Source organism: Carcharodon carcharias, chromosome 14 (genome assembly GCF_017639515.1).
Source record: "Carcharodon carcharias isolate sCarCar2 chromosome 14, sCarCar2.pri, whole genome shotgun sequence".
NCBI classification, from domain to species: Eukaryota; Metazoa; Chordata; class Chondrichthyes; order Lamniformes; family Lamnidae; genus Carcharodon; species Carcharodon carcharias.
In genome coordinates, this window is record NC_054480.1 from 8628842 (window position 1) to 8917199 (window position 288358).

At 47.6% G+C, this 288358-nt stretch overlaps 1 protein-coding gene and 1 long non-coding RNA gene across 2 annotated transcripts; one reads left to right on the top strand and one right to left on the bottom strand.

The window, feature by feature from the left end:
• Nucleotides 1-39043: 39043 nt before the first annotated feature.
• LOC121286812 lies at nt 39044-47470 on the bottom strand. Its single transcript, XR_005945070.1, has 2 exons — nt 47268-47470; nt 39044-39211 (listed from the first exon to the last, which is right to left on the bottom strand). It is a non-coding gene; the product is annotated as an uncharacterized LOC121286812 (long non-coding RNA).
• A 294-nt stretch (nt 47471-47764) lies between these two features.
• psmf1 (proteasome inhibitor subunit 1) lies at nt 47765-234778 on the top strand. Its single transcript, XM_041203798.1, has 7 exons — nt 47765-47915; nt 50965-51117; nt 52789-52871; nt 64736-64933; nt 100058-100111; nt 112364-112522; nt 234300-234778. Exons 1-7 carry the CDS (start codon nt 47787-47789, stop codon nt 234349-234351), a joined length of 828 nt encoding a protein of 275 aa, XP_041059732.1. The 5' UTR covers nt 47765-47786; the 3' UTR covers nt 234352-234778.
• The last annotated feature ends 53580 nt before the right edge of the window (nt 234779-288358 follow it).

Consider the following 288358-nt stretch of genomic DNA (forward strand, 5'->3'; position numbering starts at 1 on the left):
TCTTACCTGTTAACACTTATTGCACCTTTAATATAATATTACATTCTGCGGGTCACAGAGTTACTGCGTAAAGGTCAGTGAGGTTCAGGTTGGCTCACGTTAGGTTTTGGGATGTATGGATACATGACCTGTACGCTTCAATACAAAATCAATTACAGAATATGAGGCGACACTTAGTGAAATAGAAACAATACACCATTCAGCTCCTCAAGTGTGGTCCTCCATTCATTTTGAGCCTTGGCTAATTTGTATCTTAATTCCATTCACCTGCCCTTGCTCCATACCTTTTTATACCCTTACCCAGCAAAGATCTACCGATCTCAGTCTTGCCTACTCGAGACTGGTACTTGGTCCTGTATTCCAATCTATATTTTAGCCATACATTAGTTACCTTCCCAAGATTTGACAGCTCTAAATGGTTTAGGTCACTTCTCTGGGGTTCCCGCATACCTTCTGCCATGTGATAATGACCCAGGTAACCTGCTTTAGTCAGTGTTGAGGGGTAGATATTGGCCCAGATGAAGGGGATAACTCTCCTACTCTTCTTTGAAATGGTGTCATGGAATCTCTTCCACTCACCTGAGACAGGACCTCAGTCTAAAGTCTCATTAGAAAGATGACACCTTCAACAATATAGCACACTCCCAGTACTGCGCTGAAGTGTTAGCCTATGTTATGTACTGAAGTCCCTGAAGTTAGGCTTGAACTATAACCTTCTGACTCAAAGGTGCAATGCATTTCCATTTTTCTCATTTCCCATAACTTTTGCGTTAGAGCATTTTCACCACTTCATTCACCTCACAGATCAATCATTCCTTGTCTACTGCATGCATTGCAACTGGCTCTTCTCTGACCCGCCTTAGGAGTCACTCAGGTCCCTGTGGTCATCTTCTATTCCATCGTTGCTTCTCAGTAAATAGTCCAGGTTTCCATCCTCAGAAATTTTAGTATTTTCTCCTCTGAAGTCCGGAACTTGTTAAACACAATTCTCTTTTGTCCTTTCAAGGCCCAAGTGCCAGGAAGAATGAGCCACAAGCATTGGATTTGCACTGTAATTATCAGAGACATGTGCTGCAGATGCCAAAGTATCTACTTACTTCCCATCTGTTAGTACAGGGTAGCTTACCACATCCAACCAGCTGAGGTTCATGGTGAAGGCTGGGTTCCATTTAGCAGCACACAACACCACCGACTTACGTTTGTGTATTGTCTTTAACATAGTAAAACCTCCTGAGGTGCTTCATCAGACAATATCTTAAATTGAGCCTCATAAGATAGTGGGCCATAACTTCCAACTGGCTTTGGAAGGAGATCGGCCAACAGGATTAAAAGAAGTAAACACGCTCTTACCTTCCCTCGAGACTTGCGCTGACCCTTCTGATCTCGGGAGGTACCTGTGGCCAGTATCAAAGGAGTCCTTACAGGCCCCAGAAAGCCCATTGCAGCCATCACCCATCCCCCCCTCCAATGACACCAATGGACCTGTGAATACCCCTTGAGGTCAGCCCCATACAGTCTGGTTTTTAAAGAGCAAGGTGAAGTCCTGAGGCTTTTGCCACTATTTTAAAGGCATTTCACAGCTCTTTAAATGTTTTTTTGCTATTTCTTTTAAACATTTAATGCTGTTGTTATTGACTAATTCCAAGTGTCATTTTTTGTATGTCTTTTAATGGTTGAATATAATTGTTAGTCAATATTTATAAGCGAACTTAGCTTCTCTTATTTATTTTAAATCTGCAGGGTTATTAAATGACTTTATTTTCACATCTAGAAGATGTCAGCACTGGAGAATGTGGTGAGGAAGAGAAGTCAAAACTTTTCTCGTGAGGAGTTAATATTGTGTTAAACAAGGTAGAGGAAAGGTGCGTCTATATCCTAGGGGGGAGGAAAGTCAAAAACACCAAGGAGGCTTGGAAACAGGTTGCAGCAGTTCTAATGCAAACAGCACTGTGTCTAGGAGAGTGGATCAGTGCCATAAGAAACCGTGTGATTTAATGCGTTCTGCCAGGGTACATATGTGTCTGAATACAAAAAGTAATTTCTGGAACTTAAAATCCTAGTTTTGCGAGTTTAAAACTTTGGAAAGGTCACCAATGTTGTTTTGTGCTCTAAGTTTCTGTGTCAAAAAATGCAGTTGGCTTGGAGATGGTCCTGTATTAGTTTCAGCCAGACAATACAGGAAGGTTTAGTACCACGTTCCTGAGGTGTCATAAAATGCAGTTGCCTTGGACATGGTTCTGACTTTGTCATGAGTGTTATCATGGAACAAAAAGTGCCCCAAGATTACAACCTTTCAGCTGTCTCCAGAAATCAAAAAATGTATCACAGGACAGTACAGCCAGGCTTTTCAAAACACTTCCACTTCTTTCCTTAGAGAAAACTGGCCCACAATACCCAGGAGTGCTCATTGACTGGGACGGGGGTGGGGGGGGGGGGGGGGGGGGGGGGGGGGGGGGAGGTGGTGAGGTGGGGGTGTTGGGGGGTGGGGGGTGGTGCTGCTGTATGTTAAGGACCTAACAGAACAGGAGGAGCAGGTATGAAGGCTGATGGGCAGAATTTTGCCCTCGGTTGGCTGGCGGGCAGCCCAACTCTGCCGCCAAAGCGGGCCCTGGTGCCATTTTAAGTGGGCGGGCGAAAGAGCGCACTGCTTCCCGAGGCTAAGTGCAGTCTCAGGGAGATCGGTGAAAGTGTTACAACGTTAAAAAATAAAAAAATTTAAAAATTATTAACATGCCCCCCCCCCCCCTCATGTGAGGTTTCATGTATTATCAGAAGCCCGCTGGAGCTCCTGGCCTTAAGCTTGGACAGACGGGTCTTTAATTATCTTAGTGAGCCTGTCAATGGCCTCAATTGGCCCTTGACAGGTTGGCGGGTGCACAGCTGATTTCGCTGTCCACCCGCCTTCCTGAAAATTTAAAGGGACTAGGATGACATTGGGGGTTCCTCCCGACATCATCCTGCGTCATTTTCCCCTCAGCGGTGACAGTTAATTTGTAACAAAACAATAATAGTGCTTTTTTACTCTCACAGATGCCATGGATGCACCAGATGCCAACGTAGGTGAGTTTGCTGCAGCAGCAGAGATATCTGAAAGTGGTCAGGATGTAATGGAGGTGAGTACATCACAGCAATGCAGCATTATATAGCTGCAGTGGAGGAGGAAGAGGCCTGTCAGGAGGGTGGGACTTCTGACTTTGAAGGTGGTGCTGATGAAGATCCTGTGGTAACGCTAACTTTAATGGTGCTGGTGGAGGGCGTGGCATGGGATGATATGGGTGCTGTGTCGGAGGGAGGGTACTCAGAGCCTTCAGGAGGCGAGGAGACTGCGGCATTGGCAGCAGAAGCTCCACCACCTCCACAAGCACACAGGAAACTTGTGGTCCATGCAGGTGGTGATGAAGATGCTGAGTTGATCCTTGACCCGCCTGTATCAGGATCGGTCACAGAGGGAGGAAAGTTATGTGAACAATGCACAGCTGCAATGCCATGCGTTAATTGATATGAAGATAGATGTTAGCCGGCGTCTGCAAAGATTAACTGAGGTTCATACTCAACAGGTACAGAGTTTTCAGGGGCACAATGAGCTTATGAGACAGCATAATGAGTTTCTTCGTGAGATTCTTGCTAAAATTGTAGCACCTTAAGCTGCAGCTTCTGGTCAGCAGCTGCCCAGTGTAGAGGTGTTTGCTGTTGGGTGGGTTTCAGTGTCTGCAGCTTCTGGTCAGCAGCTGCCCAGTGGAGAGGTGTTTGCTGTTGGGTGGGTTACAGTGTCTGCAGCTTCTGGTCAGCAGCTGCCCAGTGTAGAGGTGTTTGCTGTTGGGTGGGTTACAGTGTCTGCAGCTTCTGGTCAGCAGCTGCCCAGTGTAGAGGCGTTTGCTGCTGGGTGGGTTACAGTGTCTGCAGCTTCTGGTCAGCAGCTGCCCAGTGTAGAGGTGTTTACTGTTGGGTGGGTTTCAGTGTCTGCAGCTTCTAGTCAGCAGCTGCCCAGAGTAGAGGTGTTTGCTGTTGGGTGGGTTACAGTGTCTGCAGCTTCTGGTCAGCAGCTGCCCAGTGTAGAGGTGTTTGCTGTTGGGTGGGTTACAGTGTCTGCAGCTTCTGGTCAGTAGCTGCCCAGTGTAGAGGTGTTTGCTGTTGGGTGGGTTACAGTGTCTGCAGCTTCTGGTCAGTAGCTGCCCAGTGTAGAGGTGTTTGCTGTTGGGTGGGTTTCAGTGTCTGCAGCTTCTGGTCAGTAGCTGCCCAGTGTAGAGGTGTTTGCTGTTGGGTGGGTTACAGTGTCTGCAGCTTCTGGTCAGCAGCTGCCCAGTGTAGAGGTGTTTGCTGTTGGGTGGGTTACAGTGTCTGCAGCTTCTGGTCAGCAGCTGCCCAGTGTAGAGGTGTTTACTGTTGAGTGGGTTTCAGTGTCTGCAGCTTCTGGTCAGCAGCTGCCCAGTGTAGAGGTGTTTGCTGTTGGGTGGGTTACAGTGTCTGCAGCTTCTGGTCAGCAGCTGCCCAGTGTAGAGGTGTTTGTTGCTGGGTGGGTTACAGTGTCTGCAGCTTCTGGTCAGCAGCTGCCCAGTGTAGAGGTGTTTGTTGCTGGGTGGGTTACAGTGTCTGCAGCTTCTGGTCAGCAGCTGCCCAGTGTAGAGGTGTTTGCTGTTGGGTGGGTTTCAGTGTCTGAAGCTTCTAGTCAGCAGCTGCCCAGTGTAGAGGTGTTTGCTGCTGGGTGGGTTACAGTGTCTGCAGCTTCTGGTCAGCAGCTGCCCAGTGTAGAGGTGTTTGCTGTTGGGTGGGTTTCAGTGTCTGCAGCTTCTGGTCAGCAGCTGCCTAGTGTAGAGGTGTTTGCTGTTGGGTGGGTTACAGTGTCTGCAGCTTCTGGTCAGCAGCTGCCCAGTTCAGAGAAACCTGCTGCTGGGCATGTATCTGGGACACAGTAGGTCACATCATGGGGCTGGGGATGGGGGCGATGCAGAAAGCATTAGGATCCCTTCCCTCTCCCTCCAACGCTGCCTCATTCACCCCCATGTTTTCATGAGGGGTATTTTGTCTGTATTTTCATTGCTTTGTGTTCCTTATTTGCTGCTCTTCGACCACTGAGGACTGCACACTGTGCTGTGTTACATTTAATTTATTTTTGCTTTGTGTTTTTTATTAGTATATTTATGCCCTTATTTGAAAATATACTGTTCTACTTCAGATTTGTTGCATATTTGAGTTATGTTATTCGGTTATAGTTATCTTATATTTAATTATTCAGTGTTTTTGATGCTGTGGTAACACATTTGCATTAGTCTGTAAAGTTTTATGAAAAACATTTATTGACAAGAAGAGATAAAAATAGATACAAAATCTTAAATATTTGACAACACAGTAACCTTTAACTTAAGCAGCTGCACTGTGAAATATTGAATAATAACTATCTCAAGTATTTCACATTTTTTGAACTAAAATATAGCAATTTCTTAAACTTTAGCACAACATTGTCTTGTATTATTTTGGGGGAAGGAAGGGAGGGATGAACAGGATGGACGGGAATTCTCAGAACTCAGTGTCCAAAAGCAGTAGCGGCCAGGTGATCTCCAGCTGTCCTGGCAGCAGCTGGAGTATGGACCTCCTCACGTGCTCCAGAAAGCATGTCTGCATCTGGCTCCACATCGCCCTCCTCCAGCTCCTCCATTTCTGGCGCTAACTCATCTTCAGGATGAAGGGTCAGTCCTTGTTGGAAGCCAAGTTGTGCAATGCACAATATACTACTACAATCCTCAAGACTATCACGGGTGAGTGCTGTAAAGAGCCCCTTGACCTGTCCATGCAGCGGAAATGTGACTAAAAGTCCATTTGTCCTCTGCACCACCTGACACGTTGCTACCTGCACACGGTTGTTTCGTTCCTATGCTTCATTGCTGGTCCTCCGAAATAGTGTCATAGGCCATGTTCTTAATGAGTATTCCTTTACACCCAGTAGCCTCCTCCTGGTGATGTTGTCATGGTCCGGTGCAGCCTCGAGTTCGCCAGGACAAATGGGTCATGTGCACTCACCCAGTTGTTTGCATTCACATTGAGGATCTTCATTTTGGGCATCACAAAATCATCATATTCAATGAATGGAACCCCTTCCTGCTGATGAAGGAAACAGCCTCATCTATTGGCGCCTTCAATGGAATATGCATTCCATCCACAATTCCAATCACCTTTGGGAAACTAGTAATCATGTAGAAAGCAAGGGACCTCTCCTTCATCCTCAGAGCGGATATGTCAAAACCAATAAATTCTGAAGCCCTCTGACAAATTGCCTGTTACCAGATGAATGCAGGACCATGCAGCATTCTGCAAAATGTTACACATGTCACCAATGCCTTGTTGAAAGGACACTACACAAAGAAATTCAGTGCTGTTGTAATCTTCATCTCCATTGTTAAGGCAGTGCGGCATTTTGAGTTTGGCTTCAGGTCTACCTTCGACATTTCACAGAGGGGTCCATTGCTTCTTTGCTGAAGCATTGTCTCCTGACACGCTGCTCCTCCGATATAATTTCATATGACATCCTTTGCCTGTACACTCTCTGGGGTGGGTAATTAATCTTCTTGCTCAGCAAGCGGACATGTTGCCTGACTCTCCTCTGGTGGTCCTTGCCCCTACATTGAGACCTCAGTATAAATAGCACGGTTCCAAAAAGCAAAGCAGAAATTGTTATGTGCCAGGAGACGAACATTACTTCAGATCAAGGTTGGAATTCGCACTGCATTCCAGAACACTTTTTAGAGAGATAGTCCACATCAGCTTATAGGTGGCTTGTATATGTCATTTTAAACATTACACTTTTATAAAGCATTTGAAATAGCCAAATTACATTAATAGACTTGTAACAGTAAATGCAGAACTTCATTTCACATGTATCAAACTTACAATTTAAGAGGTTTCTAAAGATCAACATTGCATTGAAGAGGCTCTTAAGACTGGAATACACCATCCTGCATTAAATACATCGTAAACACATATTTCACAAAATAACTTTAGCTGAAGCTTATGACACTTTTAAAGTTACCCACCTTGCTACATATGAAAGCTTTTTTAAAGGAAAAAACAGCAGAATTGCATGAAGAAGTTGTGAAAAGGTTAACATTTCCATCTTTCTTACACTTTCTGCACATTACATATACTTTGAACATCTATTAAACATAAAAAATATAACTTTCACCCACCTAAAGAATCTCTCCGAAATGTCTGCTGCCTCTCTTCATTGCTGTTAGACCAAGAATGAAAGGGTGTAAAGAAAACCATATAAATACTTGCGCACCCTTGGGGCATCCAGCCGCAGTTAGCACAGTCCCATCAATTTAAATTGAAGGCTATTAAAGTATCGTGATGAGCTGGGCAGTGTAAAATCCTGGTTAGGAAATTTGAATGTAGCACGAATTGACCACGCGCATGTGTGCTTCATGATTTCCACAGGGTCCCGACGCACAACTTCCAGGGTACACTACTGGATCGATGGTAAGTAAATTGGAAGTTAAAGGCCAATTAAGGCAGTTGACCAAAAGCGTGGTCAAAGAGATAGGTTTTAAGGAATGTCCTAATGAAGAAAGGAGAGGGGTAGAGAAGCGGAGAGTTTTAAGGAGGGAATTCTTAGAATTCAGGCAACTGAAGGCATGGCCACCAGTGGAGGGGCAAAGAAATTCTGGGTAGGAGCAGGAGATCGGAAATGTAGAGGCAGACATTTCAGAAGGTTGTAGGACTGGAGGAGCTTACAGAGGTAGCAAAGGATGAGGGCGTGGAGCAGTTTGAACACATGGATGAGAATTTTAAAGTGGAAGTATTGCCGGACTGGGAGCCAGCAAAGGTCAACGAGCACAGAGTATGTCAACCTGTGTTAGAATTGTGCAATCTCTTTGCTGTGGCACGAGGTCGGTAACTAGAGGACACAGATTTAGGGTGAATGGCAAAAGAACAGGAGGGAAAATAGATCTTCTTTACATAGCGAGTTGCTATGAGCTGGAAAGGGCAGTGGCAGCTGTTTCAACAGTAACTTTCAAAAGGGAATTGGATAAATATTTGAAAAGGAGAAATTTGCAGGGCTATAGGGAAAGAGCAGTGGGTGAGGAGTGAGACTAAGTGGACAGTTCTTTCAAAGATCTAGCACAGGCACAATGTGCTGAATGTCCTCCTGTGTTATGAAATTCTATGATAACTATTGATGTTGGTTAGACATAGGAAGCTCAACGATTGGTCAACCCTTTAACCTGAATCTTTAACCAGATACCTTGACCATTGCACCTTAACTTTCACTTCAAATTGGAGTTCAAAATCTAGGCACTTTTAGGACTGAATAGAACAAGAAGTACAGATAATATAGACACATAGGGTTGGTCACTGATCACCTGGGAGGAGTGAGAGAATTCTGGCCCTGAATGGAATAGGGGGAAGAGGGGAACCTTGAGCTGTGATTGGGGGAGGAGAGGGGAACAGCTGTGATTGGGGGAGGAGAGGGGAATGGCTGTGATTGGGGGATGAGAGGGGAATGGCTGTGATTGGGGGAGGAGAGGGGAAGAGCTGTGATTGGGGGATGAGAGGGGAATGGCTGTGATTGGGGGAGGAGAGGGGAAGAGCTGTGATTGGGGGAGGAGAAAGGAATGGCTGTGATTGGGGGATGAGAGGGGAATGGCTGTGATTGGGGGATGAGAGGGGAATGGCTGTGATTGGGGGAGGAGAGGGGAAGAGCTGTGATTGGGGGAGGAGAGGGGAATGGCTGTGATTGGGGGAGGAGAGGGGAATGGCTGTAATTGGGGGAGGAGAGGGGAATGGCTGTGATTGGGGGATGAGAGGGGAATGGCTGTGATTGGGAGAGGAGAGGGGAAGAGCTGTGATTGGGGGAGGAGAAAGGAATGGCTGTGATTGGGGGAGGAGAAAGGAATGGCTGTGATTGGGGGATGAGAGGGGAATGGCTGTGATTGGGGGAGGAGAGGGGAATGGCTGTGATTGGGGGAGGAGAGGGGAAGAGCTGTGATTGGGGGAGGAGAGGGGAATGGCTGTGATTGGGGGAGGAGAGGGGAATGGCTGTGATTGGGGGAGGAGAGGGGAAGAGCTGTGATTGGGGGAGGAGAGGGGAATGGCTGTGATTGGGGGAGGAGAGGGGAATGGCTGTGATTGGGGGATGAGAGGGGAAGAGCTGTGATTGGGGGAGGAGAGGGGAATGGCTGTGATTGGGGGATGAGAGGGGAATGGCTGTGATTGGGGGAGGAGAGGGGAATGGCTGTGATTGGGGGGAGGAGAGGAGAATCTCTGACTGTTACTGGTGGGATAACAGTGGGGGGGGGGGGAATAGTTGTGATTGGGGGTGGTGGGGGGGTGTGCTATATGGCTGTGAATGGGGAGGAATAATTAGGTCCCAAATCTTCCTTGTGAGATCTGAAGGACGCTGCAATTAATTTTTTTCCCCACCTTCCTGCCTGAATCGCATCCACATTTGGGCAGCTCAGGCTATACGCAATAGCAGTGCCAGCACCTCCTCCCCCTCAGGATGTCACTGAGGCAATGATGTGCTCACTTAGAGGGGGACCCTCTGCCTTCTCATAGGGTCTTCATTCAACAGCTCATCAGGACACGGTGGGAAAGCAGTAGCAGGGAACAGAGGAGGCTAAGGGACATCCCTCAGTCATTGCTTGCACTCAAAGCAATGCAGACTTGTGTTTGGCTGAGATTTTTTTGAGGTGGGTGGATAGAGGGAGAGGCAGCAAAAATAAAAAGTCGGGAAAGCCACCACCCATCGTTGGCTCATGGTAACAAATGAGAAAAATAGCTCAAATGATTGTCATTTTTTTTATGAATTTCCGTCCCCTTTGAATTTCATTCTGCTTAAAATGTAATTGAATTCTTCTGTTGAACCCAATGTTCACAAATACAATGTTATGGAGTTGATGAAAATGTTTTCTAAAGATATAATCCCTTACACAATAACTGAAAGATGGATGGTGCATGCAAGGAAACTGTTTTGGCTGTAACCAGTGTTAAGCTTTGTTAAGCCCATGTGAACCAGTTGGAGGATGTGTAATTGCTGAATTTCATAAAGTATTTGGAGAGATTTTGGTGTAGTTTTGTTTTCAGACATTTAAGAAACAAGAACTACTGTGACTAGACCATCAAAAACAAACGTGGGCTAAAAAAAACTTCACTTTCGCATCAAACCAACAGTTTAGGAGTGGCAGGGGTGGGGAACTGTTATATTTAAGAGCACTGACTTCCACCATGATATTGCCTTTCTCCAGCCCAGCCTCTCCATCTGCTGCTGATATACTGACCAATGCCTTTGTTATCCCTGGACTCATCTATTTCATTGCTCTCCTGGCCAGCCTTACCCTTGCATTCTCTGTAAACTTGTGCATGTCCAAAACTATGCTGCCTGTGTCCTAATTTGCACCAAGTCACATTCATCCATCACCCCTGTGCTCACTGACCTACATTGGCCCCCACACCAGCAATGTCACAATTTTAAAATTCTCCTCCATGTTTTCAAATCTCTCCAGGGCCTTGCTACTCCTTGTTTCTATAATCTCCTCCAACCCCACAACCCTCTGAGATATCTGTGCTCCTCCACATTTTTTTAATTTATTTATGGATGTGTGGGCTTTGCTGGCTGGGCCAGCATTTATTGCCCATCCCTAATTGCTCTTGAGAAGGTGGTGCTGAGCTGCCTTCTTGAAGTCTACATGGTGTAGGTACACCCACAGTGCTGTTAGGGAGGGAGTTCTGGGATTTTCAGCCAGTGACAGTGAAGGAACGGCGATATATTTCCAAGTCAGGATGGTGTGTGGCTTGGAGGGGAACTTCCAGGTGGTGTTCCAATCTTTCTATTGCCCTTATCCTTCTACATGGCTGCAGTTGTGGGTTTGGAAGGTGCTGCCTAAGGATCCTTGTAGATGCAGTGCATCTTGTAGCTGGTACACACTGCTGCTACTGTGTGTCGGTGGTAGAAGGGGTGTCAATCAAAGGGTCTGCTTTATCCTGGGTGGTGTCAAACTTCTTGAGCGTTGTTGGTATTCCCGGCTTCAATCTCTCCACCATTCATGGTGTCCCTTGTGCCGCTGGGGACTTAAGTTCCAGAAATCCCTCCCTAACCTCTCTCTCTTTCTTTAAGATGTTCCTTAAGTCTGTCCTTTTGATCAAGATTTTGGTCATCCTCCTATATCATGTGGTTTGGGCTCAAACTTTGTTTGATAATTGTGCCTGTGAAGCACCTTAACCACATTAAAGGCACCATATAAAGTTGTTGCTGTTGATGTGAGCAAGTGGGACAGGGTACAATTACTCGACACAAACAAACACACACACACATTCTCATACTCACACACAGAGAAATCTTCAATAGCTGCACAACCAGCTGTACTTTCGCCCACACTCAGGATAACAAATGTGTTGTTTGTTTAAAAACAGCACATTAGACTGAGGCACAAGCCAAACCCACACAGGAAGAGCCTTTCCCAGTCACCAGCGGAGCAGTAAAGGCCACAGTTAGGAGCAGTGAATCAGCACTGGGACACCTCATGTGAAATGAGACAATTTCAACTGAGCGGGAAAGAGTAGATGGGGTGGGGGGTGAAATAGAAATCCTGCACAGCCAGGAATCACGGAGAAGGCATTGTGGACATTATGAGCAGAAAAGCCTTTGGTTCAAAATTTCTACTAAACTCATCAGTCATAGGGCAGAATCATCTCAGATTTGGATTGAGTGCGTTAGGTAAAGAGCAGCAAAGAGAGCCTTTTACCTGCCGGCCACAATGGGGCTTTTCACGCCATGTCACCCCAATCCCGCCTCATTGATCATCATCCCCAGGAAACACGTCATTTTATTGGCAGGTGGGTTCTCATTTGTCTGCTGCCCCATCTCTTCACCGCTTCCTCATGCCTGGTGCCATATTTAAAGTCCAGCTGCGTGCACACCTTTCAGTGCCTCCAGTCCAGGATCACTGCACAGAAGACATGGTCCTGAAAGACTGCAGCTCCTCCAAATCAGTGACCCATCCCTGGGACAACTTCTGGACATCGGTGGAGTCCGCCACGATGCCCTCCACCTTGCTCTGGCCGCAGGAGGCCCATCAGTGTCACCACTCGGCTTGGGAGGAGGTGGCAGAGGTGGTAAGTGCCAACGCTGCACAGGAGAGGTTCGCCACCCAGTGCAGAAAGTGGATAAATGATCTTATCCACGCTGCTAGGGTAAGGCAAGCTTTTCATCACTCTAACCTCACACAATCACAAGGCCATCACATATTCATCTCACTCACTACCAGCTCAAGGGACATCACCACTCACTCTCTCACACACACACCCTCACATCTCCATCTGGCCTCATCTCCTCTGGAGACTGCCTCCTTAGCCCTCACTCTCCTGAGGCCACTTGCACAGATTAACTTGTGCCCCCACACACACCCTGGGATACCACCCCATCCCCAGTACAGCCCTCACCCTGCAGCCTCTTCCCTTGCCTGAGGCCACTTCTCCCCCTTCCCCAAGCAAGCCCCAGCCCTGCAGCCATTGAAAAGCCACCCCCGCCTCGTAAGTAGAGACCTGCCCGTGAGCCTGCTTAAAGGAGATGTGGTGCTGCCTGTGGAGCCTGGCACTGCTGAGTGCTAATGCTGCCTGAAGCAAGGTCGGCAAACAAGCCTCAAAGTCCCGAGTGATGTGCAGCTCGCCAGGTGCACGTCTCTTATGTTCAGTTGTGAAACACATCAGCGTGCAGTCACACCGACATGTTCAGATGATCCAGTGTGGGGATGATGATTCCAGCGAGCTGGGCTGATAATGATATGCAGACGTATTGCAAGGACGTCCCCGATGTTTGACAGTGGAAACGTGACCCGCCATTGACGGGTAAAGCGGACAATTGCAAACTGGTTTCATGACGTTGTGAAATTGATTTTTGGCCTTCCCACCATATTGTCCGCTCAAGCCCACCATTATGCCCAGGAAAGTTCTGCCCATATGTTCTAACGCAACTGTCCCCTGAGTGTGGTTCCTGGTGACTATCCTTTGTTACAGTATTGCATGTGCTCAGCATTATTTGAAGAATTGATTGTGGAAGTGAAGGACCAGGTGATTTGTGCACTATTGTTTGGCAGATTTCATCCACACACTGTGTGGAACTTCTGCTTGAACATATCCAGGTTGACACTCCCAGGCAGTACAGAGGAAGATGCTGCATTGTTGAAGGTGCTATCTTTCAGTTGAGATATTATGAGGCCCCATCTACCCTCTCAGGTAGGCATAAACAAATCCATGAGGTTATTTTTAAGAACAGCAGGAGAATTATCCCTCATGTCCAGACTAACATTCATTACTGAACTAACACCGCTTTCTGAACATCATCTGGTTAATGTTTGTGGGAACTTGCTGTGCATAAATTGACAGACCCACTTCCTAAATTACAAGTGAGTGCATTTCAAATATACTTAATTGGTTGTAAAGCACTTTGAAAGATGACATCAATGTATGACATAGGCTGTATCAGATTGATGTCTGTTATACACCACAGGTTTCTTTCTGTTGTAGTCAACAGTCAATTCTAGATCACCTGATTTATTCTCTTTCCCTTATTCTTTCATGGGATGTGGGCATCAATGGCAAGGCCAGCATTTGTTGCCCAACCCTAATTGTCCCTGAACTTCATGGTTAACTAGGCCTTTTCAAAGTCAACCACATTGCTGTGGGTCTGAAGTCCCATCTAGGCCAGAGCAGGTAAGGTTGGCAGATTTCTTTCCCTAAAGGGCATTAGTGAACCAGATGGGTTTTTATGAGAATCTACATGCTAACCATCACTGAAATTAGCTTTATATTCCAGGTTTATTTATTAATTGAATTTAAATTCCACCAGCTGCTGTGATGGGATTTGAACATCTGTCCCCAGAGTGTCTGGATTACTAACCCAGTGACATTCCCACCGCGCCACCATCACACGCCAAGTTAAAAGTAATGGCAGATGTTAGCTAGAGATGTCTATGTTTTCAATGTGTGTCAGCGCCTGGCTGTGTCTGTATGTGGGTGGAGATGTTGCATGTGTATTAAGAATGTATTACAGAAGCCAGACTTGCCTCATTGGAGTGTGGGGGTCGGGAACTCCAAATCCCGTCAGTCCTCAGGGGTTTCCATGTTTGCGCAGACTGGGGGCGGGCTACACATGTGCAATTCAGCATTTTAAGTTCCTTGGGCCGAGGATGGCCAAAAACAGTATGAGAGACGGGGTCATGTGACCCAGAAGTGGGGCACCATATCAGAGAAGAATCCCAGTTAGGGGACAGGGAGGGGGGATAGCGAGAGGTCCCAGTTAAGAGGACGAAGAGCAGAGAAAGTGGTTCCAAGCAGAAACAAAGCTACAGTTGGCAGGAGGCAATGGTGTAGTGGTATTGTCACTGGCCTAGTAATCCAGAGACCCAGGGTAATGCTTTAGGGACCTGGGTTTGAATCCCACCATGGCAAATGGTAGAATTTGAGTTCAATAAAAATCTGGAATTAAAAGTCTAATGGTGACCATGAAACCATTGTCAACTGTTGTAAAAGCCCATCTGGTTCACTAACATCCTTTAGGGCAGGAAATCTGCCGTCCTTACCTGGTCTGGCTTACATGTGACTCCAGAGTCCACAGCAATGTGGTTGACTCTTAAATACCCTCTGAATAAGGGCATGGGATGGGCCATAAATGCTTGCCTAGCCAGTGATGGCCACATCTCATGAATGAATTTTAAAAAGAGCTTAAGTGGTGAGGGTTCAGGAGAATCCCTGACAATTGAGGAGGGCTCAAAAAGGCAGCAGAAGGCTGGTGACTCCATGTGTGGTCCGTGGGGTAAAGATGCCCCTTTGGACTGGTGGGATTCTGCTCAGGGAGGTCAAACAGCTGAAGTTGTGCTTGGGAGTTGGTGCTTGAATGCATACTCAGGAACCCAGGGAACAGAATCTAGGAGACGAGATTGAAACCCGGTGAATTGGCCTGTCGTTGGCGTTGTCCAAGTTGGAGCAACCTTCAGAGAGAATCCCAAGGTTAGATCCATGGTGAGACAGACAGAGTTTCAGCAAGATTGGTTGATGCACAATGTTTATTGATGTCTGTGTGGGTTGTTGAGAAATCCATGGGATTTGTCTTGATCTCATCTGCCATTTATTGTGCAGTGTGATGTGTTTGATCACAGTTTGTCTGTTAATTCGCATGTACATCATATTTACCCTGAATGTTAGAGTATAAGTTATTGCAAATTGTTTTATCTTTCTGAACTTGTATAGTAAAGTTTATTTTTGTTTCTTCAAAGCCTGTGAAATCTGGTTGCTTTTAGGTCACACCTGGAAGACCATAACGTGCTTAAGGTACATGAAAGAACAGGTCTGGCAGATGGGTATGATATATCACATAGGCAGCTATGGGGAAGTGGATCTCCATTTGTAGGCCCACAGGGAAATTGGAAGTATAGAAGAGTCTAGCTTTAGTGAGAAGGGCGAGGCTGTTCCAGTCACTAAAAGTGATAGTGTGGAGGATAGAAGTGATGGAAAGAAGCCAGTATGCCTTTTATTGCCATAGGGCAGGATATCTCAAGCCAATTGTTGGAAGCTGAATGGTAAACTCGTGGCAGTAACAGGAATGCTTAAAGAGTCTTCAGAAAAGGCTGCATCAGGAAAGGAAATGGATGTTAAAACAGTGGCAATGGTACAAGTGAGACATGTTCCCTCAGAAGCTACTGGACCGGAGAAGGCAGCTCAGGATAGTCAAGGGGATTCTTCCTTGAATGCTCCTAAAATGGGTCAGATTGCTGGAGATTATAGAGACTTTGTCTCAAAGGGAGAACTGTCCCCTTTCTCTTCCAACAAAAGAAGTAAACAAATTAATATGTTGAGAGGCACTGGGACAGATCAGTCATTGATGGTGGCTGATGATACAATTTGTGTTCCAGATGGTTTGATGAAGGAAACAATATTAATGGGGTTGTCCATGGGATTTATGAACCTGTTCTCATGTGTAGAGTCAATTTATGAACTGACTTAGTAAACTGAATTGTTACTGTGGCAATTATTCCTAGTTTAACTATTGAATGGGTAGCTTTTATATTGGGTAATGATTTGGTCACTGTAGATGGTACCATGGTGACGACTGTGTTACAGAAGGCTCCTGATCATGCTGATCTTGTCAAACTCCTCAAAATTCCTGTGGCCAAACACGAGAAGCTTATTGTCGATAATGACCAATTGAAGGAAAACCTGATCTTCAGCACAGGGGACCAGCTTTCACATGTGAAAGATGAGTTTGCTAATGAAAACTGAGAACTAGTGAGAACACTTGAGTGTCAGTCACACTTGAATGAGGACTTGAAACGTCTAGATGGTAAATCAGTAGAAGCAGTTCAACAAGGATAGATCTTCAAATAAAACGTGATTGAATGCAGAATAAAAAACCAAGACTGATGAACTGTTGCAACTTTGTCATGGATAAAGCAATGAAATTCTTGAACTCTGGTGCAATCTGGAGGATAAAAATCATCAAATATGTGGTATGGAAGAGCAGATCCAGACTTTAAAAGCAGATAAGGAAAATTTTAAGGAACAGACTGAGGATTTAACAAGTGAATTGGAAAAGTCTAAGGAGCAATCAGCAACCAGGAAAAAAAGATTCCAAAATGAACTGAATGCTCATATGAAGTTGTTAAACTTGTATAAAGGTCCTGCACATGACTCTGAAACAAAGACTACTGATCTCTCCAGAAGCAGTTGCTGAGTTGAAGAAAAAGATTAATAGGCTTGATAAAGAATTGGAAAATAAGAGAGTTGACAAGTATTTGGATAAAATTGTGAAAGAAATGGAGATGAAAGTTCAATTTTTCAAGCATTAGCAAGAAGGAAATGAATGTTTGCAGAAGGCTGTGACACATCTCTTGGATGAACTACAAAATGAGTTGAATATAAAGAGGAAAACCCCCTCGGTGCGGGCTTGTTCATTTGGTATGAATCAAAATAATGAAACGACAAAATCTATTATGAAGGAAGTGGGTGAAAAAGATTATTTTTGTAGTTGGTTGTCAATCAGACATACACAGTTTCCGTAGCAAACTTAAAGGATGTATCGAAGACATGTTTCTTTCAATAGAGGAGAAGGGTAAGAAAAACCTCACAATCTCCTGTATTCAATTTGAGAAACCTATGTAAAGGTCAGTTGTGTCATATAGTGTGACTAATAGCATCAATATGTGAACTGGGAAAGATCTCCAGGGTATTGAATGGCAGTTACACCAGAAAGGTTGAAAACCCATGGCACCAAATACTGGTCAAGATATTTCTAAAGAAAACTCTAATGTATCTTCACTATCTTTGGTTGACCATGAAAAGATTATGGGAAAAAACATGTACTTGTGAATATTCTGTTCGGAGTTAAAGAAAGGTTTTAGGAGAAAAGGCAGGTTCTGAGTTATGATAACTCTATGATGTTTAAATCATGTAAATCCTACTTGTTACATGTACTGGCTTTTGTTCGATTAAGCCTTTATAACTGAATAATTGTGGAACAAAATGAAAAGTTTATCTGTACCGTATGTGATAAGATGTTTAACAGAGGTTTATGATGTTAAGCACTACTTTTAAAGAAATTGTAAATCCTCTGTAATGGAACCTATGGCAAACCTTTCTTTCTCCCAAGGGATTGAGTGTTACGAAAACCAAACTCACCTTGTCAGAGAGCGAGGTGCCAGGAACTCCAATGCCGACAGTCCTTGGGAGATTCCATGCGTGTGTGTATCAGGAGCAGGCCACACATGTGCATTTCAGCATTTTAAGTTCGTCGAGCTGAGGGCTGCCAAGCACGTCTGAATGCAAAAAAAATTGTGAAAAACAGGGTTATGTGATCCAGAAGCGGGTCACCATGTTGGAGAAGAGTCCCAGGTAGGGGACAGGGAAAGGGAACAGGGAGAGTTCCCAGCTAAGAAGAGGGAAGAGCAGAGATGTGGGCCCCAGGATAAACAGGGCTACAGTTAGCAAACTTTAAGTGGTGAGGGCTCAGGAGAAGCTCAGAAGATCTAAGAAGACAGCAGAAGGTTGGTGACTCCATGCTGCGGGTCATTGTGGTGAAGGTACCTCTTTGGAGCAGGAGTATTCTGCTTGAGGCAGCCGAAGAGCTGAAGTTGTGCTTATGAGTTGGTGCTTGAGAGCACCAGGGAATCAGGAATCCAGGGGAACGAAATCTTGAGAGACAAGATCATAACCCTGCGAGATGGGCTGCGACACCACATGAGTTGGAGCAACTTTTGGAGAGAATTCCAAGGTTACATCTTCGAAGATGAAGACTGGACTCCCCTGTGAGGGATTCAACGAGATTGGTTGGCTCAATGTTTACTGATGTCTGGGTGGGTTGTTGAGAAATCTGTGGAATCTGTCATTGGTCACCTCTGCCCTTTATTGTGCAGTGTGGTGTGTTCAATCACAGTTTGCCTGTTAATTCACAAGTACTTCATTTTAACCCTGAATGTTAGAGTACAAGATAGATATTGTATCATCTTCCTGACCTTGTATAGTAAAGTTTATTTTTGCTGGTTCAAAATCTGTGGAATATGGTGGCTTTATTCTCTTAGCAATTGTTCTGAATCTCAAACTTTGTCCACTTTAAACAAAACGTTATTGATCCCTAACCAGATCTTACCAAAACCTTAGCAGTCTGGTCCAGGATCAAAATAGTGTGTATGTGTCTGTGAGCGAAAGAGTACCTCCGATAAGGTATGACGTTTATGTTACTAGACTGGTACTCTAATACTCTGGACTATTAATTTAGTGACATGGGTTCAAATCCTAATATGGCACTTCGGGAATTTAACTCAACAAATTTTTAAAAATGGGAATACAAGGTTAGTGATGGTGACTGTGAAACTGCTAGATTGTTATTATACCCATCTTGGTTCATTAATATCCTTTAGGAAATCTGTTTTGCCTATACCAAGCTCATATCAATGTGGTTGACTTTTAACAGGCATCTGAGATGGCAATGCAAGCCATTCATAGAATCATAGCAGTTGTCTGCAAGAAGGAGGCTCACCACCACCTTCTCAAGGGCAATTATGGATGAGTAATATATGCTGGCCTTACCAGAGACTCCCATATCCTATAAATGAATAAAAAATCTGTGTGTGTGTGTTGGTCTGTACTTAAGTATATGTGTGAGTCTCTAAATGGGTGTTTGTTGCTTAATTGTGTCTGTGTGTTTGAGAAACAGAAATTTGAAAGCTCATCATTACCCTCCAGTGGAGAATGTACTGTACAGCTTTCACTGGCATCACGAATATCACTGAAAACACATATATTTGGACTGGATACAGAAAGCATAGCAAATTTAACCAGGTCTATTCAATAAGCAAATATTCAGTCCAACATTTCTGCATAGATCCCAGAGGGCCAAGTTGCTTCTGTATGTGTGTGTGTGTGCGTGTGTAAGTGCGTATGTGTGTGCACGCATGTGCTTGTGTATTCAATTGCTGATATTTAGAGATTAGATTTAATCTACATCATTACAGAACCAATGATAACATCCTCATTACCAAATTACAAAGGTTGAGGGAGAAATGTGACATTGCTGTAAAACTGGATGTATTCTCCCAATACGAGATGCTTAAAGGAATGAAATCTAACTTAGAAACAGAGACAGAGGGGTAGATTGTTACCACCTGTGGTAGTATGAAAGTGGTGATAGCAAATCAGCAGACAGTTTGACATAATATCGTAGAGTGGTACAATACAGAAGGAAGCCATTTGGCCCAACAAGCCCATTACTGCTTTTTGGAAGATTATCCAATTAGTCTCACTCCTTCTTGCTTTTCTATAGTCCTGTAAATTATTTTTCTTTTCAATTATTTATCTAATTCCCTTTTGTAATTTACTATTGCATATACAGCACCTCATGCAACTCCAATTCTTCAATAGAAATAAAATGTGGAGGTATGTGGAATAAGTTATCAATTCACCATCACCTCCTTAGTAACATCTGGGGATGTGTCAAAATTGGGAGAGATGTCCCATAGACAGAGGTGGAGGCAGAAAAAATCAATGATTTTAAAAGGAAATTGGATGGGCACTTTAAGTAAATAAACTTGCAGGACCATGAAGATAGAGTGGGGAATGGAGCTGATTGTATTGGTCTACAGGGAGCCAGTATAGATTTGATGGACTGAATGGCCTCCTTCTATGCCATTAATGACTATATGGACTGGATTTTATGGGAAAGAAAGCGATAACAAACTGGGATAAAAGCAAAAAAACTGTGGATGCTGGAAATCCAAAACAAAAACAAAAATACCTGGAAAAACTCAGCAGGTCTGACAGCATCTGCGGAGTGAAACACAGTTTACGTTTCGAGTCCGTATGACTTTGTATAACAAACCGGGGATGGGTTAAACAAGCTCAGGGTCGGATTTCCATCCCCTCAATGAGCAGGAAGTTCCACCCTTGAGAGCTGCTGGCCCTTCTGATTGGCTGGTAGCTCGAGCAGTCCCAGCAGTGCCAGAACTCAGTAGTGGGTGTCCCTGGGACTGAAAGGAGGGACAGGAAGAAGAGCAACGGCCACTGGAGTGAGCTAAGTCCAGGAATTTAGGGCAGGGAGGGATCACCTAGGGAGGGGGGAGAGGGGGAGTGGAAGGCTGGATTTTGTAGGGCAGGCCGGGATGAACAAAGTGGGGAATGGCATCTTTGCCCCGATGCATTCAGGGCATCCCCGATTGATGTGCCCCTCCTTCCTTCCCACCTTTTTGAAGGAGGCCTTTCAAAAGCAGCCTTTGTACTCTGGCTCTCCTGCCACTGTGAAGCGCTTTGTGGCAGTGGAGATGGATTGAGGCCCTTAATTGGCACTTAAATGAACAGTTAAGGACCTCAATAGGCCTAAGGCAGGCAGCCGAGTAGGTAACTTACCCACCCCACTCCCGTGTTAAGGGGAAGAAGTTAGGGTGGGTGGAAATGACATTAGCTGGGCATCCAACATATTTTATGTGCCCCCAGCCCCTCCCTCTTCCACCTCTCACCAAAAACACGCCCAGGGTAGGGCTATAAAATTAAGCCCTTTGACTCTGGGCGATATTTATCCCTTAACTAACATCATTAAAATGGATGATCTGGGCATGATCACATTGCCATCTGTAAACTTGCTCATGGCCTACTTTGCAACAAATCCTCTCCCCCTATCACCCCTGTGCTCGCTGACCTACATTGGCTGCCAGTCAAGCAACAGCTTGATTTTAAAATTTTTATCCTAGTTTTCAAGTCCCTCCATGCCCTCGCCCTTCTCTATACCTGCATTCTCCTCCAGCCCCCAACACTTCGAGATCTGCATTCCTCTAATTCTCTTGTGCATTCCCAATCATAATTGCTCCATCATTGGTGGCCGTGCCTTCAGTTGCCTGGGTCCCAAGCTCCAGAATTCCCTCCCTGGACCTCACTTTCCTCCTTTAAGATACTCCTTAAAACTGTCTCTTTGACCAAGCTTTTGTTCACGTGACCTCATGTGTCTTGGTATGAACTTTTGTTTTATAATGCTCCTGGGAAGCACTTTGGGATGTTTCATTACGTTAAATGCGCTATATAAATATAGGTTGTTGTTACAGATTGTGGGAGCATGCTTTGTGCAAATTGGATGTCATGTTTCCTCCATTACAACGATGACCAGAAATTGGATGTAGACATTTTGTGATGTCTGGAGGTCCTGAAAGTTGCTACATGAATGCAAATCTTTCTTTTATTTTTATTGAATTTTAACTTCAGTGTATAAAACTAACAGCTACTGCATTTGGAGGAGCATTTTCCTCTCTCTCTCTTTTCTTTTATATCTCCTCTGCACCCTCCTCAGAGCCTTGACACGCTTCTTAAAGTGTGGAGTCCTGAACTGGACTTAATGTTCCCACTGAGGCTTCTTCTCTCATCTGTCCTTGTTCCGAGGGTTGGCCACACAATGAACAATCTTCCTCCAATGATTTCTATTCTCCGCTGCCCTCAATGCCTGATCCTTAGAGACGCCAGTCCACGTTCTGACATTATCCATTCACGTCATCCTGAATCTTCTTTGTGCATGTTTTCCAGGTGTTTAGCCTTGCATCTTTTTCCAAATTGCCTCAAACAAGTTCCTCTTACCAGCAGCTTTCTCGAACACCCACTCGTTTGTCGGGTTGGCATCCATGACCCATGTAATATTCATCTGAGTCCTTTCATTTCAAATGCTCTGATTGGAGTCTCGTCACTCTTCTTCTTGATGGTCCAAGTTTCCCAGCCCTACATTATCACCAGACACACAAGGGCTTTCAGAAGACAGATTTTCATTGTAACCGAGATGCTGTGGCTACTCAATACTCTTTTAAGTGAGCTCACAATGCCATGGCCTTTGTTAAGTGAATTTCTTAGGTAGACTCTGCATCCTCTGTGATGAGTGACCCAAGGTAGCAGAAGGTACCAACCCGTTCAAGTTGAACTCCACCTGAGGCATTGCCATCACTAAAACTACAAAGGTTTAGGGCAACAAAAGGTTGCAGAGTCTAGAGGGAGAAAGAACAAAGAAAAAATATCAGTGGTGCTGTTATCTGACATTAACCAGAAAGAGGGCTGAACCCTTTGGAGCATATTGCTGAATAAATCCCACTCGGACAGTTAGGTTGACACAGGCTAGTAAAAGTGCAGTAGCAATACCTGAGCAATGGGAAGGTACAGCCTAGAACCCAACCATAAACCCAAGTCCAAACTGTTTTGAAACCCTTATAGTAGAGGGATTGAAGCACTGACCTTCATTCCAGCTGTTTTTTATTTGTTTATAGCATGCCACTGCTTGTCCATCCCTATAGCCTATCAGAAGGTAGTGAGCTTGAAACACTACTGTCCATGTGATGCAGGTACATGCACAGTGCTGCTAGTGAGGGAGTTTGGCAATTTTGATTCAAAGACAATGATGGAACGGCAGTATAGTTTCAAGTCAGAAGGAGAGCCTGCAGTGGTGTTCCCTGTGCCTGTTGCCCTTCTCCTTCTAGATGGTCGAGGCCACAGGTTTGGAAGGTGCTGTCGAATGAGGCTTCACAGTTGCTGCAGTGCATTTTGTAGATTGTACACACTGTGCACATGGTTGAAGGGAGGGAACATTAATGTTTTGGATGGGTTACCGATCAAGTTGACTGCTTTGTACTGGATGGTGTCAAGCTTCTTTAGTGTTGTTTGAGCGTGAGTGACTTGCCGCAGAAATCCAAGAATCTGCAATATTCTCGTAGGCACTGTATTTCTATGGCTGGTCCAGTTAAATTTCTGATCAATGCTAACTCTTGGGATGTTAATGGCAGGAGAGTCAATGATTGTAATGCTGTTGAACGTCAAGGGCAGATGGTTAGATTCTCTCTTGTTGGAGAGGGTCATTGCCTGGCACTTGTCTGGCATGAATGTTACCTGCCACTTATCAGCCCAAGCTTGAATGTTGTCCAGGTCTTACTGCCTGCTCTCCTTTTCACTGGTCTTTTTAGTGCAAAGAACTGTCCACAATCAAGTGCTGCAGCCCAGCACACTTAAAGGTCCAGGACTCTGTGCTGAGGGACGATCTGAAGTTTAGGGAGTTGTTGCAAAGGTTCATTGGGGGAAAGGCCATAGTTTAGGACCATAGTGGACTGAAGGGCTGGAACTGAAGTAAAAACCCACAGGGTGTTTGTTTAAACATAGGTGCAATCTGCATTGTGAGTGGGGTGAGGCACCCTGGATCAACCCAAGCTGATCTATAATTCATTATGTGAACCAGCACAGTTGAATTATATTGTAATGTACCTTTACACAATTTATGAAAAAATTGGAAAGAATATGTAGAGACCCCGTTCATGGTCTGTGTGTTTGGCGGTGGTGGAATATGCCAATTGTTTTTGAAAATCGGTATAGATGAGCAATTTGAACAGCAGCAGAACAAGTTGAATTAGGTGGTTGGTCCAGTGCCATTGGGACAAACACTCAGTGATGTCCATGCGGATGTCCAAGATGTAATCCACACACACAGGAAAGTCTCAATTTATCCCTGTGTGAACGCCAAGGATCAAACTCGCATAACCTTCTGTCTCTTATCCTCTACCTTGCAATAAAGCCTATGAGTCAGTACCATTTTAAGATTTAATTTGTTTTGCTCTGAAACAACATCCAATATACTCCCTCGGTTTTCAAAATAAATGTTTACTATCAATGGAATTACCATGCAGCCCAGAGGGAGCCTGTGCTAATGACAGAGTCTTTCCCACCACAAGTTTAATACTTTAATTATAAGTCTCACATAGCTTCATTTTCTCAAAATGGTCAAAATGCTATTCAGATTAATTGTGAACAGGAGCCTGTTCAGTTTCCTCAGCACACTTTCTATTCAACCTCCTACATTGACTGAGGGACACTCTTCAAAACACAGCGAATCACATCAGAAACCCCACAGATGAAGCACCCCTTATGGGCAAAAAGACATTCTGAGCCATGTTCCAATAAAGCACAACATAAAGGGATGGCTGCATAATTAGCAAGTCCTGTAACTGGAACCTCTTTGCAGTCAGACCATTAACCACAGCGTCTCATTAATACTTTCTCTCTTTGGTGGTTTATTTTAGATCATTCAGCAATGGGCAACTTGATGATCTGCTTCCTGACCACTCTCTCTCCACCCCCGACCAGATGTGGCACATGGGCCTCTATGCATATTAGAATGTGTCCTTGTTTCATCCATCTCCAGACATTGGATTTTCTTCTATTCCGCATCTTCCCTTTAACCGCTGGTGCAGACTGCTTACCAACTGATCCCAGGTCCAAAGAATTATCCAATCCACAGAAGATTTGATGGTCCTAATTAATTAATCTACCCATCAGCCGCTGTAGTGTCAGACCAGATGCTTACGCTACCTCAGCTGCTAAAGATCAGTGGTGGGCAAAATACCTGCGGGGGTCATATCCAGCCTGCCGCTCTGTCTGGCACAGAGGTTCTCAAACTGGGATTCATGCACCCCTAGGTGCCCAAAGAGCCCTTCCTGGGGTCTGCGAAATATTCTGAAGAGTAAGATCCAGAACCTTGTTTTTAGGAGGAAAGGACTTTTCAAAGGAACTTGGGAGGGTCAGGGGGCATGGTGTATCAAGGAAATCAGCTTCCCAGGTTTAGAACTTTAATGAATGGAAACAGATTGGGAGAAACTATTTCTGCTTGTTTGGGAACCTAGAGCTGGGGGTATAGCCTAAAAATTAGATCAGGCCTTTCAACACTGAAATTACGAAACACTTCGTGGTAGAAGTTTGCAACTCTCTTTCGCAAACAGCAATTGCTAGATCAACTGCTAATTTTAAAACTGAAATTGATTGATTATTGATAACAAAAATTAATATGTGGCATTAGGTTGCAGGTCAGCCACAATCTCATGAATGGCAGACAGGCTTGAGAAGTTAAATGGTCTCCTCTTGTTCTTATGATCAAAGGAAGAGCAAGTTAGTGAGCAATGATTGGAGGCAGGTTTGGTGTAAGGCAGGAACAGAGTGCAGCCACCATGTAAGGAGGAGACTGTGCACGAGAGAGTGCTGGAAGAAGCTTGAAGATTGTAATGAAGGTGAACATCTGGTTGTCCCCTAACTTCTGCTGACTTTGTGTTGAACACTGGAACAGAATTCACTGAAATACTTTAAAGTACCAGTGACCATACTGGCAACATATCACAGATCACTCAGATAGTCCAAGTTGTAGCGATAACATGCACTTTTACATAACTGGCACTTATGGATGGTGATGGTAGAGGCTCCAACTTCCTTTCCATCACCTGGTTGACCAGGAATCTCTTCCATTCTTACCACCTGCCATTAGTATGTGTTAGAAGGATTTGCCACATAATGAACACATCTTCCTTGGCCACCAAGTCCTGGGGTGGGACTCGAACCCAAAACTTCTGGCTCAGAGGCAGAGATTCTACTCACTGTCCCATAAGATCACCTGTGAGCATTGTATAACTCACTTATTAAATTTACCAGTTGCTGTGCCAATCAAATATTTTTATTGATCTGACAACAAACATTTATGTTGTTGTTTATTCCATGAACATTTCATATGGTAAGTGGCGTTGATGTATTACTTTTTGAACAGAATATTCATTACACAGAAATTACAATATAAAACAGGTGATTTGGCCAATCCTGTTCATTGTGGTGTTTATTCTCTTCTTTAGCAATGTTGCCAACACTTTTGATTTCAAATATTTATTAAACAATAATTATTTAATTCCAATCAATTACACAAAAGTAACATTGGGGAAAATCTGCATATCTGATATATATGAGCAAATATCTGTTTTCTTAAAAGCATTATTCAGATAAACTGCAAATGCAGCCCTTTAAAATTATGATCACCTTATATTGTTATAACTGAGATGAGGGCAGCTGCGATAACTAATCCATTTGAAAAGAGGTCCTTCAACTTTCAAAAGTTGAGAACCACTCATCTAGGCAACACACACACACATCACCATTGCACATGTGAATAAAAAAGCCTCTCTTTGGGTACTTGTTCCCAGTTTGGGCCTCACTGGATTTTGCTGGTGTGTCCGGACCCACCAGAAAAATCTGCTTGCACCCGAACCAAAATTTTGGAATGAACTAAACAACAAAGAGAAAGATATATGCTGAATGCCAAATATTTCACAAAGAATGGACTTATAATTTTTTATCAATACAGATGGAGAAGTTGTATGGTTAATTTGCAAAGGAAGCATGGTCATGTTCAAAGTACAATTTGAATCGGCGTATTGAGAGTAAACATGCATCCAAATATTAAAAACTGTTTGCCGGAGAGAAAGCAAATAAAGTTGATAATGTGGTTGCTAGTGTGCAAAAAGCAATGTTTTTTATCAGTGGCACAGGAAGGAATTACAAGAAAAAGCTGTGTGATGACACACACAATCGTCAAGAACAGCAAACTGTTGTCTGAAGGAGAGTTTAGGAAGGAGTGGATGGTTGAATGTGCAGTGACTTTGTGCCCAGACTAGAAGAGGTAGTTTGTGATCATTTGCTTGTCGAGGTGAGCTATTGTGGGGTGAGTTGAGGATTTATCTGAGAACCCGAATCTGCAGTTGAAAAGGTGAACGACTTCTCCTATTTTGCTTTGGCACTCAATGAGAGTTGTGATGTCAAAGGCACAGTCCATTTATTGGCTGTTATTCAAAAATCACCAAAAATCTCACAGAAAAATTGGTATCAATGCATCACATCTTTCACAGAACAACAGGAAAAAAAATCACTGGAGGCTGTAAATCAGCGCACATCAAAATTAGGAATGGAGTGGCCAACACTGGTGAGTCTGGCCACCAACAGAAGTTCCAATCAGACAGGCAAACATGAGACATGAGTGAAAAGAACTCAAGGCCAAGTTGGAGACACAAGCCCAGAACAGAAAAATTACTTTTCTGCATTGTGTAGTTCAAGAGGTCCTCTGTAAAAGTGTTCTAAAACTAAGCAATGCCTTGAACAAAGTTACGAAAGTGATCAACTGCATTTGAGCAATTTGTAACTCTATTTGAGGAATCTGAAAGGTGGATTATAGATGTTCTGTATCACACCAATTCAAGTTGGCTTAGTTTGGATAAAGCTTTGAAAAGAGTGTGGGAATTGAGAGTGGAGATTTATTTTAATTTTCAAAAACAAGCCAAAGATTTGGATTTTCCACAATTGAACAAAATGGATTAGCTTGCCAATCTTAAATTCGCTATTGATATCACAGGCAGGTGAACCAACAGTTGTGTTTGCCTGTCTGATTGGAACTTCTGTTGGTGGCCAGACTCACCAGTGTTGGCCACTCCATTCCTAATTTTGATGTGCGCTGATTTACAGCCTCCAGTGATTTTTCCTGTTGTTCAGTGAAAGATGTGATGCATTAATACCAATTTTACTGTGAGCTTCTTGGTGATTTTTGAATAAAAGCCAATAAATGTCATTTATCACAAACTTAATCTTTTCATCAAATAGAATACAACAAGTTCATTTGTTTCCCTATTTTGTGATAGGTTACCATTTACATTCATAAACTGAAAAGGTACATGTTATCACTACATGATCTGCACACTGAATTTTCTCACTGATATGAAGATTTTAGAATGATAGAAAATGACCTGCCTCTGGTATCCTCACCGTTCATATTTGATGTTGGCAACGCTCCAGGTAACCTCAAACTCAAAGATAAAAGCAAAAAACTGTGGATACTGGAAATCCAAAACAAAAAACAAAAATACCTGGAAAAACTCAGCAGGTCTGGCAGCATCTGTGGAGAAGAGCACAGTTAACGTTTCGAGTCCGCATGTCTCTTCAACAGAGCTAAAGAAAAATAGAAAAGGGGTGAAATATTAGCTGGTTTAAGGCTTCCAATTTTGCACGGCTTTCAGTGCTGCTTCCTGGGTTCTCTCATGGAACACAGCTCTCCAAAAATCAAGGCTCATCCTGGATGATGCTTGTACTGTTTGGATCAACGTACATATGCGAGCTGACATTTTCTGTGCTGAAATTCAATACATCAGAACATAGATCTTCAAAAAGCACTGATCACCCTGCAGCAATGGTTTGCAGTTCAGCAGCAGAGATGATGCCTGACTTCAATTCTCTGAGTGAAGCACATCAGAGACTTCATTGGTCTCATTGAGTCAGTTGCTTTGTTTCTCTTTACCCAATTTTCAATCTACAAGAGTAAGCCTATATGTTGTGATTGTGCAACCGCTTTTATACACACAACTCAAAAAAAATCAGGGCAAAAATTATTTTTTTTTAAATAAAATTAAAATAGGTGTTTGATCATTTGCATATGATATCGCCTGGAAGTTTATAGCTGCTTGAAGTTTATGCCTTTTAAGAAAATTTAACAGCAGTTGTCTACCAACCAGTTTTAATTGTGTACAATAATAGCAATGGTTCAGGTAAGTTTTTGGAAAACCTTGATCATGTTTGTTAACATGTTAATAAATGTTGTTCTTTCTAGTAAGTGTGGAAATGACATGAAGGGTTCTTTATGACTTAAATGCCAAACGCAAATTTTAAAGATAGATTAATTGTTAACATAATTCATTTTGTGTGTGGCTCTGAATAGCTTGTTAAAACCAAAAACTTGTTAAATGGCATCTCCAGCCTGAATGAATGTCCACCCCTACTTTAGGTGCTATCAGCCTGGTAACTCAAAAAGGCTTGTTTTCCTGTACTTCATACCCCTGCTTCTCAGCTCCCCTTTCAAGACCCCTTTTGTCGTCACTTTCTTCTTCTCCTCCATGCCAGCTCTGGTTCAATGGGGCAGCACTTGTGCATCTGACTCAGAGGTTCATGAGTTCAAGGCCCCTCGAGATTGGAGCATTTAATCTAAGCTGACGCTCCCGGCAGAGTGCTGCACTGTCAGAGATGTTAGCCTGTTAACCTAGCCTATCTGGCCCAGTACAAAAGATCGACTTAGAAAATATGCAAAACCAGAAACTGCCTTTTCAGATATGACCCATGGTTTACCTCTGAAGAAGCTCCAGCTTCAAACAGTTTATGCTGCTTGGTCAGTTTATCCATAGCTTAATGGTAGAATGAAACAAGTAGTGTTTGAGCAAAGCAAGGGAGACTTAGTTATAAATAAATGCAGAAAATGCTGGAAACATTCAGCAAGATCAAAGGAAAGAGAAACAGAACTAACAGGCTGAATTTTGCCATGAGCGTCGGGAACGCAACTTTGGGGTCATACTCAGGTCATGAAGCTGCCCAGGTCAGCAACACGCCTTCCAGCTTAATTTTATTAGCACAGTGGACGGCTCAGAGACATCGGAGGGCCCGAAGTGGAGGGTGGCTGACAGCCTCACTGTGACGTTCAGCTGCACGAAGCAGGAGAGGTCGGCACAAGATAAAGCTGCAATGCTGATGATGACAGTGGCAGCCAATCCCTCATGCCCAGCGCTATGCATTGGATTATTCTGCAAGTGAAATGCTTGGATTCACAAGCCTTTGCAGGCCAGATAACCAGGCAGCTGTGCTCTCACCTCCTCCAAGTAGGTGAGCTGCAGACAAAGGGGTCCCATGCGTCCCAAAAAAATTCAAATCCCTTCTAAAAATGGCCACTAATTAGTTCAATTATTACTTAAAAGATAAAAGCAAAATACTGCGGATGCTGGAAATCTGAAACAAAAACAAAAATTGCTGGAAAAGCTCAGCAGGTCTGACAACATCTGTGGAGAGGAAGAGAGAGTTAACGTTTTGAGTCCGTATGGCTGAAGAAGAGTTATACGGACTGGAAACGTTAACTCTCTCTTCCTCTCCACAGATGTTGTCAGACCTGCTGAGCTTTTCCAGCAATTTTTGTTTTTGTTTCAATTATGACCCACATTGGCCTTCCACCAACGTGGCGTGGATAGATATTATCTCCAGAAGAATTGTGAGGAGGCGGGAACATGTCAGGGAGTCATCCCGACATTTTACCTCCAATTTTCCTGTCCTCCACTTTCAAAGCCATTTCCATAAAGCTGGGAAAATTCTGTCCAACATTACAGATCATTGACCTTTCGTCAGAACTTCCGACTCGAAGCCATTGACCTGCAATGTTGACTGAGACTGAACAATAGGGTTGGAACTGGAATTAGGAAAGATTCAATGATGAAAAAGTGGTGATTGTAGATTGCATCAAGGCTTCTCAAATCAACAGTGCCAACATTAACAAAAAGGGCTTCCATTCAATTAACATTTAGGCGATGTCGTGTCACAGAAATGTAACAATGCAAGTCAATGCATATTATTCTGCAAGGTCCTATAATGCCTTCCTTAAATGTACACCTCTGGTGCCCACATTATTTGAAGGCACCGATAGCCTGAAGTTGTTGGAAATTGTCTGTAACTTCTCGCTCTGGTCTTTGCGCAGTTTTTCCTCCAACTGATTGTCTTTGATGTTTCCTATTGCAGATATTCAAGATTCTTTCCAGCTGTTGACTGATAAACTCACCCAGATACAGACAACATGCAGCAGTGACAATGCTCCCCCATTCCAAGAGGCAGGTGCCTAGGAGCAGGCTTGGCTTGCGTGTGCAGTGCTACAGGGTTACCTTGCAGTAAATAGGTCACACTGTCCAGGATTTTACAGCCACAGTTTGTGTCTCCCCCAGCGGATAAATGTCCTTTGAGTTTGGTGGGACTATAATATCCTGCTGGGCAGGAGTGGCTGTAAAATCCTGCCCATTGTCTGTTCCAGTTTTGACATTTCTTGGATACCATAAGCCATGAATTCCTTTTTTTTCTCAATTACAGGCTTCGCTAGCAATGCTAGCCTGCCCCAAATTGCCCTTGAGAAGGTGGCGATGAGCTGGCTTCTTCAATATAACTGAAGTCCCCTCGGACAAGTGGACTGAGAGGCTTGCTAGGTCATTTAAGAATCAACTACGTTGGAGTCACATGTAGATCAAGCCAGGTAAAGATGGCAGATTTCCTTCCCAAAAGGGCATTACTGAAGCAGATGGGTTTTTACAACAAACCAGGACTTTCTTGGTCATCTTTACTGACATTTGCTTTCTATTCCAGATTTATTTAATTAACCAAATTTAAATTTTCCAGCTGCTGTAATGGGATTTAAACTCATGTCTCTGGATCAGTTGTCCAGGACTCTGGATCACTAGTCCAGTGACATAACCACCATACTACCATACCAATCGGCAGGTAAAACAAAGGCAACAGACCTGATGGGGCTGCAATCTGATGACATTGCTCCAAGAAAGAGCCTCAAGGATTAACCAGCCAGTGTCTCCCCGTAATGGATCCTCACCTCGATATGTTGGTTATGTTCTTCCAATCTGCAATTTGCTAGAAGCTGAAAGCCATAACATGGGGAATATAAGGGAAACAGACTAAGTCTGGCTTGAACACACAACTGCTAGTGCAAAGCCAGTACAATGTGCAGTGAGCTTGCTTCTTGTATTTACACAGTGTTGGCAGAGGCTGACATCGTTCTCACCTGTGACCTACGGCTGGTCTAATGGGCAGAGCTGGCCAGGTGGCACCCCAACAGCTGTCCCTCAGCTCGAAGATGGTGCCATGGGTCCTCAGGCAACTGAACAGGCTAATTCTCAACCCGAAGATCTTTGGGCACATGGGGTGGGACATCCCACAATGTAGTGGAATCCAGAGGGCAGGATTTGCTTCCCTTTCTTTCCTTCTCTGCTGCCACTCTGCCTCATCATTAAGACATTTGGACTCAAAGTGTGGTGCAGCTTGATGGACAAGTTGTCGCCATTTTGAACAATTGGTAGCAAGTTCCTTCCAATCATTAACGGTCAATGCTGCTGCACTTCAGGAAGAGCTTCAGGGTGTCTTTAAAGCATTTTATTTGTCCTCACCTGGAATTCTGGCCACTTGAGAGTTGAGAAGAGGACCTAGTAAGGGAGGTGCTTTTCTACCATCTGGACACAGTATCCAGTCTATTGTAGTTGATTTTGCAGGAGGTTTGCCTGAATCCTTGTCGTCCTGGCTTCAAGAAGGGCACTGGAATTTATTTAACAGTCCTCATATTGAATCCGGAGTTTGCAGCAGAGGCATTGCTGATGGAATTTGTCTAGCACTCTTGTGTGTCACTGATACACAGTCCAGGTATCAGCGACAACATCTGTATAACAAAAACAATCTGCAAGAAAAGTATTACAAAAGCAAAACACTACAAGTGCTGGAAATCTGAAATAAGTCAGAAAATGCTGGAAATACTCAGCAGGTCCGGCAGTGTCTGTGGAGACGGAGACAAACTTTACGTTTCAGGCCGATGACCTTTCATCAGAAATCAGTTCCATTCATCAGTTCTGATTAAAGGTTTGACCTGAAACATTAAAAGACCTGCTGTGTATTTCCAACATTTTCTGTTTAATGCAAGAAATATGTGCTGTTTGACCCTACCATAGTGAAGGCTCTGCTGTTTAACTGAAGGGAAATAGTCATCTGGTGTCACACAGAGTACAGGAGTCTTTTCCACCCTGTTGTGAGATGTTAGAAAATTGGCTGTTAATGAGGTCGAGGTAGGGGTTGCGAGGCAATCCCAATGGGGTCTTGAATGAGCTGGCAGCAGGTTAGCAAGCTTTTGGGAAGGCTCAGGACACTGTTTACACCTCTTAAAGCCTGGTATAAATGGGTGGAACACGCATGATGCACCCCCTACCATTTTCACCACCTCTTAGTTAGCCAGTGAAACAGGCAGCGGCCAAATGAAACTCACTCCACCAAAAATAATATTCAGCTTTAAAAAATCATTTCTAGCTGTTTCATGGGCACTCGATGCAAAGGTTTCACCCATGCATCACTTGAAATTGCAACTGCTTCCAACCATATCGGTCGGACCCTGTTACAGACGAGTGAAGGGGCCAACCACTGGTGACCGGCCATATAGGCTACAGTCAAAGTCACAGGGGGACAATCTTTGAGGGTTAACGAAGCAGTAAGGCTATTTTTAGGTACTTACCCCTGCCCCCACCATTAACCTCAATTTTCCCCAAGTGAAAATTGGCCCCTGTGTTCGTATGAACTCCTAATTCATAGCATTATTCAAAAGAACATAGGAATAGGGAGAAGCCAATTAGCCCTATCAGCCTGTTCTGCCACTCAATGCGATCATGGCTGAGTTGTGACATAACCCCACTTACCCACCTTTGCCCCATATCTCTTAGTGCCTTTAGTTAGCAAAGATCTGTCAATCTCAGGTTTAAAATTAACAATTGATCTTGCATCAATTGACATTTGAGCTTCTATCACATTTTATATACAGATGTCTTGTTTCCTTGCTTCTTTTCTGAAAGGTCTGGCTCCAATTTTTAAGCTACGTCTCCAGTCCTAGATTCCGCTAACAGCAGATTGAGCTTCGTTCCTCAGATTCAGGATAATATTGCAGGCCAGTCAAGATGGAGCAAGCCGTTAAACAGAATCCTTGGTGTCACATTCTGTAATTGGTAGCACTCTGTGAATAAGGGGAGAGGAGAGGGACAAAGCCATTGTGTGTCCGGGTTGCCTGACACAGATAGGGGGTCACAATGGTAAAGTGAACTCACTACTTTATTGTGAATCCTCATATTTTATTACAAAGTCTACAAGAACAAAAACACATGGAAGTTTACTTGCCAGCGCTGTTAAACCTCACCCCTGTGATCCTTTCCTCAACACAAAGGAGCATATTTATTCTCCAGATGTTGTCTAATTTCAGCCAGCTGTGCTCCAGGGCCATCCCCCGTCCCCCTCTCAACAGCATCAACTGTGTTTACTGGAGGAAAAAAGCAAGTTTTCTTTCTGAGCTTTTCCGTCCTCTCCTCTCGGAATTTCCCAAGTGGATCCTCGAGTGTTCAAGTGTCCAACTAGCAATGGTTGGCATCTCATGGGCTTCTGCCACCTGTCAGATTCAAGGGGGGCATTGTTTTCCCTTCTTGTGGAACCTTACAGCACAGCAGACGGCTGGCTGTTCAGTCCATTGTGCCTGCGCTGACTCTTTGAAAGAGGTTTACAATTAGTTCAACTCATAGGGCAGAATTTTAAGGCCCTGTTTCAGCGGGAACAGGGCCATAAAATGTGGCGAAACATTCTAAACTTCACTGGCTTTGGCGGGAACGTAAAATCCCGCTGCCATAAAATTTCGCCCGTAGGAACAGGTGGAAGTCATTCAGTCTGTTCTGCTTTTATTCAACCAGATTAAAGCTGAAGTGAATCTTAACTCTATCAACACCTTGATTCCGCAACTCTTAATACCCTCACCTAATTCTCAGCTCTTAGCCCATAATCTGTTTTGTTTTAAGTACTAATCAAATTCTTTTTTGAAAGATACAATTGAATGTGCTTCCACCACACTCTCAGCAGCGCATTCCAGATCATAACTACTCTCAAATAATTTCTCTCTTGTCTCTTCCCATTTGACATTTGGAAGAATTCTTTGTGAACTGATTTTGATGACGTTTTAACTTGGATTGAATTGGGCCAACAATCCAAAATCAACCAGCATTATCAGATTGTGGATAGCATTGGGAAACAAGGAGGGAAATCAGACTGGTGCATACTCTCCTGATATCAGCATCCAAACACAACGGCTGAAGCACAGCAGGAGCTTCAGTCTCTATCTAATCTACGCTGTGCCTGCCTGGCATTTTTTCATTGGGACAGTGTAGAGGGAGCTTTACTCTGCATCTAACCCTGTCGATTGCCTGCCTACATGTGTGATCATTGATCATGTGAGAGAGAGAGAGGGAGGGAGAGAAACGAAACTATCTGAAACTGGCTCATGCTTTGAAATCAGTCTGTTGCATTGTGGAGAATGAGCAATTGACCTGGTCAATGACCTTACCAAATGCTTTCTGAACATCCAGGGAATACCTATTGAGCTGTCCCACATTAACTAACCTTGTGATTTCTTTAAAAAAAAGTCAACTTAATAAGGCATGACCATTTCCCAGAAACCATGTTGGGTGTTGCTGAATAACCCTTCTCTCTCTAGACGACATGTAGAACATCTTCCATGATCACCTTGAGCGTCTTCTCTATTACTGAGGTCAAACCAATAGTCTTATAGAGAGTTTCTAGTTCTGCATCAACCCCAACAACAAAAAAAAAATAATTTTACTAATTTTTCTGGCTCTTATTCTGTTTGGTGATATGTGTCACCAGCAATTCTGGCCCTCAGATTAACTTGCGTGATCCTGAATGAAAACAATGTTGGGTTCCTATCTGCAATGAGACTTTTGTATGTTTAGTAGGCCTTCATCTGCCTGCCCCAAGCACCTCTGAAATCTGGAAGTTACAGAGGCAGCAGGTGGGACCATGGCACAAATGGAGATGAAAGGACACTGCCCAGATTTTAACCTCCATCCACAACACTCTCGTTTGGAGAAGTGGTTAAAATTGAGGTATTAGGATTCTCTTTCATAAAGAAAATGTTGGACACTCCCAGAGTAATTTAGAGCATCTAGTACTCTGTTGGGATAATTCCAAATTCAGTGGTGTTTTATGAATGAAAATCTACAATTGTGTGCAGCACGAAGATGAAGTCTAAGGATGCTACTGGTGTGTGAGATGCTGAGTGCCACATTGTATTGGATCATGGACTTGAATGAAAAGAAAGCTCTATGCTGAGTAATCACTTAATCTCTGCTAAATTAACTTTGGATGTGCTAGGCAACAGTTAGAGGTTTACAATTAATCTCTTTAGGCTAAAGAGGAAGAAATCATTCAGGGATTTTTCCTCTTGATTGCTATCCAATGAAGCCTTTTGAAAATAGGTGTGGAAACTTAAAAAAAAGACAATTGTTAAAAACAATAATATGCTATTCAGTCTAGGCAAGCCCTTCCTCTGAAAAATCCACCTTAAAACATTCTTGAACCAGCTCTCTCTCCAGAAATGTCTCCTATTTGTTCCTTGAACCTATTTCCAGTGTTAGCTTCAATGTCCCTCTTTCCCATTGCAATGGGAAGGGAATTCTCATTCACAATCCCACCCTATTCAGGTTCAGGTTCAGGATCCTATCTCCCACCTCCATAAACTTGAACTCTCCATAAAATTCTGCTCTCCCATACAACCATCATCCCTGTGTTCACTCGCCTACATTGGTGTCTGTCTGGCTACCCCTCAACTTTAAAATTCTCATTCTTCTTTTCAAATCACTCCATAGCTTCACCTTTCCCTATCTCTGTAACCTCCTCCAGCCCTACAATACACCAAGATATCTGCACTCCTCTAATGCATGAGTCTCAGCTATGGCTGTGCGGGTGGCACTCTCACCTCTGAGTCACAAGGTTCTGGGTTTAAACCTTACTCCAAGACTTGGGCACAAAAAAAAAATCAAAACGGACACTCTAATTCTGGCACTCACTCCAGTACCGAGGGAGTGCTGCCATTCACAGGTGCTGTCTTTTGGATGAGAAGTTAAGCCAAAGGCTGACCTCCTTCTCAGGTGGATGTAAAAAGACCTCTTGGCACTATTTGAAGAAGTGGTCAATATTTATCCCTCAATCGACAACACAAAAAACAGATTAAAAGCAAAATATTGCAGATGCTGGAAATCTGAAACAAAAACAGAAAATGCTGGAAAAACTCAGCAGGTCCAACAGGATCTGAGGAGAGCAAAGAACAAAGTTAACGTTTCGAGTCCGTATGACCCTTCTTCAGAGCTGAAGGGAAGTGGAAATGTGATTAAATTTATGCTGTTTAAGGGGGATGAGGCAGGTGGAGCTGGATAGAAGGCCACTGATAGGTGGGGAAAAAGGAGAGATTGACAAAGATGTCATGAACTAAAGGAGATATTAGGACAGGGTCAGGAGCTTGGTCTACGCGGTAGGTTTTAAAGAGTGTCTTAGGCCAACATTGTCCCCCCGGGTCAGAGGGGAGGAGCGAGAGCAGGCCCCGATCGGGGGCGCGCAGCCGTTTTTTGGCCAGTCCAGTGTGACGTGCGACAGGAAGCGCTATGCGCTCCCTGTCTGGGTGGGGGGGAGGATTCCCTCAGCCTGGGGTGCACTCTTTCGAGAATGCGTGCGAAAGAGCGCACAGATATCCCTGAGGCTAAGTGCTGCCTCAGGGAGATTGTCTCCAATGTAAAACTTGAAATAAAGAGGTTTGAAAAATTTCCCTGCCCCGTCTCCTCATGTATCACATGGGTTGAGACATGTCCATAACTTCTATTGAAACCTTTCCTGAAAATTTAAAGACCCTCATGAAACCTCATCCCGCCCGTGGATGAGGTTTCATGCTTTTTCCGAGGCCCGCCTAGGCCTTGGGCCTGCCTACTACCCTTAAGATTGGACGGGCAGCTCCATCAATCACGTTAATTGGTTTTTTTAATGGCCTTAATAGGCCGTGGACAGTTTGGCAGGCGTGCAGCCGAACTGACAATCTAAATGACGTGGGACACACGCCCGATGTATCCCCACATCATCTTATGCATCGGCGAGCGGGGGTGGACCGGAAAAACCTGCCCTTAAAGGAGGAGAGATATCCTTGAGTTCATGACATCTTTGTCAATCCCTCCTTTGCCCCCACCTATCGCTGGCTATCTATCCAGCTTCACCTGCCCCACCCCCCCTTAAACAGCATAAATATCATCACTTTTCCACAAAAAACAGATTATTTTGTCATTCTCCCATTCCTGTTTGTGGGAGCTTGCTTCTGGGCAAATTGGCTGCTGCATTTCCTACATTACAACACAAACTACACTACAAAAGTAATCCATTGGGTGTAAAGTGCTTTGAGACATGCATTGGTTGTGAAAAACACTATAAATGCGGCCTAAAAGCATTGTCCACTCCCAAGCTATGTTGCATTGAGGTGCTAATCACTCAAAAGCAGCTCCGCTGGCTGGGTTATGTTGTTCACAAGCTTGCCAACAGACTCCCAAAGCAATTGCTCTATTCTGAACTTGGTCGTGGCAAGACACTCTCAGGAGGATAGCGGAAAAGCTTTAGGGATGTCCTCAAAGCATCCTTGAAGAGGCCAAACATACCTGTCAACTCATGGGAGATGTGACTGACCAGAAGTGGTTTATTCAGGAAGGCACTTCGTCGGGAACATGCAGAGGTGAAGTCCAGGTGTTGGAGGGAGCACACAAACCTCCAAACAACTCATCTACCCAACCCTGCAAGCACCACCTACCCCATACGTGGAAGAGTCTGCAGATTGCTCACTGAATTTAGCAGACTTCTTAGAACCCACGGAACCAGAAGCAAGTCATTCTCCATCCGAAGAGGACTGCCTAAGGTATAAATGCAAGGTTTTTTTCTGAGCTTTTGAGAATTCCTGATTTTAATCCTTTCACCATTCCCAGCCTTGTCTTCAGCTATCTGGGCACTAAACACTGGAATTCTCTCCCTAAATCTCTGCCTCTCTCTCCTCCTTTAAGACACTCTTTAAAACCTACCTCATTAACCAAGCTTCTGAACCTGTCCTAATATCTCCTTTCGAGGCTTGGTGTCAAATTTTACCTGTTAATGCTCCTAGAAGTGCATTTGGACATTTTACTGTATCAAAGATGGTATATAAATGTGAGTTATAGTTGTTGGTTCTGTTCATTGACATGCAATCATCCTTAAGGAAGCTGGAGAAATGATGAAACTCTTGAAGAATCTGTAGCGTTTTAGCCTATTGTTTCTTTAATTTTCCATACTACCCAGTAAATGTTTAGTACAGGCTTCTGTGGGTAGTTTGTATTGGCAGCGTGATGATTTATTTCATCTCTAAGATTCTTGGATGCTCTTTTCTTTACCCCTAAAAGTACAGGTGTTCTTCATTTGGAACCTAGATGAGCCAACAATTATTTGTATTAATCCAGTGAAAAGCCAAAGGCAGCTATACACATTTACTCACTTACACACACAAACATTTCCCAGCAGGGGTCATTGGTAAGCCAGCTGATACCTGCTTTAACCCTTTTCAATATCGCCTTTTGTTTAATATTTCAGGAATGAACAAACATGCACTTCTCAACATCTTGGGACATTCCAAAGTGCACAGCCAGCTCCCAAATACAGCAATATGATGATGGGCAGCTAAGCTTTTTTTAAGTGATGCTTGTTGAGAGATATATATTGGCCAGGACTCCCTTGCTCTTCTTCAAAATACAAGATGTACTATTCCTGTAAAGTAATTCTTGGAGATTCTGTTACATATTATCTGAAGTATATAATTGTCAAGCTTTGTTGATTGCATAATAGAGGAAACTGCAAGTTACCCAGCATTGTAATATTTGCCCCTTCTGTAGTGAGACTGCTGACATATTGCAAAATTATGGGTTGCTTTGTGTTAAGGACTCAATCGTGTAGAGCAGCATAGTGGTTATGTTCCTGGACATTTAAATGAGATGTTAAACCAAGATCCCAATTTCTCTCTCAGAGGGACATAAAAGAGCTGGGAGTTATTTCTGGGATTCTGGCCGACAGTTATCCCTCAACCAGAAATACTGAAGAAAAGCTAATTATCTGGTCATCTTCACTTTGCTGTATGTGGGATCTCGCTGTGTGCAAATTGGTTGCCGCATTTCCTACATTAGAACAGTGACTATACTTCAAAAGTACTTTATTGGTTGTAAAGCGTTTGGAATGTCCTGAGGTTGTGAAAGGTGCTATACAAATGTGAGTCTTTCTCATAATCTAGCAGCCTGGGATAACAATCCAGGCCATGTGAGTTATTGAAAACAGGTGAAACTTAATACCCAGGATGTAAAGATGAAAACCTAACCCCAGATTGTAGGAACAGGATGTCAGTCATAACCTTGAGCCTGTTAGTAAGTAAAGGCAAACTATTGCAGGTGTTGGAAATCAGACAGGCATCAGAAAATGCTGGAAATACTCAGCATATCTGGCAGCATCTGTGAAGAGACAACAGTTAATGGGTTGAATTTTGCGAAATTAACATAAGTCCCACTGCTGGCGCCAAAAGTGGGGTTGGGGGCACCCCTGCTTCAGTGGATAGCAGGACAGGGCTTGCAGTTCAGCAGCACCACCGCTATCTGTGTCCATTGCTGAGGCTGCAGCTGCAGCATGACAATTCATCGATGGCCTGTGTCCTCAAAGAGTAGTCGTGGGTAGGCGAACCTGGAAGGCAGGCCCTGGCATTTGGGGCATGGTGGAGCAGAGGGCTGTTGGGAGGTCTCAGTGGACAATCAGCACCATTGCTATAGGAGCAGCCACTGCCACCAGGGGCCCCTCCATCGGCCATGGACTGGCCAAAATATACGCCCCCCTCACCACCCAGAGCCCTCTGGGAGGTTGCTAGGTTTCATCTGAGGATCCCCATGTGTTGGCAGGTAGATTTCCAGCATCTGCGATATTTTGTCTTTACTTTACTAATTAACTGGAGGAACAGGCTCAAGGGGCTGAATGACAACCTGTTCCTACAATCTGGGGTTAGATTTTCATCTTTACATCCTGGGTATTAAGTTTCACCTATTTTGAATAACTCACATGGCCTGGATTATTATCCCAGGCTGCTAGATTGCGAGAAAGACTTGCATTTATATAGAACCTTTCACAATCCCAGGAGGTTCCAAACGCTTCACAGCCAATAAAGTATCTTTGAAGTATAGTCACTGCTCTAATGTAGGAAACGCGACAACCAATTTGCGCACAGCAAGCTCCCCCGGACAGCAAAGCGATGATGCCCAGCTAATTCGTTTTTCTTCAGTATTTCTGGTTGAGGGATAACTGTCAGCCAGAATCCCAGAGATAACTCCCCTGCTCTTCATTGAAACCGTGCCGCATGATCTTTTACATCCACCTGACAGAGAAATTGGGATCTTGGTTTAACATCTGCTGCTGACAAAGTCCTGCAGAGGTGGGAACCCACATGTGGCTTAATTGGGCTCTGGGCCAGCTGTCTGCCATCTTTTCTGCCACTGGTAAATGGCATAAAGATGTCAGGCATGCCACCTAAAGCTTCCTCCTGCCATTTTGCCAGTCTTCCCGCCTCCTATCTCGTCTCCAACTGCTGAAATTCAGTGCAAAATTTCAGGTTTGTGAGCTATTGTCAGAACTGGCAAACATTATTATTCTTTTTCTTCTCATTTCTATATGTCTTAGTTCTGATGAAGGGTCATACGGACTCGAAACGTCAACTGTATCCCTCTCCGCAGAGGCTGTCAGACCTGCTGAGTTTTTCCAGGTATTTTTGTTTTTGTTTTAGATTTCCAGCATCCGCAGTATTTTGCTTTTATTACAGATAACCAGTTTGAATTCAGTCTTGAAAGTTACAAGCGACCACAGCATCCACAGCCTTTTGAGGAAGAGAATTCCAGATTTCTGCTATCCTTTGTGCAAAAAAAGTGCTTCCTGGTTTCACTCCTAAGTGGCCTAGTTCTAATTCTGAGACTGTGCCTCTTCTTCTGGATTTCTCCCCCAGAGGAGACAGTTTCCCTATCTCCAAAGGCACCTCCAAATTGTCTTTACTCTCTACAGCCTGCTCAATGCCTGATACCTTTTAAAAGTTTTGGTGCAGCCGCGCACGGTATCTTAAGGATGATGGCTTGTGAGCAGATTGCATGATAACTTCACAATTGCTGCGCAATCGAGCAGTTTGAAGGAAACATTGCCTGCCCCTACCCTATCAGATCCCTTATTCATTTTAAATACCTCTATTGGATCAGGAAGACTTTAACTTGAGTGTGCAGTTAACAATTAAACCTGCACAAAGTCTTCAAACTGCTTCTTTTTATGTATGAACTTGACAGAGTTAGTCACCTCCAGGCTCCAGTCACTGGGGCTAATAGGAACAGTGGTTTAATTTCATGCACAAAGACTGCCCCCTGTTGTTGGATTGTGTTTCATTCCATGGTGACGGACATTACGCCCACTCAATTTATTCCAGTTGTTTTCAAATTTGTGTAAAGTGGCACCGCTCAAAAATAAACACAAAGTCACACGCAAAACAAATCATAAATGGTGATAGAAATGAACACTTTTTTCTCTTTGATATATCATGATTTTGCTGCCTTTCTTTCTAACACAGGGTTTAGAACTCAGTAAGGGGCTTTTTTTAAAAATTCATTCATGGGATGTGGGTGTCACTGACTAGGCCAACACTTATTGCCCATCCCTAATTGCCAATGTTCAGAAGGCATTTTAAGAGTTAACCACATTGCTGTGGATTGGGAGTCACATGTTGGCCAGGTAAGGACAGCAGATTTGTTTCTCTAAAGGACATTAGTGAACCAGATGGGTTTTTACAACAATAATTTTATGATCATCATTAGACTTTTAATTCCAGATTTTTATTGGATTCAAATTTCATCAGCTGCTGTGGTGGGATTTGAACCCAGGTCACCAGAGCATTACCCTGGGTCTCTGGAATACTAGTCCTGTGACAATACCATTTTGCCACCACCTCTCCTTATGTGTCATATTTTTTACTGTGAGATGTGGTAATAGTTATGTTACTGGACTAATAATGAGAGTTCAAGTTTCTTATCAGGATAATGCAATTGATGTGGTTCACATGGACTTTAGCAAGGCTTTTGATAAAGTCCCTCATGGCAGACTGGTCAAGAAAGTAAGAGCTCATTGGATCCAAGGAAAAGTGGCACGTGGAATCCAAAGTTGGCTGAGAGGCAGGAAGCAGAGGGTGATGGTGGAGGGATGTTTCTGTGACTGAAAGTCTGTTTCCAGTGGGGTTCTGCAGGGCTCGGTGCTGGGTCCCTTGCTGCTTGTGGTGTACATAAATGATTTGGACTTAAATGTAGGGAGTAGGATCAAGAAGTTTGTGGATGACATTAAAATTGGTAGGGTGGTAAATAGTGAGGAGGATAAATGTAAATTGCAGGAGGATAACCGTAAATTGCAGGTGGTGGTGTCTATGCTGTTTTTTCACAAGAGCTATTTATTAGTCCCACTGGCCAGGTTTATCTCCACAACCCTGCAAATTAGTCATCTTCAAGTGCATATCCAATTGCCCTTTGAAAATTGCTACAGAATCATATTTAGTTGTATGCTTATTTACTTATTGCTGATTTCTTGCTCATCTCTTTATAATAAATCTCCATTCATTTTAAACTAAACAGGAAGGAAACACTGTTACGTGCTCCCCGTCTAATTTACCTTCCACTTCTGGTCTGGCAAAATACTTTTGTGGAACATTTTCTTTTTACAACCCAGAAGAATTCGGTTAAAGCTTTTTTTATTCTGTTATTCCTGGTTGTAGTCACATGGTAGACAGAAACTCAGAACAGAAATCAGCTGAATTTTCATATATGAGCATATGAATCCAGTTGGTCACCTGATTAGCTGCAGAAAAATAATTTGCTGAGAAAAGTTCATATTAAAAGATTGATCATAAAACTGTTCATCATAATTTTACAAGAAGAAATTAAAAAAGTTACCAATTTGCATTTATATAGCAACTTTAACATAGTTAAAAAATAAGTCCCAAGGCCCTTCACAGGAGCATAAATCAGACAAAACTTGATACTGACTATCATAAGGACATATTAGGAAAGATGACCAAAAGCTTGGTCAAAGAGGTAAGTTTTAAGAAGTGCCTTGAAGTGAAGAGAGAAGTGGAGAAGCAAAGGGACTGAAGGAGGGAATTGCAGAGCTTAGTGTCCAAGCAGCTGAAGCATGGCCACTGACCATGGCGTTGTGAAAATTGAGGATGCATAAAAGGCCAGAATCGGAGGAGCAGAGAGATCTCAGCAGATTGCAGGGCTGAAGGGGCTTCTTGTTCATTCTTCAAGGTGAAGGTGACCACGTTCATTATCAAGGGTGGTTTGGTAGGGTTCTATTGGGTATGTAGGTGACTGCTAAAGCCTATCTGCTGTAAGTAGAACAGGGCACCGCAGACGATTGAGTTTTGGATGAGCTGCTGCCTTGGGATTTCCTGACTTTGCGTTTTCTCTCTGCCTCTGATACGCGCTTTCGAAGGAGGCTGCACCGTTTTTTATTTGATTGCGCCAGGAGCAGCGATGTGGGCGAGTTTCTCCTGGGACTCAAAATTGATATCAAAACTCCTAAGTGAAGCCTTCAGAGTATCCTTATAGCACTTCCTTTGACCACCATGAGCATGCACCCAGACTCAATCTCTCGAAAGAAGATTTGCTTTGGTAAGTGAGTGTCAGGTATTCTGGCTACATAACCAGCCCAACTCAGTTGTGACAGTCTCAATATGGTATGGATGCTTGCCATGCCAGCTTGGGTGAACACCTCAGTGTCGGGTGTTTTGTCCTGCTATCTGATCTGCAGAAGCTTCCAAAGGCAGCTCAAGTGAAAGCAGTTGAGCTTCTTGGCATAATGCTGGTACAAGTCCAAGTTTCGCATGTGTGGAGCAAAGCAGGCGGGAGTAGGCAGACTTATTCCTCTCTGTTCCCAGGCTGATGTTTGAAATCTACCGAAGGTTACACACGATTTGGCAATTCTTGAATGTGTCTCATCATCAATGTAGACAGCTCGAGAGAGTGTGCTGCTGAGATAAGTGAACTTATCCACCAATGACAGGTTCTAGTTATGGACTGAAACCTTGAGTTTGAGATAGGGCTTTCCGGGAGTAGGCTAGTACATTCCTTCAGTTTTCTTTGTGCTGATCACAAGGCCGAAGTGGAACTCGGCAGCCCCCCCCCCGAGCGAATGAATAGTCCTTTTGTGGCAAAGCCTACATCAGCTTTGCACCATTCTTCTTTTCCATACGCATTCCAAAAGAATGTGCAACCTGCACTGATTTCCTTCTGCTGACCCTCCTCAGGTAGACAAGTCTCGCTGAGGGCAGCGATTGATTATTGTACCTAGCCAGCTGTCTACCGACATGAGTAGTTCTTCTTTCAGGTCTGTCATCTGTGGCATTGTCTTTGAGGGGTGCACACATTCCATGCACCAGTGGTGACTGGTGTCACCTTTACTTCCTTTTAAGAAATTGACTTAAAATTGTGTTGACGGGTTCCCTGCCAGCTGCAGCCTCGTGGCTAGGGAGGTAAAGCAGACAATGCTTAGGGCACCTTTTCTGGTCCCTTCCTCATACTGGAGAGGTGAGCTGCTCAGTCACTCAGGGGGCTGCCGAGTTCCACTTCTGCTTCCTTTCAGTGAAAAACGACCCTATGGCCTGAGCAGCATCTGTGCAAGTTCATGGCTACAACTCCCAGTGAATCTCTATCTCCTGCTACGTTGCTCGCCCATTGCCGCAGGGCTTGACCAGGATGTCTTCTTTGTCTTGTGGAGTTCGATGCATTCCACGACATGGTACTGACCTGCTTTCTAGACTATTGCACCTTAGACTGGTTTCATTTTCCCAGTCTGCCAGAATCAGTCTTTGCGTACCAGGGCGGACAAATAACTAAGTCAAAACAGAATTACCCTGGAAAAACTCAGCAGGTCTGGCAGCATCGGCGGAGAAGAAAAGTGTTGACGTTTCGAGTCCTCATGACCCTTCGACCGAACTGAGTGAATCCAAGAAAGGGGTGAAATATAAGCTGGTTTAAGGTGTGTGTGTGTGTGTGTGTGTGTGTGGGGGGGGGGGGGGGGGGGGCGGGGGAGGTGGTTGGGTGGGGGTAGAGAAGTGGAGGGGGTTGGTGTGGTTGTAAGGACAAACAAGCAGTGATAGAAGCAGATCATCAAAAAATGTCACAGACAACAGAACAAAAGAACACATAGGTGTTGAAGTTGGTGATATTATCTAAATGAAAGTGCTAATTAAGAATGGATGGTAGGGCACTCAAGGTATAGCTCTAGTGGGGGTGGGGGGAGCATAAAAGATTTAAAAATAATGGAAATAGGTGGGAAAAGAAAAATCTATATAATTTATTGGAAAAAAGAAAAGGAAGGGGGAAGAAACAGAAAGGGGGTGGGGATGGAGGAAGGAGTTCAAGACCTAAAGTTGTTGAATCAATATTCAGTCCAGAAGGCTGTAAAGAGCCTAATCGGAAGATGAGGTGCTGTTCCTCCAGTTTGCGTTGGGCTTCACTGGAACAATGCAGCAAGCCAAGGACAGACATGTGGGCAAGAGAGCAGGATGGAGTGTTAAAATGGCAAGCGACAGGAGGTTTGGGTCATTCTTGCGGACAGACCGCAGGTGTTCTGCAAAGCGGTCGCCCAGTTTACGTTTGGTCTCTCCAATGTAGAGGAGACCACATTGGGAGCCACGAATGCAGTAGACTAAGTTGGGGGAAATCCAAGTGAAATGTTGCTTCACTTGAAAGGAGCGTTTGGGCCCTTGGACGGTGAGGAGAGAGGAAGTGAAGGGGCAGGTGTTACAATAACTAAGTCACCGAGGGCAGAAGAGCCGGCGGCTATCCCCATCTGGTTCGGCCCGTCCTTGGGACGGTTGACTAGCTGTTGCATGTTAACAACGTGGAGCCACAGGGGAGACCTGGGTGAAAGTGTGGACCAATAATAGGATGAGCCACGTGTGAGAGGTGCTACCCCTCCTTTTACACCCTTGTACCTTGCCTAAATTCCTTTGGAAGAAAGAGATCGGCTCCCTTTGCCTCAGACACTCGCTGCGGTGGTGAGCTCCACATTCTCACCGCCCCGAGTAAAGAGGCATCTCCTCGTTCCCCGGTTGGACTGAACTGCGACCACCCTGGACCCGGGGACCTGCCTCAAGTGGGAGCAGCCTGCCCACATCCAACCTGTCCCCCCCCCCCAACCTCAATCCCTGCACCTCCCTGAGGGAAGTAAAACACCCCAAGAGCCTCAGCCTTTGGTGACATAACCCTGAGCTCTGGGTCCTGGTAAAGTTTGTTCTGCTCCTTCCCCAGAGCAGCTGCTGTAGTTTTGGGTAAATGACCAACTGGAGCCTCTTCACCCTCCAGACAAGGGGCGCGAGCAGCTGATAGTAACCCGGATGTGAGGAGTTAATTAACGTGCAGTTGAATTATTACCATTATCTGGAGGTTCGTTTTGTTCTGACCGTTGTTCTCACTCGGTCTGATCCGGGGTTTATTTTCCACGCGGTTATTTTCGGTCATTTTTCTATTTCTGGACCTGAATTTTTCACCTGCCAACCCTGAGGCCACCGGTTGCTGGGGTGACCGGGCCCTGGCCCGAGGCGCGCGCGCGCGCGCGCTCCCGGCTTCTCCCTGCGCGTTCCTGCCCGGCCCCGCCCCCTCCCCTGCCCCGCCGCACAGTCCCGCCCCTTCCCCCTCCCCTGCCCCGCCGCACAGCCCCGCCCCCTGCCCCGCCCCTCCGCCTGCCCCGCCGCACAGTCCCGCCCCCTCCCCTGCCCCGCCGCCGCCCCACAGCCCCGCCCCCTGCCCCGCCCCACCGCACAGCCCAGCCCCCGCGCCGCCACGCCCCCTACACAGCCCCGCCCCCTGCCCCGCCACAGCCGCACAGCCCCGCCCCCCCGTACACAGCCCCGCCCCCCCCCCCCCCCCCCCCTCCTCCTCCAGCCGGTAACCATGGCGGGCCTGGAGCTTCTCTATCACTCGGTGGCCCGGGATGTGGTCTCTCCCCAGGACGCCTTGATCTGCTTTATCCACTGGGAGCTGGTCAGGGCCGGATTCAAGTGCCTGGGGACCGGGGACCAGGTGAGCGCAAGGCCCGAGGCCCGGAGGAGGGGGACTGGGCCTCGGTCTGGGCCTCCGGGAGCTGAGAGGCGGAGGGAGCAGAAAGCGAAAGTGCATCAGCCGGAGTGAAGGATCAGCCCGGCCTTGTCCCCGACCCGGACCCCCCCCCACCCCACCCCCCTACCCTACCCTACTCTACCCTAACCTCCCCTACTAACCCCCCCTCCCCTACCTCTCTCCCTCCCCTTGCCCGCCCCCTCTCTCCATCCCCCCCACCCCCTCCCCATGACCTTTGACCCCCCTACAGGTGTGTAGGTCTCACCTGAGCCAGGCAGGTGGAGCAGCCCCAGTTCCACAATAATAAACACAGTTGGTTGGGAAGGACGTGAGATTCTCCCCACACTTCACTACAATCGCCCCTAAACACCCCTCCCCGGAGACAAATCTGATGACCTGCTTCACCCCATACCCCCCTCCCCTACCCCCCCACCCCCCACCCCATCCCCCCACCCATTACACCCCTTCCTCCCACCCACCCCACTTTTCCCCCTCCCCTACACCACTTTTCCCTAATCCCCTCCCCCCCTCCTCCTCCCCCTCTCCCCCTCCTCCTCCTCCTCCCCCTCCTCCCCCCTCTCCCCCTCCTCCTCCCCCTCCCCCTCCTCCTCCCCCTCCTCCACCCCCTCCCCCTCCTCCACTCCCCTATACCCGTAACCCCCACTCCCCTACACCCGTGACCCCTACACCCGTGACCCCCACTCCCCTACACCCGTGACCCCCACTCCCCTACACCCGTGACTCCCACTCCCCTACACCCGTGACCCCCACTCCCCTACACCCGTGACCCCCAGTCCCCTCCTCCCCTACCCCCGCAACCCCTCCTCCCCTAGCCCCTCCTCCCCTAGCCCCTCCTCCCCGACCCCCGCAACCCCTCCTCCCTGTAACCCCTCCTCCCCTACCCCCTCCTCCCCACTTCCCCTACCCCACCCCCCCCGGCCCCATAACACCACCCCCCCGGCCCCGTAACAACACCCCCCTCCCCTATCCCCGTAACACCCCCCCCCCTCCCCTACCCCCATAACACCCCCCATCCCCTACCCCCGTAACACCCCCCCCCCTCCCCTACCCCCGTAACACCCCCCCTCTCCCCTACCCCTGTAACACCCCCCTCTCCCCTACCCCTGTAACACCACCCCTCTCCCCTACCCCTGTAACACCCACCCTCCCCTACCCCCCGTAACCCCCCCACCCTCCCCTACCCCCCGTAACCCCCCCCACCCTCCCCTACCCCCCGTAACCCCCCCCACCCTCCCCTACCCCCCGTAACCCCCCCCACCCTCCCCTACCCCCCCGTAACCCCCCCCCCCCACCCCTGTAACCCCCTTCCCCGCCTCCCATGACCTTTGACCCCCCCCTACAGGTGTGTAGGTCTCACCTGAGCCAGGCAGGTGGAGCAGCCCCAGTTCCACAATAATAAACGCAGTTGGTTGGGAAGGCCGTGAGATTCTCCCCACACTTCACTACAATCGTCCCTAAACACCCCCCGGAGACAAATGTGATGACCTGCTTCGGCCGGTAACCTGGCCACTGTCCCCCTCCTCACTTAAATCATCTTCAAGCCAAGCTATCCAGTTTCTGTTTATAGAACACCTTTAATATGATGGGGGGTGGAATCCCCAGCCATGATAAAATACCACCTTGCTGTTTGTGGGAGATTTCTGTGTGCAGATTGGCAGCTGTATTTCTTACATCATAAAAGTACTCTATTGGCTAAAGTGCTTTGGGTTGTTGTGTAAGGTGCTATATAAATGCAAGTCTTTCAAATGAATTGTCCTGGAGTCTCTAGGAATTAAAGATGAATCTCCAGGACAGCTGCTGCCAGTGATACTTGAAATCATAGGGAGCACTTAAAAACAAATTGTTCAATTGCAAAAGTTAATAGTCATAAAAATATTCTAAAGCACAGCCAATGATGTACTTTTAAAATGTAGTTGTAATGAAGGTAGCAGGGTAGCAAATTTGCGCACAGCTAGATCCCACAAACAGTAATAAGTGGCCAAAAATCTGTTTTAATGACAATTGAGGGATAAGTACTGGTCAGGACATCAGGAAGAATGATCCTGTTCTTTGAATTAATACGATGGAATCTTTTATGCCTACCTGAGAGGGTAGACAGAACCTTGGTTTAATGCCTCACCCAGAAGGTGGCACCTCTGATCATGCAGGACTTCCTCATTGGGAAGTGGTTGGATTATGTGCTCAATTCTCAGGATTAGAGCTTGTACTCTCAACCTGTTGACTCAGATGAGAATGCTACCAACTGAGTTGCAGCTGGCAAATAGGTAGATCCTGCTTACCTCAGTTCAGAAAGTTTAGCAACGCCAAAGCTTGGACTACTGAAATGTGTGCAGAGAATTTAATTGGCTACGACCATACAGCCGAGAGGCACATAGCACTGGTAATCAATTTCTCCACAAGAGATCTTAAATATAAGGTGGTCACTAACAGATTAAGTAAATAATTTAGGAGGAATTTCTCTACACAGACCGGTTAGGATGCGGAACTCTCCCAAGTGGAATGGTTGGAGCAGAGAACGTTGATGTATTTAAGGGAAGTTTAACACATCCATGGGGGCAAAGGGATCAGAGGGATATCAGGGCTGGGTGGGAAGAGCTACTTCGAGTGGGAGGAGGCGCATGGAGGATCAACATCGGCGTGGATCTGGTTCTGTGCTGTTGAGTTTTTGTAATTTTCTAAGAAACTGCTTCACACCAACTCCAAACTCAGAATGTTACAGCACTGAAATAGGCCCAACCGCTGTATGCTGGTGTTTATGCTCCACACAACCCTCCTTCCACCCTACTTCATTCTGCCCTAACAACATTACCTTCTATTCCTATCTCCCTTATGGTACTCATCCAGCTTAATTCCCTTTTCAATGCACCAGTGTAAATGTAGCATTAAAGGCAATATTTAAAATAATTCAGAAGTTAAATTTTTATCCTTAATGGATATTTTATATTGAGATTTTGTTGGTCTAACAGATTTTGTGTATGCGTCTGCTTTGCAGGCCTCGACTGATGAGAAGAAGAAAGAGCTATTACCCACGGGCTGGAATGTCAATCAGGAGCTGTACACTTTGCGTTATAGCTCGGCTAATAATCAGAAAGTACTTCTGTTAAAGGCAATCACTGTTGATTCCAGCCTGATCGTTAACGTTATGGTAAGTGTATAATTAATCTGGTATTTGAATGAAATTTTATTGTATTCCACAACGTGTAGAGGCAGATTTGAAACCCATTAGACTCCACTGGCATGGAGCTTATTGCGAGCCCTGTTTTGATGGCCCAGTGGAACGCTCTTTGGGCGCTCCATTGGTAACAGTACAGTGACAGGAAGAGAAGCCATTGCAGGCTGGCTTATCTTGTGGGATCAAATGAGTGCAGTCCTACTGGGCTGAACCGATAGCTATGAGGATTTTGTGGAGGAGGCTGCTGTGGCTTGCTATGTCAAAGACTGCAGAGAAGCCAAGGCATTCAAGGAGGGATAGTGCACCACAGTCATGGAGAGGCAGTGCTTTTCTTCATTAGTGGTGCTTTAAAAATGCAAATTATTTTTGGTGCTGGGACCGCTAATGTGCCTAGTATACATTACCAACTTGGGTTGAGAATCACACTGCGAACTATTCAGATCCATAGACGATAACAAATTAATGGTAGGGGTGAATAGGCAAAGCAGCTGGGCTAACCAGTGGTCATTAAAATTGGCCTAAAAAAGTGCCTTATATACATATTCTGTGAGTGATGTTGAAATAGACAACAATGAATTGAAAGTGATTCAGGACTATTAATTAAAAAAAAGCAACTTGCATTAATATGCCATCTTTTCTGTCCTAACGCACTTTCCAGTCAGTGAAGTATTTTTGGAAAGTACTCTCTTGTATTGTAGAAAATATAATTGTAAACTTGCGATGGTTCAGTCATCCCAGGGCAGCAATCAACAAATTAAATGGAATTTTGTGGTACACAGGCAAAGCGACAGAACGCAAGTTGGGGGAAGTCATACCAGAACTGTATAATTAGGCCATACCTTGTGTACTGAGTGCGGTTCAGTCTTGGAGACATTTAAGTCCTGTAAATTGTGCATAGAATAGCATGAGCCTAAAAGCTAAATGTTAAAAATATCACTCTTGTTTTCAATTCCCTCCATTAGCCTCCTCCCCTCCCTCCCTATCTCTGAAATCCCACCCAGTCGTAAAGCCCTTTGAGATCTCTGTGCTCTTCCAATTCTGGCCCCCTTGCACATTCCTGATTTTAATCACACCACCATCGGCAACCAAACCTTCAGCTGCTAAGCTCTGAAATTCCCTTCCTAAGCTTCTTCACTTCTCTCTATCTCCTCCTTTAAGAAGCTCCTTAAAACCCACCTCCTTAAGCAAGTTTTTGGTCACTTGCCCTGATATTTCCTTTTGTGGTTTGATGTCATTAATAACGCTCCAAGGATTTACAATGATAAAGGTGCTATATAAATGCAAGTTTTGGTGGTGTAGTCTCAAAGGACAAGAGTTGTGAGGAAAGACTAAATCGACTTGAGTTTTTGATCCATGAGTGAAGGAGACAAGGTGGGACCAAGTAGAGGCAATTAAGACTGTACAGGTAAAGAAGGGAGAAACCCAAACACTCCTGAAATAGGACAATAGCTCAGGAGATCTCAGCAAAGGGAAAATTTGGGGCTGGTGCCCTGAATACTTGATAGAAAGATCAGCTAGGGGAAGAAAAGCAGTTTGATTGGGAGGCTGAATGAATGAAATGAGATTGACTGAATAGCCTTTCTCAACCCTGTCTATCTTTTTTATCTTGTATCTAATCATTCTGTTGCTTTTGTTTCTTTTCAGAATTGCCAGTCTGAACAGGTTGTAGATTTGACAGTGAATTTAGATGACTATATCAGCTCAGATCACCTACAGCAATATGACAGGTAAATACGCAAGAAGGGTTGGTTTCTGACAGAAATGCACAGTGCATCCAGTTTGACAATTAGGATAATGGCGGGATGCAATTGTGACGAGTATTGGGGTCTTTATTTATACAATGGTGGTCAGTTTTCCTTTTAACATTCCACTATTCCCCTAAATGCCAAATACCACCCTTGACTTCCTGCTCAAAGCACTGTTCTGATTCCCACATTTTTATAGTGTTGAAATTAAGACTCATTGCTTTGTTTCTACTTCATTCTTTTGTAGGACCTCAAATGAGCTCCTTCAGTATTCCCCTCCTCTTCCAGTTTATAGGCTTTTAAAATCTAAACTGGTCCATCAAGCCTGCTCCATCCATCCTTTATTTATTCACAGGATTTGGGGCATATTTATAGTCCATTACTAGTACCTGTGGAGATGGCGGTGATGAGCCGCCTTCTGGAATACAATTGAGTGGCTTGTTAGGGCTTTTTAGAGGGCAGGCTGTGGGTCTGGATTTACATGTGTGCCATACGGGGTAAGGATGTAGGGGGTAAGGATGGCAGATTTTCCTCCTGAAAGAACATTAGTGAACCTGATGGGTTTTTACAACAATCATATAGATTCATGGTCGTTATCACAAAGTCAATTTTTTTATTCCAGATTTATTTAACAAATTGAATTTAAATTCCCCAGCTGCTATGGTGGGATCACACCAACATATAAATTAGGAGCAGGAATAAGCCGGTCAGTCCTTCGAGCCTGCTCTGCCATTCAGTAAGATCATGGCTGATCTGATTGTAACCTCAATTCCACATTCGCACCTACCCTGATAACCTTTCACCCCCTTGCATATCAAGAATCTATCTCCCTCTGCCTTAAAAATATTCAAAGACTCTGCTTTCACTGTCTTTTGAGGAAGTGAGTTCCAAAGACTCACAACCCTCTGAGAGTAAGAAATTCTCCTCATGTCTGTCCTAAATGGGCGGCCTCTTATTTTTAAACAGTGGTCCCTAGTACCAGGTTCTCCCACAAGAGGAAGCATCCACTCCACATTGACCCTGTCAAGACCCCTCAGGATATTATCTCTTTCAATCAAGTCGCCTCTTACTTTTCTAAACTCCAGTGGATACAAGCCTAACCTGTCCAACCTCTCCTCATAAGACCACCCGCCCAATCCAGGTATTATCCTGATAAACCTTCTCTGACCTGCTTCTAACACATTCACATCCTTCCTTAAATAAGAAGACCAATACTTTTTTTCTTTTTCATTTGTGGGATGTGGGCATCACTAGTTAGGTCAGCATTTATTGTTCATCCCTAATTGCCCTTCAGAAGGTGGCGGTGAGCCGTCTTCCTTAACAGCTGCAGCCCATGTGGTGTGGGTACACCCACTGTGCTGTTACAAAGGGAGTTTCAGAATTTTGATCCAGCGACAGTGAAGGAACGGCAGGATGGTTAAGGATGGTGAGTGTTTTCACAGAATGACAGAGTCACAGTACAGAAGAGGCCCTTCGGCCTATCTAGTCTGCACCGACACATGAGAAACACCTGACCTACCTACCTAATCCCATTTACCAGCACTTGGTCCATAGCCTTGAATGTTATGACGTGCCAAGTGCTCATCCAGATACTTTTTAAAGGATGTGAGGCAACCCGCCTTCACCCTCCCAGGCAGTGCATTCCAGACCGTCACCACCCTCTGGGTAAAAAAGTTTTTCCTCACATCCCCCCTAAACCTCCTGCCCCTCACCTTGAACTTATGCCCCCTTGTGACTGACCCTTCAACTAAGGGGAACAGCTGCTCCCTATCCACCCTGTCTATGTCCCTCATAATCTTGTACACCTTGATCAGGTCGCTCCTCAGTCTTCTCTGCTTCAATGAAAACAACCCAAGTCTATCCAACCTCTCTTCATAACTTAAATGTTTTATCCCAGGCAACATCCTGGTGAATCTCCTGTGCACCCCCTCCAGTGCAAGCACATCCTTCCGATAATGTGGCAACCAGAACTGCCCACAGTACTCCAGCTGTGGCCTCACCAAGGTTCTATACAACTCCAACATGACATCCTTACTTTTGTAATCTATGCCTCGATTGATAAAGGCAAGTGTCCCATATGCCTTTTTCACTACCCCACTAACATGCCCCTCCGCCTTCAGAGATCTATGGACACACACGCCAAGGTCCCTTTGTTCCTCAGAACTTCCTAGTGTCATGCCGTTCATTGAATACTTCCTTGTCAAATTACTCCTTCCAAAGTGTATCACCTCACACTTTACAGGGTTAAATTCCTTCTGCCCATTTGATCATCCTATCTATATTTTTGTGTAACCCAAGACACTCAACCTCACTGTTAACCACCCAGCCAATCTTTATGTCGTCTACAAACTTACTAATCCTACCCCCCACATAGTCATCGATGTCATTTATATAAATGGCAAATAATAGGGGACCGAGCACAGATCCCTGTGGTACGCCACTGGACACTGGCTTCCAGTCACTAAAGCATCCTCCTGTCATCACCCTCCGTCTCCTACAACTAAGCCAATTTTAAATCCACCTTATCAAATTACCCTGTATCCCATGTGCCTTTGCCTTCTTTATAAGTCTCCCACGTGGGACCTTGTCAAAGGCTTTGCTGAAATACTCTCCTTCAGAAATTTCTCCAATAGTTTCCCTACCACTGACGTGAGACTCACTGGCCTATAGTTCCCTGACTTATCTCTACAACCCTTCTTAAATAGCGGAACCACATTAGCTGTTCTCCAGTCCTCTGGCACCTTCCCCGAGGCCAGAGAGGAATTAAAAATAGCTTTGGAGGAGAACCTCCAGGTAGTGGTGTTTGCATGTGTCTGCTGCCCTTGTCCTACTAGATGGTAGCAGTGGTGGATTTAGAAGGTGCTGTCTAAGGAGTCTTGGTGAATTCCTGCAGTGCACACTGCTGCTACTGTGCGTTGGTGGTGGAGGGAGTGGATGTGGTGTCAATCAAGTGGGCTGCTTTGTCCTGAATGGTGTCGAGCTTCTTGAGCATTGTTGGAGCAACACTCATTCAGGCAAGTGGGGAGTATTCCATCACACTCCTGACTTGTGCCTTGAAGATGATGGACAGGCTTTGGGGAGCCAAAAGGCGAGTTACTCGCCAGAGATTCCTAGCCTCTGACCTGCTCTTGTAGCCACAGTATTTATATGGCTAGTTCAGTTCAGTTTCTGGTCAATGGTAACCCCAGGAAGTTGATAGTTGGGGATTCAGTGATGGTAATACCATTGAATGTCAAGGGGCGATGGTTAGATTCTCTCTTGTTGGAGATGGTCATTGCCTGGTACTTGTGTGGTGTGAATGTTACTTGCCACTTGTCAGCCCAAGCTTGGATATTATCCAGGTCTTGCTGCATTTGGACATGGACTGCTTCAATATCTCAGGAGTCGCGAATAATTCTGAACATTGTGCAAACATTAACGAACATCTCAATTTTGACCTTATGATGGAAGGAAGGTCATTGATGAAGCAGCTGAAGATGGTTGAGCTGAGGACACTACCCTGAGGAACTCCTGCAGTGATGTCCTGGAGCTGAGATGATTGACCCCCAACAACCACAACCATCTTCCTTTGTGCTAGGAATGATTCTAACCAGTGGAGATTTTCCCCCGATTCCCATTGACTCCAGTTTTGCTAGGGCTCCTTGATGCCACACTCGGTCAAATGCTCTATGTTGTCAAGGGCAGTCACTCTCACCTCACCTCGGGAGCTCAGCTCTTTTGTCCATGTTTCAACCAAGGCTATAATAAGGTCAGGAGCTGAGTGGCCCTGGCAGAACCCAAACTGAGCATCAGTGAGCAGGACATTGCTCAGCAAGTGCTGCTTGATAGCACTGTTGATGACCCCTTCTGTCGCTTTACTGGTGATCAAGAGTAGACTGATGGGGCAGTAATTGGCTGGGTTGGATTTGTCCTGCTTTTTGTGTATAGGACATACCTGGGCAATTTTCCACATAGCTGGGTAGATGCCAGTGTCGTAGCTGTACTGGAACAACTTTGCTAGGGGCATGGCAAGTTCTGAAGCACAAGTCTTCACTGCTCTTGCCGAATCATTGTCAGGGCCCATAGCCTTTGCAGTATCCAGTGCCTTCAGCTGTTTCTTGATATCACCTGGAATGAATCGAATTGGCTGAAGACTGGCATCTGCTGGGGACCTCCGGAGGAGGCCGAGATGGATCATCTACTCAGCACTTTTGGCTGAAGCTTGTTGTAAATGCTTCAGCCTTGTCTTTTGCACTGAAGTACTGGGCTCCCCCATCAATGAGGATGGGGCTATTTGTGGAGCCTCCTCCTCCAGCGAGTTGTTTATTTGTCCGCCATCATTCACGACTGGATGTGGCAGGATTGTCAAGCTTAGATCTGATCTGTTGGTTGTGGAATCACTTAGCTCTGTCTGTCATTTGATGCTTATGCTGTTTGCAGGCAAATAGTCCTGTGTTGTAGCATCACCAAATTGACATCTCATTGTTAAGTATGCCTGGTGCTGCTTCTGGCATGCCCTCCTGCACTCTTCATTGAAACAACCTGGCTTGGTGGTAATGGTAGAGTAGGGGGATATGCCGGGCCATGAAGTTACAGATTGTGATTGAGTACAATTCTACTGCTGCTGATAACCCACAGCGCCTCATGGTTGCCCAGTCTTGAGTTCCTCGATCTGTTCGAAATCTATCCCATTTAGCACAGTGGTAGTGCCACACAACACAATGGAGGGCATCCTCAGTATGAAGATGGGATATTGTGCAGTGGTGACTCTTACCGGTACTGTCATGGACAGATACATCTGCGGCAGGCAGGTTACTGGGGGTGAGGTCAAGTCTGTTTTTCCATCTTGTTGGTTCCCTCACCACCTGCCGTAGATCCAGCCTAACAGCTATGTCCTTTATGACTTGGCCAGCTCGGTCTGTCGTGGTCCTACCGAGCCACTATTGATGATGGACATTGAAGTCTCCCATCCAGAGTACATTCCGTGACCTTGCCACCCTCAGTGCTTCCTCCACATGGTGTTCACCGTGGAGTAGAGTTGATTCATCAGCTGAAGGGGGTGACAGTACATGGTAATCACCAGGAGGTTTCCTTGCTCATGTTTGACCCTATGCTATGAGACTTCATGGGGTCCAGAGCATATGTTGAGGACTCGCAAGGCAACTCCCTCCCACTGTATACCACTGTGCCACCACATACCTAGGGATGGTGATGGTAGTGTCTGGGACATTATCTGTAAGGTATGATTCTGTGAGTATGACTAGTCCGTGTGACAGCTCTCCCAATTTTGGCACAAGGAGAACTTTGCAGGGTCAACAGGGCTGAGTTTGCCGTTGTCATTTCCGGTGCCTAGGTTGATGCCGAGTAGTCCGTCCTGTTTCATTCCTTATTGTCTTTCTAATGGTTTGATGCAACTGGGTGACTTGCTAGGCCACTTCAGAGGGCGTTTAAGAGTCAACCACATTGTGTGAATCTGGAGTCACATGTAGGCCATTTGACGGAAATCTGATGGCAGATTTCCTTCCCTAAAGGACATTAGTGATTGGTTTTTATGACAATTGACAATGGTTTCATGGTCATCATTAGACTTTTAATTCCAGATTTTTATTGATTGAGTTCAGATTCCACCATCTGCCACGGTGGGATTTGAACCTGGTCCCCACCATTACCCTGGTTCTCTGGATTGCAAGTCCAGAGACAATGCCACTACATCACTGTGTCCCCCTGTGTACTGTACACAATACTCCAGATGTGGTCTCACCAATATAACTGAAGCATAACCTACCTACTCTTGTATTCCGTTCCCCTCGCAATAAATAATAACATTCTATTAGCTTTCCTAATTACCTGCTGTACCTGCATCCTAGCCTTTTGTGATTCATGCACTAGGACACCTAGATCCCTCTGCATCTCAGAGCCCTGCAATCTCTGGGATGTGAGCTCATGTCTCTAGACCACTGGTCCAGTAACATAATCACTATGCATGACATAGTCATGCAATCTCTTCAGTGATACCAGATATTTCTTTTACTTACATTCCCTGAGGAGAAGCCTTTTCAATTTTAACTTGGATCAAAAATATATCCAGACTAATTACACTCCAGAGGCCAAGTGGGTCAAAGCACTGCCCTGTGTGGTACTGATTCATACATAACAGGTGGTTTGATTCCTATTGTGTGCTGAGTTTGCTGGTCTGAGGTTGGGTGGTAGACTAGATAGGGATCCGAACTCCACCAAGGTTCCTGTCCCCCAGGAAGCTCGTTCCATTTGGATGTTCTTTAGGATTAGGCTAATATAAAATATAAACAGAAAATGCTGGAAATACTCAGCAAGTCTGGCAGCATCTGTGGAGAGAGAAACAGAGTCAACATTTCGAGTCAGTATGACTCTTCTTCGCTTCTTGTATCTTAAATGAGTGTTTGGAGCCTTGAATGATGAGGAGAGGAGGTAAAAGGGTCAATGTTGCATCTCCTGAATTTGCATAGAAAGGCATTATGAGAAGGGGACAGGGTGGTGGTGAGAGGTTGCAGTGTCAACAGTTCCCTTTGGAATACTGAAAGGAGAGGGGAAGATGTGTTTAGTGGTGGCATCACACTGGAATTGGCAGAAATGGCAGAGGCTGATCCATTAAATATGGAAGGTGAGACCAAGAGAAACCCATCACTACCCCCTTTGCTTCTGTCCTGCCAACTGTTTTGTCATTTAATGTCTCCTGTCTTCCACCCTATCTCAGACCTTCCATTTTGTTCTTTTTCCACCCTCTCCATTTGACCTAATTAAAACCTATTATATTTCTAACTTTTCCCAATTTTGAAGAAAGGTCATCGACCTGAAACATTATCTCATTTTCCCTCTGCACAGACACTGCCAGACCTGTGGAGTATTTCCAACATTTTCTGGTTTTATTTCAGATTTCCAGCATCTGCACTTTTTTGCTTTTGCTTCAGGATTAGACTAAACTGTAACATCTCCTCCTTGCTGTTGAAGAACCTACTGACGTAGCCTCTGCTCACACGAGGTATTACAGAAAGAATTCAACACCGTTTAGAGGGTGGGAATAACGTGGGGAAAGGGATGCACCCAACAAATATTAGCCTTGCTGGTAACAGCGTTGTCATTGTTGCATGTCCCTCAATTCGAGGATGCCGTCTGCTCAGCGCTCTATGTTTCTGCCATGGGTCTTCATGTCACTGAGCAGGCTGATTGTTGACCCGCAGAACTTTGGGCACATGGGGCAGATGTCCCTTGAGGCAGTGGGACCTGGTGTTCAGGATTTGCATCCTTTTCTTTCCTTCTCTGCTGTCATTTGCCCTCATCATTAAATCCTTGTGACTCAAAGCATGGTGCAGCTTGATGGACAAGTTGTCACCACTTTGAACGGTTGGTAGCAAGCTCCTCCCAGTCATTGACATCGATGCTGTTGTGTTTCAAGGAGAGCTTCAGAGTGTCTTTGAAGCGTTTTCTTTGCCCTCCCTTGAAACACTGATCTTTTGAGAGTTGAGAAACAGGAGCCTGTTTCTTATGGATGGGATGGGAAGATGCTTTTTGGCCATATGGACACAGTGCCCAGTCCACTGAAGTTGATTTTGCAGGAATTTTGCCTGAATGCTTGTGGAGTTGGCTTCAAGAGCACAGACACTAGCATTTATTCGACAGTCCTCCCATTGAATCCAGAGGATACAGCGTAGGTATTTCTGATGGAATTTCTCGAGTGCTCATATGCGCTGCTGATACACAGTCCAGGTCTCGCTGCAGTACACTCAGCCCATTGAGCCAGTTCTGCATTTTCTTTGATCGTACCAGCTCTGCCCCTCAATTCCATTTTCTCGGTATCCCTTGATATCTGGCCATAACAAAGAGAGAAGACTGAGGTGTGACTTTGTAGAGGTCTTTAAAAAATAATGAAGGATTTCAATAGAGTAGAGATGTTTTCAATTTTGGCCAATTCCAAAATTAAATGTAAAATACTTAGAAATATAAGATAGTCACTAATAAATGCAATAAGAAATTCAGAAGAAACTTCTTTACTCAGAGATTGGTGAGAATGTGGAACTTGCTACCATGTGGAGTGGTTAAGGTGAATAGTATAGATGTACTTAAGTGGAAGCTAGAGACGTACACAATGGAGAAAGGAATGGAAGGGTATGCTGGGATGGTGAGAGAGTAAGGTTGGAGATGGCCTGTGTGGAGTATAAATTCCTGTATAAAGCAGTTGGGCTGAATGCCCTGTTTCTGTACTGTAGAATTCTGTGTAAAAAAGCTATTGATTTCAGTCTTGAAAGTTTAACTTTCCACCCACACCTACACCTGTACCACTGCCCCCACCCCCCAACCTCTTTAGTGTGGCAAAAGTGCTTCCTGATTTCCCTCCAACTGGCCTGGCTCTAATTTTAACATAATTTTACTCTGGACACAGGAGTAGCTGTAAACCAGTTACCAGACTCTCTCCAAATGCCCAGCTCCTATTTTTCAGGAGTTTCAACATGTTCTCAGGCTGCCTGGGCTAAGTGGGCAGCCCTTTTGACCTTTGCTGCATTTTAACTGAAGTCCAAAGGAAATAAAGCTTTTAATGTGCTCCCTCTGGGTCATGAGGAATATAAGTAAAACCCAGGAGGAAGGAAGTGTTTTATTGCCTGAGCTGGCAGGTTGGGCCTGAAAGGATCTCATCACTTGAGAAAGACAGATTGGAAGCAAAATCGGTGCTCACAGTAGCACTGCAGCACCTATGTATGTAACGGTAATTTGCTTGCTTGTCAGTCAGGAATGGTACTGCTGCATGTCAGAATCATTCCACTCCCAGCGCAGCCTGCTGATTTCTCTGCAGCAGCTCTGGCTTTAACATTTTGGTGGACCCAGAATGCTGCATTCTGCAGGAGTGTTCGATATTAGAGGCTGGCTATGGCAGCAGTCCAGCAATCAGACAGCATAGTTTGGCTTTCACTGGATCAAGAATGAGAGCACATACGTCATAAACGGCACTAGACAGTTGTAAATAGGTTAAAGAAAGTGTTAACAATTTCTACAGCACCTCTCATGACCTAAAGATGTCCCAAATCATTTTCTAACTGATGGAATACGTTTGAAGCGGAGTCACTACTATAATATAGGGAAAGTCAGCAGCCCATCTTGGGCACAGCAAGATTCCAGCAACGAGATTAGCAACCAGATCGGCTGCTTCAGCGATGTTGGGCGAGGGACAATTATCGTAAATATTGGTCTGGCCGAGAGGAGCACATCCCTATTTCAGGATATCTTACATCCACCTGAGAGGACAGATGGTGTCTTGAGTTAACATCTCATTTGAAAGATGGCATCTCTGACAGTGCAGCATGCCCTCAGTACCGCACTGGGAGTGGCAGCCAAGCGTTTGTGCTCAAGTCTGTGGAGTTGGGCTTGGACTGACAGCCTCCTGGCACAGAGCTGGAAGGGCTACGCACCGGGGCATGACTGGCAAAAATGGAATTGTTATCAAACTGCAGGCTTCTTCTTTGAAAGGAGTCGAAGCGCTGATTCCTCAAAGGCACTGAGTCTCACTGAGGGGTGCTTCCGTGAGCCCAAACACCCCTGGTACCTTGTTGAATAGCCACTCTTGGGCTGCAAGCTAGCTTTGCAAACTCCACAGGCATCACATTGATGCTGTGCTCACTTGGTGGTGTGCTGGACTGCACTTTCTGGCATGGTGACAGGGATCTCAAGCTGATTTTCCCAGCTCCACCTCCGTCCCAGAGCCAGAGCCAGTTGTGAAACAAGTACTGTCCACAAACAGTCCAAGAATGGGAAGTGAGATCATCTTGGTCTAAACCAAGGTGTATCTGTAACCACTCTGTTCTGGAACTATCCATTTCACACCTTACTGCATTGTTTTCCAATAACCTTGGATGTGTACACACATGAAGGAAACATTTTTTTTATCCATTCGCGGGATGTGGGCATCACTAGCAAGACCAACTTTGTTGCCCATCCCTAATTGCCCTTGACAAGATGGTGGTGAGCTTCTTTCTTGAACTGGTGCAGTATGTGTGGCAAAGGTGCTCCTACAATGCTGATAAGTAGAGAATTGTCAACCCATAGTGTGATAAAGGATATAGTTCCCCAAATAAATGGGAAGGTCTAGTTATGTTAGAATGAATCCCATCTTTCATTTGGTACGCCCAACTCTGGCCTGTTCTGTATCTCATACCTCCTTCCCTTTGGTGGTCATACCTTCAGGCATCTAGGCCCTAAGCCTCTAGGATTCCCTCCCTAAACCTATCTCTGTATTACTCTCCCTGCCCCTCCTCCCTCCCCCTCCCCCTCCCGCCTTTCTCTCTCTGTCCTCCACCACCGCCCCCCCATCCTTCACTCTCTATGTTCCCCTCCCTTTCTCCTTTAAGGCAATCCTTTAAGTCTACATCTCTGATCAAGCTCTTGGTCACCTGTCCTAATGCCTCGTCCTTTGGCTTGGTGTCAATGTTTTTTGTCTGGCAATGCTGCAGCGAAATGTCTTTGTATTCTTTGTTAGATTAAAGACGCTATATAAATGCAATTTGTCATTGTTGTCTCGTCTTGCATCCGTAGTAGCAAGAAAAAATAACCAAAGAAACTCAATAAATGACATGGGGAATAAACAGCTGAGGGGAAAAAGGAAAGCACAAACATTAAAAGAAAGGAGCTTTTTTTTTCATTACAAGACAAAATATCGATTCTATCTCAAGGAGCTCAGAAAGAGCTCTCCAGTCTGAGTAAATAAGTAACTTGAGTATTCCCCGGAGCTCTTCAAATGTATCAGAGACCTTGAGCTCAGTGGATAGTTTTGCACCTTTTGCTTTTTCCCTGTCAGTTTTAGAGAACTCAAGTATCATCTTCCAGGATAATGGGCCTGTGGCCTTGGAGAATGTAGGCTCAAGTTGGAAGCAAAGGGCAATGGTTGATGGGTGTTTTTGTGACTGAGGTTCTGCAGGGCCCAGTATTAGTTCCTCTGCTATTCGTGGCGTATCTCATTGATTTAGACTTAAATGTAGGAAACATGATTAAGATGCTTGTAGATGATACAAAAATTGATCCCATGGCTGGAAGATATGAGACTTTTCTAATTGTAGCAAGGATTACAAAAACTCAGCAATTTTACTTTTTTTTTGAAGATGGCAGAACAAGTTGAGAAGCCTGTTTAATAAGACAAATAGGATCCTTGGCTTTATTAATGGAGTAATAGAGTTCAAAAGCAAGGAAGTCATGCCAAACCTTTTAAAAAACGCTGGGTAGACCTCAGTTAGACTATTATGTTCAATTCTGGGAACCACACTTTAGGAAGCTTTGGAGAGGGTGCAGAGGCGATTTATTAGAATGGTATCGGGGATAAGGCACTTCAGCTATGTGGAGAGACCAGAGAAACTGTTGTTATTCTCCTTAGAGCAGTGAAGGGGAATTTGATAGAGGTGTCTAAAATCCTGAACAGTTCCGATAGAATAAATAAGGCTAAACTGTTTTCAGTGGCAGGAGGGCTGGTAATCTGGGGAACAGATTAGTTGGAACAAAAACCAAAGAGGAGATGAGAAACAAAGTTTTTTTTTACAGCAAGTTGGCATAATCTGGATGCACTGCCTGAAAGAATGGTGAAAGCGGATTCATCAATAGCATTCGAAAAGGAATTTGCAGGGCTATGGGGAAAGAACAGGGAGAGTGGGACTAATTGGAACGTACATGCTAGGAGCCTGCATAGGCACGATGGGCCAAATGGCCTCCTTATGTGCCATATAATCCTAAGGAAATATTCAAGTCCGTCTCCCCTGTGTCACAAATACTCCCCACAGTTGTCAGGTTCCTCATTTATCAAGAACTATTTTTTGCTGCTCTAATGGAAATGTTTTTCTACTGCTTCTCCCAAACAGAGTCTTCAAGAAGGAAGAGGAGTTGCGGAGTCATATTGAATCAACAATAGTTTCTCCTTTAGTTGGCACGAAACAGAGGGCTGGAGGGGGACCACAGAAAGGAAAGAAACCAGTTCATTCTGTTCCAGGTGCTCAGCCACACACAGACACCAACCCACTCTTCATTCCACCCAATACACCGCAGAGGCAGCCCCCCTGGTGAGTAGGGATTCTCATTACTATTCAGAAAGATGGAGCAGTGAGTGCACTGGGAGCAACTTTTAGTTTAACATTTGATCACAAATTAAGGTTGGTCAGGAGACGGGGATTCTATCAATTGCAAAGTTTTATAGAAAGATTGCATTTACACAGCATCTATCATGACATCAGGATCCCAAAGCATCTTATAGCCAATGAAGTACTTTTGAGGTGTAGTCACTGTCACACTAAAGGAAAACATGGCCATTAGTTTGTGCACAGCAAGTTCCCACAACAGGAGACCCTGCTCTGCTCTTTGAGAAGTAGTATGAGAACTTTTAAGTCCAGTTGAGAATGCAAATTGGACCTCAGTTTCACATCTCTGAAAGGCAACACCTTCAACAGTGCAGCACTCCCCCAGTATAACGCTAGAGTGTCAGTCTGGATTACATGCTCATGTTTTTAAAGTGTGTCTCAAACCCACAACCTTCTGACTCAGATAAAAGTTCTAGCACGGCAAACAGGATTAGATAAGGAAGAAATGTCCATTCAGTTAGCACCTTCCACATCCTTGGGAAGTCTCTTTAAACTTTTATGAAGGAGGTGCTCCTCTCTCTGGGACCCCTACCCCATAGGATGTCTAATGAAAATAAGACACAGTTGTAAACAGGATGTTAGTTTGCAACCTTGTTTCTCCAAATCTGTGGCACTTGCTATAGCAATGTCTTAACAGAGAGAGGGGGAAAAAACTCACAATTTAAATAATAGAATTTAACAGCACAGAAGGAGACCATTCAGTCTATTGTGCCTATGCTAGTTATTTTGAAAGAGATAAATCATTCTTGTTTTTTATGCGAGGACAGAATGTGCTCTTGATTTGAGCTCCGCAGGGTTGCTGTTTATTTCCATGCTGCACACATACACGCCTGCCAGCAAGAATTTCATTATATCTTGTCGGGTTCATCACCAGTCAACAGAAGTGGGAATTTTGGTCAATATTTTGTGTGTATGACACTAATGAGACAATCCTGTGACAGAGGAACCTTAGTGGGCACCTCAGTGGGGGTAGAATGTTTTAACTGCAGGAAATGGAAAGACTGGCAGGAGATGTGATACTGTTTCTCTGAACAATGAAAGGTAAAGATAAGCAGGTTAGTTAGCATAAAAACCAAGCACGTAAATGACAAAACTGGCAAAGCCTCGAGCACAATTCTAAATGAGAAGTGACCAGATAAGAAGATATAACAAATAGAGTGCTGGAACTTCTTGCTTCCTATTCTGGGTGAGTTGATGCCTTTAGAAATGTACTGAATCAATACCAGTTGAGGACATGAGCTGAGATGTTACCATGTCTGTTTGGTTCACACGGGAGTTAAGGAAATGAGTGTGTTAGGTGTGGGGGTATCTGTGTTTGACATCGTTATAGGTACTGTGGAAGGAGTGTTTTGATTGGCAAGTGGCCTTTTCTGTTATCATACACACTGGAATGTTAACAGGGTACACTAAGCATAAGCAACTCCCTTGGCATAGCTCCTGAATATATTATACCGCAGTTATGATGATTTAATAAATTATTGTTATAGAAAGAAAGAATGGCATTTATATAGCATTTTTATAGTCTCATGATATCTTGAAGCATATTCCAGCCCATAAAATACTTGTGAAGTATAGTCAATGATGTAATGCAGAAAACCCAGCTGCTAATTTGTGCACAGCAAGCTTCCACAAACAGCAACGTTATAATAATCAGCTAATCTGTTTTAGTGATGCTAGTTGAGGGATTATATATTGGGCAGGAAACCAGGAGAAATCCTTGATTCTTCTTCAGAATTGTGCCATGGGATCTTTTATATCAACTTGAGAGGGCAAGTGGGCCTCAGTTTAGTGTCAACTCTGATAGTGCAACATTCCCTTGACTGCACTGGGATCTTCAGCCTAGATTTTGTGCTCAAGTCTTTGGAGTAAGCTTTGAATCCACAGGCTTCTGACTCATGAGCCATGGTTTTACACCTTAATGTAAATGGAATGGCACATAACTTCAAAGCATCTATGACCGTAGAGTTATAAGGAGTCATAGGTTGAAATTCGTAAAAGGTAAATTTGTGACATATTATCAGGAAAGACTTATCACTTCAGATGAAGAGTGAGGAGCACAGGCAATGGGACACAAGGAATGGAAGTGAAGATAAACAGCCTGAACTCAGGTATCAAGAATTGATATCAAAGTTTGCTGATAATACTAATTGGGGAGGAATTATCAGACTGTCAGACAGATTGCAGGAGGATGTAATCAGGATAGGGAAACAGGCAGATAAGTGGCAGACGCAGGTTCATACAAACTCTAGACTGAGATTCCAGTGTAATATTGAATGAGTGCAGCACAGTTGGAGGCGTCATCTTTTGGATGAGGTGTAAACCAAGGTCTCAGGTAGCCATCAGGATCTCATGGCACGATTCCAAGAAGAACAGGAGTTCTCCCCAATGTCCTGACCAACCTTTAGTAAAACATATTTTCTGGGACATTATTCCTATTTCTGTTTGTGGGAGCTTGCTGTATACAAATTAGCAGCTTTGATTTTACATATAACAGTGAATAAACTTTCTAAAGTGTTTTTTTTTTATTCATTCACGGGATGTGGGCTTCGCTGGCTGGGCCAGCATTTATTGCCCATCCCTAGTTGCCCTTGAGAAGGTGGTGGTGAGCTGCCTTCTTGAACCGCTGCAGTCCATGTGATGTAGCTACACCCACAGTGCTTTGAGGAAGGGAGTTCCAGGATTTTGACCCAGTGACATGATATATTTCCATGTCATGATAGTGAGTGACATGGAGGGGAAGTTCCAGGTGGTGGTGTTCCCATCTATCTGCTGCCCTTGTCCTTCTAGATGGTAGTGGTTGTGGGTTTGGAAGGTGCTGTCGAAGGAACCTTGGTGAATTCCTGCAGTGCATTGACTGCAAAGCACTTTGGGACACCCTGAGGCCATGAAAGGTGCTAAACAGATGTAAATCTTTATTTTCTTGGTATAGAAGATGATGTATTTTGAATAAAAGATCAAAATAAATGAAAATTTGCCTCGCATGACAATTTCTTTCTTTAGTCCTTCATGGGGCGTCTCTGACTAGGCCAGCATTTGTTGCCCATCCCTAACTGCCCTTGATCTGAGCAGCTTATTAGGCCATTTCAGAGGGCAATTAAGAGTCAACCACATTGCTGTGGGTCCGGAGTCACATGTAAGCCAGAATGGGTAAGGATGACAGATTCCTATTCCTATCCCTAAAGAACATTAGTCAACCAGATGGGTTTTTACGACAATCAATGTTAGTTGCATGGTCATCATTACTGAGACTAGCTTTCAATTCCAGATTCATTATTTCAAATTAAACTCACCAGTTGCTATGGTGCGAGTTGAACCCATGTCCCCACTGCATTAGCCTGGGCCCCTGGATTACTAGTCCTGGCACATTATCACTAAGCCACCATCTCCCCTAAAGGAGTATTTCACTGCCTGGAAGAGAAAAGAGAAATTGGTGTGCAGATAATTTTGTCTATAAAAGCCGTGATTATTCTGTTTGAAACAATGGTTAGTCGAGATCCGGAACAGCACGATTTTGCACACCTTACTATATGACAGTTGTGGGAAATAGGCAGGATATGATACTCGTGCTGAGGCTTCTTGAGTTACAAGGAAAGGCTGTCGCAACTAGGGCTCCGATTTCTCAAACGGAGAAGATTGAGGGGGGGAGAGTTGAAGATAAAGAGAGATTAGCTCCACCGATGGGCAAATGGTCATAATCTCAGCAAAGGCAACTGAATGAATGAAAGAAACTTTTTCATGCAATTGTGAGAATGTGGAATGTTCTGTCACAATTTCTAATTGACGATCAATTGTTTACAGTATTCCAAACAAGTTATTGAATAATTACTTTAAAAGAAGAATGTGGAGGAGCAGCCCTGTGCTCATTGACCTACATGGGCTCCCAGTCCAGCAGTGTCTCCGCTTCCTTGTGTTCAAATCCCTTCTAAGTTCAACTTTCCCAACTCTCTTAAACCTCCTCCAACCTACAATACTCTGCGATCTCTGTACTCCTCCAATTCTGGCCCCTTTGCATCCCCAATTTCCTGTGCTCTACATTTGACCATTGTGCCTTCAGTTGCCCAGGCCTTCAGTTCAGGAATTCCCTCTCTAAACCTTTCCACTTCTTTCTCTTGCTTTTAAAATGCTCTTTTAAATCTAACTGTTTGACCAAGCTTTAGATCACCTGTCCTAATATTTCCTTCAGTGTCAAATTTTTGTTGTTGCATTACTGTGAATCACCTTGGAACATGATGTTACATTAAAAATGCTAGTTAAATGGAAGTTGTGTTATATGGAAGATAGCAGAAAATGTGGCAGTCCTTGGAGGGACATTAATTCAACACAGGCAGGAAAGACCTCCCTTTGTGCTAAAGTTTCTATTATTGAAGTTATATATCTTATTTTTTTAAAGGGATTAACTGGCCTTTAGGTGGAAGGTATCCTGAATAGAACTTTTAGACTCCTGACCAGGTGTGAGTTGTATCAGTGCGGTAAATCACAGGCTTTTCCTGAGCTCTCTCAATCTTATGCGAGCTGCACTTACTATGTTTTTGAGGCTGTCAACTGCTATGGTTATATAATAATTCATTTCTTCATCTCTTCCTGCATTCTGCCTCTTCCCCCCTTCTCTGGAGACAGACCCAGTGTCATCTCCAGGCTAGTTCAATTTGTTATGGTCTGCTGGTTGTAGCGCTGTCAGTAGAGTCTTGTGTTGTTTCTACCATAAGGTGAGGCTTCTCATGGTAGTTCTTGAAGCTATTGGCTGGCATTCAGGACTGTTTGAATTTAAACCTCTTGTAAAGAGAATGAATTGTTAAGAATTCCTAACAAAAAACATAGGCCGAAACTAAGCAGCTCCATATTTGCAAATTGCACAGGAAAGAAAGACTTATATTTATGTTTTGTAATGTAGGAAACAGAGCACCCAATTTGTGCACAGCAAGATGCCACATGCAGTAATCAAATAATTGACTAGATTATCTGTTTTAGTGAACTGAAGAGAAATAGTGCAGTGGGACCTCTTATGTCCACATGAAGCGGCAGACAAGGCCTCCACTTTAATTCTAGCCAGCAAGCCAGCACCTCCCACGGTATAGCACTCTCTGCAATGGAGCGTCAGTCTAGATTTTGTGCCCTTGAATCCACAACCTTCTGGCCCATGGTCAAGAATGCTACCCACTGAGCCAGGGCTGCCACCTAAATACAAGAGACCTCTCGCTGCTTATTATTATGCTATTAATTGACAGTTCTTGTAGGTAACTCTGTGAACATTTGAATGCTGCATTACTTCTGTTCCCTTTGTATGTGTTTCATTCACCAAGGAAATCCTGTGTGATGAACATTATGGAATACTACATGTGATTGGAAGTGACCTTAACAGGCAGCATGAGAGAGAGACTCACTACTGTGCACACACTTTTTGAGAACAAGCTCTTTTTTGATTTAAAACAAAAATAAAAATACCTGAAAAAAGTCAGCAGGTCTGGCAGCATCTGCGGAGAGGAGCACAATTAACGTTTCGAGTCCGTATGACCCTTCAACTGTTGAAGAGTCATACGGACTCGAAACATTAACTGTGTTCCTCTCCATAGATGCTGCCAGACCTGCTGAGTTTTTCCAGGTATTTTTATTTTTGTTTTGGATTTCCAGCATCACCAGTCTTTTGCTTTTATCTCTTTGATTTAAGGTTGTTTCCCCCAAAAGTCAAACATTTTTGTAATTTGTTCACAAAATTGTTTGAACCAGAGAGGAGCTGAGGAGAATCATTTTTATGCTGAGTTATTGTGGTCTGAGATGCATTGCTTCAGAGGGCGGTGGAAACAGATTCAGAAGTAAATTTTAAAAGAGAAATCAGCTAAAGAAAGAGCTGAGGGGAGCAGACTTTAAGCTAAGAGGGTTGTTGGGGCAAAGCTACCCCTTTGGAGCAGTGGTATTCTGCTTGGCACGACCACAGATCTGAAAGTGTGCTTGTAAGCTAGTATTGAGTGTACTCGGGAATCCAGGGAGAAGGTGAGATTGAAACTCTGTGAGATGGACCATTGTTAAAGCTGTCCAAGTGGGAGTGACTTTTGGAGAGAATTCCAAGGAGAGATCTTTGAAGGTGAATCTGGGAATCCTTCGTGAGACAGAGTTTCAACAAAATTGTTTGACTTGGTGTTTACTGACGTCTGGGTGGGTTCTTGAGAAATCGATGGATTCTTTCTTGCCATTTACGCTGTGGTGTGGTGTGTCTGACCACAGTTCGTCTGTTAATTCACATGTACCTCACACTTAACCTGAATGTTAGAACATGAGATGCATGTTATAATTTATTTTATCTTTCTTAGTTTGTATAGTAAAGTTTGCTTTTATTTGTTCAAAACCCATGGAACCTTGTGGCTTTATTCCAAACCTTGAATCTCAGCCTTCATCTACTTTAAACAAAATGTTATTGATCCCTAATCGGATCTGGCCCCACGTCCTGGGATCTGGCCAAGGATCATAACACTGCGAATTAGATGATTAAGGGGTGATTTGATCAAAGTTTTCATACGTTGGGAGATATGATAGGGAAAATGGAGAGAAATTATTTCCATTGGCTGGGGAGTTTAGGATTAAGGTACAAAATTTCAGGAGTAATGTTAGAAACCACTTCTACACACAAAGGATGGTCAAAGTTTGGAACACTCATTCATAAATGACAATTGCTGTTAGATCATTGTTAATTTTAAATCTGAGATTGATAGATTTTTGGAGGGTATTAATGGATATGGGGCAAAGGCGGGTATATGGAGTTAGATCACAGATCAGCCATGGCCTCATTCATTGATGGAACAGACCCAGGACTAAATGGCTTCCTCCTGTTCCTAGGCAACATTGGCCTGCCAATGTTGCACTGGCACTTATTGTGGAAGATCCATGTACCAGCTTCTCCTCACCAGGAGCCCCCAGAAGGGCATGTCTTTCACTGTCCTTGAAATGCAGCTCACACATTTGTTGTTTAATCCTAAACAAAGGGTTGGATTTTCTTCGTAGTGTCTTCTGGGACCCAGTGGGTGGCACTCTTGCCTCTCGGTGAGAAGGCCACAGATTCAAGTCCTGCTCCAGAGATGTGTGCACAGAATCTAGGCTGACCCTTCAATGCAGCATTGTTGGAGATGTGGCCTTTCAGATGAGACATTAAAACGAGGCACAGACTGCCCTCACATCCAGATGTAGAAAATTAAATGGTATTATTCAAAGATTAGTAGGGGAGCTCTGGCCATTATTCACCACTTAACTAGCAAAGGCAGATTAGGTGGCCATCATCTCTTCACTGTCTATGGAATCTTGCTGTATACAAATGAACAGAAAGGAAGCACTGCTAACCCTGCTTTTTACTAATGAGGTGGACCAAGTGGATCAAGTGTCTGGCGGAGAACATTTAGGGAATAACAGTCATTGCATCAGGCTGGCTATGGAAAAGAACAATGAGCAATCCAGGGTAAAAATAATTAACCGGGGTTGGGGGGGGGAAAGCCAACTTCAGTGGGGTAAGAATGGATCTGGGCCGAATAAACTGAAGTCAAAGGCTGACAGGCAAAATGGTAGCTGAACAGTGAGCTAGCTACAAAGAAGGGAGAGCTCAGGCACAGTCAAGGTATATTCCCTCAAAAGGGAAAGGTAGGGTAAACAAATCGAGAGCTCCCTGAATGTCAGAAAAGATAGAAATTAAGATAAGGAAGAAAATGTGTGCTTATGGCAGGTGTTAAGTAGAAAGTAAAACTGAGAACCAGGCTAAATATAGAAGCTTCAGAGGGGTGGTGAAACAGCAAAGAGGGAGTATGAAAAGAAACTGGCATCTAACATAAAAGGGAATCCCAAAGTCTTCTCTAGGCATACAAATAGTGAAATGGTGGAAAAAGGAGTGTGGTCGATTAGGGACCAAAAAGGGGATTTATACATGGAGGCAGAGGAAGTAGCTGAGGTATTAAACGATTACTTTGCATCTGTCTTTACAAAGGAAGAAGATGCTACCCAGACCATAGTGAAAGAGGAGGTCATTCAGACACTAAAAGCTTTTAAAATTCATAAGGAGGAGATATTGGATAAGCTATCTGTACTTAAAGTTGATAAGGCACCAGGACTGAATGAGATGCACCCAAGACTGCTGAGGAAAGTGAGTGTGGAAATTATGGATGCATTGGCTATAATTTTCCAGTCTCCAATAGACTCGGGTGGTACCAGAGGACTGGAGAATTGCAAACATTACACTGTTCAAAAAAGGGTGTAAAGATAAGTCCAACTACAGGCCAGTCCGTTTAACTTCAGTGGTGAGGAAACTCCTAGGAGCAATAATTTGGAACAAAGTTAATAGTCGCACAGACAAATGTGGTTAATTAAGGAAAGCCGGTATAGATTTTTAAGGGAAAATCGTGTTTAACTAACTTGCTGAAGTTTTTTGAAGAGGTGGCATCGAGAGTTGATGATGATGGTGGTGCTGTTGATGTGGTATACATGGACTACCAAAAGGCATTTGATAAAGTGCCACACAACAGACTTGAGTTATAGTTCATGGAATAAAGGGGAAAGTGGCAACATGGATCCAAAATTGGCTAAGTGATAAGAAACAGAGAGTAGTGGTTAATGGATGTTTTTTGGGCTGGAAGAACGTCTAAGTGAAGTTCCCAGGGGTCAGTGTTGGGAATCTTGCATTTCCTGCTTTATATTAATGACTTAGACCTCGGAATACAGGGCACAATTTCAAAACTTACGTACAATACGACACTTGGAAGCATTTTGAACTGTGAGGAAGATAGTGTAGAATTTCAAAACGAAATAGACAAGTTGATGAAAAGGGCAGACAGGTGGCAGATGAAGTTCGATGCAGAGAAATGCGAAGTGATTAGTTTTGGTAGGAAGAACGTGGAGATACAGTATAAAATAGGGGGTACAACTCTAAAGGGGGTGCAGGAGCTGAGGGACCTGGATGTAAATGTTCATAACTCATTGAAGGTGGCAGAACAAGCTGAGAGAGTGTTTTAAAGAAAAGCATACGGTAACCTAGGCTTTAGGGGAAGCGATGGCATAGTGGTATTGTCACTGAACGTGCAATCCAGAGACCCAGGATAATGCTTTGGGATCCGGGTTCGAATCCCGCCATGGCAAATGGTGGAATTTGAATTTAATAAAAATCTGGAATTAAAAGTCTAACGATGACTGTGGAACCTTTGTCGATTGTTGTAAAAACCGACCTGACTTCAGACCCACAGCAATGTGGTTTATATGGCCTAGCAAGTCACTCAGTTGTAACAAACCGCTGTAAAGTCACAAAAAAGGAATGAAACCGGACGGACCACCCGGCATCAACCTGGGCACTGGAAACAACAACGGCAATCTCAGCCCTGTCGGCCCTACAAAGTACAGCACCTTCCAAACCCACGACCACTACCATCTAGAAGGACAAGGGCAGCAGATAGATAGGAGCACCACCACCTGGAAGTTCCCCTCCAAGTCACTCACCATCCTGACTTGGAAATATATCACCGTTCCTTCACTGTCACTGGGTCAAAATCCTGGAACTCCCTCCCTAACAGCACTGTGGGTGTACCTACACCACATGGACTGCAGCGGTTCAAGAAAGCAGCTCACCACACCTTCTCAAGGGCAACTTGGGATGGGCAATAAATACTGGCCCAGCCAGCGAAGTCCATATCCCATGAATGAATTTAAAAAAAAAAAAATAGGGGAATAGAGTACCGGAGCAACAAAAACAGAAAATGCTGGAAAAATTCAGCAGGTCTAATCTGTGGAGAGAAAGACAGAGCTAACGTTTCAAGTCGGTGTAACTCTTCTTCAGAGCTAGCTTTGTGGACTCAAGACATTAACCCTGTCTTTCTCTCCACAGATGCTGTTAGACCTGCTGAGTTTTTCCAGCATTTTCTGTTTTTGTTTCAGGTTTCCAGAATCTGCAGTATTTTGCTTTTATCTTAGAGTATAAGAGCAAGGAGGTTATGTTGAAATTGGGTAAGTCACTAGTTCAGTCTCAGCTGCAGTGCTGCATCCTGTTCTGGGTACCGCACTTTCAGAAGGATGTGGAGGCATTGGAGAGAGTGCAGAAAAGACCTACGAGACTGTTTCCAGGGAAGAACAACTTCGGTTGTGAAAATAGATTGGAGAAGTTGGGACTATTTTCCTTGGAGAAAAGGCAGCTGAGAGATTTGATAGAGGTATACTAAATCATGAGGGGTCTGGGGAGAAACTGTTCCCAATCATGAAAGGATCTGTGTGGGAGCACAGATTTAAGGTAATTTAAAAAAGAAGCAATAGCAATATGGAAAAAAACACTTCTTCACACAGCGAGTAGTTATGGTCTGGAATGCTGTGCCTGAGAGTGTGGTGGAGGCAAGGTCAATTGCGGCATTCAAAAGGGAATTAGACTGTTATTTGAAAAGGAAGAACGTGCAGGGTTACGGGGAGAAGGCGAGAGAATAGCACTCAGTAAATTGCTCATTCAGAGAGCCAGTGCAGACAAGATGGGCTGAATGGCCTCCTTCTGCACTGTAACAATTCTGTGATTCTGTGACTGCCATGTTTCCCAACTTACAACAGTGAGTGCACTTCAGAAATAACCCTTTGTTTTCAAATAACATATAATTCATATCAATCTTCCCTCTGCCAAATGTCATAACAGTACATTTCCCTATATTAAAATGCCTCTGCAATTTCTCCACTCAATTTCTGTCGACATTTACAGAAGATACAAAACTGGGAACATTCACAAGTGATGAATATCAGTGGGCTCAAATTCTAAATGATCTTGATAAAGCTCAGTCCAGGGCAGACAAATGGCAGGTGCAGTTTAACACTGTGAAATGCACAGTTATGAGATTTGATAGATATAAGATTGATGTGTATTATGTGCTAAATGACAGTGTACTTGATGTTTTGGAGCAGGTTTCGGTTCTTGGGGTGCTACTGAACGTGTCACTAAAACCATCAGGACAAAGTTCCAAGACTGTTTTACAAAACATTAAAACGGGATTTTCAAGGTACATAGCAAGAGGAATGACATTTACATTTGGAAAGGCCAATTTAAAACTATATTTGGTCCTGGTCAGATCACACCTGGTGCAGTTTTAGACTATTTTGAAAGGATACTCAGTTGTTGGAGCTGATCCTGGAACTTGAGAAAAGATTGACTGCCTATCGAGGGAATACAATAGGAGTAAAATGATGATAAATTGGATCCATCTACGTACAGAATTTAAGCATAAGGGATTATACTTGCAAATTAAAGACAACAAAAGAAAATGCCGGAGGAGCTTTTTTAACTGCAGAGTTTGGAAAGCTTGAGGAACAGCTCATCGGCACAGGCGATGGAACAAGATGCCTTAATAAATTTCAAGAGTGAACTAGACCAGTTCTAGTCGACAAATGAAATACAAGGTTATTAGAAATGTATCAGGAGAACACTGTGGATAGGTGGGCTCGATGAACTGAAATTCTTCTGCTCGAACTTGTTGCTATATAGTCATTTGTTACATACACAAACACAGCTGACAATTATGCACAGCAAGCTCCCACAAAACTCCAACATGATAAATAACCATAGATAAAAACAAAAATAAAAACAAAAAAACTGCGGATGCTGGAAATCCAAAACAAAAACAGAATTACCTGGAAAAACTCAGCAGGTCTGGCAGCATCGGCGGAGAAGAAAAGAGTTGACGTTTCGAGTCCTCATGACCCTTCGACAGAACTTGAGTTCGAGTCCAAGAAAGAGTTGAAATATAAGCTGGTTTAAGGTGTGTGTGTGGGGGGCGGAGAGATAGAGAGAGAGAGAGGTGGGGGGGGTGTGTGGTTGTAGGGACAAACAAGCAGTGATAGAAGCAGATCATCAAAAGATGTCAACGACAATAGTACAATAGAACACATAGGTGTTAAAGTTAAAGTTGGTGATGTTATCTAAACGAATGTGCTAATTAAGAATGGATGGTAGGGCACTCAAGGTATAGCTCTAGTGGGGGTTTTTTTTATATATAATGGAAATAGGTGGGAAAAGGAAAATCTTTATAATTTATTGGAAAAAAAAGGAAGGGGGAAACAGAAAGGGGGTGGGGATGGGGGAGGGAGCTCACGACCTAAAGTTGTTGAATTCAATATTCAGCCCGGAAGGCTGTAAAGTCCCTAGTCGGAAGATGAGGTGTTGGGAACAACACTTTTAACTTTAACACCTATGTGTTCTATTGTACTATTGTCGTTGACATCTTTTGATGATCTGCGTCTATCACTGCTTGTTTGTCCCTACAACCACAACCACCCCCCAACCTCTCTCTCTCTCTATCTCTCCGCCCCCCCACACACACACCTTAAACCAGCTTATATTTCAACTCTTTCTTGGACTCGAACTCAAGTTCTGTCGAAGGGTCATGCGGACTCGAAACGTCAATTCTTTTCTTCTCCGCCGATGCTGCCAGACCTGCTGAGTTTTTCCAGGTAATTCTGTTTTTATGATAAATAACCAGTTCATCAGTTTTCGATGTTATTGGGCTGAAGGACAGACATTGTCCAGGACGCCGGTAGCTCTCCTCATCCTCTTTGAATAGTGCTGTGGTCTGTATTGTGGCCACCTGTAGGCCTTGGTTTAGTGTCTCATCTGAAAGACAACACCTCCAAAAGCGCAGTACTCCTTCAGTTTCTACACTGGAGTGTAACCCTGAAGTACTCAAATCCAGCAGCGGGGCTTGAAGGCACCGACCTTCTAACTCCGAGGTGCGATATGCTACCCACTGAACCAAGGCTGGTATTCAAGTAGGATGGATACTCGGGTTATGTGCCAGAGAGCTGCTCGACAAAATGGACCCAGTAAGGGTCAACAACTTTATGAGGAAAAGGTGTGATGGACACTCCAGCTGTATGACTGGCAGCCCCCAACATCTGCCCTCACTCAACCTCATGACTGTTTAGCAGCACCTTAATGTCTGACCTTTAGTTTTGGGGTTGAGTTAACTGGCTGTTTCTAGTTTAGTGGCAGTGTATAACTCTTGTGTTTACGCAGTATTGTGTTGCAGTTTGCTAACTGCTTAAATCAGTTCTATAGAGATTAAATAAACCAATTTTCAGTTTTATCGGGATTGATGTGATTTAAATTCCACAGACAGTGCTTCAGTGAATTGATTTCTTTTTCATGAGCTTCTATAACATTACTGTGGCAATGTAGCCCCTGCTGTTGAACAAAGGTAAGTTTATGCACTGCTCTAATTAATTAGATTCATTGAGCAAGCCCAGATGTGTTTAGTGTATGGCCTTTGCTTGATAGATTGTACGCACCACTGCCCTTGGGCTGTGACTTGAAAGTTATCAGCATCCTTATTTAAATCTGTTTTTCTGTCCGGCATTTAAGAAGCATACTTTTGAAACGTTTCCATGCTGCATTTGTAGTTCAATACTATGAGCTATACACAGAAGACCTTTCTACGCAAGCTCCAAATACCCTCTGCAAGCGGAAACTGACAGGCAAATGACTGATGAGGTGTCAGATGGTTAGCACATTGAGATCAGAAGTTAATATCCCTCTCCAGAGACTTGGGCACAGAATCCAGGCTGATACTTTCAATGCAGCCCTGAGGAAGGGCTGCACTGTCAGAGGATCTGACTTTTGGACGCAATGTTAAACTGAGGCCCCTTCTGCACTCTTGCATGGACATAATACATCCCATGCCACTAGCCAATATTCATCCCTTGACCAACATCAGCAAAAAGGGTGACCTGGTCATTAACTCATGGCTGTTGGTTGGAGCTTGTGTGCAAATTGACTGCCAGAATTCCTATATTACAACATTAAATGTGTTTCAAAACTATTTCTTTGGCTATAAAGTATTTTGCGACCTAGTGAGGTCATGAAAGAACTGTAGAAATATATGCTTATTATTTCTTTCTTACACTAACTCATGAAAGGACCCTAATACTTGTCTGATAAGTCACCAGGACCAGATGAGATACATTCAAGGATACTGAAGGAAGCAAGGGTGGAAATTGTGGAGGTGCTGGGTCATAATCTTCCAATCCTCTTTAGATACAGGGCTGGTGCCAGAGGACTGGGGAATTGCAAATATTACACCCTTGTTCATAAAGTGTGTAAGGATAAGTCCAGCAGTTATAGGCCAGTCAGTTTAACCTCGGTGGTGGAAAAGCTTTTAGAAACAATAATCTGGGACGAAATTAACAAGTGACTTGAATAAGTGTGGATTAATTAAAGAAAGCCAACGTGGATTTGTTAAGAGCATATTGTGTTTAATTAACTTGATTAAGTTTTTGATGAGCTCACAGAGGGTTGATGGGCTTAATGCTGTTGATGTGGTGCACATGAACTTTCAAAAGCATTTGGTGAAATTCCATGTAACAAGCTTTTCAGTGAAGTTAAAGCCCATGGAATAAAAGGTACAGTGGCAGCATGGACGCAAAGTTGGCTTAGTGACAGGAAACAGAGAGCACTTGTGAACTGTTGTTCATCAGACTGGATGAATGTACAGTGGGGTTTCCCAAGGATTGTTATTAGGACCATTGCTTTTCTTGATCTGCATTAATAACCTGAACTTGGGTGTCCAAGGCACAATTTCAAAATTTGTCGATGGCACAAATTTGGAAATATTGTGAACTGTGAGGAGGAAAGCAATAGACTTAGGAGACATAGACAGGCTAGTGGAATGAGCGAGCAAGTGGCAGGTGAAACTTAATGCAGAGAAGTGTGAAGTGATATGGTTTGATGGGAAGAAGGAGGAGAGACAATGTAAAATAAAGGATACAATTTAAAGAGGGTGCTGAAGCAGTGAGATCAGGGGTATATGTGCACAGATTGTTGAAGATGGCAGGACACGTTGAGAAAACAGTTAATAAGACACGTGGGGATCCTGGCCTTTATAAATAGAGACAAAGGCCAGGATTTTGCCATCGGGGGGGTGGGGGGGGTTGTGGGGGCTCGTTCGCCAATGTGTAAAATGACGCCACCCGATATCACCACACTCCATTTAAATTTTCAGGTAGGCAAGGGCTCAGCAAAATCAGCTGTGCGCCTGCTGACCTGTCAATGGCCAATTGAGGCCATTGGCAGAGTAATTTAAACAATTAATGGACCTGTCCGTCCAATCTTAAGGTTGGCGGGCAGGCCAGGAGCCCTGGCAGGCTTTGGAAAAAGCATCAAACCTCATCCACGGGCGGGATGAGGTTTCATGTAGGTTTTAAAAAATTTAAGTTTTTTAAAAAGTTATGGACATGTCCCAACTCATGTGAGTGTCACATGAGGGGACGTCAGGGAATTTTTTTCTCTATTTCTAATATTTTTTACAGTAGAGACGATCTCCCTGAGGCAGCACTTAGCCTCAGGGAGATGAGTGCGCTTTTTCATGTGCATGCGCGAAACAGCGCACTCTCGGGTTTAGGGATTACCCCCCCCCCCCCCCCCCCCCGCCTGCACAGGGACGCACAGTGTATCCATGTGGACGTCACGCTGTTAAAATGGCGGCGCTGCCCCTGATTGGGGGCACCGATCGGATGCGTGCCTGTGCGCGCCCGCTCTTCAACTCTCCCCCAAGGAATTTATGAAAGACCTTTATAAAACGTTGGTTGGACTTCAACATGGCCAATTCTGGCATCACACTTCAGGAAGGTTGTGATGACATTGGAGAGGCTGAGGAAGAGATTCAGGAGAATGATTCCAGGGATGAGGGACTTCAGTTATGTAGATACATTAGCAAACATGAAACTGTTTTCCTCGAAGAAAAGATTGAGAGGAGATTTGATAGAGACGCTCAAAATCATGAAGGTTATGGGCAAAGTAGGTAGGTAGAAACAGTTTCCATTGGTGGAAGGGTCGAGAACCAGAGGACATCAATTTAAAGTGAATGGCAAAAGAACCAAAGGCATCACAAGGAAAAACCTTTTAACGTAGCAAGTGGTGAGGATCTGGAATGCACTGCGTGAAAGTATGCTGGAGGCCGATTCAATCGTGCCTTTCAAACAGGTATTAGGTAATTATCTGAAGAAAAAAATTACAAGGCCAGCCACAGGGAAAATGCAAGGCTGTGGGACTAGCTGAGTTGCTCTTGCAGACAGCTGACAAGGACACAATGGGCTGATGACCTCTTTCTGTGCTCTAACCATTCCATGATATCCTAGATGCCATTTTGAAACAAGTCTTTGAACCCTATGAATTAAGTCATTCAGACTGCAGGTATGGGCACTTCAGTTCCTGCTCTCTGGAGCCGTGTTTTTCCGCTTGGAAGCAGACAAGTTAAGTTGCTTCTATCGCCTTTTTTATCACTAATTTATCACTTTTGAAGACCGCTCAGTGATAGCATCCATTTTGTACACATTAAGGCCCCATGAACAAAGATGAGATAAATAACCAAACAATTTGTTTTGGTTTGAGCACGAGCACTGGCCAGGAGGCTGGGGATGGCTGAGAAACGACCAGCTCTTTGAGTAATGGCATGAAATCTTTTATATTCTCATGAGCATTAATTTAATGACAGTACCTCTGACAGTGTGTCACTTCTTCAAAGTTGTGTTCTCCCTAACAAGTTCTCAGTGCTGACTCATCATCAAATGCAGAAGTAGTAATTGGGTGTGTTATATTATTTTTGTTGCAGGAATGTTGCTTTGCTGTGTCCCCTGCCCCCAGCATTATGTCTGAGGGTTTGTTTTGCCAAGAATCATTTATTTCCTTGTATGAATTCATGTTCTGTGGAAGCTGGATTCAATAACTTGTATAATTGGTTTGAGGTGTCACAGATAACAGTTAGACTCTTTATCATTTTAATGGTTTGTGTTCTGGAGGTTGCAGCTGTTTTATTTAATGGCTAATGGTGTTAGGTCACTCCCATAAATGGTCGAATACCTGAGTGTATATGTGTGAACACTGAGTTCAGTCCAGTGCTGAGGGAATGCTCTGTTCTATTGGAGTTGTCACCTTTTGAATGTGACATGAAGGAGACCTCCTCAGGTAGATGTAAAAGATAACATGGCACTATTTCAAAAAACAGAGCAGTTACGTTCCTTCCAGTGTCCTGGACAGTGTTTATTCTTCAACTCAGTTATATGAGCTTGGTCATATTGCTGTTTGTGAATCCTTGTGCACACAAATTGGTTGTTCTGTTTCCTAAATTGCAACAGTAACTATAATTCAAAACTATTTAATTGACATTAAAGTGCTTTGGGATGTGCTGGGCTAATGAAAAGCAGACTATATTAATACAAGTTATTTTGCTTTTATTTTTAAATGAGACATTTCTTCAAAAAGAGTCCAATAAAGTTTCAGAACAGCATGTGCCAGGCCCTGAGCTCCAGCTGTGAGCATCCTGCCTGGTGTCTTCAAAATGAAAATAATGACGAGCAGGAACAAATGCAATAGCTTAAAGTTAGCATAATTACCAAAATACTTTGCATACCTTGCACTTTTTTTTCTTGGTGAGTGAGAATAGGGATTTCCACAGACTGGGCAGCTGCAAGTTTGTTAAAGTGAGGCAATGGTGGGTGAGTGGTAAGGCATCTGAAATTATTGCAGCCCGATTTTACTGCCGCATTCTAGAATAATTCCCTGAGAAAACATTTGAACGACTGTGAAGAGCAATGGGAAGGGACCTAATTGGATCGCACTTTCAAATAGTTGCCACAGGCACAATGGGCTGAGTGACCTCTCAGTGCTGTATTATTCTTTGAGTTTGTGACCCTTCGGTAGTCACGGGGATTTTCCCCACTGCCAGGAAGATATAATAATTCTCATAATGTTATTGGAATTTATTGTTGAGTAAAAATGGGGGTGTGTGTGTGTGTGTCTTAATTGAATGAAAGGTAACTGGTCTGAAGGCTTTGATGAAGGCCAGGAGATAAGCTAGGTTTGAAATGTTAAATAAGTAGCCATAGATGTAAAGGGAACGTTTGTATTTTTAAATAAACCCGACTAGATTTATTTCAAAGGAGGGGTGAAATGTGTCCTAGCCAGGTGAAGTTCAGAAACAGCGGCCAGAACTTTCCCATCGGCGATTTGGGGGCAGGGAACCCCCAGTGTCATCCCGGTCCATTTAAATCTTTAGGAAGGCGGGAGAACAGTGAAATCAGCTGTTCGCCCGCCGACCTATCAATGGCCAATTGAGGCCATTGACAGGATCATTAAGCTCATTGAAAGACCTGCCTTAAGGCTGGCGGGCAGGCCAGGAGCCCCAGGGGGCTTCTGATAAAAGATAAAACCTCATCCACTGACAGGATGAGGTTTCATCTCAGTTTTAAAAAGTTTATTAAAGTTTCACTCACATTTATTAACATGTCCCATCTCGTGTGATAGTGTCACATGAGGGGGACATGTTAATAATGTTTTTCTTTCTCTATTTTTAAAGTTTTTAAAACATTCAGTGCTCTCCCTGAGACAGTACTTAGTCTCAGGGAGCAGTGCGCTCTTTCGTGTGCATGTTTGAAAGAGCGCACTTTGACAGATGGGGAATCCCCCCACCCCCAGCACAGGAAGCTCATAGCGCTCCCTGTCAGGCAGGTTGCTGGGCGGGCCTTAATTGGCCTGTCCACGTAAAATGGTGGCCGACCCCGTTTTGACAGCGGAGTTCGGTTGTCCGGCTGTCTGCCCGCCGCCGAGCTGGTGGGACCCGCCTGCCCATCAAGGTTAAAATTCTGGCCAGTGTGTTTATTTTTCCCAAAGGTTACTGGTAAAATTGGTACTAAGAGATTTGTATTATCAGAGAGGTAAAGTCCAAAGACATAGTGAAACAATGGGAATTTGCATTCAAAGGGGAAAATATGTATAAAAGAGCGAAGGTTGTATGTAAAAGCAGGAATTCTAAGATCTAACAAAGTGTGAAATGCCTTCAACATCTAAGCCTCAAGCTGCTGTCTAAAAAGAGCTGAAGTTAAGGAAACTCACTTTGAATTGGATTGTTCAGAGTAACATATTTCTTTGGCTGGTCTTTGTCTTACCGTTGCCTTAATGAAAGTGTAACTAGAAGTTAGATTAGTAAGGGGATTTAGAAGTTATCATAGTAGTAAGTTGTAGATCTCTATGTATTTAAAATCATTCATTCTATTAATAAAGGTTTAATTTAGTTTTGTAAGAAACCTGTAAGACTTGGTGGAATTATTACTGCTGAATTCAAGGCACACATCTCAAAATTTATACAAATTGCAAAACAAGTTGCAGCAGTTGTTTCAAGCTTCCCTCTTGGATTTGAGCAGCTCAGCATTTACCATTGGCTGTGCCGTAACAACATTGGGGGCACTTTGCGAGATTATATTTGAGATTCCTTGATTGGTTTGGAGTTGGTGAATCTTAAGGTTACGAGTACGTGAAGCACTTTGCATTCAGGAGTTGGTGTGAGGTTTTATTTGAAGTGGTGCGATTGCAATACAGCTTTGGCAGTTGCTAAGACTTGTTAAGGAGTTAAAGTTATAACTTTGGCTGGTTAATAAAAGGTAACTAAAGTTAAGTTAATGGAACTGGTGGATAAGTTACAACTGGGATTACCTGCAAGGGCTAAGAAAGCAACATAATTGAAGGTATAGCACAGCAGTTAAAGTTGGAAGTGATACCTGACACTAGTGAATCATTACCGGAGGTAATGAGACTTCAGTTAGAAATGAAGAAGCTTGAAGCTGAACAAGCAAATGAAATGAAAAATTTGAGCCAGAGGCAGAAGATAAAGGGAAAGGAAGAGCAGTTCGAAGGGAACAGGTAGAAAGGCAGGAGAGAGAAAGAAAACTAAAAAGGGAATTAGAAATGGCGAGGTTAGAAAAGGAGGAAAGCGAAAGAGAGAGAGAATTCCAGCTTAAAATGCAGGCAGTTAAAGAAGAGATGCCAGTAGGTGAGGAAGGACTTATTTCCAGACCAGAACCCAGTGGGGAGATGTTTAAGTTTCTAGAAGCTCTTCCAAAGTTTAGGGAAAGAGATGTGGAAGCATTCTTTATTTCATTTGAGAAGGTAGCTAAACAGATGAAATGGCCAGAGGAAAATTGGACATTGTTGTTACAATCCAGGTTGGTGGGTAGAGAACATGAGGTTTATGCTTCACTGTCAGAAGAAATGTCAGTGAACTATGATGGGTAAAAAAGGCTATTTTGAGTGCATATGAGTTGGTTCTTGAGGCGTTTAGCAAAACATTTAGGAATATGAGAAAACAGCCTGGGAAAACTTATACTGAGTTTGAAAGAGTAAAACAAAGTGATTTTGACCAGTGGACACGAGCATTAAAGATAGAAATAGTTTATGCAGCTCTTAGAGAGGTACTTCTTTCGGTAGTGAGAACTCATGTGGAGGATCAGAGGGTTGGTTCTGTAAGACAAGCAACAGAGATAGCTGATGATTATGAGTTAGTTCATAGAGCTAAACCTTTTTTTGTCACTCTTTTAAATCAGATAAGGATAGAAAGTGGGAAGGTGAAAGGAAGGTGGGTAATCAGGGAAGAGAAGGAATAGGTGGAAAGTTGCAGGAAGTTTTTTCTCAAGAGAAAAAGGTGCTGGGGTAAAAGTGGCCTTCGAAAATAGAGGTGTTTTCTTTGTAATAAAGTTGGATATATGAAATCTGTGTGTTGGAAATTACATGGAAAATCTGTTGGAATTGTAGGGGTACAGAAAAGTTCTGGAAGTAAAAGTACTGTGGATTTTGAGGTTCAGGCACAATAAAAACCACTGGTTTGTGTACAGGTTAAACAGGGAGAATAAGTGATAGGTAAAGAAGTGGGAATTTGTTCACAATTTACCCAAGAGAATTCTGAGGAGCAGGTTGCAGAAATGTTTAAAGACTTTGTGTGTGAAGGGAAAGTCTTTCCATGTGTACAGGGTGGAGTAGATAAATATGTTAACATTTTAAGAGACACAGGAGCTAGTCAATCCTTAATGTTGTGGGATGGTGACATTTGTTGATCAGAGGGAGTATTGCAGGAACAGGTGATAATAAGTGGGGTTCATGGAAATGCTAACCCTATTCCATTCTGGATGGTATATTTAAAGAGAAAATGGAATACAGGTGAAGTGATTGTTGGAATAGTGAAAAAATTGCCCATTGCAGGGGTTCAATTTATTTTGGGTAATGATATAGCCGGATCACAGATGTGGTTGATGTCTATGGTAGTTGAGCAGCTGTAGAAGTGTTTTCAACAGATGTGTTGCAGACAGAGCATCTTGGATTGTTTCCAGATTGTGTGGTAATGAGATCACAGGCTCATAGGTCGAAACAAGAAGGACAAGAAGTTCAAAGGCCAGGAGAAGATATGGAAGTCCAACTAACTGACGCTGCATTTCATAACATTGTTCAGGAGGAAAGAACAGAGGGCAATTCAGCTGAAGTGTTTAACTCAAGGTGGTTAGTGGAGTTACAGAAAAAAGTTTTGCAAATAAAACATTTATAGCAGATAGCTTACTCAGAAACAGAAGCAAAATGTTTTCCAGAATGTTATTGCCTTAAGGGTAACATTTTAATGAGGAAATGGAGGCCGTATCATGTTTCAGCAAATGAAAGCTGGATGGAGGTGCATCAGATTGTAATACCATTTGGATATAGAAATGAGATTCTGAGGATAGCTCATGAAATTCCAATGGGGGACATTTAGGAACTAGAAAGACATAGACGAGGATACAAAAACATTTTTATTGGCCTGGATTGCATAGGGATGTTGTCAAATTCTGTAGAACATGTCACGCATGTCAGGTGATAGGGAAGCCACAAGCAGTGATTAAGCTGGTGCCTTTAATTCCAATTCCAGCATTTGAAGAACCTTGTACTAGGGTCATGATTGATTGTGTAGGGCCCCTCCCTAAGAATAAAAGTGGAAATCAGTACTTATTGACAATAATGGATGTGTCTACCAGCCTTTCTGAAGCAATACCTTTGAGAAATATTACAACAATTAAAATTGTGGAAGAGCTAACTACATTTTTTTACAAGATATGGTCTACTAAAATAAATACAATTAGATCAGGGTTCAAATTTCATGTCACAGCTGTTTAAGGAAGTAATGAACAGTTTGGGAATAAAAAAGTAGAAGTCAACACCTTACCATCCTGAGTCACAAGGGGTTTTGGAATTTTGGCATCAAATGCTTAAAAACTACAATGAAGGCGTATAGTCAGGATTATCCACAGGATTGGGATAAGGGAATTCCATTCCTGTTATTTGCTATTAGGGACGCTCCTAATGCTACAACTGGTTTCAGTCCTTTTAAACTAACTTATGGTCATGAGATAAGGGGACCACTGAAATTGATTCATGAGAAATTGACATTCAGAAACTACTCTCTTGGATTATGTATCAAATTTCAGGGAGAGATTGGACAGAGCATGTGAGTTGGCTCAGGAACATTTAAAGATATCACAGCAAGTGATGAAAATGAAAGCAGACAGGAAAGCTACAGCTTGCAGTTTTGTTGCTGGGGAGAAAGTGCTAATTCTGTTACCAGTACTGGGTGACTCATTAAAGGCAAGATTTAGTGGGCCTTACAGGATTGAAAAGAAACTGAGTGAAGTAAATTATTTAATAAATACTCCAGATAGAAGAAAGAAGAAGAGAGTGTGTTATGTAAATACGCTTAAAAAGCACTTTGACAGGGAAGAGGACCAAAAGGGGGTATTAGTGGTGTAGATAATAAGAAAGAAGTAGAAATGCAAGATTCTGAAATTGATTTTCCTCTAATCAAACTGGATCATGAGGGATTACTTGAAAATTTAACTGTAATATTGATTTACCTTCCAGACAAGAGTCAAAGTGACTTGGAAAAGTTATTGTGGATACACAGAGATATTTGTGGAAATAATTTGGGAAGGCCAAAATTAGCTCTTCATGATGTGTCTGTAGAAATTCAACTTTGCTAAGGCAATACCTTTATAGATTAAATTTGGCAAAGTTAACACAAGTATAGAAAGAAATGGAATTCATGCTTCAAAATGATATCATTGAGTCTAGTTGCAATAACTGGAGTTCACCTATTGTGCTGGTACTGAAATCAGATGGAACACAAAGACTGTGTGTGGACTATCGATAGGTGAATGCAAAGACAAAAGCGGGTTCATGTTGGACAATTGTATTGAGAAAGGAGGACAATCAAAATTTATCACAAAGATTGACCGTTGTCAGAGAGAGCAAAGGAGATATCGGCTTTTGTGATACCAGATGGACTATATCAGTTTGGTACGAGAAATGACCTGCAACATTTCAAAGACTGACAAACAGTGATTGCAAGTCTGAACAATTGTGCTGTTTATATTGACGACTTGATAGTTTTCAGTCAGACGTGGGAGGAGCACTTACAACATCTGAAAGAATTATTTATTTGATTACAAGAAGCTAATTTGGTGGTGAACTTGGCTAAAAGTGAATTTGCAAAAGTACAAGTTATGTGTCTAGGCCATACCATTGAACATGGTAAGGTGGCTCTGAGAGATGTGAAAGTCAAGGCTATCACGGGTTTCCCAGTGCTTACAACAAGACAAGAAGTTCTGAGATTTCTGGGCATGAATGGGTTTTATCAGAAATTTGTACCAAATTTTAGCGATGTGGTTGCTCCACTGACTGAGCTATTAAAAAGGAACAGGAAGTTTCAATGGTCACAGGAGTGTCAGAGGGCATTTGACAGTTTGAAAACTATATTAATTACAACACCAGTTTTGGCAATACCCAGTTACGCCAAGCAATTTAAGTTGGCCATTGACGCAAAGTGATATAGGTATTGGGGCCATACCATTACAAGAAGATGACACTCCGTGTGATCTTATCTTGTGTATTAATCTTTTGTGCAGCATCTTATCAAAGGCCTTCTGGAAATCCAGATATACTACATCTACAGGATCCCCATTCATCACTTTGCTTGTCACATCTTCAAAGAACTCTAGCAAATTAGTCAAACACGATTTACTCTTCATAAAGTTGACTCTGATGGATTACATTTTGACTTTCCATATGCCCAATTACTACTTCCTTAATAATGGATTCCAACAATTTTCCAAATACAGACGTTAAACTAACTGGTCAATAGTTTCCTACTTTCTGCCTCCCCTCCCTTTTTGAATAAGGGCGTTATATTAGCATTTTTCCAATCCACTGGAACCTTTCCAGAATCCAGGGAATTTTGGAATGTTATAGCCAATGCATCCACTATCTCCACTGCCACTTCCTTTAAGACCCTGGGATGTAGGCCATCAGGTCCTGGGGACTTGTTACCCTTTAATCCCAATAGTTTGCTCAGTACTTTTTCTCTAGTGATGGTTCGAAGTTCCTCCTTCTCTATACCCTCTGCATTACCTATTACAGTTGGGGTGGCACTAGTGTCCTCCACTGTGAAAACTGAAGCAAGATATTGATTAAGTGTCTCTGCCATTTCTGCGTTCCCCACTATTAACTCCCCAGTCTCGTCCTCCAAGGGACCAACATTTACTTTAGCTACTCTCTTTCCTTTTATATACTTGTAGAAGCTTTTTCTATCAGTTTTTACATTTTGCGCTAGTTTTCTTTCATAATTTACCTTTGCTCTTTTTATTATTTTTTCTTTTAGTAACCCTTTTTTGTCTTTAAAAGTTTCCCAATCTTCTAGCCTGCCACTTATCTTTGCAATTTGGTATGCCTTAGTTTTTGTCTTTATGTTATCTTTAACTTCCTTACTTAGCCGTGGATGCTTTTTCCCCCTCTTCCCATCTTTCATTCTCTTTGGGATATATTTTACTTGGGAGGAATTGAATATCTTCTTAAATATCTGCCACTGTTCATCAACTGTCCAACCTTGTAGTCTTCCTGCCCAGTCCACAAGGGCCAAATCTGCCCTCATACCTATGAAGTTACCTTTGTTTAACTCTAGAACACTAGTGTGGGACTCAAGTTTCTCGCTTTCAAACTGAACTTAAAATTCTGGCATGTTATGATCACTCTTCCCTAGAGGATCCTTTACAATGAGATCATTAATTAATCCCATCTCATTACACAAAACCAAATCCAGAGTAGCCTGCTCCCTGGTTGGTTCCACAACATATTGCTCCAAGAAACATCCTATGAACTCTCCCTCGAGACTACCCTTGCCAATTTGATTAGTCCAGTCTATATGCATATTAAAATCATCCTTTCTTACACGCTCCCAGTATTTCCTGGTTGATACTGTGCCCTACTGCTGAACTACTGTTTGGGGACCTATAGATTACTCCCACCTGGGATTTCTTTCCCTTGCTATTTCTTATTTCTACGCAGACTGACTACCTCTTGCTCTCCAGTGCCCATATCATTCCTCACTATAGCACTGATCTCTTCCTTTATTAACAAAGCTACACCACCTCCTTTTCCTTCTTGCCTATCCTTCTGAAACACTGAGTACCCTTGGATATTCAACTACCAAACCCGTTCTCCCTGTAACCATGTCTCAGTAATCGCCACCAAATCATACCTATTTATCTCTATTTGTGCTGTTAACTCATTAGTTTTATTCCGAATGCTCCGCGGATTCAGATACAAAGCCTTTAAGTTTGCCCTATTGTCAATTTTCCCTACTCTTATATGATTCTTTGGTGCAATATGGCGTTCACACACTCTTTCCCTTCCTTTCACTTTTTGGTAACAATCAGCCTTGTCACTAACCTGCACTTTTACCCTCTCCTTAAACTTTGATTTTTTTATATTTCCATGAACCCTCTGAAACAATGAGAATTTACATTCAAAGGGGAAAATATGTATAAAGGAGCGAAAATTGTATGTAAGGGCAGGAATTCTAAGATCTAACAAGTGTGAAACTTCTTCAGCATCTAAGCCTCAAGCTGCTGTCTGCAAAGAACTGAATTTAAGGAAACTCACTTTGAATTGGATTGTTCAGGGTATCATGTTTCTTTGGCTGTGTCTTTTAAAATCTACGTGTCGCACTGTTGCCTTAACAAAAGTGTAACTGGGAGTTTGATTAAGAAGAGGATTTAGAAGTTATCATAGTAGTAATTTGTAGATCTATGTGTGTATTTAAAATAATTTCTTCTATTAATAAAGGTTTAATTTAGTTTGGTAAGAAACCTAGAAGACTTGGTAGTCTTATTACTACTGAATTCAAGGCACACATCTCGAAATTTAAACAAATCGCAAAACAAGCTGTGGCAGTTGTTTCAAGTTTCCATCTGGGATTTGAGCAGCTCAGCGTTTACCATCGGCTGTGCCATAACACCCACAGTGACCAAGAATTGAAAAAAAGGAAAAAGAACCCATTAAACAAAACAAATTTGCTTTTAAAGAGCACCTTCCCTAACCTCAGGGTGTCCCAAAGCACTTTACAGGCAACAAAGTACTTCTGAAGCTGTTGTATTATATTATTGTATTATATTATTATTATTATATTATTATATATTATTGTATTATATTGTATTACAGGAAACAAGGCATCCAATTTGCACACAGTAGAATCCCACTAACTAATATGTTTTCAGGATAAATATTGTCCAGACGATCAGGAAGAACTCCCTTGGTCTTCTTCGGAGTAGTGCCATGGAATTGTTTACATCCACCCAAGAGGATAGGCGGAGCCTTGCAACAATATCTCAGTGGGAAGCTACCTCTGATGGTGCAGCACTCCCTCAGTGATGCCTTAGAGTGTCATCCTAGATTAGCTGCAGAGGACAGTCCTCCAGCCCTTGTTCAGCAACTGCTTCTTCTCTGAGGATGATGTCTGCTTAGAGGCGCAGGGCAAGGCTAGAATACTTAATGAGTTCTTTCAATCGATGTTGAGTAAGGAAGCGGAATGTGACAAAATATCGGTAGAAGCAGAGCTAGTGTGAAAATTGAAAGGGAGAAGGTATCGGAAAGGCTGACTATGCTTAGGCAAGAAAAATCACCTGGTTCAGGTGGTTTGCATCCTCGGTTGTTAAAGAAAGTGGGGTGGAGATAGTAGAATGGCTTGCCTTAACCTTTTAATCTTCCCTGGATATGGGTAGGTCCTGGGGATTGGAGAGCAGCAAATGTGGCACCCTTTTTTCAAAGAATAGTCATAAACTAACTTGCCTATAGTTACTATCATCAGTGGTGGATAGGAGTTTGGAATCCATATCAGGGAAAAAAAATCAGTAGGTACTTGGACAGGTTTGAGTTAATTAAAGAGAGCCAGCAAGGATTTGTCAAAGGCAGATAGTTGACTAATCTAATTGATTTCTTTGGTGAAGTAACAGAGAAGCTTGATGAAGGGAATGTGGTGGATATTGCCTATATGAATCTTAAGGAAGTGTTGACTAGGTACCACATAAAAGTCTAGTTAACAAAATTGAGGTTTATGCATTAGAAGGTTCATTCTCCAGTTGGATAAAAGATTGGCTTAAGGACAGAAAGCAGCAAGTTGTGGTAAATGGTTGTTTTTCAGACTGGAGGGTGGTAGACGACAGTGTAGTCCATGGGTCATTGCTCAGACTGCTGGTTTTTTTGATATATATAAAATAATTAGACCTTGGAATATGGAGCAAAACTTTTAAAAAATTGCCAGTGAAACCAAACTTAGAGGAGTGGCAAACTGTCAGGATGGTGCAAATTGACTGCAGCAGGACATAGATAGGCTAACCAGAACTTGCTGAGCCCTTAGCCAAGCTGTTCCAGTACAGCTACAACGCTGGCATCTACCTGGTAATATGGAAGATTGCCCAGGTATGCCATGTACACAGAAAGCAGGACAAATCCAACCTGGCCAGTTACTGCCCCATCAGTCTATGCTCGATTATCAGTGAAGTTATGGAAGGGGACATCAACATTGTTATCAAGCGGCACTTCCTTAGCAATAACGTGCTCACTGACGCTCAGATTGGGTTCCATTGGGGCCACTGAACTCATGGCCTCATTGCAGCCTTGGTTCAAACGTGGACAAAAGAGCTGAACTCCAGAGGTGAGGTGAGGTGTTGGTGACTGCCCTTGACACCAAAGCAGCATTTGACCGAGTATGGCATTGAGGAGCCCTAGAAAAACTGGAGTCAAGGGAATCAAGGGAAAACTCTGCTGGTTAGAGTCATATCTAGCAAAAAGGAAGAGCGTTGTGGTCATCGGAGGTCAGTCATCTCAGATCCAGGGTATCGCTGCAGGAGTTCCTCAGGGTAGTGTCCTAGGCCCAAATATCTTCAGCTGCTTCATCAATGACCTTCCACCATAAGGTCAGATGTGGAGATGTTCACTGATAATTGCACAATATTCACCATTTGCGACTCCTCAGATACTGAAGCAGTCCATGTCCAAATGCAACAAGACCTGGATAATATCTAAGCTTGGTCTGTCAAGTGGCAAGTAACATTCACGCCATTCAAGTACCAGGCAATGACCATCTCCAACAAGAATCTGACCATTGCCCTTTGACATTCAAAGGCATTACCATCACTGAATTCCCCCACTATCAACATCCTGCGGGTTACCATTGACCAGAAACCGAACTGGATTAGCCAAATAAATACTGTGCCTTCAACAGCAAGTCTGAGGTTTATAATCCTGCAGCAAGTAACTCACCTTCTGACTCCCCAAAACCTGTCCTTCATCTACAAGCCACAAGTCAGGACTGTGATGGAATACTCTCCATTTGCTTGGGTGAGTGCAGCTCCCACAACACTCAAAAGCTTGACACCATCCAGAACAAAGCAGCCCACTTGATTGGCACCCAATCCACAAACATTCACTCCCCCCATTACTGATGCACAGTAGCAGCAGTGTGTACCATCTACAAGATGCACTGCAAGAATTCACCAAGCCTCCTTTAACAGCACCTTCCAAACTCATGACCACTACCATCTAGAAGGACAAGGGCAGCAGATAGATGGGAACACCACCACCTGGAAGTTCCCCTCCAAATCACTCACCATCCTGACTTGGAAATGTATCGCCGTTCCTTCACTGTCACTGGGTCAAAATCCTGGAACTCCCTCCCTAACAGTACAGTGGGTGTACCTACACCATATGAACTGCAGCGGTTCAAGAAGGCAGCTCACCACCACCTTCTCAAGGGCAATTAGGGATGGGAAATAAATGCTGGCCCAGCCAGTGACGCACATTTCCCACGAATGAATAAGGAATATGGGCAGACAAGTGGCAGATGGAATTTAACACAGAAGTGTGAGGTGATGTATTTTGGCAGAAGGGAGAGGGAGAGGCAATATAGACATAATGGCACAACTCTGAAAAGCCTGCTGGAACAGAAAGACCTGGGGATGCATGTGCATCGATGTTTGTAGGTGGCAGCACACATTGAGAGAGCGGTTGGTAAAGTATATGGGATCTTGGGCCAGAATTTTGGCAACAGCATGCGGGTGTGGGCCCGACACACTGACGCATAAAATGATGCGCGATGATGTCAGGCGTGCATCCCGATGTCAGCTCCCGTCACTTAGATATTATGGTCGGTGGGCGCACGTCTGCCAAACTATCAACGACCTATTAAGGACATTAAAAAACCAATTAAAGCACTCATCAATGCCGCCCATCCAACCTTAAGGGCCCAAGCGGCCTTTGCGTTTTTCAGGATGAGGTTTCCTGAAGGTTTTATTAAATAAATTAATTAATTCTGATGAATTGACAAACATGTCCCAGGTCATGTGACACTGTCCCGGAGGGGACATGGGTAAATAATTTTTATTCTATATTCTTTAAAAAATTTCTCCGTGCCTCAGGGAGATTTCTGCGCTCTTTCACGTGCATGTGCCAAAGAGCGCAGGCCCCGATTTTCCCTCCTCCCACCGCCCACTTAGGTAGCGGAGCGCTACCAGGCATGTGTCACGCAGGGTGGGCCTTAACTGGCCCGCCCACGTAAAATGGCATGCAGCCAATCACGGGCGGCGATCAGACCCGCTCCCGACCGGCCCGACCGGCCCACCCGACAGGCAGAAAGTTCTTCCCTTGGACTTTATAAATAGAGTCATTGAGTACAAAAGCAAGGAACTTATGCTTAACCTTTATAAAAGCCTAAAATATAGGCCCCAACTGGAATATTGCGTCTATTATTGGTAATTACACTTTAGGAAAGTTGTAAATGTCCTTGAGTGGATGCAGAAGGATTTACGTGAATTGTTCCACAATTATGACAGGTTTAGATAAGGTAGACAAGGAAAAACTGTTCCCATTAGCTGATGGTACAAGGTTAGGGGACACAGATTTAAAATTTTGGGCAAGATATGCAGGGGGAATGAGAGGAAGAACTTTTTTACGCAGCAAGTGGGAATGACCTGGAACTCGCTGCCCATGAGGGTGGTAGAAGCAGAACTCATTAAACATTTCAAAAGGAAATTGGATAGGTGCTTGAAGGAAATGAACCTGCAGGGCAATGGTGCTCGAGCAGGGAAGTAGGACCGAGTCAATTACTCTGTGGGGAGTCGGTATGGATTCGGTCAGCTGAATGACCTCCTCCTGTGCTGTAAATGACTCTCTATGGTTAGTCCTTGCCCAGATTGTGGGCCTTGAAGTTGATGATGTTGGTGATCAGTCACGTCTGTCTAGCTATGAAAAGTTGAAATTCTGTAGAGATCATTTGCGTTGTGTATTGCACTGAGTAAGATTAACACATACTCAACTGCAGGCAGCCATTATTGAACTAACCTTATTTACACCTCCTCAACAATTGGGGCCAGTTTAACAAAATGCTCGGCTAGGCTTTATAATTTGCTAAGAGGAATTTTAGTTGAAACAATTTCTTTTGGTGAAATCTCAATGACTTGGATACATATGTGATCTGAAATTATTTAAAAATTTTAATTATATGTCAGTGTCAGAGAAGGAAACCATTCAGCCCATCATGCTTGCACTACCTCTTTGAAAGAGCTATTCTTTTCATCCTGCTACCCCTGCGAAAATGTATCTCCTCCACGTATTTTTCCATTTTTTTAAGTAATAAAAATAGAAAATGCTGGAAATACTCAGTAGGTTTGGCAGCATCTGTGTAGAGAGGAAGACTGTTAGCCTTTCAGGGTTCTGATGGAAGATCCTTGTTCTAGAATGTTAACCCAGTTTCTCTGTCCACAGGCGCTGCCAGACCTGCTGAGTATTTCTAGCATTTTCTGCCTTTACCTCAGATTTCCAACATCTTCAGTATTTTGATTTTGTCCTCTTTTGGTTCAACAGCAAAGTTGCTGTTTAATCTAGCTCCTCCCTCCTTTCAAACAGTGCATTCCAGATCACAACAACTCATAAAATCCCTCCTTGTCCTCCTCTTATTCTTTAACCAATTATCTTAAATTGTGTGACTTTGGTACTACCCAGCTTGCCAGTGGAAACAGATTCTCCTTATTTATTCCATCAAAATCCTTCATAATATTTCAGATTCATAGAACATTTTTACTGAAGCTTTCTTAAAAATCTTGATATGTTAATTAGAGGTTTTGGAGAGATTATAACACTTTGGCATATATTGAGATTGTCAGTTTTGAAGATAGTGATTCATGACTGAATCAGCCAATCTCATTAGTTGAGCTTCTATGTGATGTTTTAATTAGGTTTTTAAAATTATTTTGCTTTGAAGCTGCAAGATGTTATTTGCCTTTGAGACTGCAGAAATGTCAGATGTATTTCTGATGAATAACATCTCGCTGTAGATTCCCATCATGCTGCCATCAAAAATGAAAAAGGCATTTATTATCCTGTAGTGCTTGGGCCATGGTTGAGTGCAGTAGAGGATAGCCTTGAAACCTGCATTGTATGCTGGTCAATCTGGTTATTCTATCCAGCTGTCTTCATCTTGAGTGCTACCTCTAGAAATGCTATTGGAATCTCAGTATCTGATTTTATCAAAAAAAATGTCATTGAAATTGTTTCTTCGTCATCTTAGACTGCCTGAGCTAAAGAAAAATCTTGTACGGATGTTATCATAGATTGATACAGCATTGAAGGAGGGAGGCCATTTGGCCCATTGTGGTTATGCCAGCTCTCTGACAGAAACATCCAATTAGTCCCACTCGCCCTGTTCTTTCCCACAGTCCTAAAAATGTTTCCCCTTCAAGTATTTATCCAATCCCCTTTTTTTGAAAATCCCAATTGAATCTGCTTTCACCGCCGTTTTGGGCAGTGCATTCCGGATCATAACAATTTGCTATGTTTAAAAAAAATTGTTCTATCTGTTTGTTTTTTGCCAGAAACCTTAAATCTGTGTCTTCTGATTAATGAGCCTCCTGCCTTTGGAAGCAGTTTCTCCTTACCTGCACCATTCAAAACCCTTTATGATTAGGAACACCTCTGTTTAATCTCTCTGTAACCATCTCTGCTCTGAAGAGAACAGTCCCAACTTGTTTAGTAATGGAACATTTGCTTCTTCTCCCCCTCTCTCTGGTCCCCAAATTGCTATTCAATCCACTTGTAGCTCTGTTAGTTCCCTTCACTAAGCATCAGTTTTCATAGAGGTGGCTGTAATATTTTGAGTATGTGACAGGGCAAAGGGGCCACTAAATCTGATGTCAATTTGAGACACTTTTGAGAGCTCTGATATACTTGTTATGATGTGTGCCAGGCAGCCCAAATCCACAAGGGAAACTTGGTCGCGCTGTCACAACGGTTTGGCAATTTGTATTTATTACGAGAAGATGTGAGCACTGAATTCAGAAGTAATGAGTCCACCAATACCTTTAGAGATTTTAAAAATTAAATTAAAATATCTATGAACAAAATAAAGGATTTCAAGCACATATATAAGACTATGATTACTTACTACTATAACAAATCCAGGACAAAGCAGCCGCTTGATTAGCACCACATCCACAAACATTCACTCCCTCCACCACCAACGCACAGTAGCAGCAGTGTGTACCATCTACAAGATGTAGGAATTCACCAAGGCTCCTTCGACGCCACCTTCCAAACCCACGACCACTACCATCTAGAAAGACAAGGGCAGCAGACACATGGGAACACCACTACCTGGAAGTTCCCCTCCAAGTCACTCGCCATCCTGACTTGGAAATATATCACTGTTCCTTCACTGTTGCTGGGTCAAAATCTTGGAACTCTCTCCCTAACAGCATTGTGGGTGTACCTACACCACATGGACTACAGCGGTTCAAGAAGGCAATTAACTCATCACCACCATCTCAAGGGCAATTAGGGATGGGCAATAAATGCTGGCCCAGCCAGCGAAGCCCACGTCCTGTGAATAAATTTTAAAATCCTAAAATTCCTAATTGACCTGTTTCCCAGTTACACACCCCCTTTAAGGCAACAATCCAAAATAGATTTTAGATTTAAAACAAAACCAACAAGTTAACACAATGCCCACTTGACAGTAGAATTCCAAATGGCTTCCCCAACTTCAGTCACTTTACGCAGCAAACTTATGCATAAATGCCTGGAGGCTTCTTGAAGGCTATTTCACACACTCCTGTTAGATGTTACATGGCCGTCTCCTCACATAGCCTTTCATTCTGCTTTCTATATGTTTCTCTCTTTTTAATGTGTACATTATATTGTTCACGTCTTTGAAACTGTATCTCATAATATAAAAACTCTCATGTTGCTACTATTGTCAGTAACCTTTGTGAAAAATAAACATACTCCTTAGCCTTGCTTATCTGGCTAGTTATAAGCAGATTAACACTCCTTTGAAATCTAACAATCCCTTCCCTTATCAAAAAAAATGCAAATTCCCTTCACACCTTACATGCTAGGCCAGATCAATGTTTACTCATTAGCATCTCAAGCACATTTCTACACCTAGCTTCTTTTGATGATTTCCAATGTAATTAAATTGCACAGACAGAACCATCCAAACCCATAAACCTACAGTACAATAACCAGAAAATATGAAAATTATTATACTTTGTTACATATTCAAGTTCAAGTATTGTAATGTTAGTGGGTCAGTGCCAACAAGAATGCTCATGAACTAATAATCAAACAATATTAGACGCACATAAGGAAATATATAAGGACAGGTAACCAAAAGTTTGGTCAAAGAGGGGAATTAAGGGGCACCTTAAAGGAAGAGAGAGGTAGAGAGATTTTGGGATGGACCATGGGTGAAGTCCAGCGCTTGGGACCCTGGCAGTCGAAGGCACAGTCACCACTGCAGCAAAAAAAAACATTGGAGATACTCAAGAGGCCAGAATTGGAGGAGTGCAGAGTTCTCATAGGCTGGACAGAACACCAGAGTAGTGCTGGCAGGTTACAAGTCTGTCTGTGTATCATCGTGGTACTAACCCTGAGGCCGAGCTTCCATTAATGACTCTTGGCTGGTGATTGTAGACTCTGCACAGTGTGACGAGGGCAAGACCATTTGAGCAATTACCTTCAACTTTTGATCAGATGCATTTTTCGGGATGCTGGAGGAAGCCTGTACGTGTTTAATTTCTACATAATTCTTTTTATTCGTTCATGGGATGTGAGCAAGTTTGGCACAGGGAGCATCTATTGCCCTTGAGAAGGTGGTGGTGAGCCGCTGCAGTCAGTGTGGTGAAGGTGCTTCCACAGTGCCATTAGGCAGGGAGTTCCAGGATTTTGATCCAGCGGTGGTGAAGAAATGGCGATATATTTCCAAGCCAGGGTGGTGTGTGACTTGGAGGAAACTTGCAGATGGAAGTAATTTTCATGCATCTGCTGCCCTTGTCCATCAAGATGGTAGAGATCAGGGTTTGGAAGGTGATGTCGATGGAACCTTGGTGAGTTGCTGCAACGCATCTTGTAGATGGTACACACTGCTGCCACTGTGCATCGGTGGTGGAGGGAGTGAATGTTTAAGGTGGTGGATGGGGTGCCAATTGAGTGGTTTGTTTTGTCCTGGATGATGTCAAGTTTCCCATAGAGTCATATGTATGAGCCATGTTCATCCAGCCAAGCCTTCTATCACTTGTAGGTGAAGGACAGGCTTTGTGGAGTCAGGAGGTCCGTGACTCTCTGCAGAATTCCCAGCCTCTAATTTGCTGTTGTAGCCACAGTATTTATGTGGCTGGTCCAGTTAAGTTTCTGATCATTTGTGACCCCTAGAATGTTGATATTGGAATTTCGATGATGGTAGTGATGTTGAATATCATAGGTGATTGTATAGCAGCTCAATTATTTTAAGAATCCCACAACTAGCAAGACATTTCTTGGGATGTTTGAAGTCTTTTAATGTATTAATCATTTGCATTCTGCTCAGCTAACAAATTCACTTTCTTCCCCCATGCCTCCCACTCCAGGTCTGACCCTATGGCACCGTTTGTATCAGGAGGAGATGATCTCGACCCATTTAGGTATGAAAACATTTATTTAATAAATACCTTTATGAGTGCTGTCTTTCTCAAACATAATGGCCTGAATTTTCCTGTCGGCGATTTGGGGGCGGGGCCCGCTCGCCGAGGGGAAAATGATACGGGATGACATCGGGAAGAACCCCCGATGTCATCCCGGTCCCTTTAAATGTTTAGGAAGGAGGGCAGACAGCGAAATCAGCTGTCCACCCGCCGACCTGTTAATGGCCAATTAAGGCCATTGACAGGGTCATTAAGACAACTAAAGACCTGCCCATTCAACCTTAAGGCCAGGAACCCCAGCGGGCTTCTGATAAAGCATGAAGCCTCATCCACCGGCGGCATGAGGTTTCGTGTCCGTTTTTAAAAAGTGTAGTAAAGTCGATGTCCTTTTTATTAACCTGTCCCATCTCTGACATTGTCACATGAGGGGGACATGTTAATAATTTCTTAATTTTTCTATTTTTTTACTTTTCTTACCTGTCACGAATCTCCCTGAGACAGGACTTGGCCTCAGGGAGCAGTGCGCGTTTTGACAGATGGGGAATCCCTCCCCCCCCGCACAGGAAGCGGATAGCGTTTCCAGTCGGGAAGGCCGCTGGGTGGGCCCCGGCTCGGTGGCAGAGTTCGGCTGCCTGCCCACTGCCGAGCTGGTGGGGCCCGTCCACCCTCTGAGGGCAAAATTCTGCCCCATGATTGTAATTTCAGGCATCTGAAGACTTTGTGTGGTGCAGACAGCATGCACATATTCTGGTGTCAGGGTCGCTTAACACACTAACGCAAGATGAAAACTTAAGTCAATCTTTGTTGAATCAAGAACACAGACTTCAGTTTTGGACTTGTGGTTGTGTCCATTTCAGTTTGATCAGTCTGTAACACTGAGCTGTATTGAGAACTGTGGGGTGTTTGCTGCAACAGATGGTTATGCAGAGATGTTAAATTTTCAAATCCATCCACACCTCACCCCACCTCCATTAGCCATACAGCCCTCCAAGAATTAAGAACTCCACCAAATCTGGCTTCTTGCACATGCACCATTTTAATCATTACAACATTGACACTCCTGCCTTCAGCTGCCAAAGTTCTAAGCTCTGGAATTGCTTCCCGAAACCTCTCTGCCTTTCTTTTTCTTCCTTTAAGACTTTCCTGGAACAAGCTTTCAGCCGCCTTCCCTCATGATCTCCTTATGTGATTCGGTGTCAGTTTATGTCTCGAAACACCCTTTTGAAGTGCCTTGGAACATTTTACTACATTAAAGGTGCTATAGAAACGCAAGTTGTTGTTCTTGAAGGGCACTCACTATAAGACTGTGGGCTGTACGGAGGTCCTACAATACCCATAAGAATCACATCTGTTTAATATTGCACTGCTTACTTGTTCCATTGCCTTTTTGTGCGAGGTAGTTGTCCTTGCACAAATCCCACATGCACTGCCCTGTGCTCTACCATCCTAATGTGGTTTAGGGCAGCGTTTGTTGAAGTTGAATTGCTAAGTTGAACAATCCCTGTTTTTGGAGATGAATTGATGAAAGCCATGAAAGGATGTGTAATTTGTTCCTCTCCGATCCTGGATTCAAGTATAGTCTGTTTTAATTCCCAAGTACAATTGTGCTTAACCAGCCTAAAGTCCTGATATTAAAGTAAATGTCTTCTCTTGTTCCTCTGCATTAACTTCACATATTGATTATTCCACATCAACCACAACAAAAGAAACTTTGCATACAGTACTTCTCAAATAAAGTATTTCAAAGTTTATGTATGTAAATCTAAAACTTCATAGCCTTATAGAAATTGTTATTATCTGCGTAGGGGTTTGAGTTGGTAAGGTCTTGTTTTGATCGTTGCAATGCTTTTATGTCCTATTTAGTTTAAATATATTCAGAGTTCCATGGAGGTTAGTCTCTGGAGCATTACCCTCCCCCACCACCCCCACCTTTTCGATCTCCATTTGGAAATGAAAGAGCAAAGACAAGGGCAATAATTAACAACACAAACCATTTATTCTGGCATCAATTTGTGCTGTGAATCCTGCCTGGTTGAATGAATGGAATTATACAGAATTATTTTCTTCTTTCATATTCAAAGAAAACTACCATGTCCACAACATTTCCACTGACTATCCCTTCATTCTGTTTTAATTGCTTCTTATAATGAACATTTATTTCAACCATTCAAAATAAGGTGATTTTTTAACATTCTTTTACAGTGTGTGGGCATCATTAGGAAGGCCAGTATTTGTTGCCCATCCTAAATTGCCCTTGAACTGAGTGGCTGGCTAGGCCATTTCAGAGGGCAGTTAAGACTTTAGATCTGGAGTCATATGTAGGCCAGACCAGGTAAAGATGGCAGATTTCCTTCCCTAAAGCAGATGGGTTTTTATGACACTCGATGATGGTTTCGTCTCTGAAGAAGAGCCGAACAGATTCGAAACGTTAACTCAGTTTCTCTCTCCACAGAAGCTGCCAGACCTGCTGAACTTTTCCAGCATTTTTTGTTTTTATTTCAGATTTCCAGCATCCACAGTATTTTGCTTTTATTATGATGATGGTTTCATGGTCACCCTTACTGAGACTAGTTTTCAGATTTTATTAATTGAATTTAAATTCCTCCAGCTGCCGTGGTGGGATTTGAACCCATGTCTCCCAGAGCATTAGCCTGGGCCTCTGGATTACAAGTCTAATGACATTACCCCTATGCCATTGTCTCCCCCTAAAAGAGGCAATTGCTGGACAGTTTTTTCTTTAAAGCCTCCAGCTTGTAAAACCTGTAACTGCTTTAGATTGAGTATTAGAAATTTACATGTCAGTTGGTTCACAGGCTTATTTAGTAAAGGTAAACAGTAAAGATCATAGAACAACTTGTTGAAGTGACCAGCATTACCAGTATTGATAAAAATGCAACAGGATCTTCCCTTCCAACTGAGTCTCATTAATTTAACAAAATTTAAAATCACTGCTCCCAGCCCTGTCCTCTGTTCTTGGCATTTCTCCATATCGTATCAGATATTAAACACCTTCTCCCATGTTTTACAATGTTCATTTCTGGATGCAAATGTTCCCTGATTAAACTGCAATTAAATCTCAGTGTCCGGCTTGTGCTTGAACAGCAGCTTCTAATTGAGTAAGAGCTGCATGATGGAAGATCTGGATTTGATTGCCCTTTATCAGTCACTTTGCATTGTATTACAGTACATCCACGTGTAGACCCGAGTCCCCATTATTATTCTGCAATTTATGAAGGTCAAGGGCATTAAATCACCTCCCTTTTTAATCAAGCCAACAGCGACTACGTTCTTCAAGTGTGATCTGCAGAGCATTTTTTTTCAATTTGGTTAAGTGGGTGATTCTGTTTCAGTAGACGTGGTAGTGTGTTTGTAGTCCTTTATTAACTGTATGCAATTTTTTGTAAGATTATATTACAGTTTGACCTGCCCTTGCTGTTTGAAGTTTCAATTCATGAATTTTATTACAATTCAATGCAGTTACTTACTTCTGCTTCCTGCAGTCACCGATTCTTTTTCTCAAGGTTATACCATGTGAAGCATTTGTTCATGAGAGGAATACTTGCATTTATATAGTGCCTTTCGCACCCAATCATTTCAAAGCACTTTACATGCATGGATTGCTGAGCTGAAGCACAGTGAAGCTATATGATTCATCACGAACTAGACCATAAGACAGAGGAGCAGAAATTAGGCCATTCGGCCCATCGAGTCTGCTCCGCCATTCAGTCATGGCTGATAAGTTTCTCAACCCCATTTTCCTGCCTTCTCCCCGTAACCTTTGATCCCCTTACCAATCAAGAACCAAACTATCTCTGTCTTAAATACACTCAATGACCTGGCCTCCACAGCCTTCTGTGGCAATGAATTCCATAGATTCACCACTCTCTGGCTAAAGAAGTTTCTCCTCATCTCTGTTCTAAAAGGTCTTCCCTTTACTCTGAGGCTGTGCCCTCGGGTCCTAGTCTCTCCTACTAATGGAAACATCTTCCCCACGTCCACTCTATCCAGGCCTTTCAGTATTCTATAAGTTTCAATCAGATCTCCCCTCATCCTTCTAAACTCCATCGAGTATAGACCCAGAGTCCTCAAATGTTCCTCATATGTTAATCCTTTCATTCCTGGGATCGTTCTCGTGAACCTCCTCTGGACCTTCTCCAGGGCCAGCACATCCTTCCTGAGGTACGGGGCCCAAAATTGCTCACAATATTCTAAATGTGGTCTGACCAGAGCCTTATAAAGCTTCAGCAGCACATCCCTGCTTTTATATTCTAGTCCTTTCGAAATAAATGCCAACATTGCATTTGCCTTCCTAACTACCGACTCAACTTGCAAGTTAACCTTAAGAGAATCCTGGACTAGGACTCCCAAGTCCCTTTGCCCTCCAGATTTCTGAATTCTCTCCCCATTTAGAAAATAGTCTATGCCTCTATTCTTCCTACCAAAGTGCATGACCTTACACTTGCCCACGTTGTAATCCATCTGCCACTTCTTTGCCCATTCTCCTAACCTGTCTAAATCCTTCTGCAGCCTCCCTGCCTCCTCAATACTACCTGTCCCTCCACCTATCTTTGTATCATCTGCAAACTTAGTCAGGATGCCCTCAGTTCCTTCATCTAGATCATTAATGTATAAAGTGAAAAGTTGTGGTCCCAACACTGACCCCTGTGGAACTCCACTAGTCACCGGCCGCCATCTTTCTCCTTGGTAATGGCCACCGTACTCACCTCTGCCCCCCGACTCTCTTGAATTCTGGGGATGTCACTCATGTCTTCCACTGTGAAGACTGACACAAAGTACCTATTCAGTTCCTCCGCCATTTCTTTATTCCCCACTACTACTTCTCCAGCGTCATTTTCCAGTGGCACAATATCCACTTTGGCCTCTCTCTTACCCTTTATATATCTAAAAAAAAACTCTTGCAATCTTCTTTTATATTACTGGCTAGTTTACCCTCATATTTAATCTTCTCTCTCCTTATTGCTTTTTTAGTTGTCCTCTGTTGGTCTTTGTAGGCTTCCCAATCCCCTGGTCTCCCACTGCTCTTCACCGCATTGTATGCTTTCTCTTTAGCTTTTATGCTGTCCCTGGCTTCCCTTGTCAGCCATGGTTGCCTCGTCCTCCCTTTAGTATGCTTCTTCTTCCTAGGGATGAATTTTTGCTGTGTCTCCCAAATTACTCCCAGAAACTCCTGCCATTGCTGTTCTACTGTCTTTCCTGCTAGGCTCATCTCCCAGTCAATTCTGGCCAGCTCCTCCCTCATGCCTCTGTAGTTGCCTTTATTCAACTGTTATACCGTTACATCTGATTCCAGCTTTTTCCTCTCAAATTGCAGGGTAAATTCTATCATATTATGGTCACTTCCTCCTAAGGGTTCCTTCACCTTAAGCTCCCTTATCAAATTTGCCTCATTACACATCACTAAATCTAGAATTGCCTGTTCCCTAGTGGGCTCCACTACAAGCTGCTCCAAAAAGCCATCTCGTAGACATTCCACAAATTCCTTTTCTTGGGATCCACTCCCAACCTGATTTTCCCAGGCTACCTGCATATTGAAATCCCCCATGATCACTGTAACCTTGCCTTTCTTACACACCTTTTCTATCTCCTGGTGTATCTTGTGCCCCACATCCTGACTACTGTTTGGAGGCCTGTACTTAACTCCCATTATGGTTTTTTTACCTTTGCGATTCCTCAACTCTACCCACACAGATTCTACATCATCTGACCCTACGTCATTTCTTGCTATCAATTTAATTTCATTTCTTACTAACAAAGCAACGCCACCCCCTCTGCCAACCTGCCTATCTTTTCGATAGGATGTATATCCTTGGATATTTAGCTACCAGTCCTGATCCCCTTGCAGCCATGTCTCTGTGATGCCCACCACATCATACCTGCCAATTTCAATCTGCGCCACAAGCTCATTTACCTTATTTCATATGCTGCGTGCATTCAGATACAACACCTTCAGTCCTGTATTTCCTGTCTTCTTTCTCATTGTCGTCCCTTTATCTGATGCGCTTGAAGTTAGATTCCTAGCCCTTTCCAAACACTCTGTCCTATTTTGTGTTCTGGAGACTTTAATAGCCTCTCCTGGGCTCTCCTTTCTTTTCAGTTTTTTCATAATTTTCCATGAAGTTGAATCCACCCCCCCCCCACATGCTAACATGCTGCTTTGTTTCCCATTAGTCATACTTCTTGGAGTTTTACCCTTCCCTTCCTCCCCACTTTCTAGTTTAAAGTCCTGCTGACCACCCTATTTACCCTTTTTGCTAGAACATTGGTCCCAGATCGGTTCAGGTGGAGGCCGTCCCAACGGTACAGATCCCTCCTGTTCCAATACTGATACCAGTGCCCCACGAAATGGAACCCCTCTTTCCTGCACCACTCCTTTAGCCACGTGTTTACTTCCCTTATTCTTGCGTCCCTTTGCCAATTTGCACGTGGCTCGGGTAGTAATCCGGAGATTATAACCCTTGAGACCTGTTCTTTCATTTAGTTCCTAGTTCCTGATAATCCCCAAACAGGTCCTCTTTCCTGGTCTTACCTACGTTATTTGTCCCGACTTGCACCACAACAACTGGATCCTTCCCCTCCCTCTCCAATATCCTTTCAAGCCGTTCAGAGATGTCCCTCACCCTGGCACTGGGCAGGCAACATACCATGCGGGACTCTCGATCCTGCTTACAAAGGATACTATCAATTCCCCTAATTATAGAATCCCTTACAACTACCACTTGTCTTTTTACTCCCCCCTCTTGAATGGCCTCCTGTGCCACGGTGCCGTGGTCATCTGGCTCATCCTCCCTACAGCCCTGTACCTCATCCACATAGGGAGCAAGTACCTCGTACCTGTTGGACAAGGTCAAGAGCTGAGGCTCCTCTGTTCCTGAACACAGGATCCCTCTACCTGCCTCACTTGCAGTCACACCCTGCTGACCCTGACCACTGACCGGACTTGAGGTACTTAATCTACCGGGTGTGACGGCCTCCTGAAACAAAGCGTCCAGGTAACTCTCCCCCTCCCAGATGTGCTGCAGTGTCCGGAGCTCGGACTCCAGCTCATCAATTCTGAGCCGGAGTTCCTCCAGCAACCAACACTTGCTGCAGATGTGGTCACTGCAGCTTGCAATAGGATCTGCCAGCTCCCACATCATACAACTACAGCACATCACCTGCCCAGCCATCTCGACTTAGTTAATTTATTAATTAGCTTTGCAGTGTTTTTTTCAAATTTGGTGCAGATTTCCTACCAACCAATCAGGTCACAGCTTTCCTGTGATGTCACTTTTTTAGTTTTGGCTTCAGTTACTCTGTGCCCTGAGGTCACTGCTCCGGTGCTCCTCCCTCCGAGTCTGCTCCCTGGCGACAAGGCTGCGAATCCCCGAGGTAAGCTAGATTTATACTCAGCCTTCCGGTGCTCCCAGGATTACTCACCAATCAGCTGCTTTTTCTTTAAAATCCACTTTCAGAAGAGTGTCCTTCACAGGTCTGGTGCACTCCTGAAGGCACTGCCTCTTCCTTTCTCTTTTTTTAAGGTTTGTGGAGGAGGGAGGGATGGAAACACTACAGCAATGTAATGTTTGGGGCTATTCCATTCTTTGACAGTGGGTTCTCCTCGATTCCCTCCTGAGTCGCGGTGGCTGCAGCGACTTCTCCCAGAATGCTTCAGTCACTTTTCACCAGCACCCTCTATTGGATGCCTGAGTCACAGAAACTAGGTCAGAATGGTTCCAAACAATCCCATATTGTCTTTCTACGACAAATTTTAATAAAATGGTTCCAGTTTTAAATGTTTTGTTCACTTAAGGAGGAGGTAACTATGCAGGAGGAGATTCTCTTGACCCAAAATAGTTTGGGGGTTGGACAGATTTTTTCCTCCTATCAGTGAAAATGTGGGAGCAGAGATTGGAGACAGGAGTGTCTGTCCAACTAATGATGTTGTACAGGTGGAGAGAAACGTGTCTGCCCAACTGGTGACAGTATTGTTTTTTCCCAATCCAGAAATAACCAAGCCCATGTTTTATTGGGTGGGGATGGGAGTCTCCTGTTCACCGCTTTACTGCCTTTTGGTTATTTGATCCACATTGAGTGGTAGAGTTTATTACTACATTCAGATCTCATTGCAAGATCACTAAGTGCCACACCTGTACAGTGTTAATGTGGCAACTGAACTGAAGCTGTCTTTTCTCCATGGATCATGACCTATGCTTCTGCCCAAACTTGCTTCCCTCATCCACCAACGCCCCAATCCACTTCCATGGCACCTTCTACTCCAGACGCTTCACTTGTCACATTGTCTCCTGGTGTTTCACCATCTACAACATGATCCCGCCACTGCGGACATCTCCCTTTGGCCCCATGCTCTCAGGGCACCCTTGTTGAGTCTTCCATCCTGCTGACTTCCAGTTGTCCTTTTGCCCTCATTATCCCCTTGAGCTGCAGTAAGCAGGGTGCCTGTGAATTCACCTTCTATCTCATTCTTGCTAAATGCCCAAATATTCAGTGTGAGACGGATTTTCTCATGGACTTCCTCCAGTTTAGTATTTTGTTGCTGCTCACAGTGGAGATCACAGTGGAGATTGAAAGTGTGATTCCATTCTTCCTGTGGATTGCTACTTTAGCTTCTCTCAGTGCCAGTACTGAGGGAGTGTTATACTATCATACCCTGTCTCTGTAATCCCCTCCAATCCCACAAATCTCCAAAATCTCTGTGATTATTTAACTCTGACCTCTTGAGCATCCCTCATTTTAATTACTCCACCATTGGTGGCTCTGCCTTAGGCAGCTCTGGAATTCCCTCCTTAAATCTCTTTAGCCTCACTCTCCTCCTTTGAGGCAGCCCTCACTCAACCTCAGTCAACCTCACTCTCCTTTGAGGCACTCCTTCAAACCTACCTCACTCTCCTCCTTTGAGGCACTCCTTCAAACCTACCTCACTCTCTTCCTTTGAGGCAGCCCTCACTCAACCTCAGTCAACCTCACTCTCCTCCTTTGAGGCACTCCTTCAAACCTACCTCACTCTCCTTTGAGGCACTCCTTCAAACCTACCTCACTCTCCTCCTTTGAGGCACTCCTTCAAACCTACCTCACTCTCCTCCTTTGAGGCACTCCTTCAGACCTACCTCACTCTCCTCCTTTGAGGCACTCCTTCAAACCTACCTCACTCCTCCTTTGAGGCACTGCTCACTCAACCTTACTCTCCTCCTTTGAGGCACTCCTTCAAACCTACCTCACTCTCCTCCTTTGAGGCACTCCTTCAAACCTACCTCACTCTCCTCCTTTGAGGCACTCCTTCAAACCTACCTCACTCTCCTCCTTTGAGGCACTCCTTCAGACCTACCTCACTCTCCTCCTTTGAGGCACTCCTTCAAACCTACCTCACTCTCCTTTGAGGCACTGCTCACTCAACCTTACTCTCCTCCTTTGAGGCACTCCTTCAAACCTACCTCACTCTCCTCCTTTGAGGCACTCCTTCAAACCTACCTCACTCTCCTTTGAGGCACTGCTCACTCAACCTTACTCTCCTCCTTTGAGGCACTCCTTCAAACCTACCTCATTCTCCTCCTTTGAGGCACTCCTTCAAACCTACCTCACTCTCTTTTGAGGCACTGCTCACTCAACCTTACTCTCCTCCTTTGAGGCACTCCTTCACACCTACCTCACTCTCCTCCTTTGAGGTACTCCTGCAAACCTACCTCACTCCCCTTTGAGGCACTCCTTCAAACCTACCTCACTCTCCTTTGAGGCACTCCTTCAAACCTACCTCACTCTCCTTTGAGGCACTCCTGCAAACCTACCTCACTCTCCTTTGAGGCACTCCTGCAAACCTACCTCACTCTCCTTTGAGGCACTCCTTCAAACCTATCTCTTAGGCCAGGCTTTTGGTCATCTGCTGTTACATCTCTTTCTGTGGCTCAGACTCAAACTTTGCTTTATAGGGCTCCTGTGAAGCACCTTGGAATGTTTTATTGTGTTAAAATTGCTAGATAAATACAAGTAGTTGTTTTTGTCGGACGTGTGCCTTCTTTTGGATGAGATGTTAAATCGAGGCCTCGTCTGCCCTGTCAGGTGAGTGTAAAAGACATCACAGTACTATTTTGAAGTACCGCAGGGAAGTTCTCCCTGGTGTCTGAGCCAATATTTATTCCTCAAATAATATCACTAAAAACAAATGATCTTATTGCTGTTTGTGAGACTTTTTATTGTGCGCCTCTGACCGTTCTCCCTCTCAGCACTGCACTGAATGGTCGGCCTCATCTATGTGCTCAGTTCAGCGGTGAGAACGCTACCAGTGAGACACTGCTGACACAGTCGTGTTAATAATGAGTACTTTTCTCCAACTTGCCTTTGTCGACGTGTTTGGGAATCCTGGCATTGACTGACTTTTGAGCTTTACAATCTGCTGGGAGGCTCCATGGGATGAAGACGAGGTCACTAACTGGCACAGCCAGTGGTCATATTGGTGCCAGACCAGTATGTTGTATTGGCTTTGGTTTGACATCCCCACCCCAAACCACATCATGGTGTCCACTAGCAAAAAGGCAGCTGATTGGGATTGTTGAAAGTGGGAACGAAAATGGATTGAGGGAAATGATAGACGGTGGAACAATTTCAAGTTGAGTAGAGCATCCTGTAACCTGTTCCACTTGCTGTGTGAATAGACAATCACAGGGACATCTGCATAGTGCTGTTGTTAAGCATTGTTATAAGAGATAGGAGCAGGAGTAGGCTATATGGCTGTTCAATGCTGCTCTGTCATTCAGTTATAGCATTGCTGATCATCTATCTCAGCTCCATTTTCCTACCCTATGCTCATAGCCCTTAATTCTTTTGGTGTCCAAAAATCTATTAATCTCATTCTTGGATATATTTAATGAGTGAGCATCCACAATCTGCTGGGGTAGAGAATCCTTCCCTGTGTTTTTTTTTGCCTGGGTTTCTGAACAAAACTTGTTATATAGGTTATCTTCACTTTGCTACTTATAGCCACCAATCGATTGGTTAATAAGCAGATGAATTAATAATTGCCTCAGGAAGCTTTAATCTGCTTTGTAATTAAAGCAGCGTGATTGAGTCTGTACGTGTTGTTAAAGTTCCTAATTATAAGTAGCCTCCGGCTCTGCTTTACAGATATTTTTCTGCACTGCTGAATTAAACTGCATTCAAGTTGCACTTACTTTGAAATATAGTATCAAATCATGCCAGACGGTGTAATGCTAAGTTGAATATTTGGTTTCTTTCAACTGCTGGTGATACTCAGTGAATTTTGCAGTCTTGGATTCAATGTCTCTCGTTTCTACATGCCCCTGCCTCAAACTGCTACTCTGACAAACCTTGAAATCCATGAGTTTTTTGCCACATGCTCCTGCTGTAATAATTGGGATTGTAGGGGAAAGCCCAGAAATCATCCATGACCTGGATATAGCAGTTTCCGATCTACACTGTTAGTTCCTGGAGAACGAGCACCCCAACCAGGACAGCCTGCATCAAAGGAAAATAAAATGTCTTGCATTTTTCATCAGATCATAAATAGGAGCAGGAGTAGGCCATTCAGCCCATCAAGCCAGCTCCACCATTTAATAAGATCAAGGATGATCTGTTTGTGGCCTCAACCTTACTTTCCTGCCTGCCCCATAATCCTTGACTCCCTTGTCGATCAAAATCTGTCAAACTCAGCCTTTCACAACCTCAAGACATCCCACAACGCTTTACAGCCACTAAAGCACTTTTTTGAAATGTAGTCACAATATTGAAAAGCAGAAGCTATTTTATGTGCAGCAAGCTGTCACCAATAACAGCAAGATAAATGATCAAATTATCTGGTTTTAAGGTGTTCATCGCAGAATAAATTTTGGCCAAAATACCCCTGCTCTTCTACAAAATAGTTCTAAGGCATCTGTTACATCCACCTGAGAGTGCAAACGGGAACTCGGTTTAACATTTCACCCAAAAGATGTCACCGCTGACAGTGCAGCACTCTCTTAATACTGCACTGAGATTGTCAAGTCTATATTTTGTTGTTTGTTCACATTCATTCTGAGAGGTGCAATTGGAGGAACTGGACTGATGAACTGTGAATGTTATCTCTGAGATTATCATTGAAATATAGCCCTGAATGAATGGATCAGTCTCCACTCCTGGACTGAAAATCTCAGACCTTGAGTGTTGTGCCCCTGGCGGGGTTGGGTTTGAGTTTTTGGTTTTTATGCAGAGTGCTCAAATTGTCTTTTTTTTGGTTTTGTTTGCCAGTGATCGAAGAGGTGGAATGATTGTGGATCCTTTAAGGTCAGGAGTACCGAATTCTGGCTTTGATCCTTCATCGGGGATACCAGGTCGGCTTCCTCCTGGGTCAGTCCCCCCTGGAGCCAGATTTGACCCATTTGGACCAGTTGGACCCAGTCGTTCTGGGTAAGTGAGAGCCCTTTTTATTGATAGAAATTCACAGGAAGCTTTACAAATGCAATGTGGTTAATTGAATGAACTTGTGCCCATACACTGTAGGAACAATAATTTCTAAACCGACATGCTTCACTCTGCATTACACTTCTTGATATGTGACGGCAAGTTGCTCCTAGTGCTATTGCCCTGTACGCCTCAATGGTTTTTGTTTCCCAAATACAGCCTGACTCTGGAAGAATATAGCGTATAATTACATTGTTGAGAGTTTTCATTGTACAGGTGTGAAGCGGAGATGAGAGGGATAGAGATGATGACGTAGAGGAAAGGGAGAGAGAAAACTGGAAGCGAGAAAGAGAGGGAAATGGAGGAGCGAGAGTAAAATGGAGGAGAGAGAGGGAAACGTAGGGGAGAGAGAGCGCGGAATGGAGGAGAGAGATAGCTAGCAAAACTGAGGGTAAGAGAGAGAGGGCGAAACGGAGGATAGAGAGAGAGGGAAACGGAGGATAGAGAGAGAAGGAAACGGAGGATGGAAAGAGAGACAGTGAAATGGAGAGAGAGAGAGACAGTGAAATGGAGAGAGAGAGAGAGACAGGGAAATGGAGAGAGAGAGAGAGACAGCGAAATGGAGAGAGAGAGAGAGACAGTGAAATGAAGAGAGAGAGAGAGAGACAGTGAAATGGAGAGAGAGAGAGACAGTGAAATGGAGAGAGAGAAAGAGAGGAAGTGAAATGGAGAGAGAGAGACTGTGACATGGAGGAGAGCGAGAGACTGTGACATGGAGGAGAGAGAGAGACTGTGACATGGAGGAGAGAGAGAGAGACTGTGACATGGAGGAGAGAGAGAGAGACTGTGACATGGAGCAGAGGGAGAGAGAGACTGTGACATGGAGGAGAGACAGCGAGACTGTGACATGGAGGAGAGAGAGAGAGAGACTGTGACATGGAGGAGAGAGAGAGAGACTGTAAATTGGAGGAGAGCGAGAGACTGTGACATGGAGGAGAGCGAGAGACTGTGACATGGAGGAGAGCGAGAGACTGTGACATGGAGGAGAGCGAGAGACTGTGACATGGAGGAGAGCGAGAGACTGTGACATGGAGGAGAGCGAGAGACTGTGACATGGAGGAGAGCGAGAGACTGTGACATGGAGGAGAGCGAGAGACTGACATGGAGGAGAGCGAGAGACTGTGACATGGAGGAGAGAGAGAGACTGTGACATGGAGGAGAGCGAGAGACTGTGACATGGAGGAGAGCGAGAGACTGTGACATGGAGGAGAGCGAGAAATTGTGACATGGAGGAGAGCGAGAGACTGTGAAATGGAGGAGAGCGAGAGACTGTGACATGGAGGAGAGCGAGAGACTGTGACATGGAGGAGAGAGCGAGAGACTGTGACATGGAGGAGAGAGAGAGAGACTGTGACATGGAGGAGAGCGAGAGACTGTGACATGGAGGAGAGGGAGAGACTGTGACATGGAGGAGAGGGAGAGACTGTGACATGGAGGAGAGCGAGAGACTGTGACATGGAGGAGAGCGAGAGACTGTGACATGGAGGAGAGCGAGAGACTGTGACATGGAGGAGAGCGAGAGACTGTGACATGGAGGAGAGCGAGAGACTGTGACATGGAGGAGAGCGAGACACTGTGACATGGAGGAGAGCGAGACACTGTGACATGGAGGAGAGCGAGAAACTGTGACATGGAAGAGAGAGAGACATACTGTAAAATGGAGGAGAGAGAGAGACTAAAATGGAGGAGAGAGCGAGAGAGACTAAAATGGAGGACAGAGCGAGAGAGACTGTAAAATGGAGGAGAGAGCGAGAGAGACTGTTAAATGGAGGAGAGAGAGAGAGACTGACATGGAGGAGAGAGAGAGACTGTGACATGGAGGAGAGCGAGAGACTGACATGGAGGAGAGAGACTGTGACATGGAGGAGAGAGAGATCCTGTGACATGGAGGAGAGAGAGAGACTGTGACATGGAGGAGAGAGAGAGACTGTGACATGGAGGAGAGAGAGAGACTGTGACATGGAGGAGAGAGAGAGAGACTGTGACATGCAGGAGAGAGAGAGAGAGACTGTGACATGGAGGAGAGAGAGAGACACTGTGACATGGAGGAGAGAGAGAGACTGTAACATGGAGGAGAGCGAGAGAGAGACTGTAAAATGGAGGAGAGCGAGAGAGAGACTGTAAAATGGAGGAGAGAGAGACTGTGACATGGAGGAGAGAGAGAGAGAGAGAGACTGTGACATGGAGGAGAGAGAGAGAGAGAGACTGTGACATGGAGGAGAGAGAGAGAGAGACTGTGACATGGAGGAGAGGGAGAGAGAGACTGTGACATGGAGGAGAGAGAGAGAGACTGTGACATGGAGTGGAGAGTGAGAGACTGTGACATGGAGGAGAGAGAGAGAGACTGTGACATGGAGGAGAGAGAGAGACTGTGACATGGAGGAGAGAGCGAGAGACTGTAAAATGGAGGAGAGAGAGAGACTGTGACATGGAGGAGAGAGAGGGAGACTGTGACATGGAGGAGAGAGAGAGACTGTAACATGGAGGAGAGAGAGAGACTGTGACATGGAGGAGAGAGAGACTGTGACATGGAGGAGAGAGAGAGAGAGAGACTGTGACATGGAGGAGAGAGAGAGAGAGAGACTGTGACATGGAGGAGAGAGAGAGAGACTGTGACATGGAGGAGAGAGAGAGAGAGACTGTGACATGGAGGAGAGAGAGAGACTGTGACATGGAGGAGAGAGAGAGACTGTGACATGGAGGAGAGAGAGAGACTGTGACATGGAGGAGAGAGAGACTGTGACATGGAGGAGAGAGAGAGAGAGAGACTGTGACATGGAGGAGAGAGAGAGAGAGAGACTGTGACATGGAGGAGAGAGAGAGAGACTGTGACATGGAGGAGAGAGAGAGACTGTGACATGGAGGAGAGAGAGACTGTGACATGGAGGAGAGAGAGAGACTGTGACATGGAGGAGAGAGAGAGACTGTGACATGGAGGAGAGAGCGAGAGACTGTAAAATGGAGGAGAGAGAGAGACTATGACATGGAGGAGAGAGAGACTGTGACATGGAGCAGAGAGAGAGAGAGACTGTGACATGGAGGAGAGAGAGAGAGAGACTGTGACATGGAGGAGAGGGAGAGAGAGACTGTGACATGGAGGAGAGAGAGAGAGACTGTGACATGGAGGAGAGAGAGAGAGACTGTGACATGGAGTGGAGAGCGAGAGACTGTGACATGGAGGAGAGAGAGAGAGACTGTGACATGGAGGAGAGAGAGAGACTGTGACATGGAGGAGAGAGCGAGAGACTGTAAAATGGAGGAGAGAGAGAGACTGTGACATGGAGGAGAGAGAGAGAGACTGTGACATGGAGGAGAGAGAGAGACTGTGACATGGAGGAGACAGAGACTGTGACATGGAGGAGAGAGAGAGAGAGAGACTGTGACATGGAGGAGAGAGAGAGAGAGAGACTGTGACATGGAGGAGAGAGAGAGAGACTGTGACATGGAGGAGAGAGAGAGAGAGACTGTGACATGGAGGAGAGAGAGAGACTGTGACATGGAGGAGAGAGAGAGACTGTGACATGGAGGAGAGAGAGAGACTGTGACATGGAGGAGAGAGAGACTGTGACATGGAGGAGAGAGAGAGAGAGAGACTGTGACATGGAGGAGAGAGAGAGAGAGAGACTGTGACATGGAGGAGAGAGAGAGAGAGAGACTGTGACATGGAGGAGAGAGAGAGAGACTGTGACATGGAGGAGAGAGAGAGACTGTGACATGGAGGAGAGAGAGAGACTGTGACATGGAGGAGAGAGAGACTGTGACATGGAGGAGAGAGAGACTGTGACATGGAGGAGAGAGAGAGACTGTGACATGGAGGAGAGAGCGAGAGACTGTAAAATGGAGGAGAGAGAGAGACTATGACATGGAGGAGAGAGAGACTGTGACATGGAGCAGAGAGAGACTGTGACATGGAGGAGAGAGAGACTGACATGGAGGAGAGAGAGACTGTAAAATGGAGGACAGAGAGAGACTGTAAAATGGAGGAGAGAGTGAGAGAGACTGTGACATGGAGGAGAGAGCGAGAGACTGTGACATGGAGGAGAGAGCGAGAGACTGTGACATGGAGTAGAGCGAGAGACTGTGACATGGAGGAGAGAGAGAGACTGTGACATGGAGGAGAGAGCGAGAGACTGTGACATGGAGGAGAGAGAGAGAGAGACTGAGACATGGAGGAGAGAGAGAGACTGACATGGAGGAGAGAGCGAGAGACTGACATGGAGGAGAGAGCGAGAGACTGACATGGAGAGAGAGAGAGTGTGACATGGAGGAGAGACAGCGAGACTGTGACATGGAGGAGAGACGGCGAGACTGTGACATGGAGGAGAGTGAGAGATTGTAAAATGGAGGAGAGAGAGAGACTGTAAAATGGAGAGAGAGAGATTGTAAAATGGAGGAGAGATAGAGACTGTGACATGGAGGAGAGAGAGACTGTGACATGGAGGAGAGAGAGAGACTGTGACATGGAGGAGAGAGAGACTGTGACATGGAGGAGAGAGAGACTGACATGGAGGAGAGAGAGACTGTAAAATGGAGGAGAGAGAGAGACTGTAAAATGGAGGAGAGAGAGAGAGAGACTGTTACATGGAGGAGAGGGAGAGAGAGACTGTGACATGGAGGAGAGAGAGAGACTGTGACATGGAGGAGAGAGAGAGACTGTGACATGGAAGAGAGAGAGAGACTGTGACATGGAGGAGAGCGAGAGACTGTGACATGGAGGAGAGCGAGAGACTGTGACATGGAGGAGAGCGAGAGACTGTGACATGGAGGAGAGCGAGAGACTGTGACATGGAGGAGAGCGAGAGACTGTGACATGGAGGAGAGCGAGAGACTGTGACATGGAGGAGCGAGAGAGACTGTGACATGGAGGAGAGCGAGAGACTGTGACATGGAGGAGAGAGCGAGAGACTGTGACATGGGGGAGAGAGAGAGAGAGACTGAGACATGGAGGAGAGAGAGAGACTGACATGGAGGAGAGAGCGAGAGACTGACATGGAGGAGAGAGCGAGAGACTGACATGGAGAGAGAGAGTGTGTGACATGGAGGAGAGAGAGAGAGACTGTGACATGGAGGAGAGAGAGAGATTGTAAAATGGAGGAGAGAGAGAGACTGTAAAATGGAGAGAGAGAGATTGTAAAATGGAGGAGAGATAGAGACTGTGACATGGAGGAGAGAGAGACTGTGACATGGAGGAGAGAGAGAGACTGTGACATGGAGGAGAGAGAGACTGTGACATGGAGGAGAGAGAGACTGACATGGAGGAGAGAGAGACTGACATGGAGGAGAGAGAGACTGTAAAATGGAGGAGAGAGAGAGACTGTAAAATGGAGGAGAGAGAGAGAGAGAGACTGTTACATGGAGGAGGGGGAGAGAGAGACTGTGACATGGAGGAGAGAGAGAGACTGTGACATGGAAGAGAGAGAGAGACTGTGACATGGAGGAGAGCGAGAGACTGTGACATGGAGGAGAGCGAGAGACTGTGACATGGAGGAGAGCGAGAGACTGTGACATGGAGGAGAGCGAGAGACTGTGACATGGAGGAGAGCGAGAGACTGTGACATGGAGGAGAGCGAGAGACTGTGACATGGAGGAGAGCGAGAGACTGTGACATGGAGGAGAGCGAGAGACTGTGACATGGAGGAGAGCGAGAGACTGTGACATGGAGGAGAGCGAGAGACTGTGACATGGAGGAGCGAGAGAGACTGTGACATGGAGGAGAGCGAGAGACTGTGACATGGAGGAGAGAGCGAGAGACTGTGACATGGGGGAGAGAGAGAGAGAGACTGAGACATGGAGGAGAGAGAGAGACTGACATGGAGGAGAGAGCGAGAGACTGACATGGAGGAGAGAGCGAGAGACTGACATGGAGAGAGAGAGTGTGTGACATGGAGGAGAGAGAGAGAGACTGTGACATGGAGGAGAGAGAGAGATTGTAAAATGGAGGAGAGAGAGAGACTGTAAAATGGAGAGAGAGAGATTGTAAAATGGAGGAGAGATAGAGACTGTGACATGGAGGAGAGAGAGACTGTGACATGGAGGAGAGAGAGAGACTGTGACATGGAGGAGAGAGAGACTGTGACATGGAGGAGAGAGAGAGACTGTGACATGGAGGAGAGAGAGACTGTGACATGGAGGAGAGAGAGACTGACATGGAGGAGAGAGAGACTGACATGGAGGAGAGAGAGACTGTAAAATGGAGGAGAGAGAGAGACTGTAAAATGGAGGAGAGAGAGAGAGAGAGACTGTGACATGGAGGAGAGAGAGAGAGAGACTGTAAAATGGAGGAGAGAGAGAGACTGTGACATGGAGGAGAGAGAGAGACTGTGACATGGAGGAGAGAGAGAGACTGTAAAATGGAGGAGAGAGAGAGACTGTGACATGGAGGAGAGAGCGAGACTGTAAAATGGAGGAGAGAGCGAGACTGTAAAATGGAGGAGAGAGCGAGACTGTAAAATGGAGGAGAGAGCGAGACTGTAAAATGGAGGAGAGAGCGAGACTGTAAAATGGAGGAGAGAGCGAGACTGTAAAATGGAGGAGAGAGCGAGACTGTAAAATGGAGGAGAGAGCGAGACTGTAAAATGGAGGAGAGAGAGAGACTGTAAAATGGAGGAGAGAGCGAGACTGTAAAATGGAGGAGAGAGCGAGACTGTAAAATGGAGGAGAGAGCGAGACTGTAAAATGGAGGAGAGAGCGAGACTGTGAAATGGAGGAGAGAGCGAGACTGTAAAATGGAGGAGAGAGAGAGACTGTAAAATGGAGGAGAGAGAGAGACTGTGACATGGAGGAGAGCTAGAGACTGACATGGAGGAGAGAGAGAGACTGTGACATGGAGGAGAGAGAGAGAGAGACTGTGACATGGAGGAGAGAGAGAGATCCTGTGACATGGAGGAGAGAGAGAGACTGTGACATGGAGGAGAGAGAGAGACTGTGACATGGAGGAGAGAGAGAGACTGTGACATGGAGGAGAGAGAGAGAGACTGTGACATGGAGGAGAGAGAGAGAGACTGTGACATGGAGGAGAGAGAGAGAGACTGTGACATGGAGGAGAGAGAGAGAGACTGTGACATGGAGGAGAGAGAGAGAGACTGTGACATGGAGGAGAGCGAGAGAGAGACTGTAAAATGGAGGAGAGCGAGAGAGAGACTGTAAAATGGAGGAGAGAGAGAGAGACTGACATGGAGGAGAGAGAGAGACTGTGACATGGAGGAGAGAGAGAGACTGTGACATGGAGGAGAGAGAGAGACTGTGACATGGAGGAGAGAGACTGTGACATGGAGGAGAGAGAGAGACTGTGACATGGAGGAGAGAGAGAGAGAAAGACTGTGACATGGAGGAGAGAGAGAGAGAGACTGTGACATGGAGGAGAGAGAGAGAGACTGTGACATGGAGGAGAGAGAGAGAGACTGTGACATGGAGGAGAGAGCGAGAGAGACTGTGACATGGAGGAGAGAGAGAGAGAGAGACTGTGACATGGAGGAGGGAGAGAGACTGTGACATGGAGGAGAGAGAGAGAGACTGTGACATGGAGGAGAGAGAGAGACTGTGACATGGAGGAGAGAGCGAGAGACTGTAAAATGGAGGAGAGAGAGAGACTATGACATGGAGGAGAGAGAGACTGTGACATGGAGCAGAGAGAGACTGTGACATGGAGGAGAGAGAGACTGACATGGAGGAGAGAGAGACTGTAAAATGGAGGACAGAGAGAGACTGTAAAATGGAGGAGAGAGTGAGAGAGACTGTAAAATGGAGGAGAGAGTGAGAGAGACTGTGACATGGAGGAGAGTGCGGGAGACTGTGACATGGAGGAGAGAGCGAGAGACTATGACATGGAGGAGTGAGAGAGAGAGACTGAGACATGGAGGAGAGAGAGAGAGACTGTGACATGGAGGAGAGAGAGAGAGACTGTGACATGGAGGAGAGAGAGAGAGACTGTGACATGGAGGAGAGAGAGAGAGACTGTGACATGGAGGAGTGAGAGAGAGACTGTGACATGGAGGAGAGAGAGAGACTGTGACATGGAGGAGAGAGAGAGAGAGACGGAGACATGGAGGAGAGAGAGAGAGACACTGACATGGAGGAGAGAGCGAGAGACTGTGACATGGAGGAGAGCGAGAGACTGTGACATGGAGGAGAGCGAGAGACTGTGACATGGAGGAGAGAGAGAGACTGTGACATGGAGGAGAGAGCGTGAGACTGTGACATGGAGGAGAGAGAGAGACTGTAAAATGGAGGAGAGAGAGAGAGAGACTGAGACATGGAGGAGAGAGAGAGACTGACATGGAGGAGAGAGCGAGAGACTGTGACATGGAGGAGAGCGAGAGACTGTGACATGGAGGAGAGAGAGAGACTGTGACATGGAGGTTAGAGAGAGACTGTGACGTGGAGGAGAGAGAGAGACTGTGACATGGAGAGAGAGAGATTGTAAAATGGAGGAGAGAGAGAGAGACTGTAAAATGGAGGAGAGGGAGAGACTGTAAAATGGAGGAGAGAGAGAGACTGTGACATGGAGGCGAGGGAGAGACTGTAAAATGGAGGAGAGAGAGACTGTAAAATGGAGGAGAGAGAGAGACTGTAAAATGGAGGAGAGAGAGAGACTGTAAAATGGAGGAGAGAGAGAGACTGTAAAATGGAGGAGAGAGAGAGACTGTAAAATGGAGGAGAGAGAGAGACTGTAAAATGGAGGAGAGAGCGAGAGAGACTGAACAATGGAGGACAGAGCGAGAGAGACTGTAAAATGGAGGAGAGCGAGAGAGACTGTGACATGGAGGAGAGAGAGAGAGACTGTAAAATGGAGGAGAGAGAGAGAGACTGTGACATGGAGGAGAGAGAGACTGTGACATGGAGGAGAGAGAGAGACTGTGACATGGAGGAGAGAGAGAGACTGTAAAATGGAGGAGAGAGAGAGACTGTAAAATGGAGGAGAGAGAGAGACTGTGACATGGAGGAGAGAGAGAGACTGTGACATGGAGGAGAGAGAGAGAGACTGTAAAATGGAGGAGAGCGAGAGAGAGACTGTAAAATGGAGGAGAGAGAGAGACTGTGACATGGAGGAGAGAGCGAGAGACTGACATGGAGGAGAGAGAGAGACTGTGACATGGAGGAGGGAGAGAGACTGTGACATGGAGGAGAGAGAGAGACTGTGACATGGAGGAGAGAGAGAGACTGTGACATGGAGGAGAGAGAGAGACTGTAAAATGGAGGAGAGAGAGAGACTGTGACATGGAGGAGAGAGAGAGACTGTGACATGGAGGAGAGAGAGACTGTGACATGGAGGAGAGAGAGACTGACATGGAGGAGGGAGAGACTGACATGGAGGAGAGAGAGACTGTAAAATGGAGGAGAGAGAGAGACTGTAAAATGGAGGAGAGAGAGAGACTGACATGGAGGAGAGAGAGACTGTGACATGGAGGAGAGAGAGAGACTGTGACATGGAGGAGAGAGAGAGACTGTGACATGGAGGAGAGAGAGAGACTGTGACATGGAGGAGAGCGAGAGACTGTGACATGGAGGAGAGCGAGAGACTGTGACATGGAGGAGAGCGAGAGACTGTGACATGGAGGAGAGCGAGAGACTGTGACATGGAGGAGAGCGAGAGACTGTGACATGGAGGAGAGCGAGAGACTGTGACATGGAGGAGAGCGAGAGACTGTGACATGGAGGAGAGCGAGAGACTGTGACATGGAGGAGAGCGAGAGACTGTGACATGGAGGAGAGCGAGAGAGACTGTGACATGGAGGAGAGCGAGAGACTGTGACATGGAGGAGAGAGCGAGAGACTGTGACATGGGGGAGAGAGAGAGAGAGACTGAGACATGGAGGAGAGAGAGAGACTGACATGGAGGAGAGAGCGAGAGACTGACATGGAGGAGAGAGCGAGAGACTGACATGGAGAGAGAGAGTGTGTGACATGGAGGAGAGAGAGAGAGACTGTGACATGGAGGAGAGAGAGAGATTGTAAAATGGAGGAGAGAGAGAGACTGTAAAATGGAGAGAGAGAGATTGTAAAATGGAGGAGAGAGAGACTGTGACATGGAGGAGAGAGAGAGACTGTGACATGGAGGAGAGAGAGACTGTGACATGGAGGAGAGAGAGACTGACATGGAGGAGAGAGAGACTGACATGGAGGAGAGAGAGAGACTGTAAAATGGAGGAGAGAGAGAGACTGTAAAATGGAGGAGAGAGAGAGAGAGAGACTGTTACATGGAGGAGGGGGAGAGAGAGACTGTGACATGGAGGAGAGAGAGAGACTGTGACATGGAAGAGAGAGAGAGACTGTGACATGGAGGAGAGAGAGAGACTGTGACATGGAGGAGAGAGAGAGACTGTGACATGGAGGAGAGAGAGAGACTGTGACATGGAGGAGAGCGAGAGACTGTGACATGGAGGAGAGCGAGAGACTGTGACATGGAGGAGAGCGAGAGACTGTGACATGGAGGAGAGCGAGAGACTGTGACATGGAGGAGCGAGAGAGACTGTGACATGGAGGAGAGAGAGAGAGACTGTGACATGGAGGAGAGCGAGAAACTGTGACATGGAGGAGAGCGAGAAACTGTGACATGGAAGAGAGAGAGAAATACTGTAAAATGGAGGAGTGAGAGAGACGAAAATGGAGGACAGAGCAAGAGAGACTAAAATGGAGGAGAGAGCGAGAGAGACTGTAAAATGGAGGAGAGAGCAAGAGAGACTGTAAAATGGAGGAGAGAGCGAGACTGACATGGAGGAGAGAGAGAGACTGTGACATGGAGGAGAGCTAGAGACTGACATGGAGGAGAGAGAGAGACTGTGACATGGAGGAGAGAGAGAGAGAGACTGTGACATGGAGGAGAGAGAGAGAGACTGTGACATGGAGGAGAGAGAGAGACTGTGACATGGAGGAGAGAGAGAGACTGTGACATGGAGGAGAGAGAGAGACTGTGACATGGAGGAGAGAGAGAGAGACTGTGACATGGAGGAGAGAGAGAGACTGTGACATGGAGGAGAGAGAGAGAGACTGTGACATGGAGGAGAGAGAGAGACTGTGACATGGAGGAGAGAGAGAGACTGTGACATGGAGGAGAGAGAGAGAGACTGTGACATGGAGGAGAGAGAGAGAGACTGTAAAATGGAGGAGAGAGAGAGAGACTGACATGGAGGAGAGAGAGAGACTGTGACATGGAGGAGAGAGAGAGACTGTGACATGGAGGAGAGAGAGAGACTGTGACATGGAGGAGAGAGAGAGACTGTGACATGGAGGAGAGAGAGAGACTGTGACATGGAGGAGAGAGAGAGAGAAAGACTGTGACATGGAGGAGAGAGAGAGAGAGACTGTGACATGGAGGAGAGAGAGAGAGAGACTGTGACATGGAGGAGAGAGAGAGAGAGACTGTGACATGGAGGAGAGGGAGAGAGAGACTGTGACATGGAGGAGAGAGAGAGAGAGAGACTGTGACATGGAGGAGGGAGAGAGACTGTGACATGGAGGAGAGAGAGAGAGACTGTGACATGGAGGAGAGAGAGAGACTGTGACATGGAGGAGAGAGCGAGAGACTGTAAAATGGAGGAGAGAGAGAGACTATGACATGGAGGAGAGAGAGACTGTGACATGGAGCAGAGAGAGACTGTGACATGGAGGAGAGAGAGACTGACATGGAGGAGAGAGAGACTGTAAAATGGAGGACAGAGAGAGACTGTAAAATGGAGGAGAGAGTGAGAGAGACTGTAAAATGGAGGAGAGAGTGAGAGAGACTGTGACATGGAGGAGAGAGCGGGAGACTGTGACATGGAGGAGAGAGCGAGAGACTATGACATGGAGGAGTGAGAGAGAGAGACTGAGACATGGAGGAGAGAGAGAGAGACTGAGACATGGAGGAGAGAGAGAGAGACTGTGACATGGAGGAGAGAGAGAGAGACTGTGACATGGAGGAGAGAGAGAGAGACTGTGACATGGAGGAGAGAGAGAGAGACTGTGACATGGAGGAGAGAGAGAGAGACTGTGACATGGAGGAGAGAGAGAGAGACTGAGACATGGAGGAGAGAGAGAGAGACACTGACATGGAGGAGAGAGAGAGAGACTGTGACATGGAGGAGAGAGAGAGACTGTGACATGGAGGAGAGCGAGAGACTGTGACATGGAGGAGAGAGAGAGACTGTGACATGGAGGAGAGAGCGAGACTGTGACATGGAGGAGAGAGAGAGACTGTAAAATGGAGGAGAGAGAGAGAGACTGTGACATGGAGGAGAGAGCGAGACTGACATGGAGGAGAGAGCGAGAGACTGTGACATGGAGGAGAGCGAGAGACTGTGACATGGAGGAGAGAGAGAGACTGTGACATGGAGGTTAGAGAGAGACTGTGACGTGGAGGAGAGAGAGAGACTGTGACATGGAGAGAGAGAGATTGTAAAATGGAGGAGAGAGAGAGAGACTGTAAAATGGAGGAGAGGGAGAGACTGTAAAATGGAGGAGAGAGAGAGACTGTGACATGGAGGAGAGCGAGAGACTGTGACATGGAGGAGAGAGAGAGAGACTGTGACATGGAGGAGAGGGAGAGACTGTGACATGGAGGAGAGAGAGAGAGAGACTGTGACATGGAGGAGAGAGCGAGACTGTAAAATGGAGGAGAGAGAGAGACTGTAAAATGGAGGAGAGAGAGAGACTGTAAAATGGAGGAGAGAGAGAGACTGTAAAAGGGAGGAGAGAGCGAGAGAGACTGAACAATGGAGGAGAGAGCGAGAGAGACTGTAAAATGGAGGAGAGCGAGAGAGACTGTAAAATGGAGGAGAGCGAGAGAGACTGTGACATGGAGGAGAGAGAGATTGACATGGAAGAGAGAGAGAGAGAGACTGTGACATGGAGGAGAGAGAGTGAGACTAAAATGGAGGAGAGAGCGAGAGAGACTGTAAAATGGAGGAGAGAGAGAGACTGTGACATGGAGGAGAGAGAGAGAGAGAGACTGTGACATGGAGGATAGCGAGAGAGAGACTGTAAAATGGAGGAGAGCGAGAGAGAGACTGTAAAATGGAGGAGAGAGCGAGAGACTGACATGGAGGAGAGAGAGAGACTGTGACATGGACGAGAGAGAGAGACTGTGACATGGAGGAGAGAGAGAGAGACTGTGACATGGAGGAGAGAGAGAGACTGTGACATGGAGGAGAGAGCGAGAGACTGTAAAATGGAGGAGAGAGAGAGACTATGACATGGAGGAGAGAGAGACTGTGACATGGAGCAGAGAGAGAGACTATGACATGGAGGAGAGAGAGACTGTGACATGGAGGAGAGAGAGAGACTGACATGGAGGAGAGAGAGAGAGAGACTGTAAAATGGAGGAGAGAGAGAGACTATGACATGGAGGAGAGAGAGACTGTGACATGGAGGAGAGAGAGACTGACATGGAGGAGAGAGAGAGAGAGACTGTAAAATGGAGGACAGAGAGAGACTGTAAAATGGAGGAGAGAGTGAGATAGACTGTGACATGGAGGAGAGAGCGGGAGACTGTGACATGGAGGAGAGAGCGAGAGACTGTGACATGGAGGAGAGAGAGAGAGAGACTGAGACATGGAGGAGAGAGAGAGAGACTGTGACATGGAGGAGAGAGAGAGACTGTGACATGGAGGAGAGAGAGAGAGACTGTGACATGGAGGAGAGAGAGAGAGACTGTAAAATGGAGGAGAGAGAGAGAGAGACTGAGACATGGAGGAGAGAGAGAGACTGACATGGAGGAGAGAGCGAGAGACTGTGACATGGAGGAGAGTGAGAGACTGTGAAATGGAGGAGAGAGAGAGACTGTGACATGGAGGTTAGAGAGAGACTGTGACGTGGAGGAGAGAGAGATACTGTGACATGGAGAGAGAGAGATTGTAAAATGGAGGAGAGAGAGAGAGACTGTAAAATGGAGGAGAGAGAGAGAGACTGTAAAATGGAGGAGAGAGAGAGACTGTGACATGGAGGAGAGCGAGAGACTGTGACATGGAGGAGAGAGAGACTGTAAAATGGAGGAGAGAGAGAGACTGTAAAATGGAGGAGAGAGCGAGACTGACATGGAGGAGAGAGAGAGACTGTGACATGGAGGAGAGCTAGAGACTGACATGGAGGAGAGAGAGAGAATGTGACATGGAGGAGACAGAGAGAGAGACTGTGACATGGAGGAGAGAGAGAGATCCTGTGACATGGAGGAGAGAGAGAGACTGTGACATGGAGGAGAGAGAGAGACTGTGACATGGAGGAGAGAGAGAGAGACTGTGACATGGAGGAGAGAGAGAGAGACTGTGACATGGAGGAGAGAGAGAGAGACTGTGACATGGAGGAGAGAGAGAGAGACTGTGACATGGAGGAGAGAGAGAGAGACTGTGACATGGAGGAGAGCGAGAGAGAGACTGTAAAATGGAGGAGAGCGAGAGAGAGACTGTGAAATGGAGGAGAGAGAGAGAGACTGACATGGAGGAGAGAGAGAGACTGACATGGAGGAGAGAGAGAGACTGTGACATGGAGGAGAGAGAGAGACTGTGACATGGAGGAGAGAGAGAGACTGTGACATGGAGGAGAGAGAGAGACTGTGACATGGAGGAGAGAGAGAGACTGTGACATGGAGGAGAGAGAGACTGTGACATGGAGGAGAGAGAGAGAGAGACTGTGACATGGAGGAGAGAGAGAGAGAAAGACTGTGACATGGAGGAGAGAGAGAGAGAGACTGTGACATGGAGGAGAGGGAGAGAGAGACTGTGACATGGAGGAGAGAGAGAGACTGTGACATGGAGGAGAGAGAGAGAAACTGTGACATGGAGGAGAGAGAGAGAGACTGTGACATGGAGGAGAGTGAGAGAGAGACTGTGACATGGAGGAGAGAGAGAGAGACTGTGACATGGAGGAGAGAGAGAGAGACTGTGACATGGAGGAGAGAGAGAGACTGTGACATGGAGGAGAGAGAGAGAGAGACGGAGACATGGAGGAGAGAGAGAGAGACACTGACATGGAGGAGAGAGCGAGAGACTGTGACATGGAGGAGAGCGAGAGACTGTGACATGGAGGAGAGCGAGAGACTGTGACATGGAGGAGAGAGAGAGACTGTGACATGGAGGAGAGAGCGTGAGACTGTGACATGGAGGAGAGAGAGAGACTGTAAAATGGAGGAGAGAGAGAGAGAGACTGTGACATGGAGGAGAGAGAGAGACTGACATGGAGGTGAGAGCGAGAGACTGTGACATGGAGGAGAGCGAGAGACTGTGACATGGAGGAGAGCGAGAGACTGTGACATGGAGGAGAGAGAGAGACTGTGACATGGAGGAGAGAGAGAGACTGTGACATGGAGGAGAGAGAGAGACTGTGACATGGAGGAGAGAGAGAGACTGTGACATGGAGGAGAGAGAGAGACTGTAAAATGGAGGAGAGAGAGAGACTGTGACATGGAGGAGAGAGAGAGACTGTGACATGGAGGAGAGAGAGAGACTGTAAAATGGAGGAGAGAGAGAGACTGTGACATGGAGGAGAGAGAGAGACTGTGACATGGAGGAGAGAGAGAGACTGTGACATGGAGGAGAGAGAGAGACTGTGACATGGAGGAGAGAGAGAGACTGTGACATGGAGGAGAGAGAGAGACTGTGACATGGAGGAGAGAGAGAGACTGTGACATGGAGGAGAGAGAGAGAGACTGTGACATGGAGGAGAGAGAGAGAGACTGTGACATGGAGGAGAGAGAGAGACTGTGACATGGAGGAGAGAGAGAGAGACTGTGACATGGAGGAGAGAGAGAGACTGTGACATGGAGGAGAGAGAGAGAGACTGTGACATGGAGGAGAGAGAGCGAGACTGTAAAATGGAGGAGAGAGCGAGAGAGACTGTGACATGGAGGAGAGAGAGAGACTGTGACATGGAGGAGAGAGAGAGAGAGAGACTGTGACATGGAGGAGAGAGAGAGAGACTGTAAAATGGAGGAGAGAGAGAGAGACTGTAAAATGGAGGAGAGAGAGAGACTGTAAAATGGAGGAGAGAGAGAGACTGTGACATGGAGGAGAGAGAGAGACTGTGACATGGAGGAGAGAGAGAGACTGTGACATGGAGGAGAGAGAGAGAGACTGTGACATGGAGGAGAGAGAGAGACTGTGACATGGAGGAGAGAGCGAGAGACTGTAAAATGGAGGAGAGAGAGAGACTATGACATGGAGGAGAGAGAGAGACTGTGACATGGAGCAGAGAGAGAGACTATGACATGGAGGAGAGAGAGACTGTGACATGGAGGAGAGAGAGACTGGACATGGAGGAGAGAGAGAGAGAGACTGTAAAATGGAGGACAGAGAGAGACAGTAAAATGGAGGAGAGAGTGAGATAGACTGTGACATGGAGGAGAGAGCGGGAGACTGTGACATGGAGGAGAGAGCGAGAGACTGTGACATGGAGGAGAGAGAGAGAGAGACTGAGACATGGAGGAGAGAGAGAGAGACTGTGACATGGAGGAGAGAGAGAGAGACTGTGACATGGAGGAGAGAGAGAGAGAGACTGTGACATGGAGGAGAGAGAGAGAGACTGTGACATGGAGGAGAGAGAGAGAGAGACGGAGACATGGAGGAGAGAGAGAGAGACACTGACATGGAGGAGAGAGCGAGAGACTGTGACATGGAGGAGAGAGAGAGACTGTGACATGGAGGAGAGAGCGTGAGACTGAGACATGGAGGAGAGAGAGAGACTGACATGGAGGAGAGAGAGAGAGACTGTGACATGGAGGAGAGAGAGAGACTGTGACATGGAGGTTAGAGAGAGACTGACGTGGAGGAGAGAGAGATACTGTGACATGGAGGAGAGAGAGAGACTGTAAAATGGAGGAGAGAGAGAGAGACTGTGACATGGAGGAGAGAGAGAGAGACTGTGACATGGAGGAGAGAGAGAGACTGTGACATGGAGGAGAGAGAGAGACTGTGACATGGAGGAGAGAGAGAGACTGTGACATGGAGGAGAGAGAGAGACTGTGACATGGAGGAGAGAGCGAGACTGTGACATGGAGGAGAGAGAGAGACTGTGACATGGAGGAGAGAGAGAGACTGTGACATGGAGGAGAGAGAGAGACTGTGACATGGAGGAGAGAGAGAGAGACTGTGACATGGAGGAGAGAGAGAGAGACTGTGACATGGAGGAGAGAGAGAGACTGTGACATGGAGGAGAGAGAGAGACTGTGACATGGAGGAGAGAGAGAGACTGTGACATGGAGGAGAGAGAGAGACTGTGACATGGAGGAGAGAGAGAGAGACTGTGACATGGAGGAGAGAGAGAGAGACTGTGACATGGAGGAGAGAGAGAGAGACTGTGACATGGAGGAGAGAGAGAGACTGTGACATGGAGGAGAGAGAGAGAGACTGTGACATGGAGGAGAGAGAGAGAGACTGTGACATGGAGGAGAGAGAGAGAGACTGTGACATGGAGGAGAGAGAGAGACTGTGACATGGAGGAGAGAGAGAGACTGTGACATGGAGGAGAGAGAGAGACTGTGACATGGAGGAGAGAGAGAGACTGTGACATGGAGGAGAGAGAGAGAGAGACTGTGACATGGAGGAGAGAGAGAGAGACTGTGACATGGAGGAGAGAGAGAGAGACTGTGACATGGAGGAGAGAGAGAGAGAGACTGTGACATGGAGGAGAGAGAGAGAGAGACTGTGACATGGAGGAGAGAGAGAGACTGTGACATGGAGGAGAGAGAGAGAGACTGTGACATGGAGGAGAGAGAGAGACTGTGACATGGAGGAGAGAGAGAGAGACTGTGACATGGAGGAGAGAGAGAGACTGTGACATGGAGGAGAGAGAGAGACTGTGACATGGAGGAGAGAGAGAGAGACTGTGACATGGAGGAGAGAGAGAGACTGTGACATGGAGGAGAGAGAGAGACTGTGACATGGAGGAGAGAGAGAGAGAGACTGTGACATGGAGGAGAGAGAGAGAGACTGTGACATGGAGGAGAGAGAGAGAGACTGTGACATGGAGGAGAGAGAGAGACTGTGACATGGAGGAGAGAGAGAGAGACTGTGACATGGAGGAGAGAGAGAGAGACTGTGACATGGAGGAGAGAGAGAGAGACTGTGACATGGAGGAGAGAGAGAGAGAGACTGTGACATGGAGGAGAGAGAGAGAGACTGTGACATGGAGGAGAGAGAGAGAGACTGTGACATGGAGGAGAGAGAGAGAGACTGTGACATGGAGGAGAGAGAGAGAGACTGTGACATGGAGGAGAGAGAGAGAGAGACTGTGACATGGAGGAGAGAGAGAGAGACTGTGACATGGAGGAGAGAGAGAGAGACTGTGACATGGAGGAGAGAGAGAGACTGTGACATGGAGGAGAGAGAGAGACTGTGACATGGAGGAGAGAGAGAGACTGTGACATGGAGGAGAGAGAGAGACTGTGACATGGAGGAGAGAGAGAGACTGTGACATGGAGGAGAGAGCGAGACTGTGACATGGAGGAGAGAGCGAGACTGTGACATGGAGGAGAGAGCGAGACTGTGACATGGAGGAGAGAGCGAGACTGTGACATGGAGGAGAGAGAGAGAGACTGTGACATGGAGGAGAGAGCGAGACTGTGACATGGAGGAGAGAGAGAGACTGTGACATGGAGGAGAGAGCGAGAGACTGTGACATGGAGGAGAGAGCGAGACTGTGACATGGAGGAGAGAGCGAGACTGTGACATGGAGGAGAGAGCGAGACTGTGACATGGAGGAGAGAGCGAGACTGTGACATGGAGGAGAGAGGAGAGACTGTGACATGGAGGAGAGAGAGAGAGACTGTGACATGGAGGAGAGGGAGAGACTGTGACATGGAGGATAGGGAGAGACTGTGACATGGAGGAGAGAGAGAGAGACTGTGACATGGAGGAGAGAGAGAGACTGTGACATGGAGGAGAGAGAGAGAGACTGTGACATGGAGGAGAGAGAGAGACTGTGACATGGAGGAGAGAGAGAGACTGTGACATGGAGGAGAGAGAGAGACTGTGACATGGAGGAGAGAGAGAGACTGTGACATGGAGGAGAGAGAGAGAGACTGTGACATGGAGGAGAGAGAGAGACTGTGACATGGAGGAGAGAGAGAGACTGTGACATGGAGGAGAGAGAGAGAGACTGTGACATGGAGGAGAGAGAGAGACTGTGACATGGAGGAGAGAGAGAGACTGTGACATGGAGGAGAGAGAGAGAGACTGTGACATGGAGGAGAGAGAGAGACTGTGACATGGAGGAGAGAGAGAGACTGTGACATGGAGGAGAGAGAGAGAGACTGTGACATGGAGGAGAGAGAGAGACTGTGACATGGAGGAGAGAGAGAGACTGTGACATGGAGGAGAGAGAGAGACTGTGACATGGAGGAGAGAGAGAGACTGTGACATGGAGGAGAGAGAGAGACTGTGACATGGAGGAGAGAGAGAGACTGTGACATGGAGGAGAGAGAGAGAGACTGTGACATGGAGGAGAGAGAGAGACTGTGACATGGAGGAGAGAGAGAGACTGTGACATGGAGGAGAGAGAGAGACTGTGACATGGAGGAGAGAGAGAGACTGTGACATGGAGGAGAGAGAGAGACTGTGACATGGAGGAGAGAGAGAGACTGTGACATGGAGGAGAGAGAGAGACTGTGACATGGAGGAGAGAGAGAGACTGTGACATGGAGGAGAGAGAGAGAGACTGTGACATGGAGGAGAGAGAGAGACTGTGACATGGAGGAGAGAGAGAGACTGTGACATGGAGGAGAGAGAGAGAGACTGTGACATGGAGGAGAGAGAGAGACTGTGACATGGAGGAGAGAGAGAGACTGTGACATGGAGGAGAGAGAGAGACTGTGACATGGAGGAGAGAGAGAGAGACTGTGACATGGAGGAGAGAGAGAGAGACTGTGACATGGAGGAGAGAGAGAGACTGTGACATGGAGGAGAGAGAGAGACTGTGACATGGAGGAGAGAGAGAGAGACTGTGACATGGAGGAGAGAGAGAGACTGTGACATGGAGGAGAGAGAGAGAGACTGTGACATGGAGGAGAGAGAGAGAGACTGTGACATGGAGGAGAGAGAGAGACTGTGACATGGAGGAGAGAGAGAGACTGTGACATGGAGGAGAGAGAGAGAGACTGTGACATGGAGGAGAGAGAGAGACTGTGACATGGAGGAGAGAGAGAGACTGTGACATGGAGGAGAGAGAGAGAGACTGTGACATGGAGGAGAGAGAGAGACTGTGACATGGAGGAGAGAGAGAGACTGTGACATGGAGGAGAGAGAGAGACTGTGACATGGAGGAGAGAGAGAGACTGTGACATGGAGGAGAGAGAGAGACTGTGACATGGAGGAGAGAGAGAGACTGTGACATGGAGGAGAGAGAGAGACTGTGACATGGAGGAGAGAGAGAGACTGTGACATGGAGGAGAGAGAGAGACTGTGACATGGAGGAGAGAGAGAGAGACTGTGACATGGAGGAGAGAGAGAGACTGTGACATGGAGGAGAGAGAGAGACTGTGACATGGAGGAGAGAGAGAGACTGTGACATGGAGGAGAGAGAGAGAGACTGTGACATGGAGGAGAGAGAGAGACTGTGACATGGAGGAGAGAGAGAGACTGTGACATGGAGGAGAGAGAGAGAGACTGTGACATGGAGGAGAGAGAGAGACTGTGACATGGAGGAGAGAGAGAGACTGTGACATGGAGGAGAGAGAGAGACTGTGACATGGAGGAGAGAGAGAGACTGTGAAATGGAGGAGAGAGAGAGACTGTGACATGGAGGAGAGAGAGAGAGACTGTGACATGGAGGAGAGAGAGAGACTGTGACATGGAGGAGAGAGCGAGACTGTGAAATGGAGGAGAGAGCGAGACTGTGAAATGGAGGAGAGAGCGAGACTGTAAAATGGAGGAGAGAGCGAGACTGTAAAATGGAGGAGAGAGCGAGACTGTAAAATGGAGGAGAGAGCGAGACTGTGATAATGGGAGGAGAGAGCGAGACTGTAAATGGAGGAGAGAGCGAGACTGTGAAATGGAGGAGAGAGCGAGACTGTGAAATGGAGGAGAGAGCGAGACTGTGAAATGGAGGAGAGAGCGAGACTGTGAGATGGAGGAGAGAGCGAGACTGTGAAATGGAGGAGAGAGCGAGACTGTGACATGGAGGGAGAGAGCGAGACTGTGAAATGGAGGAGAGAGCGAGACTGTACATGGAGGAGAGAGCGAGACTGTAAAATGGAGGAGAGAGCGAGACTGTGAAATGGAGGAGAGAGCGAGACTGTGAAATGGAGGAGAGAGAGAGACTGTGACATGGAGGAGAGAGAGAGACTGTGACATGGAGGAGAGAGAGAGACTGTGACATGGAGGAGAGAGAGAGACTGTGACATGGAGGAGAGAGAGAGACGGTGACATGGAGGAGAGAGAGAGACTGTGACATGGAGGAGAGAGAGAGAGACTGTGACATGGAGGAGAGAGAGAGACTGTGACATGGAGGAGAGAGAGAGACTGTGACATGGAGGAGAGAGAGAGACTGTGACATGGAGGAGAGAGCGACTGTGACATGGAGGAGAGAGAGAGACTGTGACATGGAGGAGAGAGAGAGACTGTGACATGGAGGAGAGAGAGAGAGACTGTGACATGGAGGAGAGAGAGAGACTGTGACATGGAGGAGAGAGAGAGACTGTGACATGGAGGAGAGAGAGAGACTGTGACATGGAGGAGAGAGAGAGACTGTGACATGGAGGAGAGAGAGAGACTGTGACATGGAGGAGAGAGAGAGACTGTGAAATGGAGGAGAGAGAGAGACTGTGAAATGGAGGAGAGAGAGAGACTGTAAAATGGAGGAGAGAGAGAGACTGTAAAATGGAGGAGAGAGAGAGACTGTAAAATGGAGGAGAGAGAGAGACTGTAAAAGGAGGAGAGAGAGAGACTGTGACATGGAGGAGAGAGAGAGACTGTGACATGGAGGAGAGAGAGAGACTGTGAAATGGAGGAGAGAGAGAGAGACTGTGACATGGAGGAGAGAGAGAGACTGTGAAATGGAGGAGAGAGAGAGACTGTGACATGGAGGAGAGAGAGAGACTGTGACATGGAGGAGAGAGAGAGACTGTGACATGGAGGAGAGAGAGAGACTGTGACATGGAGGAGAGAGAGAGACTGTGACATGGAGGAGAGAGAGAGACTGTGACATGGAGGAGAGAGAGAGAGACTCTGACATGGAGGAGAGAGAGAGACTGTGACATGGAGGAGAGAGAGAGACTGTGACATGGAGGAGAGAGAGAGAGACTGTGACATGGAGGAGAGAGAGAGACTGTGACATGGAGGAGAGAGAGAGACTGTGACATGGAGGAGAGAGAGAGACTGTAAAATGCAGGAGAGAGAGAGACTGTGACATGGAGGAGAGAGAGAGACTGTGACATGGAGGAGAGAGAGAGACTGTGACATGGAGGAGAGAGAGAGACTGTGACATGGAGGAGAGAGAGAGACTGTGACATGGAGGAGAGAGAGAGACTGTGACATGGAGGAGAGAGAGAGACTGTGACATGGAGGAGAGAGAGAGACTGTGACATGGAGGAGAGAGAGAGAGACTGTGACATGGAGGAGAGAGAGAGACTGTGACATGGAGGAGAGAGAGAGACTGTGACATGGAGGAGAGAGAGAGACTGTGACATGGAGGAGAGAGAGAGACTGTGACATGGAGGAGAGAGAGAGACTGTGACATGGAGGAGAGAGAGAGACTGTGACATGGAGGAGAGAGAGAGACTGTGACATGGAGGAGAGAGAGAGACTGTGACATGGAGGAGAGAGAGAGACTGTGACATGGAGGAGAGAGAGAGACTGTGACATGGAGGAGAGAGAGAGACTGTGACATGGAGGAGAGAGAGAGACTGTGACATGGAGGAGAGAGAGAGACTGTGACATGGAGGAGAGAGAGAGACTGTGACATGGAGGAGAGAGAGAGACTGTGACATGGAGGAGAGAGAGAGACTGTGACATGGAGGAGAGAGAGAGACTGTGACATGGAGGAGAGAGAGAGACTGTGACATGGAGGAGAGAGAGAGAGACTGTGACATGGAGGAGAGAGAGAGACTGTGACATGGAGGAGAGAGAGAGACTGTGACATGGAGGAGAGAGAGAGACTGTGACATGGAGGAGAGAGAGAGAGACTGTGACATGGAGGAGAGAGAGAGACTGTGACATGGAGGAGAGAGAGAGACTGTGACATGGAGGAGAGAGAGAGACTGTGACATGGAGGAGAGAGAGAGACTGTGACATGGAGGAGAGAGAGAGACTGTGACATGGAGGAGAGAGAGAGACTGTGACATGGAGGAGAGAGAGAGACTGTGACATGGAGGAGAGAGAGAGACTGTGACATGGAGGAGAGAGAGAGACTGTGACATGGAGGAGAGAGAGAGACTGTGACATGGAGGAGAGAGAGAGACTGTGACATGGAGGAGAGAGAGAGACTGTGACATGGAGGAGAGAGAGAGACTGTGACATGGAGGAGAGAGAGAGACTGTGACATGGAGGAGAGAGAGAGACTGTGACATGGAGGAGAGAGAGAGACTGTGACATGGAGGAGAGAGAGAGACTGTGACATGGAGGAGAGAGAGAGACTGTGACATGGAGGAGAGAGAGAGACTGTGACATGGAGGAGAGAGAGAGACTGTGACATGGAGGAGAGAGAGAGACTGTGACATGGAGGAGAGAGAGAGACTGTGACATGGAGGAGAGAGAGAGACTGTGACATGGAGGAGAGAGAGAGACTGTGACATGGAGGAGAGAGAGAGACTGTGACATGGAGGAGAGAGAGAGACTGTGACATGGAGGAGAGAGAGAGACTGTGACATGGAGGAGAGAGAGAGAGACTGTGACATGGAGGAGAGAGAGAGACTGTGACATGGAGGAGAGAGAGAGACTGTGACATGGAGGAGAGAGAGAGACTGTGACATGGAGGAGAGAGAGAGACTGTGACATGGAGGAGAGAGAGAGACTGTGACATGGAGGAGAGAGAGAGACTGTGACATGGAGGAGAGAGAGAGACTGTGACATGGAGGAGAGAGAGAGACTGTGACATGGAGGAGAGAGAGAGACTGTGACATGGAGGAGAGAGAGAGACTGTGACATGGAGGAGAGAGAGAGACTGTGACATGGAGGAGAGAGAGAGAGACTGTGACATGGAGGAGAGAGAGAGACTGTGACATGGAGGAGAGAGAGAGACTGTGACATGGAGGAGAGAGAGAGACTGTGACATGGAGGAGAGAGAGAGACTGTGACATGGAGGAGAGAGAGAGACTGTGACATGGAGGAGAGAGAGAGACTGTGACATGGAGGAGAGAGAGAGACTGTGACATGGAGGAGAGAGAGAGACTGTGACATGGAGGAGAGAGAGAGACTGTGACATGGAGGAGAGAGAGAGACTGTGACATGGAGGAGAGAGAGAGAGACTGTGACATGGAGGAGAGAGAGAGACTGTGACATGGAGGAGAGAGAGAGAGACTGTGACATGGAGGAGAGAGAGAGAGACTGTGACATGGAGGAGAGAGAGAGACTGTGACATGGAGGAGAGAGAGAGACTGTGACATGGAGGAGAGAGAGAGAGACTGTGACATGGAGGAGAGAGAGAGACTGTGACATGGAGGAGAGAGAGAGACTGTGACATGGAGGAGAGAGAGAGACTGTGACATGGAGGAGAGAGAGAGACTGTGAAATGGAGGAGAGAGAGAGACTGTGACATGGAGGAGAGAGAGAGACTGTGACATGGAGGAGAGAGAGAGACTGTGACATGGAGGAGAGAGAGAGACTGTGACATGGAGGAGAGAGAGAGACTGTGACATGGAGGAGAGAGAGAGACTGTGACATGGAGGAGAGAGAGAGACTGTGACATGGAGGAGAGAGAGAGACTGTGACATGGAGGAGAGAGAGAGACTGTGACATGGAGGAGAGAGAGAGACTGTGACATGGAGGAGAGAGAGAGACTGTGACATGGAGGAGAGAGAGAGACTGTGACATGGAGGAGAGAGAGAGACTGTGACATGGAGGAGAGAGAGAGACTGTGACATGGAGGAGAGAGAGAGACTGTGACATGGAGGAGAGAGAGAGACTGTGACATGGAGGAGAGAGAGAGACTGTGACATGGAGGAGAGAGAGAGACTGTGACATGGAGGAGAGAGAGAGACTGTGACATGGAGGAGAGAGAGAGACTGTAAAATGGAGGAGAGAGAGAGACTGTGACATGGAGGAGAGAGAGAGACTGTAAAATGGAGGAGAGAGAGAGACTGTAAAATGGAGGAGAGAGAGAGACTGTAAAATGGAGGAGAGAGAGAGACTGTAAAATGGAGGAGAGAGAGAGACTGTGACATGGAGGAGAGAGAGAGACTGTAAAATGGAGGAGAGAGAGAGACTGTGAAATGGAGGAGAGAGAGAGACTGTGACATGGAGGAGAGAGAGAGACTGTGACATGGAGGAGAGAGAGAGAGACTGTGACATGGAGGAGAGAGAGAGACTGTGACATGGAGGAGAGAGAGAGACTGTGACATGGAGGAGAGAGAGAGACTGTGACATGGAGGAGAGAGAGAGACTGTGACATGGAGGAGAGAGAGAGACTGTGACATGGAGGAGAGAGAGAGACTGTGACATGGAGGAGAGAGAGAGACTGTAAAATGGAGGAGAGAGAGAGACTGTAAAATGGAGGAGAGAGAGAGACTGTGACATGGAGGAGAGAGAGAGACTGTGACATGGAGGAGAGAGAGAGACTGTGACATGGAGGAGAGAGAGAGACTGTGACATGGAGGAGAGAGAGAGACTGTGACATGGAGGAGAGAGAGAGACTGTGACATGGAGGAGAGAGAGAGACTGTGACATGGAGGAGAGAGAGAGACTGTGACATGGAGGAGAGAGAGAGACTGTGACATGGAGGAGAGAGAGAGACTGTGACATGGAGGAGAGAGAGAGACTGTGACATGGAGGAGAGAGAGAGACTGTGACATGGAGGAGAGAGAGAGACTGTGACATGGAGGAGAGAGAGAGACTGTGACATGGAGGAGAGAGAGAGACTGTAAAGTGGAGGAGAGAGAGAGACTGTAAAATGGAGGAGAGAGAGAGACTGTGACATGGAGGAGAGAGAGAGACTGTGACATGGAGGAGAGAGAGAGACTGTGACATGGAGGAGAGAGAGAGACTGTGACATGGAGGAGAGAGAGAGACTGTGACATGGAGGAGAGAGAGAGACTGTGACATGGAGGAGAGAGAGAGACTGTGACATGGAGGAGAGAGAGAGACTGTGACATGGAGGAGAGAGAGAGACTGTGACATGGAGGAGAGAGAGAGACTGTGACATGGAGGAGAGAGAGAGACTGTGACATGGAGGAGAGAGAGAGACTGTGACATGGAGGAGAGAGAGAGACTGTGACATGGAGGAGAGAGAGAGAGACTGTGACATGGAGGAGAGAGAGAGAGACTGTGACATGGAGGAGAGAGAGAGACTGTGACATGGAGGAGAGAGCGAGACTGTGACATGGAGGAGAGAGCGAGACTGTGACATGGAGGAGAGAGAGAGACTGTGACATGGAGGAGAGAGAGAGACTGTGACATGGAGGAGAGAGAGAGACTGTGACATGGAGGAGAGAGAGAGACTGTGACATGGAGGAGAGAGAGAGAGACTGTGACATGGAGGAGAGAGAGAGACTGTGACATGGAGGAGAGAGAGAGACTGTGACATGGAGGAGAGAGAGAGACTGTGACATGGAGGAGAGAGAGAGACTGTGACATGGAGGAGAGAGAGAGACTGTGACATGGAGGAGAGAGAGAGACTGTGACATGGAGGAGAGAGAGAGACTGTGACATGGAGGAGAGAGAGAGACTGTGACATGGAGGAGAGAGAGAGACTGTGACATGGAGGAGAGAGAGAGACTGTGACATGGAGGAGAGAGAGAGAGACTGTGACATGGAGGAGAGAGAGAGACTGTGACATGGAGGAGAGAGAGAGACTGTGACATGGAGGAGAGAGAGAGACTGTGACATGGAGGAGAGAGAGAGACTGTGACATGGAGGAGAGAGAGAGACTGTGACATGGAGGAGAGAGAGAGACTGTGACATGGAGGAGAGAGAGAGACTGTGACATGGAGGAGAGAGAGAGACTGTGACATGGAGGAGAGAGAGAGACTGTGACATGGAGGAGAGAGAGAACTGTGACATGGAGGAGAGAGAGAGACTGTGACATGGAGGAGAGAGAGAGACTGTGACATGGAGGAGAGAGAGAGACTGTGACATGGAGGAGAGAGAGAGACTGTGACATGGAGGAGAGAGAGAGACTGTGACATGGAGGAGAGAGAGAGACTGTGACATGGAGGAGAGAGAGAGACTGTGACATGGAGGAGAGAGAGAGACTGTGACATGGAGGAGAGAGAGAGACTGTGACATGGAGGAGAGAGAGAGAGACTGTGACATGGAGGAGAGAGAGAGACTGTGACATGGAGGAGAGAGAGAGACTGTGACATGGAGGAGAGAGAGAGACTGTGACATGGAGGAGAGAGAGAGACTGTGACATGGAGGAGAGAGAGAGACTGTGACATGGAGGAGAGAGAGAGAGACTGTGACATGGAGGAGAGAGAGAGACTGTGACATGGAGGAGAGAGAGAGAGACTGTGACATGGAGGAGAGAGAGAGACTGTGACATGGAGGAGAGAGAGAGACTGTGACATGGAGGAGAGAGAGAGACTGTGACATGGAGGAGAGAGAGAGACTGTGACATGGAGGAGAGAGAGAGACTGTGACATGGAGGAGAGAGAGAGACTGTGACATGGAGGAGAGAGAGAGAGACTGTGACATGGAGGAGAGAGAGAGAGACTGTGACATGGAGGAGAGAGAGAGAGAGAGACTGTGACATGGAGGAGAGAGAGAGACTGTGACATGGAGGAGAGAGCGAGACTGTGACATGGAGGAGAGAGAGAGACTGTGACATGGAGGAGAGAGAGAGACTGTGACATGGAGGAGAGAGAGAGACTGTGACATGGAGGAGAGAGAGAGACTGTGACATGGAGGAGAGAGAGAGACTGTGACATGGAGGAGAGAGAGAGACTGTGACATGGAGGAGAGAGAGAGACTGTGACATGGAGGAGAGAGAGAGACTGTGACATGGAGGAGAGAGAGAGACTGTGACATGGAGGAGAGAGAGAGACTGTGACATGGAGGAGAGAGAGAGACTGTGACATGGAGGAGAGAGAGAGACTGTGACATGGAGGAGAGAGAGAGACTGTGACATGGAGGAGAGAGAGAGACTGTGACATGGAGGAGAGAGAGAGACTGTGACATGGAGGAGAGAGAGAGAGACTGTGACATGGAGGAGAGAGAGAGACTGTGACATGGAGGAGAGAGAGAGACTGTGACATGGAGGAGAGAGAGAGACTGTGACATGGAGGAGAGAGAGAGAGACTGTGACATGGAGGAGAGAGAGAGACTGTGACATGGAGGAGAGAGAGAGAGACTGTGACATGGAGGAGAGAGAGAGACTGTGACATGGAGGAGAGAGAGAGACTGTGACATGGAGGAGAGAGAGAGACTGTGACATGGAGGAGAGAGAGAGACTGTGACATGGAGGAGAGAGAGAGACTGTGACATGGAGGAGAGAGAGAGACTGTGACATGGAGGAGAGAGAGAGACTGTGACATGGAGGAGAGAGAGAGACTGTGACATGGAGGAGAGAGAGAGACTGTGACATGGAGGAGAGAGAGAGAGACTGTGACATGGAGGAGAGAGAGAGAGACTGTGACATGGAGGAGAGAGAGAGACTGTGACATGGAGGAGAGAGAGAGACTGTGACATGGAGGAGAGAGAGAGACTGTGACATGGAGGAGAGAGAGAGACTGTGACATGGAGGAGAGAGAGAGACTGTGACATGGAGGAGAGAGAGAGACTGTGACATGGAGGAGAGAGAGAGACTGTGACATGGAGGAGAGAGAGAGACTGTGACATGGAGGAGAGAGAGAGACTGTGACATGGAGGAGAGAGAGAGACTGTGACATGGAGGAGAGAGAGAGACTGTGACATGGAGGAGAGAGAGAGACTGTGACATGGAGGAGAGAGAGAGACTGTGACATGGAGGAGAGAGAGAGACTGTGACATGGAGGAGAGAGAGAGACTGTGACATGGAGGAGAGAGAGAGAGACTGTGACATGGAGGAGAGAGAGAGACTGTGACATGGAGGAGAGAGAGAGACTGTGACATGGAGGAGAGAGAGAGACTGTGACATGGAGGAGAGAGAGAGACTGTGACATGGAGGAGAGAGAGAGACTGTGACATGGAGGAGAGAGAGAGACTGTGACATGGAGGAGAGAGAGAGACTGTGACATGGAGGAGAGAGAGAGACTGTGACATGGAGGAGAGAGAGAGACTGTGGCATGGAGGAGAGGGAGAGACTGTAAAATGGAAGAGAGAGAGACTGTGACATGGAGGAGAGAGAGAGACTGTGACATGGAGGAGAGAGAGAGAGACTGTGACATGGAGGAGAGAGAGAGACTGTGACATGGAGGAGAGAGAGAGACTGTGACATGGAGGAGAGAGCGAGACTGTGACATGGAGGAGAGAGAGAGACTGTGACATGGAGGAGAGAGAGAGACTGTGACATGGAGGAGAGAGAGAGACTGTGACATGGAGGAGAGAGAGAGAGACTGTGACATGGAGGAGAGAGAGAGAGACTGTCAAATGGAGGAGAGAGAGACTGTCAAATGGAGGAGAGAGAGACTGTCAAATGGAGGAGAGAGAGACTGTCAAATGGAGGAGAGAGAGAGTGACTGTGACATGGAGGAGAGAGAGAGAGACTGTCAAATGGAGGAGAGAGAGAGAGACTGTCAAATGGAGGAGAGAGAGAGAGACTGTGACATGGAGGAGAGAGAGAAACTGTAAAATGGAGGAGAGAGAGAGACTGTGACATGGAGGAGAGAGAGAGAGACTGTGACATGGAGGAGAGAGAGAGACTGTAAAATGGAGGAGAGAGAGAGACTGTAAAATGGAGGAGAAAGAGAGAGAGACTGTGACATGGAGGAGAGAGAGAGACTGTAAAATGGAGGAGAGAGGGAGACTGTGAAATGGAGGAGAGAGAGAGAGACTGTGACATGGAGGAGAGAGAGAGACTGTGAAATGGAGGAGAGAGAGAGAGACTGTGACATGGAGGAGAGAGCGAGACTGTGACATGGAGGAGAGAGCGAGACTGTGACATGGAGGAGAGAGCGAGACTGTGACATGGAGGAGAGAGCGAGACTGTGACATGGAGGAGAGAGCGAGACTGTGACATGGAGGAGAGAGCGAGACTGTGACATGGAGGAGAGAGCGAGACTGTGACATGGAGGAGAGAGCGAGACTGTGACATGGAGGAGAGAGCGAGACTGTGACATGGAGGAGAGAGCGAGACTGTGACATGGAGGAGAGAGCGAGACTGTGACATGGAGGAGAGAGCGAGACTGTGACATGGAGGAGAGAGCGAGACTGTGACATGGAGGAGAGAGCGGAGACTGTGACATGGAGGAGAGAGCGAGACTGTGACATGGAGGAGAGAGCGAGACTGTGACATGGAGGAGAGAGCGAGACTGTGACATGGAGGAGAGCGAGACTGTGAAATGGAGGAGAGAGCGAGACTGTGACATGGAGGAGAGTGAGAGAGACGGTGACATGGAGGAGAGAGAGAGACGGTGACATGGAGGAGAGAGAGAGACTGTGACATGGAGGAGAGAGAGAGACTGTGACATGGAGGAGAGAGAGAGACTGTGACATGGAGGAGAGAGAGAGACTGTGACATGGAGGAGAGAGAGAGACTGTGACATGGAGGAGAGAGAGAGACTGTGACATGGAGGAGAGAGAGAGAGACTGTGACATGGAGGAGAGAGAGAGACTGTGACATGGAGGAGAGAGAGAGACTGTGACATGGAGGAGAGAGAGAGACTGTGACATGGAGGAGAGAGAGAGACTGTGACATGGAGGAGAGAGAGAGAGACTGTGACATGGAGGAGAGAGAGAGACTGTGACATGGAGGAGAGAGAGAGACTGTGACATGGAGGAGAGAGAGAGACTGTGACATGGAGGAGAGAGAGAGACTGTGACATGGAGGAGAGAGAGAGACTGTGACATGGAGGAGAGAGAGAGACTGTGACATGGAGGAGAGAGAGAGACTGTGACATGGAGGAGAGAGAGAGACTGTGACATGGAGGAGAGAGAGAGACTGTGACATGGAGGAGAGAGAGAGACTGTGACATGGAGGAGAGAGAGAGACTGTGACATGGAGGAGAGAGAGAGACTGTGACATGGAGGAGAGAGAGAGACTGTGACATGGAGGAGAGAGAGAGACTGTGACATGGAGGAGAGAGAGAGACTGTGACATGGAGGAGAGAGAGAGACTGTGACATGGAGGAGAGAGAGAGACTGTGACATGGAGGAGAGAGAGAGACTGTGACATGGAGGAGAGAGAGAGAGACTGTGACATGGAGGAGAGAGAGAGACTGTGACATGGAGGAGAGAGAGAGACTGTGACATGGAGGAGAGAGAGAGACTGTGACATGGAGGAGAGAGAGAGACTGTGACATGGAGGAGAGAGAGAGACTGTGACATGGAGGAGAGAGAGAGACTGTGACATGGAGGAGAGAGAGAGACTGTGACATGGAGGAGAGAGAGAGACTGTGACATGGAGGAGAGAGAGAGACTGTGACATGGAGGAGAGAGAGAGACTGTGACATGGAGGAGAGAGAGAGACTGTGACATGGAGGAGAGAGAGAGACTGTGACATGGAGGAGAGAGAGAGACTGTGACATGGAGGAGAGAGAGAGACTGTGACATGGAGGAGAGAGAGAGACTGTGACATGGAGGAGAGAGAGAGACTGTGACATGGAGGAGAGAGAGAGACTGTGACATGGAGGAGAGAGAGAGACTGTGACATGGAGGAGAGAGAGAGACTGTGACATGGAGGAGAGAGAGAGACTGTGACATGGAGGAGAGAGAGAGACTGTGACATGGAGGAGAGAGAGAGACTGTGACATGGAGGAGAGAGAGAGACTGTGACATGGAGGAGAGAGAGAGACTGTGACATGGAGGAGAGAGAGAGACTGTGACATGGAGGAGAGAGAGAGACTGTGACATGGAGGAGAGAGAGAGAGACTGTGACATGGAGGAGAGAGAGAGACTGTGACATGGAGGAGAGAGAGAGACTGTGACATGGAGGAGAGAGAGACTGTGACATGGAGGAGAGAGAGAGACTGTGACATGGAGGAGAGAGAGAGACTGTGACATGGAGGAGAGAGAGAGACTGTGACATGGAGGAGAGAGAGAGACTGTGACATGGAGGAGAGAGAGAGACTGTGACATGGAGGAGAGAGAGAGACTGTGACATGGAGGAGAGAGAGAGACTGTGACATGGAGGAGAGAGAGAGACTGTGACATGGAGGAGAGAGAGAGAGACTGTGACATGGAGGAGAGAGAGAGACTGTGACATGGAGGAGAGAGAGAGACTGTGACATGGAGGAGAGAGAGAGACTGTGACATGGAGGAGAGAGAGAGACTGTGACATGGAGGAGAGAGAGAGACTGTGACATGGAGGAGAGAGAGAGACTGTGACATGGAGGAGAGAGAGAGACTGTGACATGGAGGAGAGAGCGAGACTGTAAAATGGAGGAGAGAGCGAGACTGTAAAATGGAGGAGAGAGCGAGACTGTAAAATGGAGGAGAGAGAGAGACTGTAAAATGGAGGAGAGAGCGAGACTGTAAAATGGAGGAGAGAGCGAGACTGTAAAATGGAGGAGAGAGCGAGACTGTAAAATGGAGGAGAGAGCGAGACTGTAAAATGGAGGAGAGAGCGAGACTGTAAAATGGAGGAGAGAGCGAGACTGTAAAATGGAGGAGAGAGCGAGACTGAAATGGAGGAGAGAGCGAGACTGTGAAATGGAGGAGAGAGCGAGACTGTGAAATGGAGGAGAGAGCGAGACTGTAAAATGGAGGAGAGAGCGAGACTGTAAAATGGAGGAGAGAGCGAGACTGTAAAATGGAGGAGAGAGCGAGACTGTAAAATGGAGGAGAGAGCGAGACTGTAAAATGGAGGAGAGAGCGAGACTGTAAAATGGAGGAGAGAGCGAGACTGTAAAATGGAGGAGAGAGAGAGACTGTGAAATGGAGGAGAGAGCGAGACTGTGAAATGGAGGAGAGAGAGAGACTGTAAAGTGGAGGAGAGAGCGAGACTGTAAAGTGGAGGAGAGAGAGAGACTGTAAAATGGAGGAGAGAGCGAGACTGTGACATGGAGGAGAGAGAGAGACTGTGAAATGGAGGAGAGAGAGAGACTGTGAAATGGAGGAGAGAGAGAGACTGTGACATGGAGGAGAGAGCGAGACTGTGACATGGAGGAGAGAGAGAGACTGTGACATGGAGGAGAGAGCGAGACTGTGAAATGGAGGAGAGAGAGAGACTGTGACATGGAGGAGAGAGAGAGACTGTGACATGGAGGAGAGAGAGAGACTGTAAAATGGAGGAGAGAGAGAGACTGTGACATGGAGGAGAGAGAGAGAGACTGTGACATGGAGGAGAGAGAGAGACTGTGACATGGAGGAGAGAGAGAGACTGTGACATGGAGGAGAGAGAGAGAGACTGTGACATGGAGGAGAGAGAGAGACTGTGACATGGAGGAGAGAGAGAGAGACTGTGACATGGAGGAGAGAGAGAGACTGTGACATGGAGGAGAGAGAGAGACTGTGACATGGAGGAGAGAGAGAGACTGTGACATGGAGGAGAGAGAGAGACTGTAAATGGAGGAGAGAGAGAGACTGTGACATGGAGGAGAGAGAGAGACTGTGAAATGGAGGAGAGAGAGAGACTGTGACATGGAGGAGAGAGAGAGACTGTGACATGGAGGAGAGAGAGAGACTGTGACATGGAGGAGAGAGAGAGAGACTGTGACATGGAGGAGAGAGAGAGACTGTGACATGGAGGAGAGAGAGAGAGAGACTGTGACATGGAGGAGAGAGAGAGAGAGACTGTGACATGGAGGAGAGAGAGAGAGACTGTGACATGGAGGAGAGAGAGAGAGAGACTGTGACATGGAGGAGAGAGAGAGACTGTAAAATGGAGGAGAGAGAGAGACTGTGACATGGAGGAGAGAGCGAGACTGTGACATGGAGGAGAGAGCGAGACTGTGACATGGAGGAGAGAGCGAGACTGTGACATGGAGGAGAGAGCGAGACTGTGACATGGAGGAGAGAGCGAGACTGTAAAATGGAGGAGAGAGCGAGACTGTGACATGGAGGAGAGAGCGAGACTGTGACATGGAGGAGAGAGCGAGACTGTGACATGGAGGAGAGAGCGAGACTGTGAAATGGAGGAGAGAGCGAGACTGTGACATGGAGGAGAGAGCGAGACTGTGAAATGGAGGAGAGAGCGAGACTGTGAAATGGAGGAGAGAGCGAGACTGTAAAATGGAGGAGAGAGCGAGACTGTAAAATGGAGGAGAGAGCGAGACTGTAAAATGGAGGAGAGAGCGAGACTGTGACATGGAGGAGAGAGCGAGACTGTGACATGGAGGAGAGAGCGAGACTGTGACATGGAGGAGAGAGCGAGACTGTGACATGGAGGAGAGAGCGAGACTGTGACATGGAGGAGAGAGCGAGACTGTGACATGGAGGAGAGAGCGAGACTGTGACATGGAGGAGAGAGCGAGACTGTGACATGGAGGAGAGAGAGAGACTGTGACATGGAGGAGAGAGCGAGACTGTGACATGGAGGAGAGAGCGAGACTGTGACATGGAGGAGAGAGAGAGACTGTGACATGGAGGAGAGAGCGAGACTGTGACATGGAGGAGAGAGCGAGACTGTGACATGGAGGAGAGAGCGAGACTGTGACATGGAGGAGAGAGCGAGACTGTGACATGGAGGAGAGAGCGAGACTGTGACATGGAGGAGAGAGCGAGACTGTGACATGGAGGAGAGAGCGAGACTGTGACATGGAGGAGAGAGCGAGACTGTGACATGGAGGAGAGAGCGAGACTGTGACATGGAGGAGAGAGCGAGACTGTGACATGGAGGAGAGAGCGAGACTGTGACATGGAGGAGAGAGCGAGACTGTGACATGGAGGAGAGAGCGAGACTGTGACATGGAGGAGAGAGAGAGACTGTGACATGGAGGAGAGAGCGAGACTGTGACATGGAGGAGAGAGAGAGACTGTGACATGGAGGAGAGAGAGAGACTGTGACATGGAGGAGAGAGAGAGACTGTGACATGGAGGAGAGAGAGAGACTGTGACATGGAGGAGAGAGAGAGACTGTGACATGGAGGAGAGAGAGAGACTGTGACATGGAGGAGAGAGAGAGACTGTGACATGGAGGAGAGAGAGAGAGACTGTGACATGGAGGAGAGAGAGAGACTGTGACATGGAGGAGAGAGAGAGACTGTGACATGGAGGAGAGAGAGAGACTGTGACATGGAGGAGAGAGAGAGACTGTGACATGGAGGAGAGAGAGAGACTGTGACATGGAGGAGAGAGAGAGACTGTGACATGGAGGAGAGAGAGAGACTGTGACATGGAGGAGAGAGAGAGACTGTGACATGGAGGAGAGAGAGAGACTGTGACATGGAGGAGAGAGAGAGACTGTGACATGGAGGAGAGAGAGAGACTGTGACATGGAGGAGAGAGAGAGACTGTGACATGGAGGAGAGAGAGAGACTGTGACATGGAGGAGAGAGAGAGACTGTGACATGGAGGAGAGAGAGAGACTGTGACATGGAGGAGAGAGAGAGACTGTGACATGGAGGAGAGAGAGAGACTGTGACATGGAGGAGAGAGAGAGACTGTGACATGGAGGAGAGAGAGAGACTGTGACATGGAGGAGAGAGCGAGACTGTGACATGGAGGAGAGAGAGAGACTGTGACATGGAGGAGAGAGAGAGACTGTGACATGGAGGAGAGAGCGAGACTGTGACATGGAGGAGAGAGAGACTGTGACATGGAGGAGAGAGCGAGACTGTGACATGGAGGAGAGAGCGAGACTGTGACATGGAGGAGAGAGAGAGACTGTGACATGGAGGAGAGAGAGAGACTGTGACATGGAGGAGAGAGCGAGACTGTGACATGGAGGAGAGAGCGAGACTGTAAATTGGAGGAGAGAGAGAGACTGTGACATGGAGGAGAGAGAGAGACTGTGACATGGAGGAGAGAGAGAGACTGTGAAATGGAGGAGAGAGAGAGACTGTGAAATGGAGGAGAGAGAGAGACTGTGAAATGGAGGAGAGAGAGAGACTGTAAAATGGAGGAGAGAGAGAGAGACTGTAAAATGGAGGAGAGAGAGAGACTGTGAAATGGAGGAGAGAGAGAGACTGTGAAATGGAGGAGAGAGCGAGACTGTGACATGGAGGAGAGAGCGAGACTGTGAAATGGAGGAGAGAGCGAGACTGTGACATGGAGGAGAGAGCGAGACTGTAAAATGGAGGAGAGAGCGAGACTGTGAAATGGAGGAGAGAGCGAGACTGTGAAATGGAGGAGAGAGAGCGAGACTGTAAAATGGAGGAGAGAGCGAGACTGTAAAATGGAGGAGAGAGAGAGACTGTAAAATGGAGGAGAGAGCGAGACTGTAAAATGGAGGAGAGAGCGAGACTGTAAAATGGAGGAGAGAGCGAGACTGTAAAATGGAGGAGAGAGCGAGACTGTAAAATGGAGGAGAGAGCGAGACTGTAAAATGGAGGAGAGAGAGAGACTGTAAAATGGAGGAGAGAGCGAGACTGTAAAATGGAGGAGAGAGCGAGACTGTAAAATGGAGGAGAGAGCGAGACTGTAAAATGGAGGAGAGAGCGAGACTGTAAAACGGAGGAGAGAGCGAGACTGTAAAACGGAGGAGAGAGCGAGACTGTAAAATGGAGGAGAGAGCGAGACTGTAAAATGGAGGAGAGAGCGAGACTGTAAAATGGAGGAGAGAGCGAGACTGTAAAATGGAGGAGAGAGCGAGACTGTAAAATGGAGGAGAGAGCGAGACTGTAAAATGGAGGAGAGAGCGAGACTGTAAAATGGAGGAGAGAGCGAGACTGTAAAATGGAGGAGAGAGCGAGACTGTAAAATGGAGGAGAGAGCGAGACTGTAAAATGGAGGAGAGAGAGAGACTGTGACATGGAGGAGAGAGAGAGACTGTGACATGGAGGAGAGAGAGAGACTGTGACATGGAGGAGAGAGAGAGACTGTGACATGGAGGAGAGAGAGAGACTGTGACATGGAGGAGAGAGAGAGACTGTGACATGGAGGAGAGAGAGAGACTGTGACATGGAGGAGAGAGCGAGACTGTGACATGGAGGAGAGAGCGAGACTGTGACATGGAGGAGAGAGCGAGACTGTGACATGGAGGAGAGAGCGAGACTGTGACATGGAGGAGAGAGCGAGACTGTGACATGGAGGAGAGAGAGAGACTGTGACATGGAGGAGAGAGAGAGACTGTGACATGGAGGAGAGAGCGAGACTGTGACATGGAGGAGAGAGAGAGACTGTGACATGGAGGAGAGAGCGAGACTGTGACATGGAGGAGAGAGCGAGACTGTGACATGGAGGAGAGAGCGAGACTGTGACATGGAGGAGAGAGCGAGACTGTGACATGGAGGAGAGAGCGAGACTGTGACATGGAGGAGAGAGCGAGACTGTGACATGGAGGAGAGAGCGAGACTGTGACATGGAGGAGAGAGCGAGACTGTGACATGGAGGAGAGAGCGAGACTGTGACATGGAGGAGAGAGCGAGACTGTGACATGGAGGAGAGAGCGAGACTGTGACATGGAGGAGAGAGCGAGACTGTGACATGGAGGAGAGAGCGAGACTGTGACATGGAGGAGAGAGCGAGACTGTGACATGGAGGAGAGAGCGAGACTGTGACATGGAGGAGAGAGCGAGACTGTGACATGGAGGAGAGAGCGAGACTGTGACATGGAGGAGAGAGCGAGACTGTGACATGGAGGAGAGAGCGAGACTGTGACATGGAGGAGAGAGAGAGACTGTGACATGGAGGAGAGAGCGAGACTGTGACATGGAGGAGAGAGCGAGACTGTGACATGGAGGAGAGAGCGAGACTGTGACATGGAGGAGAGAGCGAGACTGTGACATGGAGGAGAGAGAGAGACTGTGACATGGAGGAGAGAGAGAGACTGTGACATGGAGGAGAGAGAGAGACTGTGACATGGAGGAGAGAGAGAGACTGTGACATGGAGGAGAGAGAGAGACTGTGACATGGAGGAGAGAGAGAGACTGTGACATGGAGGAGAGAGAGAGACTGTGACATGGAGGAGAGAGAGAGACTGTGACATGGAGGAGAGAGAGAGACTGTGACATGGAGGAGAGAGAGAGAGACTGTGACATGGAGGAGAGAGAGAGACTGTGACATGGAGGAGAGAGAGAGACTGTGACATGGAGGAGAGAGAGAGACTGTGACATGGAGGAGAGAGAGAGACTGTGACATGGAGGAGAGAGAGAGACTGTGACATGGAGGAGAGAGAGAGACTGTGACATGGAGGAGAGAGAGAGACTGTGACATGGAGGAGAGAGAGAGACTGTGACATGGAGGAGAGAGAGAGACTGTGACATGGAGGAGAGAGAGAGACTGTGACATGGAGGAGAGAGAGAGACTGTGACATGGAGGAGAGAGAGAGACTGTGACATGGAGGTGAGAGAGAGACTGTGACATGGAGGAGAGAGAGAGACTGTGACATGGAGGAGAGAGCGAGACTGTGACATGGAGGAGAGAGCGAGACTGTGACATGGAGGAGAGAGAGAGACTGTGACATGGAGGAGAGAGAGAGACTGTGACATGGAGGAGAGAGCGAGACTGTGACATGGAGGAGAGAGCGAGACTGTAAAATGGAGGAGAGAGCGAGACTGTGACATGGAGGAGAGAGCGAGACTGTGACATGGAGGAGAGAGCGAGACTGTGACATGGAGGAGAGAGCGAGACTGTGACATGGAGGAGAGAGCGAGACTGTGACATGGAGGAGAGAGCGAGACTGTGACATGGAGGAGAGAGCGAGACTGTGACATGGAGGAGAGAGCGAGACTGTGACATGGAGGAGAGAGCGAGACTGTGAAATGGAGGAGAGAGCGAGACTGTGACATGGAGGAGAGAGCGAGACTGTGACATGGAGGAGAGAGCGAGACTGTGACATGGAGGAGAGAGCGAGACTGTGACATGGAGGAGAGAGCGAGACTGTGACATGGAGGAGAGAGCGAGACTGTGACATGGAGGAGAGAGCGAGACTGTGACATGGAGGAGAGAGCGAGACTGTGACATGGAGGAGAGAGCGAGACTGTGACATGGAGGAGAGAGCGAGACTGTGACATGGAGGAGAGAGCGAGACTGTGACATGGAGGAGAGAGCGAGACTGTGAAATGGAGGAGAGAGCGAGACTGTGAAATGGAGGAGAGAGCGAGACTGTGACATGGAGGAGAGAGCGAGACTGTGACATGGAGGAGAGAGCGAGACTGTGAAATGGAGGAGAGAGCGAGACTGTGAAATGGAGGAGAGAGCGAGACTGTGAAATGGAGGAGAGAGCGAGACTGTGAAATGGAGGAGAGAGCGAGACTGTGAAATGGAGGAGAGAGCGAGACTGTGACATGGAGGAGAGAGCGAGACTGTGACATGGAGGAGAGAGCGAGACTGTGACATGGAGGAGAGAGCGAGACTGTGACATGGAGGAGAGAGCGAGACTGTGACATGGAGGAGAGAGCGAGACTGTGACATGGAGGAGAGAGCGAGACTGTGACATGGAGGAGAGAGCGAGACTGTGACATGGAGGAGAGAGCGAGACTGTGACATGGAGGAGAGAGCGAGACTGTGACATGGAGGAGAGAGCGAGACTGTGACATGGAGGAGAGAGCGAGACTGTGACATGGAGGAGAGAGCGAGACTGTGACATGGAGGAGAGAGAGAGACTGTGACATGGAGGAGAGAGAGAGACTGTGACATGGAGGAGAGAGAGAGAGACTGTGACATGGAGGAGAGAGAGAGACTGTGACATGGAGGAGAGAGAGAGACTGTGACATGGAGGAGAGAGAGAGACTGTGACATGGAGGAGAGAGAGAGACTGTGACATGGAGGAGAGAGAGAGACTGTGACATGGAGGAGAGAGAGAGACTGTGACATGGAGGAGAGAGAGAGACTGTGACATGGAGGAGAGAGAGAGACTGTGACATGGAGGAGAGAGAGAGACTGTGACATGGAGGAGAGAGAGAGACTGTGACATGGAGGAGAGAGAGAGACTGTGACATGGAGGAGAGAGAGAGACTGTGACATGGAGGAGAGAGAGAGAGACTGTGACATGGAGGAGAGAGAGAGACTGTGACATGGAGGAGAGAGAGAGAGACTGTGACATGGAGGAGAGAGAGAGACTGTGACATGGAGGAGAGAGAGAGACTGTGACATGGAGGAGAGAGAGAGACTGTGACATGGAGGAGAGAGAGAGACTGTGACATGGAGGAGAGAGAGAGAGACTGTGACATGGAGGAGAGAGAGAGACTGTGACATGGAGGAGAGAGAGAGACTGTGACATGGAGGAGAGAGAGAGACTGTGACATGGAGGAGAGAGCGAGACTGTGACATGGAGGAGAGAGCGAGACTGTGACATGGAGGAGAGAGCGAGACTGTGACATGGAGGAGAGAGCGAGACTGTGACATGGAGGAGAGAGCGAGACTGTGACATGGAGGAGAGAGCGAGACTGTGACATGGAGGAGAGAGCGAGACTGTGACATGGAGGAGAGAGCGAGACTGTGACATGGAGGAGAGAGCGAGACTGTGACATGGAGGAGAGAGCGAGACTGTGACATGGAGGAGAGAGCGAGACTGTGACATGGAGGAGAGAGCGAGACTGTGACATGGAGGAGAGAGCGAGACTGTGACATGGAGGAGAGAGCGAGACTGTGACATGGAGGAGAGAGCGAGACTGTGACATGGAGGAGAGAGCGAGACTGTGACATGGAGGAGAGAGCGAGACTGTGACATGGAGGAGAGAGCGAGACTGTGACATGGAGGAGAGAGCGAGACTGTGACATGGAGGAGAGAGCGAGACTGTGACATGGAGGAGAGAGCGAGACTGTGACATGGAGGAGAGAGCGAGACTGTGACATGGAGGAGAGAGCGAGACTGTGACATGGAGGAGAGAGCGAGACTGTGACATGGAGGAGAGAGCGAGACTGTGACATGGAGGAGAGAGCGAGACTGTGACATGGAGGAGAGAGCGAGACTGTGACATGGAGGAGAGAGCGAGACTGTGACATGGAGGAGAGAGCGAGACTGTGACATGGAGGAGAGAGCGAGACTGTGACATGGAGGAGAGAGCGAGACTGTGACATGGAGGAGAGAGCGAGACTGTGACATGGAGGAGAGAGCGAGACTGTGACATGGAGGAGAGAGCGAGACTGTGACATGGAGGAGAGAGCGAGACTGTGACATGGAGGAGAGAGCGAGACTGTGACATGGAGGAGAGAGCGAGACTGTGACATGGAGGAGAGAGCGAGACTGTGACATGGAGGAGAGAGCGAGACTGTGACATGGAGGAGAGAGCGAGACTGTGACATGGAGGAGAGAGCGAGACTGTGACATGGAGGAGAGAGCGAGACTGTGACATGGAGGAGAGAGAGAGACTGTGACATGGAGGAGAGAGAGAGACTGTGACATGGAGGAGAGAGCGAGACTGTGACATGGAGGAGAGAGCGAGACTGTGACATGGAGGAGAGAGAGAGACTGTGACATGGAGGAGAGAGAGAGACTGTGACATGGAGGAGAGAGAGAGACTGTGACATGGAGGAGAGAGAGAGACTGTGACATGGAGGAGAGAGAGAGACTGTGACATGGAGGAGAGAGAGAGACTGTGACATGGAGGAGAGAGAGAGAGACTGTGACATGGAGGAGAGAGAGAGACTGTGACATGGAGGAGAGAGAGAGAGACTGTGACATGGAGGAGAGAGAGAGACTGTGACATGGAGGAGAGAGAGAGAGACTGTGACATGGAGGAGAGAGAGAGAGACTGTGACATGGAGGAGAGAGAGAGACTGTGACATGGAGGAGAGAGAGAGACTGTGACATGGAGGAGAGAGAGAGACTGTAAAATGGAGGAGAGAGAGAGACTGTAAAATGGAGGAGAGAGAGAGACTGTGACATGGAGGAGAGAGAGAGACTGTGACATGGAGGAGAGAGAGAGAGACTGTGACATGGAGGAGAGAGAGAGACTGTGACATGGAGGAGAGAGAGACTGTGACATGGAGGAGAGAGAGAGACTGTGAAATGGAGGAGAGAGAGAGACTGTGACATGGAGGAGAGAGAGAGACTGTGACATGGAGGAGAGAGAGAGACTGTGACATGGAGGAGAGAGAGAGACTGTGACATGGAGGAGAGAGAGAGACTGTGACATGGAGGAGAGAGAGAGACTGTGACATGGAGGAGAGAGAGAGACTGTGACATGGAGGAGAGAGAGAGACTGTGACATGGAGGAGAGAGAGAGACTGTGACATGGAGGAGAGAGAGAGACTGTGACATGGAGGAGAGAGAGAGACTGTAAAATGGAGGAGAGAGAGAGACTGTGACATGGAGGAGAGAGAGAGACTGTGACATGGAGGAGAGAGAGAGACTGTGACATGGAGGAGAGAGAGAGACTGTGACATGGAGGAGAGAGCGAGACTGTGACATGGAGGAGAGAGCGAGACTGTGACATGGAGGAGAGAGCGAGACTGTGACATGGAGGAGAGAGAGAGACTGTGACATGGAGGAGAGAGAGAGACTGTGACATGGAGGAGAGAGAGAGACTGTGACATGGAGGAGAGAGAGAGACTGTGACATGGAGGAGAGAGAGAGACTGTGACATGGAGGAGAGAGAGAGACTGTGACATGGAGGAGAGAGAGAGACTGTGACATGGAGGAGAGAGAGAGAGACTGTGACATGGAGGAGAGAGAGAGACTGTGACATGGAGGAGAGAGAGAGACTGTGACATGGAGGAGAGAGAGAGACTGTGACATGGAGGAGAGAGAGCGAGACTGTGACATGGAGGAGAGAGAGAGACTGTGACATGGAGGAGAGAGAGAGACTGTGACATGGAGGAGAGAGAGAGACTGTGACATGGAGGAGAGAGAGAGACTGTGACATGGAGGAGAGAGAGAGACTGTGACATGGAGGAGAGAGAGAGACTGTGACATGGAGGAGAGAGAGAGACTGTGACATGGAGGAGAGAGAGAGAGACTGTGACATGGAGGAGAGAGAGAGACTGTGACATGGAGGAGAGAGAGAGAGACTGTGACATGGAGGAGAGAGAGAGACTGTGACATGGAGGAGAGAGAGAGACTGTGACATGGAGGAGAGAGAGAGAGACTGTGACATGGAGGAGAGAGAGAGACTGTGACATGGAGGAGAGAGCGAGACTGTGACATGGAGGAGAGAGAGAGAGACTGTGACATGGAGGAGAGAGAGAGAGAGACTGTGACATGGAGGAGAGAGAGAGACTGTGACATGGAGGAGAGAGAGAGAATGTGACATGGAGGAGAGAGAGAGACTGTGACATGGAGGAGAGAGAGAGACTGTGACATGGAGGAGAGAGCGAGACTGTGACATGGAGGAGAGAGCGAGACTGTGACATGGAGGAGAGAGCGAGACTGTGACATGGAGGAGAGAGCGAGACTGTGACATGGAGGAGAGAGCGAGACTGTGACATGGAGGAGAGAGAGAGAGACTGTGACATGGAGGAGAGAGAGAGACTGAAATGGAGGAGAGGGAGAGACTGTGAAATGGAGGAGAGGGAGAGACTGTGAAATGGAGGAGAGGGAGAGACTGTGACATGGAGGAGAGAGCGAGACTGTGACATGGAGGAGAGAGCGAGACTGTGACATGGAGGAGAGAGCGAGACTGTGACATGGAGGAGAGAGCGAGACTGTGACATGGAGGAGAGAGCGAGACTGTGACATGGAGGAGAGAGAGAGACTGTGACATGGAGGAGAGAGAGAGACTGTGACATGGAGGAGAGAGCGAGACTGTGACATGGAGGAGAGAGAGACTGTAAAATGCAGGAGAGAGAGAGACTGTGACATGGAGGAGAGAGAGAGACTGTGACATGGAGGAGAGAGAAAGACTGTGACATGGAGGAGAGAGAGAGACTGTGACATGGAGGAGAGAGAGAGACTGTGACATGGAGGAGAGAGAGAGACTGTGACATGGAGGAGAGAGAGAGACTGTGACATGGAGGAGAGAGAGAGACTGTGACATGGAGGAGAGAGAGAGACTGTGACATGGAGGAGAGAGAGAGACTGTGACATGGAGGAGAGAGAGAGACTGTGACATGGAGGAGAGAGAGAGACTGTGACATGGAGGAGAGAGAGAGACTGTGACATGGAGGAGAGAGAGAGACTGTGACATGGAGGAGAGAGAGAGACTGTGACATGGAGGAGAGAGCGAGACTGTGACATGGAGGAGAGAGCGAGACTGTGACATGGAGGAGAGAGAGAGACTGTGACATGGAGGAGAGAGCGAGACTGTGACATGGAGGAGAGAGCGAGACTGTGACATGGAGGAGAGAGCGAGACTGTGACATGGAGGAGAGAGCGAGACTGTGACATGGAGGAGAGAGAGAGAGACTGTGACATGGAGGAGAGAGAGAGACTGTGACATGGAGGAGAGAGCGAGACTGTGACATGGAGGAGAGAGCGAGACTGTGACATGGAGGAGAGAGAGAGACTGTGACATGGAGGAGAGAGAGAGACTGTGACATGGAGGAGAGAGCGAGACTGTGACATGGAGGAGAGAGAGAGACTGTGACATGGAGGCGAGAGAGAGACTGTGACATGGAGGAGAGAGAGAGACTGTGACATGGAGGAGAGAGCGAGACTGTGACATGGAGGAGAGAGCGAGACTGTGACATGGAGGAGAGAGCGAGACTGTGACATGGAGGAGAGAGCGAGACTGTGACATGGAGGAGAGAGCGAGACTGTGACATGGAGGAGAGAGCGAGACTGTGACATGGAGGAGAGAGCGAGACTGTGACATGGAGGAGAGAGCGAGACTGTGACATGGAGGAGAGAGCGAGACTGTGACATGGAGGAGAGAGCGAGACTGTGACATGGAGGAGAGAGCGAGACTGTGACATGGAGGAGAGAGCGAGACTGTGACATGGAGGAGAGAGCGAGACTGTGACATGGAGGAGAGAGCGAGACTGTGACATGGAGGAGAGAGCGAGACTGTGACATGGAGGAGAGAGCGAGACTGTGACATGGAGGAGAGAGCGAGACTGTGACATGGAGGAGAGAGCGAGACTGTGACATGGAGGAGAGAGCGAGACTGTGACATGGAGGAGAGAGCGAGACTGTGACATGGAGGAGAGAGAGAGACTGTGACATGGAGGAGAGAGAGAGACTGTGACATGGAGGAGAGAGCGAGACTGTGACATGGAGGAGAGAGCGAGACTGTGACATGGAGGAGAGAGCGAGACTGTGACATGGAGGAGAGAGCGAGACTGTGACATGGAGGAGAGAGAGAGACTGTGACATGGAGGAGAGAGCGAGACTGTGACATGGAGGAGAGAGCGAGACTGTGACATGGAGGAGAGAGCGAGACTGTGACATGGAGGAGAGAGCGAGACTGTGACATGGAGGAGAGAGCGAGACTGTGACATGGAGGAGAGAGCGAGACTGTGACATGGAGGAGAGAGCGAGACTGTGACATGGAGGAGAGAGCGAGACTGTGACATGGAGGAGAGAGCGAGACTGTGACATGGAGGAGAGAGCGAGACTGTGACATGGAGGAGAGAGCGAGACTGTGACATGGAGGAGAGAGCGAGACTGTGACATGGAGGAGAGAGCGAGACTGTGACATGGAGGAGAGAGCGAGACTGTGACATGGAGGAGAGAGCGAGACTGTGACATGGAGGAGAGAGCGAGACTGTGACATGGAGGAGAGAGAGAGACTGTGACATGGAGGAGAGAGCGAGACTGTGACATGGAGGAGAGAGCGAGACTGTGACATGGAGGAGAGAGCGAGACTGTGACATGGAGGAGAGAGCGAGACTGTGACATGGAGGAGAGAGCGAGACTGTGACATGGAGGAGAGAGAGAGACTGTGACATGGAGGAGAGAGAGAGACTGTGACATGGAGGAGAGAGAGAGACTGTGACATGGAGGAGAGAGCGAGACTGTGACATGGAGGAGAGAGAGAGACTGTGACATGGAGGAGAGAGCGAGACTGTGACATGGAGGAGAGAGAGAGACTGTGACATGGAGGAGAGAGAGAGACTGTGACATGGAGGAGAGAGAGAGACTGTGACATGGAGGAGAGAGAGAGACTGTGACAATGGAGGAGAGAGAGAGACTGTAACATGGAGGAGAGAGAGAGACTGGACATGGAGGAGAGAGAGAGAGACTGTACATGGAGGAGAGAGAGAGAGACTGTGACATGGAGGAGAGAGAGAGACTTGTACATGGAGGAAGAGAGAGGACTGTGACATGGAGGAGAGAGAGAGACTGTGACATGAGGAGAGAGGAGAGACTGTGACAATGGAGGAGAGAGAGAGGACTGTGACATGGAGGAAGAGAGAGAGACTGTGACATGGAGGAGAGAGAGAGACTGTAAAATGGAGGAGAGAGAGAGACTGTGACATGGAGGAGAGAGAGAGACTGTGACATGGAGGAGAGAGAGAGACTGTGACATGGAGGAGAGAGAGACTGTGACATGGAGGAGAGAGAGAGAGACTGTGACATGGAGGAGAGAGAGAGACTGTGACATGGAGGAGAGAGAGAGACTGTGACATGGAGGAGAGAGAGAGACTGTAAAATGGAGGAGAGAGAGACTGTGACATGGAGGAGAGAGAGAGACTGTGACATGGAGGAGAGAGAGAGACTGTGACATGGAGGAGAGAGAGAGACTGTGACATGGAGGAGAGAGAGAGACTGTGACATGGAGGAGAGAGAGAGACTGTGACATGGAGGAGAGAGAGAGACTGTGACATGGAGGAGAGAGAGAGACTGTGACATGGAGGAGAGAGAGAGACTGTGACATGGAGGAGAGAGAGAGACTGTGACATGGAGGAGAGAGAGAGACTGTGACATGGAGGAGAGAGAGAGACTGTGACATGGAGGAGAGAGAGAGACTGTGACATGGAGGAGAGAGAGAGACTGTGACATGGAGGAGAGAGAGAGACTGTGACATGGAGGAGAGAGAGAGACTGTGACATGGAGGAGAGAGAGAGACTGTGACATGGAGGAGAGAGAGAGACTGTGACATGGAGGAGAGAGAGAGACTGTGACATGGAGGAGAGAGAGAGACTGTGACATGGAGGAGAGAGAGAGACTGTGACATGGAGGAGAGAGAGAGACTGTGACATGGAGGAGAGAGAGAGACTGTGACATGGAGGAGAGAGAGAGACTGTGACATGGAGGAGAGAGAGAGACTGTGACATGGAGGAGAGAGAGAGACTGTGACATGGAGGAGAGAGAGAGACTGTGACATGGAGGAGAGAGAGAGACTGTGACATGGAGGAGAGAGAGAGACTGTGACATGGAGGAGAGAGAGAGACTGTGACATGGAGGAGAGAGAGAGACTGTGACATGGAGGAGAGAGAGAGACTGTGACATGGAGGAGAGAGAGAGACTGTGACATGGAGGAGAGAGAGAGACTGTGACATGGAGGAGAGAGAGAGACTGTGACATGGAGGAGAGAGAGAGACTGTGACATGGAGGAGAGAGAGAGACTGTGACATGGAGGAGAGAGAGAGACTGTGACATGGAGGAGAGAGAGAGACTGTGACATGGAGGAGAGAGAGAGACTGTGACATGGAGGAGAGAGAGAGACTGTGACATGGAGGAGAGAGAGAGACTGTGACATGGAGGAGAGAGAGAGACTGTGACATGGAGGAGAGAGAGAGACTGTGACATGGAGGAGAGAGAGAGACTGTGACATGGAGGAGAGAGAGAGACTGTGACATGGAGGAGAGAGAGAGACTGTGACATGGAGGAGAGAGAGAGACTGTGACATGGAGGAGAGAGAGAGACTGTGACATGGAGGAGAGAGAGAGACTGTGACATGGAGGAGAGAGAGAGACTGTGACATGGAGGAGAGAGAGAGACTGTGACATGGAGGAGAGAGAGAGACTGTGACATGGAGGAGAGAGAGAGACTGTGACATGGAGGAGAGAGAGAGACTGTGACATGGAGGAGAGAGAGAGACTGTGACATGGAGGAGAGAGAGAGACTGTGACATGGAGGAGAGAGAGAGACTGTGACATGGAGGAGAGAGAGAGACTGTGACATGGAGGAGAGAGAGAGACTGTGACATGGAGGAGAGAGAGAGACTGTGACATGGAGGAGAGAGAGAGACTGTGACATGGAGGAGAGAGAGAGACTGTGACATGGAGGAGAGAGAGAGACTGTGACATGGAGGAGAGAGAGAGACTGTGACATGGAGGAGAGAGAGAGACTGTGACATGGAGGAGAGAGAGAGACTGTGACATGGAGGAGAGAGAGAGACTGTGACATGGAGGAGAGAGAGAGACTGTGACATGGAGGAGAGAGAGAGACTGTGACATGGAGGAGAGAGAGAGACTGTGACATGGAGGAGAGAGAGAGACTGTGACATGGAGGAGAGAGAGAGACTGTGACATGGAGGAGAGAGAGAGACTGTGACATGGAGGAGAGAGAGAGACTGTGACATGGAGGAGAGAGAGAGACTGTGACATGGAGGAGAGAGAGAGACTGTGACATGGAGGAGAGAGAGAGACTGTGACATGGAGGAGAGAGAGAGACTGTGACATGGAGGAGAGAGAGAGACTGTGACATGGAGGAGAGAGAGAGACTGTGACATGGAGGAGAGAGAGAGACTGTGACATGGAGGAGAGAGAGAGACTGTGACATGGAGGAGAGAGAGAGACTGTGACATGGAGGAGAGAGAGAGACTGTGACATGGAGGAGAGAGAGAGACTGTGACATGGAGGAGAGAGAGAGACTGTGACATGGAGGAGAGAGAGAGACTGTGACATGGAGGAGAGAGAGAGACTGTGACATGGAGGAGAGAGAGAGACTGTGACATGGAGGAGAGAGAGAGACTGTGACATGGAGGAGAGAGAGAGACTGTGACATGGAGGAGAGAGAGAGACTGTGACATGGAGGAGAGAGAGAGACTGTGACATGGAGGAGAGAGAGAGACTGTGAGAGGAGAGAGAGAGACTGTGACATGGAGGAGAGAGAGAGACTGTGACATGGAGGAGAGAGAGAGACTGTGACATGGAGGAGAGAGAGAGACTGTGACATGGAGGAGAGAGAGAGACTGTGACATGGAGGAGAGAGAGAGACTGTGACATGGAGGAGAGAGAGAGACTGTGACATGGAGGAGAGAGAGAGACTGTGACATGGAGGAGAGAGAGAGACTGTGACATGGAGGAGAGAGAGAGACTGTGACATGGAGGAGAGAGAGAGACTGTGACATGGAGGAGAGAGAGAGACTGTGACATGGAGGAGAGAGAGAGACTGTGACATGGAGGAGAGAGAGAGACTGTGACATGGAGGAGAGAGAGAGACTGTGACATGGAGGAGAGAGAGAGACTGTGACATGGAGGAGAGAGAGAGACTGTGACATGGAGGAGAGAGAGAGACTGTGACATGGAGGAGAGAGAGAGACTGTGACATGGAGGAGAGAGAGAGACTGTGACATGGAGGAGAGAGAGAGACTGTGACATGGAGGAGAGAGAGAGACTGTGACATGGAGGAGAGAGAGAGACTGTGACATGGAGGAGAGAGAGAGACTGTGACATGGAGGAGAGAGAGAGACTGTGACATGGAGGAGAGAGAGAGACTGTGACATGGAGGAGAGAGAGAGACTGTGACATGGAGGAGAGAGAGAGACTGTGACATGGAGGAGAGAGAGAGACTGTGACATGGAGGAGAGAGAGAGACTGTGACATGGAGGAGAGAGAGAGACTGTGACATGGAGGAGAGAGAGAGACTGTGACATGGAGGAGAGAGAGAGACTGTGACATGGAGGAGAGAGAGAGACTGTGACATGGAGGAGAGAGAGAGACTGTGACATGGAGGAGAGAGAGAGACTGTGACATGGAGGAGAGAGAGAGACTGTGACATGGAGGAGAGAGAGAGACTGTGACATGGAGGAGAGAGAGAGACTGTGACATGGAGGAGAGAGAGAGACTGTGACATGGAGGAGAGAGAGAGACTGTGACATGGAGGAGAGAGAGAGACTGTGACATGGAGGAGAGAGAGAGACTGTGACATGGAGGAGAGAGAGAGACTGTGACATGGAGGAGAGAGAGAGACTGTGACATGGAGGAGAGAGAGAGACTGTGACATGGAGGAGAGAGAGAGACTGTGACATGGAGGAGAGAGAGAGACTGTGACATGGAGGAGAGAGAGAGACTGTGACATGGAGGAGAGAGAGAGACTGTGACATGGAGGAGAGAGAGAGACTGTGACATGGAGGAGAGAGAGAGACTGTGACATGGAGGAGAGAGAGAGACTGTGACATGGAGGAGAGAGAGAGACTGTGACATGGAGGAGAGAGAGAGACTGTGACATGGAGGAGAGAGAGAGACTGTGACATGGAGGAGAGAGAGAGACTGTGACATGGAGGAGAGAGAGAGACTGTGACATGGAGGAGAGAGAGAGACTGTGACATGGAGGAGAGAGAGAGACTGTGACATGGAGGAGAGAGAGAGACTGTGACATGGAGGAGAGAGAGAGACTGTGACATGGAGGAGAGAGAGAGACTGTGACATGGAGGAGAGAGAGAGACTGTGACATGGAGGAGAGAGAGAGACTGTGACATGGAGGAGAGAGAGAGACTGTGACATGGAGGAGAGAGAGAGACTGTGACATGGAGGAGAGAGAGAGACTGTGACATGGAGGAGAGAGAGAGACTGTGACATGGAGGAGAGAGAGAGACTGTGACATGGAGGAGAGAGAGAGACTGTGACATGGAGGAGAGAGAGAGACTGTGACATGGAGGAGAGAGAGAGACTGTGACATGGAGGAGAGAGAGAGACTGTGACATGGAGGAGAGAGAGAGACTGTGACATGGAGGAGAGAGAGAGACTGTGACATGGAGGAGAGAGAGAGACTGTGACATGGAGGAGAGAGAGAGACTGTGACATGGAGGAGAGAGAGAGACTGTGACATGGAGGAGAGAGAGAGACTGTGACATGGAGGAGAGAGAGAGACTGTGACATGGAGGAGAGAGAGAGACTGTGACATGGAGGAGAGAGAGAGACTGTGACATGGAGGAGAGAGAGAGACTGTGACATGGAGGAGAGAGAGAGACTGTGACATGGAGGAGAGAGAGAGACTGTGACATGGAGGAGAGAGAGAGACTGTGACATGGAGGAGAGAGAGAGACTGTGACATGGAGGAGAGAGAGAGACTGTGACATGGAGGAGAGAGAGAGACTGTGACATGGAGGAGAGAGAGAGACTGTGACATGGAGGAGAGAGAGAGACTGTGACATGGAGGAGAGAGAGAGACTGTGACATGGAGGAGAGAGAGAGACTGTGACATGGAGGAGAGAGAGAGACTGTGACATGGAGGAGAGAGAGAGACTGTGACATGGAGGAGAGAGAGAGACTGTGACATGGAGGAGAGAGAGAGACTGTGACATGGAGGAGAGAGAGAGACTGTGACATGGAGGAGAGAGAGAGACTGTGACATGGAGGAGAGAGAGAGACTGTGACATGGAGGAGAGAGAGAGACTGTGACATGGAGGAGAGAGAGAGACTGTGACATGGAGGAGAGAGAGAGACTGTGACATGGAGGAGAGAGAGAGACTGTGACATGGAGGAGAGAGAGAGACTGTGACATGGAGGAGAGAGAGAGACTGTGACATGGAGGAGAGAGAGAGACTGTGACATGGAGGAGAGAGAGAGACTGTGACATGGAGGAGAGAGAGAGACTGTGACATGGAGGAGAGAGAGAGACTGTGACATGGAGGAGAGAGAGAGACTGTGACATGGAGGAGAGAGAGAGACTGTGACATGGAGGAGAGAGAGAGACTGTGACATGGAGGAGAGAGAGAGACTGTGACATGGAGGAGAGAGAGAGACTGTGACATGGAGGAGAGAGAGAGACTGTGACATGGAGGAGAGAGAGAGACTGTGACATGGAGGAGAGAGAGAGACTGTGACATGGAGGAGAGAGAGAGACTGTGACATGGAGGAGAGAGAGAGACTGTGACATGGAGGAGAGAGAGAGACTGTGACATGGAGGAGAGAGAGAGACTGTGACATGGAGGAGAGAGAGAGACTGTGACATGGAGGAGAGAGAGAGACTGTGACATGGAGGAGAGAGAGAGACTGTGACATGGAGGAGAGAGAGAGACTGTGACATGGAGGAGAGAGAGAGACTGTGACATGGAGGAGAGAGAGAGACTGTGACATGGAGGAGAGAGAGAGACTGTGACATGGAGGAGAGAGAGAGACTGTGACATGGAGGAGAGAGAGAGACTGTGACATGGAGGAGAGAGAGAGACTGTGACATGGAGGAGAGAGAGAGACTGTGACATGGAGGAGAGAGAGAGACTGTGACATGGAGGAGAGAGAGAGACTGTGACATGGAGGAGAGAGAGAGACTGTGACATGGAGGAGAGAGAGAGACTGTGACATGGAGGAGAGAGAGAGACTGTGACATGGAGGAGAGAGAGAGACTGTGACATGGAGGAGAGAGAGAGACTGTGACATGGAGGAGAGAGAGAGACTGTGACATGGAGGAGAGAGAGAGACTGTGACATGGAGGAGAGAGAGAGACTGTGACATGGAGGAGAGAGAGAGACTGTGACATGGAGGAGAGAGAGAGACTGTGACATGGAGGAGAGAGAGAGACTGTGACATGGAGGAGAGAGAGAGACTGTGACATGGAGGAGAGAGAGAGACTGTGACATGGAGGAGAGAGAGAGACTGTGACATGGAGGAGAGAGAGAGACTGTGACATGGAGGAGAGAGAGAGACTGTGACATGGAGGAGAGAGAGAGACTGTGACATGGAGGAGAGAGAGAGACTGTGACATGGAGGAGAGAGAGAGACTGTGACATGGAGGAGAGAGAGAGACTGTGACATGGAGGAGAGAGAGAGACTGTGACATGGAGGAGAGAGAGAGACTGTGACATGGAGGAGAGAGAGAGACTGTGACATGGAGGAGAGAGAGAGACTGTGACATGGAGGAGAGAGAGAGACTGTGACATGGAGGAGAGAGAGAGACTGTGACATGGAGGAGAGAGAGAGACTGTGACATGGAGGAGAGAGAGAGACTGTGACATGGAGGAGAGAGAGAGACTGTGACATGGAGGAGAGAGAGAGACTGTGACATGGAGGAGAGAGAGAGACTGTGACATGGAGGAGAGAGAGAGACTGTGACATGGAGGAGAGAGAGAGACTGTGACATGGAGGAGAGAGAGAGACTGTGACATGGAGGAGAGAGAGAGACTGTGACATGGAGGAGAGAGAGAGACTGTGACATGGAGGAGAGAGAGAGACTGTGACATGGAGGAGAGAGAGAGACTGTGACATGGAGGAGAGAGAGAGACTGTGACATGGAGGAGAGAGAGAGACTGTGACATGGAGGAGAGAGAGAGACTGTGACATGGAGGAGAGAGAGAGACTGTGACATGGAGGAGAGAGAGAGACTGTGACATGGAGGAGAGAGAGAGACTGTGACATGGAGGAGAGAGAGAGACTGTGACATGGAGGAGAGAGAGAGACTGTGACATGGAGGAGAGAGAGAGACTGTGACATGGAGGAGAGAGAGAGACTGTGACATGGAGGAGAGAGAGAGACTGTGACATGGAGGAGAGAGAGAGACTGTGACATGGAGGAGAGAGAGAGACTGTGACATGGAGGAGAGAGAGAGACTGTGACATGGAGGAGAGAGAGAGACTGTGACATGGAGGAGAGAGAGAGACTGTGACATGGAGGAGAGAGAGAGACTGTGACATGGAGGAGAGAGAGAGACTGTGACATGGAGGAGAGAGAGAGACTGTGACATGGAGGAGAGAGAGAGACTGTGACATGGAGGAGAGAGAGAGACTGTGACATGGAGGAGAGAGAGAGACTGTGACATGGAGGAGAGAGAGAGACTGTGACATGGAGGAGAGAGAGAGACTGTGACATGGAGGAGAGAGAGAGACTGTGACATGGAGGAGAGAGAGAGACTGTGACATGGAGGAGAGAGAGAGACTGTGACATGGAGGAGAGAGAGAGACTGTGACATGGAGGAGAGAGAGAGACTGTGACATGGAGGAGAGAGAGAGACTGTGACATGGAGGAGAGAGAGAGACTGTGACATGGAGGAGAGAGAGAGACTGTGACATGGAGGAGAGAGAGAGAGACTGTGACATGGAGGAGAGAGAGAGACTGTGACATGGAGGAGAGAGAGAGAGACTGTGACATGGAGGAGAGAGAGAGACTGTGACATGGAGGAGAGAGAGAGACTGTGACATGGAGGAGAGAGAGAGACTGTGACATGGAGGAGAGAGAGAGACTGTGACATGGAGGAGAGAGAGAGACTGTGACATGGAGGAGAGAGAGAGACTGTGACATGGAGGAGAGAGAGAGACTGTGACATGGAGGAGAGAGAGAGACTGTGACATGGAGGAGAGAGAGAGACTGTGACATGGAGGAGAGAGAGAGACTGTGACATGGAGGAGAGAGAGAGACTGTGACATGGAGGAGAGAGAGAGACTGTGACATGGAGGAGAGAGAGAGACTGTGACATGGAGGAGAGAGAGAGACTGTGACATGGAGGAGAGAGAGAGACTGTGACATGGAGGAGAGAGAGAGACTGTGACATGGAGGAGAGAGAGAGACTGTGACATGGAGGAGAGAGAGAGACTGTGACATGGAGGAGAGAGAGAGACTGTGACATGGAGGAGAGAGAGAGACTGTGACATGGAGGAGAGAGAGAGACTGTGACATGGAGGAGAGAGAGAGACTGTGACATGGAGGAGAGAGAGAGACTGTGACATGGAGGAGAGAGAGAGACTGTGACATGGAGGAGAGAGAGAGACTGTGACATGGAGGAGAGAGAGAGACTGTGACATGGAGGAGAGAGAGAGACTGTGACATGGAGGAGAGAGAGAGACTGTGACATGGAGGAGAGAGAGAGACTGTGACATGGAGGAGAGAGAGAGACTGTGACATGGAGGAGAGAGAGAGACTGTGACATGGAGGAGAGAGAGAGACTGTGACATGGAGGAGAGAGAGAGACTGTGACATGGAGGAGAGAGAGAGACTGTGACATGGAGGAGAGAGAGAGACTGTGACATGGAGGAGAGAGAGAGACTGTGACATGGAGGAGAGAGAGAGACTGTGACATGGAGGAGAGAGAGAGACTGTGACATGGAGGAGAGAGAGAGACTGTGACATGGAGGAGAGAGAGAGACTGTGACATGGAGGAGAGAGAGAGACTGTGACATGGAGGAGAGAGAGAGACTGTGACATGGAGGAGAGAGAGAGACTGTGACATGGAGGAGAGAGAGAGACTGTGACATGGAGGAGAGAGAGAGACTGTGACATGGAGGAGAGAGAGAGACTGTGACATGGAGGAGAGAGAGAGACTGTGACATGGAGGAGAGAGAGAGACTGTGACATGGAGGAGAGAGAGAGACTGTGACATGGAGGAGAGAGAGAGACTGTGACATGGAGGAGAGAGAGAGACTGTGACATGGAGGAGAGAGAGAGACTGTGACATGGAGGAGAGAGAGAGACTGTGACATGGAGGAGAGAGAGAGACTGTGACATGGAGGAGAGAGAGAGACTGTGACATGGAGGAGAGAGAGAGACTGTGACATGGAGGAGAGAGAGAGACTGTGACATGGAGGAGAGAGAGAGACTGTGACATGGAGGAGAGAGAGAGACTGTGACATGGAGGAGAGAGAGAGACTGTGACATGGAGGAGAGAGAGAGACTGTGACATGGAGGAGAGAGAGAGACTGTGACATGGAGGAGAGAGAGAGACTGTGACATGGAGGAGAGAGAGAGACTGTGACATGGAGGAGAGAGAGAGACTGTGACATGGAGGAGAGAGAGAGACTGTGACATGGAGGAGAGAGAGAGACTGTGACATGGAGGAGAGAGAGAGACTGTGACATGGAGGAGAGAGAGAGACTGTGACATGGAGGAGAGAGAGAGACTGTGACATGGAGGAGAGAGAGAGACTGTGACATGGAGGAGAGAGAGAGACTGTGACATGGAGGAGAGAGAGAGACTGTGACATGGAGGAGAGAGAGAGACTGTGACATGGAGGAGAGAGAGAGACTGTGACATGGAGGAGAGAGAGAGACTGTGACATGGAGGAGAGAGAGAGACTGTAAAATGGAGGAGAGAGAGAGACTGTGACACGGAGGAGAGAGAGAGAGACTGTGACATGGAGGAGAGAGAGAGAGACTGTGACATGGAGGAGAGAGAGAGACTGTGACATGGAGGAGAGAGAGAGACTGTGACATGGAGGAGAGAGAGAGACTGTGACATGGAGGAGAGAGAGAGACTGTGACATGGAGGAGAGAGAGAGACTGTGACATGGAGGAGAGAGAGAGACTGTGACATGGAGGAGAGAGAGAGACTGTGACATGGAGGAGAGAGAGAGACTGTGACATGGAGGAGAGAGAGAGACTGTGACATGGAGGAGAGAGAGAGACTGTGACATGGAGGAGAGAGAGAGACTGTGACATGGAGGAGAGAGAGAGACTGTGACATGGAGGAGAGAGAGAGACTGTGACATGGAGGAGAGAGAGAGACTGTGACATGGAGGAGAGAGAGAGACTGTGACATGGAGGAGAGAGAGAGACTGTGACTGTGACATGGAGGAGAGAGAGAGACTGTGACATGGAGGAGAGAGAGAGAGACTGTGACATGGAGGAGAGAGAGAGACTGTGACATGGAGGAGAGAGAGAGACTGTGACATGGAGGAGAGAGAGAGACTGTGACATGGAGGAGAGAGAGAGACTGTGACATGGAGGAGAGAGAGAGACTGTGACATGGAGGAGAGAGAGAGACTGTGACATGGAGGAGAGAGAGAGACTGTGACATGGAGGAGAGAGAGAGACTGTGACATGGAGGAGAGAGAGAGACTGTGACATGGAGGAGAGAGAGAGACTGTGACATGGAGGAGAGAGAGAGACTGTGACATGGAGGAGAGAGAGAGACTGTGACATGGAGGAGAGAGAGAGACTGTGACATGGAGGAGAGAGAGAGACTGTGACATGGAGGAGAGAGAGAGACTGTGACATGGAGGAGAGAGAGAGACTGTGACATGGAGGAGAGAGAGAGACTGTGACATGGAGGAGAGAGAGAGACTGTGACATGGAGGAGAGAGAGAGACTGTGACATGGAGGAGAGAGAGAGACTGTGACATGGAGGAGAGAGAGAGACTGTGACATGGAGGAGAGAGAGAGACTGTGACATGGAGGAGAGAGAGAGACTGTGACATGGAGGAGAGAGAGAGACTGTGACATGGAGGAGAGAGAGAGACTGTGACATGGAGGAGAGAGAGAGACTGTGACATGGAGGAGAGAGAGAGAGACTGTGACATGGAGGAGAGAGAGAGACTGTGACATGGAGGAGAGAGAGAGACTGTGACATGGAGGAGAGAGAGAGACTGTGACATGGAGGAGAGAGAGAGACTGTGACATGGAGGAGAGAGAGAGACTGTGACATGGAGGAGAGAGAGAGACTGTGACATGGAGGAGAGAGAGAGACTGTGACATGGAGGAGAGAGAGAGACTGTGACATGGAGGAGAGAGAGAGACTGTGACATGGAGGAGAGAGAGAGACTGTGACATGGAGGAGAGAGAGAGACTGTGACATGGAGGAGAGAGAGAGACTGTGACATGGAGGAGAGAGAGAGACTGTGACATGGAGGAGAGAGAGAGACTGTGACATGGAGGAGAGAGAGAGACTGTGACATGGAGGAGAGAGAGAGACTGTGACATGGAGGAGAGAGAGAGACTGTGACATGGAGGAGAGAGAGAGACTGTGACATGGAGGAGAGAGAGAGACTGTGACATGGAGGAGAGAGAGAGACTGTGACATGGAGGAGAGAGAGAGACTGTGACATGGAGGAGAGAGAGAGACTGTGACATGGAGGAGAGAGAGAGACTGTGACATGGAGGAGAGAGAGAGACTGTGACATGGAGGAGAGAGAGAGACTGTGACATGGAGGAGAGAGAGAGACTGTGACATGGAGGAGAGAGAGAGACTGTGACATGGAGGAGAGAGAGAGACTGTGACATGGAGGAGAGAGAGAGACTGTGACATGGAGGAGAGAGAGAGACTGTGACATGGAGGAGAGAGAGAGACTGTGACATGGAGGAGAGAGAGAGACTGTGACATGGAGGAGAGAGAGAGACTGTGACATGGAGGAGAGAGAGAGACTGTGACATGGAGGAGAGAGAGAGACTGTGACATGGAGGAGAGAGAGAGACTGTGACATGGAGGAGAGAGAGAGACTGTGACATGGAGGAGAGAGAGAGACTGTGACATGGAGGAGAGAGAGAGACTGTGACATGGAGGAGAGAGAGAGACTGTGACATGGAGGAGAGAGAGAGACTGTGACATGGAGGAGAGAGAGAGACTGTGACATGGAGGAGAGAGAGAGACTGTGACATGGAGGAGAGAGAGAGACTGTGACATGGAGGAGAGAGAGAGACTGTGACATGGAGGAGAGAGAGAGACTGTGACATGGAGGAGAGAGAGAGACTGTGACATGGAGGAGAGAGAGAGACTGTGACATGGAGGAGAGAGAGAGACTGTGACATGGAGGAGAGAGAGAGACTGTGACATGGAGGAGAGAGAGAGACTGTGACATGGAGGAGAGAGAGAGACTGTGACATGGAGGAGAGAGAGAGACTGTGACATGGAGGAGAGAGAGAGACTGTGACATGGAGGAGAGAGAGAGACTGTGACATGGAGGAGAGAGAGAGACTGTGACATGGAGGAGAGAGAGAGACTGTGACATGGAGGAGAGAGAGAGACTGTGACATGGAGGAGAGAGAGAGACTGTGACATGGAGGAGAGAGAGAGACTGTGACATGGAGGAGAGAGAGAGACTGTGACATGGAGGAGAGAGAGAGACTGTGACATGGAGGAGAGAGAGAGACTGTGACATGGAGGAGAGAGAGAGACTGTGACATGGAGGAGAGAGAGAGACTGTGACATGGAGGAGAGAGAGAGACTGTGACATGGAGGAGAGAGAGAGACTGTGACATGGAGGAGAGAGAGAGACTGTGACATGGAGGAGAGAGAGAGACTGTGACATGGAGGAGAGAGAGAGACTGTGACATGGAGGAGAGAGAGAGACTGTGACATGGAGGAGAGAGAGAGACTGTGACATGGAGGAGAGAGAGAGACTGTGACATGGAGGAGAGAGAGAGACTGTGACATGGAGGAGAGAGAGAGACTGTGACATGGAGGAGAGAGAGAGACTGTGACATGGAGGAGAGAGAGAGACTGTGACATGGAGGAGAGAGAGAGACTGTGACATGGAGGAGAGAGAGAGACTGTGACATGGAGGAGAGAGAGAGACTGTGACATGGAGGAGAGAGAGAGACTGTGACATGGAGGAGAGAGAGAGACTGTGACATGGAGGAGAGAGAGAGACTGTGACATGGAGGAGAGAGAGAGACTGTGACATGGAGGAGAGAGAGAGACTGTGACATGGAGGAGAGAGAGAGACTGTGACATGGAGGAGAGAGAGAGACTGTGACATGGAGGAGAGAGAGAGACTGTGACATGGAGGAGAGAGAGAGACTGTGACATGGAGGAGAGAGAGAGACTGTGACATGGAGGAGAGAGAGAGACTGTGACATGGAGGAGAGAGAGAGACTGTGACATGGAGGAGAGAGAGAGACTGTGACATGGAGGAGAGAGAGAGACTGTGACATGGAGGAGAGAGAGAGACTGTGACATGGAGGAGAGAGAGAGAGACTGTGACATGGAGGAGAGAGAGAGACTGTGACATGGAGGAGAGAGAGAGACTGTGACATGGAGGAGAGAGAGAGACTGTGACATGGAGGAGAGAGAGAGACTGTGACATGGAGGAGAGAGAGAGACTGTGACATGGAGGAGAGAGAGAGACTGTGACATGGAGGAGAGAGAGAGACTGTGACATGGAGGAGAGAGAGAGACTGTGACATGGAGGAGAGAGAGAGACTGTGACATGGAGGAGAGAGAGAGACTGTGACATGGAGGAGAGAGAGAGAGACTGTGACATGGAGGAGAGAGAGAGACTGTGACATGGAGGAGAGAGAGAGACTGTGACATGGAGGAGAGAGAGAGACTGTGACATGGAGGAGAGAGAGAGACTGTGACATGGAGGAGAGAGAGAGACTGTGACATGGAGGAGAGAGAGAGACTGTGACATGGAGGAGAGAGAGAGACTGTGACATGGAGGAGAGAGAGAGACTGTGACATGGAGGAGAGAGAGAGACTGTGACATGGAGGAGAGAGAGAGACTGTGACATGGAGGAGAGAGAGAGACTGTGACATGGAGGAGAGAGAGAGACTGTGACATGGAGGAGAGAGAGAGACTGTGACATGGAGGAGAGAGAGAGACTGTGACATGGAGGAGAGAGAGAGACTGTGACATGGAGGAGAGAGAGAGACTGTGACATGGAGGAGAGAGAGAGACTGTGACATGGAGGAGAGAGAGAGACTGTGACATGGAGGAGAGAGAGAGACTGTGACATGGAGGAGAGAGAGAGACTGTGACATGGAGGAGAGAGAGAGACTGTGACATGGAGGAGAGAGAGAGACTGTGACATGGAGGAGAGAGAGAGACTGTGACATGGAGGAGAGAGAGAGACTGTGACATGGAGGAGAGAGAGAGACTGTGACATGGAGGAGAGAGAGAGACTGTGACATGGAGGAGAGAGAGAGACTGTGACATGGAGGAGAGAGAGAGACTGTGACATGGAGGAGAGAGAGAGACTGTGACATGGAGGAGAGAGAGAGACTGTGACATGGAGGAGAGAGAGAGACTGTGACATGGAGGAGAGAGAGAGACTGTGACATGGAGGAGAGAGAGAGACTGTGACATGGAGGAGAGAGAGAGACTGTGACATGGAGGAGAGAGAGAGACTGTGACATGGAGGAGAGAGAGAGACTGTGACATGGAGGAGAGAGAGAGACTGTGACATGGAGGAGAGAGAGAGACTGTGACATGGAGGAGAGAGAGAGACTGTGACATGGAGGAGAGAGAGAGACTGTGACATGGAGGAGAGAGAGAGACTGTGACATGGAGGAGAGAGAGAGACTGTGACATGGAGGAGAGAGAGAGACTGTGACATGGAGGAGAGAGAGAGACTGTGACATGGAGGAGAGAGAGAGACTGTGACATGGAGGAGAGAGAGAGACTGTGACATGGAGGAGAGAGAGAGACTGTGACATGGAGGAGAGAGAGAGACTGTGACATGGAGGAGAGAGAGAGACTGTGACATGGAGGAGAGAGAGAGACTGTGACATGGAGGAGAGAGAGAGACTGTGACATGGAGGAGAGAGAGAGACTGTGACATGGAGGAGAGAGAGAGACTGTGACATGGAGGAGAGAGAGAGACTGTGACATGGAGGAGAGAGAGAGACTGTGACATGGAGGAGAGAGAGAGACTGTGACATGGAGGAGAGAGAGAGACTGTGACATGGAGGAGAGAGAGAGACTGTGACATGGAGGAGAGAGAGAGACTGTGACATGGAGGAGAGAGAGAGACTGTGACATGGAGGAGAGAGAGAGACTGTGACATGGAGGAGAGAGAGAGACTGTGACATGGAGGAGAGAGAGAGACTGTGACATGGAGGAGAGAGAGAGACTGTGACATGGAGGAGAGAGAGAGACTGTGACATGGAGGAGAGAGAGAGACTGTGACATGGAGGAGAGAGAGAGACTGTGACATGGAGGAGAGAGAGAGACTGTGACATGGAGGAGAGAGAGAGACTGTGACATGGAGGAGAGAGAGAGACTGTGACATGGAGGAGAGAGAGAGACTGTGACATGGAGGAGAGAGAGAGACTGTGACATGGAGGAGAGAGAGAGACTGTGACATGGAGGAGAGAGAGAGACTGTGACATGGAGGAGAGAGAGAGACTGTGACATGGAGGAGAGAGAGAGACTGTGACATGGAGGAGAGAGAGAGACTGTGACATGGAGGAGAGAGAGAGACTGTGACATGGAGGAGAGAGAGAGACTGTGACATGGAGGAGAGAGAGAGACTGTGACATGGAGGAGAGAGAGAGACTGTGACATGGAGGAGAGAGAGAGACTGTGACATGGAGGAGAGAGAGAGACTGTGACATGGAGGAGAGAGAGAGACTGTGACATGGAGGAGAGAGAGAGACTGTGACATGGAGGAGAGAGAGAGACTGTGACATGGAGGAGAGAGAGAGACTGTGACATGGAGGAGAGAGAGAGACTGTGACATGGAGGAGAGAGAGAGACTGTGACATGGAGGAGAGAGAGAGACTGTGACATGGAGGAGAGAGAGAGACTGTGACATGGAGGAGAGAGAGAGACTGTGACATGGAGGAGAGAGAGAGACTGTGACATGGAGGAGAGAGAGAGACTGTGACATGGAGGAGAGAGAGAGACTGTGACATGGAGGAGAGAGAGAGACTGTGACATGGAGGAGAGAGAGAGACTGTGACATGGAGGAGAGAGAGAGACTGTGACATGGAGGAGAGAGAGAGACTGTGACATGGAGGAGAGAGAGAGACTGTGACATGGAGGAGAGAGAGAGACTGTGACATGGAGGAGAGAGAGAGACTGTGACATGGAGGAGAGAGAGAGACTGTGACATGGAGGAGAGAGAGAGACTGTGACATGGAGGAGAGAGAGAGACTGTGACATGGAGGAGAGAGAGAGACTGTGACATGGAGGAGAGAGAGAGACTGTGACATGGAGGAGAGAGAGAGACTGTGACATGGAGGAGAGAGAGAGACTGTGACATGGAGGAGAGAGAGAGACTGTGACATGGAGGAGAGAGAGAGACTGTGACATGGAGGAGAGAGAGAGACTGTGACATGGAGGAGAGAGAGAGACTGTGACATGGAGGAGAGAGAGAGACTGTGACATGGAGGAGAGAGAGAGACTGTGACATGGAGGAGAGAGAGAGACTGTGACATGGAGGAGAGAGAGAGACTGTGACATGGAGGAGAGAGAGAGACTGTGACATGGAGGAGAGAGAGAGACTGTGACATGGAGGAGAGAGAGAGACTGTGACATGGAGGAGAGAGAGAGACTGTGACATGGAGGAGAGAGAGAGACTGTGACATGGAGGAGAGAGAGAGACTGTGACATGGAGGAGAGAGAGAGACTGTGACATGGAGGAGAGAGAGAGACTGTGACATGGAGGAGAGAGAGAGACTGTGACATGGAGGAGAGAGAGAGACTGTGACATGGAGGAGAGAGAGAGACTGTGACATGGAGGAGAGAGAGAGACTGTGACATGGAGGAGAGAGAGAGACTGTGACATGGAGGAGAGAGAGAGAGACTGTGACATGGAGGAGAGAGAGAGACTGTGACATGGAGGAGAGAGAGAGACTGTGACATGGAGGAGAGAGAGAGACTGTGACATGGAGGAGAGAGAGAGAGACTGTGACATGGAGGAGAGAGAGAGACTGTGACATGGAGGAGAGAGAGAGACTGTGACATGGAGGAGAGAGAGAGACTGTGACATGGAGGAGAGAGAGAGACTGTGACATGGAGGAGAGAGAGAGACTGTGACATGGAGGAGAGAGAGAGAGACTGTGACATGGAGGAGAGAGAGAGACTGTGACATGGAGGAGAGAGAGAGACTGTGACATGGAGGAGAGAGAGAGACTGTGACATGGAGGAGAGAGAGAGACTGTGACATGGAGGAGAGAGAGAGACTGTGACATGGAGGAGAGAGAGAGACTGTGACATGGAGGAGAGAGAGAGACTGTGACATGGAGGAGAGAGAGAGACTGTGACATGGAGGAGAGAGAGAGACTGTGACATGGAGGAGAGAGAGAGACTGTGACATGGAGGAGAGAGAGAGACTGTGACATGGAGGAGAGAGAGAGACTGTGACATGGAGGAGAGAGAGAGACTGTGACATGGAGGAGAGAGAGAGACTGTGACATGGAGGAGAGAGAGAGACTGTGACATGGAGGAGAGAGAGAGACTGTGACATGGAGGAGAGAGAGAGACTGTGACATGGAGGAGAGAGAGAGACTGTGACATGGAGGAGAGAGAGAGACTGTGACATGGAGGAGAGAGAGAGACTGTGACATGGAGGAGAGAGAGAGACTGTGACATGGAGGAGAGAGAGAGACTGTGACATGGAGGAGAGAGAGAGACTGTGACATGGAGGAGAGAGAGAGACTGTGACATGGAGGAGAGAGAGAGACTGTGACATGGAGGAGAGAGAGAGACTGTGACATGGAGGAGAGAGAGAGACTGTGACATGGAGGAGAGAGAGAGACTGTGACATGGAGGAGAGAGAGAGACTGTGACATGGAGGAGAGAGAGAGACTGTGACATGGAGGAGAGAGAGAGACTGTGACATGGAGGAGAGAGAGAGACTGTGACATGGAGGAGAGAGAGAGACTGTGACATGGAGGAGAGAGAGAGACTGTGACATGGAGGAGAGAGAGAGACTGTGACATGGAGGAGAGAGAGAGACTGTGACATGGAGGAGAGAGAGAGACTGTGACATGGAGGAGAGAGAGAGACTGTGACATGGAGGAGAGAGAGAGACTGTGACATGGAGGAGAGAGAGAGACTGTGACATGGAGGAGAGAGAGAGACTGTGACATGGAGGAGAGAGAGAGACTGTGACATGGAGGAGAGAGAGAGAGACTGTGACATGGAGGAGAGAGAGAGACTGTGACATGGAGGAGAGAGAGAGACTGTGACATGGAGGAGAGAGAGAGACTGTAAAATGGAGGAGAGAGAGAGACTGTGACATGGAGGAGAGAGAGAGACTGTGACATGGAGGAGAGAGAGAGACTGTGACATGGAGGAGAGAGAGAGACTGTGACATGGAGGAGAGAGAGAGACTGTGACATGGAGGAGAGAGAGAGACTGTGACATGGAGGAGAGAGAGACTGTGACATGGAGGAGAGAGAGACTGTGACATGGAGGAGAGAGAGAGACTGTGACATGGAGGAGAGAGAGAGACTGTGACATGGAGGAGAGAGAGAGACTGTGACATGGAGGAGAGAGAGAGACTGTGACATGGAGGAGAGAGAGAGACTGTGACATGGAGGAGAGAGAGAGACTGTGACATGGAGGAGAGAGAGAGACTGTGACATGGAGGAGAGAGAGAGACTGTGACATGGAGGAGAGAGAGAGACTGTGACATGGAGGAGAGAGAGAGACTGTGACATGGAGGAGAGAGAGAGACTGTGACATGGAGGAGAGAGAGAGACTGTGACATGGAGGAGAGAGAGAGACTGTGACATGGAGGAGAGAGAGAGACTGTGACATGGAGGAGAGAGAGAGACTGTGACATGGAGGAGAGAGAGAGACTGTGACATGGAGGAGAGAGAGAGACTGTGACATGGAGGAGAGAGAGACTGTGAATGGAGGAGAGAGAGAGACTGTGACATGGAGGAGAGAGAGAGACTGTGACATGGAGGAGAGAGAGAGACTGTGACATGGAGGAGAGAGAGAGACTGTGACATGGAGGAGAGAGAGAGACTGTGACATGGAGGAGAGAGAGAGACTGTGACATGGAGGAGAGAGAGAGACTGTGACATGGAGGAGAGAGAGAGACTGTGACATGGAGGAGAGAGAGAGACTGTGACATGGAGGAGAGAGAGAGACTGTGACATGGAGGAGAGAGAGAGACTGTGACATGGAGGAGAGAGAGAGACTGTGACATGGAGGAGAGAGAGAGACTGTGACATGGAGGAGAGAGAGAGACTGTGACATGGAGGAGAGAGAGAGACTGTGACATGGAGGAGAGAGAGAGACTGTGACATGGAGGAGAGAGAGAGACTGTGACATGGAGGAGAGAGAGAGACTGTGACATGGAGGAGAGAGAGAGACTGTGACATGGAGGAGAGAGAGAGACTGTGACATGGAGGAGAGAGAGAGACTGTGACATGGAGGAGAGAGAGAGACTGTGACATGGAGGAGAGAGAGAGACTGTGACATGGAGGAGAGAGAGAGACTGTGACATGGAGGAGAGAGAGAGACTGTGACATGGAGGAGAGAGAGAGACTGTGACATGGAGGAGAGAGAGAGACTGTGACATGGAGGAGAGAGAGAGACTGTGACATGGAGGAGAGAGAGAGACTGTGACATGGAGGAGAGAGAGAGACTGTGACATGGAGGAGAGAGAGAGACTGTGACATGGAGGAGAGAGAGAGACTGTGACATGGAGGAGAGAGAGAGACTGTGACATGGAGGAGAGAGAGAGACTGTGACATGGAGGAGAGAGAGAGACTGTGACATGGAGGAGAGAGAGAGACTGTGACATGGAGGAGAGAGAGAGACTGTGACATGGAGGAGAGAGAGAGACTGTGACATGGAGGAGAGAGAGAGACTGTGACATGGAGGAGAGAGAGAGACTGTGACATGGAGGAGAGAGAGAGACTGTGACATGGAGGAGAGAGAGAGACTGTGACATGGAGGAGAGAGAGAGACTGTGACATGGAGGAGAGAGAGAGACTGTGACATGGAGGAGAGAGAGAGACTGTGACATGGAGGAGAGAGAGAGACTGTGACATGGAGGAGAGAGAGAGACTGTGACATGGAGGAGAGAGAGAGACTGTGACATGGAGGAGAGAGAGAGACTGTGACATGGAGGAGAGAGAGAGACTGTGACATGGAGGAGAGAGAGAGACTGTGACATGGAGGAGAGAGAGAGACTGTGACATGGAGGAGAGAGAGAGACTGTGACATGGAGGAGAGAGAGAGACTGTGACATGGAGGAGAGAGAGAGACTGTGACATGGAGGAGAGAGAGAGACTGTGACATGGAGGAGAGAGAGAGACTGTGACATGGAGGAGAGAGAGAGACTGTGACATGGAGGAGAGAGAGAGACTGTGACATGGAGGAGAGAGAGAGACTGTGACATGGAGGAGAGAGAGAGACTGTGACATGGAGGAGAGAGAGAGACTGTGACATGGAGGAGAGAGAGAGACTGTGACATGGAGGAGAGAGAGAGACTGTGACATGGAGGAGAGAGAGAGACTGTGACATGGAGGAGAGAGAGAGACTGTGACATGGAGGAGAGAGAGAGACTGTGACATGGAGGAGAGAGAGAGACTGTGACATGGAGGAGAGAGAGAGACTGTGACATGGAGGAGAGAGAGAGACTGTGACATGGAGGAGAGAGAGAGACTGTGACATGGAGGAGAGAGAGAGACTGTGACATGGAGGAGAGAGAGAGAGACTGTGACATGGAGGAGAGAGAGAGACTGTGACATGGAGGAGAGAGAGAGACTGTGACATGGAGGAGAGAGAGAGACTGTGACATGGAGGAGAGAGAGAGACTGTGACATGGAGGAGAGAGAGAGACTGTGACATGGAGGAGAGAGAGAGACTGTGACATGGAGGAGAGAGAGAGACTGTGACATGGAGGAGAGAGAGAGACTGTGACATGGAGGAGAGAGAGAGACTGTGACATGGAGGAGAGAGAGAGACTGTGACATGGAGGAGAGAGAGAGACTGTGACATGGAGGAGAGAGAGAGACTGTGACATGGAGGAGAGAGAGAGACTGTGACATGGAGGAGAGAGAGAGACTGTGACATGGAGGAGAGAGAGAGACTGTGACATGGAGGAGAGAGAGAGACTGTGACATGGAGGAGAGAGAGAGACTGTGACATGGAGGAGAGAGAGAGACTGTGACATGGAGGAGAGAGAGAGACTGTGACATGGAGGAGAGAGAGAGACTGTGACATGGAGGAGAGAGAGAGACTGTGACATGGAGGAGAGAGAGAGACTGTGACATGGAGGAGAGAGAGAGACTGTGACATGGAGGAGAGAGAGAGACTGTGACATGGAGGAGAGAGAGAGACTGTGACATGGAGGAGAGAGAGAGACTGTGACATGGAGGAGAGAGAGAGACTGTGACATGGAGGAGAGAGAGAGACTGTGACATGGAGGAGAGAGAGAGACTGTGACATGGAGGAGAGAGAGAGACTGTGACATGGAGGAGAGAGAGAGACTGTGACATGGAGGAGAGAGAGAGACTGTGACATGGAGGAGAGAGAGAGACTGTGACATGGAGGAGAGAGAGAGACTGTGACATGGAGGAGAGAGAGAGACTGTGACATGGAGGAGAGAGAGAGACTGTGACATGGAGGAGAGAGAGAGACTGTGACATGGAGGAGAGAGAGAGACTGTGACATGGAGGAGAGAGAGAGACTGTGACATGGAGGAGAGAGAGAGACTGTGACATGGAGGAGAGAGAGAGACTGTGACATGGAGGAGAGAGAGAGACTGTGACATGGAGGAGAGAGAGAGACTGTGACATGGAGGAGAGAGAGAGACTGTGACATGGAGGAGAGAGAGAGACTGTGACATGGAGGAGAGAGAGAGACTGTGACATGGAGGAGAGAGAGAGACTGTGACATGGAGGAGAGAGAGAGACTGTGACATGGAGGAGAGAGAGAGACTGTGACATGGAGGAGAGAGAGAGACTGTGACATGGAGGAGAGAGAGAGACTGTGACATGGAGGAGAGAGAGAGACTGTGACATGGAGGAGAGAGAGAGACTGTGACATGGAGGAGAGAGAGAGACTGTGACATGGAGGAGAGAGAGAGACTGTGACATGGAGGAGAGAGAGAGACTGTGACATGGAGGAGAGAGAGAGACTGTGACATGGAGGAGAGAGAGAGACTGTGACATGGAGGAGAGAGAGAGAGACTGTGACATGGAGGAGAGAGAGAGACTGTGACATGGAGGAGAGAGAGAGACTGTGACATGGAGGAGAGAGAGAGACTGTGACATGGAGGAGAGAGAGAGACTGTGACATGGAGGAGAGAGAGAGACTGTGACATGGAGGAGAGAGAGAGACTGTGACATGGAGGAGAGAGAGAGAGACTGTGACATGGAGGAGAGAGAGAGACTGTGACATGGAGGAGAGAGAGAGACTGTGACATGGAGGAGAGAGAGAGACTGTGACATGGAGGAGAGAGAGAGACTGTGACATGGAGGAGAGAGAGAGACTGTGACATGGAGGAGAGAGAGAGACTGTGACATGGAGGAGAGAGAGAGACTGTGACATGGAGGAGAGAGAGAGACTGTGACATGGAGGAGAGAGAGAGACTGTGACATGGAGGAGAGAGAGAGACTGTGACATGGAGGAGAGAGAGAGACTGTGACATGGAGGAGAGAGAGAGACTGTGACATGGAGGAGAGAGAGAGACTGTGACATGGAGGAGAGAGAGAGACTGTGACATGGAGGAGAGAGAGAGACTGTGACATGGAGGAGAGAGAGAGACTGTGACATGGAGGAGAGAGAGAGACTGTGACATGGAGGAGAGAGAGAGACTGTGACATGGAGGAGAGAGAGAGACTGTGACATGGAGGAGAGAGAGAGACTGTGACATGGAGGAGAGAGAGAGACTGTGACATGGAGGAGAGAGAGAGACTGTGACATGGAGGAGAGAGAGAGACTGTGACATGGAGGAGAGAGAGAGACTGTGACATGGAGGAGAGAGAGAGACTGTGACATGGAGGAGAGAGAGAGACTGTGACATGGAGGAGAGAGAGAGACTGTGACATGGAGGAGAGAGAGAGACTGTGACATGGAGGAGAGAGAGAGAGAGACTGTGACATGGAGGAGAGAGAGAGACTGTGACATGGAGGAGAGAGAGAGACTGTGACATGGAGGAGAGAGAGAGACTGTGACATGGAGGAGAGAGAGAGACTGTGACATGGAGGAGAGAGAGAGACTGTGACATGGAGGAGAGAGAGAGACTGTGACATGGAGGAGAGAGAGAGACTGTGACATGGAGGAGAGAGAGAGACTGTGACATGGAGGAGAGAGAGAGACTGTGACATGGAGGAGAGGGAGAGACTGTGACATGGAGGAGAGAGAGAGACTGTAAAATGGAGGAGAGAGAGAGACTGTGACATGGAGGAGAGAGAGAGAGACTGTGACATGGAGGAGAGAGAGAGAGACTGTGACATGGAGGAGAGAGAGAGACTGTGACATGGAGGAGAGAGAGAGACTGTGACATGGAGGAGAGAGAGAGACTGTGACATGGAGGAGAGAGAGAGACTGTGACATGGAGGAGAGAGAGAGACTGTGACATGGAGGAGAGAGAGAGACTGTGACATGGAGGAGAGAGAGAGACTGTGACATGGAGGAGAGAGAGAGACTGTGACATGGAGGAGAGAGAGAGACTGTGACATGGAGGAGAGAGAGAGACTGTGACATGGAGGAGAGAGAGAGACTGTGACATGGAGGAGAGAGAGAGACTGTGACATGGAGGAGAGAGAGAGACTGTGACATGGAGGAGAGAGAGAGACTGTGACATGGAGGAGAGAGAGAGAGACTGTGACATGGAGGAGAGAGAGAGACTGTGACATGGAGGAGAGAGAGAGACTGTGACATGGAGGAGAGAGAGAGAGACTGTGACATGGAGGAGAGAGAGAGACTGTGACATGGAGGAGAGAGAGAGAGACTGTGACATGGAGGAGAGAGAGAGACTGTGACATGGAGGAGAGAGAGAGACTGTGACATGGAGGAGAGAGAGAGACTGTGACATGGAGGAGAGAGAGAGAGACTGTGACATGGAGGAGAGAGAGAGACTGTGACATGGAGGAGAGAGAGAGAGACTGTGACATGGAGGAGAGAGAGAGAGAGACTGTGACATGGAGGAGAGAGAGAGACTGTGACATGGAGGAGAGAGAGAGAGAGACTGTGACATGGAGGAGAGAGAGAGAGACTGTGACATGGAGGAGAGAGAGAGACTGTGACATGGAGGAGAGAGAGAGACTGTGACATGGAGGAGAGAGAGAGACTGTGACATGGAGGAGAGAGACTGTGACATGGAGGAGAGAGAGAGACTGTGACATGGAGGAGAGAGAGAGACTGTGACATGGAGGAGAGAGAGAGACTGTGACATGGAGGAGAGAGAGAGACTGTGACATGGAGGAGAGAGAGAGACTGTGACATGGAGGAGAGAGAGAGACTGTGACATGGAGGAGAGAGAGAGACTGTGACATGGAGGAGAGAGAGAGACTGTGACATGGAGGAGAGAGAGAGACTGTGACATGGAGGAGAGAGAGAGACTGTGACATGGAGGAGAGAGAGAGACTGTGACATGGAGGAGAGAGAGAGACTGTGACATGGAGGAGAGAGAGAGACTGTGACATGGAGGAGAGAGAGAGACTGTGACATGGAGGAGAGAGAGAGACTGTGACATGGAGGAGAGAGAGAGACTGTGACATGGAGGAGAGAGAGAGACTGTGACATGGAGGAGAGAGAGAGACTGTGACATGGAGGAGAGAGAGAGACTGTGACATGGAGGAGAGAGAGAGACTGTGACATGGAGGAGAGAGAGAGACTGTGACATGGAGGAGAGAGAGAGACTGTGACATGGAGGAGAGAGAGAGACTGTGACATGGAGGAGAGAGAGAGACTGTGACATGGAGGAGAGAGAGAGACTGTGACATGGAGGAGAGAGAGAGACTGTGACATGGAGGAGAGAGAGAGACTGTGACATGGAGGAGAGAGAGAGACTGTGACATGGAGGAGAGAGAGAGACTGTGACATGGAGGAGAGAGAGAGACTGTGACATGGAGGAGAGAGAGAGAGACTGTGACATGGAGGAGAGAGAGAGACTGTGACATGGAGGAGAGAGAGAGACTGTGACATGGAGGAGAGAGAGAGACTGTGACATGGAGGAGAGAGAGAGACTGTGACATGGAGGAGAGAGAGAGACTGTGACATGGAGGAGAGAGAGAGACTGTGACATGGAGGAGAGAGAGAGACTGTGACATGGAGGAGAGAGAGAGACTGTGACATGGAGGAGAGAGAGAGACTGTGACATGGAGGAGAGAGAGAGACTGTGACATGGAGGAGAGAGAGAGACTGTGACATGGAGGAGAGAGAGAGACTGTGACATGGAGGAGAGAGAGAGACTGTGACATGGAGGAGAGAGAGAGACTGTGACATGGAGGAGAGAGAGAGACTGTGACATGGAGGAGAGAGAGAGACTGTGACATGGAGGAGAGAGAGAGACTGTGACATGGAGGAGAGAGAGAGACTGTGACATGGAGGAGAGAGAGAGACTGTGACATGGAGGAGAGAGAGAGACTGTGACATGGAGGAGAGAGAGAGACTGTGACATGGAGGAGAGAGAGAGACTGTGACATGGAGGAGAGAGAGAGACTGTGACATGGAGGAGAGAGAGAGACTGTGACATGGAGGAGAGAGAGAGACTGTGACATGGAGGAGAGAGAGAGACTGTGACATGGAGGAGAGAGAGAGACTGTGACATGGAGGAGAGAGAGAGACTGTGACATGGAGGAGAGAGAGAGACTGTGACATGGAGGAGAGAGAGAGACTGTGACATGGAGGAGAGAGAGAGACTGTGACATGGAGGAGAGAGAGAGACTGTGACATGGAGGAGAGAGAGAGACTGTGACATGGAGGAGAGAGAGAGACTGTGACATGGAGGAGAGAGAGAGACTGTGACATGGAGGAGAGAGAGAGACTGTGACATGGAGGAGAGAGAGAGACTGTGACATGGAGGAGAGAGAGAGACTGTGACATGGAGGAGAGAGAGAGACTGTGACATGGAGGAGAGAGAGAGACTGTGACATGGAGGAGAGAGAGAGACTGTGACATGGAGGAGAGAGAGAGACTGTGACATGGAGGAGAGAGAGAGACTGTGACATGGAGGAGAGAGAGAGACTGTGACATGGAGGAGAGAGAGAGACTGTGACATGGAGGAGAGAGAGAGACTGTGACATGGAGGAGAGAGAGAGACTGTGACATGGAGGAGAGAGAGAGACTGTGACATGGAGGAGAGAGAGAGACTGTGACATGGAGGAGAGAGAGAGACTGTGACATGGAGGAGAGAGAGAGACTGTGACATGGAGGAGAGAGAGAGACTGTGACATGGAGGAGAGAGAGAGACTGTGACATGGAGGAGAGAGAGAGACTGTGACATGGAGGAGAGAGAGAGACTGTGACATGGAGGAGAGAGAGAGACTGTGACATGGAGGAGAGAGAGAGACTGTGACATGGAGGAGAGAGAGAGACTGTGACATGGAGGAGAGAGAGAGACTGTGACATGGAGGAGAGAGAGAGACTGTGACATGGAGGAGAGAGAGAGACTGTGACATGGAGGAGAGAGAGAGACTGTGACATGGAGGAGAGAGAGAGACTGTGACATGGAGGAGAGAGAGAGACTGTGACATGGAGGAGAGAGAGAGACTGTGACATGGAGGAGAGAGAGAGACTGTGACATGGAGGAGAGAGAGAGACTGTGACATGGAGGAGAGAGAGAGACTGTGACATGGAGGAGAGAGAGAGACTGTGACATGGAGGAGAGAGAGAGACTGTGACATGGAGGAGAGAGAGAGACTGTGACATGGAGGAGAGAGAGAGACTGTGACATGGAGGAGAGAGAGAGACTGTGACATGGAGGAGAGAGAGAGACTGTGACATGGAGGAGAGAGCGAGACTGTGACATGGAGGAGAGAGAGAGACTGTGACATGGAGGAGAGAGAGAGACTGTGACATGGAGGAGAGAGAGAGACTGTGACATGGAGGAGAGAGCGAGACTGTGACATGGAGGAGAGAGAGAGACTGTGACATGGAGGAGAGAGAGAGACTGTGACATGGAGGAGAGAGCGAGACTGTGACATGGAGGAGAGAGAGAGACTGTGACATGGAGGAGAGAGAGAGACTGTGACATGGAGGAGAGAGAGAGACTGTGACATGGAGGAGAGAGAGAGACTGTGACATGGAGGAGAGAGAGAGACTGTGACATGGAGGAGAGAGAGAGACTGTAAAATGGAGGAGAGAGAGAGACTGTGACATGGAGGAGAGAGAGAGACTGTGACATGGAGGAGAGAGAGAGACTGTGACATGGAGGAGAGAGAGAGACTGTAAAATGGAGGAGAGAGAGAGACTGTGACATGGAGGAGAGAGAGAGACTGTAAAATGGAGGAGAGAGAGAGACTGTGACATGGAGGAGAGAGCGAGACTGTGACATGGAGGAGAGAGAGAGACTGTGACATGGAGGAGAGAGAGAGACTGTGAAATGGAGGAGAGAGAGAGACTGTGACATGGAGGAGAGAGAGAGACTGTGAAATGGAGGAGAGAGAGAGACTGTGAAATGGAGGAGAGAGAGAGACTGTGAAATGGAGGAGAGAGAGAGACTGTGACATGGAGGAGAGAGAGAGACTGTGACATGGAGGAGAGAGAGAGACTGTGAAATGGAGGAGAGAGAGAGACTGTGAAATGGAGGAGAGGGAGAGACTGTGACATGGAGGAGAGAGAGAGACTGTGACATGGAGGAGAGAGAGAGACTGTGACATGGAGGAGAGAGAGAGACTGTGACATGGAGGAGAGAGAGAGACTGTGACATGGAGGAGAGAGAGAGACTGTGACATGGAGGAGAGAGAGAGACTGTGACATGGAGGAGAGAGAGAGACTGTGACATGGAGGAGAGAGAGAGACTGTGACATGGAGGAGAGAGAGAGACTGTGACATGGAGGAGAGAGAGAGACTGTGACATGGAGGAGAGAGAGAGACTGTGACATGGAGGAGAGAGAGAGACTGTGACATGGAGGAGAGAGAGAGACTGTGACATGGAGGAGAGAGAGAGACTGTGACATGGAGGAGAGAGAGAGACTGTGACATGGAGGAGAGAGAGAGACTGTGACATGGAGGAGAGAGAGAGACTGTGACATGGAGGAGAGAGAGAGACTGTGACATGGAGGAGAGAGAGAGACTGTGACATGGAGGAGAGAGAGAGACTGTGACATGGAGGAGAGAGAGAGACTGTGACATGGAGGAGAGAGAGAGACTGTGACATGGAGGAGAGAGAGAGAGACTGTGACATGGAGGAGAGAGAGAGACTGTGACATGGAGGAGAGAGAGAGACTGTGACATGGAGGAGAGAGAGAGACTGTGACATGGAGGAGAGAGAGAGACTGTGACATGGAGGAGAGAGAGAGACTGTGACATGGAGGAGAGAGAGAGACTGTGACATGGAGGAGAGAGAGAGACTGTGACATGGAGGAGAGAGAGAGACTGTGACATGGAGGAGAGAGAGAGACTGTGACATGGAGGAGAGAGAGAGACTGTGACATGGAGGAGAGAGAGAGACTGTGACATGGAGGAGAGAGAGAGACTGTGACATGGAGGAGAGAGAGAGACTGTGACATGGAGGAGAGAGAGAGACTGTGACATGGAGGAGAGAGAGAGACTGTGACATGGAGGAGAGAGAGAGACTGTGACATGGAGGAGAGAGAGAGACTGTGACATGGAGGAGAGAGAGAGACTGTGGATGGAGGAGAGAGAGAGACTGTGACATGGAGGAGAGAGAGAGACTGTGACATGGAGGAGAGAGAGAGACTGTGACATGGAGGAGAGAGAGAGACTGTGACATGGAGGAGAGAGAGAGACTGTGACATGGAGGAGAGAGAGAGACTGTGACATGGAGGAGAGAGAGAGACTGTGACATGGAGGAGAGAGAGAGACTGTGACATGGAGGAGAGAGAGAGACTGTGACATGGAGGAGAGAGAGAGACTGTGACATGGAGGAGAGAGAGAGACTGTGACATGGAGGAGAGAGAGAGACTGTGACATGGAGGAGAGAGAGAGACTGTGACATGGAGGAGAGAGAGAGACTGTGACATGGAGGAGAGAGAGAGACTGTGACATGGAGGAGAGAGAGAGACTGTGACATGGAGGAGAGAGAGAGACTGTGACATGGAGGAGAGAGAGAGACTGTGACATGGAGGAGAGAGAGAGACTGTGACATGGAGGAGAGAGAGAGACTGTGACATGGAGGAGAGAGAGAGACTGTGACATGGAGGAGAGAGAGAGACTGTGACATGGAGGAGAGAGAGAGACTGTGACATGGAGGAGAGAGAGAGACTGTGACATGGAGGAGAGAGAGAGACTGTGACATGGAGGAGAGAGAGAGACTGTGACATGGAGGAGAGAGAGAGACTGTGACATGGAGGAGAGAGAGAGACTGTGACATGGAGGAGAGAGAGAGACTGTGACATGGAGGAGAGAGAGAGACTGTGACATGGAGGAGAGAGAGAGACTGTGACATGGAGGAGAGAGAGAGACTGTGACATGGAGGAGAGAGAGAGACTGTGACATGGAGGAGAGAGAGAGACTGTGACATGGAGGAGAGAGAGAGACTGTGACATGGAGGAGAGAGAGAGACTGTGACATGGAGGAGAGAGAGAGACTGTGACATGGAGGAGAGAGAGAGACTGTGACATGGAGGAGAGAGAGAGACTGTGACATGGAGGAGAGAGAGAGACTGTGACATGGAGGAGAGAGAGAGACTGTGACATGGAGGAGAGAGAGAGACTGTGACATGGAGGAGAGAGAGAGACTGTGACATGGAGGAGAGAGAGAGACTGTGACATGGAGGAGAGAGAGAGACTGTGACATGGAGGAGAGAGAGAGACTGTGACATGGAGGAGAGAGAGAGACTGTGACATGGAGGAGAGAGAGAGACTGTGACATGGAGGAGAGAGAGAGACTGTGACATGGAGGAGAGAGAGAGACTGTGACATGGAGGAGAGAGAGAGACTGTGACATGGAGGAGAGAGAGAGACTGTGACATGGAGGAGAGAGAGAGACTGTGACATGGAGGAGAGAGAGAGACTGTGACATGGAGGAGAGAGAGAGACTGTGACATGGAGGAGAGAGAGAGACTGTGACATGGAGGAGAGAGAGAGACTGTGACATGGAGGAGAGAGAGAGACTGTGACATGGAGGAGAGAGAGAGACTGTGACATGGAGGAGAGAGAGAGACTGTGACATGGAGGAGAGAGAGAGACTGTGACATGGAGGAGAGAGAGAGACTGTGACATGGAGGAGAGAGAGAGACTGTGACATGGAGGAGAGAGAGAGACTGTGACATGGAGGAGAGAGAGAGACTGTGACATGGAGGAGAGAGAGAGACTGTGACATGGAGGAGAGAGAGAGACTGTGACATGGAGGAGAGAGAGAGACTGTGACATGGAGGAGAGAGAGAGACTGTGACATGGAGGAGAGAGAGAGACTGTGACATGGAGGAGAGAGAGAGACTGTGACATGGAGGAGAGAGAGAGACTGTGACATGGAGGAGAGAGAGAGACTGTGACATGGAGGAGAGAGAGAGACTGTGACATGGAGGAGAGAGAGAGACTGTGACATGGAGGAGAGAGAGAGACTGTGACATGGAGGAGAGAGAGAGACTGTGACATGGAGGAGAGAGAGAGACTGTGACATGGAGGAGAGAGAGAGACTGTGACATGGAGGAGAGAGAGAGAGACTGTGACATGGAGGAGAGAGAGAGACTGTGACATGGAGGAGAGAGAGAGACTGTGACATGGAGGAGAGAGAGAGACTGTGACATGGAGGAGAGAGAGAGACTGTGACATGGAGGAGAGAGAGAGACTGTGACATGGAGGAGAGAGAGAGACTGTGACATGGAGGAGAGAGAGAGACTGTGACATGGAGGAGAGAGAGAGACTGTGACATGGAGGAGAGAGAGAGAGACTGTGACATGGAGGAGAGAGAGAGACTGTGACATGGAGGAGAGAGAGAGACTGTGACATGGAGGAGAGAGAGAGAGACTGTGACATGGAGGAGAGAGAGAGACTGTGACATGGAGGAGAGAGAGAGAGACTGTGACATGGAGGAGAGAGAGAGACTGTGACATGGAGGAGAGAGAGAGACTGTGACATGGAGGAGAGAGAGAGACTGTGACATGGAGGAGAGAGAGAGACTGTGACATGGAGGAGAGAGAGAGACTGTGACATGGAGGAGAGAGAGAGACTGTGACATGGAGGAGAGAGAGAGACTGTGACATGGAGGAGAGAGAGAGACTGTGACATGGAGGAGAGAGAGAGACTGTGACATGGAGGAGAGAGAGAGACTGTGACATGGAGGAGAGAGAGAGACTGTGACATGGAGGAGAGAGAGAGACTGTGACATGGAGGAGAGAGAGAGAGACTGTGACATGGAGGAGAGAGAGAGACTGTGACATGGAGGAGAGAGAGAGACTGTGACATGGAGGAGAGAGAGAGACTGTGACATGGAGGAGAGAGAGAGACTGTGACATGGAGGAGAGAGAGAGACTGTGACATGGAGGAGAGAGAGAGACTGTGACATGGAGGAGAGAGAGAGACTGTGACATGGAGGAGAGAGAGAGACTGTGACATGGAGGAGAGAGAGAGACTGTGACATGGAGGAGAGAGAGAGACTGTGACATGGAGGAGAGAGAGAGACTGTGACATGGAGGAGAGAGAGAGACTGTGACATGGAGGAGAGAGAGAGACTGTGACATGGAGGAGAGAGAGAGACTGTGACATGGAGGAGAGAGAGAGACTGTGACATGGAGGAGAGAGAGAGACTGTGACATGGAGGAGAGAGAGAGACTGTGACATGGAGGAGAGAGAGAGACTGTGACATGGAGGAGAGAGAGAGACTGTGACATGGAGGAGAGAGAGAGACTGTGACATGGAGGAGAGAGAGAGACTGTGACATGGAGGAGAGAGAGAGACTGTGACATGGAGGAGAGAGAGAGACTGTGACATGGAGGAGAGAGAGAGACTGTGACATGGAGGAGAGAGAGAGACTGTGACATGGAGGAGAGAGAGAGACTGTGAAATGGAGGAGAGAGAGAGAGTGTGACATGGAGGAGAGAGAGAGACTGTGACATGGAGGAGAGAGAGAGACTGTGACATGGAGGAGAGAGAGAGACTGTGACATGGAGGAGAGAGAGAGACTGTGACATGGAGGAGAGAGAGAGACTGTGACATGGAGGAGAGAGAGAGACTGTGACATGGAGGAGAGAGAGAGAGACTGTGACATGGAGGAGAGAGAGAGACTGTGACATGGAGGAGAGAGAGAGACTGTGACATGGAGGAGAGAGAGAGACTGTGACATGGAGGAGAGAGAGAGACTGTGACATGGAGGAGAGAGAGAGACTGTGACATGGAGGAGAGAGAGAGACTGTGACATGGAGGAGAGAGAGAGACTGTGACATGGAGGAGAGAGAGAGACTGTGACATGGAGGAGAGAGAGAGACTGTGACATGGAGGAGAGAGAGAGACTGTGACATGGAGGAGAGAGAGAGACTGTGACATGGAGGAGAGAGAGAGACTGTGACATGGAGGAGAGAGAGAGACTGTGACATGGAGGAGAGAGAGAGACTGTGACATGGAGGAGAGAGAGAGACTGTGACATGGAGGAGAGAGAGAGACTGTGACATGGAGGAGAGAGAGAGACTGTGACATGGAGGAGAGAGAGAGACTGTGACATGGAGGAGAGAGAGAGACTGTGACATGGAGGAGAGAGAGAGACTGTGACATGGAGGAGAGAGAGAGACTGTGACATGGAGGAGAGAGAGAGACTGTGACATGGAGGAGAGAGAGAGACTGTGACATGGAGGAGAGAGAGAGACTGTGACATGGAGGAGAGAGAGAGACTGTGACATGGAGGAGAGAGAGAGACTGTGACATGGAGGAGAGAGAGAGACTGTGACATGGAGGAGAGAGAGAGACTGTGACATGGAGGAGAGAGAGAGACTGTGACATGGAGGAGAGAGAGAGACTGTGACATGGAGGAGAGAGAGAGACTGTGACATGGAGGAGAGAGAGAGACTGTGACATGGAGGAGAGAGAGAGACTGTGACATGGAGGAGAGAGAGAGACTGTGACATGGAGGAGAGAGAGAGACTGTGACATGGAGGAGAGAGAGAGACTGTGACATGGAGGAGAGAGAGAGACTGTGACATGGAGGAGAGAGAGAGACTGTGACATGGAGGAGAGAGAGAGACTGTGACATGGAGGAGAGAGAGAGACTGTGACATGGAGGAGAGAGAGAGACTGTGACATGGAGGAGAGAGAGAGACTGTGACATGGAGGAGAGAGAGAGACTGTGACATGGAGGAGAGAGAGAGACTGTGACATGGAGGAGAGAGAGAGACTGTGACATGGAGGAGAGAGAGAGACTGTGACATGGAGGAGAGAGAGAGACTGTGACATGGAGGAGAGAGAGAGACTGTGACATGGAGGAGAGAGAGAGACTGTGACATGGAGGAGAGAGAGAGACTGTGACATGGAGGAGAGAGAGAGACTGTGACATGGAGGAGAGAGAGAGACTGTGACATGGAGGAGAGAGAGAGACTGTGACATGGAGGAGAGAGAGAGACTGTGACATGGAGGAGAGAGAGAGACTGTGACATGGAGGAGAGAGAGAGACTGTGACATGGAGGAGAGAGAGAGACTGTGACATGGAGGAGAGAGAGAGACTGTGACATGGAGGAGAGAGAGAGACTGTGACATGGAGGAGAGAGAGAGACTTGACAGGTGGAGAGAGAGAGACTGTGACATGGAGGAGGAGAGAGAGACCTGTGACATGGAGGAGAGAGAGAGACTGTGACATGAGGAGAGAGAGAGGACTGTGACAGGGAGGAGAGAGAGAGACTGTGACATGGAGGAGGGAGAGAGACTGTGACATGGAGGAGAGAGAGAGACTGTGACATGGAGGAGAGAGAGAGACTGTACATGGAGGAGAGAGAGAGACTGTGACATGGAGGAGAGAGAGAGACTGTGACATGGAGGAGAGAGAGAGACTGTACATGGAGGAGAGGAGAGACTGTGACATGGGAGGAGAGAGAGAGACTGTAATATGGAGGAGAGAGAGAGACTGTGACATGGAGGAGAGAGAGGAGACTGTGACATGGAGGAGAGAGAGACTGTATAATGGGGAGAGGAGAGACTGGACATGAGGAGAGAGAGAGACTGAAAATGGAGGAGGAGAGAGAGAGACTGTCATGGAGGAGGAGAGAGAGACTGTGACATGGAGGAGAGAGAGAGACTGTGACATGGAGAGAGAGAGAGAGACAGTGACATGGAGGAGAGAGAGAGACTGTGACATGGAGGAGAGAGAGGAGACTGGAATGCAGGAGATAGAGAGACTGTGACATGGAGGAGGGAGAGAGAGAGACTGTGACATGGAGGAGAGAGAGAGAGAGACTGTGACATGAGGAGAGAGAGAGTCTGGGGGTGACATGGAGGAGAGGAGAGAGACTGTACATGGAGGAGAGAGAGGAGACTGTTACATGGAGGAGAGGAGAGAACTGTGACATGGAGGAGAGAGAGAGACTGTGACATGGAGGAGAGAGGAGAGACTGTGACATGGAGGGGAGAGAGAGACTGTGACATGGAGGAGAAGAGCGAGACTGTGACATGGAGGAGAGAGAGAGACTGTGACATGGAGGTGAGAGAGAGACTGTGACATGCAGGAGAAAGAGAGACTGTGACATGGAGGAGAGAGAGAGAGAGACTGTGACAGGAGTGAGAGAGAGAGACTTGTGACATGGAGGAGAGAGAGAGACTGTGACATGGAGGAGAGAGAGAGACTGTGACATGAGGAGAGAGAGAGACTGTGACATGGAGGAGAGAGAGAAGACTGTGACATGGAGGAGAGAGAGAGACTGTGACAGGAGGAGAGAGAGAGAGACTGTGACATGGAGGAGAGAGAGAGACTGTGACATGGAGGAGAGAGAGAGACTGTGACATGAGGAGAGAGAGAGACTGTGACATGGAGAGAGAGAGAGAGAGACTGTGACATGGAGGAGAGAGAGAGAGACTGTGACATGGAGGAGAGAGAGAGACTGTGACATGGAGGAGAGAGAGAGACTGTGACATGGAGGAGAGAGAGAGACTGTGACATGGAGGAGAGAGAGAGACTGTGACATGGAGGAGAGAGAGAGACTGTGACATGGAGGAGAGAGAGAGACTGTGACATGGAGGAGAGAGAGAGACTGTGACATGGAGGAGAGAGAGAGACTGTGACATGGAGGAGAGAGAGAGACTGTGACATGGAGGAGAGAGAGAGACTGTGACATGGAGGAGAGAGAGAGACTGTGACATGGAGGAGAGAGAGAGACTGTGACATGGAGGAGAGAGAGAGACTGTGACATGGAGGAGAGAGAGAGACTGTGACATGGAGGAGAGAGAGAGACTGTGACATGGAGGAGAGAGAGAGACTGTGACATGGAGGAGAGAGAGAGACTGTGACATGGAGGAGAGAGAGAGACTGTGACATGGAGGAGAGAGAGAGACTGTGACATGGAGGAGAGAGAGAGACTGTGACATGGAGGAGAGAGAGAGACTGTGACATGGAGGAGAGAGAGAGACTGTGACATGGAGGAGAGAGAGAGACTGTGACATGGAGGAGAGAGAGAGAGACTGTGACATGGAGGAGAGAGAGAGACTGTGACATGGAGGAGAGAGAGAGACTGTGACATGGAGGAGAGAGAGAGACTGTGACATGGAGGAGAGAGAGAGAGACTGTGACATGGAGGAGAGAGAGAGAGACTGTGACATGGAGGAGAGAGAGAGAGACTGTGACATGGAGGAGAGAGAGAGACTGTGACATGGAGGAGAGAGAGAGACTGTGACATGGAGGAGAGAGAGAGACTGTGACAGGGAGGAGAGAGAGAGACTGTGACATGGAGGAGAGAGAGAGACTGTGACATGGAGGAGAGAGAGAGACTGTGACATGGAGGAGAGAGAGAGACTGTGACATTGAGGAGAGAGAGAGACTGTGACATGGAGGAGAGAGAGAGACTGAGACATGGAGGAGAGAGAGAGACTGTGACATGGAGGAGAGAGAGAGACTGTGACATGGAAGGAGAGAGAGAGAGACTGTGACATGGAGAGAGAGAGAGAGAGACTGTGACATGGAGGAGAGAGAGAGACTGTGACATGGAGGAGAGAGAGAGAGACTGTGACATGGAGGAGAGAGAGAGAGACTGTGACATGGAGGAGAGAGAGAGAGACTGTGACATGGAGGAGAGAGAGAGACTGTGACATGGAGGAGAGAGAGAGAGAGACTGTGACATGGAGGAGAGAGAGAGACTGTGACATGGAGGAGAGAGAGAGAGACTGTGACATGGAGGAGAGAGAGAGAGAGACTGTGACATGGAGAGAGAGAGAGAGAGACTGTCATGGAGGAGAGAGAGAGAGAGACTGTGACATGGAGGAGAGAGAGAGACTGTGACATGGAGGAGAGAGAGAGACTGTGACATGGAGGAGAGGGAGAGAGAGACTGTGACATGGAGGAGAGGGAGAGAGAGACTGTGACATGGAGGAGAGAGAGAGACTGTGACATGGAGGAGAGAGAGAGACTGTAAAATGGAGGAGAGCGAGAGACTGTGACATGGAGGAGAGCGAGAGACTGTGACATGGAGGAGAGCGAGAGACTGTGACATGGAGGACAGAGAGAGAGAGAGACTGTGACATGGAGGAGAGAGAGAGACTGTGACATGGAGGAGAGAGAGAGAGAGACTGTGACATGGAGGAGAGAGAGAGAGACTGTGACATGGAGGAGAGAGAGAGACTGTGACATGGAGGAGAGAGAGAGACTGTGACATGGAGGAGAGAGAGAGAGACTGTGACATGGAGGAGAGAGAGAGAGACTGTGACATGGAGGAGAGAGAGAGACTGTGACATGGAGGAGAGAGAGAGACTGTGACATGGAGGAGAGAGAGAGACTGTGACATGGAGGAGATAGGGAGACTGTGACATGGAGGAGAGAGATAGAGGGACTGTGACATGGAGGAGAGAGATAGAGGGACTGTGACATGGAGGAGAGAGATAGAGGGACTGTGACATGAGGAGAGAGAGAGACCTGTGACATGGAGGAGAGAGAGAGACTGTGACATGGAGGGAGAGAGAGAGACTGTGACATGGAGGAGAGAGAGAGACTGTGACATGGAGGAGAGAGAGAGAGACTGTGACATGGAGGAGAGAGAGAGACTGTGACATGGAGGAGAGAGAGAGAGACTGTGACATGGAGGAGAGAGAGAGAGAGACTGTGACATGGAGGAGAGAGAGAGAGAGACTGTGACATGGAGAGAGAGAGAGACTGTGACATGGAGGAGAGAGAGAGACTGTGACATGGAGGAGAGAGAGAGAGACTGTGACATGGAGGAGAGAGAGAGAGACTGTGACATGGAGGAGAGAGAGAGACTGTGACATGGAGGAGAGAGAGAGACTGTGACATGGAGGAGAGAGAGAGACTGTGACATGGAGGAGAGAGAGAGACTGTGACATGGAGGAGAGAGAGAGACTGTGACATGGAGGAGAGAGAGAGACTGTGACATGGAGGAGAGAGAGAGACTGTGACATGGAGGAGAGAGAGAGACTGTGACATGGAGGAGAGAGAGAGACTGTGACATGGAGGAGAGAGAGAGACTGTGACATGGAGGAGAGAGAGAGAGAGACTGTGACATGGAGGAGAGAGAGAGAGAGACTGTGACATGGAGGAGAGAGAGAGACTGTGACATGGAGGAGAGAGAGAGACTGTGACATGGAGGAGAGAGAGAGACTGTGACATGGAGGAGAGAGAGAGACTGTGACATGGAGGAGAGAGAGAGACTGTGACATGGAGGAGAGAGAGAGACTGTGACATGGAGGAGAGAGAGAGAGACTGTGACATGGAGGAGAGAGAGAGACTGTGACATGGAGGAGAGAGAGAGACTGTGACATGGAGGAGAGAGAGAGACTGTGACATGGAGGAGAGAGAGAGACTGTGACATGGAGGAGAGAGAGAGACTGTGACATGGAGGAGAGAGAGAGACTGTGACATGGAGGAGAGAGAGAGAGACTGTGACATGGAGGAGAGAGAGAGACTGTGACATGGAGGAGAGAGAGAGACTGTGACATGGAGGAGAGAGAGAGACTGTGACATGGAGGAGAGAGAGAGACTGTGACATGGAGGAGAGAGAGAGAGACTGTGACATGGAGGAGAGAGAGAGAGACTGTGACATGGAGGAGAGAGAGAGACTGTGACGAGGAGAGAGAGAGAGACTGTGACATGGAGGAGAGAGAGAGAGACTGTGACATGGAGGAGAGAGAGAGAGACTGTGACATGGAGGAGAGAGAGAGACTGTGACATGGAGGAGAGAGAGAGACTGTGACATGGAGGAGAGAGAGAGAGACTGTGACATGGAGGAGAGAGAGAGACTGTGACATGGAGGAGAGAGAGAGACTGTGACATGGAGGAGAGAGAGAGACTGTGACATGGAGGAGAGAGAGAGACTGTGACATGGAGGAGAGAGAGAGACTGTGACATGGAGGAGAGAGAGAGACTGTGACATGGAGGAGAGAGAGAGACTGTGACATGGAGGAGAGAGAGACTGTGACATGGAGAGAGAGAGAGACTGTGACATGGAGGAGAGAGAGAGACTGTGACATGGAGGAGAGAGAGAGAGACTGTGACATGGAGGAGAGAGAGAGACTGTGACATGGAGGAGAGAGAGAGACTGTGACATGGAGGAGAGAGAGAGAGACTGTGACATGGAGGAGAGAGAGAGACTGTGACATGGAGGAGAGAGAGAGACTGTGACATGGAGGAGAGAGAGAGACTGTGACATGGAGGAGAGAGAGAGACTGTGACATGGAGGAGAGAGAGAGACTGTGACATGGAGGAGAGAGAGAGACTGTGACATGGAGGAGAGAGAGAGACTGTGACATGGAGGAGAGAGAGAGACTGTGACATGGAGGAGAGAGAGAGACTGTGACATGGAGGAGAGAGAGAGACTGTGACATGGAGGAGAGAGAGAGACTGTGACATGGAGGAGAGAGAGAGACTGTGACATGGAGGAGAGAGAGAGACTGTGACATGGAGGAGAGAGAGAGAGACTGTGACATGGAGGAGAGAGAGAGACTGTGACATGGAGGAGAGAGAGAGACTGTGACATGGAGGAGAGAGAGAGACTGTGACAGGGAGGAGAGAGAGAGACTGTGACATGGAGGAGAGAGAGAGACTGTGACATGGAGGAGAGAGAGAGACTGTGACATGGAGGAGAGAGAGAGACTGTGACATGGAGGAGAGAGAGAGACTGTGACATGGAGGAGAGAGAGAGAGACTGTGACATGGAGGAGAGAGAGAGAGAGACTGTGACATGGAGGAGAGAGAGAGAGAGACTGTGACATGGAGGAGAGAGAGAGACTGTGACATGGAGGAGAGAGAGAGAGAGACTGTGACATGGAGGAGAGAGAGAGACTGTGACATGGAGGAGAGAGAGAGACTGTGACATGGAGGAGAGAGAGAGACTGTGACATGGAGGAGAGAGAGAGACTGTGACATGGAGGAGAGAGAGAGACTGTGACATGGAGGAGAGAGAGAGACTGTGACATGGAGGAGAGAGAGAGACTGTGACATGGAGGAGAGAGAGAGACTGTGACATGGAGGAGAGAGAGAGACTGTGACATGGAGGAGAGAGAGAGACTGTGACATGGAGGAGAGAGAGAGACTGTGACATGGAGGAGAGAGAGAGACTGTGACATGGAGGAGAGAGAGAGAGAGACTGTGACATGGAGGAGAGAGAGAGAGACTGTGACATGGAGGAGAGAGAGAGACTGTGACATGGAGGAGAGAGAGAGACTGTGAAATGGAGGAGAGAGAGAGACTGTGACATGGAGGAGAGAGAGAGACTGTGACATGGAGGAGAGAGAGAGACTGTGACATGGAGGAGAGAGAGAGACTGTGACATGGAGGAGAGAGAGAGACTGTGACATGGAGAGAGAGAGAGAGACTGTGACATGGAGGAGAGAGAGAGACTGTGACATGGAGGAGAGAGACTGTGACATGGAGGAGAGAGAGAGACTGTGACATGGAGGAGAGAGAGAGACTGTGACATGGAGGAGAGAGAGAGACTGTGACATGGAGGAGAGAGAGAGACTGTGACATGGAGGAGAGAGAGAGACTGTGACATGGAGGAGAGAGAGAGACTGTGACATGGAGGAGAGAGAGAGACTGTGACATGGAGGAGAGAGAGAGACTGTGACATGGAGGAGAGAGAGAGAGACTGTGACATGGAGGAGAGAGAGAGAGACTGTGACATGGAGGAAGAGAGAGACTGTGACATGGAGGAGAGAGAGAGACTGTGACATGGAGGAGAGAGAGAGAGACTGTGACATGGAGGAGAGAGAGAGACTGTGACATGGAGGAGAGAGAGAGACTGTGACATGGAGGAGAGAGAGAGACTGTGACATGGAGGAGAGAGAGAGACTGTGACATGGAGGGAGAGAGAGAGACTGTGACATGGAGGAGAGAGAGAGAGACTGTGACATGGAGGAGAGAGAGAGACTGTGACATGGAGGAGAGAGAGAGACTGTGACATGGAGGAGAGAGAGAGACTGTGACATGGAGGAGAGAGAGAGAGACTGTGACATGGAGGAGAGAGAGAGACTGTGACATGGAGGAGAGAGAGAGACTGTGACATGGAGGAGAGAGAGAGACTGTGACATGGAGGAGAGAGAGAGACTGTGACATGGAGGAGAGAGAGAGACTGTGACATGGAGGAGAGAGAGAGACTGTGACATGGAGGAGAGAGAGAGACTGTGACATGGAGGAGAGAGAGAGACTGTGACATGGAGGAGAGAGAGAGACTGTGACATGGAGGAGAGAGAGAGACTGTGACATGGAGGAGAGAGAGAGACTGACATGGAGGAGAGAGAGACTGTAAAGTGGAGGAGAGAGAGAGAGACTGTGACATGAGGAGAGAGAGAGACTGTGACATGGAGGAGGGAGAGACTGACATGGAGGAGAGAGAGAGTCTGTGACATGGAGGAGAGAGAGAGACTGTGACATGGAGGAGAGAGAGAGACTGTGACATGGAGGAGAGAGAGAGACTGTGACATGGAGGAGAGAGAGAGACTGTGACATGGAGGAGAGAGAGAGAGAGACTGTGACATGGAGGAGAGAGAGAGACTGTGACATGGAGGAGAGAGAGAGACTGTGACATGGAGGAGAGAGAGAGACTGTGACATGGAGGAGAGAGAGAGAGACTGTGACATGGAGGAGAGAGAGAGACTGTGACATGGAGGAGAGAGAGAGACTGTGACATGGAGGAGAGAGAGAGACTGTGACATGGAGGAGAGAGAGAGACTGTGACATGGAGGAGAGAGAGAGACTGTGACATGGATGAGAGAGAGACTGTGACATGGAGGAGAGAGAGAGACTGTGACATGGAGGAGAGAGAGAGAGACTGTGACATGGAGGAGAGAGAGAGACTGTGACATGGAGGAGAAGAGAGACTGTGACATGGAGGAGAGAGAGAGAGACTGTGACATGGAGGAGAGAGAGAGACTGTGACATGGAGGAGAGAGAGACTGTGACATGGAGGAGAGAGAGAGACTGTGACATGGAGGAGAGAGAGAGAGACTGTGACATGGAGGAGAGAGAGAGACTGTGACATGGAGGAGAGAGAGAGAGACTGTGACATGGAGGAGAGAGAGAGAGACTGTGACATGGAGGAGAGAGGGAGAGACTGTGACATGGAGGAGAGAGAGAGAGACTGTGACATGGAGGAGAGAGAGAGAGACTGTGACATGGAGGAGAGAGAGAGAGACTGTGACATGGAGGAGAGAGAGAGACTGTGACATGGAGGAGAGAGAGAGAGACTGTGACATGGAGGAGAGAGAGAGAGACTGTGACATGGAGGAGAGAGAGAGACTGTGACATGGAGGAGAGAGAGAGAGACTGTGACATGGAGGAGAGAGAGAGACTGTGACATGGAGGAGAGAGAGAGACTGTGTCATGGAGGAGAGAGAGAGACTGTGACATGGAGGAGAGAGAGAGAGACTGTGACATGGAGGAGAGAGAGAGACTGTGACATGGAGGAGAGAGAGAGACTGTGACATGGAGGAGAGAGAGAGACTGTGACATGGAGGAGAGAGAGAGACTGTGACATGGAGGAGAGAGAGAGAGACTGTGACATGGAGGAGAGAGAGAGAGACTGTGACATGGAGGAGAGAGAGAGACTGTGACATGGAGGAGAGAGAGAGACTGTGACATGGAGGAGAGAGAGAGACTGTGACATGGAGGAAGAGAGAGACTGTGACATGGAGGAGAGAGAGAGACTGTGACATGGAGGAGAGGGAGAGAGACTGTCAAATGGAGGAGAGAGAGAGAGACTGTGACATGGAGAGAGAGAGAGACTGTGACATGGAGGAGAGAGAGAGAGACTGTGACATGGAGGAGAGAGAGAGAGACTGTGACATGGAGAGAGAGAGAGAGACTGTGACATGGAGGAGAGAGAGAGAGACTGTGACATGGAGGAGAGAGAGAGAGAGACTGTGACATGGAGGAGAGAGAGAGAGAGAGACTGTGACATGGAGGAGAGAGAGAGAGAGACTGTGACATGGAGAGAGAGAGAGAGAGACTGTGACATGGAGGAGAGGGAGAGACTGTGACATGGAGGAGAGAGAGAGACTGTGACATGGAGGAGGGAGAGAGACTGTGACATGGAGGAGGGAGAGAGACTGTGACATGGAGGAGAGAGAGAGACTGTGACAGTAGGAGAGAGAGAGAGACTGTGACATGGAGGAGAGAGAGAGACTGTGACATGGAGGAGAGAGAGAGACTGTGACATGGAGGAGAGAGAGAGACTGTGACATGGAGGAGAGAGAGAGAGACTGTGACATGGAGGAGAGAGAGAGAGACTGTGACATGGAGGAGAGAGAGAGACTGTGACATGGAGGAGAGAGAGAGACTGTGACATGGAGGAGAGAGAGACTGTGACATGGAGGAGAGAGAGAGACTGTGACATGGAGGAGAGAGAGAGACTGTGACATGGAGGAGAGAGAGAGACTGTGACATGGAGGAGAGAGAGAGACTGTGACATGGAGGAGAGAGAGAGACTGTGACATGGAGGAGAGAGAGAGACTGTGACATGGAGGAGAGAGAGAGACTGTGACATGGAGGAGAGAGAGAGACTGTGACATGGAGGAGAGAGAGAGAGACTGTGACATGGAGGAGAGAGAGAGACTGTGACATGGAGGAGAGAGAGAGACTGTGACATGGAGGAGAGAGAGAGACTGTGACATGGAGGAGAGAGAGAGACTGTGACATGGAGGAGAGAGAGAGACTGTGACATGGAGGAGAGAGAGAGACTGTGACATGGAGGAGAGAGAGAGACTGTGACATGGAGGAGAGAGAGAGACTGTGACATGGAGGAGAGAGAGAGACTGTGACATGGAGGAGAGAGAGAGACTGTGACATGGAGGAGAGAGAGAGACTGTGACATGGAGGAGAGAGAGAGACTGTGACATGGAGGAGAGAGAGAGACTGTGACATGGAGGAGAGAGAGAGACTGTGACATGGAGGAGAGAGAGAGACTGTGACATGGAGGAGAGAGAGAGACTGTGACATGGAGGAGAGAGAGAGACTGTGACATGAGGAGAGAGAGAGACTGTGACATGGAGGAGAGAGAGAGAGACTGTGACATGGAGGAGAGAGACTGTGACATGGAGGAGAGAGAGTGACTGTGACATGGAGAGAGAGAGAGAGACTGTGACATGGAGGTGAGAGAGAGACTGTGACATGGAGGAGAGAGAGAGACTGTGACATGGAGGAGAGAGAGAGACTGTGACATGGAGGAGAGAGAGAGACTGTGACATGGAGGAGAGAGAGAGACTGTGACATGGAGGAGAGAGAGAGACTGTGACATGGAGGAGAGAGAGAGACTGTGACATGGAGGAGAGAGAGAGACTGTGACATGGAGGAGAGAGAGAGACTGTGACATGGAGGAGAGAGAGAGAGAGACTGTGACATGGAGGAGAGAGAGAGACTGTGACATGGAGGAGAGAGAGAGACTGTGACATGGAGGAGAGAGAGAGACTGTGACATGGAGGAGAGAGAGAGACTGTGACATGGAGGAGAGAGAGAGACTGTGACATGGAGGAGAGAGAGAGACTGTGACATGGAGGAGAGAGAGAGACTGTGACATGGAGGAGAGAGAGAGACTGTGACATGGAGGAGAGAGAGACTGTGACATGGAGGAGAGAGAGAGAGACTGTGACATGGAGGAGAGAGAGAGACTGTGACATGGAGGAGAGAGAGAGACTGTGACATGGAGGAGAGAGAGAGACTGTGACATGGAGGAGAGAGAGAGAGACTGTGACATGGAGGAGAGAGAGAGACTGTGACATGGAGGAGAGAGAGAGACTGTGACATGGAGGAGAGAGAGAGACTGTGACATGGAGGAGAGAGAGAGACTGTGACATGGAGGAGAGAGAGAGACTGTGACATGGAGGAGAGAGAGAGACTGTGACATGGAGGAGAGAGAGAGACTGTGACATGGAGGAGAGAGAGAGACTGTGACATGGAGGAGAGAGAGACTGTGACATGGAGGAGAGAGAGAGACTGTGACATGGAGGAGAGAGAGAGACTGTGACATGGAGGAGAGAGAGAGACTGTGACATGGAGGAGAGAGAGAGACTGTGACATGGAGGAGAGAGAGAGACTGTGACATGGAGGAGAGAGAGAGAGACTGTGACATGGAGGAGAGAGAGAGAGACTGTGACATGGAGGAGAGAGAGAGACTGTGACATGGAGGAGAGAGAGAGACTGTGACATGGAGGAGAGAGAGAGACTGTGACATGGAGGAGAGAGAGAGACTGTGACATGGAGGAGAGAGAGAGAGACTGTGACATGGAGGAGAGAGAGAGAGACTGTGACATGGAGGAGAGAGAGAGACTGTGACATGGAGGAGAGAGAGAGAGACTGTGACATGGAGGAGAGAGAGAGACTGTGACATGGAGGAGAGAGAGAGACTGTGACATGGAGGAGAGAGAGAGACTGTGACATGGAGGAGAGAGAGAGACTGTGACATGGAGGAGAGAGAGAGACTGTGACATGGAGGAGAGAGAGAGACTGTGACATGGAGGAGAGAGAGAGACTGTGACATGGAGGAGAGAGAGAGACTGTGACATGGAGGATAGCGAGAGAGAGACTGTGACATGGAGGAGAGAGAGAGACTGTGACATGGAGGAGAGAGAGAGACTGTGACATGGAGGAGAGAGAGAGACTGTGACATGGAGGAGACCGAGAGACTGTGACATGGAGGAGAGAGAGAGACTGTGACATGTAGGAGAGAGAGAGAGAGACTGTGACATGGAGGAGAGAGAGACTGTGACATGGAGGAGAGAGAGAGACTGTGACATGGAGGAGAGAGAGAGACTGTGACATGGAGGAGAGAGAGAGAGAGACTGTGACATGGAGGAGAGAGAGAGAGAGACTGTGACATGGAGGAGAGAGAGAGACTGTGACATGGAGGAGAGAGAGAGACTGTGACATGGAGGAGAGAGAGAGAGAGACTGTGACATGGAGGAGAGAGAGAGAGACTGTGACATGGAGGAGAGAGAGAGACTGTGACATGGAGGAGAGAGAGAGACTGTGTCATGGAGGAGAGAGAGAGACTGTGTCATGGAGGAGAGAGAGAGACTGTGACATGGAGGAGAGAGAGAGAGACTGTGACATGGAGGGAGAGAGAGACTGTGACATGGAGGAGAGAGAGAGACTGTGACATGGAGGAGAGAGAGAGACTGTGACATGGAGGAGAGAGAGAGACTGTGACATGGAGGAGAGAGAGAGACTGTGACATGGAGGAGAGAGAGAGACTGTGACATGGAGGAGAGAGAGAGACTGTGACATGGAGGAGAGAGAGAGACTGTGACATGGAGGAGAGAGAGACTGTGACATGGAGGAGAGAGAGAGACTGTGACATGGAGGAGAGAGAGAGAGACTGTGACATGGAGGAGAGAGAGAGACTGTGACATGGAGGAGAGAGAGACTGTGACATGGAGGAGAGAGAGAGAGACTGTGACATGGAGGAGAGAGAGAGAGACTGTGACATGGAGGAGAGAGAGAGAGACTGTGACATGGAGGAGAGAGAGAGACTGTGACATGGAGAGAGAGACTGTGACATGGAGAGAGAGACTGTGACATGGAGGAGAGAGAGAGAGACTGTGACATGGAGGAGAGAGAGAGAGACTGTGACATGGAGGAGAGAGAGAGAGAGACTGTGACATGGAGGAGAGAGAGAGAGAGACTGTGACATGGAGGAGAGAGAGAGAGACTGTGACATGGAGGAGAGAGAGAGAGAGACTGTGACATGGAGGAGAGAGAGAGACTGTGACATGGAGGAGAGAGAGAGACTGTGACATGGAGGAGAGAGAGAGACTGTGACATGGAGGAGAGAGAGAGAGAGACTGTGACATGGAGGAGAGAGAGAGAGACTGTGACATGGAGGAGAGAGAGAGAGACTGTGACATGGAGGAGAGAGAGAGACTGTGACATGGAGGAGAGAGAGAGAGAGACTGTGACATGGAGGAGAGAGAGAGACTGTGACATGGAGGAGAGAGAGAGAGAGACTGTGACATGGAGGAGAGAGAGAGACTGTGACATGGAGGAGAGAGAGAGAGAGACTGTGACATGGAGGAGAGGGAGAGACTGTGACATGGAGGAGAGAGAGAGAGAGACTGTGACATGGAGGAGAGAGAGAGACTGTGACATGGAGGAGAGAGAGAGAGAGACTGTGACATGGAGGAGGGAGAGAGACTGTGACATGGAGGAGAGAGAGAGAGAGACTGTGACATGGAGGAGAGAGAGAGAGACTGTGTCATGGAGGAGAGAGAGAGACTGTGACATGGAGGAGAGAGAGAGAGAGACTGTGACATGGAGGAGAGAGAGAGACTGTGACATGGAGGAGAGAGAGAGAGAGACTGTGACATGGAGGAGAGAGAGAGAGAGACTGTGACATGGAGGAGAGAGAGACTGTGACATGGAGGAGAGAGAGAGAGAGACTGTGACATGGAGGAGAGGGAGAGACTGTGACATGGAGGAGAGAGAGAGAGAGACTGTGACATGGAGGAGAGAGAGAGAGAGACTGTGACATGGAGGAGAGGGAGAGACTGTGTCATGGAGGAGAGAGAGAGACTGTGACATGGAGGAGAGAGAGAGACTGTGACATGGAGGAGAGAGAGAGAGACTGTGACATGGAGGAGAGAGAGAGACTGTGACATGGAGGAGAGAGAGAGACTGTGTCATGGAGGAGAGAGAGAGACTGTGTCATGGAGGAGAGAGAGAGACTGTGTCATGGAGGAGAGAGAGAGAGACTGTGACATGGAGGAGAGAGAGAGACTGTGACATGGAGGAGAGAGAGACTGTGACATGGAGGAGAGAGAGACTGTGACATGGAGGAGAGAGAGAGAGAGACTGTGACATGGAGGAGAGAGAGAGAGAGACTGTGACATGGAGGAGAGAGAGAGAGAGACTGTGACATGGAGGAGAGAGAGAGACTAAAATGGAGGAGAGAGAGAGAGACTGTGACATGGAGGAGAGAGAGAGACTGTGACATGGAGGAGAGAGAGAGACTGTGACATGGAGGAGAGAGAGAGACTGTAAAATGGAGGAGAGAGAGAGAGAGACTGTAAAATGGAGGAGAGAGAGAGAGACTGTGACATGGAGGAGAGAGAGAGACTAAAATGGAGGAGAGAGAGAGAGACTGTAAAATGGAGGAGAGAGAGAGACTGTGACATGGAGGAGAGAGAGAGAGAGACTGTGACATGGAGGAGAGAGAGAGACTGTAAAATGGAGGAGAGAGAGAGACTGTAAAAGGAGGAGAGAGAGAGACTGACATGGAGGAGAGAGAGAGACTATAAAATGGAGGAGAGAGAGAGACTGTAAAAGGAGGAGAGAGAGAGACTGTGACATGGAGGAGAGAGAGAGAGACTGTAAAATGCAGGAGAGAGAGACTGTGACATGGAGGAGAGAGAGAGACTGTGTCATGGAGGAGAGAGAGAGACTGTGTCATGGAGGAGAGAGAGAGACTGTGTCATGGAGGAGAGAGAGAGACTGTGTCATGGAGGAGAGAGAGAGAGACTGTGACATGGAGGGAGAGAGAGACTGTGACATGGAGGAGAGAGAGACTGTGACATGGAGGAGAGAGAGAGAGAGACTGTGACATGGAGGAGAGAGAGAGAGAGACTGTGACATGGAGGGAGAGAGAGACTGTGACATGGAGGAGAGAGAGAGACTAAAATGGAGGAGAGAGAGAGAGAGACTGTGACATGGAGGAGAGAGAGAGACTGTGACATGGAGGAGAGAGGGAGAGACAGAATGTGACATGGAGGAGAGAGGGAGAGACAGAATGTGACATGGAGGAGAGAGAGAGAATGTGACATGGAGGAGAGAGAGTGAGAATGTGACATGGAGGAAAGAGAGAGAGAGAATGTGACATGGAGGAGAGAGAGAGAGAGAGAGAATGTGACATGGAGGAGAGAGAGAGAGAGAGAATGTGACATGGAGGAGAGAGAGAGAGAGAGAATGTGACATGGAGGAGAGAGAGAGAGAGAGAATGTGACATGGAGGAGAGAGAGAGAATGTGACATGGAGGAGAGACAGAATGTGACATGGAGGAGAGAGAGGGGGAGAGAATGTGACATGGAGGAGAGAGAGAGGGAGAGAATGTGACATGGAGGAGAGAGAGAGAATGTGACATGGAGGGGAGAGAGAGAGAGAATGTGATATGGAGGAGAGAGAGAGAGAGAATGTGACATTGAGGAGAGAGAGAGAGAATGTGACATGGAGGAGAGAGAGAGAGAGAATGTGACATGGAGGAGAGAGAGATAGAATGTGACATGGAGGAGAGAGAGAGAGAGAGAGAATGTGACATGGAGGAGAGAGAGAGAGAGAATGTGACATGGAGGAGAGAGAGAGAGAGAGAGAATGTGACATGGAGGAGAGAGAGAGAGAGAATGTGACATTGAGGAGAGAGAGAGAGAATGTGACATGGAGGAGAGAGAGAGAGAGAATGTGACATGGAGGAGAGAGAGAGAGAATGTGACATGGAGGAGAGAGAGAGAGACAATGTGACATGGAGGAGAGAGAGAGAGTGAGAATGTGACATGGAGGAAAGAGAGAGAGAGAATGTGACATGGAGGAGAGAGAGAGAGAGAGAGAATGTGACATGGAGGAGAGAGAGAGAGAGAATGTGACATGGAGGAGAGAGAGAGAGAGAATGTGACATGGAGGAGAGAGAGAGAGAGAGAGAATGTGACATGGAGGAGAGAGAGAGAATGTGACATGGAGGAGAGAGAGAATGTGACATGGAGGAGAGAGAGGGGGAGAGAATGTGAAATGGAGGAGAGAGAGAGGGAGAGAATGTGACATGGAGGAGAGAGAGAGAATGTGACATGGAGGAGAGAGAGAGAGAGAATGTGACATTGAGGAGAGAGAGAGAGAATGTGACATGGAGGAGAGAGAGAGAGAGAATGTGACATGGAGGAGAGAGAGAGAATGTGACATGGAGGAGAGAGAGAGAGACAATGTGACATGGAGGAGAGAGAGAGAGAGAGAATGTGACATGGAGGAGAGAGAGAGAGAGAATGTGACATGGAGGAGAGAGAGAGAGAGAATGTGACATGAAGGAGAGAGAGAGAGAGAATGTGACATGGAGGAGAGAGAGAGAGAATGTGACATGGAGGAGAGAGAGGGAGAGAATGTGACATGGAGGAGAGAGAGAGAATGTGACATGGAGGAGAGAGAGAGAATGTGACATGGAGGAGAGAGAGACTGTGACATGGAGGAGAGAGAGAGACTGTGACATGGAGGAGAGAGAGAGAGAGACTGTGACATGGAGGAGAGAGAGAGAGAGACTGTGACATGGAGGAGAGAGAGAGACTGTGACATGGAGGAGAGAGAGAGACTGTGACATGGAGGAGAGAGAGAGACTGTGACATGGAGGAGAGAGAGAGACTGTGACATGGAGGAGAGAGAGAGAGACTGTGACATGGAGGAGAGAGAGAGACTGTGACATGGAGGAGAGAGAGAGACTGTGTCATGGAGGAGAGAGAGAGACTGTGTCATGGAGGAGAGAGAGAGACTGTGACATGGAGGAGAGAGAGAGAGACTGTGACATGGAGGAGAGAGAGAGACTGTGACATGGAGGAGAGAGAGAGACTGTGACATGGAGGAGAGAGAGAGACTGTGACATGGAGGAGAGAGAGAGACTGTGTCATGGAGGAGAGAGAGAGACTGTGACATGGAGGAGAGAGAGAGACTGTGACATGGAGGAGAGAGAGAGACTGTGACATGGAGGAGAGAGAGAGACTGTGACATGGAGGAGAGAGAGAGACTGTGACATGGAGGAGAGAGAGACTGTGACATGGAGGAGAGAGAGAGACTGTGACATGGAGGAGAGAGAGAGACTGTGACATGGAGGAGAGAGAGAGACTGTGACATGGAGGAGAGAGAGACTGTGACATGGAGGAGAGAGAGAGAGAGACTGTGACATGGAGGAGAGAGAGAGAGACTGTGACATGGAGGAGAGAGAGAGAGACTGTGACATGGAGGAGAGAGAGAGAGACTGTGACATGGAGGAGAGAGACTGTGACATGGAGGAGAGAGACTGTGACATGGAGGAGAGAGACTGTGACATGGAGGAGAGAGACTGTGACATGGAGGAGAGAGACTGTGACATGGAGGAGAGAGAGAGAGAGACTGTGACATGGAGGAGAGAGAGAGAGAGACTGTGACATGGAGGAGAGAGAGAGAGAGACTGTGACATGGAGGAGAGAGAGAGAGAGACTGTGACATGGAGGATAGCGAGAGAGAGACTGTGACATGGAGGAGAGAGAGAGACTGTGACATGGAGGAGACCGAGAGACTGTGACATGGAGGAGACCGAGAGACTGTGACATGGAGGAGAGAGAGAGACTGTGACATGTAGGAGAGAGAGAGAGAGACTGTGACATGGAGGATAGCGAGAGAGAGACTGTGACATGGAGGAGAGAGAGAGACTGTGACATGGAGGAGAGAGAGAGACTGTGACATGGAGGAGACCGAGAGACTGTGACATGGAGGAGACCGAGAGACTGTGACATGGAGGAGACCGAGAGACTGTGACATGGAGGAGAGAGAGAGACTGTGACATGTAGGAGAGAGAGAGAGAGACTGTGACATGGAGGAGAGAGAGACTGTGACATGGAGGAGAGAGAGACTGTGACATGGAGGAGAGAGAGAGACTGTGACATGGAGGAGAGAGAGAGAGAGACTGTGACATGGAGGAGAGAGAGAGAGACTGTGACATGGAGGAGAGAGAGAGACTGTGACATGGAGGAGAGAGAGAGAGACTGTGACATGGAGGAGAGAGAGAGAGACTGTGACATGGAGGAGAGAGAGAGACTGTGACATGGAGGAGAGAGAGAGACTGTGTCATGGAGGAGAGAGAGAGACTGTGTCATGGAGGAGAGAGAGAGACTGTGACATGGAGGAGAGAGAGAGAGACTGTGACATGGAGGGAGAGAGAGACTGTGACATGGAGGAGAGAGAGAGACTGTGACATGGAGGAGAGAGAGAGACTGTGACATGGAGGAGAGAGAGAGACTGTGACATGGAGGAGAGAGAGAGACTGTGACATGGAGGAGAGAGAGAGACTGTGACATGGAGGAGAGAGAGAGACTGTGACATGGAGGAGAGAGAGAGACTGTGACATGGAGGAGAGAGAGACTGTGACATGGAGGAGAGAGAGAGACTGTGACATGGAGGAGAGAGAGACTGTGACATGGAGGAGAGAGAGACTGTGACATGGAGGAGAGAGAGACTGTGACATGGAGGAGAGAGAGAGAGAGACTGTGACATGGAGGAGAGAGAGAGAGACTGTGACATGGAGGAGAGAGAGAGAGACTGTGACATGGAGGAGAGAGAGAGAGACTGTGACATGGAGAGAGAGACTGTGACATGGAGAGAGAGACTGTGACATGGAGGAGAGAGAGAGAGAGACTGTGACATGGAGGAGAGAGAGAGACTGTGACATGGAGGAGAGAGAGAGAGAGACTGTGACATGGAGGAGAGAGAGAGAGAGACTGTGACATGGAGGAGAGAGAGAGAGACTGTGACATGGAGGAGAGAGAGAGAGAGACTGTGACATGGAGGAGAGAGAGAGACTGTGACATGGAGGAGAGAGACTGTGACATGGAGGAGAGAGAGAGACTGTGACATGGAGGAGAGAGAGAGAGAGACTGTGACATGGAGGAGAGAGAGAGAGAGACTGTGACATGGAGGAGAGAGAGAGACTGTGACATGGAGGAGAGAGAGAGACTGTGACATGGAGGAGAGAGAGAGAGAGACTGTGACATGGAGGAGAGAGAGAGACTGTGACATGGAGGAGAGAGAGAGAGAGACTGTGACATGGAGGAGAGAGAGAGACTGTGACATGGAGGAGAGAGAGAGAGAGACTGTGACATGGAGGAGAGGGAGAGACTGTGACATGGAGGCGAGGGAGAGACTGTGACATGGAGGAGAGAGAGAGACTGTGACATGGAGGAGAGAGAGAGAGAGACTGTGACATGGAGGAGAGGGAGAGACTGTGACATGGAGGAGAGAGAGAGAGAGACTGTGACATGGAGGAGAGAGAGAGACTGTGTCATGGAGGAGAGAGAGAGACTGTGACATGGAGGAGAGAGAGAGAGAGACTGTGACATGGAGGAGAGAGAGAGACTGTGACATGGAGGAGAGAGAGAGAGAGACTGTGACATGGAGGAGAGAGAGAGAGAGACTGTGACATGGAGGAGATGGAGAGACTGTGACATGGAGGAGAGAGAGAGAGAGACTGTGACATGGAGGAGATGGAGAGACTGTGACATGGAGGAGAGAGAGAGAGAGACTGTGACATGGAGGAGAGGGAGAGACTGTGACATGGAGGAGAGGGAGAGAGAGACTGTGTCATGGAGGAGAGAGAGAGACTGTGTCATGGAGGAGAGAGAGAGACTGTGACATGGAGGAGAGAGAGAGAGAGACTGTGACATGGAGGAGAGAGAGAGACTGTGACATGGAGGAGAGAGAGAGACTGTGTCATGGAGGAGAGAGAGAGACTGTGTCATGGAGGAGAGAGAGAGACTGTGTCATGGAGGAGAGAGAGAGAGACTGTGACATGGAGGAGAGAGAGAGAGACTGTGACATGGAGGGAGAGAGAGACTGTGACATGGAGGAGAGAGAGACTGTGACATGGAGGAGAGAGAGAGAGAGACTGTGACATGGAGGAGAGAGAGAGAGAGACTGTGACATGGAGGAGAGAGAGAGAGAGACTGTGACATGGAGGAGAGAGAGAGACTAAAATGGAGGAGAGAGAGAGAGAGACTGTGACATGGAGGAGAGAGAGAGACTGTGACATGGAGGAGAGAGAGAGACTGTGACATGGAGGAGAGAGAGAGACTGTAAAATGGAGGAGAGAGAGAGAGAGACTGTAAAATGGAGGAGAGAGAGAGAGACTGTGACATGGAGGAGAGAGAGAGACTAAAATGGAGGAGAGAGAGAGAGACTGTAAAATGGAGGAGAGAGAGAGACTGTGACATGGAGGAGAGAGAGAGAGAGACTGTGACATGGAGGAGAGAGAGAGACTGTAAAATGGAGGAGAGAGAGAGACTGTAAAAGGAGGAGAGAGAGAGACTGACATGGAGGAGAGAGAGAGACTATAAAATGGAGGAGAGAGAGAGACTGTAAAAGGAGGAGAGAGAGAGACTGTGACATGGAGGAGAGAGAGAGAGACTGTAAAATGCAGGAGAGAGAGACTGTGACATGGAGGAGAGAGAGAGACTGTGTCATGGAGGAGAGAGAGAGACTGTGTCATGGAGGAGAGAGAGAGACTGTGTCATGGAGGAGAGAGAGAGACTGTGTCATGGAGGAGAGAGAGAGAGACTGTGACATGGAGGGAGAGAGAGACTGTGACATGGAGGAGAGAGAGACTGTGACATGGAGGAGAGAGAGAGAGAGACTGTGACATGGAGGAGAGAGAGAGAGAGACTGTGACATGGAGGGAGAGAGAGACTGTGACATGGAGGAGAGAGAGAGACTAAAATGGAGGAGAGAGAGAGAGAGACTGTGACATGGAGGAGAGAGAGAGACTGTGACATGGAGGAGAGAGGGAGAGACAGAATGTGACATGGAGGAGAGAGGGAGAGACAGAATGTGACATGGAGGAGAGAGAGAGAATGTGACATGGAGGAGAGAGAGTGAGAATGTGACATGGAGGAAAGAGAGAGAGAGAATGTGACATGGAGGAGAGAGAGAGAGAGAGAGAATGTGACATGGAGGAGAGAGAGAGAGAGAATGTGACATGGAGGAGAGAGAGAGAGAGAGAATGTGACATGGAGGAGAGAGAGAGAGAGAGAATGTGACATGGAGGAGAGAGAGAGAATGTGACATGGAGGAGAGACAGAATGTGACATGGAGGAGAGAGAGGGGGAGAGAATGTGACATGGAGGAGAGAGAGAGGGAGAGAATGTGACATGGAGGAGAGAGAGAGAATGTGACATGGAGGGGAGAGAGAGAGAGAATGTGATATGGAGGAGAGAGAGAGAGAGAATGTGACATTGAGGAGAGAGAGAGAGAATGTGACATGGAGGAGAGAGAGAGAGAGAATGTGACATGGAGGAGAGAGAGATAGAATGTGACATGGAGGAGAGAGAGAGAGAGAGAGAATGTGACATGGAGGAGAGAGAGAGAGAGAATGTGACATGGAGGAGAGAGAGAGAGAGAGAGAATGTGACATGGAGGAGAGAGAGAGAGAGAATGTGACATTGAGGAGAGAGAGAGAGAATGTGACATGGAGGAGAGAGAGAGAGAGAATGTGACATGGAGGAGAGAGAGAGAGAATGTGACATGGAGGAGAGAGAGAGAGACAATGTGACATGGAGGAGAGAGAGAGAGTGAGAATGTGACATGGAGGAAAGAGAGAGAGAGAATGTGACATGGAGGAGAGAGAGAGAGAGAGAGAATGTGACATGGAGGAGAGAGAGAGAGAGAATGTGACATGGAGGAGAGAGAGAGAGAGAATGTGACATGGAGGAGAGAGAGAGAGAGAGAGAATGTGACATGGAGGAGAGAGAGAGAATGTGACATGGAGGAGAGAGAGAATGTGACATGGAGGAGAGAGAGGGGGAGAGAATGTGACATGGAGGAGAGAGAGAGGGAGAGAATGTGACATGGAGGAGAGAGAGAGAATGTGACATGGAGGAGAGAGAGAGAGAGAATGTGACATTGAGGAGAGAGAGAGAGAATGTGACATGGAGGAGAGAGAGAGAGAGAATGTGACATGGAGGAGAGAGAGAGAATGTGACATGGAGGAGAGAGAGAGAGACAATGTGACATGGAGGAGAGAGAGAGAGAGAGAATGTGACATGGAGGAGAGAGAGAGAGAGAATGTGACATGGAGGAGAGAGAGAGAGAGAATGTGACATGAAGGAGAGAGAGAGAGAGAATGTGACATGGAGGAGAGAGAGAGAGAATGTGACATGGAGGAGAGAGAGGGAGAGAATGTGACATGGAGGAGAGAGAGAGAATGTGACATGGAGGAGAGAGAGAGAATGTGACATGGAGGAGAGAGAGAGAATGTGACATGGAGGAGAGAGAGAGAGAGAATGTGACATGGAGGAGAGAGAGAGAGAGAATGTGACATGGAGGAGAGAGAGAGAGAGAATGTGACATGGAGGAGAGAGAGAGAGAGAATGTGACATGGAGGAGAGAGAGAGAGAGACTGTGACATGGAGGAGAGGGAGAGACTGTGACATGGAGGAGAGAGAGAGAGAGAGACTGTGACATGGAGGAGAGAGAGAGACTGTGACATGGAGGAGAGAGAGAGAGAGACTGTGACATGGAGGAGAGAGAGAGAGAGACTGTGACATGGAGGAGAGAGAGAGAGAGACTGTGACATGGAGGAGAGAGAGAGACTGTGTCATGGAGGAGAGAGAGAGACTGTGACATGGAGGAGAGAGAGAGACTGTGTCATGGAGGAGAGAGAGAGACTGTGTCATGGAGGAGAGAGAGAGAGACTGTGTCATGGAGGAGAGAGAGACTGTGACATGGAGGAGAGAGAGAGAGACTGTGACATGGAGGGAGAGAGAGACTGTGACATGGAGGAGAGAGAGACTGTGACATGGAGGAGAGAGAGAGAGAGACTGTGACATGGAGGAGAGAGAGAGAGACTGTGACATGGAGGAGAGAGAGAGAGAGACTGTGACATGGAGGAGAGAGAGAGAGACTGTGACATGGAGGGAGAGAGAGACTGTGACATGGAGGGAGAGAGAGACTAAAATGGAGGAGAGAGAGAGACTAAAATGGAGGAGAGAGAGAGAGAGACTGTGACATGGAGGAGAGAGAGAGACTAAAATGGAGGAGAGAGAGAGAGAGACTGTGACATGGAGGAGAGAGAGAGACTAAAATGGAGGAGAGAGAGAGAGAGACTGAGACATGGAGGAGAGAGAGAGACTGTGACATGGAGGAGAGAGAGCGACTGTGACATGGAGGAGAGAGAGAGACTGTGACATGGAGGAGAGAGAGAGACTGTAAAATGGAGGAGAGAGAGAGAGACTGTGACATGGAGGAGAGAGAGAGACTGTAAAATGGAGGAGAGAGAGAGACTGTGACATGGAGGAGAGAGAGAGACTGTGACATGGAGGAGAGAGAGAGACTGTGACATGGAGGAGAGAGAGAGACTGTGACATGGAGGAGAGAGAGCGACTGTGACATGGAGGAGAGAGAGAGACTGTGACATGGAGGAGAGAGAGAGAGAGAATGTGACATGGAGGAGAGAGAGAGAGAGAATGTGACATGGAAGAGAGAGAGAGAGAGAATGTGACATGGAGGAGAGAGAGAGAGAGACTGTGACATGGAGGAGAGAGAGAGAGAGAATGTGACATGGAAGAGAGAGAGAGAGAGAATGTGACATGGAGGAGAGAGAGAGAGAGACTGTAAAATGGAGGAGAGAGAGAGAGACTGTGACATGGAGGAGAGAGAGAGACTGTAAAATGGAGGAGAGAGAGAGAGACTGTGACATGGAGGAGAGAGAGAGACTGTGACATGGAGGAGAGAGAGAGACTGTGACATGGAGGAGAGAGAGAGACTGTGACATGGAGGAGAGAGAGAGACTGTGACATGGAGGAGAGAGAGAGAGAGAATGTGACATGGAGGAGAGAGAGAGAGAGAATGTGACATGGAAGAGAGAGAGAGAGAGAATGTGACATGGAGGAGAGAGAGAGAGAGACTGTGACATGGAGGAGAGAGAGGGAGAGACTGTGACATGGAGGAGAAAGGGAGAGAGACTGTGACATGGAGGAGAGAGAGAGACTGTGACATGGAGGAGAGAGAGAGAGAGACTGTGACATGGAGGAGAGAGAGAGAGAGACTGTGACATGGAGGAGAGAGAGAGAGAGACTGTGACATGGAGGAGAGAGAGAGACTGTGTCATGGAGGAGAGAGAGAGACTGTGACATGGAGGAGAGAGAGAGACTGTGTCATGGAGGAGAGAGAGAGAGACTGTGTCATGGAGGAGAGAGAGAGACTGTGTCATGGAGGAGAGAGAGAGACTGTGTCATGGAGGAGAGAGAGAGAGACTGTGACATGGAGGGAGAGAGAGACTGTGACATGGAGGAGAGAGAGACTGTGACATGGAGGGAGAGAGAGACTGTGACATGGAGGAGAGAGAGAGAGAGACTGTGACATGGAGGAGAGAGAGAGAGAGACTGTGACATGGAGGGAGAGAGAGACTGTGACATGGAGGGAGAGAGAGACTGTGACATGGAGGAGAGAGAGAGAGAGACTGTGACATGGAGGGAGAGAGAGACTGTGACATGGAGGGAGAGAGAGACTAAAATGGAGGAGAGAGAGAGACTAAAATGGAGGAGAGAGAGAGAGAGACTGTGACATGGAGGAGACAGAGAGACTAAAATGGAGGAGAGAGAGAGAGAGACTGTGACATGGAGGAGAGAGAGAGACTAAAATGGAGGAGAGAGAGAGAGACTGTGACATGGAGGAGAGAGAGAGACTGTGACATGGAGGAGAGAGAGAGACTGTGACATGGAGGAGAGAGAGCGACTGTGACATGGAGGAGAGAGAGAGACTGTGACATGGAGGAGAGAGAGAGACTGTAAAATGGAGGAGAGAGAGAGAGACTGTGACATGGAGGAGAGAGAGAGACTGTAAAATGGAGGAGAGAGAGAGAGACTGTGACATGGAGGAGAGAGAGAGACTGTGACATGGAGGAGAGAGAGAGACTGTGACATGGAGGAGAGAGAGAGACTGTGACATGGAGGAGAGAGAGAGACTGTGACATGGAGGAGAGAGAGAGACTGTGACATGGAGGAGAGAGAGAGAGACTGTGACATGGAGGAGAGAGAGAGAGACTGTGACATGGAGGAGAGAGAGAGAGACTGTGACATGGAGGAGAGAGAGAGAGACTGTGACATGGAGGAGAGAGAGAGAGACTGTAAAAGGAGGAGAGAGAGAGAGACTGTAAAATGGAGGAGAGAGAGAGAGAGACTGTGACATGGAGGAGAGAGAGAGACTATAAAATGGAGGAGAGAGAGAGACTATAAAATGGAGGAGAGAGAGAGAGACTGTGACATGGAGGAGAGAGAGAGAGACTGTGACATGGAGGAGAGAGAGAGACTGTAAAATGCAGGAGAGAGAGACTGTGACATGGAGGAGAGAGAGAGACTGTGACATGGAGGAGAGAGAGAGACTGTGACATGGAGGAGAGAGAGAGAGAGACTGTGACATGGAGGAGAGAGAGAGAGACTGTGACATGGAGGAGAGAGAGAGAGACTGTGACATGGAGGAGAGAGAGAGAGACTGTGACATGGAGGAGAGAGAGAGACTGTGACATGGAGGAGAGGGAGATACTGTGACATGGAGGAGAGAGAGAGACTGTGACATGGAGGAGAGAGAGAGAGAGAGACTGTGACATGGAGGAGAGAGAGAGACTGTGACATGGAGGAGAGAGAGAGACTGTGACATGGAGGAGAGAGCGAGACTGTAAAATGGAGGAGAGCGAGACTGTAAAATGGAGGAGAGCGAGAGACTGTGACATGGAGGAGAGAGCGAGACTGTAAAATGGAGGAGAGCGAGACTGTAAAATGGAGGAGAGCGAGAGACTGTAAAATGGAGGAGAGCGAGAGACTGTAAAATGGTGCAGAGAGAGAGACTGTAAAATGGAGGAGAGAGAGAGACTAAAGTGGAGGAGAGAGAGAGACTGTAAAATGGAGGAGAGAGAGAGACTGTGACATGGAGGAGAGAGAGAGACTGTGACATGGAGGAGAGAGAGAGACTGTAAAATGGAGGAGAGAGCGAGACTGTGACATGGAGGAGAGAGAGAGACTGTGACATGGAGGAGAGAGAGAGACTGTGACATGGAGGAGAGAGCGAGACTGTAAAATGGAGGAGAGCGAGACTGTAAAATGGAGGAGAGAGCGAGACTGTGACATGGAGGAGAGAGAGAGAGAGAGACTGACATGGAGGAGAGAGAGAGAGAGACTGTGACATGGAGCAGAGAGAGAGAGAGACTGTGACATGGAGGAGAGAGAGAGAGAGAGACTGACATGGAGGAGAGAGAGAGAGAGACTGTGACATGGAGCAGAGAGAGAGAGAGACTGTGACATGGAGGAGAGAGAGAGACTGTGACATGGAGGAGAGAGAGAGAGAGACTGTGACATGGAGGAGAGAGAGAGAGAGACTGTGACATGGAGGAGAGAGAGAGACTGTGACATGGAGGAGAGAGAGAGACTGTGACATGGAGGAGAGAGAGAGACTGTGACATGGAGGAGAGAGAGAGACTGTGACATGGAGGAGAGAGAGAGACTGTGACATGGAGGAGAGAGAGAGACTGTGATATGGAGGAGAGAGAGAGACTGTGACATGGAGGAGAGAGAGAGAGACTGTGACATGGAGGGAGAGAGAGACTGTGACATGGAGGAGAGAGAGAGACTGTGACATGGAGGACAGAGAGAGACTGTGACATGGAGGAGCGAGAGAGACTGACATGGAGGAGAGAGAGAGACTGTGACATGGAGGAGAGAGAGAGACTGTGACATGGAGGAGAGAGAGAGAGACTGTGACATGGAGGAGAGAGAGACTGTGACATGGAGGAGAGAGAGAGACTGTGACATGGAGGAGAGAGAGACTGTGACATGGAGGAGAGAGAGAGACTGTGACATGGAGGAGAGAGAGAGACTGTGACATGGAGGAGAGAGAGAGACTGTGACATGGAGGAGAGAGAGAGAGAGACTGTGACATGGAGGAGAGAGAGAGAGAGACTGTGACATGGAGGAGAGAGAGAGAGAGACTGTGACATGGAGGAGAGAGAGAGAGAGACTGTGACATGGAGGAGAGAGAGAGAAACTGTGACATGGAGGAGAGAGAGAGACTGTAAAATGGAGGAGAGAGAGAGAGACTGTGACATGGAGGAGAGAGAGAGACTGTAAAATGGAGGAGAGAGAGAGAGAATGTGACATGGAGGAGAGAGAGAGAGAATGTGACATGGAGGAGAGAGAGAGAGAATGTGACATGGAGGAGAGAGGGAGAGAGAGAATGTGACATGGAGGAGAGAGGGAGAGAGAGAATGTGACATGGAGGAGAGAGGGAGAGAGAGAATGTGACATGGAGGAGAGAGGGAGAGAGAGAATGTGACATGGAGGAGAGAGGGAGAGAGAGAATGTGACATGGAGGAGAGAGGGAGAGAGAGAATGTGACATGGAGGAAAGAGAGAGAGAATGTGACATGGAGGAGAGAGAGTGAGAATGTGACATGGAGGAGAGAGAGTGAGAATGTGACATGGAGGAAAGAGAGAGAGAGAATGTGACATGGAGGAGAGAGAGAGAGAGAGAGAATGTGACATGGAGGAGAGAGAGAGAGAGAGAATGTGACATGGAGGAGAGAGAGAGAGAGAATGTGACATGGAGGAGAGAGAGAGAGAGAGAGAATGTGACATGGAGGAGAGAGAGAGAATGTGACATGGAGGAGAGAGAGAATGTGACATGGAGGAGAGAGAGGGGGAGAGAATGTGACATGGAGGAGAGAGAGAGGGAGAGAATGTGACATGGAGGAGAGAGAGAGAATGTGACATGGAGGGGAGAGAGAGAGAGAATGTGACATGGAGGAGAGAGAGAGAGAGAATGTGACATTGAGGAGAGAGAGAGAGAATGTGACATGGAGGAGAGAGAGAGACTGTGTCATGGAGGAGAGAGAGAGACTGTGACATGGAGGAGAGAGAGAGACTGTGTCATGGAGGAGAGAGAGAGACTGTGTCATGGAGGAGAGAGAGAGACTGTGTCATGGAGGAGAGAGAGAGACTGTGTCATGGAGGAGAGAGAGAGACTGTGTCATGGAGGAGAGAGAGAGAGACTGTGACATGGAGGAGAGAGAGAGAGACTGTGACATGGAGGGAGAGAGAGACTGTGACATGGAGGAGAGAGAGACTGTGACATGGAGGAGAGAGAGAGAGAGACTGTGACATGGAGGAGAGAGAGAGAGAGACTGTGACATGGAGGAGAGAGAGAGAGACTGTGACATGGAGGGAGAGAGAGACTAAAATGGAGGAGAGAGAGAGACTAAAATGGAGGAGAGAGAGAGAGAGACTGTGACATGGAGGAGAGAGAGAGACTAAAATGGAGGAGAGAGAGAGAGACTGTGACATGGAGGAGAGAGAGAGACTGTGACATGGAGGAGAGAGAGAGACTGTGACATGGAGGAGAGAGAGAGACTGTGACATGGAGGAGAGAGAGAGAGACTGTAAAAGGAGGAGAGAGAGAGACTGTAAAATGGAGGAGAGAGAGAGAGAGACTGTGACTTGGAGGAGAGAGAGAGAGACTGTGACATGGAGGAGAGAGAGAGACTGTGACATGGAGGAGAGAGAGAGACTGTGACATGGAGGAGAGAGAGAGAGACTGTGACATGGAGGAGAGAGAGAGACTGTAAAATGCAGGAGAGAGAGACTGTGACATGGAGGAGAGAGAGAGACTGTGACATGGAGGAGAGAGAGAGACTGTGACATGGAGGAGAGAGAGAGACTGTGACATGGAGGAGAGAGAGAGACTGTGACATGGAGGAGAGAGAGAGAGAGACTGTGACATGGAGGAGAGAGAGAGAGACTGTGACATGGAGGAGAGAGAGAGAGACTGTGACATGGAGGAGAGAGAGAGAGACTGTGACATGGAGGAGAGAGAGAGACTGTGACATGGAGGAGAGGGAGATACTGTGACATGGAGGAGAGAGAGAGACTGTGACATGGAGGAGAGAGAGAGAGAGAGACTGTGACATGGAGGAGAGAGAGAGACTGTGACATGGAGGAGAGAGAGAGACTGTAAAATGGAGGAGAGAGAGAGACTGTGACATGGAGGAGAGAGAGAGACTGTGACATGGAGGAGAGAGCGAGACTGTAAAATGGAGGAGAGCGAGACTGTAAAATGGAGGAGAGCGAGAGACTGTAAAATGGAGGAGAGCGAGAGACTGTAAAATGGTGGAGAGAGAGAGACTGTAAAATGGAGGAGAGAGAGAGACTAAAGTGGAGGAGAGAGAGAGACTGTGAAATGGAGGAGAGAGAGAGACTGTGACATGGAGGAGAGAGAGAGAGACTGTGACATGGAGGAGAGAGAGAGAGACTGACATGGAGGAGAGAGAGAGAGAGACTGTGACATGGAGCAGAGAGAGAGAGAGACTGTGACATGGAGGAGAGAGAGAGAGAGACTGTGACATGGAGGAGAGAGAGAGACTGTGACATGGAGGAGAGAGAGAGACTGTGACATGGAGGAGAGAGAGAGACTGTGACATGGAGGAGAGAGAGAGACTGTGACATGGAGGAGAGAGAGAGACTGTGACATGGAGGAGAGAGAGAGAGACTGTGACATGGAGGGAGAGAGAGACTGTGACATGGAGGAGAGAGAGAGACTGTGACATGGAGGACAGAGAGAGACTGTGACATGGAGGAGAGAGAGAGACTGACATGGAGGAGAGAGAGAGACTGTGACATGGAGGAGAGAGAGAGACTGTGACATGGAGGAGAGAGAGAGACTGTGACATGGAGGAGAGAGAGAGACTGTGACATGGAGGAGAGAGAGAGACTGTGACATGGAGGAGAGAGAGAGACTGTGACATGGAGGAGAGAGAGAGACTGTGACATGGAGGAGAGAGAGAGAGACTGTGACATGGAGGAGAGAGAGACTGTGACATGGAGGAGAGAGAGAGACTGTGACATGGAGGAGAGAGAGACTGTGACATGGAGGAGAGAGAGAGACTGTGACATGGAGGAGAGAGAGAGACTGTGACATGGAGGAGAGAGAGAGACTGTGACATGGAGGAGAGAGAGAGAGAGACTGTGACATGGAGGAGAGAGAGAGAGAGACTGTGACATGGAGGAGAGAGAGAGAGAGACTGTGACATGGAGGAGAGAGAGAGACTGTGACATGGAGGAGAGAGAGAGAAACTGTGACATGGAGGAGAGAGAGAGACTGTAAAATGGAGGAGAGAGAGAGACTGTAAAATGGAGGAGAGAGAGAGAAACTGTAAAATGGAGGAGAGAGAGAGACTGTAAAATGGAGGAGAGAGAGAGAGACTGTGACATGGAGGAGAGAGAGAGACTGTAAAATGGAGGAGAGAGAGAGAGACTGTGACATGGAGGAGAGAGAGAGACTGTAAAATGGAGGAGAGAGAGAGAGAATGTGACATGGAGGAGAGAGAGAGAGAATGTGACATGGAGGAGAGAGAGAGAGAATGTGACATGGAGGAGAGAGAGAGAGAATGTGACATGGAGGAGAGAGAGAGAGAATGTGACATGGAGGAGAGAGGGAGAGAGAGAATGTGACATGGAGGAGAGAGGGAGAGAGAGAATGTGACATGGAGGAGAGAGGGAGAGAGAGAATGTGACATGGAGGAGAGAGGGAGAGAGAGAATGTGACATGGAGGAGAGAGGGAGAGAGAGAATGTGACATGGAGGAGAGAGGGAGAGAGAGAATGTGACATGGAGGAAAGAGGGAGAGAGAGAATGTGACATGGAGGAGAGAGGGAGAGAGAGAATGTGACATGGAGGAGAGAGGGAGAGACAGAATGTGACATGGAGAGAGAGAGAGAGAATGTGACATGGAGGAGAGAGAGTGAGAATGTGACATGGAGGAAAGAGAGAGAGAGAATGTGACATGGAGGAGAGAGAGAGAGAGAGAGAATGTGACATGGAGGAGAGAGAGAGAGAGAATGTGACATGGAGGAGAGAGAGAGAGAGAATGTGACATGGAGGAGAGAGAGAGAGAGAGAGAATGTGACATGGAGGAGAGAGAGAGAATGTGACATGGAGGAGAGAGAGAATGTGACATGGAGGAGAGAGAGGGGGAGAGAATGTGACATGGAGGAGAGAGAGAGGGAGAGAATGTGACATGGAGGAGAGAGAGAGAATGTGACATGGAGGGGAGAGAGAGAGAGAATGTGACATGGAGGAGGGAGAGAGAGAGAATGTGACATTGAGGAGAGAGAGAGAGAATGTGACATGGAGGAGAGACAGAGAGAGAATGTGACATGGAGGAGAGAGAGAGAGAATGTGACATGGAGGAGAGAGAGAGAGACAATGTGACATGGAGGAGAGAGAGAGAGAGAGAATGTGACATGGAGGAGAGAGAGAGAGAGAATGTGACATTGAGGAGAGAGAGAGAGAATGTGACATGGAGGAGAGAGAGAGAGAATGTGACATGGAGGAGAGAGAGAGAATGTGACATGGAGGAGAGAGAGAGAGAATGTGACATGGAGGAGAGAGAGAGAGAATGTGACATGGAGGAGAGAGAGAGAGAATGTGACATGGAGGAGAGAGAGAGAGAATGTGACATGGAGGAGAGAGAGAGAATGTGACATGGAGGAGAGAGAGAGAGACTGTGACATGGAGGAGAGAGAGAGAGACTGTGACATGGAGGAGAGAGAGAGAGAATGTGACATGGAGGAGAGAGAGAGAGAATGTGACATGGAGGAGAGAGAGAGAGAATGTGACATGGAGGAGAGAGAGAGAGAATGTGACATGGAGGAGAGAGAGAGAATGTGACATGGAGGAGAGAGAGAGAGAATGTGACATGGAGGAGAGAGAGAGAGAATGTGACATGGAGGAGAGAGAGAGAGAATGTGACATGGAGGAGAGAGAGAGAGAATGTGACATGGAGGAGAGAGAGAGAGAATGTGACATGGAGGAGAGAGAGAGAGAATGTGACATGGAGGAGAGAGAGAGAGAATGTGACATGGAGGAGAGAGAGAGAGAATGTGACATGGAGGAGAGAGAGAGAGAATGTGACATGGAGGAGAGAGAGAGAGAATGTGACATGGAGGAGAGAGGGAGAGAATGTGACATGGAGGAGAGAGGAGAGAATGTGACATGGAGGAGAGAGAGAGAGAATGTGACATGGAGGAGAGAGAGAGAGAATGTGACATGGAGGAGAGAGAGAGAGAATGTGACATGGAGGAGAGAGAGAGAGAATGTGACATGGAGGAGAGAGAGAGAGAATGTGACATGGAGGAGAGAGAGAGAGAATGTGACATGGAGGAGAGAGAGAGAGAATGTGACATGGAGGAGAGAGAGAGAGAATGTGACATGGAGGAGAGAGAGAGAGAATGTGACATGGAGGAGAGAGAGAGAGAATGTGACATGGAGGAGAGAGAGAGAGAATGTGACATGGAGGAGAGAGAGAGAGAATGTGACATGGAGGAGAGAGGAGAGAGAATGTGACATGGAGGAGAGAGAGAGAGAATGTGACATGGAGGAGAGAGAGAGAATGTGACATGGAGGAGAGAGAGAGAGAATGTGACATGGAGGAGAGAGAGAGAGAATGTGACATGGAGGAGAGAGAGAGAGAATGTGACATGGAGGAGAGAGAGAGAGAATGTGACATGGAGGAGAGAGGAGAGAGAGAATGTGACATGGAGGAGAGAGGGAGAGAGAGAATGTGACATGGAGGAGAGAGGGAGAGAGAGAATGTGACATGGAGGAGAGAGGAGAGAGAGAATGTGACATGGAGGAGAGAGGAGAGACAGAATGTGACATGGAGGAGAGAGGGAGAGACAGAATGTGACATGGAGAGAGAGAGAGAGAATGTGACATGGAGGAGAGAGAGTGAGAATGTGACATGGAGGAAAGAGAGAGAGAGAATGTGACATGGAGGAGAGAGAGAGAGAGAGAGAATGTGACATGGAGGAGAGAGAGAGAGAATGTGACATGGAGGAGAGACAGAGAGAGAATGTGACATGGAGGAGAGAGAGAGAGAGAGAGAATGTGACATGGAGGAGAGAGAGAGAATGTGACATGGAGGAGAGAGAGAATGTGACATGGAGGAGAGAGAGGGGGAGAGAATGTGACATGGAGGAGAGAGAGAGGGAGAGAATGTGACATGGAGGAGAGAGAGAGAATGTGACATGGAGGGGAGAGAGAGAGAGAATGTGACATGGAGGAGAGAGAGAGAGAGAATGTGACATTGAGGAGAGAGAGAGAGAATGTGACATGGAGGAGAGAGAGAGAGAGAATGTGACATGGAGGAGAGAGAGATAGAATGTGACATGGAGGAGAGAGAGAGAGACAATGTGACATGGAGGAGAGAGAGAGAGAGAGAATGTGACATGGAGGAGAGAGAGAGAGAGAATGTGACATTGAGGAGAGAGAGAGAGAATGTGACATGGAGGAGAGAGAGAGAGAGAATGTGACATGGAGGAGAGAGAGAATGTGACATGGAGGAGATAGAGAGAGACAATGTGACATGGAGGAGAGAGAGAGAGTGAGAATGTGACATGGAGGAAAGAGAGAGAGAGAATGTGACATGGAGGAGAGAGAGAGAGAGAGAGAATGTGACATGGAGGAGAGAGAGAGAGAGAATGTGACATGGAGGAGAGAGAGAGAGAGAATGTGACATGGAGGAGAGAGAGAGAGAGAGAGAATGTGACATGGAGGAGAGAGAGAGAATGTGACATGGAGGAGAGAGAGAATGTGACATGGAGGAGAGAGAGTGGGAGAGAATGTGACATGGAGGAGAGAGAGAGGGAGAGAATGTGACATGGAGGAGAGAGAGAGAATGTGACATGGAGGGGAGAGAGAGAGAGAATGTGACATGGAGGAGAGAGAGAGAGAGAATGTGACATTGAGGAGAGAGAGAGAGAATGTGACATGGAGGAGAGAGAGAGAGAGAATGTGACATGGAGGAGAGAGAGAGAGCATGTGACATGGAGGAGAGAGAGAGAGACAATGTGACATGGAGGAGAGAGAGAGAGAGAGAATGTGACATGGAGGAGAGAGAGAGAGAGAATGTGACATGAAGGAGAGAGAGAGAGAGAATGTGACATGGAGGAGAGAGAGAGAGAATGTGACATGGAGGAGAGAGAGGGAGAGAATGTGACATGGAGGAGAGAGAGAGAATGTGACATGGAGGAGAGAGAGAGAATGTGACATGGAGGAGAGAGAGAGAGAGAATGTGACATGGAGGAGAGAGAGAGAGAGAATGTGACATGGAGGAGAGAGAGAGAGAGAATGTGACATGGAGGAGAGAGAGAGAGAGAATGTGACATGGAGGAGAGAGAGAGAGAGAATGTGACATGGAGGAGAGAGAGAGAGAATGTGACATGGAGGAGAGAGAGAGAGAATGTGACATGGAGGAGAGAGAGAGAGAGAATGTGACATGGAGGAGAGAGAGAGAGAGAATGTGACATGGAGGAGAGAGAGAGAGAGAATGTGACATGGAGGAGAGAGAGAGAGAGAGAATGTGACATGGAGGAGAGAGAGAGAGAGAACGTGACATGGAGGAGAGAGAGAGAGAGAACGTGACATGGAGGAGAGAGAGAGAGAGAACGTGACATGGAGGAGAGAGAGAGAGAGAACGTGACATGGAGGAGAGAGAGAGAGAGAACGTGACATGGAGGAGAGAGAGAGAGAGAACGTGACATGGAGGAGAGAGAGAGAGAGAACGTGACATGGAGGAGAGAGAGAGAGAGAACGTGACATGGAGGAGAGAGAGAGAGAGAACGTGACATGGAGGAGAGAGAGAGAGAGAATGTGACATGGAGGAGAGAGAATGTGACATGGAGGAGAGAGAATGTGACATGGAGGAGAGAGAATGTGACATGGAGGAGAGAGAATGTGACATGGAGGAGAGAGAATGTGACATGGAGGAGAGAGAATGTGACATGGAGGAGAGAGAATGTGACATGGAGGAGAGAGAATGTGACATGGAGGAGAGAGAATGTGACATGGAGGAGAGAGAATGTGACATGGAGGAGAGAGAATGTGACATGGAGGAGAGAGAATGTGACATGGAGGAGAGAGAATGTGACATGGAGGAGAGAGAATGTGACATGGAGGAGAGAGAATGTGACATGGAGGAGAGAGAATGTGACATGGAGGAGAGAGAATGTGACATGGAGGAGAGAGAATGTGACATGGAGGAGAGAGAGAGAGAGAGAATGTGACATGGAGGAGAGAGAGAGAGAGAGAATGTGACATGGAGGAGAGAGAGAGAGAATGTGACGTGGAGGAGAGAGAGAGAGAGAGAATGTGACGTGGAGGAGAGAGAGAGAGAATGTGACATGGAGGAGAGAGAGAGAGAGAGAATGTGACATGGTGGAGAGAGAGAGAGAGAATGTGACATGGTGGAGAGAGAGAGAGAATGTGACATGGAGGAGAGAGAGAGAAAGAGAGAGAATGTGACATGGAGGAGAGAGAAAGAGAGAGAATGTGACATGGAGGAGAGAGAGAGTAAGAGAGAGAATGTGACATGGAGGAGAGAGAAAGAGAGAGAATGTGACATGGAGGAGAGAGAGAGAGAGAATGTGACATGGAGGAGAGAGAGAGAGAGAGAATGTGACATGGGGGAGAGAGAGAGAGAGAATGTGACATGGAGGAGAGAGAGAGAGAGAATGTGACATGGAGGAGAGAGAGAGAGAATGTGACATGGAGGAGAGAGAGAGAGAATGTGACATGGAGGAGAGAGAGAGAGAATGTGACATGGAGGAGAGAGAGAGAGAATGTGACATGGAGGAGAGAGAGAGAGTGTGACATGGAGGAGAGAGAGAGAGAATGTGACATGGAGGAGAGAGAGAGAGAATGTGACATGGAGGAGAGAGAGAGAGAATGTGACATGGAGGAGAGAGAGAGTAGAATGTGACATAGAGGAGAGCTAGAGGCTATAAAATGGAGGAGGGAGAGAGGGACTGTTAAATGGGTGCGAGGGAGAGACTGTAAAATGGGGGAGAGAGCGATAGAGAGAACGTGACATGGAGGAGAGAGAGAGTGAGAGATTGAGCGTAACAGAGGAGAGAGACAGTGAGAGATTGAGCGTAACGGAGGAGAGAGGGAGGGAGGGAGGGAGAGATTGAGCGTAACAGAGAGGGAGAGATTGAGCGTAACGGAGGAGAGAGAGAGGGAGAGATTGAGCGTAACAGAGGAGAGAGAGATTGAGCGTAACAGAGGAGAGAGAGATTGAGCGTAATGGAGGCCGGAGAGAGAGATTGAGCGTAACGGAGGAGAGAGAGAGAGAGGGAGAGATTGAGCGTAACGGAGGAGAGAGAGGGAGAGATTGAGCGTAACGAAGGAGAGAGAGAGAAATTGAGCGTAATGGAGGCAAGAGTGAGAGATTGAGTGTGACGGAGGAGAGAGAGAGAGGGAGGGATTGAGCGTAATGGAGGCGAGAGAGATAGATTGAGCGTAACGGAGGCGAGAGAGTGAGATTGAGCGTAACGGAGGCGAGAGAGTGAGATTGAGCGTAACGGAGGCGAGAGAGAGAGATTGAGCGTAACGGAGGCGAGAGAGGGAGATTGAGCGTAACGGAGGAGAGAGGGAGAGATTGAGCGTAATGGAGGCCGGAGAGAGAGATTGAGCGTAACGGAGGAGAGAGAGAGAGAGGGAGAGATTGAGCGTAACGGAGGAGAGAGAGGGAGAGATTGAGCGTAACGAAGGAGAGAGAGAGAAATTGAGCGTAATGGAGGCAAGAGTGAGAGATTGAGTGTGACGGAGGAGAGAGAGAGAGGGAGGGATTGAGCGTAATGGAGGCGAGAGAGAGAGATTGAGCGTAACCGAGGCGAGAGAGTGAGATTGAGCGTAACGGAGGCGAGAGAGGGAGATTGAGCGTAACGGAGGAGAGAGAGAGAGATTGAGCGTAATGGAGGCCGGAGAGAGAGATTGAGCGTAACGGAGGAGAGAGAGAGAGAGGGAGAGATTGAGCGTAACGGAGGAGAGAGAGGGAGAGATTGAGCGTAACGAAGGAGAGAGAGAGAAATTGAGCGTAATGGAGGCAAGAGTGAGAGATTGAGTGTGACGGAGGAGAGAGAGAGAGGGAGGGATTGAGCGTAATGGAGGCGAGAGAGAGAGATTGAGCGTAACGGAGGCGAGAGAGTGAGATTGAGCGTAACGGAGGCGAGAGAGTGAGATTGAGCGTAACGGAGGCGAGAGAGAGAGATTGAGCGTAACGGAGGCGAGAGAGGGAGATTGAGCGTAACGGAGGAGAGAGGGAGAGATTGAGCGTAATGGAGGCGAGAGAGGGAGATTGAGCGTAACAGAGGCGAGAGGGAGGGAGAGATTGAGTGTAACGGAGGAGAGAGACAGAGGGAGAGATTGAGCGAAACGGAGGAGAGAGAGATGGGGAGATTGAGCGTAACGGAGGCGAGAGCGAGAGGGAGAGATTGAGCGTAACGGAGGCGAGAGCGAGAGGGAGAGATTGAGCGTAACGGAGGCGAGAGAGGGAGAGATTGAGCGTAACGGAGGCGAGAGAGAGGGAGAGATTGAGCGTAATGGAGGCGAGAGGGAGAGATTGAGCGTAATGGAGGCGAGAGGGAGAGATTGAGCGTAATGAAGGCGAGAGAGAGAGGGAGAGATTGAGCGTATTGGAGGAGAGAGAGAGGGAGAGATTGAGCGTAACGGAGGCGAGAGAGAGAGGGAGAGATTGAGCATAACGGAGGCGAGAGAGAGAGGGAGAGATTGAGCGTAACGGAGGCGAGAGAGAGGGAGAGATTGAGCGTAATGAAGGTGAGAGAGAGAGGGAGAGTTGAGCGTATTGGAGGAGAGAGAGAGGGAGAGATTGAGTGTATCGGAGGCGAGAGAGAGGGAGAGATTGAGTGTAACGGAGGTGTGGGAGAGATTGAGTGTAACGGAGAGAGTGAGAGGGAGAGATTGAGCGTAACGGAGTGCAAGTTTAAGTGAGGAGTGACAGAAATGGAGGAGAGAGTGATGGAAATGGAGGGGGGTCAAAGAGAGACAAGCGGAGGGAAATCAAAGGTAGAGAAAAGGAGGAGAGGTAAAGAGATAGAGAGAAGATAAAGTGGAGTAGAGGTAAATGGAAAGGGAGTAGATAAAGTGGAGGAGAGGTTAAGAGAGAGAGCTTAACATGGGGGAGAGGTAAAGAGAGTGATGGGGTGGAGAAGTATAGAGAGAGAGAAGATAAAGTGGAGAAATGGTAAAGAGAGAAGAGATAGTGGAGGAGAGGTAAAGAGTGAGAAATGGAGGAGAGAGGAGGAGGCAAGAGAGAGAAGTGGGGGAGAGGTAACGAGAGAAAAGATAAATTGGAGAAGCGATTGAGATGATTAAGTGGAGAGATAAAGAGAGAGAAGATAAAATGGAGGAGAGATAAAGGGAGAGAAGATAAAATGGAGAGACAAAGGGAGAGATAGATGATGAAGTGGAGGAGAGAAAGAGAACAGATAAAGTGAAGGATAAATATGAGCAAGAGAACGGAAGTAAAGAGGCATCAAAAATTGAAGGAGTACAGTAGTACTAAAGTAAAGGGAGGGTGTGACAGCCTGAAGTGAAAAAACTGAGGAAGAAAGAGTAAAGAATAGCCTAATGGAGAGAGAAGAATAAGAGGAAGTTGGGGGTTGGGCAGAGAAATCAAGGATGTCTAAATGATGTGGGTTCCAAGGGTTGTAAGAAGTGCAAAATAGACTCGGATTTGGACGTAGCATTTCATAAGATCATACAATGGTTACAGAACAGAGGGAAGCCTTCACTCCTTCACGTCTCTGCTGGCTGTAGCCCTCAATGTCTTTTCTCTTCAGATAATTATTCAATTCCCTTGTGAATGCCACGATTGAATCTGTCTCCACCACAGTCTCAAGCAGTGCGTTCCAGATCCTAACCGCTAACTGAATGACAAAGACTTTCCTCATTTGCCTCTGGTTCTTTTGCCAATCACCTTGAATCTGTGCCCTACTGCTAATAGGAACAGTTTCTCTCTACCTACTTTGTCCAGACCCCTCATGATTTTGAACATCTCTGTCAAATGTCTTCTCAACCTTCCCTCTAAAGGGAACAGTCCCAGCTTCTCCAATCTATCCATGTAACTGAAGTCCCTAATTTCTGGAACCATTCCCAATTCCAATTTTCTGAACCCTCACCAATGCTTTTACAGCCTTCCTAATGTGTGGTGTCCAAAATTGGACACACTACTCTAGTTGATGCTAAGCCAGTATTATACAGTTTCACTATAGTTTGCTTCCTTTTGTACTCTAGCCTTCTATCTATAAAGCCCAGGATCATATGCCTTATTAACCACTTACTCAACCTGTCCTGCAACCTTCACCGATTTGTGCGTAAATACTCCCAGGCATCTCTACTCCTGTACCCTTTTAGAAATTGTATCCTTTATTTCATTGCCTCTCCACATTCTGCCTCTCAAATTGTACAATTTCTCTACATTAAATTCCATTTTCTGCATGTTCTCTTGAGATCTATCACTACCTTCCTCACAGCTCACAATACTTCAAAGTTTGATATCAGCAGTAAATGTTGAGATTGTGTCCTGCACACCCAAATCAAGGTCATTAATATCGATCAAGAAAAATGGGAACCCCACTTTATACCTTCCTTCAGTCTGAAAAACAACTGCTCACCACTGGTGCCACTGCCACCACTGTCCCTTTTATTCCATGGGCTCTAACATTGCTGACAGCCTTGGTTAGTTGCAATTTATCAAATTTCTCCTGGAAGTTCATGTACAAAATATGAACCACATTACCTTCATCTCTCTGTTACCTCATCAAAAAACGCAATCAAAGTTAGTTAAACACAATTTTCCTTTAACAAGCATGTCCATAGCTAACGTAAATCTTACGATACTGTAATCACTGTTCCCTAAATATTCCCCTACTGACACTTGATTCACTTGATCACCTCATTCTACAGAAGCAAATCCGGCAATGCCTCTTTCCGGAAACATACTGATTTAGAAAATTCTCCTGAACACACTTCAGAAACACTCCCACCCCCTCACTTGCACTTTACACTATTATTCTCCAAGTCTATATTAGAAAAATAACCACCCCCCCCCCCCCCCCCCCCCCGCCATTATAACTACTCAGCAATTATTGCATGTCTCTGATCACCTTGCAAATTTATTCCTCTCTATCTGTTCCGCTGGATGCTAACCTATCAAATAAATCCAGTAATGTAATGATACCTCTTGCTTTTTAGCTCTAAGCAATTAGATTCTGTCCTTGATCCCTCTTGGTATCCACCTTCTCCAGCCCTGTAATGTTCTTAATCAACACTGCCTCCTCCTTTCTTTCCTTCACTACCTTTTGTAAACACCCTGGAATGTTTAGCAGCCAGTCTGACCTTTTTTTGAGCCAGGTCTCTGTGACACCATGTTTGACTTCGATAACTAAGTTCCACCTCACCATTCACAAAGCTTTCACACTCTGACATGAAACAAGTTCTGTAGGTGTGACTGCCACATTGGTTACCTGATGTTAGTCTCCTGGTAGGATCATGAACTGTCCAAATCAGAAGCCTGTTCATTTCGACAGTCGCGATGTAATTTCAATTTTTGTGTACAAAACACCTGCAGGATGCATTGAGCGCTTTTACATGAGACCCACTTGCCACCAGTTTCTACATTGGGTTAAAAATTGCTCTTAACATTGCCGGGGTGAATACTTTGGCTCAATAGCTTCAGTTAATAAAGGGAAGAATGCGCAATCATTTTAAGTGGGCTAAAACCTCTTAAAGGAATGAAGGAATGAGTTGCTGGTGAAACCTTTAAGCATTCAGGTGTTAGTGTTCAGACAGTCTATCTTTGATAGCAGTCAGGTTTTCCAATCTGGCTGCCCTGTGCACAGCTTGCAGCAATCCCAGTGGAAAATTTTGTAGGATTTGTACGTCTCCATCTTTTTCTGGAGCCCAGTGAATTCCCAGCTCTGTGTTGCTGTGTGCTGATAGAAGCATGGCACCAGTGCCTGCTGCTGATCACCCTGTGCCATCCATTTCAACATGGGTGTCAGTTACTGCAGTGAAACCAAAAGCTTTGCCTTTAAGCTGCTGTGGTGTTTGTCCTGGAGCAACCTATTGTTATCTGTTCAGCTTCACTTGGATTAATTTTCCCTATGAATCTAAATTTCCTTTAAACTTGCACTACTAAGATTGCCAAGTCTGATGGGACAGTATTCCTGGTTGTTATGAGACAGTGGTTTGGTAAACCTGAGTTATTTAAAATGTAGGTCATGACAGTTTAAAGTTTCCCTCTGGGATTTTTAATTGTTATGTTTGAGATGCAGCTCTAAATTCAGGAATCAGTCCACCAGTTCTCGAGATTTCACCCCACTTCTTGAATGCTCTATTCAAAAAATGCAAATGCACTCTACCTCTCTTACATCTCAAAACTAGTACATATCAAAGCACAGGGACTAGCTGTCTTTAATCCAGTTAAAACGCACCCACAGATTAAACCTGTATTTCAAAAGAAAAATATTTTCCAATAATATATACATTAATTGTTTCATGACACTGGTGGATTCACCACATGTCCAATTGCTTTGCCGGGTCAAATAGCTTTTTCCTCCCATTTCCCGATATTTTTATAATTAATAAATGAAAGCATTCAAAGGAAATGAAAAGCACCCTATATCCTTTTCAAGCATTGTTCTCAGCAGCGCCTAGATTAATCTTTTAATTCCTGAAGACTGCAGGACAATCCTGGAGGGATGGCAACCTTAAACATTACTTGTGTGATATGGTGGGAGGGGTGGGTGTTTGTGCTTAATGTCTGGATTTCTGAATGGTTACACGGTGTTTCTTTTTTTCCAGCCCCGATCCAGACCATCTTCCTCCTCCTGGATACGATGATTTGTTCATGTGATTTTTTTTTCCCTTCCCTTCGGCTCCCTGCTCCCTTAAAACAAGTTTAGCTATTAAAGAAAAAGCCCCAGATATAGATCACAACTTGAGGAATCCTGTGGGCTTCGCTTCTTTCGGTTAAATGAATATTTTATGAACTGTGTAACTTAGCCGCTTGCTCTGATGTGTTCCTAACTGAAGATCAGCAGCTTCAGCTGAACCAGTCTGCCTTTAGCAGTGGGGCGTAGTTGATGAACCAAACAAGTGAAACTCTTAAGAGCAGACCAAGTGCTTTATTGTCATGTATCTGATACATGCTTCCAGTGAGGACTTATAACCATTCTCTTGCACATTGTCACGGAGCTGTCACCATGCGATAGGCAGGTGACGTTGCATGAGAGGGTTTGAGTTAAGTGATCTTGTTAATAAACTGATATGTAAATGAAAAAGTAGTTTGATTGCAATCTGTCACGATACACTGGTTTCCTTACACTGTTCAGGTGTTTCATAGAGAATTGTTCATGAATTGATAAAATCTTACAGAACAGCAAGAGGCTATCTCGCCCGTTGTCTCTGTGTCAGCTCTTTCAATTGTTACCCATTTAGTCCCACTCCCCCTGCTATTTTCTGGTAGCCCTGCAAATCCTCAACCTTCAGGTATTGCCCTGGGAAGAAATTGCAAGTATTTATTTTCTTACTCTAGTGTATGTGCACCTCACCCTACTGAGCCAGACCCTGCTTTGGTTGACAACCACAGGCCTTTTTACTTCAAGTAGGCTGACAGTTCCTTTTCTCAATGTATTGTAATCATCAAAAGTCAGACCTCCTTTAACTGCTATCCCAGCAATTTCCTGTAGTTGGATTCCTACCCCACTCAATCGATAAGCTCAGCTTCGGAGGGAGAACGCTGAATATTGATCTCACTTACGACTCCAATTATTTTCATTTTCACTTAAAACTTAGATAAAATATTTAACAGCACAGCGTTTGTGATTTGATTTACAAGTGCCTCCAAACTATTTTTTGTTAAGGGAAACACATTTTGGGGACAAGGAATAAAATAATGGATGTCAAAAATGGCACAATGTGTGTGTGCCAGGATGTCTTGTAAGTGAGGTCTGTCCTACCCTCCTTGCCTTTGGTGCCATCTCTACCTTTTCCCTATGTGTATCCCAGATTTAACAAGCAAGCTGCTCCAAATATCCACTCATACATTGCAGTGATGTGGAAAGACTAGCAAACTGGCATTGTTCAACCTCGTGCTTGGAGAAGATTACGAGAAGATCTAATAGAGCTGTTTAAAATTCTGAAGGATAGAGTAAGGAGAAATTGCTTCTGCTGGCAACATCGTTTCTGATGGACAGTAAATTCTGGCCCTGCCAGCGAAGCCCACATCCCATGAATGAATAAAATAAAAAGGGCAGCAATCAGAATACACAGATTCAAAATAGTTTACAAAAAGCAACAGATGTGGGGGATGGGAGAGTGGGTGGTTGGGGTTGAGGTTTATTGAATGCAGCTTGTTGTGACCTGGAATTCTCAGTCTGAAAAGGTGGTGAAAGGAGATTCAGTAAATAACCAAGAAGGGAATTGCATAAACACTTGAAAGAGAAAAAAATTGCAGGGCTAAGGAGAAAGAGGAGTGGGACTCATTGGTAGCTCTTTCAGACAGCCAGCAGAGGCATAATGTGCTAAATGGCCTCCTGCAGAGCTGTATGAGGATTTTAACCTGATATTCAGGAATGTGATTGCTCTGCTTTATTATTCCCACAAAAATATTTCAGTACCAATTTATGGCTTGTGAGGTTTTCAGTCAATGACGTTTCAAGGCATTGAGTGAAAGCAGATTGATACCCACAATATCCTGGGACTGATATCTGAACCGCAGACATTAACTGCTGGATGCTTCAGCGATGTGCCCATTAACAGCCATTCCGTGAAAACAGTTCTCCTGGAAAATGTACTTTAATGAAAACACAGCAGGAAATTGCTCTTGCAAAAATGAATGGTTACAACTAAAAAGCCTTTAGGAAGCCTCACGTTTTTGGAATATTTGTTCTAGGACAGAGTTGTCTGCCCACTGGCATAGGGCGTGAGTGGACAATATGGCTAGAAGGACAAACTTCGGTTTCACAACATCGTGAAACCAGTTTGCGATTGTCTGCTCAGCCCGTCGATGGTGGGCCACGATCCCCACCATCGGACATCAGCAACCTCATTGTAATACATCCGCATATCGTTATAAGGCCAGCCCACTGGGATCATTCCCCTCCCCCACTGGGTGGTTCACCCATGTCAGCGTGATTACACGCCGGTGACAAGTGTGACCTGCAGAAATCGGGACTTAGCGCCAGGGCCTTGCTGACCTCATGGACATCGGAAGAGCAAAAGAAGGTGCGGCCCGACACCAACAACTCACTGCAGGAATGTCCCTGGCATGCTGGGTGGGCCCTCGTGGACATGGCTGTGCTGCGAGGCAGCCCACGGAGGTTGGAAAGTTACTGGTGAGGGTCTGCTCACAACGGATGATGGTCGAGGGGGTGGAGAGGAAGGTCCAGCTGTGGTTCGGAGAAGAAGATGTACCAGGGGGTTGGGAGAGGAAGGTCTAGGATCAACTGGGAGAAGAGGAGATGAGTGATGTTGGGATGAGGTGGGAGGAAGGGAATGAAGGTGTGGGGAAGGGGTTAAATTGGGAAGGGGGAATGAAGGTGTTGGAGGGTGAGGTTGGGAGGGGGGATGAGAGATGTGGGGATGGGGTGAGGTTGGGAGGGTGAATGAAGGTGTCAGGATGGGGTGAGGTTGGGAGGGGGGATGAAGGTGTTGGGGGGTGAGGTTGGGAGGGGGGATGAAGGTGTGGGAGGGGTGAGGTTGGGAGGGGGGATGAAGGTGTCAGGATGGGGTGAGGTTGGGAGGGGGGATGAAGGTGTCGGGATGGGGTGAGGTTGGGAGGGGGGAATGAAGGTGTCGGGGGTGAGGTTGGGAGGGGGGATGAAGGTGTCAGGATGGGGTGAGGTTGGGAGGGGGAATGAAGGTGTCGGGTGTGTGAGGTTGGGAGGGGGGAATGAAGGTGTCAGGATGGGGTGAGGTTGGGAGGGGGGGATGAAGGTGTCGGGGGGGGTGAGGTTGGGAGGGGGGATGAAGGTGTCGGGGGGGTGAGGTTGGGAGGGGGGATGAAGGTGTCGGGGGGGTGAGGTTGGGAGGGGGGATGAAGGTGTTGAGGGGTGAGGTTGGGAGGGGGGGATGAAGGTGTCGGGGGGGGTGAGGTTGGGAGGGGGGATGAAGGTGTCGGGGGGGTGAGGTTGGGAGGGGGGATGAAGGTGTCGGGGGGGTGAGGTTGGGAGGGGGAATGAAGGTGTTGAGGGGTGAGGTTGGGAGGGGGAATGAAGGTGTCAGGATGGGGTGAGGTTGGGAGGGGGATGAAGGTGTCGGGGGTGAGGTTGGGAGGGGGGATGAAGGTGTCGGGGGGGTGAGGTTGGGAGGGGGAATGAAGGTGTCAGGATGGGGTGAGGTTGGGAGGGGGATGAAGGTGTCGGGGGGGGTGAGGTTGGGAGGGGGGATGAAGGTGTCGGGGGGGTGAGGTTGGGAGGGGGGATGAAGGTGTCGGGGGGGGTGAGGTTGGGAGGGGGGATGAAGGTGTCGGGGGGGGTGAGGTTGGGAGGGGGGATGAAGGTGTCGGGGGGGTGAGGTTGGGAGGGGGGATGAAGGTGTCGGGGGGGGTGAGGTTGGGAGGGGGGATGAAGGTGTCGGGATGGGGTGAGGTTGGGAGGGGGGATGAAGGTGTCGGGGGGGGGTGAGGTTGGGAGGGGGGATGAAGGTGTCAGGATGGGGTGAGGTTGGGAGGGGGGATGAAGGTGTCGGGGGGGTGAGGTTGGGAGGGGGATGAAGGTGTTGAGGGGTGAGGTTGGGAGGGGGGATGAAGGTGTTGAGGGGTGAGGTTGGGAGGGGGGATGAAGGTGTCGGGGGGGTGAGGTTGGGAGGGGGGATGAAGGTGTCGGGATGGGGTGAGGTTGGGAGGGGGGATGAAGGTGTCAGGATGGGGTGAGGTTGGGAGGGGGGATGAAGGTGTTGAGGGGTGAGGTTGGGAGGGGGGATGAAGGTGTCGGGGGGGTGAGGTTGGGAGGGGGGATGAAGGTGTCGGGGGGGGTGAGGTTGGGAGGGGGGATGAAGGTGTCGGGGGGGTGAGGTTGGGAGGGGGGATGAAGGTGTCGGGGGGGTGAGGTTGGGAGGGGGGATGAAGGTGTCGGGGGTGAGGTTGGGAGGGGGGATGAAGGTGTCGGGGGGGTGAGATCAGGTGCAGCATGGGAATGCTCAGGATATTGAGGTGAATATGAAACACGAATGATTCACATACATGGGAGAGGCTTGCATGAGTCTCCAAAATGCCCTGCCCCACACACACTTCTCCCTCCAGAATCACCCATTGACCAGCTGCTTCCTCTGTGGTGACAGAGGATGAGGTTGAGGGGGTTACAGGAATCTGAGGCTCCGAGTCCCCTTTGCCTGAGTGGATGACCCATGGGGTGTTCGGCTATCGCTCCTCCCTTCAGGAGCCCCAGCCTGACTCATTGAGGGGAAAGAGCACCTGGGGGGACATCGAGGTTCCCCCCCCCCCCTCACATCGTCACTGCAGGAACTCACCCATGGATCCCACGATGGAGTGCAGTTCTGCACACATCCCCGCATTCTGCTGGACCAGGGTCTCCATGGCGTCCACCACCCTCCCCATGGAGACCTCCATACACACACATGTAGGCACCACTTCAGAGAGCAGGCAGACACACTCTTCTGTCATTCTGTTGAGGGCTTCCAACAGCTCTGCATGATGTTCCCACGCCGTCTGCTGATTCTCTAGAAGGTGTTGCAAGGCTGAACCCAGACGATCGTCATCTGACTTGGACCTCACAGATGCCTGATCCCTAGCAGTCCTCCGAATGTCAGGAAGCCCGTACAAATATACCTCCTGTTACTGCGGATGTGTGTCTGTGCGGTGACCACCAGATTGTGAACCTGAGCCTGCTCCAGATCTGGGTCCCACCGAGGTGTGTGTCTCTGCGCTGGTGGAGGGTGTGGGTAAGCGCTGTGAGGGGTCTTCCAGGCTGCTTATTTCCAGCTCTTCAATGGAGGAGGTGTCCTCTTGGCTGGAGGTGAGGATGTGGATGGAGCTGAGGGACTGGCTGGCTGAGGGTGTCGTTCACTTGGCAGAGCTCCCTGTGAACCAAAGTACAGATAATGAGTTAAAAACAAAAAACTGCGGATGCTGGAAATCCAAAACAAAAACAGGATTACCTGGAAAAACTCAGCAGGTCTGGCAGCATCGGCGGAGAAGAAAAGAGTTGACGTTTCAAGTCCTCATGACCCTTCAACAGAACTGAGTGAATCTAAGGAGAGGGGTGTAAGTTGGGGGGGCGGGGTTGTTGGGTGGGGGGAGAGAAGTGGAGGGGGGGTTGGTGTGGTTGTAGGGACAAGCAAGCAGTGATAGGAGTAAATAATCAAAAGATGTCACAGACAAAAGAACAAAAGAACACAGAGGTGTTGAAGGTGGTGATATTATCTAAACAAATGTGCTAATTAAGAATGGATGGTAGGGTACTCAAGGTACAGCTCTAGTGGGGGTAGGGTGGAAAGGCTAACAGGGCATTAAAGATTTAAAAATAATGGAAATAGGTGTGGAAAGAGAAATCTATATAAATTATTGGAAAAAAACAAAAGGAAGGGGGAAGAAACAGAAAGGGGGTGGGGATGGAGGAGGGAGTTCAAGACCTAAAGTTGTTGAATTCAATATTCAGTCCGGAAGGCTGTAAAGTGCCTAGTCGGAAGATGAGGTGTTGTTCCTCCAGTTTGTGTTGAGCTTCACTGGAACAATGCAGCAAGCCAAGGACAGACATGTGGGCAAGAGAGCAGGGTGGAGTGTTAAAATAGCAAGTGACAGGGAGGTTTGGGTCATTCTTGCGGACAGACCGCAGGTGTTCTGCAAAGCGGTCGCCCAGTTTACGTTTGGTCTCTCCAATGTAGAGGAGAACGCATTGTGAGCAACGAATGCAGTAGACTAAGATGAGAGAAGTGCAAGTGAAATGCTGCTTCACTTGAAAGGAGTGTTTGGGTCCTTGGACGGTGAGGAGAGAGGAAGTGAAGGGGCAGGTGTTGCATCTTTTGCGTGGGCATGGGGAGGTGCCATAGGTGGGGGATGAGGAGTAGGGGGTGATGGAGGAGTGGACCAGGGTTTCCCGGAGGGAACGATCCCTACGGAATGCCGATAGGGGGAGGTGAAGGGAAGATATGTTTGGTGGTGGCATCATGCTGGAGTTGGCGGAAATGGCGGAGGATGCTCCTTTGAATGTGGAGGCTGGTGGGGTGATAAGTGAGGACAAGGGGGACCCTATCATGTTTCTGGGAGGGAGGAGAAGGCGTAAGGGCGGATGCGCAGGAGATGGGCCGGACACGGTTGAGGGCCCTTCAACCACCATGTGTGGAAAACCTTGGTTAAGGAAGAAGGAGGACATGTCAGAGGAACTGTTTTTGAATGTAGCATCATCAGAACAGATGTGATGGAGGCGAAGGATCTGAGAGAATGAGATGGAGTCCTTACAGGAAGCGGAGTGTGAGGAGCTGTAGTCGAGGTAGCTGTGGGAGTCGGTAGGCTTGTAATGGATATTGGTGGACAGTCTATCATCAGAAATTGAGACAGAGAGGTCAAGGAAGGGAAGGGAAGTGTCAGAGATGGACCACGTGAAAATGATGGAGGGGTGGAAATTGGAAGCAAAATTAATGAATTTTTCCAGGTCCAGGCGAGAGCATGAAGCAGCACTGAAGTAATCATCAATGTACCGGAGAAAGAGTTGTGGGAGGGGGCCGGAGTAGGACTGGAACAAGGAATGTTCCACATACCCCATAAAGAGACAGGCATAGCTGGGGCCCATACGGAGTGCATGGCAGCAGAGTCAAAAGCAGGAGAGAGAGACACTCAGATTTACTTTGAGAGAGGGATGATGTGGTGCAGGATCCTCATGTGGGTGTTCACCGCTGACCTCACCGTCACCACAGGCAGGGTCCATGTGCTCACCAGTCAGCACAATGGCACAATCCTCAAAGTGAGTGAGGGGCTTAATGTGGGCCACTCCATCCCCCACCCCCCCACCCCCCCCACAGTCTGGGACCTCTCCCTGCTGATGTGAGCCAGCTTCTCCTGCATGAAAACAGATGGAGAGAGTGTGAGCAGGACACATGGCGCTGAGTGGAATGTTTGTGTGGTGAGCGGAGACATGGACAGGATGAGGACATGAGCTCAAGAGGTTATGATCCTGATGGGGATGTGAGGGTGTGTGTGGGAGTTAGTGGTGTTGTCCCTTGAGGTGTGAGATCCCTGTGGGTGTGTGATGGGTTTGTGTGTGTGTGTGAGTTGAGAGTGATGAGAAGAGAGAGTTACCCTGGCAGAACAGGATGAGACCATTCATCCTGTAGCGGCACTGGGTGGCTGTCCTCTTTCTCAGGGGATTGGAGCTGACCACTGCTGCCAATCCCTTCCATTGCTGCCCATCCTGTGGCCTAAGCAGGGGTAGAGAACATCACAGGGGCCTCCAAGGCGTTCAAAAGCTGGCCGATCGACACGTCCCTGAAGCGGGAGGCTGCAGTCTTTCTGCCTTTCGGGGACGTTCTGTCTTATTTGCAGCAGTCCTGGGCTGGAAGTACTGAGAGATGTGCGCACGGCTGCACCTTAAATGTAGCGCCCGGCATGATGAAGCGGCGAGGTGATACTGTGGTGACAGCCCGCTCGCCGTGGCAACAGCGTGTTTCCTGGGAATGCCTGATTAACGTGGCGGGTTTGGGACAATATGGTATGAAAAGATGCCATTGCGGGGAGATGGGTAAAACACCGTTTAAACTGCTTGCTACTATACTTAGTGCAAACCTGGGACAATTCTGCCCTTAGGAGCCTTTCTCTAAAATACTAAGAAATATAAAAGTAACTGAAAGACTGATGGAAACAAACTTAATAGTAATTTTCAAGAAGGAATTGGAAATGTACTTAGAAAGAAAAAATGTGCAGGGTTGTGGGGAAAGAGTGAGGGAATGGGTCAGAGAGCCACACAGGCATGATGGGATGGACCAAATGGCACCCTGTTGTATCATTGTATATAAACACACTGCTTCAGCTGCAAATAATCTACCCCTGCTCTTTTCAGGCACCCAGCAGCAGTACAGTTCCTGATTGTTGAGACTCCATTGTTTGTATCAGTCAAAAAACGTTAATCGTTTTCAATTACAGTCTATTGGAAAGTTGCCTCTCGTAGCAAGTCAAACGCTGCATGTGTTCAGTAGCACGTATTTAGTCAATAGTTGACTGCTTCAATAAATAAGCCTCTTAAATAAACACTCAAAATCGATGAAGTGTTGACTTATGATGAATAATACTCTTTGATGAGTTTATTCAGTTATCCCGTTTTGAGTGTTCAGTCATTGTTCAGTCTTTAATCTCTCGGAAGTCCCATCAGCTGGCTCATTCTCCCCCAACTCTCCCAGAACAGCTGTGGCTCCCTCCCCTTCGTGGCTGCAACACATCTCCACTTACCTCACTCCCCACGCCAATTTATCCTCCACGCTTCAACTGGCCTCTTTCTGTGCTGTAATCCTTTGTGCTTCTATGTTACGTGCTGGTACTCCATTCAACAGCACAGCAGCTAGAATCTCATCTGGCAGAAATCTCAAGAACATGGATGAGCCTGTGTGGTGATCTTGCTGTATGCACCTGGAATGAAACACAGGGACATCTCCACACACTTAAGCAAAAAAGCCAGGCTGATACCCCTTGTGCAGCACTGAAAGAGTGCTACACTGTCGGAGGTATATTGTTTCAGATGAGCCCTCTCAGGTGGGCACTATTTTGCATGGGGAGACCAGAGCTAGGGGCCATAAAGATAAGATAGTCTGTAATCAATCAATAGGGAATTCAAAAGAAACTTAACTCAGAGAGTGGTTACAATCTGGAATTCACTACCATGGGGATAATTGAAGCAACTGTAAATTATCAGCTTGATAAACACATGAGGGAGAAAAGAATACAGAGATCTATGGTGAAGAGTCACTCGGACTCGAAACGTTAACTGTGTTCCTCTCCGCAGATGCTGTCAGACCTGCTGAGCTTTTCCAGGTATTTTTGTTGTTATTACAGAGATATATTGATAGGGTGAGATTAAGAATGTTAGGGGAGGAGGCTTTTGTGGAATATAAACAATGACATGGACCTGCAGGGCTAAATGGACTGTTCATGTGCTGCCAATATGATGTCAGACTGGGTATTTCAAAGAGCTAGGGTACTCTCCCTGGTATACTAACCAATATTTATCCCTTGCTTGATATCGCTAATACTGATTATCTGTGCTTTAATTAATCATTCACAGGATATCGCTGGCTATATCTAGCATTTTTTGGTCATCCCTAATTGCCCTTGGGAAGTTGGTGGTGAGCCTCCTCCTTGAACCACGTGGTGTGGGTACACCCACAGCACTATTATGAAGGGAGTTCCAGGATTTTGACCCAGTGACTGTGGAAGAATGGTGGAAAAGTTCAAAGTCGGGATGGTGAGTGACCTGGTAGGGAACTTGCAGGTGTTCCCATGCACCTGATGTCCTTGTCCTTCTAGGTAGTAGAGATTGTGGATTTGGAAGATGCTGTTGAAGAAGCCTTGACAAGTTACTGCAGTGCATCTTGCAGATGGTAGACCCTGCAGCCACTGTGCACCGGTGGTGGATAAAGTGAATGTTTAAGTTGGTGGATGGGGTGCCAATCATGTGAGCTGCTTTGTCCTGGATGGTGTTAGGCTTCTTGAGTGTTGTTGGATCTCATTCAGGCAAGTGGAGAGTATTCCATCACACCCCAGATTTATGCCTTGTAGATGGTGGACAGGCTTTAGGGAATCAGGAGGTGAGTTACACTCTTCCAGAATACCCAGTCCCTGACCTGCTCTTGTAGCTACAGTATTTGTGTGACTAGTCCAATTAAGTTTCCAGTCATCGGTGACCACCCCCCCTCTACCGGGATGTTGATGAGAGATTTGACAATGATAATGCCATTGAATGTCAAGGGGCAATGCTTAGATTCTCTCTTGCTAGAGATGGTCATTGTCTGACACTTGTGTGGCATGAATGTTACTTGCCACTTACCATCCCAAGCTTGGGTGTTATCCAGGTCTTGCTATGGAGACATGGACTGCTTCATTATCTGAAAAGTTGCTGATGGAACTGTGCAATGATTAGCAAACACTCCCAGTCCTATCCTTATGACGGAAGGTAACAGCTGAACATGGTTGGACCTAGGTCACTGCCCCAAAGAACTTCCGCAGCGATATCCATTTTCACATTCCTGCTTGTGGGAGCTTGCTATGCACTGATGGACTCTGCTGCATTTCCTACGTTACAACAGTGACTACACTTCAAAAGTACTTCATTGGTTGTGAAACATGGATATAGAAGGTGCTGTCATAGTGGTATTGTTACTGGACTAGTGAGCCAGAGACCCAGGGTAATCCTCTGGGGTCCCAGGTTCAAAACCTGCTCTGGCCGATGGTGGAATTTGAATTCAATAAAAATCTGGAATTTAAAGTCTAATGATGACCATGAAACCATTGTTGATTGTTGTAAAAACCCATCCGGGTCACTAATGTCCTTTAGGGAAGGAAATCTGCTGTCCTTACCTGGTCTGACCTACATGTGACTCCAGACTCACATCCATGTGGTTGACTTTTAAAAGCCTCCTGAAAGCTACTAGCAAGGTACTCAATTGTAACAAACCACAACAAAATCACAAAAAAGGAATGAAACCGGCCAGCCCACCCGGCACTGACCTAGGCACCGAAAATGATAACAGCAATCTCAGCCCTGTCAACCCTGCAAAGGCCACTTTATTAACATCTGGGGGCTAGTGCCAGAATTGGGAGAGCTGTCTCACAGACTGGTCAAGCAACAGCCTGACATAGTCATCCTCACGGAATCATACCTTACAGATAATGTCTCAGACACCACCATCACCATCCCTGGGTATGTCCTGTCCCACCGTAAGGACAGACCCAGCAGAGGTGACAGCACAGTGGGATACAGTCAGGAGGGAGTTGCCCTGGGAGTCCTCAACATCGACTCCGGACTTCATGAAGTCTCATGGCTTCAGGTCAAACATGGGCAAGGAAACCTCCTGCTGATTACCACGTACCGCCCTCCCTCAGCTGATGAATCCCCAATGTTAAACACCACTTGGAGGAAGCACTGAGGGTGGCAAGGGTGCAGAATAAACTCTGGGTGGGGGACATCAATGTCCATCAGTAGTGTGGCTTGGTAACACCACGACTGACCGAGCTGGCTGAGTCCTAAAGGACATAACTGCTAGACTGGGTCTGCGGCAGGTGGTGAGGGAACCAACAAGAGGGAAAAACATACTTGACCTCATCCTCACCAACCTGCCTGCGGCAGATGCATCTGTCCATGAGAGTATCGGTAAGAGTGACCACCACACAGTCGCTGTGGAAATGAAGTCCTGTCTTTACATTGAAGATACCCTCCATCGTGTTGTGTGGCACTACCACCGTGCTAAATGGGATAGATTTCGAACAGATCCAGCAACTCAAGATTGGGCATCCATGAGGTGCTGAGGGCCATCAGCAGCAGCAGAATTGTACTCGAACACAATCTGTAACCTCATGGTCCAGCATATCCCCCACTCTACCATTACCATCAAGCCAGGGGATCAACCCTGGTTCAATGAAGAGTGCAGGAGGGCATGCCAGGAGCAGCACCAGGCATACCTAAAAATGAGGTGTCAACCTGGTGAATCTATAACACAGGACTACTTGCATGCAGCAAGTGATAGACAGAGCTAAGCAATCCCACAACCAACGGATCAGATCTAAGCTCTGCAGTCCTGCCACATCCAGTCGTGAATGGTGGTGAACAATTAAATAACTCACTGGAGGCTCCAGAAATATCCACACCCTCAATGATGGAGGAGCCCAGCACATCTGTGCAAAAGATAAGGCTGAAGCATTTGGTACAATCTACAGCCAGAGGTGCCAAGTTGATGGTCCATCTCGGCCTCCTCCGGAGGTCCCCAGCATCACAGGTGCCAGTCTCCAGCCAATTCACTTCACTCCATGTGATATCAAGAAATGACTGAAGGCACTGGATATTGCAAAGGCTTTGGGCCCTGACAATATTCCAGAAATAGTACTGAAGACTTGTGCTCCAGAACTTGCCGCGCCCCTAGCCAATCTGTTCCAGTACAGCTACAACACTGGCATCTACCCGGCTATATGGAAAATTGCCCAGGTATGTCCTGTACACAATAAGCAGGACAAAAACCAACCTGGCCAATTACTGCCCCATCAGTCTACTCTCAATCATCAGTAAAGGGATGGGAGGGGTCATCAACAGTGCTATCAAGCAGCACTTGCTTAGCAATAACCTGCTCAATGATGCCCAGTTTGGGTTCCGCCAGGGCCACTCAGCTCCTGACCTCATTACAGCCTTGGTTCAAACATGGACAAAAGAGCTGAACTCCTGAGGTGAGGTGAGAGTGATTGTCCTTGACATCAAGGCAGCATTTGACCCAGTGTGGCATCAAGGAGCCCTCGCAAAACTGGAGTCAATGGGAATCAGGGGGAAAACTCTCCACTGGTTGGAGTCATACCGAGCACAAAGGGAGATGGTTGTGGTTGTTGGAGGTCAATTATCTCAGCTACAGGACATCACTGCAGGTGTTCCTCAGGGTAGTGTCCTCGGCCCAACCATCTTCAGTTGCTTCATCAATGACCTTCCTTCCATCATAAGGTCAGAAGTGGGGATGTTCGCTGATGATTGCACAATGTTCAGCACCATTCCCAACTCCTCAGATACTGAAGCAGTCCATGTCCAAATTCAGCAAGACCTGGACAATATCCAGGCTGATTGAGCTGACAAGTGGCAAGTAACATTCACGCCACATAAGTGTCAGGCAATGACCATCTCCAACAAGCGAGAATCGAACCATTGACCCTTGGTAATAAGTGGCATTATCATCACTGAATCCCCCACTATAAACATCCTGGGGGTTACCAGTGACCAGAAACTGAACTGGACTAGCCATATAATTACTGTGGCCACAAGAGCAGGTCAGCGGTTAGGAATCGTGCAACAAGTAACTCACCTCTTGACTCCCCAAAGCATGTCCACCATCTACAAGGCACAAGTCAGGAGTGTGATGGAATACTCCCCACTTGCCTGGATGAGTGCAGCTCCCACAACACTCAAGAAGCTTGACACCATCCAGGACAAAGCAGCCACTTGATTGGCACCACATCCACAAACATTCACTCCCTCCACCGCCGACGCACAGTAGCAGCAGTGTGTACCATCTACAAGATGCACTGCAGGAATTCACTAAGGCTCCTTGAACAGCACCTTCCAAACCCACGACCATTACCATCTAGAAGGACAAGGGCAGCAGATAGATGGGAACACCACCGCCTGGAAGTTCCCCTCCAAGTCATTCACCATCCTGACTTGGAAATATATCGCCATTCCTTCACTGTCGCTGTGTCAAAATCCTGGAACTCCCTCCCCAACAGCACTGTGGGTGTACCTACACCACATGGACTGCAGCAGTTCAAGAAGGCAGCTCACCACCACCTACTCAAGGGCAATTAGGGATGGGCAATTCGAGATTGGGAAAGGAGCTATATTCCAAGTACTGCCATGAAATCTTTTATGCTCACCTGTGAGGGCCAATGAGGCTTTGGTTTAACATCTCATCATAAGGAAGGCATCTCCATCAGTGCACCACTTCCTCAAATGCCTGAATTATCAATTCAAGCTATTGGAGTGAACCCACAACTCTCTGAGCCGGAGAGGGGACGGTGACCCACTGAAGCCAGAGCTGATAACAGCCATTTCCTATGTTCACATTAAGCTGCTGTTGTTGCAAATCTTTGCCTCTTACACGGTTCTTTGGTTTAAAAAAAACCTTCTATCTAAAGCAAGAAAAACAGGTCAGTGTGGCTTTAGAAAGAACTTGCCAAGCTCTCTTAGGGTTATCACTTATTAAAATTTAAATGTAGTTCTATTTGGGATTGTATCTCCATGGTGATTAGAACTTGGTCATTCCACAGATGCTTAATTTGTTAGCTTGCTGACTTAACCAGCAGCCATTAACCAATCGGTGTGAGAATGGAAGACTTTGCATGTTGTAAATTGTTGCATCACAATCAATGACTCTGTAATTAGGATTTCAAACTTAACTTATTACTGGGGAGGTACCTGCTATACATTGAATTAAAATGCACTCAGTTGGAGAATTACAAGTACAATTTAAGATCATTGCCTTTGTCTCTTCCTCCACCCCCATCTTCGATTCTTCTTTGCACCAGTATAAAGACCCGATATTCTTTAATTAATTCAGAGCGTTTTAAATCAGTATTTCTTCATTCAAATTCAGTTCACTAAATGGATAATGAGCGTAATTGCCATTAAAGATTATCTTATGAATTCCATGCACACTTAGACAACTGAGTAATTTATGAAGCATCCACTACTCATTTAAACGTATTTAACACTGCCATATAGACAATGCAGATCTTTTTGTTGTTAAATCTCATCAGTAACATGGTTCTGTACTGTCAATGGTATTAAAAATAACTCTGTGACGGAAAAAATACCTGTTTGGTTAAGATAGGTCTAAGTATTAACTTGTGTAAGGAAATAGAGATAGTTTAAGTAAGTTATATCTGTATTTGTGGGTGTCAGCAATGAGTTTTAGCTTCAAAGTTTAAGTTTGATTAGTATTTCTGTATTTGTACGTTAAGAAAATGTCAAGTTGAGTTTTAGTTTCATTTTATAATGTGCTGCATTTCTAATGAGAGTTTTACAACTGTTGGAGAAGTTAAGCAAACACAAAAGTAGAAAAAACTGGGCTGTTGCTTAGTAACAGGGGTCCAGGGGGGCAGGCCCCACCCACACACACATACACACCCACGCACTGAAAAACTAAAGGAACAGTAGCTTTGAATTCAGCTCTGAAGACAGCTGCCAAGCAGAAGCAGCCAGGAAGGGGCAGACAGCATATCCCAAACTAAAGTTTGTTGCACATAGCTGCCAGAGAAAGACTGGAGCAAAAGGGACAGATATCACATCTCAAGCTAAAGAAAAAACTCCCCAAATCCAGGGGAGTGGAACAGGGGAAAGTCCCAAGAAGACCTTCTAGTCAAAGGAAGGACAGGACCCTGGAAATGGTACTGTTAAGTGAAGTTAAAAGTGAGGAGCAGAGAAAGACTTCAAGCTTAAAGGGATAAAGGCTTGGGAAGAGTCAGAAGGTCCAAAGAGACAACTGAAGTCTATAACTCTTTGCAGTGGTATACTGTTGACAGCTGACTCGGTGAGAGAGTGCGTGGAAGACAGCTTGAATGCATGTGGTCACCCAGGGAAGAGACACATCAGAAGGAAAGTTTGAAACTCCAGTGGTGAACCCGTGCAGAAGGCTTCTGAGAGAAAGCGTCGATTTGGGAGAAGATTCCAAGGCAAGTTCTTGGAGAGTGGAGATTGGAAAGCCTTGTGTGAAAGACAGAGTGCAGTGAGACCGGTTGGCTCATGGTGTGACAAGCATCTGGGGGGACCTGATGTGAGATCCATAGCATCTGGTTGGGGTGGCATCTGTCACTTGGTTTCAGAGTGTGGTGTGTCTGACCACAGGTCGCCCATTGGTTTATATGGTCTGTGTACTTAATGTGAACATTAGAGTATAAGATAGCTTCTGTAACTTGTGTTATCCTTACAAATCTGTTTATATTGGTAAAGGTATAGTTGGGGGTGAAGGAGTATTGTAATACAGTTCATCTTTTCTTGTTTAATAAATGTTTTTTTCTTTTGTTAAAAGTTCAATAGCTGACTCCAGTGACTCTGTTCAGTCGCCACTCTCTATGTATGTAAACAAACAAATAAAAGTTAGAATCTATCAAGCTGGGTTTCACCCTGGGATCAGGTTTGATCATTAGTAACATCAGCTTTGGAGCATTACTTGGCTGACTGGTAACACTCTCACTCCTGAGTTAGAATCTCGTTGATTTAAGTTCCACTCCAGAGACTTGAGCATATAATCGAGGTTGTCACTGGAGCATAGTGCAGAGGGAGGGCCACACTATCAAAGGTGCCATTTTGAAGAGACGTTAAACTGAGATGTCGCTGGCTGGGCCAGCATTTATTGCCCATCCCTAATTGCCCTTGAGAAGGTGGTTGTGAGCTGCAGTCCAAGTGGTGTAGATACACCCACAGAGTTGCTAGTGAGTGAGTTACAGGATTTTGATCCAGCAACAGTGAAGAAACAGTGATATCTTTCCAAGTCAGGATGGTGAGTGATTTGGAGGAAAACTTCCAGGTGGTGCTGTTCCCATATGGCTGCTGCCCTTGTCCTTCTAGATAGTGGCGGTCATGAGTTTGGAAGGTGCTGCCTAAGTAGCCTTGTTGGGTTCCTGCGGTGCTTCTATTAGATGGTACACACAGCTGACACTGTGCGTCCATGGTGGAGTGAATGTTTGTGGATGGGGTGCCAATTAAATGGACTGCTTTGCCCTGGATGGTGTCAAGCTTCTTGAGTGTGGGAGCTGCACTCATCCAGGCAGGCGGACATATTCCATCACACTCCTTACTTTTGCCTTGTAGATTGTGAACAGGCTTTGGGAAGTCAAGGGGTGAGTTACCCACCGCAGGATTCCTAGCCTCTTGTAGTCACAGTATTTATATGGCTAGTCCAGTTCAGTTTCTGCTCTGGTAACCTCCAGGATATTGATAGTGGGGGATTCACGATGAAAATGTTCTGGGCAAGGTTTGTCCCTCAAGTAACATCACCAAAAATTATTAGCTAATTATTTATCTCGTCGTTGTTTGTAGGGCCTTATTGTATATAAATTGATTGCTGGGTTTGCCCACATAATAATGACCACAAAATTAACTCATTGGCCATAAAGCACCTTGGGACATCCTAAGGGCATGAACAAACCAATATACATGCGAGCCCTTTGCTTAAAGGTTGAAAAAAGATCTGTTCAGTGTAATAACAACTATTTTCTACCTTCATTACGAACAACGTATGCAAATTACAGTTACAGCTCCCTATTTTTGAATAGAATAATAAACATCAAGGAGTGATTACAATCTGTAATTTAATTGAGCTCTTCAGATGATATCTTTTAATAAGGAAAGTAGTTTATAGCTATCTGAACCCATGATTTGATAACGTGCTTGAAATCTGCCTCTACTGAGTGAAAGTTCATTCTGTTTCTCTCAACCTCAGTGCTGCCACATTCTGTTCATGAGCCTTGAGCTCACTGATTGAGATGGTCGTCACATATAAGGGCTGGTGCTCATCCTGTTACTGAATGTTCATCCAGAAAGAACCTTTTCCAGGAGTGATGAACCATCAAGGTCAATGGACATTAAAACTACTGCCCAAAGCTCAGTTGTCTCTTGTAACAAGCAATTCCATTCCTCTAAACTCTAAAGAACAGAAGGAGGAAAGAACTTGCAATTACATAATGACTTCAGCACCTCGGGTGACCCACAGTACTTTACAGCCAATGAAGCGCTGTTGAAGTGTGTTGCTTTTGTAATATTAGAAAATGTGATAGCCAATGTATGCACAGCAAGCTCCCACAAACAGAAATAAGATAATGACCAGATAATCTGCTTTTGCTGATGTTATAGAACTGATGATAAATGTATATCCGAAGACTTAATTGCGGCTGCCATATCTGCAGAGCATCTTCTGGTAACTCTCAGTCCTGGACAGGAGACAGTTGTCTGATAAGCAGAACATTTTTCACCTCCAAGTTCCAGCCCTCACTCACTCTTTAGCTTATCTCTATTATTGCGTTCGGACATTTTTTCGCCATCTCCTTCCTCAAATGCATTGTGTCTTACACCATCTTCCTCATAAATCCTCACTGTGTTGGTGAGCAGTCTGCACAATCTCTTATTCTAGTCTTCAAACCTGAAACTCCTTTCCTGTCTCAGTCTTTCCTCATTGCCAGAACCTTTGAGGTTTTGGGACCCCAGGTGATGTCACCTATTCAGGGCTTCCTAATTCCACTTGTTTTCTCTGATTCTTTTCCCACTCATCAAGGTCATGCATCAAGGCCTTTCATCTTAGTGTCTTGGTTCTTTTTTAAATCACTGAATAATGATAAATTTCGGAATAGTTTAATCTTTCTACTGATTGTGGAAATCAAGCTGAGTTATAACGAATATACAGCAAAGAACATATTTTTTAAGGAAATCATGAACCTTATTTGTTCATGTGATGTGGGTATCGCAATCTTGCAAAGCAGTATTTATTGCCCATCCCTAGTTGCCCTTGAAAAGGTGGTGGTGAGCCGCCTTCTTGAACCGCTGCAGTCCATGTGGTGTAGGTACACCCACAGTGCTGTTAGGGAGGGAGCTCCAGGATTGTGACTTAGGTGGTAGATGTTGCGGGTTTGGAAAATATTGCCGAAAGAGCTTTGGTGAGTTACTGCGGTGCAGAGAACTATCACCAAAACCTCTCCTCTAGGATGAAAAAACCTTTTTGCAGAAGTTTACAGCCTAGAAGAAGGCCACTCAATCCATTCTGTTTGTCAGTCCTTTGCTAGAGCAACCCAAAACTATTCCCGTTCTCTCCTTGCTTCAGTTATTGATTGCAACTTTCCCTTAAAAAATGCAACATGACCTCGACCACACTCAGAGCGAGAAACAGGGGAAAGATATTGAACTGAGGGGACAGTTGTTAGAGCTCGGTTATTGACAGTTTTAAATGAATGCGATGTCACCAGTGACTCTCAAACCAGAGAAAGGCTATTTTCTCTGTTTACCACTGATGCAAGGACCTGTTGCTTGAATTTAAGGCAGGGGTGGGTTATGGAATTTTTTTTAACTATTATGTTCAAATTTACTGCTTCAATCTTGTTAAATATTCATAACTTTAATGAGAGTTTGGAGCATTGCTTAACATTTCACTATGTGAAGGAACCTGCAGTGCAGTCCTTCCTGATTTACTGCTGCTCTGAATGTCTGTTTTATCGCATGACATTCTTGTTAGTGATTTATGAGGTGCCAGAGTTGAACCAGGTTGTCTCAGCCAGCTGAGAATCATCGGCTTTCGAAGAGGTGAGAACCTGCGTCACGTAATTTTGATCCTTGGCTTCTGGGCTGTATTATTGTAAAGTATTTGAGAGGAAAGGGCTGCATAATTGAATGAGGATCATAATAGTGGCTGTTTAATTAGGATTTAGCCTAGTGAAAGAACTGGATTGCAGGTCAATCAAAACTTGCAGAACGTCTGAAACCTTTTATAAACAATGCTGCATTTGTGCACCATTCATGTTAATATAAACTGGATTAATCAGGCACTGGCAGGGTCAAGCATGTTACATTGTATAAAAGTCAGAGCCTCAAGCTCCAAGCCTTTTTACAGTGAGGTGAGGGGTTTAAGATTCTGTTTTCACATGCGGAACCCAGGTTCAGATCCAAGCCCAGCATCTCTGATTCTGGCTGTCTAGAACTTAAGGGAACAGGGTACAACTCTAAAAGGAGTGCAGGAGCAAAGGGACCTGGGTGTATATGTGTGCAAGTCATTGAAGGTGACAGGACAGATTGAGAGAGTGGTTATCAAAGCATATGGCACGCTCGGCTTTATCAATAGAGAAGCAGAGTACAAAAGGGAGGAAGTTATAATAAACCTGTATAAAACACTGGTTCAGCATCAACTGGAGTATTCCATCCAGTTTTGGGTGCCACACTTTGGGGAGGATGTTCCTGCACTAGAGAGGGTGTAGAAAAGGTTTCTGAGAATGGCCCCAAAAATCTACACAGCTATGGGGAAAAGACCAGGGAGTGGTGTTCAGTGAATTGCTCCATCAGAGGGCGAGGACAGACATAACAGACCAGATAACCTCCTCCTGCGCTATAACCATTCTATGATTCTAGGAGGAGGCCATTGCAGTTCCTCAAGCCTTTTCCACCATTCAATTGGATCTTGGTTCAGGCACCACAATCATTAATACCCTTACCTAACAAAGGTCCAGATATCTCCGTTTTGAAATTTTCAGTTGGCCTCACAGCCTCAATCGCCTTCTTGTGGGAGAAAGGTAAAGATTTCCACTGTCCTTTATGTGAAGAAGTGCTTCCTGACATTACTCATAAAGTACCGAGCTCTGATTTTAAGTTGTAGCCGCTTGTTCTGGACTCTCCCACCTGAAGGAAGTACGGTAGAAAGAGAGAAACCATCAACTCTTTTAGTCATTTTAAACACCTCCAGTAGATTGCCCCTTATCTTCGATACTCAAAGGAACACAGGCAATGTGTCTATGCAACCTGTCCTCATAATTTAGCTCCTTTAACACAGGTGTTACTCTGGCAAAAATGTGCTGCAGTCCCTCCAATGCCAATATATCCTTCCATCTTTAAACCCTGCAACAATCTCTGAAAATCATTCTTTTATTTTATTGTTCATGGGCAAGGCTGGCATCTAATGCCCATTGTTAGTTGCCCAGGTTTGATAAAACTGAGCAGTTTGCTAGGTCACATCAGAAGGCAGTTAAGAGCCAACCACGTTGGTGTGGGATTAAAGTTATATCTAAGCCAGGCTGGATAAGGGAATCAAGGTTTCTTCCCTGAAGGTCATTAGTGAACCAGTTGGGTATAAGTGGCTACCATGGTCACTTTTACCGATACCAGCTTTTTAATTTTAGTTGTTTTTTTTTAAACTGAATTCAAATTGTCAAACTGCTGTGCTCCGGAGTATTAGTCCTGTAATGTAATCACTGCACTTCTCCCCAGTGCTATTTTCCTTTGCCTCCTGTAAGTCATCCTTCTTCCTTCCAGCTTGCGAAGCCCCCTGGCACATTTCTCACGAATACATGAGCAATGTAAATGGGTTATTTGACACCATGTTAGCAATCCGAGTCAGAAAGGTTGAAGCTTCAAGGCCACTAAAGGACAAAGAATTGAGCAAAAATCTAGGCTTAACAGATGCATTAATACATGACTGAGGAGGTGCCGCATCATCAAGAGTGTCATCTTTTGGATGATGTATTAAACTGAAGACAGTAAAATATTCCAACATGTTAATCAAAGAGTGACAAAGATTCCTGGACAGCATCCTTCCCTTAACCAAAAAAAAATTGGCAGGAAAAGCTCAGCAGGTCTGACAGCATCTGCAGAGAGGAACACAGTTCTGTTGAAGAGTCATATGGACTCGAAACATTAACTAAGAAATAAAGCAAAGGGGTGAAATATAAGCCGGTTGAGGGGGGTGGGACAGGTAGAGCTGGATAGAGGGCCAGTGATAGGTGGAGGCAAAGAAGAGATTGTCAAAAATGTCATAGACAAAAGAACAAAGAGGCATTGGAGGTGGTGATATTAGCTAAGGAATGTGCTAATAGGTGACATTAAGGGTAGAAAGCAGGACGAGCAAGGTACAGATAGCCCTAGTGAGGGTGGGGCGGGGGGAAGTGATTGAAATAGGCTAAAAGGTAGAGATTAAACAATGGATGGAAATACATTTAAAAATAATGGAAATAGGAAAAGAAAAATCTATATAAATTATTGGAAAAAAAGGGGGGGATCGGAAAGGGGGTGGGGATGGAGGACAGAGTTCATGATCTAAAATTGTTGAACTTAATATTCAGTCCGGAAGGCTGTAAAGTGCCTAGTCGGAAGATGAGGTGCTGTTCCTCCAGGTTGTGTTGAGCTTCACTGGAACATTGCAGCAAGCCAAGGATGGACATGTGGGCATGAGGGCAGGGTGGAGTGTTGAAATGGCAAGCGACAGGGAGGTCGGGGTCATTCTTGCGGACAGACCGAAGGTGTTCTGCAAAGCGGTCACCCAGTCTGCGTTTGGTCTCTCCTATGTAGAGGAAACCGCATTGGGAGCAACAAATGCAGTAGACTAAATTGAGGGAAGTGCAAGTGAAATGCTGCTTCACTTGAAAGGAGTGTTTTGGGTCCTTGGACGGTGAGGAGTGGGGAAGTAAAGGGGCAGATTTCCAGCATCCACAGTATTTTGCTTTTATCTTTCCCTTAACCAATGCCTTCAGGAATGGGTTGAGTTCTCATTGTAGGTTGGTACAACTTGCATTTATATGGTGCTTTTAACCTAGTAAAATTCTTCACAAGAGCATCATCAAACAAAATTTGACAGCAGGCCACATAAGGAGATATTAGGATGGGTGACCATAAGAACGAAATTTGGAGGAGGTTCTTAAAGGAGGAGAGAGGGGTGGAGAGTGTTAGGGAGGAATTTCTAGTGCATGGGGTCTAGGCAGCTAAAGACATGGCCACCAATGGTGGAGTGAAGGAAATTTGTGTAGTATAAGAGGCCAGAATTGGAGGAATGCAGAAACATTTAAGGTCTGTAGAAGGTTACAGAGATTGAACGAGGTGAGGCCATGGATCGATATGAAAAAAAAAATTAAAATTTTAAAATTGGGGCATTGCCAATGTCGGCCCACAAGCACAAGATTGATGGAAGGGAGTTGGTGCATGCAGTAGAATTTGCTATTTGCTGTATGGTTCCTGCATCATCTACATAGTAATACCCTGTGATGTTGAATGCTATGTTTCAAAATAATTCACTGTGAAATGTATTGAGACACAGAGTTGTGATGAATGGAAGTTATATCCTGCTGACATGAAAGAAATTTGAAATGAGGTTTAATAGAGGTCACCAAAATCATGAGGAGTTTTCATGGAGTAAACAAGGAGAAGCTGTTTCCATTGGCACGAGGCTCAGTATCCAGAGGACACAGATTTAGACCATTCACAAAAGAACCAGAATGGAGATGATTTTTTTGTTACACTGCGTGTTGTTTTGATCTGGAATTCACTGCCTGAAATTCAATTGTAACCTTAAATGTGAATTGGGTAAATATTTGAAAAGGAAAAAAAAGATCAAGGCTGTAGGCAAAGAGGAGTGCAGGAGGAAGCAGGACTAAATGGATAGTTCTTTCAAAGAGCCACCACAAACATGATGGGCCAAATGGCCTCCTTCAGTGCTGTAAGACTCTATTCTTAATGCAGGCACTAATCTGCATTCTGAATTTGAGATAAAAGGAAGGACTAAGTGACAAACTGAGATTTGATAGGTTAACATGATATAGCAGATAGCAGCATGTTAAACCTGACTGTGATACCAATTGCACTAAACAGGTTTTCTCATGAAGCAGTTAGTAAGTTAGCTACTGACTGCCTAATTGCACCAAACACAACAGGACTTTTTCATACCCTCCCTGTGTTGTGCAAGCTTCTTATCGTGTCCACGGACAGGCTATACATGGCCCAGCCAGAACTGGACACATTTTTGTGCCTTGTTGAATTCGGTAAGATCTGCAACAGTGCAGGGTTCCTCTAGCGATAGGCATTGCAGGAGATGTTGTATAGTCTGTGGCTCAGTTCCACATTCACAAGTTGTCAGGCAGGTAGTATATCCCCATTTGCTTAGTGACTTCTTTGAACGACCTACACCAGTCCTTAGTCTGTTAAGGCACTTCCAGGTTGCCCAGTTGCAATTAGCTCCTGGGGGAAGGCTTTCATCCAGTAGAATTTCCATCGCTGGGGTTTGTTCGAGACTGGCGAGCTGGTCTTTCCACAAGGCGATGTGGGCTTCAGATGGGGTTGATTGTAATGGAACAATACTGTTCAGGAAGCTCTTCCTTGACTTTAGGCAGCTGGGTGTAGGTGTATGACCATGTAGAGGGTGCCTCTCTGATATTTGATGGAGTCGCTCTTTCTTGCCTGCTACCATTCTTCTTATATCAGGGGGAGCGATACCCGCCAGGATATATAGGCTGTTGGTTTTAAACAACGTGTGATAAGTCGGCAGCTTGCATTCAGAACGGCATCCATCTCCTTAGCATGAGTAGATCTTTCCCATGCAGGGCAGGCGTATTCGGCAGTGGAATAACAAAGAGCAAGTGCATTGGTTCGCGATGTTTTCGAGCTTGCTCCCCATGTGGAGGCTGAGAATCAGTAACCTCTGCATCCTTATCCTGCGGTGATTCTAGGGCCATGAGAAGAGGTTGCCTAAACCTGGCTTATATTCTCTTTGAGATGTAGATTGAGGGGGTTTTCCAATTAAGCTGTTTGATAGGAAACAATTCCCTTTGATGGGAGAATCAAGAATGAAGGAGGACAGTCTTAAAATTACTTCCATTTAGGAATGAAATCAGGAATCATTTTCTTACACAGTGTAGAAGAAATCTTGACCACCCACCTCCAAAAAGACAATGAACTGGGGGTCAATCGGAGCCTTTAAGTCTAAGATTGATAAGATTTTCGTTGGATAAGTGTATTGTAGCAAATAGAGCAAAGACAAGTAAATGGAGTTGAGGTGGAGATTAGTCATCATCGATTTGAATGTCAAAACGAGCTGGAGGGGCTGAATGGTCTACTCCTATTCTTAATGTCCCACTGAGAGGCAAAAAAATAATCAGCGTGCTGACATACATGGTAAATGGCCACTTAAACAACATATTCCAGAGGCCAGTTCCCAGCACTTTTGGCAGAGAGGTGTGGCTAATTGGATGGAGTTTTTTTAAATCATTCATGGGATGCAGGTATTGCTGGCTGGGCCAGCATTTATTGCCCATCCCTAGTTGCCCTTGAGAAGGTGGTGGTGAGCTGCCTTCTTGAACTGCTTCAGCCCATGAGTAGGTAACCACAACTTACATTTATACTGTAGCTTTTAACAGCACAAGAGACTTCATAGGAATGTTTTCGAACAAAGTCTGATGCTGTTACCTATTAGGTCAGGTGGCCACAAGATTGGTCACTGAGGTAGTTTTGAAGGAGTGTCTTAAATGAAGAGAGAGTCGAGAGGCTTAGGGAGAGAATTTGAGAGCTTAGGGCCCAGTCAGTTGAGGGCAAGACCACCAATGATGGAGGGAAGGGAATCGGGTGTGCAAGAGGCCAGATTTTGACTAAAATTTCATGGAACGCTATTAGAATAGTGTTAATTCACAACATTTTAAATGATTGAATTTTATGAACTCTCAGCCTGACAGGATGTAAAGTATGGGCCTATTCGCCCTTATGCAAAACAGACATGGGTGTTGAAGATGTGTGAAGCTATTAACAAATTCATTAATCTTGGACAACAAACAATTAATGGCACCTCCATTATTTCCTTGACTGTTCTGGTAAATGGCTTGTGTGTAAAACAAGGTGAGTGACATTTAATTGAGGAATTCAGAGCTCTTGCCAGCTGATGATTATGGCCTTAAATCAAAGATGGTTTGTTGCAAATGTCATTCCAGTGATTGTTTTTTTGCATTGTTAGTCTGAAGCCAATCTGCTGATCCCCTTATAAACATGAATCAGGTGCTGAACTTTCATAGAATTTACCTGTTGTGTTCTCTCCCCAAGGCAAGGGTATTGCAAATCTGAACCCTCTCCCCTAAAAAGCTATTGAGTCTGGGGGTCAATTGAAAATTCAGACTAGAGATTGATAGATTTTGTTATGCAATGTATTTATGTTGCAGAACAAAGACAAGTGGATGAAGTTAAGGTATAGATCAGCCATAATCTGATTAAATGGTGGAACAGGAGAAGGGGCTGAATGGCCTCCTCCTGTTCTTATGTTCAACACTAACAAATGCAATTCTTGAGCCACTTACAAGGGAAAGAGTAAATGAGGTGATTTCATGTTGTCTTCTTCATGGTTTTGATTTCAGTGTACCTTTGAGAGAGGCATGAAGAAACCCACCCAACCAGTCTCCATTAATGGACATCAACCCAGGATTCAGAGCCAGTCCTCTGGTACCCACTTGCCCAGATTGGTCTCAAATGTGGCCCAAATATAACCAGGAGGAGCACTGCCCTGAGCCTGAGCCTGCGATCACCCTGGGAAGTGACGCCCCCACTAAACATCAGCCCAGTATTAGGAGATCATACTCTAGTTTTCACTCAATGTCTGGAGCGAGGCTTGAAAACTTCACCCTCTAGCATCGAGACGAGGAAGCTATAACCTCTTGCAGAGTAGGAGCTGATTGTTTGTCACAAGCACCAAGTACATCAGAAGGTTGGTCATTACCCTTTGTCTTGTTGATTCAACCCAATGTCAGACAGTTCCAATTCCCACAGCAGCTTTATAGAAACTGCCTCTGGTAGTAATTGTAAATGGCACAGTTACACCTCTCATTAATATTTCATGCTGAGAGAAAGCAGCAAGACAGTTAAAGCTCCTGGACTGTCAGGCCCCTCCTCCGAGGCACCATGTGACCACATGCCTCCCACATAGGTCCATGCTTACAGCCAATGAATAACCCCATATCACCCGGTCTTATGTTCATTGATCACCATACAGGTAGCAGGCATCAGAACATTGGAATTGCCAGGGTATTAAAACAAAGGTCCATCCAGTTCTCCTTCCACCACCCTGGTACTCACCTGATAAAATGGGGAGGCAGTGGCATAGTGGTATTATCACTGCACTCGTATTCCATAGACCCAGTGTAATTCTCTGGTGACCTGGGTTCAAATCCCACTGTGTGGCAATTCAAATTCGATAAAGACCTGATGATGACCATGAAATTGATGTCCTTTCGAGAAGGAAATCTGCTGTCCATACCTGGCCTGGCCTATATGTGACTCCAGACCCAGGTTGACTCTTAACATGCTCTCTGAACAAAGGCAATAAGGGATGGGCAATAAATGCTGGGCCTAGCCAGTGACACCCACCCCCCTGAATGCATATTTTAAAAAAGAATCACAATTAATTTCCAATACTTAGTTTACAAGTGACCCAGACATGAGTGAGCAACACCCCCAGTGGTGAAGATCTTTGGGAACCATGGGCCCAAAGCCACCTGTTCTTCCCAAACATGTGGCAGTCACCACACGTCATATCCCAAATTATTTATATACTGTATCCCAAAGTGTTATTATCTGCAAGAAATCTTTCTAATTTATATTTTAATGAATCAACACTAACTGGTTGCACCGTCTCCCTAATCTGTGCATTGACCATTCATTGACTGAAACATCATTTTCGTATATGAACAAAGTGTGGCAGCACGTTAAAACCTACATCGTCTAACGTCGCTGACCCACACCACTGCGATCTCCACCATGGGTAGGGCAAGGAGGTACATCCCAAATCCACCCCCTGCCGGAACAGGAATTGAACCCAGTGCTGTTGGCCACCAATCTGATCCATATCAGCCATCCAGCCAACTACCCCCACATGCATGTTGTAGCCTGGACAGATGGTGTTGGTAGAGGCCTCCATCACATGGCTGACCAGGAGCCTCTCCTGTTCTCACTGCCTACCATTGTTGGAAATGTTGGAAGGATTTGCAGGTTGATACTCAACCTGTTGTGTCACATTATCAATCCAGTCCTGGAGTGGGACTTGAACCTAAAATTTCTGGCTCAAAGGCAGGGACACTACCCACTGTGCCACAGGACCTCCGAGCTAATATCTAGGCTGTAAATATGTAAAATATACTCTCATTCGGCTTCTAAATGCAGGCGCAGAAGCGTTGTGATTAATTCCTTCAAGGAGATAACACTGTCCAATCCGCATTCACCTGTTGTCCCAGTTATCACTAAGTACAGAACAAGGCAGCCTCTGGAAAAACTCAGCAGGTCTGGCAGCATCGGCGAAGAGTACAGTTCTTGAGAGTCCTCGAAACATCAACTGTACTCTTCTCCGCCGATGCTGCCAGACCTGCTGAGTTTTTCCAGGTATTTCTGTTTCTGTTTTTGTTTTGGAATTCCAGCATCCGTGGTTTTTTTGTTTTTAGCAAGGCAGCCTCTGTTTTATCAACAATTCATTGTTCAAATCCAACTCATTTAGGTTTGGTGACAATCTCCCCTAAATAGTACCTGCTAAACCTAAGTTGTGGTCACACAACAACTAAAAAAAAATCAGACCTTCAAATCCTTTGTGGGCAGAAATATGCCTGAGATTCAATAACAGCTCAGGCCGAGTCAGAACAGATTAATTATTAATTCTGTGCATGGTGATTATCAGCAATGTCTGCTCTGTGCAAAAACAGCAATGGTCTTGGAGCTGCCACTTCCGAGTCTCGAGAATGAGCTTCTGTTTACCATATACCTGTAACCGTGGTATTCTTGACCCCAGCTGTGCCTCCAGTCTCTAGAAGCAGTGGAGTCTCACAGAGCATTCAGAAAAGAAACCAGACACAGAGTGGATGAATTGGCCAAGTTGTTTGGGGGTTTCATTTGAAATTGCTGCTGTAATGTCCTTGGGAAATCCACCGAGACTCTTTCTATCAATTTTGTTTTCGGAGAGCCATTTGTCCGAGTGCCTTGGGTAGAACCTGTTTTTTTCAAGCAAAAATTTGATTGCGCTGTCAGCAGCAAGATCTGTAAGGTCAGAAGAGAAGGTTGGCTACAGAAATGCAAGTTATCTTCTTAACAGAGCTAAGTTATTTGCAAAACCAGATTTACTAGAATGGTTCCTGAACTGAGAGGTTATACCAGGAAAGACTGAACAGGCTGCAGCTCTTAGAAAAGGCTGAGGGATGACTTGATACAATTGTTTAAAATGATGAAAGGGTCGACTGCCATCCCTCCAGCAATGCCTTAGAGTCTCCAGGGATTCGTCTGTTCTCTATTCCTTCATGGGATGTGGGCATTGCTGACTGTTCTTGTTGTCCATCCCTAAGTCCCCTTAGAACTGAGGGGCTTGTTAGATCATTTTAGAGTCAACCACATTTCTATGGGTCTGGAATTACCTGTAGGGCAGAATGGGTAAGGCTGGCAGATTACCACCCCTAAAGGGCACTAGTGAACCAGGTGGGTTTTGAACGACGATCAACAATAGTTTCATGGTCACAATTGCCAAGATTAGCTTTATATTCCAGAGTGATTAACTGAATTTAAATTCCCCCAGCGGCCAGGGTGGGATATGAACCCGTGTCCCCAGAGCATTAGCCCGGGTCTCTGCATTACTCGTCCAGAGACCAACACCCCAGAGAGAGGAAAAAAAAATCATTTTTTCCATTTTCTTTTGGTCACTTCTGTTTATGGATTGCAAAAGGATTTGGGACAGGAAGACGGATAGGCTGTTTCAGAGTCAATTATCCAATTGGACGATGTTTTCCAGTTGACCCTGGGAGGTCAGGGCACTGAGAGGCTGAGTGTGTCAGGCAGCCAATGAAAGAAGTATGAGGTGGGGGAACCTTGGAAGGAGGTCATGTGATAAAACTCCAGGAATATGTCCAACCAGAGTTGGCAACACCGGATGGGGTAGAAATAGGCTAAAGTTTTATGTCCCGCGGGTGGGCACACAGCTGACCTGTATGGATATAAAATCGCCCGGGATGACATTTGGCGAGTGTTGCAATGTCATCGCGCACCCGCCCAATATTTCACTCGGCGGGCGCGCACACAAGTCGGAGGAGCGGCCGCCGACCATTAAGTGGGTAATTACGCTCATTAATGGCCCGATTATAAGCGATATTTTTGTGCCCCGTCCAACCTTACCGTTGGTGGACAGGCCAATTGGCCTTGACCTTTTTGATGAAACCTCATCCAAGGGCGGGATGAAATCCCCATTTATGACATACGCTTTCAGGCGCTTGATTGTGCTTCATGGACGTTTTCTGCAGCATTTTTGTGCTTTCTTTTACTATTGGGAGGTCTGCAGCTCCCGGGGGCAGCTGTGTGCCTTCAGGGAACTCAGTGGAAGTGCTCACCAGCACCCGCAGTGACATCGGCGCCCCTCCTCTTCCTGCCCCCACAGCAGCGCTGAGCCTCTCTCCGGCCGCGTTTCACGCTGTCTGGCTGTTAACGGGCCAGCCAGCATGAAATCGCAGTCAGGGGGCCGATTGCAGTCGGGTGGTGGTTTCCCATCTGCTCCCTGACCCATCAATCGTGCCCACCCAGTGAGCCTAAAATTCAGGCCATAGAGGAGATGTTTCCACTTGCAGAGGAGATGAGAGCTAGGAGCCATAAATATAAATTAGTCACTATTAAATCCAATAGAGAATGAGCAAGAAACTTCTTTACCCACACAATGGTTAGAATATAAAGCTCTTAACCACATGGAGTATTTGAAGGGAATAGCACTGATGCATTTCAGGGAAAGTCAGATAAACACAGGAGGGAGAAAGGGATAGAAGGATATGCTTAAAGGAGAGATCATGAGCAATGGGAAGAGGATCCTGTAGAGCATAAGTGCTGGAATAGGCCAATGGTTTAAATGGCCTGTTACTGTGCTGTGAGTGTAATGTAATATTATGTAGTTAAGAGCTTACATTTTACTAATACTTCTATTATAAGTAAACCCACAGCCCATCATTATGTGTATAATTACACCATTTACTGTTAGTATTGCCAGAATTAGCATTAAATCTCCAGGAATTAATTTCCTGCAAACGACGCCTGGGAGAAATGTCACAGGAGCATCAAAAAGTGGATTTTTTCCATTTTCTTTGAACCCTCTCATATGTTAATTATGAAAAGATGTTGGAGAAGGGGAAACAACTGATGGATGGAACAGGGTGGTTGGAGGCGGAGAATAATGTGTAGATACCTCCAGATATATGACAATCCCATTTACCATGGCACCTGTATCGAGATCAGACTGCAGGTATACTCACGACACGTTGCCTGTTGATTATAAAGGTAATTGACTCAATTATATAATGTGTAAGGACTACTTTATTTCAATGTTTATAAACATCTGCAATTTTTTTCTATGATAAGTAATTTTGGGCATCAAGGTTGTGATTAGAATAAACTCCAAAACATTGAAAAATGAAGCAAAAGAGTTGTCAAAAAACTAAATGTTCTAGGAGGAGAAATGATTCCAGACCCAGGACCTTTCCACCTCCCCACCCATTCTGTAAACAGCTTTTGATCTCAACTTCAGCCCCCTAAATGTCTAATTCGGCCTCTGTAAGTGACCAGCTTTAAAATCACAGATTGATATGGGAAGGCAGGAGACCATTTGGCCAATCAGTTCTGTGTCTGCTGTTTGGCAGAGTCAACACTCCTCAACAATCATATGGGGGGAGATTGGGCTGACTAGGCCTGTATTCACTGGAGTTTAGAAGAATGAGAGGGGATCTCATTGAAATTCTGGCAGAGCTGGACAGACTCGATGCAGGGATGATGTTTCCTCTGGCAGGGGGGGTCTAGAACAAGGGGTCACAGTCTCAGGAAATGGGGTAGGACATAAGACTGAAGAAGTATCTTCTCATCTCATCTTCCCACTCAGAGGGTGGTGAACCTGTGGAATTCTCTACCACAGAGGCTGTGGAGGCCAAGTCACTGAATATATTCAAGAAGGAAATAGATTTCTCGACTCTAAAGACCATCAAGGGGTATGGGGAAAGCATGGGAGTAGGGGGGTTAAGATAGAGGATCGGCCATGATCGTATTGAATGGGGGAGCAGGCTCAAAGGGCTGATTGACCTACTCCTGTTCCTATTTTCTATGTTTTTAACTCTTTCCTCTCCTTTCAATTTCTCTCATTTTAGTTGCCGGTTGATTACACTCCTCCAATTCCCACTGCCAGTCACCCATTCCTCTTCAAAACCTGCTGTATTTAAGTCTCTGACCATTGCACCTTTCCATCTGGTCTTAGGCCTCCCTCTTCTTCTTCTTGGCAGTCCTATCTCCATCACTCACCTCTCTCTTTCCAACAGATGACCACACCATTTCAATCTCTTCTCAGGTACTTTCTTCAATGTTCCCACAATCTTCACCAATACCCTGACCTACCAGTTCCTGAACTTGTCCTTTTTCATTACTGCACACATCCATCTTAGCATCTGCATCTCATTAGTATCCAGTCATTGTTCCTCTTCTCTTTTGTATTGCCCAAGTTTCTGCACTATATAACAAAGTCGGTCTCACAACTGTCTTATAGATCCTCCTTTTCAGTGTCAGTGATAATTTTCTATTGCATAATACTCCACTGCACTTCTTCCAATTACTCTAACCAGAGGCAATCCATTGCTTAACTACTATTTCCATACTTCCACCTTCTACCCGAGATACTTGAAACTACTCACTTTCCTCAAGCCTTTACCTACAATCTTCACACCTTCACTTCCTAGGCTCAAAATGACTCTTCAAATATTGGTTCTTCAGTCTACCGATCTCAACATTTTCCCCATAGCTCTGTAAATGCTTTTCCCTTCAATAATTTATCTAATTCCCTTTCGGAAGTTACAGTTGAATCTGCAACCACCACCCTTTCAAGCAGTGCATTCCAAATTACGACTGCTCACCATGAGGTGAGAGTGACTGCCCTTGACATCAAGGCAGCATTTGACCGAGTGTGGCATCAAGGAGCCCTGGCAAAACTGGAGTCAATGGGAATCAGGGGGTTAACTCTCCGCTGGTTAGAGTCATACCTAGCACACAGGAAGGTGGTTGTGGTTGTTGGAGGTCAGTCATCCCAGTTCCAGGACATCACTGCAGGAGTTCCTCAGGGTAGTGTCCTTGGCCCAACCATCTTCAGCTGCTTCATCAATGACCTTCCTTCCATCATAAGGTCAGAAGTGGGGATGTTCACTGATGATTGCACAATGTTCAGCACCATTGGCGACTCCTCAGATACTGAAGCAATCCATGTCCAAATGCAGCAAGACCTGGACAATATCCAGGCTTTGGCTGACAAGTGGCAAGTAACATTCGCACCACACAAGTGTCAGGCACTGACCATCTCTAACAAGGAAGAATCCAACCATCGCTCCTTGACATTCAATGGCATTACCATCACTGAATCCCCCACTATCAACATCCTGGGGGTTACCATTGACCAGAAACTGAACTGGACTAACCATATAAATACTGTGGCCACAAGAGCAGGTCAGAGGCTAGGACGATTCTCCCACCTCCTGACTCCCCAAAACCTGTCCACCATCTACAAGGCACAAGGCCTGTGATGGAATACTCCCCACTTGCCTGGATGAGTGCAGCTCCCACAACACTCAAGAAGCTTGACACCGTCCAGGACAAAGCAGCCCGCTTGATTGGCACCACATCCACAAACATTCACTCCCTCTACCACCGATGCACAGTAGCAGCAGTGTGTGTGTACCATCTACAAGATGCACTGCAGGAGTTCACCTTAGACAGCACCTTCCAAACCCATAACCACTACCATCTAGAAGGACAAGGGAAGCAGATAGATGGGAACACCACCACTTGGAAGTTCCCCTCCAAGTCACACATCATCCTGACTTGGAAATATATCGCTGTTCCTTCACTGTCGCTGTGTCAAAATCCTGGAACTCCCTCCCTAACAGCACTGTGGGTGTACCTACACCGCATGGACTGCAGCAGTTCAAGAAGGCAGCTCACCACCATCTTCTCAAGGGGCAATTAGGGATGGGTAATAAATGCTGGCCCAGCCAGCGAAGCCCACATCCCGTGAATGAATAAATATAAGTGTTTTTTCATTGTCTTTGCCAATCACTTTAAAATCTTTGCCCTCCGGTTACTGACCCACCTGCCACTGGAAATGTTTGCTCTTTATTTACTTTATCAAAACCCTTCATGATTTTGAACATCCCAGTCAAATCCCCCCCTTAGCTTTCTCTGTTCTAACAACAGCAATCTCTATGTATAAAGCTCCTTTAATGTAATAAAATATCCCAAGGTGCTTCAAAAGGAGAACAACCTAACTCTAAGGAGAACTCCAGCTTCTCCAGTCTCTCCACATAACTGAAATCTGTCATCCCAGGTACCATTCCAGTAAATCTCCTCTGTGCCCTCTCCAGGGCCTTGACATCCTCCCTAAAGTGTGGTGTTCAGAATTCAGCCGGATATTCCAGCTGGAACTGGACCAGTGTTTTATAAAGGTCATCATAACTTCCTTGCTTTTATGCGCTTCATCTTTTAATGGTGCCAAAAATCCCAGATGCTTATTTACCAGCCTTCTCAACTTGTCCTGACACCTCTGAAGATTGTTTTCATTAGTTTCCCTATAATACTGGTGTAGTCGAATTGCATTGTAAGTTACAGTGAGCTGTTGTCCCACTACAGGTTCAATGTACACAATCGGTCTCCCTCTTTGCCTACAAAACAATTTGTGGTTAGATTCAGCACATTGGCTGTGAAACACCTCCCAAATCCACGGCCACTACCATCTAGAAGGACAAGGGCAGCAGACACATGGGAACATCACCACCTGGAAGTTCCTCTCCAAGTCACTCACCATCCTGACTTGGAAATATATCACCGTTCCTTCACTGTCACTGGGTCAAAATCCTGGAACTCCCTCCCTAACAGCACTATGGGTGTACCTACACCACGTGGACCACAGCGGTTCAAGAAGGCAGCTCACCACCACCTTCTCAAGGGCAATTAGGGATGGGCAATAAATGCTGGCCCAGCCTGCGATGCCCACATCCCATGAATGATGAAAAAAATGTTGGCACATCCTGAATAAGGTGCTATGTCAATGCAGATTCTTTCTTTGTTATTTCTTTTCATTTGTTACAGGTGAGGTTGATGGGTTTCACATTGTATTCAGCAAAGCACATTGGGATTTATTTTCTTAAAGCAAAGAAGGAGATTTAATAGAAGGTGAGATGTTCAACATTATATGGGCTTTCAGTCGAGTAAATGGAAGGAAAGAGTTTCCTCCGGGAGGAGAATCAGTAACCCTGCAACACAGATTTAAGATAATTGACAAAAGAGCCAAGGGAGGTGAGGAGGAATGTTTTTACACAGCGAGCGGTGACCTGGAATGTACTGCCTGAAAGGAAAATGGAAGGAAATGGGCCCCTTTTTGTGCTGCATCATCCAATGAACACTGGAAATATCCTGCAATCCCATATACTGAAACTAAGATGTTCACTCACTCAGCAGCAAGAATTCTGCACATCCGTTTGGAGGGGTTAGGCTTTCAGATTTCCTTTCTGGAAGCAATTCAATCCCTTTTGCAAGTCCTCAAGATTAGTTTGTTTGACGGGGCCATCAAGGACTCTAACCATGGGGCTTGTGTAAAAAGCTCTTCAGCTACAACCCTCTCTGCAGCTGCTGTCCAGTGGTTTAGAGCTGGTTGAGTTTGTTGTTGTGTGTGTGTGTGTGTGTGTGTGGGTGGATGTCTGTAGGGGCTTTTTGTTATTCATTCATGGGATGTGGGCTTCACTGGCTGGGCCAGCATTTATTGCCCATCGCTAATTGCCCTTGAGAAGGTGGTGGTGAGCTGCCTTCTTGAACTGCTGCAGTCCATGTGGTGTAGGTACACCTACAGTGCTGTTAGGAAGGGAGTTCCAGGATTTTGACCCAGCGCTAGTGAAGGAACGGTGATATATTTCCAAGTCAGGATGGTGAGTGACTTGGAGGAGAACTTGCAGGTGGTGTTGTTCCTATCCATCTAGTGCCCTTGTCCTTCTAGATGGTAGTGGTCATGGGCTTGGAAGGTGTGTGTCTCTGTCGGTGTGAGTGTATGCATCTGAGTAAGTGAGTGTTTGTATGTGATGGTATGAGTGAGTGTGTATGTCTGTGTGGGAGAGGGAGTCTCAGTGTAAGAATGTGAGTGAGTGTGTGTGTGTGTCTCTGTGTGGGGGAGGGTGTCTCAATGTGAGAATGTGTGTGAATGTGTGTTTGTGTGTGTCTCTGTGTGGAGGAGGGTGTCTCAGTGTGAGAATGTGAGTGTGTGCGTGTGTGTGTATGTCTCTGTGTGGGGGAGGGTGTCTCAGTGTGACAATGAGTGAGTGAGTGTGTGTGTCTCTGTGTGGAGGAGGGTGTCTAAGTGTGAGAATGTGTGTGAGTGAGTGCGTGTGTGTTTGTGTGTGTGTTTGTGTGTGTCTCTGTGTGGGGGAGGGTGTCTCAGTGTGAGAATGTGAGCGAGTGAGTGTGTGTGTGTGTCTCTGTGTGGAGGAGGGTATCTCAGTGTGAGAATGTGAGTGAGTGAGTGCGTGTGTGTTTGTGTGTGTCTCTGTGTGGGTGAGGGTGTCTCAGTGTGAGAATGTGAGTGCGTGTGTGTTTGTGTGTGTCTGTGTGGGTGAGGGTGTCTCAGTGTGAGAATGTGAGTGAGTGTGTGTTTGTGTGTGTTGGTTGTTACATTTGGGATGGGAGGAGAGCGTAGTTTATCTAGCCCCACTACTCCACAGGCCACGCCATTAGTTCATAAGTTTAATTCACTCAATAAAATGGCCAATTATTTACCTTCGGTACTGTTAGACCCAGAATAAACGAGACTGTAACCAGGCTTCTTTCAGAATGATTGATTTATTTTAAAATGGAACTCTTTTTTTCAAATAAGTTGAAAGAACTGGTTAACAGACAATTCTAATCTGGAAGTTTAACTATCTATCCTTTTTAAAATTTCCCAGCAGACACATACACACACACAAACACAAACTTAGGACAAATAGATAGGGGTCACGGCAGAGATGGGTGGTTGAAGAGACTACTTTGTTAAAAAGAGGGATGGTAAAGTTTGCAAGCTTTCAATGCTGTTGATCTGGAGTTCCTTCATGTGAAGACAAATTGCTGCTCCCCAGAGATGCCTAGATGTTCTCACCAATGGAACTTCAGCATGGAGGAAAATAGAGGCAGATCAATCCTCATCTCAGCCTCTTGGGTCTCCAAAGGCAGACAAGCTCCACTGAGAGGTGGGTCCTTATCTAGATAGTGACGTTCACAATTTCAAACAAGGCAAAGAAAGTGCGAGCTGGGCAGCTTCTCCCCTTCACAGTTCAGCCCCAACTGAATTCAAAAACACAAGTTCAGAACATAAAGCTCAAGTCTGTCGCGTGATTTCCAGTAAATCACTGGCCTTTGCCTTTAAACCAGTTTTTTCCCCGTCAATTAAAATAATTGCAGCAAACAAAGGTGAACTTGTGACCTTTTTGTAAAAGGAAATCTGTGTCCAAATAATGCAATGTCTTTCCAATTCTAGAAGAAAATATTGTCCTGAAAGATATGACTCTGACAGGGTATGGGTGTTTATGTGTACATATGGCCCTGGTTTGAAATCTGATAAGTGTGTGTCTGAGTATTGGGAAATCACCAATATCCATTACAAACCCACCGACTCCCACAGCTATCTCGACTACAGCTCCTCACACCCCGCTTCCTGTAAGGACTCCATCCCATTCTCTCAGTTCCTTCGCCTCCGTCGCATCTGTTCCGATGATGCTACATTCAAAAACAGTTCCTCTGACATGTCCTCCTTCTTCCTTAACCGAGGTTTTCCACCCACCGTCGTTGACAGGGCCCTCAACCGTGTCCGGCCCATCTCCCGCGCATCCGCCCTCACGCCTTCTCCTCCCTCCCAGAAACATGATAGGGTCCCCCTTGTCCTCACTTATCACCCCACCAGCCTCCGCATTCAAAGGATCATCCTCCGCCATTTCCGCCAACTCCAGCATGATGCCACCACCAAACACATCTTCCCTTCACCCCCCTTATCGGCATTCCATAGGGATCGCTCCCTCCAGGAAACCCTGGTCCACTCCTCCATCACCCCCTACTCCTCAACCCTCTCCTATGGCACCACCCCATGCCCACGCAAAAGATGCAACACCTGCCCCTTCACTTCCTCTCTCCTCACCGTCCAAGGACCCAAACATTCCTTTCAAGTAAAGCAGCATTTCACTTGCATTTCCCCCAAATTAGTCTACTGCATTCGTTGCTCCCAATGTGGTCTCTACATTGGAGAGCCCAAACGTAAACTGGGCGACCGCTTTGCAGAACACCTGCGGTCTGTCCGCAAGAAAGACCCAAACCTACCTGTCGCTTGCCATTTTAACACTCCACCCTGCTCTCTTGCCCACATGTCTGTCCTTGGCTTGCTGCATTGTTCCAGTGAAGCCCAACGCAAACTGGAGGAACATCACCTCATCTTCCGACTAGGGACTTTACAGCCTTCTGGACTGAATATTGAATTCAACAACTTTAGGTCGTGAGCTCCCTCCCCCATCCCCACCCCCTTTCTGTTTCCCCCTTCCTTTTTTTTCCAATAAATTATAAAGATTTTCCTTTTCCCACCTATTTCCATTATATAAAAAAAACCCCCGACTAGAGCTATACCTTGAGTGCCCTACCATCCATTCTTAATTAGCACATTCGTTTAGATAATATCACCAACTTTAACTTTAACACCTATGTGTTCTATTGTACTATTGTCGTTGACATCTTTTGATGATCTGCTTCTATCACTGCTTGTTTGTCCCTACAACCACACCCCCCCCTCCACCTCTCTCTCTCTCTCTCTCTCTCCGCCCCCCACACACACACCTTAAACCAACTTATATTTCAACTCTTTCTTGGACTCGAACTCAAGTTCTGTCGAAGGGTCATGAGGACTCGAAACATCAACTCTTTTCTTCTCCACCGATGCTGCCAGACCTGCTGAGTTTTTCCAGGTAATTCTGTTTTTGTTTGGGAAATCATACTATTGGTTACATTTTATTTTTCAAAAATGATGACAAAGTGATTTCTGAGCCTCGTGGATTGGGTGATGCAGAGAACTCATGATCTAAGCCCAGATGGAACTTTAACTCTTTGGGAGTGCAATATTTCAATACTTGCAACTAAAGCAAGAAGTGAACTCATCGCTCAACCAGCACCACAAAAACCCACTAACGTATGTTTCCCTTCATTTTTTAAGTGCGGGATCGAGACTTGAACATATTGGCCGCTTTCTGTGCTCAGTGCATGTAACAACAGGAACTTTCAAAGTAACTCATTGACTGCCCACTCAAGCAACGCAGGGGAATCAAAGTGTCACTAAGTGCTCCAGAGCTTCTCACCCCTCAGGCACAGACTGCAAACTAATGAGAATTTCAGTGGGCTGCAGAACAGTTGGACGGCTGGACACGTTGTACAATCCCCTTGCTGAAGCTGGCCATGGAGCAGTCACTGGTGGAGGTTCTCACAGCCCCTTGTAATGTCATCATCCCGGTTTGGAACCAGTCTCCCCCATGGTTGAAATTTACAGCGCAGCCTTGCAGTGCGGGTTAGGAGAATGCCTGTGCCCGAGCTGAGAGCACAGCCTGCAGTCCAGTGGGTAAGGCTGCCACCAGGTGGAATGATGCAGAGATGGAAGAGGTTTTGGGTAGCCATGCTGCCATCCAAGTGAATGCCCATTGACCTTAATCTGAGGAGGATGATGACGACAGGCAGTGAGGACACTCCATAGATCCTCAGATAGCCTCTGAGACAGTCTGACTCCTGTCCGGCTGATGGCATCTCACTTGTGCTCTGTGAACAGGGTCATATCGTGGGAATGCAGCGGGGAAGCTTTAACTCCTGATCCTGTGGCATCCTTCGTGAACTGAAGCCTTCAGGACCACCCTGTCACCAGAAACCGAGGCTGATAAGATGGGGAGTGGGACCAGCTGCTCCTCAAAGGTGCTGGGAGCACAGAGAGAATGACGGACTCTGAGCCACCGGCCCGGGACATTCTGGCAGCGATGACAAGCCCCATCGAGGTGCAGGCATGACCGATGAGTCCAGTGACTGTGAAGGGGCACCATCAGGGTGCTGGGGACGCTGCACAGACACAGGGAAGAGGCCCTGGGCTGAGACTCCTGCCCTTGTGCAGGGACCAAGGTTTCACATCTGAGTGACACAGACACTGCTCATCAGAACAAGGAGCTATAGGCAGGGAGAGATTCTTCGGAGTTTATTTACAATAGTGAACATGATGTACAAGTGATTAACACCCGTGCCCAGACTGTACAACTACATCTTCTTAACCTTCCTAACCCTGCCCCTATGTCACGGAGCTCCCCGGATATCCACAGTGGAGGTGGAGGCAGCCTGCTGACTGCGATGCCCTATCTGTGATGACTTTACGAGTCTCCTCTGGAGGGCCCAGACCTGCTTTCAGGGTGTGAAAGCTCCTGTGTGGCAGTGGCACCCTCCTTGGCCTGTGGAGCTGGATTTACTGGGATCACAGGAAGAGAGGATTCGGATAGGGCCGGACTCCCGGAGTCACCTGGTTGAATGGCCTCGGAGTGTGCACCTGCTGATCCTCCTCCCTATGGGTGCCCGAGGGCTCCTGGCTGACTCCGTGAGGAGAAGGGGAAGCTGGAGTGAGATCAAGCTGCCCCAAGCCCCTCTCGGGTACACACTGATGGAGGCCATTTACAGCGTCACCAATGGAGTTCAGCCCGTGCAGCAGGGCAGGACCGATGTCCTGGACCAAGGTCTCCATGGCAACCGCTATCCTACCAGTGTTGTCCTCGGTGAGTTGACATGCCGGCACTATCACCTCAGAGTGAAGACAGACGGATTCCTCCAACGTGCCTTACAATCAGAGGAGTGCAGCGGACATCCCTTCCTGATGTGCCCAAACTGCCTTTGCAGCTCCAGCAACTGTGACATGACCGACTCCAGAGGCTCCTCATCTGACTCGGACTCAGCAACGTTCTGGCCTCCATCAGTCCTCCGTGTGCCGGGAACTTGGGAAGTCCCTGCCTCTGCCTGCTGTGGATCAGACAGTGCGATGTATTCACCAGATCTGTGCTGGTGGAGGGTGTGGGTGAGCGCTGTGGTGTGAGTTCAAGGAGGGTTTCAGCAGATTTCTCTCCTGAGGTGTTTTCAGGGTTTTAGTTGAGACCCTGGGTCATGGACACTGTCGGCTGTTTGGCAGACGTGCCTGTGAAAGCAAGGGGAGATAATTAGTGTATGGGAGTGGCCTGTGAAACAGGACACATCACTCACAGCACTAAGTAGATTACTGGTTATCTGATGGATGTTGCACTGCTGGATTCTCACTTGGTAGAGCAGCGCTGACCTCACCGTCAGCACAGGAACAATCCAGATCCTCGCCAGCCAACTGGATAATTCTATTTTCAAAGTCCGTGAGCTCCTTGATTACAGGCATTCCTCCACCGGTCTGTGACCTCTCCCTGTTGTTGTGTGCCAGCTTGTCCTGCATGAATAGAGATGGAGAGAGTGTAAGTAGGATGCCTGCCAGGCCAGATGATAAGTATGCCTGGCCTGTGTGGGTGGTGAGTGGTTCCCAGGGACAGGATGAGGACAATGACGGTGTGTGTGAGAGAGTGAATGGTGATGTCCCGTGAACTTTTGAAAACATTCATTCATGGGATGTGGGTTTCGCTGGCTGGGCCAGCATTTATTGCCCATCCCTAGTTGCCCTTGAGAAGGTGGTGGTGAGCTGCCTTCTTGAACTGCTGCAGTCCATGTGGTAGGTACACCCACAGTGCTGTTAGGGAGGGAGTTCCAGGCTTTTGACACAGCGACAGTGAAGGAACGGCGATATATTTCCAAGTCAGGATAGTGAGTGACTTGGAGGGGAACTTCCAGGTGGTGGTGTTCCCATTTATCTGCTGCCCTGGTCCTTCTGGTGATCGTGGGTTTGGAAGGTGCTGTCTAAGGAGTCTTGGTGAATTCCTGCAGTGCATCTTGTAGATGGTACACACACTGCTGCTACTGTTCATCAGTGGTGGAGGGAGTGAACGTTTGTGGGTGGGGTGCCAATCAAGTTGCCTGCTTTGTCCTGGATGATGTCAAGCTTCTGGAGAAACTGGCAGTAAGTGAGGGCCGTGTGGGTGTGTGATGGGTTTGAGAATGTGTGAGTTGAGGGTGATGAGAAGAGTGACTTACTCTGGTGGAACGGAGGAGATCATTCATCCTCTTTTGGCACTGGGTGGCTGCCCTCTTTTGCAGGGCACTAGCACTGACCACCGCTGCCAATGCCTCCCAAGACAGATTGGCGATGCTGCTGCCCATCCTGCAGCCAGAGCGGGGTTAGAGTTACAGTGGGCCCCCACAGCATTCCAGGGATGTATCACCGAATCTGGGGTTGCAGACTTCTTGCCTTTCAGGACCATGTCTTCTGTGCAACTATCCTGGGCTGGAAGCACTGAGAGGTGTGCACGCAGCTGTGCTTTAAATATGGTGCCCGGTGTGAAGAAGTGGCGAGGTGATGGCGTGGTGGGCAAATCAGAGGCTGCCCGCCAGCGAAATGTCGTGTTTCCCAGCAATGCATGGTTAAATGAGGTGGGATTGGGATGATATTGTGTGAAAAGCCACCATCGCAGCTGTCGGGTAAAACGTTCCTTCTCCTGCTGGCTACCATGCTGAGTGCAAATCTGGGACAGACAATTCCACCCTCTGTGTTAAAAAGATTATTCTCATATCGTTTCTACTTCTTTTGCCAATTACGTTAAATCTGTGCCCTCTTGTTCTTGACCCTTTCACGTGTGGGAGCAGTTTCTCCCCATCTACCCTGTCCAGACCCCTCATGGTTTTGAATACGTCTATCAAATCTCCTCTCAGCCTTCTCTTCTCTGAGGAAAACAGACTCCAACTTCTCCAATCTATCTTCATAACTGAAGTTGCTCATCGCTGGAACCATTCTCATGAATCTTTTCTGCATTCTCTCTAATACCTTCACATCCTTCCTAAAGTGTGGAGCCCAGAACTGGAGCCAATGCCCCAGGTGAGGCCAAACTAGTGTTTTATACGAGTTCAGCATAACCTGCTTGTACTCTAGGCCACTATAAATAAAGCCTAGGATACTTTATGCTTTGTTAATTGTTCTCTCAACCTGTCCTACTGCCTTCAATGACTTATACATATATACACCCATTTATGCATTTATATCAATGCAAGCTCTTTCATTTCTAATGATTCAGACTTGTGATTGTTATTTTTACCAGAATAGTTCCCTCTTGTGCAATGAGATAGGATTAATGAATTACCTCAAAATGAAGATGCCCCTAGGCAGCAGCGATCATAATATAAACGTCAACTGTGTTCCTCTCCGCCAGACCTGCTGAGTCTTTCCAGGTATTTCTGTTTCTGTTTTTGTTTTGGATTTCCAGCATCCACAGTTTTTTGCTTTTATCTCTGTGATCATAATATGATTGAGTTTTACTCTCAGTTTGAGGGAGAGAAGACTAAGGCTAGCATTTTAAACTTAAATAAGGGCGATTACAAGGGCATGAAAGCAGAGCTAGCTAAAGCCAATTGGCAAAGTAGATTAAGGGCTAGGTCAATAGAGATGCAGTGGCAGACATTTCAGGGGCTATTTCAAGGGAGGATCCACCAACCGTGGTTAACTAAAAAAATTAATGACAGTGGGCAGAATCATCCCAGATTTGCACTAAGTGCAGTAGCGAGTGAAACGACGTTTTACCCATCGGCCGCTTTGGCAGCTTCTAACTCTGTTTCATCCCAAATCTGCCACATTAATTATGCATTCCTGGGAAATGCTGGTTCCATGGTGGACCGTTCCTCATTCGCCCGCCACACCATCACCTCGCCGCTTCATCACGCTGGGCAATATATTTAAAATCCAGCCACACTCACACCCCTCAGAGCTTCCAGCCCATGGACTCTGCTGCAGGGAAGACATGGTCCCAAAAGGTAAAAAGGCTGCAGCCCCCAGTTTCAATAACGTGTCCCTCGAGCGCCTTTTGGACACAGTGGAGGCTCTCTGTGATGTCCTCTATGCCCGTTCTGGCCACAGGATGGGCAGCAACATCACCAAACTGGCCTGGGAGGTGGTGGCAGTGGTGGTCAGCGCCAACGCCCTGCTAAAAGGGACAGCCACCCAGTGCCACAAGAGGATGAATGATCTCCTCCGTTCCACCAGGGTAAGTAACTCTTCTCATCACCCTCAACTCAAACACTCACAAACCCATCACACACCCACAGGGCCCTCACTCACTGTCAGTTCAAGGGTCATCACCATTCACTCTCTCACACACACCATCATTGTCCTCATCCTGTCCATGGGACCACTCACCACCCACACAGGCCAGGCACACTTATCATCTGGCCTGGCAGGCATCCTGATTACACTCTTTCCATCTCTATCCATGCAGGACAAGTTGGCACACAACAACAGGGAGAGGTCACTTACCGGTGGAGGAATGCCTGAAATCAAGGTCTTCATGGACTTTGAAAACAGAGCCATCCAGCTGACCGGCGGTGACCAGGACCAGTCCTGTGTTGATGGTGAAGTCGGCGCTGCTCTACCAAGTGAGGGGCCAGCAATGCAACATCCATCAGACAGCCATGCTGTGAGTGATGTGTCCTGTTTCACAGGCCACTGCCAGGCACTAATTATCTCTCCTTGCTTCCACAGGCACATCTGGGAAACAGCCAAGGGAGCCCATGACCCAGGGCCTCCAATCAAGCCCCAAGAGAAGCTCAGAAAAGGAATCTGCTGAAACTCTCCCTGAAGACCCGTCACAGCCTCACCCACACCTACCACCAGCGCAGAGACACACACCTCGGTGGGACCTGGCTTTCGAATAGCCTCGGGATCACAATCTGGTGAGCACATTGCACTGTCTGATCCACAGCAGGCAGAGGCAGGGACATCCCAGGTGTCCAACACTCGGAGGAGCTGATGGAGGCCAGAACGTTGCTGAGTCCGAGTCAGATGAGGAGCCTCTGGACTCGGTCATGTCACAGTTGCTGGAGCTGCAAAGGGAAACTCGGGAACATCAGGAAAGGATGTCTGCTGCACTCATCAGGTTGCAAAGTACAATGGAGGAGTCCATCACCTTCAGGCTGAGGTAATAGTACTGGCGTGTCAACGCACCGAGGTCAACACTGGTAGGATAGCAGTCGCCATGGAGACCTTGGTTCAGGATGTTGCTCCTGCACTGGGTGGGCTGAAGTCCATCTCTGATGCCATAGTTGGCCTCCAATAACCAACAGAGGTGCTGGGCAGCTCAATCTCCCTCCAGCTACCCCTTCTCCTGAGGAGTCAGCCTGGGGGTCCCGGGGACCAATGGGTGCACACCCTGGGGCCATCCATCCAGGTGACTTCCGGAGTGTCCGGCCCATCCGGATCCTCTCTTCCTGTAACCCCAGCAGCTCCAGCTCCACAGGCCGAGGACGGTGTCACTGCCACACAGCAGCACCCCGAAAGCAGGCCGGGCCCTCCAGATCTCGGCCCTCCAGAGGACGCCCGCCAAGGTCATCACAGACAGGGCATAGCAGTCAACAGGCTGCCTCCACCTCCACTGTGGATGTCTGGGGAGCACCAGGAGACATCGGCAGGGTCATAGAGGTCTACAGTGCAGAAAAAGGCCCTTCAGCCCATCGAGTCTGGGCTGGCCAAACAAGTACCTAACTATTCTAATCCCATTTTCCAGCACTAGGCCCATAGCCTTGTATGCCATGGCAGCGCAAGTGCACATCCAAATACTTCTTAAATGTTATGAGGGTTTCTGCCTCTCCTACCCTTTCAGGCCGTGAGTTCCAGATTCCTACTACCCTCTGGGTGAAAAAATTCTTCCTCACATCCCCTCTAAACCTCCTGCCCCTTACCTTAAATCTATGCCCCCTGGTTATTGATCCCCCCACCAAGGGGAAAAGTTCCTTCTTGTCTACCCTATCTATGCCCCTCATAATTTTATACACCTCAATCATGTCCCCCCTTAATCTCCTCTGCTCCAGGGAAAATAACCTCAGTTTATTCAATCTCTCCTCATAACTAAAAGTCTCCAGCCCAGGCAACATCCTGGTAAATCTCCTCTGCACTCTCTCTAGTGCAATCACATCCTTCCTATAATGTGGATTCCAGAACTGCAGGCAATACTCTAGCTGTGGCCTAAACAGCATTTTATACAGTTCCAGAATAACCTCCCTGCTCTTATATTCTGTGCCTCGGCTAATAAAGGTAAGTATCCCATACGCCTTTTAACCACCTTATCTACCTGTCCCGCTACCTTAAGGGACCAGTGGACATGCACACCAAGGTCCCTCTGATCCTCGGTACTTCCCAGGGTCCTACCATTCATCGTGTATTCCGTGCCTTGTTTGTCCTGCCCAAGTGCGTCACCTCACACTTATCCGGATTAAATTCCGTTTGCCACTGATCAGCCCATCTGACCAGTCTGTCTATATCCTCCTGTAATCGAAGGCTATCCTCCTCACTATTTACCACTCCACCAATTTTCGTGTCACCCGCAAACTTACTGATCAACCCTCCTACGTTCAAGTCTAAATCGTTTATATATACCACAAACAGCAAGGGACCCAACACTGATCCCTGTCGAACCCCACTGGACACAGGCATCCAGTCACAAAAACACCCCTTGACCATCATCCTCTGCTTCCTGCCACTCAGCCAATTCTGGACCCAATTTGCCAAATTGCCTTGGATCCCATGGGCTCTTACCTTCATTATCAGTCTCCCATGCGGGACCTTATCGAAAGCCTTGCTGAAGTCCAAGTAGACTATGTCAGATGCATTGCCCTCATCTACACACCTGGTCACCTCTTCAAAAAATTCAATCAAATTGGTCAGACATGACCTCCCCTTTTCAAAACCATGCTGACTGTCCTTGGTTAATCCCTGCCTCCCCAAGTGTAGATTAATTCTGTCGCTCAGAATTGCTTCCAATAGTTTCCCCACCACTGAGGTTAGACTGACTGGTTTGTAGTTCCCTGGTTTATCCCTTCCTCCCTTTTTGAATAACAGTACCACACTGGCTGTCCTCCAGTCCTCTGGCAGCTCTCCTGTGGCCAGAGAGGTATTGAAAATTATTGCCAGGGTCCCTGCCATCTCCTCCCTTGCCTCACTCAACAGCCTGGGATACATTTCATCCGGGCCTGGAGAATTATTTACTTTTAATCCTGCCAGACACTTAGAAACCCCTCCCTTTCTACGCTAATTTCTTTATTTATATCACAGTCCTTCTGCCTGATTTCCATACCCATGGCGTCCCTCTCACTTGTGAACACTGACACAAAGTATTCATTTAGAACCCTACCTACATCTTCCGGCTCCACACACAAATGACCATTATGGTCCTTAATGAGTCCTACTCTTTCCCTAGTTATCCTCTTACTCTTAATGTACTTGTAAAATAACTTTGGACGTTCCTTTATTTTACCTGCCAATATTTTTCATTCCCCCTTTTTGCTCTCCTAATCTCCTTTTTCAGTTCCCCCCAACACATTCTACACTCCTTTAGGGCTTCTGCTGTTTTGAGCACTCAGTTTCTGCCATAAGCCTCCCTTTTCCTCTTTATCCAATCCTGTATATCTTTCGACATCCAGAGTTCTTTGGATTTGTTGGTCCCACTCTTTATCTTTATTGGAATATGTTGGCCCTGTACTCTCCCTATATCCTTCTTGAATGAGTCCCACTGTTCTGATGCAGATTTACCTAAAAGCAGCTGCTCCCAGTCCACTCTGTCCAAATCATATCTGATCTTATTAAAATCACCCTTTCCCCAATTTAGAACTCTGAAGGTTAAGATAATGTAGTTGCACAGCCTGGGCACAGGGTGTTACTCACTTGTACATAATGTTCACTGTTGTCAATAAACTCACAAGAATCTCTCCCTGCCTATGCCTCTGATGAAAGGTTTTCTTGTCACTCAGATGTGAAACCTTTCTGCACAAGATAAAGGCAGGTGTCTCAGTCCAGAGCCTCTTCCCTGTGCTTTGTGTAATCTTCAGACCACAGTGATGGTCCAGCCTCACACTCCCTGGACACATTACTGATTCCTGCACCTCGATGGTGCTGGTCATTGCTGCCAGAATGTAGTAGGCAGACATCACAGAGTTCTGTCATTCTCTGTGTGTGCTCTCAGCACATTTAAGGTGGGTCTGGCCCCCATCCCTTCAGCATCTGAGACCAGTGATGCTGTGCTCCTGATCGGCTGAGGTGCTGAAGGCAGACAAAGAATCAGGTGTTTTTAAAGTTTCATTGCTGCGTCTCTATGATTTCACCCTGATCACAGAGCGCACGCGAGTTGCCCCCAGCCAGACAGGAATCAGACATTCTCAGAGGCTGTGTGAAGATCTATGAAGTGTCCTCAATGCATGTTGTCATCATCCTCCTGCAATTGAGCAACTATTAGGGACTTCACTGCATCTCCATGACAGGAGCATTATCACAGAGGGTATTGGTGCTGCCATAAGCCAGACTGGAGTCAAACATTCACAGAGGCAACATGAGGATCTATGGAGTATCCTCGCTGCATGACGTCATCATCCTCCATAGATCTAGCAGCTATGAGCGCCTGCCTTGTCTAACCAGTGCGAAGGCCTCATCGCTATCATCGTTCTCTTGGAGGACTGCCTCACACTCATCACCATCGATGTCTTCCTCATTGGGTGAGACCCTGAGCTCCTCCACCTCCTCCTCAGCCAACCCTCTCCCCGTTGTAGCGCCAGTTGTAAAGGGTACAGCAGGCAATGAGGATGTGTGACACCCTCTGTGGACTGTATTGCAGGGCTCCACCAGACCGGTCCAGGCACCGGAACCACATCTTCAGCATCCCGATGGTCTGCCCCACCAAGGTATGAGTTGCAGCATAAGCCTGGTTATACCTTCTCTCTGCTGCAGTCTGAGGCCACCACCCGGGTGTCATCAGCCACGGCCTCTGCCCTTGTCCCCGAGGAGCCATCCCTGCAGCCTCTGTGGGCCCTGAAGATTGTCAGGAATCTGTGACTGAGGATGTAGGAGTTCTGGACACTCCCTGGTGTTTGTGGTGGTCACACACCAGCTGCACATTCAGTGAGTGGAATCCCTCACGGTTGACATATTTAACCATGTGTTGTGGCGGAGATCTGAGCGCCATGTGAGTTGAGTCGATCGCACTTGGCACCTGTGGGAAACCCAAGATCTGGGCGAATCCAATCACTCTTACATCCTGGCTCTCCTGGTCCAGGCCGAAATGCACCAAGTTGTGTGGCCCTCGCAAAGGTGGTATCCGTGACCTCATGGGTGCATTTGTGGGTGGAGGCTTGTGATATCCCACAGGGGTCACCCTTAGAGCGCTGAAAGGAGGCACTGGCATAGAAATTGAGCACCATGGTCACTATCACAGCCACTGGCAGTGGATGCCCTCCATGTTCTCATGGCGCCAAACCCTGCAGCAACTGGCAGATGTGACAAACCAGTTCCTTGGACATGCACAGTCTTCAGTGACACTGGTTCTCTGTATTCTGCAGGAATGAAAGGCGGTGACTATAAACCCTGGGTCCAGCCAGGCACCAACCAGTGACGACTCACTGTGGCTCTGCAGTGGTGTGTGCAGGACCCCCAGGCACCCCTTCTTCCAGAGGTGCTGCTCCTCCCTCTGTGCAGCCAGGCACCTCCATCTCTCTCTTCTCCATCATCTTCGGTCTCTGCACACCATGAACCACACAAGTCGTTCACCAGGCTCCATGCTCCTGATGTACCCCCCCTGAAGGATAAAAGAGAGAGGGGTGTGGGTTAGTTTGGGTGTACTGAGAACCTCACTTGGTTAAGTCTGAAGGCCCCTTCACACATCCCGGAGAGTGCAGGCTGTGGTCCTGCAGCAGCATAGATGACCAAAGATTAGAGCCCTTCAGTGCTGCCTGAAACCCAGGTGGTGGTGTTCCCATCTATCTGCTGTCCTTGTCCTTCTAGATGGTAGTGGTTGGGGGTTTGGAAGGTGCTGCCTAAGGAGCCTTGGTGAGTTTCTGCAGTGTATCTTGTAGATGGTACACACACTGCTGCTACTGTGTGTCGGCGGTGGAGGGAGTGAATATTTGTGGATGTGGTGCCAATCAAGCGGGCTGCTTTGTCCTGGATGGTGTCAAGCTTCTTGAGTGTTGTGGGAGCTGCACCCATCCAGGCAAGTGGAGAGTATTCCATCACACTCCTGACTTGTGCCTTGTAGATGGTGGACAGGCTGTGGAGAGTCAGGAGGTGAGTTACTCACCACAAGATTCCTAGCCTCTGACCTGCTCTTGTAGCCACAGTATTTATTTGGCTAGTCCAGTTCAGTTTCTGGTTAATGGTAACCCCCAGGATGTTGATAGTGGGGGATTCAGTGATGGTAATGCCATTGAACATCAAGGGTTAATGATTAGATTCTCTCTTGTTGGCGATGGTCATTGCCTGACACTTGTGTGGCGTGAATGTTACTTGCCGCTTGTCAGCCCAAGCCTGGATATTGTCCAGGTCTTGCTGCATTTGGACATGGACTGCTTCAGTATCTGTGGAGTTGAGAATGGTGCTGAACATTGTGCAATCATCAGCAAAAATCCCAATTTCTGACGTTATGATGGAAGGAAGGTCATTGATGAAGCAGCTGAAATGGTTGGGCCAAGGGCACTACCCTGAGGAACTCCTGCAGTGATGTCCTGGAGCTGAGATGATTGACCCCCAACAACCACAACCATCTCCCTTTGTGCTCGGTATGACTCCAACCAGCAAAGAATTTTCCCCTGATTCCCACTGACTCCAGTTTTGTTGGGGCTCGGAGGCGTTCTTGGTGCTGGAGCCTCTCTATTGGCTCTTACTTTTTCTTCAACCTGGCGGAGGCCCTGTGCATCTACCCTGTGACCTTTTTCACTTGGAACATGCACTTTTCTTTTTTAAACACACTCCCACCTGTGAAAAACGCTTCAAAGTCTCTTCCAAGTTTGCCAGATGCTCCTTTTCAGTGAGTCCCGTCAGCAGAATGACATCTAAATAAACTACAACGCAAGGCTATCCCTGCAGTAATTTTCCATTGTCCTCTGGCATATGGTGCATGCTGAAGATACGCCAAAAAGCAAATGGGTATGTTGGTGTATTAATTGTGGCAAATTTCTCTAAATCCAATTGTTGATAAGCATGGCTCACATCTGGCTTCATGTAGCCAGTTCCACCTGCCAACTTAGCATAAAAGTCTTCAATTTTTGGCATAGGGTGTCTGAACAACTTAGCCGCTTTATTGACAGTCAATTTGTAGTCTGCACATATTCACTTTGGTCTGGCTAAAGGATGGGGACTATTGGTGTTGCCCATTCCAAAAACTGCACAGGTCTGGGGTTGTTTTCCTTGGAGCAACGAAGGTTAAGAGGGGACCTGACAAGATTATGAGGGGGATAGATAGGGTGGATAAGAAGGCACTTTTTCCATTAGTAGAGGGGTCAATAACCAGGGGGCATAGATTCAAGGTAAGAGGTAGAAGTCTAAGAGGGGAATTGAGGAGAAGTTTTTTCACCCAGAGGTTGGTGGGAGTCTGGAACTCACTGTCTGTAAGTGTGGTTGAGTCAGACACTCTTGTAACATTTAAGAAGTATTTAGATATTCACTTGCGTTGCTACAGCCTCCAGGGCTATGGGCCAAGTGCTGGAAAGTAGGATTGGTGTAGTCAGATCTTGTTGACTGGCGCAGACACAATGGGCTGAATGGCCTCCTCCTGTGCTTTAGATACTTATGAGTCCATGAGTCTATGAGGCCTTATCATTCCCAGTTATTCTATTCTATCCAATTTGGCATCTACCTTTTCCTGCATTGCATAAGGTACAGGTCTTGCCTTCATAAACTGAGAAGGTAGAGTCTGGATCGACATGAATTTTTGCTTCTAGTCCCTTGGATCTTCCTGAGTTCATCTTGGAAAACTGAGGCATATTTTTGCAGTAGCTCAGGTAACCCACTGATTCTCAGTTGGATGATCTCAGCCCAATCCAATTTAATTTCTTGCAGCCAGTTTCATCCAAGGAGATTCGGCCCCTCACCTGCTCCCACCATCAGGGGTAATTTCACTGATTGACTTCCGTACTGTACAGTAACCCTGCTTATGCTTTTGATTTTGATGCCTTCTTCCATGTAAGTTTTCAATTTGGAATCTGTTTCTTCTAAATTTAATTCACATTCCCCATGATTCAGGTACTTAAAGATATGCTCACCTATCAGCGTAGAGGAAGCTCCTGTATTCACCTCCAATCTGATAGGTCTATCATTCACCTTCAGTGTTACGTAGATTGGTTCTGTTCTTCCTACCTTTAAATTATACATTGAATAAATATCTGAGTCTGTTACTTCAGGTTCTTCTATGTTATGAGTCGCACGGGGATTTTTCTTTCTATTGAAAGTCCAACTGATACTATCCTTGCACTGTCTCATGAGATGTCCATTTCGATGACAGTAAAAACATTCAATTTTTTTTAAACTTGGATTCATTACAAGGGTGTCTGCTTCCACCTCTGATCCATTATTCCATGTTTTCGCTGCTAAGTCATTTATTTTTGTTTGTCTGTAAGCTGTGGCTGCTTCCTGCTTCTCATCAGAGCTGTGCATTTTTGCGCCATCTTTGGTTGGGGTTCCCTGCCCAATGTGGAGGATGGCACCATTTTATGCTCTCTGTATGGCTTTCGTGTCCCTCACTGTACCTTCCATAACCGGAGCTATTCCCTGTGCCTTCTGAAAATGCAAATTTGTTTCAGACAGTAATCTCTTCTGAATCGAATCTTCATTTATACTGCACACCAACCAATCTCTAAACATTTCATTTACAGATGTACCAAACTCTCAATATTCTGTTAACTGTATCAGACTTGCCACATAACAAGCGACTGTCTTGAGGGTCTATTTCTTGAGCTAAATTTGAACGGTTGCATGGTTGCCGAGGGCTTGGGCTGGTAAAGATTCTTCACAAGGTTCACTAAGTCATCAAAATTTTTTGAATCTGAGGCACTGGGTCCGTTAGACTTCTGATCAATCCATAAATCTCACTCCCACATGTGGATAAGAGGATCGCTCACCTCTTCTCCTCCCCTGCAAGTTCATTAGCTTGGAAAAAGAACGTGAGGCGTAAAACATAATGAAACCAATCATCCACATTTTTGCAGTAGCTCAGGTAACCCACTGATTCTCAGTTGGATGATCTCAGCCCAATCCAATTTAATTTCTTGCAGCCAGTTTCATCCAAGGAGATTCGGCCCCTCACCTGCTCCCACCGTCAGGGGTAATTTCACTGATTGACTTCCGTACTGTACAGTAACCCTGCTTATGCTTTTGATTTTGATGCCTTCTTCCATGTAAGTTTTCAATTTGGAATCTGTTTCTTCTAAATCAACTCTTACAAACTGCGGCAGGCTTCAAGGTGACTGCTTTGACGATTAGGACAGAAATTCTACTTACAATTACCATGTGAGGTACAACCCAATCTCGGGCCCACTTGATTTCCTTCTCGCTTTTTCTTGCTTTTTCCTCATCACCAGTTTGTTGGATCCTGGTCACTAGTTTAGTTGGACTAATGGATCCAGGTTGCACACTTGTTTCAGGATGGCTGAGTTGGTACCATAGTCAGAGCAGATCAGCAGACAGTTCTCATGTAGAACACATTCTAGTTATTTACAAAGGAACTCAGCAGCTGCACTCGTGTACTTACAACTCAAACCCTGTCTCTACATTACAGACTCTAACTCTAGACTACTCACTGCTGACTACAGACTACTGAGGTAGCCCACGTACTCTGTCCTTGGATAATACGATCATGTGATCTTCTGTTATAGCATTCTTCTTCAAGGTAGGTTACACATTAGATTACCACAATGGTCCACTCCTTCATCACTGTCAACACCTCATCCCCTTCCCATGGCACCTTCCCATGCAATCACAGAAGGTGCAACACTTGCCCCTTTACCTCCTCTCTCTTCACCATCCAAGGGCCCAATCACTCCTTTCAGGTGAAGCAGCATTTCACTTACACTTTCCTCAATTTGGTCTACTGCATTCGCTGCTCCCAATGCGGTCTCCTCTACATTGGAGAGGCCAAACGCAGACTGAGTGACACCTCCAGCCTGTTCACAAACATGGCCCAGCCCTTTCTGTCGCTTGCCATTTCAACTCACCATCCTGCCCTCATACCCTCATGTACTTTACAGCCTTCCGGACTTAACATTGAGTTCAACAACTTCAGACCATGAACTTTCCCCTCAATCTTTACTGCTTTTGTAATCCCCACTTTTTGAAATTTATTTCTATTTTTTTTCCACTTATTTTCATTTTTATTCATTTATTCAATGTCTTAACCCCTTTTCTATCCCTTTTCCATCCTTTTTCCCAACCAATGCCCCCTCCCCCCGACCCCATCCCCAAAAGGACCATCTGTTATTTGTTCCATGTTCTTTCACAGAGTGCTGACCCTTGTTCTGCTATTATCACATTCTGCTTTCTTACCTTAATGCCACTATCAGCACCTCCTTTAGCCCTCACCACTACCATTAACACCCCTTTGTCTTTTTGTCCATGACATTTTTGTTAATCTCTCCTTAGCCCCCACCTATCGCTGATCTTCTATCCAGCCTCACCTGCTCTACCTCACTTAAACAGTATAACTTTTATCATATATT

Excerpts from the sequence above, each read along its gene's own strand:
- psmf1 (XM_041203798.1), top strand. The coding sequence starts at position 47,787 with ATGGCGGGCCTGGAGCTTCTCTATCACTCGGTGGCCCGGGATGTGGTC. Across the intron at positions 64,934-100,057 it reads CCGCAGAGGCAGCCCCCCTG|GTCTGACCCTATGGCACCGT; the intron begins GTGAGTAGGGAT and ends CTCCCACTCCAG. Across the intron at positions 112,523-234,299 it reads GTTGGACCCAGTCGTTCTGG|CCCCGATCCAGACCATCTTC; the intron begins GTAAGTGAGAGC and ends CTTTTTTTCCAG.